A 249,606-nucleotide genomic window follows, 5' to 3' on the forward strand; every position below is an offset into this window, starting at 1 on the left:
CAGGCTCCTACACTCATTCCAACTGACAGCGTCTGAGTGACAGCCCAGTATTCCAGGTAGAGGACTAGGCAGCTGACATACTGTGGTGAACTACATATACCTGTCTGGACATGCCCCCCCTGCTGACTGCTCCTGTGGCTCCTCCCACTGACTGTGGCTCCTCCCACTGACCCTGGTATAAAGGCAATTGGGGCCTGAGCCCTGCCTCTCAGTCTCCAGGATGTAGCATGGTGGTCAATTGCTGCTTGTTCTTTCTTCCAGTCAATAAAAGCCGATATCTCGCCTCACGTCTCCGAGAGTTATTGACGGTGCATCACATACACATTTTCAATGGGATTCCCCTGGCCTGGATGCAAAAGCTCATTCATTTGGTAACTCTCCATGGGTCACTGAGGGGAACGTGTACTGAGGCAAGATTTCTCCACTGCTCCCCTCGATTGTTACGACTGTGACAAATTGTTTCAGCCCAAGTGACCCAATTCAGAGTTGAATTAAAAAAATATTAGGGAGCAGGAAATAAAAGGACTCCAAGCAAACATTTCCCAAAGTCGCCAAACCGTCATTCATCATCAGCCCAATAGAACCTAACCCACTGGCTACCAATTGTTTGCTATTGCCCAAGACCAAAAGAAATTGCTTGGTTTTGAAGGCAGCCCATTTCCATCACGGAAACCAGTCTTCCCTCCATTGACTCTATCTACACTTCCTGTTGCCTCAGGGAAACAGCCAAGATAATGAAAGATCCCTCCCAACCCGGACATTCTCTCTCATCCTCCCCCCTCTGTAGGAACCATGTTTCTATTTTCTGTCTGTATTGTCTTTTGTGTTGCACACTTAGAATGGTTTTCGGTCTGGACTATATGCAAGACAAATATTATGACCTCAGTACGTGTGACAATAATAAGCCGATTTCCCAATTTACCAAAATCTTGAGAACACAACCGCAAGGTTCAAGGACAGCTTCTAAAGTTGACTTCTTACACAATAATGATGAACTCTCAATCTCCCAGTTTATCTGATCATGAGCCTTGTACTCTGTCTGTTTGCTGTTCACTTTCCCTGAATCTGTCACAGATATTCTTCATTCTGGTTTCTCCTCCTTCTATACCATCCTAGCTTATACTGCTTCTTTTGTGGTAATGTTGCTGTGACAAGTTTGAAATCTGTTCAATTCAGTTGTAAATAATTGTTCAAATACCTTTAAAAAGAGAGTTAAAATAATTCATTTAGTGTGAATATCATTTCCCGTTGAGAAAAAAAGGGATGTTGTTTGAAAAACATGCAAATGTGTTCAGTTGAAAATTTTGAGAATTGAATTGACTTTATTTCTTACATCCTTCACATACATGAGGAGTAAAAATCTTTATGTTACGTCTCTGTCTAAACATGCCATGTGCAATCATAATAATTTATAATAAATAGAACAGTCAATGTAATACAGAGCACACTCAAATCAGCGTGAGTTCATCAGTCTGATGGCCTGGTGGAAGAAGCTGTCCCGGAGCCTGTTGGTCCTGACTTTTATGCTGCGGTACTGCTTCCCGGATGATAGCAGCTGGAATAGATTGTGGTTGGGGTGACTCAGGTCTCCAATGTCCCTTTGGGCCATTTTCACACACCAGCCCTTGTAAATGTCCTGAATAGTGGTAAGTTCACACCTACAGATGCACTGGGCTGTCCGCACCACTCTGCAGAGTCCTGCGATTGAGGGAAGTACAGTTCCCATACCAGGCAGTGACGCAGCCAGTTAGGGTGCTCTCAATTGTGCCCCTGTAGAAAGTCGGAAGGACTTGTTGTCGTTTCCTAGCCTTGTTCGCTAGATAGAAAGCGGACTAAATAGATGCACAGGTTCACAACCTGGGGAGAATTGTGTCGGCAGGGGAAGTCAGATGGATCCTGCAGCCACCGTGGCAGTAATAGCGACTGTGAAGAGGCCAGGCACAGTCGGAGAACTCAGAAAGATTCTGGGTCTAATAAACTACTATCGGCAGCACATTAAAGATTTCTCTCGAATCATGACCCCCCCCCCCCCCATGACCTGTTAAAAAGCAGAGATGAGAGTGGCCAAAACCAGCTCAGCTGGGGCAGCATCAGAAAGACAAATAAGAAGAGGAACTGTGTATCCTCTTGCAAATCAATCACGTGGACGGAGATGCATCAAGAAACTTTGGAGAAGCTGATGGACAGCCACATGTTCTGGGGTTCCCAGACTTCGCACAGCCACTCATTCTCCACATTGATGCCTCCAATTAGGGGCTGGGAGCAGTCCTGTATCAAAAGCAAGATGGCAAATTGAGAGTAATGACCTATGGTTCACGAACATTGATGAATGCCAAAAAAACCCACAACCCACACAGTGGGAAATTGGAATTCCTTGCCTTGAAATGGGAAGTTACTGAAAAATTTAGGGATTACTTGTACTGTGCCTCAACATTCACAGTTTGCAGTGACAACCCCCTGGTATGATCTGACTTCAGCAAAGTCAAATGTAACCGGATATAGATGGATCGCTGAACTGGCCACTTTCTACTTCACTATCCATTATCGCTCAGGAAAAGAAAATGTCGATGCTGACTCTTTGTCCCGAATGCTGGTAGCCATGGAAACAACTATGAATACGCGCATGGAAGGAATCTCGTCCGATTCAGTGGGAGCCACAGTCCAGGCCATTGAAGTGCAGCATAATGCAGTATCTGCATAATGCACCTGGTCCGTGGCAGTATCTGTACCGTTAGACACAGTAAATGTCGACTTAGTGAATATGCCTGTTCCACCACTGTCCAGGAGAGAGATCCAACAAGACAGGAAGAGGATGGTGACATCAAAATGGTCATCGACTTTGGATGCTCAGGTTTGAAGCCTACTTTTCAACAAATACAGACATTAAGCAAGCAAGCCAGGTGCTTTCTGTGGGAGTGGGATAAATTAGTATTGGATGAGAATGGCATCACTCATTGGAAAACTACCCAACGAACACAACTGGTGCTACTGAGAACTTGAAGTGTACAGTCCCGAAAGAGCTACATGATAAAATGGGGCAGCCAGGCATTGATCGCACAACAGCTCTGGTAAGAGAGAGATTTTTCTGGCCCCACATGCAGGGAACATTGAGCACCATGTGCTAAGAGTCTGTACCTGTCTCAAGCAAAAGAAGCCGCGAGGGGAATAAGGGTGCCACTCAAGAGCATCGTGACATGTAGCCATTTGAACCTGTGTCAGCTGACTTTCTTCACTTGGACGTGCAAGGGTGGATGCAAGTACATTCTGGTGATTACTGACCATTTTACACAGTTTACACAGGCATATGCCACCACCTCGAGGTCGGGAAAAACTGCCGCTGACTGCCTTTTCAACGCCTTTGCCCCGAAGTTTGGGTTCCCACCACAAATACACTGTGACCCAGGGGCTGGATTTGAGAAGCAACTCTTCAGGCAACTGAGAAAACGTGGTGGCGAGGCAGGGTCCAGAACTGTACCGTACCACCCCCAGGGAGATGGACAAGTTGGGAGGTTCAACCCAGCCTTTCGGCAAATGTTGAAAACACGAGCAGAAAGATGAAAAGAAAATTGGGAAGAGTCATTGGATAAAATGGTCTATGCTTATGACCGTGCAAGGTCGGAAGTAACAGGATTCTCAGTGTCATTGAATAAAATGGTCTATGCTTACGACAGTACAAGGTCAGAAGTAACAGGATTCTCTCCACTCTACTTTCTCTTCGGTAGATTGCCAACGTTGACCACAGACATATTCTTTGGCCTGAATACTGACAAAAATCCTGAAACCCACAGTGAATACTTGGAAAGATGGAAAAGAGGCGTACAAGAAGCCCATTTAGATTGCAAAAGGTCTGGGGAGAAATAAGAGAAATTGTGACAGCAGACTGAGACTTACAGAGCTACTACCCGGGAATCGTGTCCCAGTAAAGAATCCGACACCCTGCGGAGCCCCGGGAAAGGCTTGAAACTATTGGGAGGACTGCATCCATATCATTGTATGAGAGCTTGGGGAGGGTGTGCCAATCTATGAAGTAAAACCTGAACAAGGAAAGGGAAGATCCAGGGGTACCACATCGCAGACTTCTCGTGCCATGTGAACAACCGCCTTTGGACGTTGAACCACAAATGAATACTGCAACGGAGCAAGGGTGTCGGCCCAAACGGAGCATCAGGGATTGTCCAACTAAAGATTCCTTTGATTCCAGAGATGAGGAGGTTAGACTATGAGGAGAGATTGAGTCGCCTGGGACTGTACTTGCTGGAATTCAGAAGAATGAGAGGAGACCTTATAGAAACATATAAAATTATGAAGGGATAGATAGGATAGAGGCAGGGAAGTTGCTTCCACTGGTACGTGAGACCAGAACTAGAGGACATAGCCTTAGGATTCGGGGGGAGTAGATTTAGGACGGAGATGGGGAGGAGCTGCTTTTCCTGGAGAGTGGTGAATCTGTGGAACTCCCTGTCCAATGAAACAGTGGAGGCTACCCGAGTATTTAAGACAAGGTTGGATGGATTTTTGCATGGTAGGGTAATTAAGTGTTGTGGGGAAAAGGCAGGTAGGTGGAGATGAGTCCATGGCCAGATCAGCCATGATCTTATTGAATGGCGGAGCAGGCTCGATGGGCCAGATGGCCTACTCCTGTTCCTATTTCTTCTGTTCTGAAGAAAGGAAAGAGAGTGAGCCAGCCAACGATAGTGAGGATGAATATTACTACCCCACAGTAGCAAGGACAGCAAATAGTTTTGAAGCAGAGCCAATACAACCTGTTGAGCAGCAAATGAGGGTGGAGGATTCACAATACTTCCAGCGACAAATGCCCGAGAATAAACGCTCGTTGAGCTTACCTGCATGTGAACTCAGTACCAGTCCCTGTACCTTCATCTCTACCAAGTAACTCAGGCGACTCACCTGACTGCGAATCGTTCCCAGTCCCCAGACACTTACCTGAACCAAGTGACCCAAACAAGAGAAAATCTGCAGATGCTGGAAATCCGAGCAACGCACACAAGAGGCTGCAGGAACTCCGCAGGCCAGGCAGCATCCCGCTGAGACTGTTACACAGTACATGGTTGAGACTTTTGCATGGTCTATATCATTCGACTCTAATTCAGGATTTCCTCAATTACTTCACAGTTAATGGAGTACAAATAAAACTCTGATAACTCAGCACCCTTGGAAGATTGGGAGCATGTAAGGGTTGAAAGTTTGAGTCCTTTATCTAAGAAAGGATGCGCTGGCATTGAAGTGGGTCCAGAGAAGGCTCACGAGCAGGATTCCGGGAATCAAAGGGTTTACATATGAGGAGCATTCGATGCTCCTGGCCCAGAGTTTAGAAGAATAGCCGGGGGGGCGGGGGGGGGGGGGGAAATTGCGTTGAAAATATTTAAAGGCCGAGATAGTGCAGATGTGGGGAGGATATTTCCTATTGTGGGACCAGAGGGCACTGCCTCAGAATAGAAGGACGTCCCTTTAGCCATAAAGTGGTGAATCTGTGGAATTCATTGCCATGGACAGCTGTGGAGGCCAAGTCATTGGGTATATTTAAAGCAGAGTTTGATAGGTTCTTGATTAGTCAGGGTGTCAAAGGTTACAGGGAGAAGGCAGAAGAATGGGGTTGAGAGGGATAATAAATCAGCCATGATGGAGCGGAAGGGCAGAATTAATAGACCAAAGGCCCAATTCTGCTCCAGTGTCTTATAGTCTCACGTACCACAAGGCTCCAAGTCAGATTCTAACATGTTGTTATCAGAGGCTTGACACAACCTCTCATATGCTAAAACATTAACTCTGGATCTTCCAATACCCTGTGGTGGCCTTTGGACTTTAATTGTCCACTGTGGGTAACCATAACACAGTATTCTGCATTCTCGTTTCCTTCCTACTCCCTCAATGTACTCTGATGTTCTCTCTGGATGGTTTGCAAACAAAAGTTTTCTACTGTATCCTGGTCCATGTAACAGTAATGGTTCATTGGGCTGGAAGGGTCTGTTACTGAGCTGTATCTCCAAGTAAAAAATAATAAACTAAACCAAATCAAACTTTAGTAGTGCCACACTAGCAAATTTTCTTGATTATTGGATGTTACCCAAGCACAATTTATTTCTTTTTTTTTGTCATGTTACACTGCAGTATAATAATCTTTCCAGTGAACCTGACTAGCTTAAAGGCAGCAAGAATTATATAAACTCTCCTGGCCCAGCTCTATTCCTGACCCCCTGGTATTCCAGACTCCAAATGCAATTCCAACCACACAACCGGCTCACAGTCCAAACCATGTACCAGCTGAACCTCAGACCCATTGGGTGCACATTCTGGACTAACATATGAGCCAGATGTTGGGACATCAGGATTTCCAAACAATTGGAGCATCTGGACTATTGAGTGTACTTTTGAAATGGAGTCACTGTTCTAATGCAGGAAGCTCTCAGAAGCTCCCTCAGTCACTAAGATGAAGAAGTCCAGATGTTAGAGATGAGGGGTCTGGGATATTGCTCAGGACACTAGGGTAACTCCTCTGCTCTTCCTCTTCCACCCAATATCACAGACATGAACTCCTCTGCTTAAACTGTCATTCAGGGTGCAGAGCCTGTGATTGTCCCATGAGTGAAATGGTCAGACTCTTGTGCGAACCCTTTACCTGACTCAAAGTTCCACAATGGACATTGGGAAGGTTTCGGGTTTGATGCCACCAGCGTTAAGTTTCTGACCTCACAGAAAGTTGAAATTCTCATTCTTCAATAACTTCCCATCTTCTGCCAAGGCCAACACTTGCCCAACTGTGATCAGAAGGAGCTAAAACATGAACATCTTTAATAAAGCATAAGCCAACAAATGGGCAGGTATGCCCACTCAGGGATAAAGGAGGAACATGTGCTTAGAGATGAAGTTGAGGGTGTGCCCCTAAATGAGCACTTTGTGTCAGTACTTATCAAGGAGAAGGATATGGAGGATAGGGAGATCTGTGTGGAGCATGTTAATCTATGCTAGGATATTTTGAGATAATGAGGGAAGTAGTGTTGGATCTCTTAAAGAACATTATGGTAGCCAAGTCCCCAGTTTGATGGAGTTTAACCTGGCCAAGCATGAGAAGTGTTGCAATTTAAGAGATCAAATTTAAAGGGTCTGTGCACTGTTTATGGCAAGACTCATAACAGTGTTGCTGAGCAGAGGGATCTTGGGGTCCAAATCTATAGTTCCCTGACAGTGGCTGCACAGCTTGATAGTGGCGAAGAAGGCACATGACATGCCTTTATTAGCTGAGGAATTGATTTCAAGAGTTGTCCCAACTCAGCAATAAAGACAAGTACATTTCAGTTTTATAATATGAAGCAACACGCACAAAAGCCCTGAAAGAGCTCAATAGATCAGGCAGCATCCCTGGAAATGAATAAGTAGTTGACATTTTAGGCCGAGATCCTACTTCAGGACCAAAAGCATCCTGAAGAACGGTCTTGGCCTGAAACATTGACTGTTCACTCTTTTCCATTGATGCTGCCTGACCTGCTGAGTTCCTCCAGCAGTTTGTGTGCGTTGCTTTGGATTTCCAGCATCTGCAGACTTTTATATTAAGCTATTTAGGCTGTAGCTGGAGTATTGCATTTAGTTCTGGTTGTCTCATTATAGGAAGGATGTTGAGGCTTTGGAGAGGGTGCAGAAGAGGTTTATCACAGTACTGCTTAGATTAGAGGGCACATACAATGAGGAGAGGCTGGACAAACATGGGTTGTTTTCACTGGAGCAGTGGAGGCTGAAGGGAGATCTGATAGAGGTTTATGAAAGTACGAGGGACATGGGTTGCTGGTATCTTTCCCCCAGAGCTGAACTGTCTAACACGTTAAAGGGGTATGCATTTAAGCTGAGAGGGGGCATGTTTTTTACACAGGGGAACAGTGGTACATGGAATGTTCTGCCAAGGTGGTAGTAGAGGCAAATACGAAAAGGCATTCAAGAGGCTCCATTTCCTGCACATGGATGTGCAGGAAATGGAAGGATACGGACGTTGTGTAGGCTGAAGGGATTGGTTCAGTGAAGTATTCTGATTACTCGTGGACTGAAGGGCCTGGTTCTGTGCCATGCTGTTCTATGTTCTACACTCAATGGCCACTTTATTAGGTACCCCCTTACACCTGCTCGTTAATGTAAATACCTAATCAGCCAATCACGTGGCAGCAAATCAATGCATAAAAGCATGCGGACATGGTCAAGAGGTTCAGTTGTTGTTCAGGCCAAACATCAGAATGGGGGAGAAGTGTGATCTAAGTGAATTTGACTGTGGAATGATTGTTGGTGCCAGACGGGGTGGTTTGAGTATCTCAGAAACTGCTGATTTCCTGGGATTTTCATGCACAACAGTTCCCAACTTTTTTTATGCCATGGACCCTTACCATTAACTGAAGGATCGAGGACGCCGCCAGGTTGGGAACCCTGTTCAGGGCTGATGGTAAATGGTGTGGAAAATCAACAAAAACAAAAATCCAGTGAGTGACAGTTTTGGGGCAAATACACGTTGTTAATGAGAGAGGGGAATGGCCAGACTGGTTCAAGCTGACAGGAAGGCAACAGTAACCCAAGTAACAACACGTTACAACAGTGGTGTACAGAAGAGCATCTCTGAATGTACAACACATTCAACCTTGAGGTGGATGGACTACAGCAGCAGAATCCCACGAACATACGCTCAGTGGCCACTTTATTAGGTGAGTGCCTAATAAAGTGGCTATATAAAACTGAGTGTATGTTCTAACGACTTTAGGAGTGGGAGAGAAAGCTGCTATAGGTCAGCTCTTAGGGAAATGGAAGCTAGGAAACTCTCCTGAGTTACTGTGGATTGTCTACGGTCAATAAAAGGAGGCACACGTCTGCCCAGAGAGCAAGAATATTTAATCAGTTCTGAGGAATAAAGCAAAAAATGTTTATGTAGCACCTGTGGCAACCTCAGGTCTTGGCTTGGTGCTTTACAGCTGATGAGTTAGTGCTGGGGTGCAGATTCCATTGCTCTGGGCTGAACATTAGGTCAAGGAATGAGTGGATGCATCGGCCTAGGATTTGGGCTTGGTGCTGGAAGTGACTATTCCGGGCAAACTGGAACTACTTAATTAGCCTTGGATAATACAAGTGCCATCACAAAGAAGGCACAACAGCAACCCGCACCCCCCCCCCCAATCTCTTAGAAATATGCATAGATTTGGCATGTCATCTAAAACTTTGACAGACTTCTATGAATGCACAGTGGAGTGTACCCCGACTGGTTAGTTCACAGCCTGGTATGGAAACACCAATGTGCAGGAATAGATAAGTCTACAGAAAGTGGTGGATATAGCCCACTGTATTGCAGGCAAAGCCCTCCCCACCATTGAGCATATTCACAAGGAGCACCGTCACACGAAAGCAGCATCAATCATCAAAGACACCAATCATCCAGGCCATGCTCTCTTCTCACTGCTGCAATTGGGAAGAAGGTACAGGAGCTTTGGGTCCCACAGCACCAGGTTCAGGAACAGTTATTACCCTACAACCATCATGATCTTGAACCAGTGTGGATAACTTCACTCACGTCAACTCTGAACGGACTCCACACCTATAGACTCATTTTCAAGAACTCTACAATTCAATAATATTTATTTACTTTTTTATTATTTGCACAATTTGTCTTCTTTTGCACATTTTTGTCAGTCTTTGTTATTTATAGTTTTTCATAAATTCTATGGTATTTCCTTATTTTCCGGTAAATGCCTGCAAGAAATGAATCTCAAAGTAGTATATGGTGACAAATACGTACTTTGATAATAAATTTACTTTGAACTTTGATGCAGTGGAATTTTGCCCTTTGACAATACTGTAAGATCTTCAGTTACTATAACCACTTCGTGCAAATGTGCAATACACTACGATACAATTTCTTGTTCAAGTTTATACAGGGTGCCTTTGCTCTGATTGGGTGTCGGGGATGAGTGTGATAAGGCAGGACTGAAAGGGACATCAGTCTAAAGGACAGACCAACGTTTGTGTCAGTCCTGCCTGAGGAACTGAATTCTCTTGGCTTCCGTAGGTATATTTGGTCACGTTTCCTTGCAATGTAGGCCATTTGACCCATTGGATCTGTGATAGCCCTCAGAGCAATTACATCAATCCCAGTTCCATTCTCTCTCTCTCTCAAATGACCATTTACTTCCGAATTCTCCTACCACCCGCATACATACACAAGATGTAATTTACAGTAGTTAAGTGACTTATCAACATTTTGGGATGTGGGAGGAGAGCAGAGCACCCAGAGGGAATGTGCAAACCCCACACAGGCAGAACTGGAGGCAAGATCGAAGCATGGTCACCAAATCTTTGCGGCAGCACTGCAAACTGTTGCATCACCATGCTACAAGAATGGTTACCGTACGGCAGGGTATTAAAAAACATGCCTCTGTGACTATGGTGGACCTGGCTGTGAAAAGGAATGACAGATCGGTTTTCTTGATCTCCTCCTATTCACAACGCTTCCTCTTCCTTGTGAGGGCACAATACCATTGCACTTAAAATGATAACTTTCTCCACAAGAGAGTAGTGCGGTGTTTTCAGGACCAAGTTATACTGATACATCAGAAATCTTAAACAAGGCAAGTGCACAATGCTTGAATACTCAACAAAAGTCATTAAATCTGTTGCATTTTGCTTACATTCTATTTTGAACTAAACTGTGTAACGCTGACATTTATTTCCAACAAGTGGTTGTGGAAGATAAACGGCAGTCAATTGGACTCACTAAACTGACATTACAGTAGGCGAGAAATAATCCCTTTAAATGCTTGTCTAGAAGAATCAAGAATTATGCACAGTGAATTCGTAACCAGTATTTCATTGGATAGTTGGCAAGTCCAGACAATATACAGTACGTAACATATACCAGTTGGATTGTTGGGAATTCCAAGCAATTATCATGAGTAACCCTTAACTTGGTGGGTAGTTAGGGACTCCAGAAGTAGAGTGCGTGACCTATATCCCACTGGAGATATTAGGAGCTCCAGGCAATTTCACAGCCATTCACTCCTACCCCGCAGAACTAAGAACTCCGCAAAGTTGCACTTTAATTGCCTCCAGCAATTAGTTAAAATAGTGCTTAAATTAACATTCTTATGTCAGTACTTTCACGGAGAAGTTCCAACGTGAACCTTGTCATCCAAGCAGCCGTTTCTAAGAACTGCATCCTGAAACAAACGGTTTGTCTTCTTTGCCATCTCTTCCATCACACAATCCTGCAGCAACCCTGTCTCTTTGCCTCTGGCTCCTCCAGGGGGGCCTTAAGTTTTAATATTGGCGGGTCCCCACTGGAATAAGAGTAAGAGGGAGAGCTCCCATTGAAACTGACGTCCGATGTCCTTGAACCCACCAAGCAGTTCTTTGGGTGAAGCTGGTCCTTCTCCAGCACCCTGCCCTGACCATTTGCCAAGCCGGCGTCCTGAGGGGTCTGCTTCCTCAGCTTGGCTGCCCGCTGCCTCTTCAGCTCCGACAGCGTCTGGCAACTCCTGTCCTTGTTGAGCTGTGGCGAGGGGGTCACGTCACAGCGATCATGGGGAACCTGTCCGTTCACCTTGTCTTCAGCGCTGGGTGTCCTCAGGGAGTCAGTTTTGGACATCGACCGCCGGGATGCTGGAGTCGAGGCGGGAGTGCTGCTTTTCCCACTCGCATCAGGTGCTTCTTCCGTGGATTCTGTCCGTTCATTCTCAGTTTGAGAGATGGAGGACGAGTCCTGCATTTAAACCAGGAGAGGAAATGATTACTTTCTAATAGCTATGCAGAGTAAAAGTAAGTGGCAGTGGATGTACCAATAATCAGTGTAACATAAAATTAAGAACATACAGTAAATCAATTGGGAGCTTCCTGAAAATTGTCAATGAGGAGAACTACCCTCTTGCCGGGGTTGGTTGTGTCCTGAGAGATAATGGAAGCCCAGGCCATAAACCATAAGATATCAGACTAGAATTAGGCCATTCGTTCATAGCCTTAAGATTCCGGGGCATAGATTTAGGATGGAGATGAAGAGGAATTGCTTTTCCCAGAGTGGTGAATCTGTGGAATTCTCTGCCCAATGAAGCAGTGGAGGCTTCCTCAGTAAATATATTTAAGACAAGGTTGGATGGATTTTTGCATAGTAGGGGAATTAAGGGTTATGGGGAAAAAGCAGGTAGATGGAGATGAGTCCATGGACAGATCAGCCATGATCTTATCAAATGGTGGAGCAGGCTCGATGGGCCAGGTGGCTGACTTCTCCTCCTATTTCTTACGTTCTTATGTCTCTGCCAGTCAACCATGGATGATTCAATTTTTCAAACCGATTCTCCTGCCTTCTCCCTGTAACCTTTAACACCCTTAATCCCTTTACCAATCAAGTTCTGTCAGTCTCCACCGTAAATTAATCTAAGAGGAACGTTTGATGGTTTTGGGCCTGTACTCACTGGAGTTCAGAAGAATGGGGGGGGATTTCACTGAATCTTATCGAGTATTTAAAGGCCTAGTTAGAGTTCACATGCTGAGGATGTTTCCTATGGTGGGGGAGTAGGAGACTGGTGGGCTCAGCCTCAGAATAGGAACAGAGATGAAGAAGAATTTCTTTCACCAGAGGGTGGTGAATCTGTGGAATTCATTCCCACAGACGCCTGTGGAGGCCAAGTCATTGGATATACTCAAAGCAGAGGATGATAGGTTCTTGACTGGTAAGCACATCATGTTCTCGATATTACTCGTTTCTTTTCCTCTCACTTTTGTATTTGCTCAGTTCATTGTCTTTCTCTCATTCACAAGGCAACACGAGTGAATCTGCAGATGCTGGAAATAAATAAAAACACAAAATGCTGGCAGAACTCAGCAGGCCAGACAGCATCTGTGGGAGGAGGTAGTGACGACCCTTCTCCTGATGAAGGGTTTCGGCCCGAAACGTCATCACTACCTCCTCCCATAGATGCTGCCTGGCCTGCTGAGTTTTGCCAGCATTTTGTGTTTTTATTTGTGCCTTTTTCTCATTGGTTGTTTGCCCACCCTGCTAGGTGTGGTCTTTCATTGGTTCTATTGTGCCCCTTCATTTACTGAGCATGCCCGCAAGCAAACAACTCTCAGGGTTGTACGTGGTGGTGTATATGTACTTCGATAATAAATTTACTTTGAACTTTGATTCACTACTAGTTTTAATTTGTTGAGCAAAACATCATGGGGTGAAGGACCTATTCATGTGCTGTACATTTATAATGTGTTCTACATATATAATTCTAATAGATATCTGTATGAGAAAGTGTCCCAGACACAGTACATGTTAAGTCACTTTAGATCTGATAGGTTTGGATTTATTCAGAACTGTGGTCATAAGGCAGTTATGTAAACTAACAATTAGAGCACCTTTGATTTAATAAGCATCGTCATCATTTATTTTTGGATGGAATTCAGATAATTCAGCAGTTTCAAGGACCCCCATCTCTAATGCCCACTCCATTCAGTAGATCAACAGCAGACATTGGGGGGAGAGAGAGAGAGAGAGAGAGAGAGAGATTCTCTGACCATTGACAAAGAGCAAAAGGTGAACAATAATTGGCCATTGTTTAGAATAGGTCAAGATAGCTTATGTTATTTATAGCCATGTGCAATACTTTATATAATCTGTTTGAGTACGCCATGTGGATATTTTTCCACGAAGTGAGGGGGTTGCTCTCCAACTGCAATGCTCCACTTGGCGCTGTCTTGTGATCTTGTGCCATCTAGTGGCGAAACAGAGAACTACAGAGATCAATACTTGTCGCCAATTCAAAGCCTAAAAAGGGACAGGTGCTCTTCCAACTGGAAGAGTCCTGTGTATAAATCAGGAGCAGGAGAAGCACTTGACCTTCAAAGCCTGCACTGTCATTCAACACAGTCAATGGCTAATCTGAATAAAGCATCAACTCCCATTTCTTCCTATCTGCTGATTATCTCCTTCCTCCTGAGCTTCCTTTGACGAATCAGAATCAGGTTTATTATCACTGTAATACTATACATCATAGGAGCAGAATTAGGCCAACCAGCCCATTTGTCTGCTCTGCCATTTCATCATGGCTGATTTAATTTCATCTCAACCCCATTCTCCTGCCTTCACCCCAAAAACCTTTGATACCCCGACTAATCAAGAACCTATCAAACCTCCTCTTTAAAAACGCCAAAGACTTGGTCTCCACAGCCACCTGTGGCAATGAATTCCACAGATTCATCCCCCTCTGGCTAAAGAAATTCCTCCTCATCTCTGTTCTAAAGGGACGTCCATCTATTCTGAGGCTGTGCCCTCTGGCCCTAGAAATGCCCATGTCATGAAATTTGTTGCTACTCCTGATTGTTAAATCTTTGTTGAGTTCTTTGTTTTACACACACACACACACACACACACACACACACACACACACACACACACACACACACACACACACACACACACACATACACACAGACACACACACACACACACACACACATACACACACCCACACACACACACACACACACACACACACACACACACACACATACACACAGACACACACACACACACACACACACACACACACACACACACACACACACACACACACACACACACACACACACACACACACACACACATCGGGGGTCTATTTTAACCTGCCAAAGTCTGTCAAGGTCTGGATTCAAGATAGAATGTGGGCAATTACCACGTGTAATATGGTACTACAGCAAGATAGGGTAAGGAGAAGATTTATGAGAATGTGGCAGAAACAGGTCCTTTGTTCCATCTAGTCCATGCCAGCCTAATTTTCTGCCTAGTTCTATCTACCTGCACCCAGCCCATAGCCTCCATACCTCTCCCATCCATGTACCTATCCAGTCCAGATGAGCTGCTTGGCCCAAAACATCGACAATCTATTCCCCTCCATAGATGCTGCCTGACCTGCTGAGTTCCTCCAGCACTTTGTGTGTGTGTTACTTTGGATTTTCAGCATATGCAGAATCTCTTGTGTTTACCACGTACCTGTTCAAACTTCTCTTAAACATTACAACTGGACCCACAGCTACCATTTCCACTGGCAGCTCGTTCCACACTTGCACCACCCTCTGAGTGAAGGGGAACCCGCTCAGGTACCCCTTAAATGTTTTGAGCTGACACCACCACCCCCACAGGCACTGCTCGACCTGCCAAGCCCCCCCCCCCCCCCCCCAGCAGATTGCAGTATCTGCTATCTCCTGTGTCAACTATTTATGGAGGAAGGGATGTAATACAAAAGAAAGCAAGTCTTACTCCAACTATAGAGGGCTTTGGTGAGCCACAAGGAGTATCGTCTACAAATTCAGTCTAATTTAAGAAGGGATATACTGGAAGCAGTTGAGAGAACTTTTTTACCAGTTGGATTCTCAAGGTGAAGTGTGATAAAACTGAAGAGCTTGGTCCTGTACTCATTTGAGTATGTACAGCAGAACGAGAGGTGATTGTAAAATTGCACACTATTGTAAAACAGAGGGAGAGTTGGGGCGGACCCCTGGCCCTAGAGCAAGGAAAGACCCGAGGTTTTCTGGTTGGCTGCCGGTCACTATTGGTGTTCCACAGGGAACTGTGCTGGGACCGATTGTTTTTACGTTATATGTCAATGATTTGGATGATAGAATTGATGGCTTTGTTGCAAAGTTTACAGATGATACGAAGAGAGGTGGAGGGGCAGGAGTTTTGAGGAAGTAGAGAGTCTATAGAAGGACTTAGACAGATTAGGAGAACAAGCAAAGAAGTGGCAGATGGAATACAGTGTCAGGAAGTGTCTGGTCATGCACTTTGGTAGAGGAAATGAAAGGATTGACTAATTTCTAAATGGAGAGAAAATATGAAAAAACAGAGGTGCATAGGGACTTGGGAGTGCTTGTGCATGATACTCTAAAGGTTAATCTGCAGGTTGAGTCTGTGGTGAGGAAGGCAAATGCAATGTTAGCAATCAGTTAAAGAGGACTAGAATATGAAAGCAAGGATGTAAAGTTGAGACTTTATAAAGCACTGGTGAGGCCTCATGGAGTATTGTGAGCAGTTTTGGGCCCCTTACCTTAGAAAGGATGTGCTGAAACTGGAGAGGGTTCAAAGGAGGTTCACGAAAATGATTCCAGGATTAAATGGCTTGTCATATGAAGAGTGTTTGATTACTCTGGGCCTGCATTCACTGTAGTTCAGAAGAATGAGGGGTGACCTCATTGAAACCTATTGAATGGTGAAAGGACTTGATAGAATGGATGTAATGAGGATGTTTCATGTAATGTGGGAGTCTAAGACCAGTGGACACAGCCTCCGAATAGAGAGGCATCCTTTTAGAATGGCGTTGAGGAGGAATTTCTTTAGCCAGAGAGTGGAATTAGTTACCACAGGCTGCTGTGGAGGCCAAGTCTTTATGTATATTTAAGGCAAAGGTTTATAGATTCTTGATTAGTCAGGGCATGAAGGAATATGGGGGGAAAGCAGGAGATTGGGGCTGAGCGGATCAGTCTTGATAAAATGGCGGAGCAGACTCAATGGGCCAAATGGCCTAATTCAGCTGCTTCATCTTATGGTCTAATATGAGGGGTCATAACTTTAAGGTGTTTAGAGGAAAGCATAGAGGGGGAGTCAGAGGTGGGACTTTTACACAGAGGGCAGTGAGTGTGTGGAATACGTGGCTGTGGGTGGTGGGTGAGGCAGATACACTAGGGACATGTGAGAGACTCTTAAATAGGCATCTTGATGGAGTGGAATAGAATTTTACCGTCGTTGCTCAAGGCAACGAGATTGCAGTGCTACTCCCGGTCATGCAAAACGGGTATAGACAATGCATGAGATATGGCTTAATGAGAAAATAAATACCCATATCTCCACACACCAAGTTACTTCAATGGTCCGTAACACTCAAAGGTCATTGGCAAGCTGGAGTGAAAGAGAAATGGAGGTTATGTGGGAGGAAAGAGTGACATTGGTCTTAGAGTAGGTTAAAGGGTTGGCACAACATTGTGGGTCAAAGGGCCTGTGCCGTACTGTGCTGTAGTGTTCTATGCTCAGAAGAGATTTCATCCATTTAATATTTAGATGAGAAAGATTTGTTCCCTCAGAAAGTCATAAACCTTTGTAATTTTCTATTGGAAGTAGTTATTGGATAAACTCTATCGTTGAATAGAGCAAGGCAGGAAATTTAGTTCAAATTGGAGTCAACGGCTGTAGGGAATGGGAAGAAAAGGGTTAACAGCTGAGGTTACGTTTGGATCTGCCGTGATCCTCTGGACAAACAGGTCTGGGTGCACCCCTCCACCAGGTGATTTAGGCCATTACCAGGTCAATGTTCTCCTGATCTTTGGATGAATCTTTATCCTCTGCATCGCTGCTTGCGACTTCCTTCTCCATTTCCTTCTGACCCATCTGCTGCCAGATTATTGCTTCCTGTTCACATTCCTTCCTGTACAAATTGTTCCGGTCACACACACTGGCTCTCCGTACCACTGTTCTGAAAGGAAACAGGATAGCTATATCAGTGTGAGCTCAAAGACTCTCCTGGATCAGTCCCAACATGCACAAGTGATTTGTTCTGGAAGGAAACAGGATAGTGGTATCAATGCATGGAGTGTTGCCACAAGAAAGCAGCATCCATCACCAGCAATCCCCATCTTCCAAGCCATGTCTTTATACGACCATTGAGCAGGAGATACAGGAGCCTTAGGTCTCTCAGCACCAGGTTCAGGAACAGTACTGTCCTTCAACCATCAGGCTCTTGAACCAGTGTGGATAACTTCACTCATCTCAACACTGAACTGATTCCACAAGTTTCAAGGACTCATGTTCTCAGTGTTAATATTTTGATTTATTGATTAATTGATTATTTGTTTATTTTGTTTTTGTACAGTTTGGCTTCTTTTGCACATTGGTTCCTCGTCAGTCTTTGTATCTATTTTCATTGATTCTATTGTTTTTCTTTGATCTACTGTGAATACCTGCAAGAAAATAAATCTCAGAGTAGTAAACTTACTTTCAACTTCAGACTTTGAATGTGAACTCAAAGATTCCCTTCTGGATAGTCCTCAATCTGCACTAATAGTTTGAACACATGATAGTATAATCCATTCACCAGGAATAATCTGGTTCTTGCATTAACACACAGGCCATCAGCCTCGTGATGTACCGTGGAGAGCACTCTAACTGGCTGCATCACCGTCTGGTATGTGGGGCTACTGCACAGGATTGAAATAAGCTGCAGAGAATTGTAAACTTAGTCAGCTTCATCGTGGTCACTAGTCTCCATAGAATCCAGGATCTCATCAAGCAGTGATACCTCAGAAAGGACCCCCATCACCCAGGTCATGACTTGTTCTCATCATTACCATCAAGAAGGAGGTATGGGAGCTTGAAGTCACATACTCAATGATTCAGGAACAGCTTCTTCTCCTCTGCCATCTGATTCCTAAATGGACATTGAACCCGTGAGCACCACCTCACAACATATATATATATATAGTGTGTGTGTGTGTGTGTGTGTGTGTGTGTGTGTGTGTGTGTGTGTGTGTGTGTGTGTGTGTGTGTGTGTGTGTGTGTGTGTGTGTGTGTGTGTGTGTGTGTGCACACATGCTTGCACACGTGTGCAAGTATGTATATATTTGCCAGTGATATTCAACCTGATTCTGATTTTACTCTTTGCAGCGTCTCCCACAGCTTCCATCATATTTCTATTTCAGAATGTTAGACACAAACCAATCGAGTGGGAAGTTCAGGAAAAAAGATACTTTTGCCCTAGCAATGTTTAGAAGATGAAACTCACAGGAGATGTTCACCAGGATGTTGCCTGGATTTGAGAGTAATAACTATATAGAGAGGACAGACAAACTTGGACTGTTTTCTCTGAAGCGTCGGAGGCTAAGGGGTGACCCTATAGATGTATGTCAATATCAAAATCAGGTTTTTTTTGTCACCAATATATGTCAAGAAATTTGTTGTTTTATGGCAGCAGTACAGTGCAAGACATATAATAGTGCTGTGCAAAAGTAATATATATTTGAATATGAGAGAGAGTGAGAGACACAGAGAGAGAGAGAGAGAGAGAGAGAGAGAGAGAGAGAGAGAGAAAGAAAACAAATGAATGTCTAAGACTTTTGTACAGTACTGTATTTGTCAATATGGAGCAGGGAGCAAATTTGTAAAATTTGTAAAATTGTCATCTGATTCTAAACAACTGGTTTATTGGTTATTACAGAATGTCTCTCTGGTGTTTCCCGCTCCCTCCCCTCTCCCTTCCTCTTTTTCAACCATGATTCCCCCCTCCCTGCCCCCTTCCCACTCTCAGTCCACAGGGGAGACATATCAGAATCGGGGTTATCATCACTCACATTGTGTCATGAGATTAGGTTTTTTTTTGTGGCAGCAGTACAGTGCAATACATAAAATTACTGCATTACTGTGTAAAACTTGTAGGCACCCTAGTTATACATGTGTGACTAAGACTTTTGCACAATACTGTAAGCTACAATAAAAATAAATAAATAATACAAAAGAGGAATAGTGAGGTAGAGTTCGTGGTCTGCTCGGAAATCTAATTGCTGAGGGGAAAGAAACTGTTCCTAAAGTGTTGAATGCGTGTCTTTAGGCTCCTGTACTTCCTCCCTGATGGCAGTAATGAGAAGGCTGCATGGTCCAAATGCAAGGGTCATCACCTTCTCGAGCCACCGGCTTTCAAAGATGTCTTCGATGGTGGGTAGTGAATGTAAAATTATGAGAGACCTAGATAGTGCGGCTACCTCTTAAAGTCCATCCCTACTTGGGAATAAAGGGAGCTTTTCCTGGCTGTCTGCGGGTGACTAGTGGTATTCCACAGGGGTCTAAGTTATAGATATAATACAAAAATAATTGTTAATGTTCTTTTGAGTAGAGAATGAATTTTTAGCCAACCTTTCTTGAAAGAAAAACAGTTAAGCTTAGCTTACCTTTCCTGAAATTACTGTTTCTTTCTCTTTCATAAAATTTAAAAACTCTTAAGACAAACATAATAAACTACTCAATTCTGGGTCGAACTTGAGATAAGCACACATGGATTTCACCTTCAATTCAAATGAGACGATTTCCATCCTTGCTCTGAATGCTTGTTAAACAAGAAAAAGCTTGCTCACATATGTAAGAAGTTGAAAACTGCAGCAAAATGTTCATGGCTTTCTTATGAATGGCAGGATGCTCTTCTTTAACAGAAATCCAGAACTTGTACAGGGGCAGTTCAGTAAATCTCATCTTGAGTGCATGATCAGAGTGCAGCTCACAAAGTTCTTCCTCTTCTCTCAAAGTCAAGTTCTCAGGCTGAGCAGAAGATTCAGAGAAAGAGACCCTTGCCAAGTCATACACTTGTGTCGAAAGGGAGGAGAAGTACTGTTCAATTTTCCAGGTGCCTTTCACTAAGACTCGAGATTTGCTGATATGCTTCATCACTCTCAAGCCAAGCAGAATGGAAACATTTCAAGATTTCCTTTTTCAGCATGTTTTTTTCTTTTAAATCCAAGAATCTTGTGACTTGAAGTCAAAAGATTTTCTCCAGGGGCTTGCAAAGACTTGTTCAACGGGTTCATATGATGAAAAATGTCTGCTAAGTAGGCTAGTTTTTGCAGCCGCTCTTCATCTTCAAAGCACTCAGCAAAATCTAACCTACTATTTTCTTGAAAGTATTCCTACAATCCACCATTCAGCTCAAGCACCCTTTTGAAGGCTCCTCTTCTGCCACGCCACCGGATTTCTGTCTGTGGCGGGATTTGTCCAGGTCTTCACACAGTTTTTTTTAAGAGTCATTACAGCAGACTCTTAAACTCCTTGGAGTTGAAGGACTGCAGTGCAGAAGAGCCACCAAGAACATTCCGGAGGCTGCTGAAAAGGCCTCGCGGTGGCTGTGGATCCGGAGGTGGGGGGGATCCGTTGATTAGTGTGCCACTTGGACACAAGTCGGGGGCTGATCACCCCCGGCTTGGTCGCCCGGGCGAAGGTGTCTGATGATTAAAGACCTGAATCATCCTACGACCCCGGATTCATCACTGAAGACATGTCCAAGTAGTACCAGAAGTTGTATTCCACAACTTACAACAATCTCGAGTGAACTGATATGAAAGCTACTAAATAACTTGCTTTCTGAGATGTTTTACTGACAGTGACTGACTTTATTTTCAAATGCTTTAATCTGTTTGTTTTGAGATTCCAACAGTCTTTTAAAAGTAATCAGCTCTTTTATGTGTCATATGGCTGTAATTTGTAGTTAGTATCTTTTCAGTTTTACTAGAGCCATTGCTGAAGGGTCTGGGCCCGAAATGTTGACTGTTTACTCTTTTCCATAGATGCTGCCTGGCCTGCTGAGTTCCTCCAGTGCGTGTTGTTACATATTTGATGCACCATCAATAACTCTCGGAGACGTGAGGCGAGATATAGGCTTTTATTGGCTGGAAGAAAGAACAAGCAGCAATTGACCACCACACTGCATCCTGGAGACTGAGGCCGGGGCAGTGTCTCCAATCGCCTTTATACCGGGGTCCGTGGGAGGAGCCACGGTCAGTGGGAGGAGCCACAGGAGCAGTCAGCGGGGGGGGGGGGGGGGGGCGTGTCCAGACAGGTATATGTAGTTCACCACAATATTTGTCACAGTCTAGGCACAGTGGAATAAGACAACTTGGATCACCCGTCCATGTAAAATCTATTGATGAAGAGCTTTCATTGTAAAGATACGGTACCGGCTAATTACTTTAGTCCCACCCACTGCTTTTGTCTCCAGGATCCAGAAGAGGCTGTTGTGCTTCTTCCGGGGCAGCAGGGGGCATTGGGCCTCTGCTGCAGTGCTGAGTCTTCCGATTACGGAGGCAGTCAGTTATTGGTGGGTGTGTGCGCACTCAGCTATGGCTCTCCACTTCAGGACCCTGCAGCGACCACCCTCCGAGGGGGCATGTACTGGCGACGTACCTTCTCCGCCAGGGACGCAGCGTGCAGGAGGGCACACGGCTTCCAACGGACAGCATCAGCCGCACTGCTTTAAGGGAGCTGCCTCGCTCATACCAAGAGCTGTTGAGGGTATGGGGCCTAGTCTCACCCAGACAGGGGCGCGGTGCTCCAGCTGTGAGGGGGATCGGTCCCCATCCTATTAAGGTGGGCGCCGCGGGGACTCGAGGAACAGGAGAGGCTCTGGCTGCACCAGCACCTGATGGGCTGCAGGTGCTCATCAAACCCAGGCCTCGGGATACCAGGCAGGAGAGGGTCCCGCTTAACGTGAGCCGTCTCGCGGGGAAGCCCACCGTGCCACTCCATGGCGCTCCAACGCGTTTCTTGGACGGGCTGCTCTTGTGCACCGTTCACTTTCTTGCCTTCGTTTGCTAACCAGACTCGCCTTGACGGCCTGTTTCACTATCTGACAGCGGAGGAGGTCCCCAGTGGAAATCTCTTTATACAGGGTTCCTTCCGCTGTACAACGGGGACCTGGGGTGCAAGGTACTGCACAGGGCAGTACAGTGCAGCAGGTATTGACACCCCGTCCACCTGTCCATTCGGTGGCCGGGAGGAGTCAGTGTACCACGCTTACATGGAGTGTGAGAGGTCCCAGGCCCTGTTTGAGCGTCTGGAGGGGCTGCTGCTCAGGTTCCTGTTGTACTTCAGCCTCGCACGCCTCATGTAGGGGCACCCAGAATGGAAGGGGGCAGGTCGTGAGGAGGATGTACTGGCGGGTTTGCTCCAAGATGGCCACCCAAGAGGCGGCGTGTTGTGTCCTTGAGCAAGGCACTTAACCACACACTGCTCCAGTCCACCCAGCTGAAAATGGGTACTGGCAAAATGCTGGGGGTTAACCTCGCGATAGACTGGGGTCCTATCTGGTGGGGGGGGTTCTCATACTCCCCCATAGTCGCTTCACGCCACGGAAACCGACATAAACACCAGCCTGATGAGCCGATAAGGCTCGGGGCAGACTTTAACTTACTGCGCACTGGGCTGAGGTTGCTAACGGGGCTGCTCGGTCACTGCCTATAACTGCAAGTGCTAGGTTTGTGCAAAGTTCAGAAAACAATGTTTATTCTTATTTAATCACGATTTCTTGCAGAACTCCTAGCGATCTCTCACAGAACCCTAGGGTTCCATGAAACACCATTTGAGAAACCCTGGATTAGGAGAATGGGCAAATTAATAGCAGATGAAATACAAATGTTGGGAAGTGTACGGTCATGCACTTTGGTAGAAGAAATGAAAGGGTTGACTAATTTCTAAATGGAGAGAAAATACAAAAAGCTGAGACGCAAAAGGACTTGGGAGTCCTTGTGCAGGATTCCCTAAATGCAGGTTGAGTCAGTGGTGAGGGACGTAAATGCAATGTTAGCGTTCATTTCGAGAGGACTAGAATATAAAAGGAAGGATGTAATGTTGAGACTTTATAAGGAACTGGTGAAGCCTCACTTGGAGTATTGTGAGGAGTTTTAAGAGGAGTTTTAACTGGAGAGGGTTCAAAGGAGGTTCATGAAAATGATTCCAGGATTAAATGGCTTGTCAGATGAAGAGTGTTTGATGACTCTGGGCCTTTATTCACTGTAATTTAGAAGAATGAGGGGGGACCTTATTGAAACCTATTGAACGGTGAAAAGCCTTGACAGAGTGGATGTGAAGAGAATGTTTCATGTAATGTGGGAATCTAACACCAGAGGACACAGCCCCAGAATAAAAGGGCACCTTTTTAGAATGGAGATAAGGAAGAATTTCTTTAGCCAGAGAGTGGTGAATCTGTGGAATTCTTTGCCACAGGCAGCTATGGAGGCCAACTCGTCATGTATATTTAAAGTAGAGGTTAGTAGAATTACGATTGGTCAGGGCATGAAGGGATACGGGGAGAAGGCAGGAGATTGGGGCTGAGAGGAATATTGGATTAGCCATGATGAAATGGCAGAGCAGACTCAATAGGCTTGATGGTCTAATTCTGCTCCTATATCTTATGGTCCTATGATCCTGTGGTGAGAGGTGGAAGTGGGCAAGGCTGGCCGACAGGGCTCTGGGGAAGCTGTACAGGCCAATCCCCTGTACAGTGGATGCAATGGACTGCAGAAGCACTGATGTGCTCCAACTGTACCATCAAGCTCAGAGAATGATGGAGATGGGAGGTCATCGATGGCCTATGTTCCACTGGGAGCTAAGGGCCCAAGTAAGTGAGATAGCGTGGATAGACCAAGTTTTTAATCTCGTCTATCAAACAACCTTTCCAATACAAGAGGGCATAGGTGAAAGGTGGAAAGATGGAAGGAAATTCATGAGTTAAATTTTCTTTACGCTGTGGTAGGTTGCTGGGAGAGGCAGTGAAGTAAATGCGATAACAATGTTTAACAACCATTTAGACAGGCACATGAACCGACAGTGAATGGAGGGACACGGACATTATGCAGGCAGAGGGGGCTGGTTTAAAATGGCATCATGGTTAGTATAGAATTTGTGGGCTGAAGGGCCTGTTCCTGTTCTGTACTGTTCCGTGCTCTTCACAAACAACGTACCTTCCGCTTACTTGCAAAGCACTTGATCAAGATAAAGATGAGCTTTATTTGTCACATAAATGTTGAAACATGGAAACGCACAGTGAATCACGTCAATGACCAACGCAGCCTCAGTGTGTGCTGGGGGGGCAGCCTGCATGTGTTGCCATGCTTCTGATGCCAACATACAATGCCCACAACTTTCTAACCCTAAGCGGTACATCTTAGGAATCTGGGAGAAAACCAGGGAATCTGGAGGAAACCCACGCGGTCATGGGGAGAACGTACAAACTCCTTACAGTGGTGTTAAGTGAGCCCCGATCACTGGTGTTGTAACATGTTATACCAACTGTTGACACTACTGTGACAGCACGGCCAGAGACTACTCCCAACAGGCCAATAGTTTATCTGAGGAGTGAGAATATTCCAAGGAAACGCAAACTGAACCAACGACTGATTTGAAGTGACAGTAAAATTTCACATTTTTATGCTCAGGTTTCTGACTCTGAGAGTAGTATAAATCCCCTGAGCCCCTGTGTTCCTGGTCTCCTGGAGGGAAGCACACAGTTTAGTTATCTCTCCATGTGTAGGTAGGTCTAATAAAAACATCTCAGTATACTGACCCTCGGCTCCCAGCACTAGATGTTCTCCTGCTCAGAGATGACTTGTTCTTTCCTTGTGACTTCTGGATGCTTTCGTGTTTGTGTTTGAGTTGTCGTAGCAAAGTCCTGGACTCTTCATCGTCACACAGGTCTGCAAGGGAAAATTAACAGCCTTGTCATACAGGTATACCATCAGGCTGAATCAAACTGCTCAAGGTATGAACCGCCTTTCTTTCGAGGGAGTTCAGGTCAGTGGTTCGAGTACCACTCAGAGACTGGGGCACATAATCTAAGTGGACACTCTGGTACAGTACTGAGGGATGTCACTTACTGGAGGAGATACTAAACCAGGACCCCAGGCAATTTATGATTCCAGTGCTGCATTTGATGAAGATGGCCGTGGAGGATATATTTAAAATGAAGGCTGATAGGTTCTTCATTAGTAAGGGCGCCAAAGGTTACAGGACAAGAATGGGGTTGAGAGGAATAATAAATCAGCCATAATTGAATGGAGGAGCAGTCTTGATGGGCCGAATGGTCTAATTCTGCTCCTGTGTCTTATGCATAGAACATAGAACATAGAATAGTACAGGCCCAGTACAGGCCCTTTGGCCCACAATGTTGTGCCGACCCTCAAACCTTGCCTCCCATATAACCCCCCACCTTAAATTCCTCCATATACCTGTCTAGTAGTCTCTTAAATTTCACTAGTGTATCCGCCTCCACCACTGACTCAGGCAGTGCATTCCATGCACCAACCACTCTCTGAGTGAAAAACCTTCCTCTAATATCCCCCTTGAACTCCCCTCCCCTTACCTTAAAGCCATGTCCTCTCGTACTGAGCAGTGGTGCCCTGGGGAAGAGGCGCTGGCTGTCCACTCTGTCTATTCCTCTATCATGTCTCCTCTCATCCTCCTTCTCTCCAAAGAGTAAAGCCCTAGCTCCCTTAATCTCTGATCATAATCCATACTCTCTAAACCAGGCAGCATCCTGGTAAATCTCCTCTGTACCCTTTCCAATGCTTCCACATCCTTCCTGTAGTGAGGTGACCAGAACTGGACACAGTACTCCAAGTGTGGCCTAACTAGAGCTTCATAGAGCTGCATCATTACATCGCGTCCCTTAAACTCTATCCCTCGACTTATGAAAGCTAACACCCCATAAGCTTTCTTATCTACCCTATCTACCTGTGAGGCAAATTTCAGGGATCTGTGGACATGTACCCCCAGATCTCTCTGCTCCTCCACACTGAAACATATAAGATTATTAAGAGACTGGACACACTGGAGGCAGGAAGCATGTTCCCGCTGATGGGTGAGTCCAGAACTAGAGGCTACAGTTTAAGAATAAGGGGTAGGTCATTTAGAACAGAGATGCGGAAAACCTTTTTCACCCAGAGACTGGTGGATATGTGGAATGCTCTGCCCCAGAAGGCAGTGGAGGCCAAGTCTCTGGATGCACTCAAGAGAGAGTTAGATAGAGCTCTTATAGATTGTGGGGTCAAGGGATATGGGGAGAGGGCAGGAACGGGGTACTGATTGTGTATGATCAGCCATGATCACAGTGAATGGCAGTGCTGGCTAGAAGGGCCGAATGGCCCACTCCTGCACCTACTGTCTATTGTCTATTGTCTACTACCGAGTATCCAGTAATGGTCTAAGGGCTCTTGACCAACATAAAGTTCTCATTGAAATGCATAACCCAGGCTTTTGTTTCTGCTGATTGCCAGTCTCTGTAGTCGCAAACTGGGCTGAGATACACTTTGAGACTTGCCAAGTTTGTGATATTTACATTGTAAATACATTTCTTTCCTTTTCTTTCAGTGATGTACACTCAGAAGCACCATCATCCACAGAAAAATCGGGCCTCTGTGGTTTTGCCATGTTGTCGAAGCCTTTGATCACGCACAGTTAAAAGGACAGAGACATCTTTTTCTCATACTGACATATTATTGTAACCCCGTTCATATTAATTCAACTGCAGTGCAGAGAATCCTCATCCAGCAAATCCTCTAATAATACCCACAGGTGAGACAGTGCAGTGAGGGCTCGTCTCGGCCTGGCTATTAACATTCATTTTAGAGTACAGATAACAATTGTAAACCACACTCCACTAAGGAAATTATTAGTTTTTATGAACTTTGGGTTTTATCAGCTACCTCGCTTTTCCAATTTCTTGTGTATGTTTTTTTTATAAGTATTAGCAGTTGAAATTATTAAGCAGGGTCAAAAGAGAAAGTAAATTTGCTCTCTTCCCCCTTAATCAATTCTGAAATCCATTTCTGACTGAAGCAGTCACATTCAAAATCCTAAGTCATTCAAGACCAACATTGGGATGAAGTTTTGTGTCAGCTTCAAGCGGCAGGCTGGAGAATAAAGGACAATTTGCTCTGTTATGTAGATGATCAGAGTTCCACTAACTCAGCTGCTGGTTATTAAAACTCCACAAGTGGTGGGGAATACACTCAGGGGCCACTTTATTAAGTACACCTGTACCCCTGCTTAGTAATGCAGATATCTAATCAGCCAATCATGTGGCTGCAACTCAATGCATAAAAGCATGCAGACATGGTCAAGAGGTTCAGTTGTTGATCAGACCAAACATCAGAATGGGGAAGAAATGTGATCTAAGTGACTTTGACTATGAAATGAATATTGGTGCCAGACAGGGGGATTTGAGTATCTCACAAACTGCTGATCTCCTGCAAATTTCACACACAACAGTCCCTTGTGTTTACACAGAACGGTGTGAGAAACAAAAAAAATCCAGTGAGCGACCGCTCTGTGGGTGAAAATGCCTTGGTTAATGAGAGAGGCCAGACTCATTCGAGCTGACAGGAAGGCGACAGTGACTCAAATAACCACGCGTTACAACAGTGGTGCGCAGAAGAGCGTCTCTGAATGCACAACACGTCAAACCTTGAAGTGGATGGGCTACAGCAGCAGGAGTCCACAAATATACACTCAGTGGCCACTTTATTAGGTACAGGAGGTACCTTAATCTGTCAATTTAATCCCTCAATGCATCCCTTAAACCTGTTCTGCTGTATGTCAATCAATAGTTCAGTGCCTGAACTCCTCCCTTTGGCTTGAATACTTCAGTCAGTTGGTCACACGTGGATGTTCGATCGTAAGTACACATTTCCTATCTGGATGCAGAACAGCTTGCTGTGGCAACTACTCTGTATGTAACCACAGAAACTGCAGAGAGTTGTGGGCACAGCTCATTGCACCACGGAAACTAGCCTGCTCTGCGTGAACTCTGCCTACACTTCTCGTTGTCCCAGTAAAGCTGCCTGCGCAGTCACACACCCTTCCCACCCTGGACATTCTCTCTGCTCCTCTTTTCCATTAGGCAGAAGATTCAAAACGCTGTCCACCAGGCTCAAGGACAGCTTCTGTCCCACTGTTATCAGTCTATTGAATGCTTCCCCAAGATGGACTCTTGCCCTCGCACTCTGCCTCACACAATGCTCTGAATGAAGCAGTTTCCCCTCGTGTTCCCATTAAACTTCTCACCTTTCACCCTTAACTCATGACCTCTAGTCGTAATCCCACCCAACTAGAAATCTTGGTAGGTGTGACAGCAATAAACCAACACTAATAAAATCAATATATCATGATTAACTTCACAATACGTGCTGTGTTCAAATATACATGAAATGAAAAAATATACTTTGTAATTTGTTCGACCTTTTTTGTATAAAGTGTGAAATTTAATCCAATGTACTGCTTATAGAGTTTTGAAAGACCCCTTGGAAATTCTGGATATATTAAATAGCAGAAATAAACCTATAAGGAATGTTTTTTTTTAAATTCTGGGCCATCAATCATCCATTTGTGTTAATCCTGCATTAACCCCTTTTTTTTTACCAGATGTATCTGGAAAAACCAGATTCAGTAACAAGGGTGTGAGAAACTATTGAGATTGGTCTATTGAGCCAGTGGGGATAATTTCACTCAACTTCACTTGCCACATCAGTGAACTGTTCCCACAACCTATGGAACATACATAAAATGCTGGAGGAACTCAGCAGGCCAGGCAGCATCTGTGGAAATGATAAAGTAGTTGACATTTTGGGCTGAGACCCGGTCAGTTCTGATGAAGGGTCTCAGCCCAAAACATTGACTGTACTCTTCCCATAGATTGTGCAGCACACCACCCTCACCATTCCCAACATTCTTTGCTCCCACCAGATATACAGACTCGCTCTCCGCTCTACATTGACAAATACAGTACTGTGTAAAAGTTTTTGGCACCCTTGCTATATACATGTGCCCAAGACTTTTGCATAGTACCATAATTACTATTATTTCTTTTGTCTTTGCACAGTTTGCTGTCTTTTGTACACTGGTTGTTTGTCTGCTCTGTTGGGTGCAAGCTTTCATTGATTCTATTACGATTCTTGGATTTACTGAAAATTAATCTCAGAGTAATATATGGTGACGTATATATAGAAACATAGAAAATAGGTGCAGGAGGAGGCCATTCGGCCCTTCGAGCCTGCACCGCCATTCAGTATGATCATGGCTGATCATCCAACTCAGAACCCTGTACCTGCTTTCTCTCCATACCCCCTGATCCCTTTAGCCACAAGGGCCATATCTAACTTCCTCTTAAATATAGCCAATGAACTGGCCTCATCTGTTTCCTGTGGCAAAGAATTCCCCAGATTCACCACTCTCTGTGTGAAGAAGTTCTTCCTCATCTCTGTCCTAAAAGGCTTCCCCTTTATCCTTAAACTGTGATCCCTTGTTTTGGACTTCCCCAACATCGGAAACAATCTTCCTGCATCTAGCCTGTCCAATCCCTTTAGAATTTTAAACGTTTCAATAAGATCCCCTCTCAATCTTCTAAATTCCAGTGAGTATAAGGCTAGTTGATCCAGTCTTTCTTCATATGAAAGTCCTGCCATCCCAGGAATCAATCTGGTGAACCTTCTCTGTACTCCCTCTATGGCAAGAATGTCTTTCCTCAGATTAGGGGACCAAAACTGCACACAATATTCTAGGTGCGGTCTCACCAAGGCCTTGTACAACTGCAGTAGAACCTCCCTGCTCCTATACTCAAATCCTTTTGCTATGAATGCCAACATACCATTTGCCTTTTTCACCGCCTGCTGTACCTGCATGCCCACCTTCAATGACTGGTGTACAATGACACCCAGGTCTCGTTGCATCTCCCCTTTTCCTAATCGGCCACCGTTCAGATAATAATTTGTTTTCCTGTTCTTGCAACCAAAGTGGATAACCTCACATTTATCCACATTAAATTGCATCTGCCTTGAATTTGCCCACTCACCTAACCTATCCAAGTCACCCTGCATCCTCTTAGCATCCTCCTCACAGCTAACACCGCCGTCCAGTTTCGTGTCATCCGCTAACTTGGAGATGCTGCATTTAATTCCCTCATCTAAATTATTAATATATATTGTAAACAACTGGGGTCCCAGCACTGAGCCTTGCGGTACCCCACTAGTCACTGCCTGCCATTCTAAAAAGGTCCCGTTTACTCCCACTCTTTGCTTCCTGTCTGCCAACCAATTCTCTATCCACATCAATACCATACCCCAATACCGTGTGCTTTAAGTTTGCACACTAATCTCCTGTGTGGGACCTTGTCAAAAGCCTTTTGAAAATCTAAATATACCACATCCACTGGTTCTCCCCTATCCACTCTACTAGTTAGACAATAGACAATAGACAATAGGTGCAGGAGTAGGCCATTCGGCCCTTATAGCCAGCACCCACCACTATTCACTGTGATAAATCTTCAAAAACATCTTCAAAAAATTCTATAAGATTCGTCAGACATGATTTTCCTTTCACAAATCCATGCTGACTTTGTCCGATGATTTCACCTCTTTCCAAATGTGCTGTTATCACATCTTTGATAACCGACTCTAGCATTTTCCCCACCACCGATGTCAGACTAACCGGTCTATAATTCCCCGGTTTCTCTCTCCCTCCTTTTTTAAAAAGTGGGGTTACATTAGCCACCCTCCAATCCTCAGGAACTAATCCAGAATCTAAGGAGTTTTGAAAAATTATCACTAATGCATCCACTATTTCTTGGGCTACTTCCTTAAGCACTCTGGGATGCAGACCATATGGCCCTGGGGATTTATCTGCCTTTAATCCCTTCAATTTACCTAACACCACTTCCCTACTAACATGTATTTCCCTCAGTTCCTCCATCTCACTAGACCCTCGGTTCCTTACTATTTCCGGAAGATTATTTATGTCCTCCTTAGTGAAGACAGAACCAAAGTAGTTATTCAATTGGTCTGCCATGTCTTTGTTCCCTATGATCAATTCACCTGTTTCTGACTGTAAAGGACCTACATTTGTCTTGACCAATCTTTTTCTTTTCACGTATCTATAAAAGCTTTTACAGTCAGTTTTTATGTTCCCTGCCAGCTTTCACTCATAATCTTTTTTCCCTTTCCTAATTAAGCCCTTTGTCCTCCTCTGCTGGTCTCTGAATTTCTCTCATTCCTCAGGTGTGCCGCTTTTTTTTGCTAATTTATATGTTTCTTCTTTGGACTTGATACTATCCCTAATTTCCCTTGTCAGCCATGGGTGCACTACCTTCCCTGGTTTATTCTTTTGCCAAACTGGGACGAACAATTGTTGTAGTTCATCCATGCGATCTTTAAATGCTTGCCATTGCATATCCACTGTCAACCCTTTAAGTATCATTTGCCAGTCTATCTTAGCTAATTCACGTCTCATACCTTCAACGTTACCCTTCTTTAAGTTCAGAACCTTTGTTTCTGAATTAACTATGTCACTCTCCATCTTAATGAAGAATTCCACCATATTATGGTCACTCTTACCCAAGGGGCCTCGCATGACAAGATTGCTAACTAACCCTTCCTCATTGCTCAATACCCAATCTAGAATGGCCTGCTCTCTAGTTGGTTCCTCGACGTGTTGGTTCAGAAAACCATCTCGCATACATTCCAAGAAATCCTCTTCCTCAGCACCCTTACCAATTTGGTTCACCCAATTTATATGTAGATTGAAGTCACCCATTATAACTACTGTTCCTTTATTGCACGCATTTCTAATTTCCTGTTTAATGCCATCCCCAACCTCACTGCTACTGTTAGGTGGCCTGTACACAACTCCCACCAGCGTTTTCTGCCCCTTAATGTTATGCAGCTCTACCCATATCGATTCCACATCCTCCAGGATGTACTTAGTTAATAAGTTTATTTTGAAGTTTGAAAACAAAAATGTAGATTGATATAAATAATATATTCAATAAAGTTTGAAGAGAAGCAATGTAAGAAATAATAGACACCAGAGATTCTGCAGATGCTGGAAATCCAAAGCAACACACACAAAATGCTGGAGGAACTCAGAAGGTCAGGCAGCATCTATGGAAATGAATAAACACACAAACTGCTGGATGCTGCCCGACCTGCTGAATTTTGCATGGGTTGCAATGGAAGAAATAGTTTGCTATGATCAGGTGCAGCTCCACTGTTACCGTGGCAAGCGCCACCAGGGAGACAGAAGTTGAACAAGATGGGGCCTTGTTGTCCCCTGACTAGCAACTCTGATGGAAACAAGATAACTTATGACACAGCTGCTCTCTGCATCCCTCGTTCGTCAAGGCAAATGGTGACCTCCAATAGGTGTGACTAACCAATCGGTGTTTCCTTCAGGTAGGTCTTGGCGTTCAGACTTGCACCGTGAGCTGTCAGTAATTCAGCGATTTGCATCTGTGAAGAGAAGGAAGCAAAGCATTATTAACAGGAAAAGCGGCAAAACTTCCTTTCCCCACCTCAGCTCCTCAAAACAGAAGTTTTCAATAAGCCCTCGTGAATACCATGTTTTGACTTCATTGTTAATAGCTATTTATCACAGTCACTTTACTGTATACTTTGTGCTCTGTGTTAACCACGGTTCAGTCTATAGTATCCTCGTAAAGTCAGCTCCACACACAAAAATCCATGCTAATAGACGGCAGGGGCTGCAGCAGGATAGTGTAAACACTATTACGTGTCAGAGGCCCTGGTTCACTTGCACTGCTGTCCAGAAGGTGTTTGCATGGAAGTTTGGTTGATCGCAGAGCTTGGCAAAATGTTTGTTGGAGTTTGTATGTTCTCCCCTTGCTACCTGGGTTTTCTTCAGGTGCACTTGAACATTCATTTTCTAAAGTGAGGCTTATTCACCTCCCGGCCTTGATCATCTAGGTCTGGTGTCCCCAAATCAGACAAGTTATAGGAAAGACATCATGGGAAGGGCCTGAATTATAGGGGGGAGGTTGGGCAGGCTAGGACTTACGTGGAACACAGAAGACTGAGGTCTACCATATAGAGGTGTATAAAGGGCAGTGTGAACTCCAGTTGGACGGTCCCAAGCTCGGCTGTGAAAGGAGGAGGGTTGGGTGTGGGGCTAGCAACCCCATCCCGTAAAATAACCCGTGCTACAGAATCACCCCCGGCAGAGGAAGGATACACAAAGAAGGTGGGTTACACTTGGAAACTTACTGAGCGAGATGCGGAGCACACCAGGATGCCAGCATGCAGAACTTTGTTGATAACCTGCTTGTACAGTATGTGAACTCCTCCCACTACACTATTAACTACCACCACAGAAAGAATGGTCCGGGAGTGAGGACTCTGCCAAGCTACCGTTGGTGGCCTATGCCCCAGTCGGGGTGATGGGCTGAAGGTGGTGTGAAAAAGCCAGCGCTGCAGCACAGCAGTTAACGTAACACTACTACAGCGTCAGCAACCTGGGTTCAATTCCGCCGCTGCCTGTAAGGAGTTTGTATGTTCTCCACAAGACTACATGGGTTTCTTCCCACATTCCAAAGACATACGGGTTAGTAGGTTAATTGGTCACACGTGTGTAATCGGGCGGTGAGGGCTCGTTGGGCCAGAAGGGCCTGTTACCGTGTTCTATCTCTAAATGAGTACATAATATACCCGGTCAGTACTGAGCCAAGGAATTATGGAATCTTAATGTAGTCTGCATCTTGAGTGGAATACAAGAGACAAGTACACTAAAGTAATGAATGATCGGGAGTTCATCTTGTTCCAATATTTATCCCTAAATCAATAGCACTGAATTCGAGATTAGCTTTACGATCTGTAGGAACTTGCTGTAGGCAAATTTGCTGTTGTGTTCCCTGCACTAAAATGGTGACTGCACTTCAAAGTTTTGGCTGTAAAATACCCAAGGGTCAAGATAGGCACTATGCAAATGCAAGTTTATTTTCTTTTATTAATATAAAATCATTTCAGACTGCCTTTGTATTGTACTCCTTGAAATACCCCCCAAAATAGGTTAATTGGACAATATTCACTGTTGCATTTGGGGGAGAAAAACTGTAAAGCAGTGTGTATGCCTGGAAAATGACTTGACTCTTTGAAACGCAGCATTCAGGTTATCAAAGTTCATAATCAGGGATGTGTTTGCACATTCGACTAATTGATTTACTTTAGTTTCCTTCCATTATGTCAATAGGTCACAAATGAACTCTCATCCTTTCCAAATTCACAAAAGCGACACAAACAATTGTGATGTTTGGGGTCCTAGTAGTTAGCAGTGTTTGCTCTGTGTCAGTGATAACATAACTTGCACAAGATTTTTCCTTGCAGGGAGACGCCAGATGAGGGAGTAACATTACACATGAGAAGTAGACTTTACTCTGTGTGTGTGTGTGTGTGTGTGTGTGTGTGTGTGTGTGTGTGTGTGTGTGTGTGTGTGTGTGTGTGTGTGTGTGTGTGTGTGTGTGTGTGTGTGTGTGTGTGTGTGTGTGTGTGTGTGTGTGTGTGTGTGTGTGTGTGTGTGTGTGTGTTTAAGTGTGTAAGCAGCATCTATTTGGTGTTCGGTTACGGATGATTGTCATGTGTTTACTGCTACAGCTCATCCCCATCACTCCCTGGTCTCTCCATTCAACTTCTTACAAAGTGTCTTCTCACGTGCAACATTTCCATAGACAGTAAAATAGGATGGATTTCAGTTTACTGGGCCATCAGTTAATCAGTGAAGCCATCTATTTGGGACAACTCTTAAAGAACAAAAACCAATTGAGAAAATAGCCAGGATTTCCTTTGTTTACTTGGAACACTATGCCGCTTAATTGGGACAGGAGACTGCTGCCAAACAGATTCTAACTTGCGCCAGTCGTGTGCACTTGGGTGGCCATTAGAGACTACAGTGTGCGTAGAGCAAGCAGTTTTTAAATAATATGTTGTGTGTGTTTGTTTTCAAGAAGCAGTGATTTTTATCACTGATAGTTGGTGAGAAATAAACAGTAAGACAAAATTCAGAACTGTCTTGCTCACAGAGGTTTCGAGCATTCAGGCTTTGAATTGCCAGAAATGGCCAGGAGTGAAAATGAAATGATTTTACCACTTCAACAAGTTAGGAATTATGAAGAATTTGAAGGTATTGACAATCATCTTGAATGTTACAATGAAAATGAAGATTTGGAGGATGCAATCATAAAAATCATTCTATGAAGGCAGTCTATTATCTGCGCCAGGTGTCTGCACTGATTTTGTTCATTTGCAGTCAATCAAAAGAACATGGCAACCTACACTGAATGAATTCCTCCATTGATAACTATTAGGAACTAATACACAGTTTTATAGTACTGCGGTAATGTTCTTATTTGTTCTGTATTTCATTTAAATACATAATTTGTTACTCGGTTAAATGGTAGCTTGTCTTTTTTTATACCTTTTAAACTATTTCCATTAAACTTCAGCCGCTTAAATGGGCCAAGGTGTACGGGTCCCGATTTGTCCCGATTAAACAGAATTCACTGTATTTTCAGATTATAACTTATTAATTCCATTTGAAATTGGATCCCTACTCATCAATAGATATATGCAAATATTCTTCTGGATCTATAACATGTCGGTAGTTTATTCGTCTTCATAGATGCTGCGTGACCTGCTGAGTTCCTCTGGCATTTAGTGTGAGTTACTGAGGAAATGGTGTCACACTAGTTAGGAACCTGATCCACTGTTTTTGCTACTTAGCTTAACTAGGCTACTTTCTCAATCACTTTGCTGAATGTTTTAATTATTTAGAACATTAAATACCCAGGATATAATCCAATGCTCCCCAGTTTAAATTACTTCTGAAAATAATGTGGACGTATTTAGAATGCATTAATAATTCTGCATCACAAATGCAGTTGTTCAAGTTCTATTTCAGAAGCTTGAGGACGTAATGTCAGCAGGGGTTGCTGAGAGAGTCATCAGGGGGAGACCCAGGTGTTTAAAATGAAACCTAGTCAGATGGATGTAAAACCCTTTGGGACATTTCAAAAGGTTGTATAGCAGAACAGTACAGCACAGGAAGAGGCCCTTTGGCCCACCATAAGTGCCAACCATAATGCCAGACTAAACCTATCTGCACATGATCCATGTCCCCGGCCAAAGAACTTAACTTTGCTTAACAATCAAGAGAAAATCTACAGATACTGGAAATCCAAACAACACACACAAAATGCCAGAGGAACTCAGCAAGCCAGGTAACTTTGTGCAAAAGAGTAAACAGTTGACTGTTCGGGCCAAGACCCTTCAGCAGACTGGAGAAAAAAGGTGGGAAGTCAGAATAAGAAGGTGTTTCCGCAACACATTGTACTCCTTCTGGGTATCATCCAACTCGATGGCATGAACATTGATTTCACAAGCTTCCGATAATGGCCCCCCACCCTCACCATTCGTCATTCCCATTTCCCTCTCTCACCTTATCTCCTTACCTGCCCATCATCTCCCTCTGGTGCTCCTCCCCTTTTCCTTTCTTCTGTGGCCTTCTGTCCTCTCCTGTCAGATTGTCTCTTCTCCAGCCCTTTATCTCTTTCACAAACTGACTTCCCAGCTCTTTGCTTCAACCCTCCCTGTTTCACCTATCACTTACTACTTTGTATTTCTTCCTCACCTTCCACCACCTTCTTACTCTGACTTCCCATCTTTTTTCTCCAGTCCTGATGAAGGGTCTCGGCCCAAACAGTCGACTTTTTCCCATAGATGCTGCCCGGCCTGTTGAGTTCCTCCAGCATTTTGTGTGTGTTGCTTACCTTCGCTTAAGTCCACTTATGTACATTTAATATTGCCAGGTTTAGTTTCTCAAGCTTCATCACTTCAACATTGTAAATTTTGCTAGTTGCTAATAATACATTTCTTTCACTTTTTGAACATTATGATCAGACAGGATAGCTCCCTGTGCTCGGTCTCTAGCAGCGGCTTTGAATTGTTAGAGTAGCCATTGCATCAGGGTATCTTTAAAGCGGAGGCTGATAGGTACTTAATTAGTAAGGGTATCAAAGACAATGGGGAGAATGGGATTGAGAGGGAAAATAAATCAGCTTTGATAGAACAGCAGAGTAGACTCAATGGGCCAAATTCTGCCCCTACAGCTTCTGGTCATTTCTGACCCCAGCACTGACCTGTCCCCAACAGGCAGCTGCATGTAGTGGCTCCCAGCCGTCATTGTCCTTGATGTTCACTTTAGCTCCATTTTCCAGCAGTAACTCAGCAACTGTGCAGTAACCATTCGCAGCAACGACATGTAGCTGAAGGAGAGATGGACAGAGACCTTACATACAGTGCTCATCCATTTACATCAGGGATTCCCATCCTGGGGTCCACGGACTCCTCAGGTAATGGTAGGAGTCCATGGCATAAGAAAAAGGTTGGGAACCCCTGATCAACACAAAACAACAGCAGAATGACAAGAAATATCATCTCAACAGAACCCTAACCATTAGAACGTCCCATAAGGATGGGGACAAACTGTAAAGACATTACGCATTGAAGAACTTGTGCCTGTTCACTCAGAATCAGAATAAGGTTTAATATCACTGACATACGTTGTGAAATTTGTTGTTTTGCGGCAGCAGTACTGTGCAATTCATAAATAAACTATAAATTACAATAACAACTGTACTTAAATGAATAGTGCAAGAACAGAGCAAGCATTGTGAGCCAGTGTTCAAGGGCTGGTTCCTTGTCTGTGAGGAAACTTGATGGCAGAAGGAGGTTGCTGTTCCATGGTGATGAAGACCATGGAGCGGCTGATAATACAGAATCTGAGGCCACAAACCAGGCACACCCAGGATCCTCTTCAGTTTGCGTATAAGGAGAAGGTGGGAGTGGAGGATGCTATCACGTATTTGCTGCACAAATCACTCTCTCACCTAGAGGGGGTCAGTTGTGCTGTGAGGATTACATTCCTTGACTTCTCTAGTGCCTTTAACACCATCCAGCCCAAGAACTTAAGGCACAAACTAACGGAGATGGGAGTAGACTCTCACATGGTGGATTGGATAGTGGACTACTTGACAGATAGACCTCAGTATGTGCGGTTGGGAGACTGTAGGTCTGACACGGTGGTCAGCAGCACAGGGGCGCCGCAGGGAACCGTACTCTCTCCGGTCCTGTTCACCCTGTACACATCAGACTTCCAATATAACTCGGAGTCCTGCCATGTGCAGAAGTTCGCTGATGACACGGCCATAGTGGGGTGTGTCAGGAATGGACAGGAGGAGGAGTATAGGAAACTGATACAGGACTTTGTGATATGGTGCAACTCAAACTACCTGCGTCTCAATATCACCAAGACCAAGGAGATGGTGGTGGACTTTAGGAGATCTAGGCCTCATATGGAGCCAGTGATCATTAATGGAGAATGTGTGGAGCAGGTTAAGACCTACAAGTATCTGGGAGTACAGTTAGACGAGAAGCTAGACTGGACTGCCAACACAGATGCCTTGTGCAGGAAGGCACAGAGTCGACTGTACTTCCTAAGAAGGTTGGCGTCATTCAATGTCTGTAGTGAGATGCTGAAGATGTTCTATAGGTCAGTTGTGGAGAGCGCCCTCTTCTTTGTGGTGGCGTGTTGGGGAGGAAGCATTAAGAAGAGGGACGCCTCACGTCTTAATAAGCTGGTAAGGAAGGCGGGCTCTGTCGTGGGCAAAGTACTGGAGAGTTTAACATCGGTAGCTGAGCGAAGGGTGCTGAGTAGGCTACGGTCAATTATGGATAACTCTGAACATCCTCTACATAGCACCATCCAGAGACAGAGAAGCAGTTTCAGCGACAGGTTACTATCGATGCAATGCTCCTCAGACAGGATGAAGAGATCAATACTCCCCAATGCCATTAGGCTTTACAATTCTACCGCCAGGACTTAAGAACTTTTTAAAAGCTATTATTAATGCTTTTTGAGATAGTGATTTGGATGCATATCATATTTTTTACTGAGTTAAGTATTGTATGTAATTAGTTTTGCTACAACAAGTGTATGGGACATTGGAAAAAAGTTGAATTTCCCCATGGGGATGAATAAAGTATCTATCTATCTATCTATCTAAAACGCTGACTGTGTGCCTTCAGGCTCCCGGACTTCCTCGTTTTAGACCGTGAGACCATAAGACAAAGGAGCAGAAGTCGGCCATTCGGCCCATCGAGTCTGCTCTGCCATTTTATCATGAGCTGATCCATTCTCCCATTTAGTCCCACTCCCCCGCTTTCTCACTATAACCTTTGTTGCCCTGGCTACTCAGATACCTGTCAATCTCTACCTTAAATACACCCAATGACTTGGCCTCCACAGCCGCCTGTGGCAACAAATTCCACAGATTCACCACCCTCTGGCTAAAATCAGTTTTCTTCTGATAAAGATCTTACATACGTGTTACATTACATCTACAACACAATGGAATTCAAGTTTCAAGATTCGAGATTGTTTAATATCATTTCCAGTACACCAGTGTAAAGGAGAACAAATAATTGTTACCTTGGATCCCATGCAGCACAAAAAAGACAATAAGAAAAAGAACACAATAATTAAAAACAAACAATAAATATAAATGTGTAAGATAGCATATGAAGTGTACATTGATCAGGGGTTCCCACCCTTTTTTGTGCCATGGTCCCCTAACCATTAACTGAGGGGACTGAGGACTCCAGGTTGGGAACCCATAGATTGTCTGAACATAGACATTACAGGCTCTTCGGCTCACAACATTGAGCCGACCATGTAACCTACAAGAATGCTAGTCTACAAAAAGATGCTAAGCACAGGAGTGTCTGTACATAAGATGACTCTGACAGGAACTGATAAAGTAGTATTGTTGGGGTGTGTGATGGCGTGGGTTAGTGGGTGGAGTTGATCAGCTTTACTGCTTGGGCAAGTAACTGTTTTTTAGTCTGGTGGTCCTGGCATGGATGCTATATAGCCTTCTCCCTGATGGGAGTGGGACAACCGGACCATGAGCAGGATGGGAGGGATCCTTCATGATGTTACTGGCTCTTTTCCAGCACCTTTCTGTATAGATGCCCTTGATGGTGGTCATATAATGGGACATAACATGCAATTATAATTGATAAGCTTCAACATTTGTTATATTGAAATCTGTTCTGTGTTTTGCTGCTCTCGCCAGTTTGAAGTCTCATCCTCACCATAGTTTGATCAGTCTTGCTGCTCTTGAGTAAACATTCACCAACAAAATATGCACCTACTCTTTTTTTAAACCAGCCACTGGAGAAGGTCCAGAGGAGGTTCATGAGAATGATCCCGGGAATAAGAAGATTAATGTATGAGGAGTATTTGATGGTTCTGGGCTTGTACTCACTGGAGTTTAGAAAAATGAGGGAGGATCTCATTAAAAATAATTTATATGTGTATGGTCATGCACTTTGGAAGAAGAAATAAAAGTGTAGACTATTTCCTAAATGAAGAGAAAATTTTAAAAGAATCTGAGGTGCGAAGGGAATTGAGAGTCCTCATGGAGGATTCCCAAAAGGTTAATTTGCAGGTTGAGTCAATGGTGAGGAAGACAAATGCGATGTTGGCATTCATTTTGAGAGGACTAGGATATAAAAGTAAGGATGTAATGTTGAGGCTTTATAAAGCACTGGTGAGGCCTCAGTTGGAGTATTGAGAGCAGTTTTTCAGCCCCTTATCTAAGAAAGGTTGTGCTGATGTTGGAGAAGGTTCAAAGGAGGTTCACAAAAATTATTCCAGGATTGAAAGGCTTGTCATATGAGGAATGTTTGATGGTTCTGGGCCGCTACTCATTGGAATTCAGAAGAATGAGGGATGACCTCATAAAAACCTATTGAAAGACCTCAATTGAGTGAAGGTGGAGAGGATATTTCCTATGGTGAGAGAGTCTAAGATAAGATGACGTGGAGTCAGAATAGAGGGGCATCCCTTTTTGAATGGAGATGAGGAGGAATTTCTTTAGCCTGAGAGTGGTGAATCTGTGGAATTCGTTGCTACAGGCGGCTGTGGAGGACAAGTCATTGGGTATATTCAAGGCAGAGGTTGATAGATTCTTGATTAGTTGGGGCATGAAGGGATTCAGGGAGAAGGCAGGAGATTGAGGGGAAGAATGGATCAGCCATGATGAAATGGCAGAGCAGACTCAATGGGCCAAATGGCTTAATTCTGCTCCCATAGCTTATGGTCTTAGAAAACTTGTCGAATATTGAAAGGCCTAGATAGCATGGACATGGTGAGGATGTTTTCTGTTGTGGGGGAGTCTAGGACCAGAGAGTACAGCCTCAGAATAGAAGGATGTCCCTTCAGAACAACAATTAGGAAGAATTTCTTTCGGAAGAGGGTGGTGAATCTGAGGAAATATTGTCACAGATGGCTGTGGAGGCCAAGTCATTTGGTATTTTTAAAGTGATAGGTTCTTGATTAGTAAGGATAGTAACAAAATTAAATTAAAATGAAATCAAAGGTTACAAGGAGAAGGCTGGGGACTGAGGTCAAGAGGGATAATAAATCAGTCATGATAGAATGATGGAACAGACTCGATGGGCTGAATAGACTAATTCTGCTTTTGTATCTTAGGTCTTATGTCTTTGAAAAACAGGTTTGAGCCTGTTTTAAAATAGGTTTGAGCCTATTTTAAAGGTAACATTTATGACCTTGTTAACAGTACTGGCTACAGGTAATTCTCAGTCCCCAATGTTATTGAAATACCAGAGCTAAAGATTACAGACCAGCCAGATAACATTCAGAATGATTATTTGTTCCACAGGAGAGGCATGAACAATATATCTCTGCTAAGTAGGTAAAGACCCTAATGGGAGTTATCTACAGGCCCCCAAACAGCAGTCTGGATGTAGGGTGTAAGTTGAATGAAGAGTTAAAATTGGCAGGTCCCAGTTATCATGGGGGATTTCAACATGCAGGTAGACTGGGAGAATCAGAATGGTACTGGACCCCAAGAAAGGGAGTTTGTGGAGTGCCTCCGAGATGGATTCTTAGAACAGCTTGTACTGGAGCCTACCAGGGAGAAGGCAATTCTAGATTTAGTGTTGTGCAATGAACCGGATTTGATCAGGGACCTCGAGGTAAAGGAACCATTAGGAGGTAGTGACCATAATATGATATGTTTTAACCTACAACTTGAGACGGAGAAGGGAAAATCGGATGTGTCAGTATTACAGTTGAACAAAGGGAACTATGGAGCTATGAGGGAGGAGCTGGCCAAAGTTCAATGGAACAATACCCTAGCAGGGAAGACAGTGGAACAAAAATGGCAGGTATTTCTGGGAATAATGCAGAAGGTGCAGGATCGGTTCATTCCAAAGAGGAAGAAAGATCCTAAGGGGAGTAAGGGGCGGCCGTGGCTGATGAGGGAAGTAAAGAGCAGTATAAAAATAAAAGAGAAGAAGTATAACATAGCAAAGATGAGCGGGAAACCGGAGGACTGGGAAGCTTTTAAAGAGCAACAGAAGATAACAAAAAAGGCAATACGCCAAGAAAAAATGAGGTACGAAGGTAAACTAGCCAAGAATATAAAGGAGGATAGTAAAAGCTTCTTTAGGTATGTGAATAGCAAAAAAATAGTTAAGACCAAAATTGGGCCATTGAAGACAGAAACGGGTGAATTTATGGGGAACAAGGAAATGGCAGATGAGTTGAACAGGTACTTTGGATCTGTCTTCACTAGGGAAGACACAAACAATCTCCCAGATGTAATAGTGGCCAAAGGAACTAGGGTAAAGGATGAACTGAAGGAAATTTATATTAGGCAAGAAACAGTGTTGGATAGTCTATTGAGTCTGAAGGCTGATAAGTCCCCAGGACCTGATGGTCTGCATCCCAGGGTACTTAAAGAGGTGGCTCTAGAAATCGTGGATGCATTGGTAATTATTTTCCAATGTTCTATAGATTCAGGAACAGTTCCTGCTGATTGGAGGGTGGCTAATATTGTCCCACTTTCAAGAATGGAGGGAGAGAGAAAACAGGGAATTATAGACCGGTTAGCCTGACGTCAGTGGTAGGAAAGATGCTGGAGTCAATTATAAAAGAGGAAATTACGACACATTTGGATAGCAGTAGAAGGATCAGTCCGAGTCAGCATGGATTTATGAAGGGAAAATCATGCTTGACTAATCTTCTGGAGTTTTTTGAGGATGTAACTATGAAAATGGACAAGGGAGAGCCAGTGGATGTAGTGTACCTGGACTTCCAGAAAGCTTTTGATAAAGTCCCACATAGGAGATTAGTGGGCAAAATTAGGGCACATGGTATTGGGGGCAGAGTACTGACATGGATTGAAAATTGGCTGGCTGACAGGAAACAAAGAGTAGCGATTAACGGGTCCCTGTTGGAATGTCAGGCTGTCACCAGTGGGGTACCGCCAGGTTCGGTGCTGGGACCGCAGCTGTTTACAATATACATTAATGATTTAGATGAAGGGATTAAAAGTAACATTAGCAAATTTGCTGATGACACAAAGCTGAGTGGCAGTGTGAAATGTCAGGAGGATGTTATGAGAATGCAGGGTGACTTGGACAGGTTGGGTGAGTGGGCAAATGTATGGCAGATGCAGTTTAATGTGGATAAATGTGAGGTTATCCACTTTGGTGGCAAGAACAGGAAGGCAGATTACTATCTAAATGGAGTCAAGTTAGGAAAAGGGGAAGTACAACGAGATCTAGATGTTCTTGTACATCAGTCAATGAAAGCAAGCATGCAGGTACAGCAGGCAGTGAAGAAAGCTAATGGCATGCTGGCTTTTATAACAAGAGGAATTAAGTATAAGAGTAAAGAGGTCCTTCTGCAGTTGTACAGGGCCCTGGTGAGACCACACCTGGAGTATTGTGTGCAGTTTTGGTCTCCAAATTTGAGGAAGGACATTCTTGCTATTGAGGAGTGCAGCGTAGGTTCACCAGGTTAATTCCCGGAATGGCGGGACTGTCATATGTTGAAAGATTGGAGCGACTGGGCTTGTATACACTGGAATTTAGAAGGATGAGAGGGGATCTGATTGAAACATATAAGATTATTAAGGGATTGGACACGCTGGAGGCAGGAAGCATGTTCCTGCTGATGGGTGAGTCCAGAACTCGAGGCCACAGTTTAAGAATAAGGGGTAGGCCATTTAGAACAGAGATGCGGAAAAACTTTTTCACCCAGAGAGTGGTGGATATGTGGAATGCTCTGCCCCAGAAGGCAGTGGAGGCCAAGTCTCTGGATGCATTCAAGAGAGAGTTAGATAGAGCTCTTATAGATAGCGGGGTCAAGGGATATGGGGAGAGGGCAGGAACGTGGTACTGATTGTGTATGATCAGCCATGATCACAGTGAATGGCGGTGCTGGCTAGAAGGGCCGAATGGCCTACTGTCTATTGTCTATATGAGATAATTAATCTCGGAAATGATATTAGTTCAAAGTTCAAAGTAATTTTATTATCTAAGTATGTATATGTCACCATTTGCTACTTTGAGATTCATTCTCTTGCAGGGATTCACAGAAACACAATAGAATGAATGAAAAACTGCACACAAACGAAGAATGACAATCCAATATGCAACAGATGACAAACTATACAAATGAAAACAAATAAAATAATATTGAGAACATGAGTTGCAGAGACCCTGAAAGGGGTTTCACAGGTTGTGGAATCAGTTCAGAGTTGAGGTGAGTGAGGTTATCCACTCTGGTTAAGAACACAAGACAAAGGATCAGTATTGGGCCATTCAGCCCATTCGGCTGCTCCACCATTCCATCATGGCTAACTGGTCCACAGTTCCCCTCTTCTGCCTCCCTCCCCTGTCAACGAATGGAGAGATGTCTGTAACTACCACTCCTCCAGAACCATTCCAGAATCCAGCAACTCCCAAAAGATCACCACCAACCCCTCCACAATCTCTTCAGTTATCTTAAGGATACAGTTTTGAGGTCTTAAAGGCACTTGATAAAATAGGCCAAAATCATAATGGTTTCCTTAAGGGAAAATCTTGACTGACAATCTGTTGGAATTCTTTGGGGAAATAACAAGCAGGATAGACAAAGGAGAGTCGGTGGATTTTGTTTACTTGGATTTTCAGAAGGCCTTTGACAAGGTGTTGCAAATGAGGCTGCCCATGGTATTACAGGAAAGATACTGACATGACAAAAGGTTTGCTGTCTGGCAAGAGGCAAAGAGTGGAAATAAAGGGGTCCTCTTCTGGTTCAACCTGATGCTAGAAGGCCAATAACTGTTGTGGGTGGAGACAATGAATCAGGAGGTTTGTAGTCTGCTGAGGGCTAGATCTGTGGCATTTAAGTCTGGCAACCCAGGTCTGTATAAGAAAGGCAATGTCAAGAGCCAAGAAACAATCCTGGGAGATGTTAGAGGTGACATCGGATGCATGTCAACTCTGGCAGAGTTTGCAGGCCATTACTTCCCACAAAACCCAACATCATGAATGGCGGTGATGCCTCAACACCTTTTATGCTCACTTTGAAAGGGAGAACTACAGCGATGAGGATCCTTGCAGCATCCGGTGACCCTGTGATCTCTGTCTCAGATGCCAACGTCAGGCGGACTTTCAAGAGGGTGAACCCTCGCAAGACATCACGGCCCAATAGAGTACCTGGTAAGGCTCTGAAAACTTCTGCCAATCATCTGGTGGGGGTATTCAAAGACATTTTCAACCTCTCACTGCTACAGTCGGAAGTTCCCACCTGCTTCAAAAGGGCAACAATTATACCAGTGCCCAAGAAGTGCAGGGTGAGCTGCCTCAATGACAATCGTCTAGAAACACTCACAGCCATGGTGATGAAATGCTTTTCGAGGTTGGCCATGGTTAGAATCAACACCTCCCTCAGTAAGGACCTGGACCCACTACTATTTGCCTATCGCCACGGCAGATGTGATCTCATTGGCTTTTCACATGGTCTTGGATCACCTGGATAATACAAATACCTATGTCAGGGTGCTGTTCATTGACTACAGCTCAGCGTTTAACACCATCATTCCTACAGTCCTGATCGAAAAGCTACAGAAACTAGGCCTCTGTACCTCCCTCTACAACTACATCCTCGACATCCTAACTAGAAGGCCACAATCTGTACGGATTGGTGATAACGTCTCCACCTCGCTGACAATCAACACCGGTGCACCTCAGGGGTGTGTGCTTCGCCCACTGCTCCACTCTCTCTGCACCCATGACTGTGTAGCTAGGCATAGCTCAAATGCCATCTATAAATTTACAGATAATACAAAAATTGTTGGCAGAATCTTGATTTAAAAAGACAGTTGAAAAACTCCTCTCCTTTTTAAACCTTTGGCGTGCTACGTCACGAGGCTGCACAGTCTAGCCTCTTTTCCCTGATCAGTAAAAAAACATGGCTTCTCTCTGAGATGTCTTTAGTCCTTCACTCTCAGCCTCTTGCTTCGATTTATGAACACTACCTTACTACTTACTTATTTCTGTTTTTTTGCACTACTTAACTATTTTATATATATATATACACACACACACTTACCGTAACTCATTTTTTTCTATATTTATTCATCATGTATTTCATTGTACTGTTGCCATAAAATTAACAAATTTCACAACATATGCAGGTGATATCAAACCTAATTCTGATTCTAATTCTGAAAACCTCTTGGGATAGACAGTATTTATTTCAGGATACTAAGAAAGGCAATGAAGGATGGTGCAGTGCCTATAAAAAGTACTCCCCCCCAACCCCTTTTCATGTTTCAAGTTATCATGTTTTATGATATTGAATCACAGTGGATTTAATTTGGTTTTTTTTGACACTGATCAACAGAAAAGACCATCATGTCAAAGTGAAAACAAATTTCATTGGTCTAAATTCATTACAATTATTAAATGCAAAATAATTGATTTTAGTAGATGCACATTTGGCAGCAATTACAGCCTCGCGTCTGTGTGGATATGACTCTATCAGCTTTGCACATCTGGGCACTGCAATTTTTCCCCATTCTTCTTTACAGAACTGCTCAAGGTCTGTCAGAATGGATGGGGATTGTGAGAGAACTGCCCTTTTCAATTCCCGGCACAACTTCTCAATTGGATTGAGGTCTGGACTCTGACTTGGCTGCTCCAGGACATTAACTTTGCTGTTTGTAAACCATTCCGGCGTATCTTCGGCTTTAAGCTTGGGTTATTGTCTTGCTGGAAAACAAATCTTCTCTCAAGTCTCAGTTCTCTTGCAGACTGCATCAGGTTTTCCTACAGGATTTCCCTGTATTTTGCTGCATTCATTTTACCCTCTACATTCACAAGCCTTCCAGGGCCTGCTGCGGTGAAGCATCCCCACAGCGTGATGCAGCCACCACCATGCTTCATGGTTGGGATGGTGTGTTTCTGATCACATCCGGTGTTTGGCCTATGCCAAACATAGCATTTAGTCTGATGGTCAAAAAGCTCAATTTTGGTTTCATCAGACCATAGGCCTTCTTCCAACTGACTACAGTGCTCCTATATGCCTTCTGGCAAATTCTAGCCAAGACTTCATGAGTTTTTTTCAGCAATGGCTCTCTTTCCACTCTTCCATAAAGCTGCGACTGGTGAAGCCACAGGCAACAGCTGTTGTATGCATAGTTTCTACATCTCAGCCACTGCTGTGTTATCATAGGTCTTTTGGTGGCCTCCCCTTTTTGAGGATGACCTGCCCTAGGCAAATTTACAGCTGTGCCAAATCCTATCTATTTCTTGATGATTGACTTAACTGTACTTCAAGGGATGTTCAGTGACTTGGAAATTTTCTTATATCCATCTCCTGACTTGTGCTTTTCAACAATCTTTTCACGGAATGGCTTGGCATGTTCTTTTGTCTTCATGGTGTAGTTTTTGCCAGGATACTGACTCAGCAGCAGCTGGACCTTCCAAATACAGGTGTATTTTTTTTACTACAATCAATTGCAACACCTTAACTGCGCACAGGTTTATATATAGCTGGGACATCTTAATTAATTATGCGATTTCTAAAACCAATTGGCTGCACCAGTGATGATTTAGTGTGTCATATTAAAGGGGGGTGCACACTTATGCAATCAATTATTTTGTGTTTTATACCTGTAATTAATTTAGATTACTTTGTAGAGATCTGTTTTCACTTTGACATGAAAAAGTCTTTTTCTGTTGATCAGTGTTAAAAAAGCCAAATTAAATCCACTGTGATTCAATGTTGTAACACAATATAACATGGAAACTTCCAAGGAGGAAGGGAATACATTTTATAGGCACGGTAAACAGGTAATGTGACGACTGTTTTCCAGAAATCTAATGACAATACAGGCACATGCATTTGCAAAGCCCCTACTCTTCCTTCAATATTAAGGAGAATAAATTGCTATTTCTTCAAGGTTGGGTTCTCTGTTACCTATTAAAGTGTTAGATATACAAAGTGGCCACATACTCAGTTGTGCTCCCCAACCCCCATCTCTGTCCAATTTGGTCCTGAAAATCAACAATAAACAATGCCGTCGTAATCTTCAGCTTCAAACCTGGATTACGGCACACTAGGTCCTCGTTCACGTCATGGCAGGAATGGTCTTCAAATGGACCTGGATTGTGACAAATGCACTTACCAAGGTGGCTCCCTGTGCGTCTCTTGCATCTAGATTGACGCTCTCCTGAATTGCCTCTCGGACATCTGCAATCATCTGCTGCTCCACTGCCGTGCGAATCTGATCAATTTTCTCTTGAGTGATGCCTGAAGAAGAATTATAGACGAGAATTTGTTAAATCTCTTCAATCACAAGCAAATAACTAAGAGAGGGAGCTGGTCACCATCACAGCAACATCATGGTTCAACATCTTGCAGTAAAACAGTGATCTTTATCTGAAATATTCACTCTATTTGTCTCTCCACAGATGCTGTCTGACTAGTTGAGTATCCTCAGCATTTTCATTTTTAATTTCAGATTTCCAGCATCTACAGTTTCTATGAGACCAGAAGACACAGGAGCAGAATTAGGCCCTTTAGTCATCGAGTCTTCTCCACCATTCCATCATGGCTAATTTATTATTCCTCTCAACCCCATTCTTCTGCCTTTGACACCCTATCAAGCTCCACTTTAAATATACTCACAACTTGGACCCCATAGCCGTCGGTAGCAATGAATTCCACAGATTCACCACCCTTTAGCTAAAGAAATTCCTCCTCATTCCTCTCCTAAATGAGACGTCCTTCTATTCTGAGGTTGTGCCCTCTGGTCCTAGTCTCTTGAGTCTTCAATGAAAAGATTATGGCCAAGTGAACATCAATAAGAAGATCCCAGTGTAATCTACATGGGAACTGTAAATAATAAAAACCTGATGATGGGTCTCAGCCCAAAATGTTGACTGTTTATTCCTATCCATAGACACTGCCTGACCGGCTGAACTCCGGTGTATTGCTCTAGATGTCCAGCATCTACAATACCTCTTGTGTCAATAATAAATGGCCATTTGGCTCATAACTATATAATGGCAGTAAAACAGAGAAATAAAATAAGGTCAATGCAAGGAGTATCTTCTACTGCTTTGGCAGTTCATGTTTTCTTAAGATAAATACAGAATGGAGTTTTCTTTCATTGCAAACTTGGAGTATGGAATCTGGAGGAAAAGAATTCAGCAAATTTACGAGGATTGCTTGTTCGTTACTTGCCGTGTCGTATGACACGAGCGATCGTGATCATCCCATGGCCAAAATTCTTTGCAAATTTTTCTGCAGAGTAGTTTACCATTGCCTTCTTCTGGGCAGGGTCTTTACAAGACGGGTGACCCCAGTCATTATCAATACTCCTCAGAGATGTCTGCCTAGTGTCAGTGGTCGCATAACCAGGATTTGGCTGCTATATGACCAACCACCACCTGCTCTCATGGCTTCACGTGACCCTGATGGGGGGGCTAAGCAGGTGCTACACCTTGCCCAAGGGTGACTGCAGGCTAGAGGAGGGAAGGGTGCTTTACACATCTTTTGGTAGAGACTTATCTCCACCCCACCACCCAAGGTGAACTTGTTAAATGCTATTCTATCCTCTTCCTTTAACTTAAGAGTCCAATATTGAAATTCAACCAAGAACTGAAAGTACATCACTGCATTGTAAAGCCAGTCAAGTTTATTGATGCATGCATGAGTAATTGTATGCACAGGTGCATTGATTCCTTAAGATCATCATAGACGAGGGTGATAGTGGGGATAAGCTCCCACTACCTATTAAATACTCTCAATGGTGTGCGTCTCAGAGATCCTGAGGAAAAATCCAGAGCTGGAGTCCCTAAGGCAGTCTTACGTTGAGTTCAATGCTGACTGGCAACTCCTGCGACACCTCTGGTGCCAAATTGTACCGGTCTCTGCCGTTCCTTTGCCTTCCTCAGCTGTGTGGAGAGGGGGAGCCTGCCGCATGGGCAACAGCTTGTTCTCCATATCCTACTGCCCTGGCTTGTGCAGACAGCCAGGATGCAACACACATGGTCTACCCTGCAGGTGCAGTAAAAGCCTTATTGCAGCTGCATCATGGGCCCATCGCATCGTATGAGCAGAGTTCACAAGAAAAACATAAACTAAACATAAATCGTACAAAATTGTAAAAGACAGAACACTCCTAGAATAAAAAAAATGTCCATTATGATCAGACTGTTATTATATTGAGGTAGTGATTAAGGTTGTGAGGTCAGTTCAAGAACTGAATGGTTGAAGGGAAATAGCTGTACTTGAACCTGGTGCCATGGGACTTCAGGCTTCTGTATCTCCTGCCTGATATTGGCAGCAAGAAGATGACATGGCCTAGATAGTGATGCTTTCCTCAGGCAGCATCTCATGTAGGCACTTCCAAAGGTGGGAGGAATTTGCCTGTGAAGTATTGGGCCAACGATCTGACAGTTAAACTATAATCACTGCAGTTTTTGGGAAATGAATGCGTGCAAACTGCTTTCCGATATCACCTTAGCTATGTAAAGCAATTAGCATCATACAGTCGTAGAGTTATGGAAAAGTACAGCACAGAAACAGGCCCTTTGGCCCATCTAATTTGTGCCAAACCATTTAAACGGCCTAGTCCTATCAACCTGCACCCGGACCACAGCCCTCCACACCCTGCCATCCATGTACCAATCCAAACTTCTCTTAAACGCTGAGATCTGGCATCCAGCCCTTGCGCTGGAAGCTCTTCTACACTCTCACTGCCCTCTGAGTGAAAAGGTTTCCCCTCATGTTCCCCTTGAACATTTCACTTTTCGCCCTTCACCCATGACGACTAGCTGTTATCCTGAGGTCGCAAACGGTAACGGTTGGAAAACTTTATTTTAACAGAATCTCTGCTGCATCAAGGAAGCTAAAGCTATGTAGAACACTACTCGCTCCCAAGATTCTGCTGTTTCACTATTTTGTTTGAAGCTGGAGTTTAGCAGCGCCAAAAAGGGGGAACCAGCTTTCAAGGGGTAGTGGAGGTATAATTTGTCCATCAGTGCTGATCACTCTATCCTTGACTAAGCTGTTCCACCGTGAACACGATCTGTTATGAGTCAACATGATGCTTTCAGATCAGGTCACGCATAGCACATACCTCCAGCACACTGCTCAGCTGTGTTTCCAGCTGAGCAGCAGTGAACCATCTGATTGGCCCATCAGAGCTCTCTTTGAGAACTAGTTGACTTGCTCAGCATTTCTGATCTGGCTGTTGTTCACGATTGCACTTAATAAAAAAAAAAACCTATCAGCTAGCACAGGTGCAAATTTCTGATCAATCATATTAATAATACAGTAGTGCAGTGTCCTAGAACAAAGTAACAAGACAGATATCCTGTGTCAGCAAAGTCCTACAGAAAGTAACAAGTAAACCACTTTCTTTTATGATTCAGGGGAGAATGTTGGCCAAGACCGAGAAAGACCTGCTCTTCACAGAATTACTTTTACTTACTTTATTACTTTATTGTCGCCAAACAATTGATACTAGAGCGTACAATCATCACAGCGATATTTGATTCTGCGCTTTGTGCTCCCTGGAGTACAAATCAAAGTAAATATAATAAAAATTTTAAATCATAAATAGAAAATAGAAAAGGGAAAATAAGGTAGTGCAAAAAAAAACTGAGAGACAGGTTTGGATATTTGGAAGGTACGGTCCAGATATGGGTCAGGATCCGTTAGGCAGTCTTATCACATTTGGAAAGAAGCTGTTTCCAAATCTGGCCGTATCAATCTTCAAGCTCCTGAACCTTCTCCTGGACGGAAGAGGGACAAAAAGTGTGTTGGCTGGGTGGGTCGTGTCCTTGATTATCCTGACAGCACTGCTCCGACAGCATGCGGTGTAAAGTGAGTCCAAGGACGGAAGATTGGTTTGTGTGATGTGCTGGGCTGTGTTCACGATCTTCTGCAGCTTCTTCCAGTCTTGGACAGGACAACTTCCATAGCAGGTTGTGATGCACCCTAGAAGAATGCTTTCTACAGTGCATCTATAAAAATTAGTGAGGGTTTTAGGGGACAGGCCAAATTTCTTCAGCTTTCTCAGGAAGTAAAGGCGCTGATGGGCCTTCTTGGCAGTGGACTCTGCTTGGTTAGACCAAGTCAGGTCATTTGTGATATTGACCCTGAGGAACTTAAAGCTTTTGACCTGTTCCACCTGCACACCACCGATGTAGATGGGGTTGTGCGGTCCGCTAATCCTTCTGAAGTGAACAACCAATACCTTTGTCTTGCTGACATTGAGGGAAAGGTTATTGTCTTTGCACCATGCCACCAGGTTCTTAATTTCCTCTCTGTACTCAGACTCATCATTACCCAAGATACGGCCTACAATTGTGGTGTCATCAGCAAACTTATATATTGAGTTTAATGAAAACTTCGCTACACAATCATGGGTGTACAGTGAGCACAGCAGGGGGCTGAGTACACAGCCTTGTGGGGCACCGGTGCTCAGAGTGATTGTAGAGGAGAGCTTGTCCCCTATTTTTACAGCCTGGGTCCTGTCTGTGAGGAAGTTGAAGATCCAGCTGCAGATCTGAGTGCTAAGACCCAGGTTCCGGAGCTTAGGAATCAGTTTATTTGGAATGATGGTATTAAAGGTAGAGCTGTAGCCGATGAAAAGGAGCCTTACATATGCGTCTTTATTCTTCAGGTGTTCCAAGGAGGAATGTAGTGCCAGAGAGATGGCATCTGCAGTTGACCTGTTGCTCCGGTAGGCGAATTGCAAAGTGTTGAGGTTGACCGGTAGTTTATGGTTGATGTGTGCCATAACCAATCGCTCGAAGCACTTCATAGCAATTGATGTTAGAGCCACAGGTCGATAGTCATTCAGGCACCCCACCTTACTCTTCTTCAGCACCAGGATTATCGTTGCCTTTTTAAAACACGAGGGGATCTTAGACTGGAGCAGATGAAGATGTCAGCAAACACTCCAGCTGGCTCGCTTACAATTAATAGGATAGATTTTACCTGAGCCACCAGTTGGCTATGAATTGAGAGGCGAGACCTGTGCACCAATGCTACTGGGCCCAGATCATCCCTGGCGGAGTTGCCTGGGCAACAGCGTCTGATGTTGAAAGACCCGAAACACCCAATGACTCCAGGTTACATCACTAATGATCTGTCCCAGTGGATCCCGGGATGTATCTCAGCATCATCAACTCATTAGAAAGCTTGGGAATCTGTTTATTTATTTATTGACATACAGCATGGAGTAGGCCCTACTGGTCCTTTGAGCCAAGCTGCCCAGCAATCCCCCAATTTAACCCTAGTCTAGTCACGGGACAATTTACAATAACCGATTAACCTAACAACCGGTACGTCTTTGGGATGTGGGAGGAAATCGGAGCACCCGGGGGAAATCCGTGTGGAGAATGTACAAACTCCTTTCAGGCAGTGGCGGGAGTTGAACCCGGGTCAGCTGTACTATAAAGCGTTGTGCTAACCACTACGCTACCGTGATGCCCTTTTGTATCAGATCCTCCCTAACTGTAGACTATGAGCTCAGAATGGTGGGGGGGGGGGGGTTTATACTTCAACTCACAATGTGATGACTTGCAAGTAAATGCACAACAACTTTGATATAAAATTCCACCCCGTAGACTCGATACACCTATGTCCTCAGAATGCGTAAAATCAGCGAAGTAATTTATCACATTAGTTTTGGTAGCTGGTTGTCACAACTGCTACAAAGGTTCCACTTGCCAAGCGTGTTAATTTTTGTACGATATATTATTAATAATAATTATCAATTTACATACCAGCTGCTTGCCTATCAGGTGTTGTAATCTTTTTGTTTAAAACAGAATGGTAAAAGAATGTAACATCAAATAATATAACAGCACTACTGAACTATGCGCACAGACTCTGATCAGTGGTGGCTACTGTTAGTTTAATTAAATTAGTTTAATCTCCAAATTCTATGTATGTATATAAAGGGAGCTTTGTAATCAAACACACCCTTCTCAACCACAGTTCTTCACATGAGGAAGTATTTCTGAAGGGAGGCACCCAATGGTTAGTTGTGTCATCCTTGAATACAGAAATGCAAAAAAAAAAGCGCATTTCTGTAAAATATAATTTGCAATATTTGTGTAATTTTCAAATGGACAGAGGCTTTCTTTTCATCCTCATAAGAGGCCAGTCATGTATGCAGCAAAAGATCTGAAGCCAAAAGTATGCAGGTTTCAGTTACTTATTTATGACCTCTGAGCCACTGCATCGCATTATCAGCCATCTGCTGCTGGAGAGATGCAGCTCACAACATCAGTTCTCTCCTACCCCCAGCGGCAACACAACAGTGTCTATATTAGTGTCAACCCTGGGTCACAGTCAGTGGCACACTTGCCTCTGAGTCAGAATGGTCTGCATTCAAATCCCACTGCAGGGACTGTAGCACATAATTGGGGTTACGATGTACTGAGGGGGCATTTACTGCTGGGCGGTCCCACGAGGGCTCGCAGTGCTAAAGCACGCCAGTTCTCCTGGAAGTTCTTACCAGTATCAAGGATCAAACGTCAGCTTTATTCACGTATACGCTCAGTGTGACTTTATTAGGTACCAGAGTGGTACCCAGTGTGCTCTCCTGCTGTGCTGGCCCACCCACTTGAAAGGTCAATGTATCATGCATACATGGATGCTCTTCAGCACACCACTGTCAAAACGGGTGGTTATTTGAGTTACTGTCGCCTTCCTGTCAGCTTGAACCAGTCTGACCATTCTCCTCTGATCTCTGTCATTAACAATACTTTTGCCCACAAGACTGCCACTCACTGGATGATTTTTGTCTTCATACCATTTTCTGTAAACTCTAGAGACTGTTGTGCTTGAAAATCCCAGGAGATCAACAGTTTCTGAGACACTCAAACCACCCCATCTGGCACCAACAATCATTCCATGGTCAAAGTCACTTGGATCACATTTCTTCCCCATTCTGATGTTTGGTCTGAACAGCAACTGAACCTCTTGACCATGTCCGCATGCTTTTATGCATTGAGTTGCTGCCATGTGATTGGCTGATTAGATATTTGTATCAATGAGCAGTGCACAGGTGTACCTGATAAAGTGAACTTGAGCGGACATTTACATGTATTAGTAATTTGGCGTGGTGTGTTGGCGTAACTTGTAACAAATAAAGAATGATATAAAAATAAAGTTAGAGGTTAAAGTGGGGATAGGGAATAAAACATGAAAACATAAATACCAGCAATATCCGTCATTTAACCTCAAAAGGCAGATAATCACATTGCTATTTCAGAGATTGATGTGGAAATTCTCTGCCATAAATGCTACAAACAATGGCTACACTTTAAAAGTAATTTGTCTTAAAACGTTTTAGTTGTCCTGAACGATGTGAAAAGCACCACTTAAGTACAAGTCATTTTCATCCTCCACTTCCACTCAAAGAATTCACAGCGATGTGTCAAAGTTATATCAGATCCTGTGTTTTGATATAACTTTCGGCAATGCTTTGTCCCCTAACCCAATAATATTTATTACTTTGAGTTTAACTTCCATGAAAGGCAACTCAGCATCAGTATCAGGTTTTGCATTAGCACTTAATAAACACAATGTAGAAAGATCATTTCCACTTCAGTATCCCAGATAAGCAAGCAGTTCACACATTCCACCAATTTGAGTAGAATTGATTTCTATCTATAATAGTTCACTTGTCAGAACGCAGAAACCAGTTTAAGTTATTTAGGGATACAGCAAGCAATCAGTCCATTTGGCCCTTTGAGCCACACCAACAAGCAATCCCCGGTTTACCCCTGATTTAACCCTCCCCTAATCATGGTCACAGAAAAGTACAGTACAGAAACAGACCATTTGGCCCATCTAGTCCACGCTGAACCATTTAAACCTTCTACTCCTATGGATCTGCACCAGGACCCCAGCTACCCATACCCCCATCATCCACGTACCTATCCAAACTTCGCTTAAACTTTGAAACTGGGCTCACATGCACCACTCTCCACCCCTCTGAATTCCACACTCTCTCGACCCTCAGAGTGATGACATTCCCCCTCATGATCCCTTTAAACTTTTCACCCTTACATCACAGGACAATTTACAATGACCAGCTAAGCTACTAACCAGCACGGCTTTGAACTGTGGGAGGAAACCAGAGGACCCAGACGAAATGCACACATTCCACAGGGATGTACAGACTCCCTGCAGATATTGTCAGAAATTAACTCCGATCTCCAGCGCCCCGAGCTGTAACAGCACTGCACTAACTGCTACGCTACCCTGGCACCCTAAAATGCTGCTGTGGGAGTGAGAGTGGAGGAAAATTTGTCTTTACTCTCTTACTATTTTCTTTATTCTCTGTCAGTTCCTTCAAAGTTACAAACCGCCCCGACTTGGCAATCCTTCACCAGCTCTTCTGTGATTATCATCACCATCACGTGCTGTGTCATATGACATCATCATTATGTGCCATGTCATATGATGTAGGCAATCATGGTCTCATGACCAGGAATGCTCTTGCACAATTTTTCTACAGAGGTGGTTTTGCATTGCCTTCTTCTTTACAAGACGGGTGACCCCAGCTATTATCAATACTCTTCAGAGATTGTCTGCCTGGCATCAGTGGTCGCATAACCAGGACTTGTGACATGCACCGGCTGCTCATACGACCATCCTTCTGTGATACTGAGTCTAAAACACGGGACTGCTCACTTGACAGTGATGTCACCAGAAGGTCTGCAGTGGCTCAGCACCACTTTGTATCATCACCAGCAATTAGGAATGGACAGACCTTACCAGCAAGAGGACAGCACAGTACATAGCGGTTAGCACATCGCTTTGCAGTACCAGCATCACCTAGTAGGGTCCGACTCCCACCGCTGACTGTAAGGAGTTTGTGCGTTTCGCCTGGGAAATCTGGTTTCCTCCCACAGTCATTAGGGTTAGGGTTAGTGACTTGTGGGCATTCTACGTTGGTGCCGGAAGTGTGGCAACACTTGCAGGCTCCCCCCCCAGCACATCTTCGGTCCTTGGCACAAATGATGCGTCTCACTACACGTTTCAATTTATCAATGTATATAATAAAGCTAATCTTCTAAATAAGATCATTTTTTAATCTTCAAGATGTGGCTCCCAGGTGTTTTTTTTCTTTATTTATTCACTTTTACCCCAGAAACCACTCTAGTGTAAGTGACTCGAGACGAAGCACATCCAGTTGAACATGAGGAGGCAAAAGCAGTTCAGTCGCCCATTCTAATCTCTATTTACTGCTTTCTGCCAGGAAAGGCACAACAGCAGTGCAGCCTTTAATGCATATATGTCAAACTCAAGGCCCGCGGGCCAAATCCGGCCCGCGGTGGAATTATCTTTGGCCCGCGAGATAATATCTAATTACTATTAAAGCTGGCCCCAGTAATTGAAGCACCTATGGCGTATGATATGGCTAATGCTGAGTTTATTCAGGTACCAGATTTTCGGGGTTTTTAGTGTTTATTCGGCAGTCTTCTTCATAAGAAACGGAATTTGTAAAGTGAAACACTTTGTAGTTATAGCAGAGACTGAGTCACATGAGAGCAGGCTGAAAAAAACGGAGGCAACGAAAGCTGCGTTCGCACGCGTCCGACTGATCCGGCCCGCATGAAGCTGCATTTTGCTCAATCCGGCCCGTGACCTAAAATGAGTTTGATACCCCTGCTTTAATGCTTCAACCGCACTGCTCCTGCAGCCCAAGTTGAATCCTGACCTGTCTGGGAGAGTTTGCACTCTGACTTGGCGACAGCTGTGTAGGGACGGGGTTCGTATTCTGGAGATGGAAAGAACAACCAGAAGACAGCAGAAGAGAGCCAGGAGAAATGCAGCCATGGTTGGCATCACTACCACCACCACTACCACATATACATGTCCCACCTGCAATAGAGCTTGTGGGTCCAGGTTAGGACTGTATAGTCATCAAAGATTTCACCGTTAAAGGGGTGGATGTCGTCATCGGATTCCGATGGACAACTGAAGAAGTTGCACTCTGGTCCTCTGCACGGATTTGTGCCAGGTGCTCCAGTCTCCTCCCACATTCCAACACACTGTCAAATTATTTCTATTTGTTTTGAGATCTAGCGCAGAACTGGCCTTTCCGGCCCAACGAGCTCCACCACCCAGTAACCTGCCTATTTAACCCTAGCATACTTACAGCACAATTTACCTAACCAATGACCAATGACCCTAATCTTTGGACTGTGGGAAGAAACTGGAGCAGCTGCAGGAATCCCAGGTAGTCCTGGGAGGATGTGGGGGGAACCTCTTCGCTCAGAGGGTTGTGAGAGTGTGGGATGAGCTGCCAGCGCAAGTGGTGCTTGCAAACTCAACTTCAACATTTAAGAGACACAAAATGTTGATGGAACTCAGACCCTTGGGGTCTCGGCCCGAAACGTCGACAGTGCTTCTTCCTATAGATGCTGCCTGGCCTGCTCTGTTCCACCAGCATTTTGTGTGCGTTGCTTGAATTTCCAGCATCTGCAGACTTCCTCGTGTTTGCGTTTTTAAATTCGACATTTAAGAGAAGTTTGGATAGGTATATGGATGGTTGGGATATGGAGGGCTATGGTCTCGGAGCAGGCTGGTGGGAGTGGACAGTTCAAATGGTTCGGCACGGACTAGATGGGCCAAAGGGCCTGTTTCTGTGGCTGTACTTTTCTATGACTCTATAGTATACAAACTCCTTACAGACAATGCTGGAATTGAACTCTGAACTCCAAACACCTGAAGCTGTAACAGCTAACCACTGTGTGACCAACAGAATGGGCAATCCAGGGGGATGGGAACAATGAAGATGAAACTTCAGCGGGAAACAGATGGAGTAACAGGACTGATGGAAATGCTTCAAGAACAAGGACAGAATCAATTGGCCAAATAGTCTCTTTTAAATAAAATGAGCATAAATACCAGCATATGTTTACAATGTAAACAGTTTTATAAAAAGTAGCTCAAAGAGTTTACAGTGCAGTGACAGGGGGTAATAGACTGGGCAGTGGGGGGTGATAACTATAATCATTGATAAGACTACATTTCAAAACAAAATGCATCATTGACTGTGAAGTGCTTAGAAAACCATGAGATTGTGAAAGATACTATTTAAATATATTCTTTCTATTCACAGACAAATCACAGTTAAAAATATTTCTATTTACTTGCACAACTTGCAACTGACTTCTTTAGCATTTTATTTTGTGAGCTCCCACGCTGTTGGAAGCGCCAACTTTCCATCAAATCCACACCATGTCTACTCTCTTAAACCAGATCCCATGGTGCTATTTCGAGAAAGCACAGGGGAGTTATGCACAGAGTTGAGGCCAATGCTTAACCTTCAATCAACGCAACTCAAACACATAATCACGTTGATGCTTTTTCGGGAGCTTGCTATGCAGCATTTGGCTGCCACACTTCCTACAATGATGGCAATTCAAAAATGCACAAAATGCTGGAGGAACTCAGCAAGTCAGGTAGCATCTATGGAAGGAAATAAACAGCTGACACTTCAGGCCGAAACGCTCCAACAGGACTGGAAGAAAAAGGGGGCTACTCAAGATTTCCAGCATCTGCAGAAGCTCTTGTATTTATAATTCAAAAATACTACATTCAGACATCCTGTAGTCATACAAGTGCAAGAATTGTTATCAATACAAGCCAGATTAGCTGGAGTCAGGACTTTGTGCTTTGGCTCTTGGCTGAGTTATCCATGTCAAACAGGTCAAAGGGTAAAGGCCAGACTAAGCGTGATCCACTGGTCCTCCAGGTTCAGGGATTCAGCTCAGGGCCAACAACCCTGACTGGTTAAAAATAAATTGTTACCGACACAGCAATGAAGAATCCTTCTACAGACAGAGATGGAGGATCTTCATTGCTGCCCTAAACTCCAGCAGCGTTACTGGGCAGTAAGATAAGAAGAATCCTAGGCTGTGACACATTAACCGTATTAATGTAAAATATTTGGGCAATATTGGAATTGCAGCTCGTTTATTATTGTCACATGTACTGAGGTACTTTGAAAGGTTTGTCTTGCATCCTGTTCATACAGATCAAATCACTACACAGTGATTTAGGGTGGTAAAAGGAAAACAACGACAGAATGCAGAATGCGGTCCTGATGAAGGGTCTCAGTGTGAAGCGTTGACTGTTTATTCCCCTCCCTTGATGCTGCCTGACCTGCTGACCAGCATACTGTCTGCGTTGCAGAATAAAGTTTAACAGCTGCAGAGGACGTTTAGTGCAGCTATACAACGAGGCCCGAATTCATAACAAGGTAGATGGTGAGGTCTGATTGTTCTCTAGTATAATTCAATAGTCTTATGACAGCAGGGTAAAAGCTGTTGTTCAGCCAGATGGTACACGCGTACAGGCTTTTGTATCTTCTGCTCGATGGGAGAGACGTGCAGGGTGAGTGTGGTCTTTGATAATGCCGGCTGCTTTATCAAGGTAGCAAGAAGCACAGACAGAGTCCAAAGAGGGGAAGCTGGTTTCCACGATGTGCTGAGCTGTGCCCCCAGTTCTCTGCACTTTCTTGTGCTCACAGGAAGAGCAGTTGCCATAAAAAGCTGTGATGCATCAGGTTAGGATGCTTCCTGAGGTACAACGGTAAAGGACAGTAAAGGGCTCGATGGGTCCAAAAGGAGCTGATTCTGAAGGAATTCCTGCCACAGACGGGCTGTTTCCTGATGTTATGTTTTGTAACTTCAAAACATTAAACTAATTCAAAGGAAGATATGGGAATCCGCAAATGTGGGGTGGGTCTAACTTCATGTTTACTTTAAATGAAGCACGCACATTCCACATGGTAGCATGGTGATGTATGTAATTCATGTATTTATACATATAACCTACAGGTATACAAGTAATGAATTATTTAAACAAACAAGAATGCAGAATATTAAAAAATACACACACACACACGATTACTGAACTATTACTTAAATACTAAATACACAACATCTGACAAACTCTGGCAAAAAAACAGCTTAAAAACATTAGAGAAGGTTTAAAAATTTTAGTGACCCTAGGCAAATGCAATAAAACATGGGCTGGTTTGCAGAAAGGCCCATACTTGCAGATATTCCTTCCAATTCAATGAGATCCCCACACTTGATGCGATAAAGTCTGGAGCAGAGAGGCAAAAGTCGTTCTTCATAAACAATTGGGAGGTATAGGATTACAAGTCCAGCCAGTCCCATTGATCTGGAATTGCTGGAATGTTCATTCCAATCCTCATCACACAATCTTTTTCTGAAAATATATATTTTTAAAAAGCTTGTATTTTTAAATTATTGCAAGTACCTCAATTTACAAGACCATTAGACCATAAGATATAGTAGGAGAATTAGGCCATTTGACCCTCCGAGTCTCCTCCACCATTTCATCATGGCTGATCCAATTTTCCTCTCAGCCCCAATCTCCTGCCTTTTTCCTGTATCCCTTTTCATGCCCTGATCAATCAATAACCTATCAACCTCTGCCTTAAATATACTTAAATACTTGGCTTCCACAGCTGCCTGTGGCAAAGAATTCCAAAGATTCACTACTCTCTGGCTAAAGAAATTCCTCATCATCTCCATTCTAAAAGAACTTCCCACTATTCTGAGGCTGTGTCCTCTGGTCTGAGATATTCCCACCTTAGGAAACATCCTCTCCAAATCCACTCTATCAAGGCCTAGCACCATTCAATGGGTTTCAATGAGGCCACCCCTCGTTCTACTGAATTCTCATGAATACAGGTCCAGAGCCATCAAATGCTCTTCATACTGTAATGACAAGCCATTTAATCCTGCAATCATTTGTGCGACCCTCCTTTGAACTCCCTCCAGTTTCAGCACATCCTTTCTTAGATAAGGGGCCCAAAACTGCTCACAATACTCCAAGTGAGGCCTCACCAGTGCTTTATAAAATCTCAACATTACATCCTTGCTTTTATATTCTAGTCCTCTTGAAATGAATGCTAACGTTGCATTTGCCTTCCTCGCCACTGACTCAACCTGCAAATTAACCTTCAGGGAATCCTCAACAAAGGCTCCCAAGTCCCTTTGCACCTCAGTTTTTTATATTTTCTTTTCATTTAGAAAATAGTCAACCCTTTCATTTCTTCTGCCGAAGTGCATGACCAGACACTTCCCAGCACTGTATTCCATCTGCCACTTCTTTGTCCATTCTCCTAATCTGTCCAAGTCCTTCTGTAGCCTCTCTACTTCCTCAAAACTACCTGCCCCTCCACCTATCTTCATATTGTCTGCAACCTTTGCAACAAAGTATTCAATTGCATCATCCAAATCATTGACATATGATGTAAAAAGAATCGGTCCCAACACAGACCCCTGTGGAACACCACTAGTCACTGGCAGCCAGTCAAAAAAGATTCCCTTTATTCCCACCCTTTGCCTCCTGCCAATCAGCCACTGCTTTATCCATGTTAGAATCTTTCCTGTAATACCATGGGCTTGTAGCTGGTTAAGCTGCCTCATGTGTGGTAAAGGCCTTCTGAAAATCGAAATACACAAAATAAACCCATTCTCCTTTGTCTATACTGCTTGTTATTTCTTCGAAGAATTCCAACAGATTTGCCAGGCAAGATTGTCCCTTGCAGAAACCATGCTGACTATGGCCTATTGTATTATGTGCCTCTAAGTACCCTGAGACCTCATCCTTAATAAATTGACTCCAATATCAGGTCAGAGTAACTGGTTTCCTTTCTTCAGCCTCTCTCCCTTCTTGAAGAGTGGAGTGACATTTGCAAATTTCCAGTCTTCCGGAACCATTCCAAAATCTAGTGATTCTTGAAAGATCATTGCAAATGCCTCCACGATCTCTTCAGCCACTCTTTCAGAACTCTGGGCTGTACACCATCTGGTCCATGTGACTTATCTACCTTCAGACCTTTCAGTTTCCCAAGAACCTTTTCTGTAGCCATGGTAACTTCACACACTTCACGCCCCCAACATCCGGAACTTCCACCATACTGCTAGTGTCTTCCACAGTGAAGACTGATGCAAAATACTTATTCAGTTCATCTGCCATTTTGTTGTCCCCCACTACTACCTCTCCGGCATCGTTTTCCAGTGGTCCGACATCCACTCTCACCTCTCTTTTACACTTTATGTATCTGAAGAAACTTTTGGTATCCTCTTCAATACTATTAGCTGGCTTACTTTCATATTCTGTTTTCATCTTCTTAATGACTTTTTAGCTGTCTTCTGTTGGTATATGAAAGCTTCCCAATCCTCTCACTCCCCACTAATTTTTGCTCTATTATATGCTCTCTCTTTGGCTTTTAGGTTGGCTTTGACTTCTCTTGTTAACCATGGTTGCGTCATCTTTTACTCTAGAATACTATTTCTCTGGGATGTATATATCCTGTGCATTCTGAATTGTTTCCAGAAATTCCAGCCATTGCTGCTCTGCTGTCATCCCTGCCGGTGTTCTTTTCTGATCAATTCTGGCCAACTCCATGTAGATGAAACTCAATTTGTACAATGAAAGTTGGTATCTCTCCCAGATGCCTTAACCATTGCATGCAATACCTGGACTCTATTCCCTTGTATATTGCCCATTTCCTTTGCTTTCTTCACTTCCCATCCCCCTTGCTCGGGATGTGGATGATACTGGGCAGGGCAGCATTCACTTGTCACTGCCTGAAAAGCGTGGTGGAGTTGCTCTTGTTAAGTGTATGTTCCATCACAGACACAACCCACCCCAACATCAAGGAGAGGTGGTGCATTGCAAAGGTGACATCCGTCACCAAGGACCCTCATCCTCCGGGACATGCCCGCTTCTCGTTGCCAACATCAGAGAGGAGGTACATGACCCCGAAGGCCCACACTCAATGATTCACAAACAGCTTCTCCTCTTCCACGATCAGATTTCTGATCATTCTATGATCTCACAAACACTGCCTCATTATTCCTTCCTTTTGCATTTTTTTCTGTATTTTTGTATAGTAATTTCACTTGTACTGATGCCGCAAAACAGCAAATTTCGTGACCGTGTCACCAAGCGTCTGCCAGAGTCTTGTGTATTTCTGAGAGACCGCAGATGTTGGAGCCTGGAGCAACACACACAAAATGCTGGAGGAACTCAGGGGGTCGGGCAGCGTCCATGGAGGGAAATGGGCAGTCTACGGTTCAAGTGGAGACCCTTCATCTGGACTCAAACTGAACCAGCCCGATGCACCTTACCCTGGTTAACCATTGCCGTCTCAATGAGCTCCAGCGTCTGATCATCGTCGCACAGATCGTAGGGCATGTTCCCGTCCGCATTGAGTGCCAACAGGTCTGCTCCCCTGTAATGAAACGAGTAGGTCACACCGAGTTAACCCTTTAATTAGAAAACATCAAAACTTTAAAAAATATAGAGCAACCCACACAATGTGCTGGAGGAACTCAGCAGGTCAGGCAGCATCTACGGAATTCAGGACCGACAAGGGGAAGGTGCCAGCAGAAAAAGGGGTGGAGGTGGGGGGTGGAAGAAGGAAGAAAGCAGGTGGGTGGAAGAGTCAAGGGTTGGAGAAGAAGGAATCTGATAGGGGAGAAGAACGAACCTTCAGAGAAAGGGAAGGAGGAGTCGGACCCAGGAGGTGAAAAGAGGTAAAAGGTCAAAGTGGGGAATTGAGAGTTGGGAGGTGATGGTTGGAAATATAGCCTCCATTTGAGACAGTGGCAAACCAGCTGCCCCTTTCTCATTCCCATTCCAACATGTCAGTCCATGGCCACCTCTACTGCCACAATGTCCTCAGGTTTGAGAAGCAACCTCATATTCCATCTGGCTAGCCTCTAAACTGACAGCCTAAACATTAATTTCTCTAACTTCTGGAAATTTCTTCCCACTGCTCCTTCTTCTCTTTTGCATTCCCCATTCTGGCTCCCCTCTTATCCCTTCTCTCCTCTTTACCTGCCCACCACTTCCTCCGGTACCCCTCCTGCTTCCCTTTCTCCAGTGGTCAACTCTGCTCTGTCAGATTTCTTTTTCTTCAGCCCTTTAACTTTCCCACTTATCATCTTCCAGCTTCTTACTTCATCCCCCTCCCCCATCCCCACCCCCTACTTTGCCCCTCACTTGGTTGCACCTATCACCTGCCAGCTTGTTACACCTTCCCCTCCCCCCTTCCGGCTTCTTCCATCTTCATTACGAGTCCTGATGAAGGGCATTGTCCTAAACTTTATTCTTCTCCACAGATGTTGTCTGACATGCTGAGGTCCTCCAGCATTTTGTGTGTGTTACTCTGAATTTCCAGCATCTGATGAATCTCTTGTGTTTATGCCTGCTTCTCTTTATTCTTTCACAAACAAGAGGAAATCTGCAGAAGCTGGAAATCCAATCAACACACACAAAATGCTGGAGGAACTCAGAAGGCCAGGCAGCATTGATGGAAAAGAGTACAGCTGACATTCAGCCCGAGACCCTTCAGCAGACTGGAGAAAAAGAGACCAGGAGTCAGAGTTAGAAGGTGAGGGGAGGGGAGGGGAGGGGAGGAAGAAACACAAGGTGAGAAGTGAAACGGGGGGAGGGGAGTGGTGAAGTAAAGAGCTGGGAAGTTTATTTGTGAAAGAGATACAGAGCTGGAGAAGGGGGATCTAATGGGAGAGGACAGAAGGCTATGGAAGAAAGAAGAGGGGAAGAGAGATGGGCAGGCTAGGAGATAAGGAGAGAGCAGGGAAAGGGGATGGGGAATGGTGAAGGAGAAGGGAGAAGTGGGGGGGGGGTCATTACCGGAAGTTCAAGAAATCGATGTTCATGCCATCAGGTTGGAGGCTACCCAGACAGAATATAAGACGCTGCTCCTCCAACCTGAGTGTGGCCTCTTCGTGACAGTAGAGGAGGCCATGGATTGACATGTTGGAATGGGAATGGGAAGTGGAATTAAAATAGGTGGCCACTGGGAGATCCCGCTTTTTCTGGCAGATATCATATGTGCTCAGTGAAGTGGTTCCCCCAATCTACATCAGGTCTCATTGAGATACCAGAAAGCACACTGGGAACACTGGACACAGTACATGACCCCAACGGACTTAGAGGTGAATTGTCACCTCACAGGAAGGACTGTTTGCGGCCCTGAATGATAGTAAGGGAGGAGGTGTGGCATTGGCTCTGCTTGCAAGGTTAACTGCCAGGAGGGAGATCAGTGGGGAGTGATGAATGGACAAGAGAGTCGTGTAGGGAGCGATCCCTACGGAAAGCAAAAAGTGGGGGGGGGGGGGGAGGGAAAGATGCGCTTGGTGGTGGGTTCCCATTGGAAATGGCGGAAGTTACGGAGAATTACGTGCTGGACGCAGAGGCTGGTGGGATGGTAGGTTTACTCTTTATTTATTTGTTTATTTATTTGTTCTAGTTATTTCAACACTTCACCTCACCCCTATGAAAATAATACCCTCCTGCTGTATAGGAACATATGGCAGCCACACTAAACAAAGGAACCAGCAACTCTGTTGATCAAATCAGTGACTGTGAAGATAAAATTATTTGATTAAGGCCCAATGTTTCGGATAATTTCCCCACTGAGGGAACGTTGAAGGGAAGTGGAGGTTCATTCCCTCGGCAGCTGCAGGTTAGTAGGAAGCATCACTACTGGGGCACACTAATTAGTGAGTTACCACAGCATTGAGGATCTTTATGTGAGAAGCCTGAAAGGTTGAGGACGAGTTGTCATGTCTGGAGGTAGACACCCAAAGGTCAGGTCTGCGCGCCTGGAGCACAAACAGGAGGTTGGAGGCCTGATGACGGCAAATTTGAGAGTGCGAGGCCTAGGATGTAGACTCAGAGGCATTCTCTGTAGGGGTTGGAGGCCTATGTGTGTGAGAGGATGGGAGGGTGGGAAAGGGGATTTTTGCTGCTGTTCTGTTATTGTTGCGGCTTGTATTGTTGTTGTTCTGTTGAACACTGTCGGCATGCTACTTTGGCACCTGAATGTGTGGTGACACTTGCGTGCTGCCCCCAGCACGTCCTTAGGGTTGTGCTGGTTGCTAATGCAAATGCCACATTTCACTGTATGACTCGATGTAAAAGTGATGAATAAATCTGAATCCTGCAACACAGACGAAGTGCTGAAGGGAGTCAGCAGGCCAGGCAGCATCGATGGCAAAGAGTGAACAGCTGACGTTCCGGGCTGAGACCCTTCATCAGGACAAATCTGAATCCTATCTGTTCAAACTTATACAGTGCCTGTAAAAATTATTCAGACCCCCACCACCCCCCGTGGAAGTTTTCATGGTTTATTGTTTTACGTTGAAACACACTGGATTTAATTTGGCTTTTTTGTCACTAATCAACAGAAAACACTCTTGTGTCAAAGTGAAAACAAATTGGTCTAAATTTATTACAATTATTAAACACAAGATAATTGATTGCATAATTGCTCACCCCTTTCAAGTCAGTATTTAGTAGATGCACCTTTGGCAGTAATTACAGCCTTGAATCTGTGAGGATAGCTCACTATCAGTTTTGCATATCTGGACACTGCAATCTTTCCCCATTTTTCTTTACAAAACTGCTGCTTTGTAATGCTCTGTCAGATTGGACGAGGATCGTGAATGAGCAGCCTTTTCAAGCCAGCCACAAATTCTCAATTGGACTGAGGTCTGGACTCTGACTTGGCCACTTCAGGATATTAGCTTTGTTGTTTTTAAGCCATTCCTGTGTAGCTTTGGCTTTAAGGTCGGGGTCATTGTCTTACTGGAAAACAAATCTCCCAAGTCACAGTTCTCTTGCAGACTGCATCAGGTTTTCCTCCAGGATTTCCCTGTGTTTTGCTGCATTCGCTTTACCCTCCACCTCCACAAGCCTTCCGGGGCCTACTGCAGTGAAGCATCCCCACAGCGTGATGCAGCCACCACTATGCTTCATGGTAGGGTTGGTGTGTTTCTGATTATGTGTGGTGTTTAGTCTGATGGTTAAGAAGCTCAATTTTGGTTTCAATGGAACCTTCTTCCAGCTGACTTCAGAGTTTCCTACATGCCTTCTGGCAAACTCTAGCTGAGATTTCATTGGAGTTTTTTTTTCAACAGCGGCTTTCTCTGCTACTCTCCCATAAAGCTGTGACTGGTGAGGCACCCAGGCAACAGTTGTATGTGCAGTCTCTCCCATCTCAGCCACTGAAGATTGTAACTCTTCCAGAGTTGTGATAGATCTCTTGGCAGCCTCCCTCACTAATCCCCTTCTAGCATGGTCTCTCAGTTTTTGAGGACGGCCTGCTCTAGGCAGATTTACAGCTGTGCCATATTCTTTCCCCTTCTTGATGATTGACTTAACTGTACTCCAAGGAATATTCAGTGACTTGTAAATTTTCTTGTATCCATCTCCTGACTTGCTTTTCAATAATCTTTTTGCAGAGTTGCTTGAAATGTTCTTTTGTCTTCATGGTGTAGTTTTGCCAGGATACTGACTCACCAGCAGCTGGACCCTCCAGATACAGGCGTATTTTTACTACAATCAATTGAAACACCTTCACTGCACACAGGTGATCTCCATTTAACTAATCACATGACTTCTAAAACCGTTTGGGGGTACCAGTAATGATTTGGCGTGTCATATTAGAGGGGGTGTATACTTATGCAATCAATTATTTTGAATTTTATACTTGTAATTAATTTAAATCACTTAGTAGAAATCCAGTGTGATTCAATGATGTAAAACAATAAAACATGAAAACTTCCAAGGGGGGGGGGGGTGAATACTTCTTATAGACACTATCATTCAGCACAGAAATAATCAGCCATATTGCAGTGCCAGGATATAATAAGAACTTTCCTCCTCCAGAACTGGGATGAAAGGAACTGACCGTTCTATAAGGAGCTTCACCAGGTTGGTGTGTCGACACGTTGCTGCAGCATGCAGGGGAGTCCACAGCTCGTTGTCTGTTGCATCTACATTGGTCCCATGGTCTAAAAGCAGCTTCACCATCTCTTCAAAGTTATCAATGCAAGACTGAAAGGGAATTGCAAAGAGAAAAGAATGAGAACATTTTGTTGGAAACATAAAATAAATCCCTGCCATACAGCTTATTCAAGCATGAACCTGGCCAATGTTAGCAAGGCAGATTTTACCATTTGTTCATTATGTGCTGTGCTGTGCTGTGTGATGTGGGTGATCATGGTCTTTCCATGACCATAATGATTCTTGGCAAATTCTTTTACAGAAGTGGTTTGCTATTGTCTTCTTCTGGGCAGTGTCTTTACAAGACGGGTGACCCCAGCCATTATCAATTCTCTTCAGAGATTGTCCGCCTGGTGTCAGTGGATACACAACCAGGACTTATGATATACACCAGCTGCTCATACGATCATCCACCACCTGCTCCCATGGCTTCACGTGACCCTGATCGGGGCGCTAAGCAGGTGCTGCACCTTGATAGAGATGAATCTGCACCCTGCCACTCCAGATCTTACAGTCCTTTTTATTTGGAGCATTGTGAGCAGTTTTGGACCTCTTGTCTAAGTTAGAATGTGCTGGCATTGGAGAGGGTCTGGAGGAGGTGCACGAGAATAATCCCGGGAATGACAGGGTTAACATATAAGGAGCATTTGATGACTCTAGGCCTGTACTTCCTGGCGTTTAGAAGAATGAAGGAGTGGGAAATCTCATTGAAATCTATTGAATATTGAAGCACCAGATAGAGTGTATTGAGTAGATATTGACAGATGTATCCAATAATGGTGCAGACTAAGAAGAGCCTCAAAATAGACAGTAGACAATAGGTTCAGGAGTAGGCTATTTGGCCCTTCTAGCCAGCACCGCCATTCACTGTGATCATGGCTGATCATACACAATCAGTACCCCGTTCCTGCCCTCTCCCCATATCCCTTGACCCCGCTATCTATAAGAGCTCTATCTAACTCTCTCTTGAATGCATCCAGAGACTTGGCCTCCACTGCCTTCTGGGGCAGAGCATTCCACATATCCACCACTCTCTGGGTGAAAAAGTTTTTCCGCATCTCTGTTCTAAATGGCCTACCCCTTATTCTTAAACTGTGGCCTCTAGAGGACACTAGAAATACGAGGACATCTCTTTAGAAAAGAGATGAGGAGGAATTTCTTTAGCCAGAGGGTGGTGAATCTGTGGAACTGATTGCCACAGATGCCTGTGGAGGCCAAGTCAGTGGGTGTATTAAGGTGGAGACTGATAGGTTCTTAATTAGTAAGGCTGTCAAATGTTATGAATAGAAGGCAGGAGAATCATGTTGAGAGAGATAATAAATCAGTCATGGTGATGGGTACAGAAGACTCAATGGGCTGAGTGGCCTAATTCTGATCCTATGTCCTATGGCTTTATGTGCTTCGATGTTTGCCCTTGTTATGTTACAGTTAGGCTTTATTTCGTTTTAACAACAACTTGCAAACTAGCTCAGAGAGTTCTGAGAACCAACATGCAAGAAAGGCCAGGATTAACATTGTGGATTTGACTCAGAAAGGCTGGTGCTAGAGAAGAGAATCAATCAGCATTATTCCTCTTGTGCCATTGCAACTAACTACCAGCTTTATTCGATTTAGCTCCCCAGCCTCCATGGTAGGATCTGACCCAGCCTCCAGATGCTATCACAAACAAGAACTGCCTTAGGGACTCCAGCTCCAGATTTTTCCCTCAGGGTTCACTCTTGAAGCCTTCCCCACGAGTGGGTACAGCTGCAAGGCAGCAGAGGTTTGAGATCAAACTTTTCCTACTCCTAGATGAACTGCCAACCACGGCTGTCGGAAGTGACTGGTTTTAAGGCCCCGGTAATTCACCTTTGCCCCTTCTCCTGTCAGTAGAAACGGTTCTGTTGGACTTAGTAGCTAAGCCACACATGACGGCCAGGAGCTGGACTTGGTTGTCAGAGGCTATTTGAGACGCACACCTTTGGGAGCATTTAATAGGTAGTGGGAACTGATCCCCACTACCACCCCCCAGCTATAACAATCTTAAGGAGTACAGTCTGTGAAGCCAGTAAAAGGTTCTGGGTCAGTCTAAACCAATACCACACCGGTATCCTCATTGAGGGCTATGTCTAATATAATACTGACCAGTTGCAGATCAAGCTACCATTTGCTTTTAGAAATAAAAGAAAGAAAGATTAGCTTTATTTGTCACATTTACATCAAAACATAGAGTGAAATGCATCAATGTTTGCATTAGCGACTATCACAGTCTGAGGTGTGCTGGAGGCAACACACAATGCCACCATTCTTTTGATGCAAACATCAGAATCAGGTTTTACATCACTGACACACATTGTGAAGTTTGTTGTTTTGCAATACACAAAAGAACTATAAATTACTGTAAGAGATACATTAGAAAAGGAAATTAAATTAGTACAAAACGAGAGCAAAAGTAGCGAGGTAGTGTACATGGATTCACTGTCCATTCAGAAACCTGACGGCGGAGGGGAAGAAGCCGTCCTTTAGATTATGAGTGGGTATCTTCAGGCTTCTGTACCTCCATAGCACGACCACAACTTACTAAGTCTAATTTGTACATCTTTGGAATGTGGAAGGAAACCAGAGAACCTGGACAAAATCCACGTGGTCACAAGAAGGAAGTGTAAACTCCTTACATACAGCAGTGGGAATTAAACCCCTGTGGTGACCCACTTCCTAGTGCACTCGAACCGGCTCACAAATAGCCAGCGCGCCGGCATAAAGGCCAGTCCCAAAAGGGCGCCAAGTCTGCTTCACCAGCAAGGGGAAAAGCCCGCGCGCGGGACAGGACTGTGAATACGCGCCCCCTACAACATCCGCGCCCGGGGAGGGTGGGATCAGGAAGGCTTTAAAGCGAGGCCGCGAAGTTCGAATAAAATCTCTTTTGTAACTGCAGTTCATCGACTACGTGTCGTTATTTCAGCGCTGCGTGTAGCACACCGCTACACCCCAATCATTAATGCTGTAAAGTGTTACACTAACCTCTATGCTAAGTAGCGCTTGATACATAACAACACTTCCTCTTCAAGATGTACAAAAAAGCAGGTCTAGCAGCATCCGTTGAAAGAAGCAGTCAACATTTTGGGGTCGAGACCCTTTGTCAGGATGAAGCCTGATGAAGGGTCTCGACCCGAAACATTGACTGCTTCTTTCAACGGATGCTGCCCGGCCTGCTGAGTTCATCCAGCTTTTTTGTACGTCTTGATTTGACCACAGCATCTGCAGTGTACTTTGTGTGTAACACTTCCTCTTCGACTGTGCAATTCATTATTGGCTCTGGAATGGGTCTTGAACCCACAGCTTTCAGATTCAGGCCAGAGAGAAATTGCACTGCCTAATCACTCCACGTTAACACGTGTCCTCCCTCCGGAGAAGACTAAAACATCTCTTACAAAGAAAAAAACTGCGTGGTGACAGAATAAGAATCCATATAAAGCAGACCTTTGGGGACAGAAACCATGCTCATAATTATCATCCCTTCCCTCTTAAACTTGTCTGTGGGTGACGGTCATTCTCTATCGAACATCATTATCATGGTCAGCACTGCCTCGCTTGTGCTTCCGTCTTTGAGGCTCGCCATTAACCCCTTCCATCACTGACATTTAACCATCCCTGATGCCTCCAACTCTCACTTCCTGTTTTAAGCCTTTAGCCTAATAACCGCTTTTCTGGCTGAAAACATTTCTAGAGTCATAGAAAAGTACAGCACAGAAACAGGCCCTTCAGCCCATCTAGTCAATGCCGAATCATTTAAACTACCTACTCCTTCTGACCTGCACTGGGACCATAGCCCTCCATCCCCCTACAATCAATGTACTTATCCATACTTCGATTAAACATTGAAATTGAGCTCGCATGCACCACTTGTGCTGGCAGCTCATTCCACACTCTCATGACACTCTGAGTAAAGAAGTTTCCCCTCATGTTCCCCTTAAACTTTTCACTTCTCACCCTTAGCTGATGACATTTGGTTATAGTCACACCCAACGTCAGTGGAAAAAGCCTGCTTGCATTTATCCTATCTATACCCCTCATAATTTTGTATACCTCCATCAAATCTCCTCTCAATCTTCAACATTTCAAGGAATAAAGTCCTAACCTATTCAATCTTTCCTTATAACTCAGGTCCTCCAGACCTGGCAAAATCCTCGTAAATTGTCTCCGTACTCTTTCAACCTTATTTACATCTTTCCTGTAGGTAGGTCACCAAAACTGCACACAATACTCACCCATGTCTTATACAACTGCAACATAACGTTGCAGTGAGGTGGGATTTTTATATTATGTTAAATAATTGATTGATATTAATCAAAAGCCTTGCACTTGTGTATATATTAGCATAACTCAGGTTGCACCAAAGTATTTCACAGCCAAATTACTTTTGAAATGTAGAGACATGCAAGAAAGGCGACAGACAGTGTGCAGACTACAGGACTCCACAAATGACAGCCAAATATTGACTGTGGCAATCTGTTTCCATGACACGGCTTAAAGCAGAAATATTGGCCAAGACACCAAGAAGAATTAAGTCTCTCTTCTTTTAAGTTTTATGCCTCCCTGAATGACAGGAAACTCCACTTGTGCGTTATGAGAAGAACATTTGTGCGGCAAAAAACCTGCCTAGAATTTTGTGCTCAGATCTACGGAATTTTTAGACACCACGGTGATGCAGATAGTGGAGTCTAGCAGCACTGGCTCAATCCTGAGCTCAGATGCTGTCTGTTTGGAGTTTGCACGCTCTCGCTGTATGACCGTGTGGGCTGCTCCAGTTACCACCCACATTCTAAAGAACTACAGACAGGTAGGTTAAATGGCTGCTGTAAGATGCCTCTATCCGGGCAAAAGTTATAGACAATAATAGATGGCTTTCTTTTAATCTAGACTCTTCCTAACTGGTACCTCCAAGTTGTGCTTTCTGCCAAAACCCAGACTCAGAATTTGAATCAGGTTTATTATCACTCACATAGGTTGTGAAATTTGTTGATTTGTAGCAGCAAAACAAAGTTCAAAGTAAACTTTATTATCGAAGTACATATATGTCACCAAATACAACACTGAGATTCATTTTCCTGTGGGTAAATCAACAAATCTACAGAATAGTAACTGTAACAGGATCCATGAAAGAACAATCAGAGTACAGAACACTGTGTAAATGCAAATATAAATAAATAGCAATAAATAACAGGAACACGAGGTAATGAGATAAAAAGTCCTTAAAGTGAGATCATTGGTTGTGGGAATATTTCAATGATGGGGCAAGTGAAGTTGAGTGTAGTTATCCTAGTTTATTCAACAGCCTGATGGTTGAGGGGTAGTAACTGAGCTGTAGTGGAGCGTGTATCAAGCTTCAAATTCCTTGGTGTCCACATTTCCGAGGATCTCACCTGGTCCCTGAACTCCTCCATCCTGACCAAAAAGGTGCATCAGCGCCTTTATTTCCTGCAGAGCATCAAGAAAGCTCACCTCTGTCCCAGGATACTGACGGATTTTTACCGGTGTACCATTGAGAGCGTACTCACCAACTGTATCGCAGTGTGGTATGGCAATTGTCCCGTATCAGACCGTAAAGCACTCCAGCGTGTGGTGAAAACTGCCCAGCGGATTATCAGCACCCAATTGCCCACCATTAAGAACATACCATAAACACTGCCTCTGCAGTATGAAAGGCATTATCAGGGATGCATCTCACCCTAACCACGGACTTTTTACTCTCCTCCCATCCGGTAGGCGCTACAGGAGCCTCTGCTCCCACACCAGCAGGCACAGGAAGAGATTCTTCCCCGAGGTTGTGACCCTGCTGAACCTCACATCACAGCAGTAAGCAGTATTGTACCCATATTGTACTGTCTCAGTACTTTTATGTCTGTGTGCTGTAGCACTTACTTTTTATTCGCAGTTATTTTGTAAATAACACTATTCTTTGCATTTCTGGTTAGATGCTAACTGCATTTCATTGGCTTTGTATCTGTACTCGGCACAAAGACAATAAAGTTGAATCTAATCTAAATCTAAATCTAAATTGAACTTGGCTGTGTAAGACCTGAGGCTCCTGTACCTGATGGCAGCAGTGAGAAAGGAGTATGGCCTAGGGAGGGATCTCTGATGATGGATGCTGCTTTCCTAAGACAACGTTTCACGTAGCTGTGCTCAGTAGTTGGGAGGGCTTGACCTGAATCCACTACCTTTCGTAGGATTTGCAAGACATTAAAATAAAACTTCAAGACATGATAACAAGTAAATAAATAGATAGACAGATGGTATTAAAGGGGAATAGTGAGATAGCGTTCATGGACAGTTTAGAAATCTGATGGTAGAAGAGAAGAAGCGATGCTAAAATGTTGAGTGTAAGGTAATATAAAGAGGATTAGCCTTATTTGTCACATATTCATCAAAACTTACAGTGAAATATGTAAATTTTTTGTCAAATTAAATCAGCAAAAATTGTGCTGGGAAGCCCACAAGTATCAGCATGCTTTTGGCACCAACATAGCATGCCCACAGCTAAGGCAGTCTCCCCTCTCCCCAGTGATCAAAAGGCAGTCTCCCCTCTCCCCAGCGATCAAAAGGCAGTCTCCCCTCTCCCCAGTGATCAAAAGGCAGTCTCCCCTCTCCCCAGTGATCAAAAGGCAGTCTCCTCTCTCCCCAGCGATCAAAAGGCAGTCTCCTCTCTCCCCAGTGATCAAAAGGCAGTCTCCTCTCTCCCCAGTGATCAAAAGGCAGTCTCCCCTCTCCCCAGTGATCAAAAGGCAGTCTCCTCTCTCCCCAGCGATCAAAAGGCAGTCTCCCCTCTCCCCAGTGATCAAAAGGCAGTCTCCTCTCTCCCCAGCGATCAAAAGGCAGTCTCCTCTCTCCCCAGCGATCAAAAGGCAGTCTCCTCTCTCCCCAGCGATCAAAAGGCAGTCTCCTCTCTCCCCAGCGATCAAAAGGCAGTCTCCTCTCTCCCCAGTGATCAAAAGGCAGTCTCCCCTCTCCCCAGTGATCAAAAGGCAGTCTCCTCTCTCCCCAGTGATCAAAAGGCAGTCTCCCCACTCCCCAGCGATCAAAAGGCAGTCTCCGCTCTCCCCAGCGATCAAAAGGCATTCTCCTCTCTCCCCAGCGATCAAAAGGCAGTCTCCTCTCTCCCCAGTGATCAAAAGGCATTCTCCTCTCTCCCCAGCGATCAAAAGGCAGTCTCCTCTCTCCCCAGTGATCAAAAGGCAGTCTCCTCTCTCCCCAGCGATCAAAAGGCAGTCTCCTCTCTCCCCAGCGATCAAAAGGCAGTCTCCTCTCTCCCCAGTGATCAAAAGGCAGTCTCCCCTCTCCCCAGTGATCAAAAGGCAGTCTCCTCTCTCCCCAGTGATCAAAAGGCAGTCTCCTCTCTCCCCAGTGATCAAAAGGCAGTCTCCCCTCTCCCCAGTGATCAAAAGGCAGTCTCCCCTCTCCCCAGTGATCAAAAGGCAGTTTCCTCTCTCCCCAGTGATCAAAAGGCAGTCTCCTCTCTCCCCAGCGATCAAAAGGCAGTCTCCTCTCTCCCCAGTGATCAAAAGGCAGTCTCCTCTCTCCCCAGCGATCAAAAGGCAGTCTCCTCTCTCCCCAGTGATCAAAAGGCAGTCTCCTCTCTCCCCAGTGATCAAAAGGCAGTCTCCTCTCTCCCCAGCGATCAAAAGGCAGTCTCCTCTCTCCCCAGTGATCAAAAGGCAGTCTCCCCTCTCCCCAGTGATCAAAAGGCAGTCTCCTCTCTCCCCAGTGATCAAAAGGCAGTCTCCCCTCTCCAACAGCAGAGTGATCCCACCTGTGATCAAAAGGCAGTCTCCCCTCTCCCCAGTGATCAAAAGGCAGTCTCCTCTCTCCCCAGTGATCAAAAGGCTGTCTCCTCTCTCCCCAGTGATCAAAAGGCAGTCTCCCCTCTCCAACAGCAGAGTGATCCCACCTGTGATCAAAAGGCAGTCTCCTCTCTCCCCAGCGATCAAAAGGCAGTCTCCTCTCTCCCCAGTGATCAAAAGGCTGTCTCCTCTCTCCCCAGTGATCAAAAGGCAGTCTCCCCTCTCCAACAGCAGAGTGATCCCACCTGTGATCAAAAGGCAGTCTCCTCTCTCCCCAGCGATCAAAAGGCAGTCTCCTCTCTCCCCAGTGATCAAAAGGCAGTCTCCTCTCTCCCCAGTGATCAAAAGGCTGTCTCCTCTCTCCCCAGTGATCAAAAGGCAGTCTCCCCTCTCCAACAGCAGAGTGATCCCACCTGTGATCAAAAGGCAGTCTCCTCTCTCCCCAGCGATCAAAAGGCAGTCTCCTCTCTCCCCAGTGATCAAAAGGCAGTCTCCCCTCTCCCCAGTGATCAAAAGGCAGTCTCCTCTCTCCCCAGTGATCAAAAGGCAGTCTCCCCTCTCCAACAGCAGAGTGATCCCACCTGTGATCAAAGGGCAGTCTCCTCTCTCCCCAGCGATCAAAAGGCAGTCTCCTCTCTCCCCAGTGATCAAAAGGCAGTCTCCCCTCTCCCCAGCGATCAAAAGGCAGTCTCCTCTCTCCCCAGCGATCAAAAGGCAGTCTCCCCTCTCCCCAGTGATCAAAAGGCAGTTTCCTCTCTCCCCAGTGATCAAAAGGCAGTCTCCCCTCTCCCCAGTGATCAAAAGGCAGTCTCCCCTCTCCCCAGTGATCAAAAGGCAGTCTCCCCTCTCCAATAGCAGAGTGATCCCACCAGTGATCAAAAGGCAGTCTCCCCTCTCCCCAGTGATCAAAAGGCATTCTCCTCTCTCCCCAGTGATCAAAAGGCATTCTCCTCTCTCCCCATTGATCAAAAGCCATTCTCCTCTCTCCCCAGTGATCAAAAGGCATTCTCCTCTCTCCCCAGCGATCAAAAGGCAGTCTCCCCTCTCCCCAGTGATCAAAAGGCAGTCTCCCCTCTCCCCAGTGATCAAAAGGCAGTCTCCTCTCTCCCCAGTGATCAAAAGGCAGTCTCTCCTCTCCAATAGCAGAGTGATCCCACCAGTGATCAAAAGGCAGTCTCCCCTCTCCCCAGTGATCAAAAGGCATTCTCCTCTCTCCCCAGTGATCAAAAGGCAGTCTCTCCTCTCCAATAGCAGAGTGATCCCACCAGTGATCAAAAGGCAGTCTCCCCTCTCCCCAGTGATCAAAAGGCAGTCTCCTCTCTCCCCAGTGATCAAAAGGCAGTCTCCTCTCTCCCCAGCGATCAAAAGGCATTCTCCTCTCTGCCCAGTGATCAAAAGGCATTCTCCTCTCTCCCCAGTGATCAAAAGGCATTCTCCTCTCTCCCCAGCGATCAAAAGGCAGTCTCTCCTCTCCCCAGTGGTCAAAAGGCAGTCTCCCCTCTCCCCAGTGATCAAAAGGCAGTCTCCCCTCTCCGGCAGCAGAGTGATCCCACCAGCTGGCAGCCGGTGCTCACTTTCCTCATTGGCCTCAATGTTTCAATCTCCCTTGTTGCTTTAATTGGAGAACAATGAAAGCTTTAATCAGTAAAGTGGAGTCAAACATCGGCTCACGCCCTGACCCGCAACCTTCTCACCACAAGGTTCGCACACGCTGCCTCTGCCTCTCAGAATCCTCTCGGAGACTGCAGAGCGCTGGAACGCCAAAACAGTCTCCAAACAGCAAATCACAGGCACCAACAGTTCCAGAATCACACTCGAGATGAAAAGCAAGACATGAAACAAGTGAAATATATGGTTTCATGGTCTTTCCAGAAGATGTCAACCGTGGGAGCGTTGTACGCAGGCACCATCTTGATCGGCAGTGATGGGAATCGAACCCCCATCTTAGAGCTGGCTGTGCTTACTGCTACACTACCGTGCTGCCATGAAAATTTTTTACATCAATCTTGTTACATTTATTTATTTCCAGATTTATGTAGCAACATGAATTTTAATTCTCCAGCTGTCACAGTGGGATTTGAACTCATACCTCTGGGCCATGAATTTGAATACCAGTCTAGCAATTTATGTACCGTGTTAATCTGGTTCAAGATATGGCCACAGCTGAAAGTAGCACACAGGAAAATCTCAGTAACGCAGATCGTCGAGTTTTGTCTTTCCCTAATGTCGTTGAAACTATAAATTAATTAATAATTCATAGAGGTGAATTTAGCTGGATACTGTGGCAAGCACCTCCAAGAATATATTATCCACACACCAACCCTCTGTTGGCACCAGAATGGCCATGCAGACCGTGCCTCTGGCAGTCTCCGTTACAACGAAGGAATCTCAAGACAGGGAAACTTGGAGGAAATCCCAGCGGCACAAGTGGAAAATCCGAACGGCAAGTGATGTCCGTTTGCTGGCCGTCAGCTGCTCCGCTGCTCGAGAACTTCACAAAGTAGCATTCAGCCCACATATTAAATGCACCAGCTGAGATCAACAGATTACAAATCAAATAGAGAGATTCAAACATTAGCTTTATTTGTCACATGCGCGTCAAAACGTAGAGTGAAATGCCTCGTTTGCATCAAGACCAACAGGGTTTGAGGACTTGCCGGGGTAGCCCACACGTGTTGCCGCTCTGCTGGCACCAACACAGCTCTAACCCTAATCTGTACGCCTTTGGAAGAAGGAGACCGGAGCACCCAGAGGAATTTCATGTGGTCCTGGGGAAGAACGTACAGACTCTGTGTAGACTGCGATGGGAATTGAACCCCCACTGAAGCATTCCGCTAACAACTACGACTACCGTGGTGACTGCAGCTTCTCGCGCAGTCATATGGCACTGAATCAGGTAGACCAAGCCTGCACCAATTCCCAAGCATCCATTTATTCTCTCCACATCTCCATCACTCACTCCAGATTCTAACATCTTCACTGTAGACAATTAACTGGGAGAAATACTACGCAGTTACAGAGATGAACTGCAAATTCCACAGAGGCAACAATGAAGTTCGGGCTGTGAGGAATTGGTCACATCACCCCATCAGAGATCTCTTCTGGCAGATGTGAGAGTGCTAAGGAACTTACCCACACCTGCTGGCAAATATCACGTTAAATTTTCAACTGCAGTCATTTTTCCAACTGGGTTCAGATAATGGTAGTGATCACTGGGTCTCAATGCCTCCCTCCTTAACAGAAAGGCCACAGTCAGTCCGTGTGGGCAGCAATGTGCTAGTCTAATTACACTGAGCTCTGGCGATCCCCAGGGCCACGTGCTCGGCCCGCGACTGTTCGCACTGCTGACGCATGACTGTGCCGCAGGATGCACTTCAAACTGCGTCATCAGGTTTGCAGACGGCGCAAAAGTGACGGGCCTCATCGGCAACAATGATGATTCGGCATCCAGAGAGGAAGTGGAGCAGCTGGTGGATTGGTGTGAGGAGAACAACAACCCAAGTCTGAACATGGAGAAAACCAAGGAAATGACTGTGGACTTTAGGAAGGTGCAGATGAACCACCCCTCTCTGAGAATACATGGCCCCTCCATAGAGAGAGTTAAGTGCATTAAGTTCCTGGGAGATCACATCATGGATGACCTGACCTGGTCCCTTAATATCACCTCCCTGAACAAGAAGGCACAGCAGCACCTCCACTTCCTAAGGCGATTGAAGCAAGTGAGGCTCCCCCCCACCCCATCTTAACTGTGTTTTATAGGAGCATCATTGAGAGCGTCCTAACAAGTTGCATCTCCATCTGGTATGGGAGTAGCCGAACATTGGACCACAAGTCCCTACAAAGGACTGTGAGAACAGCTGAGAAGATCATAGGGGGTCTCCCTACCACCCATCTGGGAAATTTATCAGCAGCGCTGTGTACACAGGGGCTTTAATATTATTAAGGATCCCATCCATCCAGCATCCTCTTTGACTTTCTACCATCAGGCAAGAGATTCCTCTGCATAAAGAATAGAACCGTCACGATAGGAAACATTTTCACCCCTCAGGCCATTAGGCTTCTGAACACCCTGCCGCATCACATTCGAAGTGTCAATGGATATAAGGTACCTTACAATATTTAATTTATGCACTTTACTTTGTTTACCCATACATAATTTATTTGTAGATTTAATTCTTACTTTCCTAAATTATTGTGTGTCATGCATTACTGTGCTATAAAACCTGGTGTGGAGAAACATTGTCTCGTCTGGCAGTATACAACAAACTTGACTTGACTAATAGTGCAGTCACTCAAGTCGAGTACGATGTTCTCCTTTGGTGTTGAAGTTTCCCTTAAAGGAGAATATCCTTGTGTGACTTTGTTTAATGTGGGGAGGCTGATGCACGGGCAGCCATCAGGGTCAGGGTCCAGTGGCATGGAATACAAGATGACTGGGGACCCCTCACTGCTGCAGCCTTCCCCCACCTTCGCTACTGTTGTGATGCGTCATCATCTTCTGCCGGATCCACTGTTGAGGAATTGGTTGGGTTGCTATTTGTCTGCAATTTCCCCTTGATCTTGCCACCATGGGTAACCCTTCCAGGAGCTCAGCACAGAGCTAAACTCCAGCCAGCATCGCTCTCAGGTTCTCAGGAGCTCACCAGCCTCTCCACCACGACAAGGTGATGATTCACGGAAAATATAAAGTCTGGACAAACTTTTCTAATTAGGTTAGAATCCGGTTCTGATGAAGGGTCTCGGATATGTAGTATTAACTCTGCTGACCACATGAGAGTTCCCAGCATTTTGTTTTCATTCTTGCTAGCATGATTGCAAACCCAATTTTAAATAAAACCTGACACTTTCTAATAACCTTTTTTTTTTTAAAAATGAACATCTCTTCCTTTAAATGTCTCCCTAAAACCTGCCTCTTGTATCAAACTGTATTCCTAATAGCCTTGGCTCAGTCTTCCTTTGTCTTGGGTGCACAGAGGTATAGCTAGTGGAGTTGGCGCCCTCACAGATCAAACAACCCCTGGTACTGTCCATGTGGAGTTTTAAGTGAAGTGAAGTTTATTGTCATGTAACTACATACATGTATAACCATTTAATGTGTACAGAAACGAGACAATGTTTCTCCGAAGCAGGTGTAAAGCACTGTAGTAAACATAACACATATAACACATGATAACTTATAAAGGTACAGATAAAATCCACAGAGGAATCACACATAGATAACAAATTAAAGTGCATTGATATTAAATATTCTAAGTTGTGGAACAGATTAACCAGTGACTCTTCGAATACGAAATGGCAGCTCTCTCTGTGACCGAGCAGGTTTTTTTCAAGTGTCCCAGTTTCCTCCCACATTCCAAAAGTGTGCAGGCTGGTAGGTTGATTGGCCACCGTAAATTGCCCCTAGTGTGTAGATGAGGGGCAGAATCTGTGGGGCAAGGGGGTGGAGCTGATGAGAATGCAGGGAAAATAAAATGGCTTAGGATAGAATCAGTGTAACATGGTGTTTGAGGGGCTGAATGGTCTGCTTCCAGGGCGTTATCTCTTTTTGACTACATGACTCCGGTTAACTGTTGTAAACTGGGACACTTTATAAATTCAGTATTGCAAAGTTTTTCAATGGCAACAACTACTCACTTCACACGGCATTATTTTGTCCACACATCTAGACAATGACTATGCATGAGTCAGGATGCTCTTCATTGACTACAGCTCAGCATTCAAGGGGATCTGTCCTGGAACCAGCACATAATGGGAATCATAAATAAATCACTATAGTACCTCTACTTTCTTAGAGGTTTCTGTAGATTTGGCATGTCATCAGTACTGTGCAAGAGATTTATATAGCTAGGGTGGCTAAGACATTTGCACAGTACTGTATTTGTCAATGTGCAGTGGAGAGCGAGTTTGTAAATCTGGCAGGAGCATAGGATGTTGGGAATGGTGAGGGTGGAGAGCCGCGGGATGGGTGTGGGACAGGTGGCAGAGAAGTGCTGGGATGCAGATGCAGACACACCCAGCCCTGAGACACCAGACAAAGTCATTTGATTCCAAGCCATTGGTTTATTGATCACTACAGTACGTCTTCTCTGGTGCTTCCTGCTCCCTCCCTTCTCCCTTCCTCTTTTCCCAACCATGATTCCCCTCTCCCTGCTCCCTTCCCACTCACAATCCACAATAGAGACCCATATCAGAATCAGCTTATCATAACTCACCTATGTCATGAAATATATTTTGTTTGCAACAGTAGTACAGTGCAATAAATAAAATTACTACCATACTTTGCAAAAGTCTTAGGCATCTTAGCTACATACTGTATATATACAGTACATAGTTATACTTATAGCGTATATCAAGGCCAAGCATTCAGACAACACACCACAATCAGCACCACATTGACATTTACTCTTTCTTGCGTCTATTTTTTGGGTGGGAAAGGGTGATCTGGGTTCATTTACAAATATGATCACAAGTATCTGTGGAATAATTCAAATGTTATTTAGATTGTTAGAAGAACTTTATAAACATTAAGACAGAAGCAGGAAGGTAGTGCAGTGGCTGTTTTTGCTCTTGTCTGAAAGCTATACAAGTTGAATGATGATCAGCCCTGTGATTTAACCTGTGCAGTAGCTTAACTTTAACTCAGAATAAAAGTTCAATATCTATGAAAAGGAATTAACAGTTGACATTTTAGGCTGAAGGATGTTAGGAGAAGACAACATAATGAAGTGTCTCAGCCCAAAGCATTGATTGTTTATTCCTCTCCATAGATGCTGCCTGATCTGCTGAGTTCCTCCAGCATTTTGTGCCTATTGCCCTAGATCTCCAGTCTCTGCAAGATGTCTTGTATTAAACAACTTCAACCCTTTAATCTGGAGAAGTGGTTGAGAATATTAGAGCTGGATTGAATTTCTTGAATTCATGTTGAAATGGTAAAGGAAGGCAAGGCTCCAGTTCACAGAAGACAAACATGGACAACCCCCAGTATGAAGTTTAGCTTGGAAGAAGGGTGGTGTAGATATGGTTGTGGTGGAGTGGGGAGGTTGGGGACATCACTTATGAAATGGTTGGGGATTTTAACTGGAAGTGAACCAGTGTTTCTCTAGTGGGATAACATATGGTAGCCAAATAGGTTTCCTCGGACCCACATTGTCTGAATCTGGTCAATTAATTAATTAGATAGACAGTCATCTGCATTTTATCTCACATTTAAGACACAGGAGCAGATTTAGTCCATTTGGCCCATCAAACTTGCTCTGCCATTCCATCAAGGCTGAATTATTATCCTCCTCAACCTCAGTCTCCTGCCCATTGATACGAGGAGTGCACATATTTAACCAGCCCTCTTTGCACACGGATACTTGAGCATCACATTCAAGGTACATGTTGTGGTTGTGGAACCACTCAGAAGATCCAGACATGGTCATTTGCACAGCTGCTAGATCACTGCTAACGTATCGGTAAGGAGCAGAGTTCTCACCTATTACCTGCCAGCTTGTAGTCCGCCCTCCCACCCTCCTCTATTCCCCTCTCCGACCTTTTACCTCTTCTCAGCTGCCTATTACTTCCCCCTGTGTCCCCTCCTCCTTCCCTTTCTCCTATGGTCCACGCTCCTCTCCTATCAGATTCCTTCTTCTCCAGCTATTGACCTTTCCCGCCCACCTGGCTTCAACTACCACCTACCAGCCAGCCTCCTTCCCCCTCCACCCCCCACCTTTTTATCCTGCTGTCTTCCCCCTTCCTTCTCAGTCCTGAAGAAGGGTCTCGGCCCGAAACATTGACTATCTATTCATTTCCATAGATGCTGAATGACCTGCTGAGTTCCTCCAGCATTTTGTATATTTTTGCACCTTGGTGTGTATTACAATAAGCTAATCTGAAACTGAATCTAAGTCCTGAATAACTATAAGCAGCTTTCAAAGTGTTAGCACAGCCATTATGGGATGAATGGCCCTCTTTACTTCAAAGAGATCAGATGACATCCATATAGCTCTCCCTATGACTTAGATCCAAACCATCTGATCAGAACTCGTTGAAAAGAGTGGAAATTCCTGAAATTGTCAAGGATTAACTGCTTATCAGCAGTAAATCTCATAAGTTCTTGGTTTCAATGCTCACAGCCCTCTTCTTTCATCAATAAATTTAAGCAGCATTACGATGACATGACCCAGTCTTAATTTACGAGTGGCGTCTGCCAACATACTGACAGGAGTTTGGCAGCAGCCTTCTTATAATCATGAAGACTGTACCATAAAATTCAGTCTTGGCCGACAACAGCAAACACATTCCACATGCTGTAACACAGCTAATCCAAATTGTTTTGAACCAGTGTTGGTCAGAACTGTTAAGCTAACCACAATACTCGCCCGCACCCATTCCAGAACACTTCCAAAATCATCCTTACATCAATGTTCAAGATTCAAAGTAAATCTATTATTAAAGTATATATTTGCCACCATATACATCCCCAAGGTTTATCTTCTTGCAGGCATACTCAGTAAATCCATAATACAATAATAACCATAATAGAATCAATGAAAAAATGCAGCAACTTGGGTCTTCAATCAATGTGCAATAATTCAAAGTTCAAAGTAAATTTATTATCAAAGTACATATATGTCAACATATACAACCCTGAGAATAATTTTCTTGCGGGCATACCCAATAATAAACCTTATAATAAATCTATAACAGAATAACCCAGAGAATAAAAAGAGAACAAACTGTGCAAATACAAAAGGAAAGAAATAGTAATAATAAATAAGTACCAAGAACTTGAGATGAAGAGTCCTTGAAAGTGAGTCCATAGGTTGTGGGAACATTTCAATGATGGGGCAAGTGAAGTTGAGTGAAGTTGAAGAAGACATACAGATCTGAGACTATAACATTTGGTTTTGAGAACAGAAGCAATTACCACAATGGAAGCTTCATAAATGCCTAACACAGAATGATAAAAGTTACATTACAGAATGAGGGCTATTTGGTCTTCTATGCAAAAGTACAAACACATGTTCAGGAGAATGATAGTGGGAATCAAAGGGTTAATGTCTGAGGAAAGTCTGGGCCTGTACTAGCTAGAGTTTAGAAGAATGGGGGATCTCATTGAAACCTATCGAATATTGAAAGGCCAAGATAGAGTGGACGTGGAGAGGATGTTCCTAGGCAAGTCTAGGATCACAGGGCACAGCCTCAGAATAGAGGGTGCCCACTTAGAACAGAGCTGAGGAGGAATTTCTTTAGCCAGTTGGTGATGAATCTGTGGAATTCATTGTCACAGATGACTGTGGAGGGCCAGTCATTGGGTATATTTAAAGTGGAGTTTCATAGGTTCTTGATTAGTAAGGGTGACTGGGAGAAGGCAGGAGATTGAAACATAGAAACATAGAAAATAGGTGCAGGAGTAGGCCATCTGGCCCTTCAAGCCTGTATGATCACGGCTGATCATCCAACTCAGAACCCTGTACCTGCTTTCTCTCCATACCCCCGATCCCTTTAGCCACAAGGGCCATATCTAACTCCCTCTTAAATATAGCCAATGAACTGGCCTCAGCTGTTTCCTGTGGCAGAGAGTTTCATAGATTCACCACTCTCTGTGTGAAGAAGTTTTTCCTCATCTCTGTCCTAAAAGGCTTCCCCTTTATCCTTAAACTATGACCCCTAGTTCTGGACTTCCCCAACATCGGGAACAATCTTCCTGCATCTAGCCTGTCCAATCCCTTTAGAATTTTATACGTTTCGATAAGATCCTCCCTCAATCTTCTAAATTCCAACGAGTATAAGCCTAGTCGATCCAGTCTTTCTTCATATGAAAGTCCTGCCATCCCAGGAATCAATCTGGTGAACCTTCTTTGTACTCCCTCGATGGCAAGAATGTCTTTCCTCAGATTAGGGGACCAAAACTGCACACAATTGGGGTTGAGAGGGATAATAAATCAGCCATGATGGAATGGCAGTGTAGACTCAATAGGTCGAATGGCCTAATTCTGCTCCTATGTCTTATTGTCTTAAGGGTTAATCCTAATTCCCAGCCCTTTATCATAAGCCCTGTAGGTTACCATACTTTTAGTATTCTTCCTTTTAAAATATGATGGGTTTTTTCTTAGCCACTCAATCAGGAAGCAAGTTCAAGATCCTACAGTGAGTGGAAAAAAAGTGTCCGCAAGTCACTTTTAATCCTTAACTTTGTGATCAGCTGTTAATTAGCCATTCTGCTGAGGCACATGCACTCAGTGACCACATTATTAGATACAGCAGTACACCTGCTCATTCATGCTAATATCTAATCAGATAATCCTGGGGCAGCAACTCAATGTATAAAAGCATGTAGGCATGGTCAAGAGGTTCAGACCAAACACTGGAATGGGGAAGAAATGTAATCTAAGTGACCATGGAATGATCGTTGGTGCCAGATGGGGTGGTTTGAGTATCTCAGAAACTGCTGATCTCCTGGGATTTTCTCAAACAACAGTCTCTAGAGTTCAATTTCAACATTTAAGAGAAGTTTGAATAAGCACATGGATGGGAGGGGTATGGACAGCAATGGTTAAGTGCTGGTTGATGGGAATAGACAGAATAATAGTCTGGCATGGATTAGATAGGCCGAAGGGCCTGTGTTCAATGAATCTATGCATTATGGAGGCACAAGAGCCTGCAGATGCTGGAATCTGAAGTTTCAGCTCTGCTGCTCTGTCTGTGGAAAAAGAGTCCTCAACGCTTTGTCTTTAAGATGTCTGCTGTCGTGCGGAGCCCAGAATTTCTAACTCACTCGCATGTTCCTTGCTCCAATCATTTTCCTGTTTGTGAGTGAGTGGTCTTGCACTAACAGGATACGGTAAGGGTTAACCCGCTCTGTACATGAAGGCAATATTGACACCAGATAAACATATACTTCCAATGGAGGGATGACTGTAATCAACTTTAAATGTAATAGCAAAGTTAGATTCCAATGATCACACCTTGTTTACATTCCCATTCTTGTTTCCTGCGTGAGGTGTTAGGCCAGTACTCTGCCTCTCCTTGTATAATCTGGTTTTACTCTGAAGACCTGCAGGGAATTTCTTCCTGTGTCCTGGCCAACAGGATTTTGGATGTGTCCTCATCCAAAATCAGCAAAACAAAGAGTCTGCTGGCTGGAGTAAGGAGTTTTGAATGCCCTGGAAATTCTCTGGACTCCATCCAAAGTCTTCAGTTACTTAGAGAAGATAACCCTTGAATTTCAGAATGAACACTCAGTCACTGCAGGTGGGAAGGCAAATCCACACAACCCCACCTGCAGAAACACCTAAGTGTGCTAGTCCAGAATCACTAAAAAAAAAACGCCAAGCATTTCGGCTCAGAAATCGCTCTGCTTCACTGAGTGCAAAGCCCTTGGCCGAAACAGGCTTCTTTTACTAGGTCTCCTGGTGTGTTGCTGGGTTTCCCTGTGTAACAGTGCACGGTGTCAGTCTCAGCATGTGTCGCACTATTGATCGATTCCAAGAAGCAGCAGCTGTCCACACCTGAGCAAGCGGCGCACTCTCGGCAGGCGGGTCTTAAAATACAAGCATGTCACTGCAGAGCGACGAAGGTGAGAGAACGGTCGCCTCAATAGAAGATGCTGTCAGGGAGGGCTGGAAAAGGGGGTAGAACTAGAGGGAAAGTCGCGGCTGAAAGCATTTTCTTTGTGAAGGGGAGGCACAACATTGCTGCCATGAGGTCAGGATCGAATTTCTATTCGCACAGATAGGAGGCTTATTCCGCCAATGAGCCCGGTTCAGGTTAACAGTCTTCCAATGCACAGTGCTCAAAGATCAAAGTAAAATTTATTATCAGAGTACATACACGTTACCTCATACAACCCTGAGATTCTTTTCTTTTTCTGCGGGCATACTTAGCAAATCTATAGAGTAATAACTGTAAACAGGACCCGTAAACTGTAACCAAACTGCAAATGCAGATAATAAATAAATAGCAATAAATAACGAGTATGAAATAACAAGATAAAAGAGTCCTTAAATAAGTGTAATTATCCTCTTTAGTTCAAGAGCCTGATGGTTGAGGGGTAGTAACTGTTCTTGAACCCGGTGGTGCGAGTCCTGAGGCCCTTGTACCTTCTACCTGATGGCAGCAGCGAGAAAAGAGCATGGCCTGGGTGGTGAGGATTTTACATGATGGATGCTGCTTTTCTACGGCAATGTTTCATGTAGATGTGCTCAATGGTTGGGAGTTTTTAACCTGTGATGTATTGGACCGAATCCACTACCTTTGGTAGGGTTTTCCAGTCAGAGGTATTGGTGTTCCCACACTAGGCTGTAATGTAGTCAGTCACCACACTTTTCACCGCAGGTTTGCCAAGGTTTTTGATGACATGCTGAATCTTCGTAGACTCCTGAGAAAGTAGAGGCACTGTCGTACTTCCTTCACAATTATATTTATATGATGTGTCCAGGACAGGTCCTCTGAGATAGTGACACCCAGGAATTTAAAATTACTGGCCCTCTCTACCTCTGATCCTTTGATGATTAGTGGCTCATGGATCCCTGTTTTTTCTCTCTAGAAGTCTGCAATCAGTTCCTTGGTCTTACTGACACTGAATGAGAGGTTTTTGTTATTACACCACTCAGCCAAATTTTCAGCCTCCCTCCTGCAAGCTGATTTATCGCCACCTTTGACACAGCCACAATAGTGGTATCATCAGCAAACTTGTATATGGTGCTTATCTTGAAGTGCGAAAGAGCTGCCAGAGGAACTCAACGGTCAGCTGGCTTCTGTGGAGGGCAATAGCCAGTGAATGTTTCAGGTCGAGACCCTTTATCTGGACCAGAAAGAGGAGATAGGGAGGGTTGAGGCAAGTTAAATCAAGGAGAATCTATCCCTGTTCTGTCCTGTCTGGGGGAGGGGAAGGGCAGTTAGGCAGAAGCAAAAATGTGAGAATGGCAGAGATGTGGGCAAGGACCTCTATCAGCTACAGTGGGAAGGGAAAGCCCTGAATCCAAAACATCTCAGATGTCCTGAAGTGGAAGGTCTTATCTCAAGAACAGGTGCAATGGAGATGGAGAAACTGAGAGAAATGGATGATATCCTTTCAAAATGCAGGTTAACGGGAGGTGAAGTCTGGTTAGCTATGGGCAAGGATGGACTTATAGCAAATATCAAAGGATACTTTATCTCCTGAAATGGTGACAGACATATCAAGAAAGTAGAGAGAAGCTTCAGAAATAGTGTCTGATGATGACTCCTCATCAGAATTGAAGAGAGAAAACAAGTTAGATTTAAGTTGGAGAGGGGATGTGGGAGAAATAGATAGACCATCCATTTCCCTCTACAGATGCTGCCCAACGCCCTCACCCCCTGAGTCCCTTCAGCATTTAGAGGGCCAGTATGGTAGTGCAGTGGTTACCAAAACACTCTACAGTACCAGCAACCTGGGTTCAATTCTCGCCACTGTCTGTAAGGAGTTTGTACGTTCTCCCCGTGACCACATGGGTTTCCTCTGGGTGCTCCGGCAAAGACAGCAGTTGGTAGGTCAATTGGTCATTGTAAACTGTCCTGTGATTAGGCTAGTGTTGCTGGGTGGTGCGATTCAAAGGGCCAGAAGAGCTCATAGTGTAAATAAAAAGCATCTGCAGTCTCTTGTGTTTACTGTTCCTCTGGAGTCGAGCAAAGGAATTTCTTAAGCACTGACAGATAATGGATCTGGACAGAAATTGAACTTGTTTTGGCATTACCGCTCTCTTGGCACTGAAAATAAGTGCAAGGTAAAATGCAAGAATTTCTGGTAAATATGAGCCCCCACTGGTACACTGAATCAGCATTTATAGGAGAGTAAAGGAGGGTGACTGAAGCAGCTAAAAATGAAGGTTCTCAACATCTATTGATATAGGTAATTCTAGAACAAGTGTGATACAGATATGCAAAGGAAGAAGTGGCTTGGATGAGTGCACAAAACTCACACCAAAGTGTACATTCAGTAACAAGCGCAACAACAGCTTCTAGTTCCTGGGCATCAACATCTCAGATGATCTACCTTGGGACCAACACATTAGTATTATTGTGAAGAAGGCACGTCCGCAGATATACTTCATCAGAAGCTTGAGGAAATTTGGTATGTAGCCAAAGATCCTTGCAAACTTCTACTGATGTACGGTGGAGAGCACGTGGACGAGTTGCATCACTACCTGGCATGGAGGCTCCAATACACAGATCAAAAGAGAGTTGCAGAAGGTTTATAGACTCAGCCAGCTCCATCACAGGCACTAGCCTCCCCACCGTCGAGGACATCCTCAAACTGCAGTGCTTCAAGAAGGCAACATTAGCGTTAAGGACCCTCACCATCCAAGACATGTCTTCTTCTCCCCACTACCACTGGGGAAGAGGTACAGGAGTTTGAAGACCCACACGGAATATTTTAGGAACAGCTTCTTCCCCTCTTGTATTTTATTTTTGAATAGTCCATGAATCCATGAACCCTACCCCACTAACACAAAAAGGTCAGCATATGCTGGATATCGAAAGCAACGCAGACAAAATGCTGGAGGAACTCAACAGGTCGAGCAACATCTATGGAAATAAATAAACAGTCGATGTTTCAGGCTCAGACCCTTCTTCAGAGCTGAGATGGAAGGGGGAAATTGCCGGAATAGAAATATGGGTGGGGGGGATGAGGGAAAAGAGGCTGGCTGGAAGGTGATAGATGAAACCAGGTGGACAACCAGCTGGAGGCAAAAGAATCTGATGGGAAAGGAGAGTGGACAATAGGAGAAAGGGGAGGAGAGGGGACACAAGGGGAAGTAATAGGCAGGTGAGAAGTGAAAAGTCGGAGTAGGCATTAGAGAAAGTGAGGGGGGTGGCTAGGGAATTTTTTTACCGGGAGGAGAAATCGATATTTATGCCATCAGGTTGGAGGCTACCCAGAAGGAATATAAAGCGTTGCTCCTCCACCCTGAGGGAGGCCTCATCTTAACACAAGAGGAGGCTGTGGACTGACACGTTTGAACAGGAATGGGAATCGGAATTATTCATCTTATGTACTCTTTATTTATTTATTGTGTGCAAATTATAGTCATTTTTATGTATTGCTACACCCTGCTGTCACAATATAAAAAAAGGTTTCAGGGCAAATGTCAGCAATAATAAACCTGATTCTGAATGTCAACTACTGGAGGTTCGTGCACTTAAGGGGAGAGTGGGTACATTCAGACGTGGGCGTGAACATCAATTTCTCTAACTTCTGGTAATTTCCTCGCCCCCCCCCCCCCCCCAGCCCTCAGCAGTAGGCCGAAGACACACTCTCAATGTTTCAGGAACAGCTTCTACCCCTCCACCATCAGATTTCTGAAAGGCCCATGAACACATGAACACAACATCGTTATTCCTCTTTTGCCCGGTTTTATTGACTTCCTGGAAGTTGCACTGATTTCGATGCCTTAACCTGTACTGCTGCCACAAAACAACAAATTTCACGCCATATATCAGTGATAATAAACCTGATTCTGATTCGGTATAAAAGCCGACACACACTGTCCCTCATCTCCAAACAGAACGCATCCACTTTCTTATCCTCCACTTTGCTAACATTTCAATCAAGACAACAGGCCCTTTGTCTCGGAACAAAGGGAGAATTAAAGAAGAAAAGGAAATTTACAGACGGAATCTGCGCTGGCTTTTTGCAGACAAAGGCACCATTGAGGGGAACGACAGAACTGAGCAGTGCTGGGATGCTATGCTTCACGCCCTCACAGCCCAACAAGCAGCTATTCTACAGATGTCTTGCCTCTCCCGTAAGTGGTCAAAGGTGCAGAATGCAAGAAAATGTCAAGCTGATACTCGGCAGCTGCCTGTAATGTCTTTGAACCCACATGTTGAGCAGAGACAAAAATCTAGGACAAAGCCCACGTTGCGATTTTCAGTTTGTAAACAGCAGTTTCCCAGTGCTGAATTTGAAAATGTGCAACATGTGCCACAAATCAACTCTGACATCAAAAAGAAATGGCAGATGCCGGAAATCTAAAATAAAGATGGAAAAGAACTGGAACACCCAGCTGTTCAGACAACATCTGTGGAGAGGGACTTTGACATAACATTGCAGGTTGTTGAAAGATCGTGTGGTCTCCTGACCTTTACAACAAACTCCAATGTAAGCTTTAGGAACAGCACCTCATCCTCTTCCTGGGCAGATGGAGGCCTCACCAATTTTAATTCTACTTCCTGTTCCCATTCCAACAGTCCATGGCCTCCTCTATTGGCACTCTCAGGTTTGAGGAGCAACACCTCCAATCTGATTGTATAAACATTGATTTCATTAAATTCCAATAATTTCTCCCTTCTCTCTTTTTCCATTCCCCATTGTGGCTTCCCTCTCACCTCCTCTCTTCTCCTCACTCATCCATCACCTCACTCTGGTCCACCCTCCTCCTTCTCTTTCTCCCATGATCCACTTTCCTCTCCTATCAGATTCCTTCTTCTTCAGCTCTTTGCCTTTTCCACCTATCACCTGCCAGCTTCTCACATCATCCCCCTCCCCCACCCACCTACCTTCTCCCTCACCTGGTTTCACCTATCACCTGCCAGGTTGTACTCCTAACTCTCCCCCACCTCATCCTCATTCTTCCCCCTTCCTTTCCAGTCCTGATGAAGGGTCCTTCCCAAAACGTCGATGGTTTATTCATTTCTACAGTTGCTGCCTGACTTGTTGAGATTCTCCAGCATTTTGTGTTGTTCCAGTATCACTTTTTTTCCCCTCCACAGATGCTGCCTGAACTGCGAAGTATTTCCAGTATTTTCCATGTATACACCTGGTGTGGTAGATCATTCATGATGCAGATACACAAAATGGCCGAAATACTCAGCAGGTCAGGCAGTATCTGTGGAAACAGTAAACAGTGATAATATTTCAGGTTGAATGTCCTTCATCGGAACTGGGGGGAAAGAAAGAAAACAAGTTAGTTTTACAGTACTGTGCTAAAGCCGAAGGCAGACATTCAACCTGAAATATTATCACTGTTTACTCCTTCCACAGATACTGCCTGACCTGCTGGGTATTTCGGCCATTTTGTGTATCTGCATCATGAATGATCTACCACACCAGGTGTATACATGAAAAATACTGGAAATACTTTGCAGTTCAGGCAGATAGATAGATAGTTAGAGAGCCAGGGTGCCTTAGACTGTTGCACGGTACTGTCATCATTATCATTATGTGCGGAGTCATTATGATGTGTGTGCAGTCATGGTCTGTCCATTTCCACGCTTCTTCTTGGCAATTTTTGTTTACAGAAGTGGTTTGCCATTGCCTCCTTCTGGACAGTGTCTTTACAAGACGGGTCACCCCAGATATTATCAATACTCTTCAGAGATTGTCTGCCTGGTGTCAGTGGTCACATAACCAGGACTTGTGATATGCACCGGCTGCTCATACGACCGTCCACCACCTGCTCCCCATGGCTTCATGTGGTTCTGATCCGGGGGTGGGGGATGCTAAGCAGGTTCTACACCTTGCCCAAGGGTGACCTGCAGGCTAGTGGAGGGAAGGAGTGTCTTACACCTCCTTTGTTAGAGACGCATCTCCACCCCCACCCCAAACAGTGCTGTATATTGGTTAAAATAGGGAGGTGGTTGGGAAATGGAAATCAGAGTATTTAGCTTTGTATTAGCTCAGTAGTATTAAGCATTATTTGGTAACTGGAAAGACATAATATACAGTACTGTGCAAAAGTCTTAAGCACCCTAGCTATATACTGTATACATGCCTAAGGCTTTTACACTGGATTGTAGGTTGCAGAGAGGATAGTGGAGGGATGGATTGGGCAAAGGGAACGTGTCAAACAAGGTAAAGCTAGGGTTGCCATGGGGATAAGCTGTTGAGGAAGCCAATTGGTTGATAGATTAATAAGGAGGACAACATTGACATATGTAAACACAAAGTACACTGCAGATGCTGTGGTCAAAGCAACACGTACAACAAGCTGGAGGAACTCAGCAGGTCGGGCAGCATCCATGGAAACGAGCAGTCAATGTTTCGGGCCGAGACCCTTCGTCAGGACTGATGAGGGAGGGGGCAGGGGCCCTATAAAGAAGGTGGGGGGAGGGTGGAAGGTGCCAGGTAAAAAACCAATCAGAGGAAAGATCAAGGGGTGGGGGAGGGGAAGCAGGGAGGGGATAGGCCGGAGAGGTGAAGAAGGAATGTAAGGGGAAAGCACTATGGGTAGTAGAAGAAGGCAGAATCATGAGAGAGTTGATAGGCAGCTGGAAGAGGAGGCAGAGTGAAACTGGGATGGGGGAAGGGAGAGGGAGGGAATTACTAGGAAGCTGGAGAATTCGATGTTCATACCAAGGGGCTGGAGACTACCCAGACGTTTATGAGGTGTTGTTCCTCCAACCTGAGTTTGGCTTCATCATGGCGGTAGAGGAGGCCGTGTATGGACATATCCGAATGGGAATGTGAAGCAGAGTAGAAGTGGGTTGCAACCGGGTGATCCTGTCTGTTGTGGCAGACGGAGCGGAGGTTCTTGACATACGTATATCTGCAAAACCTGCTTGTCACCCAGGGATGGCCAGCAGCTTGAACTTGTTGAATTCGCTGCAGAATCTGTAAGATTGCAATGCCCACAGACAAAGTATGTCGTGCCATTTGCTGTCTTTGAAACTTGAGTCACATCTCGTTGTAAAGGTCAGGCAAACAGGTCAGAGTGAGTGCCGTTAGCAAATTAACGTCATGGGCATCTTGAAGCAGAGGGGCCATCCCGTGAACTGAAATCAGGTGTTCCGGAAAGTAACCACCCAATCTGTAATTGGTTTTTCCATCTCAGAGGGGACGACATTGAATGCTGAAAACTAAATTAGAAACCTACATTTGGATAGAGACATAGATGAAAAAGGTTTAGAGGGATATGGGCCAAGTGCACACAAATGGGACCAGGTCAGAAGGACAACTTTGTCGACATGACCTGTTTCCATGCTGTATGGCTCTTGTTTAATTATCATTCAACCATACATGAATATAACCAAATGAAACAATGTTCCTCTGGGGCCAAGGTCCAAAGCACATTACAAAAACACACAGCACACTGCACAATTAGCACATACGGTTACAATGTCACACAAAAAAACACATACAGTCACAAGGTGAAAAATTATAATAATAATATGGTCAAATGGTATGCAAAGGCAGAGTGCAGAGTAACCGTGGGTGATTGTCTTGTACATTTCTCTTGCGATCAAAAGACCCAGTCAGACATTGATAATGTAAGACGCCACAGACCTGTTTCCCTTGTTCGGTCGTGCAATAGGTGGTGAGGCTGCTGCATGACATCGGTTGTAGTGGGGACTTGGCCTTAAGCTGCAGGCTTTCCTCCTGCTGCAGCCCAGGAGAAGAGATGTCGGAGGCGGTGTGGCGTATGTGCTCGGTTTAGCGGGGCTGGCCTCGCCCATCGGTGCTGCCCTCCAGTGTTCAATCAGTAGAATGACAGGCTGGACTGTGTGTGCTTGCACACTGCCAGGAACTGTAGCATCAATTTGTGTGACATGTGTCGCTCAGGGACTTGGGCTATATATATGTTTTTTTGCGTGACTATGACTTTTCGCTCGCTATTTTGAGTGTGTTGTGTACGTCTTGCAACTTGGCCCCAGAGGAATGCTGTTTTGTTCAGCAGTATTCATGTATGGCTCAATGATAATTAAACTTGAACTTGATTTGATTTGAAGTCCCTTGTGGCATGAGATTGATGCTAAATTGTACTGGTCCAGCTTGTTCTTCCATGGATGAACAGCAGAGGGCAGCACCACCTCAGCGTCTCCTCCCCTGGGCGACTGCCACACTCTTCGTCATAACGGAGGCAATGCTGCTCCCCGCCAATGAATGGTCTTGTGGTATTCTACATTACGAATGTCCAACAGGGTGTTGCGATCCTAATAAAAACATCCAAGATAATCTCTTGCACCTTTCTTTTTGGACCGTGCACCTTCTCGGCACAATGGTACACAAGTCCAGGCACCAACACAACAGTACGCAGTAAGTCCAACTCTATCGCTATCGAGCAATTCACTGATGGGTGGTCTTAGGAGACTAGTATCCTGCAGTGACTTGTGATCACAGAAAAGACATACAAGACAAACAAAAGCTCCTTTGATTGCACCTGGAATGGCCATTGTGTCAAAGTGAAGTGCCATTTTACACAAGGACTCTATGAACGTTTATAAGACCATAACATCATAGAGGCACGGAAAGACAAAGTTATGAACTCTGAATATGCAAGCACGAGGAAATCTGCAGATGCTGGGAATTCAGGCAACACACACAAAATGCTGGTGGAATGCAGCAGGCCAGGCAGCATCTATAGGAAGAAGTACAGTTGATGTTTTGGGCCGAGACCCTTCGTCAGGACTTTGTTAGTCGTGACGAGGGGTCTCGGCCCAAAACTTCCGACTGTACTTCTTCCTATAGATGCTGCCTGGCCTGCTGAGTTCCACCAGCATTTTTTGTGTGTTGGTTGAACTCTGAATATGGTCCAGTCCATAATGGGTAAAGCCCTCCCCACCACTGAGCACATCTACATGGAGCGTTGTCGCAGGAAACCAGCATCCATCATCAGGGACTCCCACCACTCAAGTCATGCTCTCTTCTCACTGCTGCCATCAGGAACAAGGTACAGTATCGTCAGGACTCACCAGCAAGTTCAGGAGCTGCTATTACTTCTCAACCATCAGACTCTTGAACCAGAGGGGATAACTTCCCTGAACTGTTCCCACAACCTATGGGCTCACTTTCAAGGACTCTTCATCTCATGCTCTCAATATTTATTGCTTATTTATTTTTCTTCCTTTCTTTTTGTATTTGCACAGTTTGTTGTTTGTTGTAAACTGGTTGTGCGCCCTATAGGTGCGGTTTTTCATTGATTTGGTTATGGTTATTGGATTTATTGAATGTGCTCATAAGAAAATGAATCTCAGGGTTGCATCGGGTGACATATATGTGCTTTGATAATAAATTTACTTTGAACTTTGCGTACAAGGTTGGTAGTTTTTAAATTAATGTATTCAAACTGAGCACCAACATAGGTTAAAAAGGACAGGGCTGAGAGGTTAACAGCTAGTTAAGATACAGAAACTGTAAATTAGGATGAGCTTGTTTAAATGTGCTTAAGGATTTCAAAAATGCGCACTGAGGAAAGAAGGTATTTGGCCAGAAGTGGAAAGGGTCAGAGACACGCTGACATCGTGCCAAGCAGATCACATGTGGCGAGGCAGATCAGCGTGTGCTGAGGCCATCAGATAGATACTTGAAGCGAATAACACTTCAAAATTTAAGTGCCCAGGGTTTGGTTCAATATTTAACGTTTAATACTTGAGGAGAGAGCATAATCTTAGTGCATAGTTTTGTTTAGAAAGTTGTGGTTTGAACTCTTGTAAATGATGGGACGGTGTTTGTTTTTTTATGTACAGAGTATAATCTTCAATATACAAGCATTAACTTTTAATGTAACAGATATGAATTATAGTGCATGGAAACATTTTGTTTTCTTTGAACTTTGCAGATCCTATTATTTTACAGCAAGGAACTGTGCACAGCATCACCACCAGTCAAAAAACCTGTGGATATTTTGAATAAGTTCGAACGCCTTCTGGATGCACGGTGGAGATGCGTCTCTACCAGAGGAGGTGTAAGGCACTCCTTCTCTCTTCTAGTCTGCAGGTCACCCTTGTGCAGGTGTAGCACTTGCATAGCTGTTTTCCACCACCCCCCACCCCCTGCCATCTTCAATCAGGGTCACGTGAAGCCAAGGGAGCAGGTAGTGGATAGTCGTATGAGCAGCTGGTGCATATCACAGGTTCTGGTTGTAAGACCATAAGGCATAGGAGCAGAATTAGGCCATTGAGCCCATCGACTCTCCTCTGCCATTCCATCATGGCTGATCCCAGATCCCACTCAACCCCATACACCTGCCTTCTCGCCACTTCCTTTGATGCCCTGACTGATCAGGAAATGATCAACTTCCACCTTAAATATACCCACCAATTTGGCCTCCACTGCAGTCTGTGGCAGAGCATTCCACAGATTTACTACTCTCTGGATTTAAAAAAATTCCCCTTACCTCTGTTCTAAAAATTCGCCCCTCAATTTTGAGGCTGTGCCCTCTAGTTCTGGATATCCCCACCATAGGAAACATCCTCTCCACATCCACCCTATCTAGTCCTTTCAACATTTGGTAGGTTTCAATGAGATCCCCACGCATTCTTCTAAATTCCAGTGAGTACAGGCCCAAAGCTGCCAAATGATCCTCATATGTTAACCCCTTCATTCCTGGAATCATCTTTGTGAACTTTCTCTAGACTCTCTCCGATGACAACACATCCTTTCTGAGATATGGGGCCCAAAACTGTTGGCAATACTCCAAGTGCAGCCTGACTAGTGTCTTATAAAGGCTCAGCATTATCTCCTTGCTTTCATATTCTATTCCACTTGAAATAAATGACAACATTGCATTTGCCTTCTTTACCACTGACTCATCCTGTAAATTAACCTTCTAGGAGTTTTGCACGAGGACCCTGAAGACCCTCTGCACCTCTGATGTTTGAACCTTCTCCCCATTTAGATAATAGTCCGCATTATTGTTCCGTTTACCAAAATGCATTATTGTACATTTCCCAACACTGTATTCCGTCTGCCACTTCTTTGCCCATTCTTCCAGTTTGTCTAAGTCCTGCTGTAATCACACTGCTTCCTCAGCACCACCTACCCCTCCACCTACCTTCGTATCATCCACAAACTTTGCCACAAAGTTATCATTTCCATTATCTAAATCATCGACAAACAATGTGAAAAACAGCAGTCCCAATACTGACCTCTGAGGAACACCACTAGTCTCCGGCAGCCAACCAGAAAAGGCCTCTTTTATTCTCAATTGTGGCCTTCTGCCTGTCAGCCATTCCCCTATCCATGCCAGTATCTTTCCTGTAACGCTATAGGATCTTATCTTGTTAAGCAGCTTTATGTATGGGGTGAAAGCAAGGGAATGGAGATGACTGGAAGAATTGGATCAGTCCAGGATGATGGCAGAGCAGACTCGATGGGCCAAATGGTCTACTTCTGCTCCTATATCGTATGGTCTTATGTGTGGCACCTTATCAAATGCCTTCTGAAAATCCAAATAAATGAGATCCACTGCTTCCCCTTTGTCCATCCTGCTTGTTACTTCCTCAAAGGACACTAACAATTTGTCAGGCAAGATTTCCCCTCACAGAAACCATGCTGACTTTGACTTATTTTATCATTAGTCTCCAAGTACCCCGAAACCTCATCCTTAATAATAGACTCCGAACTTTCTCAGCCACTGAGGTTAGGCGAACTGGCCTATAATTTTCTTTCTTTTGCCTTTCTCCCCTCTTAAAGAGTGGAGTGACATTTGCAATCTTCCAGTCCTCTGGGTTCATGCCAGAATCATATGATTCATTTGGCACCCACTGATGCCAAGCAGAAAATCTCTGAAGAGTATTGATAATAGCTGGGGTCACCCATCTTGTAAAGACACTGTCCAGAAGGAAGCAATGGCAAACCACGTCTGTAGAAAAGCTTGCCAAGAACAGCCACGGTCATGAGACTATGATCTCTCACGTCATACGACATGGCACATAATAACGATGATAAGAATACTTTCCTTTGGAAACACTTATAGGAAATGTAAATATTATGTTGAACATGGTGTTTACCATAAATTCCAGTGTATAAGCCGAGAATTTGGCCCTAAATTTTGGTCCTAAAATTAGGGGGTCGGCTTATGCAGAGGGTGCCAACTTTGGAAAAACAAATACACAGAAGACAGGTCGTATTTATTGGCTGTTTTTGAGTCAAATTGGTTCCACTGTCGACGATGAATTCTTTGGTTTGTTTAAACTCACATCTAGTGGCTGGAGCACGAAGATCAAACCACCGGGGATGACTGCAGTGTCCGTATTTTCAGCTTTCAATGTTGCTTTTATCTCACCTGACAAGTGCGCTTTGAACAAAGTCCCAGACAAGTAGTGACTTTTCTTTCCTGACATCTTCAGGATGTCGACGCCACACCTCTTTAACCCACTTCAAGCAACCCGTTGCATCCATCCAGCAGCGTTCTTGAACGTAATCAACACCCCACGGGAAATTTCTGAGCAATCTTTGTTTTTTGTCTCAACGGAAGATCGTGTCTATTCATAAATAAGGTGCACCAACTTCGCACAGCTTTGAAATTTTCGCTGACCTCACAGTGTTTTTTGGCCCATTTCAACGCTTGAACTCAAATCATTTCTCTGGTAACAATGTATCCTGACGATCACTGGTGATTCACCCACTCTAAAACTTTTTCTTCCAGTTCTGGCCACTGGCATGTTTTCCTGTGGTTTGCACATTTCGTCTTTGGCATTTCCCTCAGCGTGTCCTCTGCCTTTCTCCACTCTCTCACTCTCTCTCGTTTACACTAAACTTCTTAGCAGCTGCAGAATTATTCGTTCCTTTAGCAAAATCAACAACCTTCAGCTTGAAGCCAGCATTATATCACATTTGTTTTAATCTTTTGTACATGGTGGTTGCAAACTCAATACTGAGTACACGTACTGATCCCGCCACCCCGTGTTATGTTTTAATGAGATTGCAATGGGTGCTAAATGGTTTCACGGGGGTTACATTTCAGAGGATTCTTTTCCATTGGAAACCTAATCCAAAATTTCTCTACAACACACACAAAATGCTGGTGGAACACAGCAGGCCAGGCAGCATCTATAGGGATGAGCAATGTCGACGTTTCGGGCCGAGACCCTTCATCAGGACTAACTGAAAGGAAAGATACTAAGAGATTTGAAAGTAGGAGGGGGAGGGGAAATGCGAAATGATAGAAGACCGGAGGGGGTGGGATGAAGCTAAGAGCTGGAAAGGTGATTGGCAAAAGTGATACAGAGCTGGAGAAGGGAAAGGATCATGGGAAGGGAGGCCTAGGGAGAAAGTAAGGGGGAGGGGAGCACCAGAGGGAGATGGAGAACAGGCAGAGTGATGGGCAGAGAGAGAGAAAAAAACAAACACCTAAATATGTCAGGGATGGGGTAAGAAGGAGAAGAGGGGCATTAACGGAAGTTAGGGAAGTCAATGTTCATGCCATCAGGTTGGAGGCTACCCAGCCGATATATAAGGTGTTGTTCCTCCAACCTGAGTGTGGCTTCATCTTGACAGTAGAGGAGGCCATGGATAGACATATCAGAATGGGAATGCGACGTGGAATTAAAATGTGTGGCCACTGGGAGATCCTGCTTTCTCTGGCAGACAGAGCGTAGGTGTTCAGCGAAACGGTCTCCCAGTCTGCGTCGGGTCTCACCAATATATAAAAGGCCACACCGGGAGCACTGGACACAGTATACCACACCAGCCGACTCACAGGTGAAGTGTCGCCTCACCTGGAAGGACTGTCTGGGGCCCTGAATGGTGGTGAGGGAGGAAGTGTAAGGGCAGGTGTAGCACTTGTTCTGTTTACAAGGATAAGTGCCAGGAGGGAGATCGGTGGGAAGGGATGGGGGGGACGAGTGGACAAGGGAGTCACATAGGGAGTGATCCCTGCGGAAAGCAGAAAGAGGGGGGAGGGAAAGATGTGCTTCGTAGTGGGATCCCGTTGGAGGTGGCAGAAGTTACGGAGAATTATACGTTGGACCTGGAGGCTGGTGGGGTGGTAGGTGAGGACAAGGGGAACCCTATCCCGAGTGGGGTGGCGGGCGGATGGGGTGAGGGCAGATGTGCGAGAAAGGGGAGAGATGCGTTTGAGGGCAGAGTTGATGGTGGAAGAAGGGAAGCCCCTTTGTTTAAAAAAGGAAGACATCTCCTTCGTCCTGGAGTGAAAAGCCTCATCCTGCGAGCAGATGCAGCGGAGACAGAGGAATTGTGAGAAGAGGATAGCATTTTTGCAAGAGACAGGGTAGGAAGATGAATAGTCCAGGTAGCTGTGAGAGTCTGTAGGCTTATAGTAGATAAAATTTCTCTCCCTGATTTATTTATTAAGAATTCACCTATAACGCTCTACGATGTGTAGGCTTGTTTTCTTAGCAGATACTAGTTCACAAAATTTCCAGGGTCCGGATCTGGCAAAGCTGAGTACTGGCATGTGAGATCTTGTGATTGTTTCTGGTTGAATCAAAAACCTCTACAAAAGGGGTCGGCTTGTACAAAGGTAACATGAAAAAGTCACTTTTTTAACCTTGAAATTGGTGGGGGGGGTCGGCTTATACCCCGGAATATATGGTAATCAGAATTCTGCTAGAACTAAAGGCAATTTAGTAGTATGTGGCCCTCCCTCTAGTCTTGGGAAATTTCCACACCCTTATCTCAAAAATGTGGGACACTTGTGTTTTAATTACATACGAGCAACTTTTATTAATGCAGCCCTGATAACACGTTAATCTAGACCACTGCAGGCTGCAGGAGTATGTGCTGAGGAATGCACAAAGTGAATCCATAGGTTGCAGGAACAGTTCACTGATGGGGGCAAGCGAAGCTGAGTGAAGTTATCCCCTCTGGTTCAGGAGCCTGATGATCGAGGGGTAATAATTGTTCCTGAACCTGGTGGTGCGAGTCTGGAGGAACGCTTGGTGCAGCCACTGCAAGGGCTCAGTGGGGAAGGACCACAACTACTGGAGAGGGAGGAGCAAGGCTGGGCGAGGAAGCCCCTCAATTACTGCAGCAGTACGCCATCCCTGCGGGGCCACAGCACTATTGATGTGCAGGATCATAATAGAACAGTACTGAAAGCATTATCCATGCACATAAAGAATGGAAAGGCATTGCATGGTTTATTCTTCTAAGTACTCTTTATTACGAATGAAGTTTTTTTGTATAAAAGTATTTCACAGATGCATTCTCAGATGCAAAGTTTGACAATGAGCCAGGTAAAAGAGATAGAGGGGCACTGTGACCAATACCTCAAGCAAGGAGTTTTAGCCAGGGGCTTTGAGAGCTATGGCTGAAGGAATTCCACATTGATATTGGTTTATTATTGCCACATGTACCAAGATTCAGTGAAAAGCTCGTCTCCTAAACTTTTATTCAGATCAAATCTTTACACAGTGCACTGACCTAGAACAAGGAAAAATAATAACAATGCAGAATAAAGGGAAAAGCTGCAGAAAAATTACAGTATAGGTATATGAAAAGTGCAAGTGGGCGCCATGGTAACGTAGGGGTTGGCGCGACGCTATTACAGCTCGGGGTGTTGGAGTTTTGAGTTGGATCCCAGCGTCCACTGTAAGGAGTGTGTACATTTTCCCTACGCGAGGTGCGGGTTTCCTCCAGGTGCTCTGGTTTTCTCCCACAGTCCAATGACGTACAAGGTAGTAGATTAATTGGTCATTGTAAATTGTCCCATGATTAGGTTAGGGGTATGTTGGGGGTTGCTGGGTTTGTGGCTCGAAGGGCCAAAAGGGCCTATTCTGCGCTGTAGCTCTAAATAAAGATCATAATGAGGTAGACTGTGATGTCTAGAGCCCATCTCATCGTACATAAAGCCCGTTCCAGAGTCAGGTAAGAGTGGAAACACTGTGAACAGTGAAGCGGTTCAGGATTCTGATCACTGTGGGATAGGAGCTGTCCTTGAGCCTGGTCGTACATGATTTCAAGCTTTTGTATCTTCTGCCTGAGGATGAAGAGAGAACGTCCGGGATTTGGGGTGGGGGGGGGGTGGAGTCTTTGAATATGCTGGCCGTTATACTGAGCTTAGAGTTTAGACACAAGAGATTCTGCAGATGCTGGAAATCTTGAGCAACACTCACACGAAAAAAGGCTGGAGGAACTCGACAGGTCAGGCAGCATCTATGGAGGGGAAGAAACAGTCAAAATTTTGGGCCATGGCCCTCCATCAAGACCCGACTGTTTACTTCCCTCCATAGATGCTGCCTGACTTGTTGAGTTCCGCCGGCATTTTGTGTGTGTTGCTCCAGATTTCCAGAGCTTGACAGCACTGAAAACAGAGATGTGTGAGGATTATAGAGCTGAAAGATAAGAAAACTTGAGTTTGGAAGGAATCTGAAAAGGTGGATGAAACTATTAAATTAAACAAATGCTAGACAAATTAGAATACTAATCAAACTCACAATGTGTGCTTAATACCCTTACTTTTCCCATCAAAAGAGGAACATTTTTCAAACAAACATAGTGGTTGGCATGGTAACGTAGCAGTTACAGTAATCGCTTTAAAGCACCAGTGATCACCAATCAGGGTTCGAATCCCGTCACTGTCTGTACAGAGTTTATACATTTCCCCTGTGACCACGGAGAATTCCTCCTGGTGATCTGGTTTCCTCCCACATTCCAAAGATAGGGTGAGCAGGTTGTGGGCATGCTACGTTGGCACTGGAAGTGTGGTGACACTTGTGGGCCTCTCCCAGCACAAACCTCGCTGATTTTATTTGACACAAATGACATATTTCACTGCACATTTTGATGTACCTGCAATAAATAAAGCTGATCTTTTAAAATCTTTTAAACTTCACAGTACATCTTTTGCTGTTCAGCTGACCTTAAGGACTAAGCTTCACTAGGGATATTGGGCCAAGGCCACATCTTATGACGGCTATCCTAGTGAAATCTCTCCATGATTGGACATCCAGACACAAGCTCTTCACACGTTTCAAGGTAACAAGGTTTCCACCCATTTCAACAGCCCAGAATCCACTTTTCCAATTAAAGACATCCATTTGCACATTAGCTGTAAATAAACTTGTAATTACTCTTGTGAGTAATCAAGATTTCACTGTGCTGTGGGGTGTTGATTAGGGAAAAAAGAAATGTGCACATCAGCTCCCAGAGCAGCCATGCAACAGATGGGGAACAGATCATTTTCAGGAAATGTCAGCAGGTACGGGAATTGCCAGGCATCTGACTGAAAGACCCTACAAAGGAATGTGAAGACTGCTGGAGAAGATCATCGGGGACTCTCTTCCACACATCCGAAATATTTATCAGGAGTGCATTGTCAACAATCCCTCCCATCCACCCAGCAATCTCTTTGTCTCCCTACCATCGGGTAGGAGGTACTGTAGCACCAGAACAAGGACTGTTAGGATGTGAAACAGCTTCTTCCCCCCACTCCGTGAGACTACCAAACTCCCCGTCGCCACCACCCACATTTTATCATGTAAGAAGCCCCAGTAGAAGTAAACGCTTTATTTTTCAGTTTGTGCCATGAATACACCTCTTTATTTGTTAATTTATTTGTGGTAATATAACTTTATATGTTGTGTCTGATTAATCTGTGCACGTTGGTCTGAAGCAGGAGTTCCCAACCTTTCCGATGTCATGGACCAATGCCTTTAAGCAAGAGGACTGTGGACCCAGGTTGGGAACCCATGGTCTAGAGGAATATTGTTTTGTTTGGTGGCATAAAGTATATGGTTGAATGATAATAAACTTGAGCTTGAACTTGGACTTGAAAGTCTCTAACCAGCTTCAGTTGGACTGTGTTAACACTGGTAGCACAGAGACACACCTGGTAAAGTTGCTGCCCCGTGGTCCCAGTGAACTGGGTTTAGCCCTGATCTCTGATGTGGAATTTGCATGTTCTCCCAGTGATCAGGCGATTTTCTTCCAGATGCTCCAGTTCCCTCCCATGTCCCAAAGGCATGCGGATTGGTGGGTCGCTGTAAAGCACCCAAGTGAATGGGAATTTGGTGAGAATAATGAATGGAATTAAGATAGGATTAGTGTCAATGGGTGCTTGATGGTCAGCACAGAGACTGGGGGCTGAAGGGCCCTTTTCCATGCTGTATGACTGCACATCTATGATGACATATTTAACATGTATAAATCTCATCCATGAATAACATGACAATTGAGAAGATTTAAGATGCAGAAATCCATATCTTCAATAACACGATTTATTGAGTGCCCATGAACCTCTTGGACTGCACAATTCCAAAGATTCACAAATCTGAAGAACAAAATCTCTATATCCTAGCAGTGTGTTCTCCTGTTTGAGAAGAAGCAGTTTCTCAGCATGTACCCTCATCAAAAATTGTGTTTCAGTGAGATCACCTCACATTTTTCACAGCACCAGTAAGTACAAATGTGTCTTATTCAACCTGTTGCCCCACGGACAACACCTCATCCCGTTTCATTACCCACTGTCCACAGAGACTATCTTAACTGCAACTAACGTGCTTGTGAATCAGCTGCTGGCTTCACGTCTGTGAACTCACTTTTCTGAACTTCAGTTTTGAATGCTATTTGCTTATTTTTATTGTTTGCACGATTTTTTCCTGCACCTTGGGTGTTTGACGATCTTTTTTTTAAATGGGTTCTTTTGGGTTTCTTTGTTTCGTGGCTGCCTGTTAGGAGATGAATCACAAGGTTGCATATAGTATACACAATTTGATAATAAATGTACTTTGACGCAGTTGTACCAGACAGTGGAAGAGGCAACTACAGACATGAAGACCAGAGGGTTGCCCGTCAGCATGACCAAAACGAAAGAAAGCCAGGCTGATGAATTGTCCCGCTTGGCTTGGGAAATAGTGCGAGAAACGAGAAGGCAGGAGACGGGAGGAGGCTGAGAGAAACATATCAGGAAGAGACCGGGAGTTTCCCAAAGACAGTCCTCACCCCCTTCAGAAGAGCCATAAGGTTTGGCTAACTTTAAAAATGTTGAGAAGCTAAACAGAAGCAAAAGTACATGGTGATGTACGTATCTCGAGAAATACTTATTATAATGTGGATCTTATATTACGTAGTTGTTATTCTTTATTTGCTCACTTACTCCTTTTTCCCCACCAAAATGAGAATATATATATATATATATATATGTGTGTGTGTGTGTGTGTGTGTGTGTGTGTGTGTGCATATATGTGTATGTGTGTAATGTGTGTGTGTGTGTATATGTGTATATATATATATATATATATATTTGTGTGTGTGTGTGTATATATATAAGAGGAGTACACAGGGAAATCTTTTTTGTGTAATGGATTTGTTCACTGACTTTTATGAATTCTGCAATGTGGGTCCTCAACTCACAAGTAGGAGGGGTTATCCCCCACAGCTAGACATTTCCTCTAGCTCAACGCAGGGTCATTCACTAGAGACCTCAGCCTTGGAATCACATGTTCGTTGCCATTTTTGTTATTATTTGAGTTTCTTGGTTCTTATTTGTTCAGGGAGTAGATCGATTAAGTTTTATTCTAATTTCAGTGATACATTGACAGATAAATACAGATGGCTAAGGACAAGGTAAAATTCATTTCTTTTAATGTAAATGGGCTATTAAATCCAATCAAACATAAGAGAATTTTATCCAAAATGAAAAAAGAACAAGCCCATGTAGTATATTTACAGGAAACTCATTTAAGTGATAATGAGCATAAAAAACTAAAGAGAATGGGCTTCACTAATCTGTTTTTCTCCTCATATAAATCAGAGCATAGGAGAGGAGTTGCTATTCTCATCTCAAGTAAGCTAAATTTTGAAAAAATATTCGAAATGAGAGATAAAGAAGGCAGATATATTCTGGTAAGGGGGAATATAGACAGCAATTCAGTTACTCTATTGAATATATACGCACCCCCGGGAAGTGATATTGGTTTCTTTCAGAAAATTACTGATATTATGGTAACGGAAACAGAAGGTCTCCTGATATGTGGGGGAGACTTAAGTTTACAATTACAACCAAACTTAGACTCTTCCAATAGAAAAACCTATGAAACAAAATCTTTACATAAGAAAGTTAATACACTTTTTGAGGATGTTGGTTTAATTGATATATGGAGGGACCTTTTCCCTGACAGAAGGGATTACACTCATTATTCTGCTCCACATTCTGTATATACAAGAATAGACTATTTCATGACATTTGGAAAAGACAAAGACAAAATAAACACCTGTGGAATTGGGACAATAGATGTAAGTGACCATGCACCTATATATTTATCTGTTGATTTTGACCTACAACCAAAGAATACTATTTGGAAACTAAATTCAAGTCTACTCAATGATCCGTACTTTAAGGAACAAATTAAAAAAGAAATTGGTCTCTACTTAGAATTTAATGATAATGGAGAGGTTTCACCTCCCATTTTATGGGATACTGTGAAGGCGGTCTTAAGAGGGAAAATTATAGCAATATCTTCATACAAGAAAAAAATAAGGAATAAAACATTAGAGGAATTAAAAAATAGGCCGAAGGAACTAGAGAAAAAACACAAATTGAATTTGGCACAGGATACATTAGGGGAAATTAAAAGAATTAGGAATGAAATAAATAATTTGGCTATGCAAGAAATCAGGAAAAACTTAATGTTTCTGAAATAGAGACATTATGAAAGTGGATCGAAATCTATGAAAATACTGGCGTGGAAACTGAAAAAAAAATAGCAGAAAATACAAGTCATAGAATTAGGGACCCAAGAATGAAAATGATAAAAAAAAAAGCTAAGTGAAATTCAAGAAGCTTTTGAAGTGTTTTACAAAACGCTATATTCCAAAGTTCTGGGGGAAGCATAACCCATATTGACACCTTCTTGAATTCTCTAGAGTTACCCACTTTAAGCGAAGAACAAAATAGAAGGATGAAAGCTGACATAACTGAAGTTGAATTAAAAGCTGCAATTAGTAGGCTTAAATTAAGCAAGTCACCAGGATCAGGTGGGTATACGGCAGAGTGGTACAAAGAATTTAAAAATGAGTTAATTCCTGTTTTACTCCCCACACTGAACTGGGCTCTAAAAAAGGCACAAATGCCACCCAGTTGAAAGGAAGCGATAATCTCAGTTATACCGAAAGAAGGCAAGGATAAAATGGAATGCGGGTCATTTAGACCAATATCCATTCTTAATGTAGATTATAGGTTATTTAACTCCATCATGGCCAAACGATTAGAGGAGTTTCTACCCATACTGATACGTAATGATCAGACAGGTTTTATACGACAACGCCAGACTCAAGACAATATACGAAGGATACTTCACATTATGGGTCATATACAAAAAAACAAAATTGAAGCAATAGTGGTAAGCCTGGACGCTGAAAAACCATTTGATTCGGTTAATTGGAATTTTCTTTACAGAGTTTTACATAGATTTGGTTTCCAAGACACAATTATTAAAACTATACAGACACTATATGACAATCCTACTGCTAGGATTAAAATCAATGGATATTTATTAAATAGTCTTACTCTAGAAAGGGGCATGAGACAGGGTTGTGCATGGTCACCACTACTCTTTGCGTTATATCAGGAACCATTAGCTCAATACACCAGACAAAATGAAGATATCAGGGGAATTACTATTAAAGGGACAGAGCATAAATTGGCTTGATATGCGGATGACATTTTGATCTATCTAGGGCAACCAACATACTCTTTACCTAAATTGATGCAATCCTTGGAACAATATGGTCAATTATCAGGATACAAGATCAACATAGATAATACCCAATTACTTTCATATTACTATAGCCCACCAAGAGAAATTGAAAGTCGATACCCCTGGGCATGGCACACAGAGTCTTTCAAATATTTGGGCATCATTGTGCCAAAAGATTTGGCAAAATTATCAGAATGTAATTATCAGCCTTTATATAAAAAAATTAAGGAAGATGTGGCAAGATGGAGCCTGATTCCTTTTTTCAGTCTCAGTTCAAGGATTGAGTCTTATATTATATATTATGAAATATCTAGATTTACCTTGTTCATACATTTACTGTATGGTTCATGTTTTGGGAAAACTTATTTATACTGTAATCATTGCTTATGTATTCTTTCATGTGTAATGGGAATTTGTATGTTTGTAATCCCTTTATTAATATATCAATTGTATTTTGTTCATAATATTATTAATACTAATAAAAAGATTGAAAAAGAAAAGGATTGAGTCTATTAAAATAAATATACTGCCCAGACTGTTATATTTATTTCAGACCCTACCAATAGAGATTAATCAAAATCAATTCAATGAATGGAACAAGATGCTATCAAGGTATATTTGGCAGGGTAAAAGGCCTAGAGTTCGTCTCAAAACTTTGCAATTAGCAAAGGAAAAGGGGGGATGGTGCTTGCCTTCTCTTAGAGATTATTATTTTGCAGCACAGTTGAGAGCTGTGATATGTTGGTGCAACCCATCATATGATGCTCAATGGAAAAACATTGAGGAGCGGGTACTTCCCATCCCCATACAAGCAATTTTGGCTGATAACAACCTGCAAAGGTACATAAATACTATTGATAACCCATGGGTGAAATTGACTCTTAAAATATGGAAAACTACTATAAAAGAATATAATCTAGAGGGAGATATTGCAATTCTTAAATGGTGTGCATATGACTCTGATTTTACACCAAATAAATTGAATGGTAGATTTAAGGACTGGACAGCTAAAGGAATAACAGTTCTTTGCAACATAATGAAATAAGGAACACTGTTCAGTTTTGAAATGCTTAAAGAGAAACACTTATTAGAAAAACAAGATTTTTATCGGTATTTACAGATGCAACAATATGTTAATAAGACGCTTAAAAATGTAACCAAGGCAAATACATGCTTGATAGAGCTCTTTAGAAAAGCATATAATTCAGATAACGGTAGTAGAATCATTTCAAGCATGTATAAGGGGTTGTCAAATCTTAAAACAATTCGACTTCATACATTAAAACAAAATGGGAGAAGGAAGGAGGGATAATTATATCTGAGGAATAATGGACAACAATATGGAGATATCAATGGAAGTGTACCAATTCACAGAAATGGAAGGAGTTTGGACGAAAAAATTTGATAAGATATTTTATTACACCCTCTCAGAAATCCCATTATGATGGTAACCTCCCTGTTTGCTGGAGAAATTGTGGAAATCAAAATGCAAATCATTATCATATTTTTTGGGACTGCCCTGTTATCAAAAACTATTGGAGGGGGATATACAATGCCCTACAAGACATCTTTAAATGTGAAATACCCTTGGAGAGTAAGACCATATATTTTGAATATATACCTCAAGAATGGATGAAAAGAGATAAATATTTAATGAATATACTGTTGGTAGCTGGTAAAAAGACTCTTACTAGGAAATGGTTATCACAGGAGAGCCCAACTTTAAATATATGGATGGAAATTACAATGGACATTTACAAAATGGAGAAGATAACAGCATCTGTTAATCATAAGCTGGAACAATTTGATTCATACTGGGAAAAATGGTTTAACTACATAATGCCTCATAGGCCTGATTTTATTCTCACAAATCAATGAATCTGTTGTAAAAAAAAAGATCACTCCCTACATGTACATAAGTCTTTCCTTTTGCTTGTTTTTTCTTTGCACTCTTTTCTATAAGTGTATACTCCAGATAAATATTTTGTGGAGATTTTGTGATATATATGATTATATGATATATATGTACAATGTCTGAAATACATCTTATGGAAATGTTTGTTTGATGAACTTCAATAATAAAAAATAAATTACAAAAAAAAGTACTTTGAACTTTGACCCTGATTGGTTATGATTTAACCTAATAAGGGCTAAAATTTTAATCACAAGAGGTTCTGCTGGAAATCACACACAAAATGCTGGAGGAGCTCAGCAGGTCAGGCAGCATCTGTGGAGAGGAATGAACAGTCGATGTGTTAGGCCGAGACCCTTCATCGGGACTGAAAAGAAAGGGGGGAAGAAGCCAGAGTAAGAAGTGAGGGGCAGGGGAAGGAGCAGAAGCTGGCAGGTGACAGGTGAAATCAGGTAAGGGGGAAGGCAGGTGAATGGGGGAAGAGCGGATGAAGTGCGACACTGGGAGGTGAAAGGTGGAAGAGAGAAAGGCTTCTTCCCTCTTCCTTTCCAGTCCTGACAAAGGGTCTTGGCCCAAAACATCGACTGTTTATTCCTTTCCATAGATGCTGCCTGAAGACTGAAATTTGTTAGGAGAATAACTCTACGAGCTCCTTAAGTTACAGCTAAGTACTTCTGACTGCATTGATTCGTCTGGAAAGCTGAACATTGACTATCAGAAAGGAAATTATTTATATTTTACAGGCCTTTCCAGCCCTTCCAGTCGCACCCCCCAGCAAGCCAGGGTGGCATGATAGTGTAGGGGTTAGCGTAACGATTTACAGTACCAGTAACCTAGGTTCAACTCCCGCTGCTATCTGTAAGGAGATTGTACATTCTCCCTGTGACCTCATGGGTTTCCTCTGGGTGCTCCGGTTTCCTCTCACAGTCCATGGATGTGCTGATTGGTCATTGTAAATTGTCTCATGATTAAGCTACAGTTATATCAGGGGTTGCTGGCTGGCGTGGTTCGAAAAGCCAGAAAGACCTACTCCACACTGTAACTCATTAAATAAAAAGTAAAAATCAGCCCCCTATTTAACCCTGTCCTAATCACAGGACCTACTAACAGAATCATCTTTGGAATGTGGGAGGAAACTGGAGCACCTGGAGAAATTCCATGCATTCCAAGGGGAGGATATACAAATTTCTTACAGAGGACACTGAAATTGAACTCCTAACTCCAATTCCCCAAGCTGTAATAGCGTCGTGCTAACCACTATACTACTGTGACATTCCACGTTAGGCCAAAATAAGATCAAACCACAAATGAAATATTTTCCTGATTGCTGCTATTTTGATAAACTTTGAACACTTCCTGGATCGTGAGCAATTTCCCTTCTCTCCAGCCCGATCCCATAATTCAGTACGGAGGCTGAAGTGTGTCACAGTGTGTTGGGAAACAAGAGCCTGACTCACACCTGTGTTAGCCCATTGATCGCAGTAAAATGGCCAAGGAAAAACAAATTCTTTTCTGAGCAGAGTTGCAAAATAATTAGGATTCTCTTTACTGAACATCTTGTATGTCAACAATTTTATAAGAGGAAACAGATGACTTTACACTTGCCTGCTCCCTCCCAAACTCACTCAATTCTCCCAGTGTAAACACCTAATCCCAAATCTTCCACAGACTAACCACATTGCAGCACACGACAATCACTAGCAAATCAAAGAGTCAAAGTTCGAAGTTAACTTATTATCAAAGTATGTAAATATCGACATACACCACCCTGAGATTCATTTCTTTGCAGGCATTCACAGTAGAACAAAGAAATACTATAGAATCAATTAAAAACTACACAAAAAAACAAGCAAACAATGTACAAAAGACAAACTGCAAATAGAGTAATAAATTTTATATATATATATATTGATAGAGGACACAAGTTGGAGACTCCTTGGAAGTGAATCCATAGGTTGTGGAATCAGTTCAGTGTTGAGGTGAGTGAAGTTATCCATACCGGTTCAGGAGCCTGATGGTTGAAGGGTAATGACAGTTCCTGAACCTGATGTTGTGGGACCTAAGGCTCTGTACCTCCAGCCTGATGGCAGCAGTGAGAAGAGAGCATGGTCTTGACCCAGAATGTCAGCTGTATGTTTCCCTCCGTCACCTGGATGATGGACGCTGCTTTCTTGTGGTGCCTCTCCTCATAGATATGCTCACCAGGGGTGGGGGGGGGGGGGTGCTGGGATTTTTCTGTGACGGACTCGGCTGTATCCACCAAATAAAGTCATAAAGTCATAGACTAATACAGTATGGAATCCGGCCCTTTGGCTCAACCAAGGTGCCCGCCAAGTTGATCCTCATTTCCCGCGTTTGGTCCTTATCCCTCTAAAGCAGCAGTTCCCTAACATCAGTCTGTGGATCCCAGGTTGAGAAACCCTCCTCTAAACCCCTCCTTTCTAAGTGCATTTTAAAATACCTTTTAAAACTGTCATTGTAACTGCCTCAACCACTTCATTTGCAGCTCATCCATATATACATCACCACCCTCTGTATGAAGAAGTTGCCCCTCATGGTCCCTTTTAGATCTCTCACCTCTCAGTTTAAACCTATGCCCTTGAGTTTTACGTTCCCTGGGAAACGGATGATGTGCTACCACTTATTTTAATTTAGAGATACAGCATGGTAATAGACCCCTCTAGCTCAATTACACCCTTGTGACCAATTACCCTTGTAACCCGTACATCTTCGGAATGTCAGAGAAAACCGGGGGAAACCCACAGTCACAGGGAAAACACACAGACTCCTTTCAGACAGCAGCAGAGTTGCTGGCTCTGCAATATTGTTATGCTAACTGCACAGCTACCTTTATACACCCTTATCAGGACTCCCTCAATCTTCTATATTCCAACGGTTGATAGATAAATTAATTAATACGTACATAAATTGAATCCTAACCTACAGTAGGGGAGTCTAAGACCAGAGGGCACAGACTCAGAATAGAGTGATGTCCATTTAGAACGGAGATGAGGAGGAATTTCTTTAGCCAGAGGATGGTGAACCTGTGGAATTTGTTGCCACGAGCAGCTGTGGAGACCAAGTCACTGGGTATTCTTAAGGCGGAGATGGAAAGGGTTTTGACAAGTCAGGGCACGAAGGGATACGGAGAGAAGGCAGGACATTTGGGCTGAGGGGGAAAATTGGATCAGCCATGGTGAAATGGCAGATCAGACAATGGGCCAAATGGCCTCATGCTGCTTCTACATCTTATAAGAACTGAGCATATGAGTTGTAGAGTCCTTGACAACGAATCCTTGGGTTGTGGAATCAGTTCAGAGTTGAATATGCCCAAAAGGTTTACAGCTATTAACAAAATCAATCACATTGATTGATTAATATATGGGTTAATCATGCAAAGTACAACACGTGCCTTAAATCAATAAATACTGAACGAGTGTTCACTTCCAGAGTCCTAAGATGTTCTACTGCAAACTGAAGCAGCAACTTTGTGCTGCTTCCAAATGCTTTTTGTAGAAATCTGCTCCTGATTGTTATATTTTGTAACTTCAAAGCATTAAACTATTTCAAAGGAAGACATGGAAGTTGAAATGAGGGTCTAACTTCAGGATTACTTTAAGTGAGGCACACACATATATCATGTGGTAGTGTGATGACGTATGTATTTCATATATTTTTACATGTAACCCAGAATGAATTGTTTAACCAAACACGAATATTTAATCAAACTATATACATATATATCTGCTCATGGTAACAAATTTCACAGATTTACCACCCTCTGACTAAAGCAATTTCTCCGCATTTCTGTTCTAAATGGACATCCTTCAGTCCTGAAATCATGCCCTCTTGTCCTCGACTCCCCTACCATGGGAAGCATCACGTCCCTGCTCTTATATTCTATACCTCTACAAATGAATGCCAACATTGCATTCGCCTTTGCCACCAACTCAACCTGGAAATTAACCTTGAGGGTATCCTGCACAAGGACTCCCAAGTCCCTTTGCATCTCTGCATTTTGAATTCTCTTCCCCATCTAAATAGTAGTCTGCCTGTTTATTTCTTCCACCAAAGTGCATGACCATACACTTTCCAACATTGTATTTCATTTGCCACTTCTTTGCCCATTCCCCTAAACTATCTAAGTCCCTCTGCAGGCTCTCTGTTTCCTCAACACTACCCACTCCTCCACCCATCTTTGTGTCATCAGCAAATTTAGCCACAAATCCATTAATCCCATAGTCCAAATCATTGACATACATTGTAAAACGCAGCAGTCCCAACACCGACCCCTGTGGAACTCCACTGGTAACTGGCAGCCAGCCAGAATAGGATTCCTTTATTTCCACTCTGTTTTCTGCTGACCAGCCAATGCTCCATCCATGCTAGTAACTTCCCTGTAATTCCATGGGCTCTTATCTTGCTAAGCAGCCTCATGTGCGGCACCTTGTCAAAGGCCTTCTGAAAATCCAAGTACACCACATCTACTGCATCTCCTTTGTCTGCCCTGCTTGTAATTTCCTCAAAAAATTGCAGTAGGTTTGTCAGGCAGGATTTTCCTTTCAGGAAACCATGCTGGCTTTGGTCTATCTTGTCATGTGCCTCCAGGTATTCCTTAATCTCATCCTTAACAATCGATTCCAACAACTTCTCAACAATTATTGTAGGCTAACAGGTGTATAGTTTCCTTTCTGCTGCCTCCTACCCTTCTTAAATAGCGGAGTAACATTTGCAATTTTCCAGTCATCTGGTACAATGCCAGAATCTATCGATTCTTGAAAGATCATTGTTAATGCCTCTGCAATCTCTCCAGCTACTTCCTTCAGAACCCAAAGGTGCATTTCATCAGGTCCAGGAGATATATCCACCCTCGGATCATTAAGCTTCCAGAGTACCTTCTTAGTCATAAATTTCACTGCACATGCTTCATTACCCTGACGCTCCTGAGTGTCCAGTATACTGCAGATGACTTCCATTGCGAAGACTGATACAGAATACGCATTCAGTTTCTCTGCCATCCCTGCGTCTCTCATTACAATATCGCCAGTGTCATTTTCTATTGGTCCCATATCTACTTTCCTCAACTCTTTTACCCTTTATATACCTTAAAAAGCTTTTAGTATCTTCTTTGATATTAGTCACCAGCCTCCTTTCATAATTCATCTTTTCCTTCCTAATGACCTTCTTAGTTTCCTTCCTCAAGTTTTTAAAAGCTTCCCAATTTTCTATCTTCCCACTAGCTTTGGCTTCCTTGTATGCCATCTCTTTTGCTTTTACTTTGGCTCTGACTTCATTGTTCAGCCACAGTAGTGTCCTTCCATTTGAAAATTCCTCATTTGGAATACATCTGTCTTGCACTTCCCTCACTTTTCACAGACACTCCAGCCATTGCTGCTCTGCTGTCCTTCCTGCTAGTGTTCCTTTCCAGCCAACCTTGGCCAGTTCCCCTCTCATGCCATTGTAATGTCCTTTATTCCATTGAAATACCGACACATTGGAATTTAGTTTCTCCTTTTCAAATTTCAAAATGAACTCGATCATATTGTGATCACCGTTCCCTAAGGGTTCCTTAACCTTAAGCTCTCTTATCAACTCCGGATCATTGCACAACACCCAATCCAGCACAGCCGATCCCCTAGTGCGCTCAACAAGCTGTTCTAAAAAGTTATCCCTTAGACATTCTACAAATTCTCTCTCGAGGTCCAGTACTGGCCTGGTTTTCCCAATCCATTTTCAAGTTAAAATTCCCAACGATTACCACGACATTGCCCTTGTGACACGTCTTTTCTATCTCCTGCTGTAATTTGTAATCCACATCCTGGCTGCTGTTTGGAGGCCTAGATACAACTACCATTAGGGTCCTTTTATCCTTGCCATTTCTTAACTCAACCCATAGAGACTCTACACCTTCTGATCCTATGTCATCCCTTTCTAATGATTTAATATTATTTCTTATACACAGGGCCACACAACCCTCTCTGCCTACTAACCCATCTTTCTGATACACCGTATATCCTTGAACGTTCAGCTCCCTAATGGCAGCCATCCTTTAGCCAAGTTGCAGAGATGGCCACAACATTGTAGCCGAATTTCAAGATTGTCCATTTTATTTCTTATGCTGCGTGCATTCAAATATAACACTTCCCGTCCAGTATTTGCTATTTTCTGTTTTAACTACACTACACCTCTATTGCCCTGCAACTCATCCCACTGGCTGTGACTATGCCTCATCTCCTGCCTGTCCTTTCTATCATCTCTGTGGCACGCTGTCTTTGATTTATTTCTGTTTTCCCCTTCCTCAACCCTATCACTCCGGTTCCCATCCCCCTGCCAAATTAGTTTAAACTTTCCCTAACAGCTCTGCCTGCTAGGATATTGGACCCCTTTGGGTTCCTTTTTGGACAGGTCTTGATGTTTTTCCATTCTGAACAATTATGAATGAGACTACTCTGAGCTGGGAGATTCACAGTTGTAAATTGGCTATGCATCTTCGAGCAAAATCAAGTTCCTTAGAAGTCCAGCACAATAGCATAGTGGTTAGCACAACGCTTTACAATATAGGCCACCCCGTTTCAATTCCCACCACTGCCTGCATGGAGTTTGTTAGTACTTCCCATGACCGCATGGGTTTCCTCCAGGTGCCCTGGTTTCCTCCCACAGTCCAAAGACCTAGTCATTGTAAATTGTCCCATGATTAGGCTGGGGTTAAATCGGGGGATTGCTAAGGGACACAGCTCAAAGGCCCAGAGGGGCCTATTCTGCAATGTGTATCAATAAATAAATACCATGCCCATGTGATCACTAAACTGGTAGCTTATAACTCGTACAGGGTTTGGTGGGCACAATGTAGATTTCAGTCAAAGGAAACCTATCCTTACAGCAACTGTTCATTGAAACATCAACTAAATACTAAACTTTTACGCCTCAAGTAGGACTTTCACCTGTTCCTTAAGGTTGTCCTAGCTGGGGATGGTAATTGGAATAAGCTGTCACTACCTACTAAGTACTCACAATGGTCTGTGTCTCAGATAGCCTCTGACAACCAAGTCCAGCTCCTGGCCTTCACGCTTGGCTTAGATACTAAACCGGGTGGAACCGTTTCTACTGACAGGAAGAGAAAGGGCAAAGGCAGGTTACTGGTGCCTTAAAACCAGTCGCTTCGGGCAGATGGGGCTCGTTAGCTGTGGTCGGCAGCTCATCTAGGAAAACTCTAATCTCAAACATCTGGTGCCTTGCCGCTAAATCCGCTCGTGGGGTAAGTTTCAGGAGTAAACCCCTGAGGGAAAAATGCAGAGCTGGACTCCTTAAGGCAGTCCTATGTTGAGTTCAATGCTGACTGACAACTCCTGCAATGCTGCTGGTGCCAAACTATCAGTCTCTGCCGTTCCTTTTGGTTTATCAGATACATAGAGATACATTGCGTCTCAATATCACCAAGACCAAGGAGATGGTGGTGGACTTTAGGAGATCTAGGCCTCATATGGAGCCAGTGATCATTAATGGAGAATGTGTGGAGCAGGTTAAGACCTACAAGTATCTGGGAGTACAGTTAAACGAGAAGCTAGACTGGACTGCCAACACAGATGCCTTGTGCAGGAAGGCACAGAGTCGACTGTACTTCCTTAGAAGGTTGGCGTCATTCAATGTCTGTAGTGAGATGCTGAAGATGTTCTATAGGTCAGTTGTGGAGAGCGCCCTCTTCTTTGTGGTGGCGTGTTGGGGAGGAAGCATTAAGAAGAGGGACGCCTCACGTCTTAATAAGCTGGTAAGGAAGGCGGGCTCTGTCGTGGGCAAAGTACTGGAGAGTTTAACATCGGTAGCTGAGCGAAGGGCACTGAGTAGGCTACGGTCAATTATGGAAAACTCTGAACATCCTCTACATAGCACCATCCAGAGACAGAGAAGCAGTTTCAGCGACAGGTTACTATCGATGCAATGCTCCTCAGACAGGATGAAGAGGTCAATACTCCCCAATGCCATTAGGCTTTACAATTCTACCGCCAGGACTTAAGAACTTTTTAAAAGCTATTATTAATGCTTTTTGAGATAGTGATTTAGATGCATATCATATTTTTTACTGAGTCAAGTATTGTATGTAATTAGTTTTGCTACAACAAGTGTATGGGACATTGGAAAAAAGCTGAATTTCCCCATGGGGATGAATAAAGTATCTATCTATCTATCTAGAGAGGGGGAGCCCGCTATGTGGGCAGCAGCGTGTTCTCCATATTGTACTGTCATCTTGCATACCTAGGCAGCCAGGAGACAACATCCGAGGTCGGCCCTGACCAACGGAGACCTCAGAACTTTTACCAGTGTCTTAAGCATGTTGGTAACACTTAAACATGTAAGTTGTGCTGAGTCAATTTGAGTGAGTGGGTGGAAGGAAGGAATGAGGCTCGTTTTGCTGTTGTTGCTTTGTCACTTGGCATGTACTGTTATGTTGTGGTGAGCATCCTATGTTGGCGCTGGAATGTGTGGTGACCCTTGCGGGCCACATCCTTGGGTGTGTTCTTTTGTTAATGCAAATGATACATTTCACTGCATGTTTTGATTTTCCTGGGATAAATAGATCTGGGTCTGAATCTGAATTTGAAGTTATTGGTGAAAGTGTTTAAAAAATCTTTTTCTGTTTTGTGGCTGTCTGGAGAAGATGAATCCCAGGGTTGTATATTGCATACATACTTTGATAATAAATGTACCTTGAACCTTGAGAACAGCTAGGCAGAACAGTCTGGACAAGACGAATCTCAGGCTGCATATTGCATACAATTTTTGATAATAAATGTACCTTGAACCTTGAGAATAGATAGCCAGAACAATCTGGGAATTAAAGCTTATATGAATACATTAATTAAAACTTTATAGAAAATCTTGTTGCAAACAAAGAGATTCTGCCCAAGATCCTCCAGACTGTTCATTTTGATTTAAGTTATTTATTTACAGCACAGAATAGACCTTTCCAGCCCCTCGTGCCACCCAGCAATCCCCGACTTAACCCTAGCCTAATCACGGGTTAATATACAACAACCAATTAACCTACCAACTGGTACGTACTTGGATTGTGGGAGGAAACTGGCGCACCCGGAGGAAACCCATGTGGTCACGGGGAGAACGTACAAACTCTTTTCGGGCAGCAGCAGGAATTGTATCCAGGTCACTGGTACTGTAAAGCGTATTGCTAACCACTACACTGCCATGCCGCCCCAGTTAATATGTAACTTGATCATTTATTCTTATTCGTGTAACTTAAGATCCTAATTTCCGATATCATTTCAGTATTCCTATTGGAGGCTGCATCCAAAGGGGTCTCTGATCTCACAGCTGGACACAGTGAGTGGGAAGATTCCTCCTTACCTGATGTAATGCTGTGAGTCCATCTTCATTGCACAAATCTGGGCTTACATTTCTCTTCAGTAAGAGGCTCACTGCAACAGAAACATAACAATTACAGTCAGAAAATTTCTGCTTCTAAGCTGATTTCCCCCAAATAAACAAAAAAGGCATGGAACATAGAACGTAGAAATCTACAGCACATAACAGGCCCTTCGGCCCACAATGTTGTGCCGACCATGTAACCTACTCTGGGAACTGCCTAGAATTTCCCTAGCACATAGTTCTCCATTTTTCACAGCTCCATTATCTATCTAAGAGGCTCTTAAAAGATCCTATTGTATCCGCAGAGACCCTATTGGATCTGCAAAGACCCTATTGTATCCACAGGGGAAGGTTTATAGAATGATAGAGAACTGAAGGAGGGTATTCACTTTCACCTCTTCTCTCCTACCTATTACTTTCCCCGGGACCCCTCCTCCTCCCCTTTCTCTTATTGTCTACGCTTCTCTCCCACCAGATTCTTTCTTCAGCCTTTCCCACCCACTTGGCTTCACCTACCACCTTCTAGCTAGCCTCCTTCCACTCCCCCCCCCCACCCCGTTTATTCTGACATCTTCTCTCTTCCTACTCTGCCCTGAAGAAGGGTCTTGGTCCAAAATGTCCACCGTTCACTCTTTTCCATAGATACATCCTAACCTTGTTCCTCCAGCGATTTTGTGCCTGTGACTGAGGAGAATATTCAGCCCACTTTTGTCATGCTGGGTCTTTGGCAGAGTTTTGCCAATCAATCACCTCCACATTCCCTCTGAGGATTCATCCAGTTCAATTTTGACAAATGATTTTGAATCTGCCTTTTGGTCAAAAGGCTTAGAGTACCACAGCTTGCTTTGTACCTCAGGAATTGTACGGTCTGCTTGTGGGAGTGGAGTCATAGAATCAGAGAGGGATACAACATAGGAACAGACCCCTGTGCCATTGAGTTGATACCAGCGATCAACCATCCATTTACATCAAATCTACACCAATCCCATTTTTTCCTTCCCCATAATCTAATCAACTCTCACTGTATTCTACCACCACGATATTTGAATGGTAGCAACACCAGCTGGTTCAGGAAAAGAAATGACCCTTCAACCACCAGGCTCCTGAACCCGCAAAAATAACTTCACTCAACCCAACCCTGAATGGATTCCACAATCTATGGACTCACTTTCAAGAACACTATCACACGTTTTCAGTTTTATTCAGTTTCTGTTTTTTAAGTTTGTACATTTTGTCTTCTTTTGCACACTGGTTGATTGTCAGTCTATGTATGTAGCTTTTCATTGGTTCTGTTATATTTCTGGTTTACTGTGAATGCCTGCATGAAAATGAATCTCAGAGTAGTACTGCATATGGTGATGTATATGTGCTTTGATCTTTGAAACCACCTACACACCAGGTCCCATTTATAGAGGTGCGTTAACCTAGCAAACTACACATCTTTGGGATGTAGGAAGAAAATGACAGCATAGTGGTTAGCACAACGCTCTACAGTACCAACGACCTGGGTTCAATTCCCGCCGCTGCCTCCAAGGAGTTTGTACGTTCTCCCTGTGACCGCATGGGTTTCCTCCCAGAGTCCAAAGATGTACTGGCTGGTAGATTAATTAGTCATTGTAAACTGGCCTGTGATTAACCCAGGGGTTGCTGGGCAGCATGGCTAATGGCCTACTCGGCACAGTATCTCAGTAAAATCAAGAAATAAAATGAAATGGAGTGCCTGTAGGAAGCCCACACAATCACAGGGATCATGAGTAGAACACCCCAGCACCTGAGGTCAGGATCAAACAAAATCTCTGGTGCTCTGATGGCAAAACTTAAAAAGAGGGCATATCCCAAGGTCCAATCCTGAAACTGTGAGCTTTGGAGAGCAAGTTCCTACTTTCCTCTGACAGTTTATGAACACATGAAAACAGTTACATACTCTTTACATAAAAGAGTCTAGTTACATGTGATTTAACTCACATCACTTGGAAATTTAAGAGACTACTAGACAGGTATATGGAGGAATTTAAGGTGGGGGGGGGTTATATTTGAGGCAGGGTTTAAGGGTCGGTACAACATTGTGGGCCGAAGCGCCTGTACTGTGCTGTACTATTCTATGTTCTATGAAATGTGACATAGCATGGATTTGGACCCAGTTTCTCAATGTTGAGGAAGGCAAAGTTAGCGCCCTTCAATTGCATTGATTAAGAGGCACGTGGGCAGGCAACGAAGGAGGGATATGGACCTTCTGTGGGCAGCGGAATTAGGTTAGGTTGGCGTAAAGGTCAGGCAGAAAATACATCAGATTGAAAGCATGTACCACCATCCTGAAGGAGAGTGTCTATCCTGCAACTTGTCAGACTCCTGAATGTACTCAATCGCAAAAAAGATGAAATCTTGATCTCCCAATCTACCTCATCGTGCATCTTGCAGTTTACTTGTCTGCACTGCACCTTCTCTGTAATTGAACACTACATTCTGTGAATTTTACAACATCAATGCACTTGTGTATGAAATCATCTTGGGTGGCGGGGAGGAGAAACATCTGTGTCTCTAGTAAAGGAGGTATAAGGAGCTCCTTCTCTTCTGCTAAATAATAGGAGGATGTTTTTTTATGTAAAGAGTATAATCTTCAGTATACAAGCATTAATTTTAAATGTAACCGATATGAATTATAGTGCATGAAAGCATTTTATTTTCTTTGAACTTTGCAGATCTAATTACTTTTCAGCAAGGAACTGTGCTCAGCAACACCACCAGTCATAAATCTGCTGATACTTTAAATAAGCTAGGTGCCTTCTGGGTGGCAGAGTGGAGATACGTCTCTGCCAAAGGAGGTGGAAGGTACTCTTTCCCTCCGCTAGCCTGCAGGTCACCCTTGGGCAAGGTGTAGCACCTGCTTAGCAACACCCCAACCCCACTCCCAATCAGAGTGACGTAAAGCCAAGAGAACAGAAGGTGGATGGTTGTATGAGCAGCAGTGTATATCACAAAAAGCACACAAAATGCTGGCAGAACTCAGCAGGCCAGACAGCATCTATGGGAGGAGGTAATAACGACGTTTCGGGCCGAAACCCTTCATCAGGAGTGAAGTAACATGGGATGGTCGAGGGGGGATAAGAAGTGGGGGGAGGGATAAAGTAGAGAGCTGGGAAGTGATAGGCTGGAGGGAAATGGGCTGGGGGGAAGGTGGAGAATTATGGGAAATAAAAGAGAAAGAAAGGTAGGGCTGTGGGGAGAGATTATAGTGAGGGGGGAAAAAGAGAGAGAAAGAGAACCAGACTAAAATACCTTATCTCCCGCCTAGGTAGCCTTCTTCCTGCCGGCATGAACATCCAACTCACTGACCTCTGTTGATACCCCTGCCCCCCACCCTTACCCCCATCCCTATCTATTATTTTAGTCTGGTTCTCTTTCTCTCTCTTTTGCCCCCCTCACTATAAACTCTTCCCCCAGCCCTACCTTTCTTTCTCTTTTACTTCCCATAATTCTCCACCTTCCCCCTAGCCCATTTCCCTCCAGCCTATCACTTTCCAGCTCTCTACTTTATCCCTTCCCCCACTTCTTATCCCCCCTCGACCATCCCATGTTATTTCACTCCTGATGAAGGGTTTCGGCCCAAAACGTCGTCACTACCTCCTCCCATAGATGCTGTCTGGCCTGCTGAGTTCTGCCAGCATTTTGTGTGTTTTTTATTTATTTCCAGCATCTGCAGATTCACTCGTGTTGCCAGTGTATATCACAAGTCCTGATTATGCGACCACTAACGCCAGGTAGACAATCTCTAAACGGTATTGATAATGGCTGGGGTCACTCATCTTGTAAAGGGACTGCCCAGAAGAAGATAATGGAAAACCAATTTACCAAGAAAACCCATGATCACAGAAAGACCATGATTGTCCATGTCATATAACACAGCACATAATGAATGAGTGAAAGAAATAATCTCTCAAAAGCTCTCATAAACTTCTGTGATTAAATAATGCCCATCGTGAGGGAAGTTTCTAGGCGGACCCAACTCACAGAGGCGCATACAAGGTTAGGTGGTGTGGGAACAAGTGGGATCTTCTCCTTGGATGACTAGCTGAAACAGATGCACGTTTCTGAAAGCTTGTAAGATGGCACCACAGTGGCGACTCTTTATGTGCAGTCCCAAAGGAAATGGTCTAATTCTTCCCATTTAGGACTACTACAAGTGCAACCTACAGTTGTGCATTCAGAAGTGCTCTTCTCCACACCACTATTTGAGTTAATGTCACCCTGAACCAGTCTGGCCATTCTCCTCCAACCTCTCTCATTAACAAGGAGTTTTCATCCACAGACTTTGCCGCTGACTGGGTGCTTTTTTGTTCCTCGCACCATTCTCTGGAAACTCTGGAGACTCTTGTACGTGAAAATCCCAGGAGATCTCCAGTTTTTGAGATACTCAAACCACCCCATCTGGCACCAACAATAATTCCACAGTCAAAGTCACTTAGATCACATTTCTTCCCCATTCTGATGTTTTATCTGAACAACAACTGAACTTCCTGACCATGTCTGCATGCTTTTATGCATTGAGCTGCTGCCACACGTTTGCTGATTAGATAGTTCCATTAACGAGGTGTACAGGTGTACCTAATAAAGTGGCCACTGAGTGTAACTCATTCTGATGCACTCATGCTGTAGTGAACAAGATGAGTATTGTTGGTGGCTCTGAGAACATCCTCAGAAGACATCTTCTCTGCACCATCTGAAACGTTCTCCTATAGATTCATACAGCAAGGAAACTGGCCCTTCAGCCCATCTAGTCAATGACAACCAAGATCCTCAGCTAAACTAGTCCCATTTGCCCACATTTGGCCCATATCCTTCTAAAACTCTCCTATCCACGTACGTTTTAAATGTTGTTAATGTACCTGCCTCAACCACTTCCACTGGCATCTTATTTCCTATAAAGACCACCCTTTTGTTGTAGGTCCCTATTAAATCTTTCCCCTCTCTCCTTAAACCTATACCTTCTAGTTCCTAATTCCCCAAGCCTAGGAAAAAGACCATCCACATTCACCCTATCTATGGCCCTCATGATTTTATTCACCTTTATAAATACACTCTTCTTTTTCCTACCCTCCAGTGAAAAACGTCTCAACCTGCTCGTCCTCTCTCCATAACTCAACCTCTTGATCCTGGAACCATCCTCATAAATTTCCTCCACAGCTTAACCCAAACTGAATACACTATTCCAAAGCAATGCATACAAAGCACTGGAGGAACTCAGGTCAGGCAGCATTATATGGCAATGATGTTTCGGGCCAAAACCCTTCATTGCACCCTCTATTCCAAATGTGACCTCTGCAACATCTCGTACAACTGCAACATAACATCCCAACTTCAACAGTCATTGACCTGACTGATGAGAGCCAACACACCAGAAGCCTTCTTCACTGCCCTGTCAACCTGCAACATCACTTTTACGGGATCCATGTACTTGTACTCTAGGTTCCCTGCATGTTCCTCTGCATCAGGGGTTTCCCAATCTTTTTTATGCCAAGGACCAATGAAATCAAGCAAGAGGTCCCTGGACCCCAGCTGGGAAATGCTGCTCTACATCTATCCTGTAAAATGGTGATTATAAATGTCTACAGTAAACTAACTGCTACCCAAACAATATTTTATTCAGTCCTGGTATGAGAACCTTCCTGCCTCTTGCATTATATTGCCATGACAAAGAACTTTGATGAAGCACTATCCACTTTCCTTTTATATCAGTGAGCCAGAATGTCTTTTTAGAACAGGTCTGGCAAACCATATCTCATATGGTGTTCAAGTAATTGTGTGCATAGATCACTGCAATATCTTACTGGAAGAAAGACAAATTCTTAATTGCTTCTGAAATTGTATCTGTAGGTAAAGACTGAGAGGTCTGAACTGTTGCCCAATTAATTGTTTCTATTAAACCATTTTAATGTACTGAAGAAGGAAAACTCTGATTTTAAACCTCCGCTGCCTTGCGGCCATATCCACCCATGGGAGAGGCTTCGGAAGTAAACCCCGAGGAAGAAATCTGGAGCCGGGTCCCTAAGGCAGTTTGATGTTGTTTACAACTTCACTCTGGCAACCTCTGCGACGACACTGGTGCTGAGCTGTATCAGCTCTTGCCCTTTCTTTGGACTACATCGGTGACGTGGACAGGGGGAACCCGCTGCATGGACAACAGCCGGTTCTTCAAATCTTCCTGCCCAGGCTTGCGCCCTGGAAAGGACACAGTCCACCAGAGGCACAGACCCATGATCCCCTGGGGTCGACAGCTGCCTACTACTAATGTGTTGAACAGCTCTCATGATCATATCATGTGACTTCAAATTCAGATTCAGATTCACTTATTCATCGCATCTACATGGAAGCTTTCATCTCAAAGTTCAAGGTTTCAAGTAAATTTATTATCGAAGTATGTCTATGTCACCGTACAATACCGAGACTCATTTTCTTCCACGTATTCACAGTAAAATAAAGAAATACAACAGAATCACTGATAAACTACACACAAGGATAGACAATCAATGTGCAAATGAAGACAAATTGTGCAAAAGCAAAAATAAGCCAAGTAATAAATAGGTAATATTGAGAACATGAGTTGTTGAGTCCTTGTAGGTTGTGGAATCAGTACAGTGTTGAGGTGAGAGAAGTTCTCCAAGCTGGTTCAGGAGCCTGAACCTGGTGGTGTGAGTCCTGAGGCTCCTATATCTCCTTCTGATGTTAGCAGTCAGAAGTGGGCATTGGCCAGATGGTGGGGGTCCTTGATGATGGATGCTGCTTTCTTGTGGCAGTCCTCCTTTTAAATGTGCTCAGTAGTGAGGAGGGCTTTGCTTGTGATAGTACGGGCCGTGCCCACCAGTTTTTGTAGACTTTTTAAGGAGGAGTACTTGCATTTTCTCTTGTTCAGATGCTCTGGGCTTGACAGAGGTATTACTTGGCCTTTATCAGCCTGACCTCCAAGAGGACCACAACATTGTCATGGTTTGGAGGCTTGTGTTCCTCAATGGCCCAGAGAACTATGTTGGCTTTATGCTTTGTCTTTTGGTAGGGTCACCCATGCCAAGCAGGAGAACGAGTAGAGACCAGACTAAGAGTGATCCATTGGTCCTCCAAGTTCAGACATTTGGCCTGGGACTAACAATCCTAACTGGTAAAACAAAATTGTCATGGAAACAGCAATGATGAATCCTTCTACACCCAAATGCAATGGTATTCCTGAATGCCAATGGCATAATGAGCATTAAGTAAGTCGTTGGCCTGAGCTTCGCTGTTCAGCCTTTGCTACATGCAGGCAAGGACTAATTCAAGCAGAAATCCGAGATAAAAAACATTCATATCCAACAATCCTAATACATTAAAAAAAAACCTTTTTCAATCTTCTGCATTCTCTAGAGGAAGCAAACTTAACTTTTACAGGATGAGAGACAGATGTTTATTTCCCTAATGCTTGCAGGCAAGTGCGCTAACATGATTACAGACACCGTGAGAAAAGCCTGTGGAAAGATTAGTGTTGACAGACTAGTTGCCACTTCTGGCAGGTTTAGTAACACTCACAAAATAATTAATACGAAGCACCATCACAAGGTGAGAACGTGCATCTTTTCACAGTTTCCTACAGCTTTATTACCCACCCTCACCAGGATCACAGAGCCCACCCCTTCCTCCGTACCTGACCCATATCATTCAGACCAAGGAAACACACAACAAGCTCCAGTTGTGGTTGAGCTTTCCCTTTGCCTTTGAAAATGCATTTCTGTGCAGATTAAATAACTTCCAGTGAAATGTTAAAGGGAAGAGGAGAAAAGGAGCCTATTATGCTGATTTAAATCTCCCTCTATTGAAATACTCGAGACCCTGAGGTTTACAGTTCTACAATTTACAATCAGTGGCCACTTTATTAGTTACCTCCTGTACCAAATAAAGTGGCCACTGTGTGTATGCTCGTGGCCTTCTATTGCCGCAGCCTATCCACCTCAAGGTTCGACGTGTTGTGTGTTCAGAGATGCTCTTCTGCACACCACTGTTGTAACATGTTGTTATTTGAGTTACTGTTGCCTTCCTGTCAGCTTGAACCAGTCTGGCCATTCTCCACTGACCTCCCTCATTAACAATGCAATTTTTGCCCCCAGAACTGCAACTCACTTGGATGGTTTTTTTTGTAGTTTTTTTTGCACCATTCTCTGTAAACTCGAGAGCAGGGGTTCCCAACCTGGAGTCCATGGTTCCCTCAGTTAATGGTAGGGGTCCAAGGCATAAAAATGGTTTGGGACTGTTGCTCTAGTGACCATTGTATGTGAAAATCTCTGGAGGTTAGCAGTTTCTGAGATACTCAAACTACCCCATCTGGCACCAACAATCGTTCCACCATCAAAGTCACTTAGATCACATTTCTTTCCCATTCTGATGTTTGGTCTGAACGACGACTGAACATCTTGACCACGTCTGCATATTTTTATGCATGTGTTGCTGCCACATGATTGGCTGATTCGTTATTTGTATTAACAAGGTGTACAAGAGTATCTAACAAAGTGGCCACTAAGTGCATGTTTTTTTTCCCAAGGTGGAAAGCAAGCTGGTGTTTTTAAAATTTGCACCTTTGTTTTGCAATCTTTCTTCAGCCTCACCTCAGCCTGCTTCTGAAATCTCCTTCTACCTTGCAACCCTTATACTTTGCCAAATCTAGCCTCTCCCTCAGCCTTAGATTTAATGAACCACCTTTGTCAGAAGAGGCCTCAGCTCTCAACTTGCTCAATCCTTGAATCCCTCCACATCTCTATCTCTCCCTCTTCTCCTGTAAAGCACCTCCCTAAAAACCTACCTCTTTGGCAAAGAATTTAGTCATCTGCCCAAATATTTCTAAGTGGGTCAATGTTAAAATTAGTTTGATAACTCTCCTGTGAAATGGTTTGGAAAATTTTGAACGTTAATGATGTTGAATAAATATAGTTGTGTTTGTTGTTCCTTGGTTCAGTTGCTAAGTAGCAGGTTCTGGTGACTTTTAACCCTTTTATCCTCCTTGCCAGATTAGGTAGCTCTTTTGGAGACATCATTAAGAAAGTCCCCACTTAAAGGACCAGATGGGTCCACAGAGAAACTTCCATCAGATGGACTAACTGCAACAGCGTGTTCTGGAGATCTGGGTCTATCCACTATTCGACGCTTCTCGCTTAGGGTTATGAAACTCATTAAACCTCGCACTCTGTCCCTGAACTCTTAACCGATCCTATCTGGCCACATAACTGCTTGGCATGGCGACTGCTCTGCATGTGATCGCAAGAAGCTCCCCGAATTTTGTGGGCACAACTCAGCACACTGCAAAATCTGCCTCCCCTCTCTGGACTCTGTCCAAGCAGCCAACTAAATCAAAGACCCTACCCGCTCTGAATAGTTCCATCAGCCAGAAGATACAAATAAAAAATATCTGGCATGGTCTTTGAGCCCAGTCTTGGTGAAGAATAGGTGGACTTAACCCATTTTAGAATCAAATTACTGTACTGAAAAACTCTGTCCTTGGAACACTCGTGATTATCGAACTGTTGAGCTTTCTCAAGCCACCCAGAACAATCATTTTCAAAACATGTATAATCCACTTGAGTCTGGGTTCTAATACAACATAATCTTCTCAGGGAAAATCTTATCTAAATAACCGCTTATCTCAATAAGAAAAGGCAGCAACAGGCTACATTAGCTACAGTACTGTGCTTACAATGGCAACAAAAGCAAGCTGAGGTTAATACAGCAGCCATGCCGTGTGAGATTATATCTTCTTGTAACGCTCAGTAAAATTATCCTGTATCCTCCCTAGTAATTTTCAGTTGCTGATCCTTCCTGACAAATTGCTGGCTTCGGTTTTGCTTTGTGCCAGGTTATTTGTCCCTCTCTGAGGTGGGGATTTATTTGGCCTTGACATCATTTGGGTGGGGGAGGTGAATTTTGGCCAGTGTTTCCATTCCAGATCGGTCAGAAATAAGAGATGTGTTTATTCTATTTAATTTCACGCCCTCGGGAGAGCACTTTACAGCCTGCAAGTTAGTTTCTGCAGCATAGTTACTGTTGTAATCTTCTCTGGGGATTGTCACCCAGTTGAACTGGAGAGGTTTGAGAGTTCCTGACATCCCTGTCTGCAGTTGAGCCATCTGGCACTTTGCCCCTGGAGGGTCATTCACAGTGGTAAGGTCAAGGGGGAGGTTCCAGGCAAAGGGAGATCTAACCAAGACCTCAGGCAGAAGATGATAACTCATCACAACACCGGAGGAAGGCTGCGGCAATAAAGGGACCCCAGTCGTTTTGCCACTGATCCCTGGCCCCGATCTGTCAAGGACTGTATGGTGGCTGCCTGTGTAACAGCCTCCCCACCTTAACCAAAATCATGCATATTAAGATCCACCCTAACATCCCGCTATGTGGATCACGGATCAGCCTCTACAGGCACCAGAGGACCCACCAGTAGACAACCTCTTTAGAAACATCATACTCAACTTGAGTGATCACATTACTACTGCCGTAATAGAGGGAGTATGGTAGCCTGGCTTGTACACAGCAAGCTCTCACAATCACCAATCAAGAACAACTGGATGATAAGTTTTAATAACGTTGGATGAGAGATAGATAATAGAGAATTCCCATCCCTGGTGTTTCTTGGGAAGAGCTCCCTGGAATCTTCTGACTTCATCTGCACTGGCAAGCAAAGCATTGGTTTCACATCTTTGGTCTCAACATGAATCGCTGGTGCATTCCTTATCCTTCCGCAGATACTACCAGACTTACTGAGATCTTCCAGCAGTTTATTTTTTTGCTTCAGATTCTAGCGTCTTATTTCTCAATGCAGTTTCTGTTTGTGACATGACTTGATTGCACTGAGCAGTTAAAACTCAAATCTGTACTATCATAACAGGTTGACGTATTCTTCTAAAGAGATCTAATTCCTTTAGACACAATGATTATTATGATAGATCTGTAGGGCAGAGCTGACCCTGACAGGTTACTAAGCAAAGAATCAAATGCAGAACTTCTCTGAATTACCCCAAAAAGGTTGCACAGAGTATCCTTGCAGAAAATAGAACAACACTGGCCCCTTTTTTAAGCAGAGCTGCTTTAATGTGGTAGTCTGGACGAAAGATTGATTAAACTCTAAGAAGCTTAAAGGAAAATTAAATTGTCATGTTATTGTTTGGACCAATTTTGTACTTCCTGTACACAATAAAGTGGACACTGAGTGTGTTTCTTATGTCCGTGGTCTTCTACTGCTGAAGCTCATCCAGTTCAAGGTTTGACGTGTCGTGCATTCAGAGATGCTCTTCTGCACACCACTGTTATAATTCATGGTTATCTGAGTCACTATTGCCTCCCTGTTAGCTTCAACCAGTCTGGCCATTCTCCTCTCACCTCTCTCATTAACAAGGCATTTTCACCCACAGGACTATCACAAACTGGATGTTTTTCTGTTTTTCACACCATTCTCGCTAAACTCCAGAGACCGTTGTGCATGAAAATCGCAGGTGACAAGCAGTTTCTGAGATACTCAAACCACCCCATCTGGAACCAACAATCATTCCACGGTCAAAGTCGCTTCGATGATATGTCTTCCCCATTCTGATGTTTGGTCTGAGCAACAACTGAACCTCTTGACCGTATCTATGTTTTTTTATGCATTAAATTGCTGCCACATGATTTGCTGATTAGGTATTTACATTAACGAGCAGTAAAGTGGCTACTAAGTGTAAATAGGAGTGTCCAGAGGTTGCAAGGAGTTTTGAGTGTACTAGCACAGACAGATTGTCTAGACAAGAGAGATACACATTCAGGTCAACTTTCCCCATGGCTATTGCATATCAAGTAGGGGAGATGTTTGGTTGGCAAACATAAGCCGTGGAATGGTTTTTTGAAATGATCAAATATTGAAAGGCCTCTATAGAGTGGATGTGGAGAGGACATTTCCTATAGTGAGCAAGTCTAGGAGCAGAGCACACAAACTCAGGGTCGAGGGACGTCCATTTGGAACAGCGGTAAAGCAGAATTTCTTTAGCCAGAGGGTGGTGAGTCTATGGAATTCATTTCCAAAGACGGCTGAAGAGACCAAGTAACTGAGTGTATTTAAGGTGGAAACAAGAGAAAATCTGCAGGTGCCGGAAATCCAAGCCACACACACAAAATGCTGGAAGAGTCAGCAGGCGAGGCAGCATCTATGGAAAAGAGTACAGTCGATGTTTTGGGGCTGAGATCCTTTGGCAGGACACACCTGCCGAGGTTGATAAGGTGGAGGTTGATTAGTCAGGGAATCAAAGGTCACCAAGAGAAGGCAGGAGAATGGGGTTGAGAAGGATCAATGAGCTGAATGGCTTATATTTATGGCTCTGCCTTATGGTCCTGTGATTATTATTTGAAAGATTGGATAAAAGTTACAGCATTAATAAAGGAAATACATTGTTTACTTCTCACTGATGTTATTTATTTAGAAAGCACCTAATGTCATGCACGAATTATCTTCCACCACATCAATTTTTCTGTGCAGCGTGTTAGACTGAAAAAGCACCACGCAGTAAGCAGAACTAATCAATTCCACAATTAATAGATCAGTCTAACACAACTAGTTGAAAATGGTGGTGGACAATTTAGCAAACAAAGGGAGTAAGATTCTCATGCATCAAGATTGAGCTGGCCCTGATGAAGGATTTCAGCCCAGAACATTGACTGTTCATTCTCCTCCATAGATACTGCCTGACTTGCTGAGTTCCTCCAGCATTTCGTCTGTGAACCGCACTTGACATGCATCCTGTCCACGATCTTAAACATCCATTCCCTCTACCACAAGCACACCATGACTGTTTAATCTATCCACCATCTTGTCTTCTCTTTGACCATGAAGAGCAAAGGCAGTAAATGCACGAGAACTGCAGGACCCCCCCCCCCCCCCACCCCAAGTCACACACCATTCTGCCTTGGAAGAGTATTGCTGTTACTTCCCCATTGCTCGGTGCAAAGTCTGGTACTCCCTGTTCAACAGCACTGACACCAGTTCAAAACAGAAGATCCTCGTTACATTCCCAAGAGCAATTCATGAAAGGTTAGACATGTCAGAGATTGGAAACGAATTCTAAGAAAAGCTGTTTCAAGCTGGCTTGGAGAATGAACACGAGATCCCTGTGGCTAACTTATTATACATAGCTGTGCATAAGACGATAAGAGGCATTGATAGAGTGGACTGCCAGTGCTTTGTTCCCAGGGTGGAAATGGTTAATAGGAAAGGGCATGAACTTAGGGTGATTGGAGGGCAGTATAGGGGGATGTCAGGGGTAAGTTTTTTTCCACACACAGAGAGGGGTGATGTCATGGAATGCCCCGCCAGGAGCGCTGGTAGATTGGGGACATTTAAGAGACTATTAGGTGGGAACATGGATGTTAGAAAAATGGAAGCAATGCAGGAGGAAAGCATCAGATCGATCTTAGAGTAGGTTGCAAGTTCGGCACGACATTCCAGCAGCCCAATCAGCGGCAAGAACAGGCCACAGCAGTAAGGTTTCTCGCAGATTTGCAATACTTGTCTAAAAGAACAGAAGGGCCAAGCGAGGCAGCCATTGTTGGGAGTAGGTTGGTGGTGAGAGTAAGGGTGTCAGGCTTTGGCTCAAAGGAGCCTTCAGAAAGAGGCGTTGGCTCTGGGTAATTTTCTGTTAAAAAGTTCCTGTTTTTCTTTCTCTTACTGTACCGTGTAGTAAATGGCCTTTGTGTGTTCTTCATGCCGGATGTTGGAATCCTGAGAGACCCAGCGACTCTCAGGAAAGTACATCTGCGTGAAGTGCGTCCTTGAAGACCTTGTTAGGGATCCGGAGCAGCAGCTGGATAACCTTTGGCTTGTACAGGAGAGTGAGGAGATCATTGATCTGAGTTACAGGGAAGTAGTCTCCCCCAAGTTGCAGGAGGCGGGTAGCTGGGTGACTGTCAGGAGGAGGAATGGGAAGGTGAATAGGCAGTTAGTGCAGAGCACCCCCTCCCATGGCCATTCCCCTCAAAAAATAAGTATACCTAAGTATACCGAATTGGATACTGTTGTGGGAGATGACCTCCCAGGAGAATGCCACAGAGACCAGGTTACTGGCATTGAGTATAGGTTCATGGTGCAGAAAGGAAAGAGGGAGAAAAAGGGAATGATAGTGTTAGGGGACTCGATAGTCAGGGGAACAGACAGGAAATCCTGTGCATGTGAATGGGACACCTGAATGGTACGTTGCCTCCCAGGTGCCAGGGTCAGGGCCATCTCGGATCATGTCCACAGCATTGTGGAAGGGGAGGGGGAGCAGCCAGATATCTTGATACATGTTGGTACCAATGACATGGGAAGGAAAAGCAAAGAGGTTCTGAAAAGAGAATTTAGAGAGCTAGGTAGAAAGCTGAGAAGCAGGATCTCTCAGGTAGTTCAAGGGAGGTTCACAAGGAGGATTCCAGGAATGAAAGGGTTATCATATGAGGAACGGTTGATAGCTCTGGATCTGAACTCACTGGAATTTAGAAGGATGAGGGAGATCTCATTGAAATCTTTCGAATGTTAAAAGGTCTAAACAGAGTAGACGTGGAAAGGATGTTTTCCATGGTGGGGGAGTCTAGGACAAGAGGGCACAGCTTCAGGATAGAGCGACATCCATTTAAAACAGAGATGCAGAGAAATTTCTTTAGCCAGAGGGTGGTGAATTTGCATAATTTATTACCACAGGAAGCTGTGGAGGCCAGGTCGTTGGGTGTATTTAAGGCAGAGATTGATAGTTCTTGATTGGACACGACAAAGGTAATGGGGGAAAGCCTGGGAGTGGGGATGAGGTGGGGAATAAAGGATCAGCCATGATTGAATGGCAGAGCAGACTCGATGGGCCAAATGGCCTATTTCTGCTCCTATGTCTTATGGTCTAACATTGTGAGCTGAAGGGCTTGTACTAGGCTGGTATCATATAATTATTATAGGTGTTTTTGAGAACCATGCGCTGTCACAGGAAAGTAGCAGAACAGGAAGGGAGTAGAAGCCTGTCTAAGAAGGCGGAAAGGGATACAAGCTTCACAGAGAGGGAGCAGTGAGAGAAAGTCTTACTGAACTCCATGTTGAAGAGAAGATTTCTTCTTCATTTTAGCTGTATCTCAAAGTGACTTTGGAGTGAAGTGGAAATCATTAAGACAAAAGGGTCAAAAATCATTTTCTGCTCTGCTCTCCTTAGTTCTCTGTAAATCATTTTTGTTGTTTGGTTTCAAGGGCTCCAACGCCCTTTGGTTATTCAGTGAAATGTTCTTAGTCTTTGAGGGCATGAGCCCACACTTGCATCACCAGACCGTGATCAGGAGCAGAAATCCTATTTGATGCAGTCTCCATCTCTCCAAGTTTGTGTTTATGACTTAAAGACTAAAGATCAGCTTTAGTTGTCACACGTGCATCAAAACATGCAGTGAAATGCGCTCTGTTGTGTCAAATCAAATCACATCAGCAAGGATTGCGCTCAAGTGAGCAAGTGTCACCACACTTTCAGTGCTAACGTGGTATGTCCACAAGTCACTAAACCTAACCCGTATGTCTCACAGGGACAGTGACCCCAATCTTACAGCTGGTACTGCAAAGCCCTACGATTGACGTGAAAAAGGCTGCACTTATTACTGAAAGCCAGTACCTCGACAGGATTACATTGACTCATCATCCTGAGACTTGACTTACTTTGCATAATTTCCATTTTCCTTATGACATAGAAGATCATTCAGCCCATCAGATCTGAGTCAACAAGCAAACCCACTGATTTCCCTGTACTGAACGTAGAGGCAGCATCATACTGAAGCAATTAACATAACACTATTACAGCTCCAGCGACCCGGGTTCAATTCCCACAGCTTTTTGTAAGGAGTTTATGCATTTCTCCCTGTGATCATGTGGATTTTCTCTGGCTTCCTCCCATATTCCAAAGATGTATAGGTTAATAAGTTAATTGGTTACATGGGCACCTTGTTCTCATTGAGCTGGGAAGGCCTGTTACTATGCTGTATCTCTAAATAAATAAATATATGCAATTATAACTCTCTCACTCTGTTAAGCAATCTTTCATCTATCTACACTACAGATTTTTTACAACAGCCTTGAAGGCAGCCCTTATGACAATTTGTCCTAATGTAATACTGTACGACTGTTAGAGAACAGCAGGAGGCAAATTCGGCTAGATTGCAACATTAAAGGTGCTACATGCCCTTGGACAGAAAATCGTACAAAAAGTAGTGGAAGTGGCCCAGTTCATCATGGGTAAAGTCCTCCCCACCATTGAACTTATCAGCACAGAACGTATCCATCATCGGGGGCATCACCACCCAAGTCATGCTTTCTTCCCACTCGTGCCAACAGGAAGGTGGTACAAGAGCCTGAGGTCTCACACCACCAGGTTCAGGAACAGTTACTACCCCTCAACCATCAGGCTTCTGAACCAGAGGGGATAATTTCACTCAACTTCACTTACCTCATCACTGAGATTATCCCACAATCTATGGACTCATTTTCAAGGACTCTTCATCTCGGGTTTTTGATATTCATTGCTTAATTGTTTATTATTGTTATTTATTTTTGTGTTTGCACATTGGTTGTTTGTCTGCCCTGTTGGGTGCAGTCATTCATTGATTCTATTATGCCTCTTGGATTTAATGGGAATGCCCACAGGAAAATTAATCTCAGTGCTGTATATGGTGACGTACATGTACTTCGATAATAATTTTACTTTGAACTTGAACATTAATGCATCTGATTCTTATGGAATCTAGGCCAGGTTATGACAAACATTGGGCAGCTTGCATTGATTTTGTTTTTCTTGCAGAAGTTCACAAGCATTAGATTTAATGAGACACAAGAGACAATAAGACCTCAAGATATAGGAGCAGAATTAGGCCATTTGGCCCAACGAGTCTGCTCCACCATTTCATCATGGCTGATCCATTTCCCTCTCAGCCCCAATCTTCTGTCTTCTCCCCATATACCTTCATACTCTGACTAATTAAGAAATAATTAATCAAACTCTGCCTTAAATATGCCCAGTGCCTTGGTCTCACAGCCGCCTGTGGCAATGAATGTCATAGATTCACCATCCTTTGGTTAAAGAAGCTCCTCATCATCTCCGTTCTAAACGGACATCGTTCTATTCTGAGGCTGTGTCCTCCGGTCCTGACTCCCCCACCACAGGAATCATCCGCTCTACAGAGGCCTTTCAACATTCAATAGATTTCACAGACTACAGATGCTGCAGTCTGGAGCAATGAACAAAGTTCTTTCTGCAACACTAAAGCAGCCAAGAAAGACCCCCACCCACAGTGGATGTTCTCTCTCTTTTCTCTCTTCTCAACAGGCAGAAGATACAGAAACCTAAAGCATCACAAAGCTCAAGGACTGCTTCTGCCCAAGACCATTAAATAGTTCCCTGGTACAATAAGATTGACTCTTGATCCCATAATCTGCCTTATTGCCTACTGGCACTGCACTTCCTCTGTAGCTGTTACACTTCATTCTGCATTGCTATTGCTTTACCTCGCTCTACCTCAATGCACTGTGTAATAACCATATAACCATATAACAATCACAGCACGGAAACAGGCCATTCCGGCCCTCCTAGTCCGTGCCGAACTCTTAATCTCACCTAGTCCCACCTACCCGCACTCAGCCCATAACCCTCCACTCCTTTCCTGTCCATATACCTATCCAATTTTACCTTAAATGACTCAACTGAACTGGCCTCTACTACTTCTACAGGAAGCTCATTCCACACAGCTATCACTCTCTGAGTAAAGAAATACCCCCTCGTGTTTCCCTTAAACTTTTGCCCCCTAACTCTCAAATCATGTCCTCTCGTTTGAATCTCCCCTACTCTCAATGGAAACAGCCTATTCACGTCAACTCTATCTATCCCTCTCAACATTTTAAATACCTCGATCAAATCCCCCCTCAACCTTCTACTCTCCAATGAATAGAGACCTAACTTGTTCAACCTTTCTCTGTAACTTAAGTGCTGAAACCCAGGTAACATCCTAGTAAATCGTCTCTGCACTCTCTCTAATTTATTGATATCTTTCCTATAATTCGGTGACCAGAACTGTACACAATATTCCAAATTTGGCCTTACCAATGCCTTGTACAATTTTAACATTACATCCCAACTTCTGTACTCAATGCTCTGATTTATAAAGGCCAGCATTCCAAAAGCCTTCTTCACCACCCTATCTACATGAGACTCCACCTTCAGGGAACTATGCACTGTTATTCCTAATCATTATCACTGTAATGATCTGATCCCTATGAATATAATGCAAGACAAGTTTTTCACTTCTATCAAAGATCAAAGTAAATATTATTAGCAAAGCCACCACATACAACCCTGAGATTCATTTTCTTGTGGGCATTCTCAGCAAATCGATGGAATAGTATCTATAAAAGGATCAATGAAAGATCAATCAGAGTGCAGAAGACAACAAACTGTGCAAATGCAAATATAAATAAATAGTAATAAATGATGAGAACATGAGATAAAGAGTCCTTAAAGTCAGATCATGGGCTGTGGGAACATCCCAATGGAAGGGCAAGTGAGTGTAGTTATCCCCTTTTATTCAAGAGCCTGATGGTTCTTGAACCTGGTGGTTTGAGTCCTGAGGCTCTTGTACCTGCAATCTGATGGCAGCAGTGAGAAGAGAGTATGGCCTAGGTGAAGGGGATCTCTGATGATGGGTCCAATGATAACATTTCATATAGATGTGCTCAATGGTTGGGAGGGCTTTACATGTGATGTACTGGGCCAAATTCACTACCTTTTGGAGGATTTTCTCTTCAAAGGCATTGGCGTTTCCATACCAGGCCATAATGCAGCCAGTCACTATACGCTTCACTGAACATCTATAGAAGTTTGACAATACATACCTCAATACATGTGTCAACAATAAACAAATAACAATTCCAACTCCACTGATTTCCAGTCAAGCAATATCTGTGATGTGGGGGAGATGGGGGCTAATGGAATTGGACCACAATATAGGAGCAGAAATTGCCCATTCGGCCGACCGCTTGCTCTCCCATTCAACCGCGGCGGATTCTTTTTCAGTTGAAGAACTCTTATACAAATCAGCTGAACTACCGATGCTTATCAGGATTGGGAGTGGCAAGGTAAGGTAGCCTGTGTAAAGAAGGGGAGTGGTGAGAAAGGAGGTAAATGGTGGACTAAGGAGGGGTGGACGGTGACAGGCAGGGGAGTTGAGGGGTGGAGTCGGAAGACATTTTGATCCAGCCGCCATTGTCTTCCAGCTCCAACACTGCTCCCCTCCCCTGCCTAGTACAACCTGCCTGTCACATAAATTTATTAAATTCACTTTCACCTGCTGGTAAAAAATTAATGCATTAAAAAAACACCACACCACTTGGTTGAGTCAGCTGGGACTATATTTGCTGGAATTCATAAGAATGAGAGGGAATCTTGTAGAGACATATAAAATTATGAAAGGATTAAAAAAATAGAGGCAAATAAGTTGTTTCCACTGGTAGGTGAGACTAGAATGAGGGAACAGAGTCTCAAGACTAGACAGAAATAGATTTAGGCTAGATATGAGGCAAAACTGCTTTTTCCAGAGAATAGTGAATCTGTGGAATTCTCTGCCAGGGAATTAGTACAGGCTACCTTGTTAAATATATTTCAAACATAATTTGATATGTTTTTACATAACAGGGGGAATTAAGGGTTATGGGGAAAAGGTTATGGGTTATGCGTGCACGGCCAGATCAGCGACAATCTTATTGAAGGCCGACTCATACTCTTATTTCTTAAGTTCTTATGTTTTTCTGAAGATACTACAGCTGTTCAACATCCTCAACTCTGCTGCCTGGACATCAGGCCAAGGAAGTTCCACTCCAGCCCCATTGTTCTGTTGGAGATAATGAACACTGAGCTGAACTGAATATGGACTCTTTCAATCTTGTGTTTTATATTCTGTGTTTCTGCTTGTTCTTTCTTGCTGCCATTTGTGCGTTTTGTTTTCATGCGCATGGTGGGGGGGGGGGTTAGTAATGTTCTTGTTGCTTGCTGTTAGCGCAATTTGTTTTTTGCACGTGGGGGTGGGTGGTTTCCATGAATGGGTTCCATGGTTTTCTTTGCTTCGTGGCTGTCTGTGGGGAAGACAAGTCTCAGGGTTGTATACTGCATACATTCTCTGATAATAAATGTACTTTGAATCTGCTGTAGAAAACTTCTACAACTCCTGCATTCAACATATATGATGCTTGCATCAACTCGAGTTTAATTCGTGCGGGCAATCACGTATAACCAGCAGCAGAATGTGTCCGTGGGAAGTTGGAGAATTACGGCTGTGCTCTTTTGATCCTTTCAAAGAGGAGTACAATTCTCAGCCTTCAACCTGACACTAGATGCATGGCCAAATATGAAGGGTGTATGTAAATTTTCATGTTTAACTCTTGCTACACTGCACTATTTTGTGTCTGTGTCTGTACGTGTGTGAGAGTGTGAGAGAGTGAGTGGGTGAGTGAGTGAGTGAGTGACTCTGTCCGTACTCCGTATGTCCAGATAACCTTGGCTGCTCCACACATTCAAGCTGTGATAACACATTTCAATTGGGTGATTATTTTGTTAATGATCTACTTAGACTAGAATTCCCGCAGACTATCTGAAAATTGTGTTTTCTGTCCCTCTTCTCTCTCTCCAAGCAATTTGCACAAGATTCTAATGGACAGATGTACACAAAGTGACCCCTCTCCATTCACAAACATGTAAGTCACAAATGTTTGTTAAGCTAAGCAGAATCGTCAGAATTGCTAAAATGTAAACATCACAGTATATGTATGTGCAAAGGTGCTTATGGCTGTTTTCTCATTGCTACAATGAGAGAAGAGGTACAGGAGTCTGGAGATACACACCCAACGTTTTAGGAACAGCTTCTTCCACTCTCTATCATCAGAGTTCTCAATAGACAATGGGTCCGATCATCTGGTCTCCCATTCAACCATGACGGATTTTTTTTTCAGCTGATGAATTGTCATATAAATTATTTGAACTATCGAAATTTATCAGAATTGAGAGTAGAAAGATAAGGTTCAAAGAACAAAGTTCAAAGTAAATTTGCTTATCAATGTATATATGCCACCATATACAACCCTGAGATTCATTTACTTGTGGGCATACTCAGCAAGTCCATAGAATAGTAATAGGCATCCGTTAGTCTCGTGAGACCATGGATTTGCACCTTGGAAGGTTTTCCAGGGTGCAGGTCTGGGCAGGGGTTTATGGGAGACCAGCAGTTGCCCAAGCTGAAAGCCTTCCCCTCTCCACGCCACTGATGTTGTCACAGAGCAATGTGTTGTTAAGTGCCTTGCTCAAGGACACAAACACGCTGCCTCAGCTGAGGCTCGAACCAGTGACCTTCAGATTACTAGTCTGATGCCTTGCCCACTAGGCCACGCACCAACACATAGAATAGTAACTATAACAGGATCAATGAAAGATCAAGTGCAGGAGATAACAAACTGTGCAAATGCAAATATAAATAAATAGTAATAAATAATGAGATAAAGAGTCCTTAAAGTGAGATAATTGGTTGTGGAAACATCTCAATGGATGGGCAAGTGAGTGTAGTTATCCCCTTATGTTTGAGAGCCCGCTGGTTGAGGGGTAATAACTGCTCTTGAACCTGGTACTGCGAGTCCTGAGGCTCCTGCACCTTCTTCCTGATGGCAGCAGCGAGAAGAGAGCACGACCTGGGTGATGTGTATCTCTGATGATGGCTGCTGCTTTCCTATGACAGCGTTTCATGCAGATGTGCTCAGTGGTGGTGAGGACTTTACCCCCGAGGTACTGAGCTGAATCCACTATCCTTTGTAGGATTTTCCATTCAAAGGCATTGGTACTTCCATACCAGGCTGTAATGCAGCTGGTCAATACACTCTCCACTACACATCTGTAGAAGTTTGTCAAAGTTTTAGATATCATGCCAAATGTTCACAGATTCAGATGAAAGTAGAGACACTCACAAAATGCTGATATAGAACACGCAGATACTGCCATGATTTCTTCACAATTTAGCAAAGTAAAGAACAGAAGGGGAGTGGTGAGAAAGGGTGTGATTGATGGGCTAAGGAGCAGTGGAAGATGACAGGCACATCATGCCATTGCCCTACTTATATTTTTAATATATTTCTTATGATAAATTATAGCATACTTTATGTATTGCACTGTACTGCTGCCACAAAACCGCAAATTTCATGACTTGCAGTATGACAGTGATACTAAACCTGATTCTAATTAGTGATCTAAATCACAGCCATTGATGTGCTGTCTGGTTTCGAGAGCCAGAGAAGATAATTGAGATCAGATGTGAAAATACAAGTTGGATTACAGGAATTGCCCCAGGAACACCTTACATAAACATTTGCCTAACCCCTGGACCTATTAGTTCTCTCTGCATACTTTATGTCACAAAAGTAGAACAAAGCCTAAATCGGGAAGTAAGGATCAACAGAGCCTTCTGGAAAAGCTTTTATTGTTTCTGGTCTGTTAGAAGATATACCGAAGGGATAAAATATAGGCAAAATATTAGCCAAGGCAAGAATGTATAGCCAAAACACTTCATGCATCAACAAACTTGACAACACAAAGTACACTGCAGATGCTGTGGTCAAATCAAGACGTACAAACAAGCTGGATGAACTCAGCAGGCCGGCCAATCGTTGGCTCCTTTCAATGGATGCTGCCCGACCTGCTGAGTTCATCCAGCTTGTTTGTATGTCTTGAAAAAACTTGACAGCTTGGCATGACTTATACAGCCAGCCTGGTGACCACTCCGCAATCAATGGCACCAGAGTCAAAACATACTGACCATGGGAGCTGCTAGACCAAAGACTGCTGGACCGAGAGCTTTAACCTGTATTAATCCATGTTTTCAAAAAAATATATTCACCATACATGCACAAAAGTGCAGTTACAAAGAAAGCATGCAGCACTTCAATGTCCTTAGGAGATTGTAGAGATTCGGCATGACATCTAAAACTTTGACAAACTTCTGTAGATGTGTAGTGGAGAGTGTATTGACGGGCTACATCACAGCCTGGTATGGAAACACCAATGCCCTTGAACAGAAAATCCTACAAAATGGCCCTGTCCATCATGGGTAAAGCCCTCCCCACCAATGAGCACATCTACATGAAATGCTCTCACAGGAAAGCAGCATCCATTATCAGGGACACCCACCACCATGTTACTACAGCTACTACCCCTCAACCGCATGCTCTCTACTCATGGCTGCCGTCAGGAAGAAGGTACAGGAGCCTGAGGACTCACACCACTAGGTTCAGGAATAGTTATTACCCTGTGATCATCAGGCTGTTGAACCAAAGAGGATAACTTCACTCAATTCCTCTTGCCCCATCATTGAAATGTTCCCACAACCAACAGACTCACTTCAAGTGAGTCTTGTTGTGCCCCTTCATCTCATGTTCTCAATATTTATTGCTTATTTATGTATTTTTATTATTATTATTGTTATTTCCTCTTTTTGTATTTACACACTCTGTTGTCTCCTGCTCTAGTTGGGCAGTCTTCCATTGACTGATTCTGTTGCCGTTATAAATCTATAGATTTATTGGGTATGCCCCAGGAAAATGAATCTCAGGGTTGTATATAGTTACATATATGTGCTTTTGTTAATAAAATATACTTTGAACTTTTAACCTGAGCTAATGCAAAGTTTCAACCCAAAACTTTGCCCATTCCTTCCTCCCAACAAATGTTGCCTGACTCGCTGAGTTCCCCCAACAGACTGATGGTTGCTTCAGATTCCAGCATCTGAAGCCTCTTGTGTCACTATAGATTCTCTGTGGATTTTAGGAAATGGTACTACAGAAAAGCAGAAATCCAGGAGCACAGATCAACGATGGATATGCCCTGTTCTCACTTTTATCATTAAAGGGGAGGTACAGAAGCCTGAAGACACACACTCAACACTTTAGAAACAGCTTCTTCTCCTCTGCCGGATTTCCGTACGGTCCATGAACACTGCTGATTTAATTTCAGAATTTCAATTCTGCAGCTTCCAAAATGGGATTTCAACTTAGGTCTCTTGTTAATTTGTCTACTGGCTGCTAATCCAGTTGATGCTAGACTTCTAAGGAACTTGGTTTTGCTCGAAGATACACAGCCAGTTTACAACTGTAAATCTCCCAGCTCAGAGCAGCCTCACTCATAAGGGTTTGGAATAAGCAGCTTCAAACTTTGTATAAAATACCCGATGAGGCTCGAGTTGCAGTGAAAAGGTTCTGCTTTCATCTAGTTTCATCTAGTTGATTTTAACATCATTCACCGGGCACTGAATACATTCCTTAGTTGCAATGTTAGAATACACAATGCAATTTACTAGCAATTGAAGTAATTATAAATATTAGTTGGAATTAAGGGTGTGACTGCTATTGGAGATTGTGTGGGGGGGGGGGTGGCCCTGATCAAGCAAGATTACATTTTCTTCAATTCGCATTATCATGTTTAAGGTATTTCCCGTTATTATAGAAACTTGGCTGGACACAAGAACATTTCACTGGAAACTTCTACTTTGTTTTTCTTTGTATTTCACAATCAGAATCAGATTTACTATCACAGACACAGGTTGTGAAATTTGTTCTTTTACGGCAATGGTACGGAGCAGTATGTAAAAAAAAATACTAAAAGTTTCAACTAAAGATAAATAAATAGTGCAGAAAGAGTTAGGTCATGAACGCAAGAGATTCTGCAGATGCTGGAAATCCAGAGTAACATACAAAATGTGTGTTAATATAGTGAGGTAGTGTTATACCTCACAACAGTGTTCATGGCCAATGAATCATTCTGAAACCTGATGGTGAAGGGGAAGAAGCGGTTTCTGAAACATTGAGTGCACATGCTCAGAGCTTCTGTACCTCCTCCCCGATGGTAGCAAAGAGAAGAGGGCATGTCCCACGTGGTGAGGGTCATTAAGGATGGATCCCGCCTTCTTGAAGCACCACTTTTGGAAGATGACCACGATGGTGAGGAAGCTAAAGCCCAAGATGGAGCTGGCTGACTCTACAGCCCTCTGCAGCTTTATTCGATCCTGTGCGTTGGAGCCTCCATACCAGACGGTGATGCAACTAGTCAGAATGCTCTCCACTGTACACCTGTAGAAATTTGGTGACACACCAAACCTCCTTAATGAAGTATAGTCTCTGGTCTTCATGACTGCATCAATACGTTGGGCCCAGGACAGATGCCCTGAGAAGTTGAAGTTGCTCACCCTTTCCACTGATAACTCATCAATGACGACTAGTGTATGTTCTCCCGACTTCCCCTTCCTGAAGTCCACAACTGATTCCTTGGTCTTGCTGATGTTGAGTACAAGATTGTTATTGTGACATGACTCAATCAGCTGATCTTTCTTGCTCGTGCATGCCATTTATTTATTGGTGGATTGATTGATTGAGATACAGCGCAGAATAGGCCCTTCCAGCCCTTAGAGCCTCACCGCCCAGAAATCCCCTGATTTTAACCACAGGACAATTTGCAATGACCAGTTAACCTACCAACAGGTACATCTTTCAACTGTGGGAGGAAACCTGAGCACCTGGAGAAAACTGAGAAGAATGTACTAACTCCTTACAGGCAGTGGTGGGAATTGAACCCAGGGTGCTGGTACTGTAAAGCATTGTGCTAACCACTATGCTACCATGCCTCCTCCTCGCCATCTGAGATTCCAGCAACAACAGTGGTATCATCGGCAAATCTACAGATAGTGTTGGGGCTGTGCCTAGTCACACCGTCATGACCCCTCAATGAGGATAACCTCCCCTTCCTAAAGTCCACAATCAATACCATGGTCTTACTAATGTTGAGTGCAAGGTTGTTGTTGTGACACCACTCAACCGGCTGATCTATCACACTTGCGTGTGTTGATTTATCTCAGTCCTGGATCTGCAGATTGCTTTTTTTCCTTTTCTACAGTTCCATTCCTTTTCATGCAGCTCAGCAGTTGCAAGGATAACAATAAATAAGGGCAGGTGGGGTTACTTATATGAGGTTGAAACAATTTCATGACGTACATTACATCAGTGATAATAAACCTGACTCTGATTCTGCTTCATTATCACTGACATACACTCAATGGCCACTTTATTAGGTACACATGCTCGTTAATGCAAATATCCCATCAGCCAATCATGTGGCGGCAACCCAGTGTATGAAATCATGCCGACCTGGTCAAGAGGTTCACTTGTTGTTCAGAACTAACATCAGAATGGGGGAGAAGTGTGGTCTAAGTGACTTTGACCATGGAATGATTGTTGGTGCCAGATAGAGTGGTTTGGGTATCTCTGAAACTGCTGATCTCCTGGGATTTTCACACACAGCAGTCTCTGGAGTTTACAGAGAACGGCATGAAAAACAAAAAACAGCCAGCGAGCAGCATTTTCCTTGTTAATGAGAGAGGTCAGAGGAGAATGGCCAGACAGGTTCAAGCTGACAGGATAGTGACAGTAACTCAAACAACCATGCATTAAAACAGTGGTGTGCAGAAGAGCATTGCTGAACGCACAACTCGTCAATCCTTGAAGTAGATGGGCTAATTCATGAATAACTTATGTTCAAAGTTCAAAAAGTTCAAAGTAAATTTATTAACAATGTACATTTATATAACCATATACAACCCTGACATTTATTGCAGGTGTTCAACCAGGGTGCAAATGCCATAAACTGTGCAAATACAAAAAGAAAGAAATAATAGTAATAAATAAATAAATATTGAGAGCATGAGATGAAAAGCCCTTGAAAGTGAGTCCATAGGTTGCGGGAACAGTTCAGTGATGAAGTGAAGTTGAGTGTAGTTATCCCTTTGGTTCAATAACCTGATGGTTAAGAGGTAATAACTGTTCCTGAACCTAGTAGTGCGAGTCCTGAGGCTCCAGTACCTTCTTCCTGATGGCATCAGTGAGAAAAGAGTATGTCCTGGGTGGTGGGGGGGGGGGGGGGGGTCCCTGATGATGGATGCTGACTTCCTGTGATAGCTTTTCATGTAGATGGCGCTCAATGGTTGGAAGGGCTTTACCCATTATGGACTGGGCAATATCCACAACTTTTTGTAGGATTTTCCATTCAAGAGCATTGGCATTTCCATACCAGACTGGGATGCAGTCAGTCAATATACTCTCCGCCACACAAGTTTGTCAAAGTTTTAGATGCCATGCTGAATCTTCGCAAATTTCTATCTGTACCACCCTGTATTGGTGCACATGATAATACACTCAATGACTTCATGGTGGAAGATGAATATCTTTATTTTATATTTATCTTTTATTGAGATCCAGCACCACCCAGCAACCCCCTGATTTAACCTTAGTCTAATCACAGGACAATTTACAATGGCCGTCTAACCTACCAACCAGTAAGTCTCTGGGAGGGAACCAGAGCACGTGGGGGAAACCTACGCATCCATGGGGAAGAACAGACAAACTCCTTACAGGTAGCGACGGGAATCGAACCTGGGTCACTGGTACTGTAAAACATTGTACTAACCACTACGATACCGTGACGGACAAATTAATCTTTATTTATATTTCTAAGGCCTCAGACCTGAAATGCCTTCATAAGTTGTGGTCTTGTTTGCACCATATGCCTCCAAACCGTTCTTACCAATGTACCTGTCCAAATATCTTTTAAACATTGTAATGGTATCCACCTCTACCACCTTCTCTGGCATGAAGACATTGCCCAGTAGGTTTGAGACAGTCAGGTCAATGCTAACAGACCTGTCTTCCCAATACCTTGCTTTGTTATACTTCGCTCTCACGAGCAAATTTGCTGAATACTTTCTGCACGGACACGTGAACCAGCAAAGCTGACTGGGATTTCACCCGAAGTCGACATGTGCACAGAGGGTGGTGGGCATGTGGAAGGAGCTGCCAGACGAAGTGGTAGAAATGGGTACAACTACATTGCTTAAAAGACACCTAAACTGGTATATGCTGTTGGATTGGGCTATAAAATTGATATTTTTCTTGTAGTTTAATTTTCTTACGCTTATTTGTATTTTTATATAATCACTAATATATTGTATGTGATTGTTCAGTGAATTTTCCAGTGGTTATAGTCACAGCTGTATGTTTTAGGAAACTTCCTGGTTTCAGTGGTGGGTGTCACATTACTGGAATCTGGCTGTTTAATTGCATAACTGTTATCTTTTGGAGTTTCAGTGGAAGTAGTGGTCTGGCATCAGAAGATCAGATCACCTTAGTTCACCCTCTTTTCTTTTCTCCTTTCCTTAGGCTGTTTCCTCTGTTCATTCCACTTTCCTTCTTCCTTTCTCTCCACACTTCTTCCCTCGTTTCCTTTGTTCTTGTAATGCTTAATAAAACGATCATAAGCAACAAGTTTTATGCCTCATTCTTAACTTCCGAAGAACATTTGGATCGCAAAAGCATCAGAATCCAACAATGAATAGGAATGGTTTAAAGCAGGGGTTCCCAACCTTTTTTTAAGCCATGGACCAATACCATTAAGCAAGGGGTCTGTGGGCCCCAGGTTGGGAACTCCTGGTTTAGAGGCACATACACCAAATGAGACTAGCTATGGAAGGTATCTTGGTCAGCATACACGAGTTGGAGCAAAGGGTCTGAATCTGTACTGACTCAATAACTCTAAACCAGGAGTTCCAACAATTTTATGCCATGGACCAATACCATTAAGCAAAGGGTCTGTGGGCCCCAGGTTGGGAACTCCTGGTTTAGAGGCACATACACCAAATGAGACTAGCTATGGAAGGTATCTTGGTCAGCATACACGAGTTGGAGCAAAGGGTCTGTTTCTGTACTGACTCAATAACTCTAAACCAGGAGTTCCAACAATTTTATGCCATGGACCAATACCATTAAGCAAGGGGTCTGTGGGCCCCAGGTTGGGAACTCCTGATCTAAACAATGATCATTGCACAGCAAAAAAAGGAACACATGAGAACACTCTCAACACCCACAAACTACGGCTAATATAGACCAGCGTAGACCTTCTCACTCTGTTTGTCTCAAAGTACAGAGCATTAATCCATGAACCTGAACTGGGAATACTGTCAAATTGACTGAACATTAGAACATAAAACAGTACAGCACAGTACAGGCCCTTCAGCCCACAACATTGTGCTGAACTTACTACATAATCGATCCAACCCTTCCCCCACCCCCCACACAGCCCTCTACTACTTCTTCCATCCACGTTGCTATCTGAGAGTCTCCTCAAGGTTCAAGATTGCTTCATGTAATTTCCAGTCCAGTGCACAAGTGTAAAGGAGAATGAAATAAGTGTTACTCCAGATCTAGTGTAGCACAAAATAAAACACAAGTAGATAAAAAGCACAATAATTAAAAAAAGACAAATATAAATACATAAGATGGCTTATATGGATTGATTGTATGTCCTTAAAGAAACAGCTTCTTCCCCACTGCCATCTGATTCCTAAATTGACATTGAACCCTTGAACACTACCTCACTTTTTTAATATATATTATTTGTTTTTTGCATGATTTTTAATCTATTCAATATACATATACTGTAATTGATTGATTTATTTATATTATTTTTCTTCTTCTTCTTCAATATTATGTATTGCATTGAACTGCTGCTAACAAATTTCATGACACCGGATTCTGAAGTGACACTAGACACAGGAGTGAGGAGATAAGGCGACTCTGACAGGAAATGACAGGTAGTGAGGTTGTGGTAAGCTGGGTTAGTGGGTGGATGAATTTTTTGTATCCTTCCCTCACAATGGAAACTATTGATGTTTTTTAAAAGATGAGAGAAACATTCGAAACAGAATAACATGGCTCTAAAACAGTTACCTTCTCATGGATGCCCAGGAGATCTACACTATAAGTTTAACAGTAGATCCCACTTTATTTTTATGCTAACAGCTTCATTCTGCTGGTTTGAGTTCTGCTCAGCTGCTGAAGTTGTGGTGATGTTCTGTGACTGTAACTGCCAGTGAGAGCCTGTCTGTGATAGACCTGAAGGTTGCTATACGCTGATCTCTACACATGACAGGACGTAGAACAGTACAAGTTCTTCAGCCCACAATGTTGTACTGATCTTATAATCTACTCCAAGATCAACCTACCCCTTCCCTCCCACACAGCCTGCCATTTTTTCTTATGTCCATCTAAGAATCTGTTAAATGCCCCTAATTGCCTCTACCACCAACACCAGCAGTGAAGTCCACTTTGGGAAAAAGGTCTTTCACTGTCCACTCTATCAATGCCTTTTGTACACCTCTGCCAAGTCACCTCTCATCCTCCTTTGCTCCAAGGAGTTCCAAGTTTTCCCAATCTCTTCTCATAACACATGCTCCCTAATCCAGATAGCACCTGTTAAATCACCTCTGCACCCTTTCTAAAGCTCCCACATCTTTCCTATAATGAGGCAACAAGAACTTCCTTGTAAGAAGAGCCAGAAGAATTGTCATTTATTTATTGAGATACAGCACAGAATAGGCCCCCTCCAGGCCTTCAACCAGCATTCCCTCGATTTAATCCTAGGCTGACCACAGGACAATTCTGTCTGGTATGGGTGGGGGCTACAGCACAGAGTTGTAAACTTAGTCAGCTCCATTTGGGGACGAGCCTCCGTAGTATCCAGGATATCTTCAAGGAGCGACGTTTCAAAAGGCATCCATCATTAAGGACTCCATTCACCCATGCCCTCTTTTCATTGCTATCATCAAGAGGGAGATACAGAAGCCTGAAGGCACACACTCAATGACTCAGGAACAGCTTCTTCCCCTCTGCCATCTGATTTCTGAATTGACATTGAACCCATGAACACAACCTCAACACATTTTTATTTCCATTTTTGCACTATTTTAATTTAATTCCTATATTACATAGATATATATATATACCTATTGTAATTCATGTTTTTTCTCTATTATTATGTACTGCAATGCACTGCTGCTACAAAACAACGAATTTCATGATATATGCCAATGATTTTAAACCTGATTCTGATTCAGATTCTTAAGAGTACGTTATGACATTCTAAACCATGAAGGACACTGTATACTTCCAAATGTGTCTCTTCCTTAAATTGAAGCTCCCTGGCACCTGCCCAGCATCCCCCATCTTCCACAATTATTGTTGGCATGGAACAATGAGGGCAGGTCACATCAACAAAATTATTGGATGATATGTGGATGTTAAAATGGTATCACAAACAATAGAGATTCTGCAGATGCTGGAAGTCCAAAGCAACACACACAAAATGATGGAGGAACTCAGCAGGCCAGGCAGCATCATTGGAAAAGAGCAAACAGTTGGCGATTTAGGCTGAGATCCTTCTTCAGGACTGGAAAGGAAGGGGGAAAAAGTCAGAGTAAGAAGATGGGGGGGGGGGGGGGTGGTGGTGAGGAAGAGGTACAAGGTGCCAGGTGATAGGTGAAAGTGGAAGAGGGAGAAGGGATGAAGTAAAGAGCTGGGAAGTTGATGGTTAAAGGAGCCTGATGGTTGGAGGGCAATAAATGGTGGTGTGGGACCTAAGCCTCCTGTAACTCCATTCCAATGAATTTCCTACATGACTGCAGTTACACCAACTCCTTAAGCGTACTTTGTGACACTCTAAGCCCATGAATGGCACTGCATACTTCTCTTTCACCAATCAACTTCCCAGCTCTTACTTCACCCCTCACCCTCTCCCAGTTTCACCCATCACCTGCCACCTTATACTTTTTCCTCCACTCCCCCCACCTCCTCAGCCTGACTTCCTTTCCAGTCCTGTTGAAGGGTCGACTGTTTATTCACCTCCATGGATGCTGAGTTCCTCCAGCATTTTGTGGCCATTGCTTTGGATGTTAAAGCAGTTTCTTTTCTCAGTGATTTTTTTTTATAGCTGACCTCTTTCGGAATGAAGGCTAATTTGTTTATTTCTCTCATCAAAAGAGAAGCATAATTAGCCTTGGATAATGGCTCGATGTCCTGAGATTGGATAAAGACCAGGGATGGTGACTCAGTACTTTATGAGTGTTGCAAAGATAATTTAGTCTCTAGAGGTATCTTGCTCTATTGGTCTAAACAATATTGGTCGGCACAACTTGCTACAAAACATGGTTTTCATACTTAAGACTAAAAGTACTGGAACTTCAAAATGCACCTAATGGGTTGAGAGGGTTCCGAGAGGGTGTGTGGTCTAGGTTAAAGAGAAGAAACCCTACAGAGGACCACAAACTTGCCATTGGATTTGGAGGCTTGTGGGCCTCAATGACCTGGAGAGCTCTCTTGGCTGGAGTCAGAGCGTTGTGCTTTGGCTCTTGGTAGGGTCACCTATGCGAAACAGGTCAAAGGGTAGAGGCCAGATTAAGAGGGGTCCACTGGTCCTCCAGGTTTGGGGCTTCAGCTCAGGGCCAGTTTGGATAAAAGGTTATTAAACATAGACAGTTCACCCAAAATAGTCTGAAAGCTGGAAATATCAAATAAAGCACTAGATAGTAAAGATAATCAGCATCCATAATAGGAGAGTTAAAGTCACTAACACAAAATTCTGGAGGAACTCAAAAGGTCAGGCAGCATCTGTGGCCCTTCATCGGGGCCTCTACATAAATGCTGCCTTACCTGCTGAGTTCCGTTTGTGCATGTTGTCATATGTCGATATCCCAACAAACATGGGAAATTTTTTCCTCGACTTCATCTGCATTCACTAGTCAACAGAAGAATGATAGGAAATTTCAATGGAAGTTCTGATAAGAGCTTAGCAGGCTGGATACAGGAATTATGTTCTTTCATTGGCATCTTGGCATTGTCAGAGATCCCTCCCATCTGTCCAGCAATCTCTTTGACCCACTACCATCAGGCAGGAGGTACCATAGCATTAAGACAAGAACTGTTGGAATGCTAAACAGCTTCTAGCTGGCCTCCTTCCTCCTCCCCACACCTTTTTCATTCTGTTGTCCTCCCACTTCCTTTTCAATCCTGATGAAGGGTTTCGGCCCAAAATGTTGATTGTTTATTCATTTCCATAGATGTCGCCTGACCAGCTGAGCTCCTCCAGCATTTTGTGTGTGTTGCTCTGGATTTCCAGCATCTGCAGACTTTATTGTGCTTATCTGCAAGCGACTGCAACAAAAGTACTAGGTACAAAGTAAATTTTATATTTGGAGTACACACACGTCACCACATACAGCCCTGAGATTCTTTTCCCTGCGGGCATTCTCAGCAAATCTAATGAATAGTAACTGTAAACAGGATCAATGAAAGATAAGTAGAACATAGGAGACAACAAACTGCTCTATACATAAAGTGATGGTAGGTATCGTGTTCTGTATGTGGTGGTGGTGGTTTGGGTCAATGGGTGCCAGAACCTATCACGGTTCCATTGTTTGGTCAATTTCAACCGCCAGCCCAGATAGACTGAATAGGCAGGGTGTCGGGATCCAGGGCGAGAGCCAAATTCCCTCACTCTCCACGCTGGTCGCTCCTCTCTCTCTCTGTGGCACTGAAACCATGAAGACTGCTCCAAATGCTGCGCCCCACGCCCGCTAATATGACTAACTGATAAGGGAGGCTTTGGGCCTACTCTGGGGCTCGCATCAGAGGGCTCAATTTTTGGTTCAGACTGTTGTTGTTCACTTCAATTGTTTGCATGATTTTTGATTATTTTCCCTTTCTCTTTCTACATCAAGTGTTGGTCGTTTATTATTTTTTTTCTTTAATTGGGCTCTTTTGAGTTTCCTGCTTTGTGGCTACCTGTGAACAAGCATATCTCAAGGTTGTATGATTTATAATAAATGTACTTCTTTAAGTACATAAATGTAATCTTTGGATGGAGGTGTTGATCAGCTTAGGGGAAGTAATTATACTAACACATCGGAAACCAGACTAAATCCAACTACTCATTAAATGATAACTATTTTTCACCACATGCAGATGACTTTCAGCTGATATAATCTGTTCATTCATCTTCACACACAGTATGTTTCATACTGGTATAAGTCGTGCAGTGTGATAATGGCTTCAGAGCCTGAAGGGACCTCACACCAAAATGTAGACAGTCCAGCTGGCGTGGGTGTAGAGCAGTTGGTTGGTTCCATTCCGGCATTTTATACGTCATTAAGTGAAATAAGTCTCCTTCCTCGGGGCATGCTTGTTCTTAAAGCTGCAACGCCTTTCTGAATCCCTAAAGTCTTTTTCATATCAACTGCTGTTTTGGATCCTAAACCTTGCAGTGTGCTCTTGCAGCACACACGTTTTGCCAAAACGCTACAGTGGGGGAAAGTGAAAAAGTTTCATTTCTTAATTGCCTATTATTCTTTACATGATGCATTGCATCACACACGAAATGCTTCGGGATCTCAGCAGGTTAGGCGGCATCCATGGAAATGAATAAATGAATGAGTCAATGCCTTGGGCCAAGACCCTCCTTCAGGAAAATGTGCTTCAGACTTTTGCTCAGTACTGTATATGTACTTTGATAATAAATTTACTGTGATTTATTTTGACTTTTTAAGAACGAGACAGATTTCTGGACACAAAAGAGATGAAAGGCTTTAGGGAGAAATCAGGAATATGGTTGAGCATTTTTCCTCTTATCCCAGCTACTTCCTTTCATTGTAGAAGCTGGAAACATTCAAAGGTTCATTTATTATCAAAGTATGTACGCAGTATACAATTCTGAGATCCTTCTTCTCCAGATAGCCAGGTAACAAAGAAAATCGTGGAAGTCAGTTCAAAGAGGAACAGCAAATCCACCCCCTTGCACAAAAGGACTGCAACACAATCATCAAACACCCCCGGCTGGTGTGCCCAAGGTTTTTGCACAGGATTGTAGTGATGCAGTTATAAAGAAGGCAAGACAGCAGCTATGTTTCATTAGGCGTTTGAGGAGATTTGGAATGTCACCCAAAACACTGAGATTTCTACAGATGTACTGTGGAGAGCAGTCTGACTGGCTGCATCACCATCTGGCGGGGGGTGGGGGGGGTGAAGTTTCTGCACAGGATCGAAGTAAGCTGCAGAGAGTTGTAAAATTAGTCAGCTCCATCATGGGCACTAGCCTCTGTAGTAACCAAGACATCTTCAAGGAGAGATGCCTCAAAAAGGCAGCGTCCATCATTAAGGATCCCCACCACCCAGGTCATGTCCTCTTCGCATTGTTACCATTGGAAGAAGGCACAGAAGCCTGAAGGCACACACTCAGTGATTCAGGAACAGCGTCTTCCCCTCTGCCATCCGATTCCTGAGTGGACACTGAAACCATGAACAATACCTCACCACATTTTTCATTTCTGTTTTTGCGCTGCTTATTTAACTAATTGATATACAAATATATACACTTACTGTAATTTAAATTTTTTCCCTATATTATCATTGTACTGCCACAAAGACAATAAATTTCACGACATATGCCGGTGATATTAAACCTGATTTTGAAGAAACAGACTGAAACCTGTGTTATGAGTTTGTCCAGGCTACGTTTTTATAAACTTTAACTCTGTGAAATCAAAAGTGAATATATAACACTACTAGCGCTTCAGACGTGATAAGATCTGGGTGGTGCTAGGGAGTTCAGTAGTCTCACCTTCTGGGGAGGAAGTTGCTTCCCACCCTAACCCTTAGTGCTACGGTATCTCCTGCCTGAGAGCAGGGGATCGATGAAATCTGAATCCACTCTGACCTCCTTATCTCCTCAGACAGAAGAAAGAAGCCTTTCCAGTTTGTATTGGAACTGGATAGCTCTGGTAAAACTTGTAATGTTAACCCTGGCTTTTCTCTTTCAAACACAGTCGCCTGCTCTGCTGCCTACTTCCAGCGGTGACTAATTTTATTTACAACGTTTGTAAATACTGCTGACGTAATGAAAGGGCCTGACGCAAGGAAAATAACCATATAACCAAAATACCATATTACAATTACAGCACGGAAACAGGCCATCTCGGCCCTTCTAGTCCATGCCGACGCTTACTCTCACCTAGTCCCACTGGCCCGCACTCAGCCCATAACCCTCCATTCCTTTCCTGTCCATATACCTATCGTTAATACCAGTAAATCTCAGAATTAATTTTAATCTACAACATCACTGTTGTATATTTAATATATAAGTAAATATATAAGTAAAAATATGTTAATTGTTTCCTTTGCACGGGAGGCTTCTTACCAGAGAAAGGGTGGCAAGGTAGCATAGTGGTTAGCACAACGCTTTACAGTACAGGCGACCTGGGTTCAATTCCCGCCACTGTCTGTAGGTTCGTTTGAATGTTCTTCCTGTGAGCGCGTGCGCTTCCTCTGAGTGCTTCAGTTTCCTCCCACAGTCCAAATACCTACCTGGTTGGTAGGTTTATTGGTCACTGCAAATTGTCCTGTGATTAGCTAGGGTTAAATCGGGGGATTGCAGGGCAGCATGGCTCCAAGGGCCAGAAGGGCCTATTTTGTGCTGTATCTCAACAAATATATAAATAAAATATGTAATTACCATGAATGTAAAAGTTTCACACTGGTTCTTCTTTTTGTATTTTTTTTATATATAGAGCATAGAACAGGCCCTTCAGCCTGTTGTGCCAAGCCAATTAAATTAGTAATCAAATGGTCAACTCAACTACCGGTAATCCCTTCTGCTTATGCAATGTCCACATCCCTCCATTTCCCTCACATTCATGTGCCTATCTAAACGGTTCCAGGCACCCGCCCCTCTCTGCATAAAAAAACTTGCCTCTCTCACGTCATTTGACCTTCAATGCATCCCCTCTGGAGTTAGACATTTCAACCCTGGGCAAAAGTTACTGTCTGTCTATTCTATCTGTGCCTCTCATGATCTTATATACCTCTATTTTGTGTTTTATATTCTATGTTTTTGCCCATTTCTGTTTTGTTGCCATTTGCACGATTTGTTTTTGTTTGTGCTTGGGGGAGATTGATGTTCTTGGCTGTCTGTGGGAAGACAAATCTCAGGGTTGTATACTACTTATGTATTTGGTAATAAATGTACTTTGAATCCTTGGATCTCCCCTCAGCCTAGTTCATTTTATTACAAATAAATTTTACAGAAAAAAAAATTAATGGGCTACATTGAACTCAATGGGCCAAAGGGCCCATTTCTGTGCTTGGCTCCACTAAAGCCTCCCCTCACCTTTACTCACCTATTCATAACAGTGGGATTGATTTGTTACCTCCTTTAAAGATTTTTTTTCTTCAAAACACATCCATAACCATCTCTTCTTCAAAGTATAAGGCTCAACAGATCAACCCCTCTGGTCTAGTTCCCAAGCCAACTTGAGCTGTAAATTAAAAAGTAAAGCTTCAACTTCCTTGCTCAGCCAATTGTAGTAATTATCCAGGAGTAGGGCGCAAGACAGGATGCAATTATTACTGTGACATGCTTCTATTAATGACTGCGCCCTGAGAGGGGGTGAAAAACAGGATCGTTTCCAGCTTAATTTCATTTGGATAAAATGAAGTATTAAAAACAGAGCAGTCATAACTGCTACCTTTCATCCTTACAAACGCAAGGCAGGCTTGGAATAGGATTTAATGATAATAAGCCATCATTGCTAAATGTCATCTTTTTCTGAAATTTAAGTTACTTTTGCCCAGCCTCCCAAACTTAAATGGCAAAAATTATCAATGTTCATTTGCAAAGCAAGGAATATTAATCATTCTCCCTTCACTTTAAGAAAAATCTATTACTGTGCAAATACTTTATTAGGAATTCCTTGTTTTTTTTTGTTTCTCGCACCATTTTCAGTAAGCTCCAGAGCAGGGGTATCAAAGCTGGGGTCCACAGACCCCTCGGTTAATGGTAAGGGTCCATGGCATAAAAACAGTTGGGAACCCCTGGTGTGGAGACAGTTGTGTGCGAAAATCCTAGGAGATCAGCAGTTTCTAAGATACTCGATCCACCCCATATGGCACCAACAATTATTCCACTGTCAAAGTGGGACAGCATGGTAATGTCGCTATTAGCTCAATGCTTTAAAGTATCCCAACTGAATTCCTGCCGTTGCCTGCAAGGAGTTTGTACATTCTCCTCAAAGATGCATGGGCTTCCTCTGGGAGCTCCAATTTCCTCCCAGTCAAAAGACGTACTGGTTGGTAGGATAATTGGTCATTGTAAATTGTCCCATGATTAGGCTAGGGTTAAATCGGGGGTTGTTGGCCTGCGCGGCTCGGAGGGCTGGAAGAGCCTATTCCACACTATAGCTCAATTTAAAAAAATAAACAGTCACTTTGATCTCATTTCTTCACCATTTGAATGGTTGGTCTGAACCAAAACTGAAGCTCTTGGCCACGTCTGCATGTTCTTATGCATTGAGTTGCTGCCACGTGATTGGCTGATTAGATATTTGCATTAACGAGCAAGTGTACAGGTGTACCTAATATAGTGGCCACTGAGTGTATTCCCCGGATGGTGTCTAACAGCAGTCAGCTAAACAGCACCAGCTGCTTTCTAATAAAACAATCACAAGATTGGACAGAGAAACATTCCCCATTTCTCAATTAACAATACTGTGTAAAGATATTAGGCACATATATATATATATATATATATATATATATATATATATATATATATATATATATATAGTTAAGGTGCCTAAGACTTTTGCAGAGTGTTGTATTTGTCAATGTGGAATGGAGAGTGAGTTTGTAAATCTGGTGAGAGAAAAGTTTGTTGGGAATGGTGAGGGTGGAGTGCCACGGGAGGGGTGTGGGCCATACAGCAGAAAAGTTCCAGGGGCATGGGTTGGCACAAGTGCAGACACACCCAGCCCTGATACACCAGGCAAGATCACTTGATTCCAAACAATGTCTCACTGGTGCTTCCCGCTCCCTCCCCTCTCCCTTTCCCTAACCATGATCCCTCTTCCCCCTGCCCCCTGCTCCCTTCCCAATCTCAGTCCACAATAGAGGCCCATATCAGAATTAGGTTTATCATCACTCACATGTCATGGAATTTGTTTTTTTTGCGGCAGCAGTACCAGTGCACAACCCTGAGATTTATTTTCTTGCAGCATACTCAATACATCCAATAACCATAATAGAATCAATGCATTGTTTTTGCAAGTTAAAGAATAAATTATGCTAACTTTAATTAGTACTTATTGTTGCTTTAAATGTATACCTTTGGCAGGTTTTGTTGCTGCTTAGCATGGTGGGAAATACGAATACAGAGAGATGATCCCCCATCAATCATACATGGTGTTATATAGACGTCAACTGTTTATTCATTTCCATAGATGCTGCCTGATCTGTTGATGGGAGGTGCTTTCAACCTTACAATCATAGGAACACATACAAAATTCTGGAGGAACTCAGCAGGTCAGGCAGCATCTATGGAGGGGAATTCAGTCACCGTCGACTGATCATACAGTCAGAATCAGATTCAGGTTTAATTTCACTGGTATATGTCATGAAATTTGTTGTTATGTGACAGCAGTACCTTGCAATACATAATAAAAACTGCGAATGACAGTAAATATATTTACTAAATAGTTAAATTAAATAAGAAGTGAAAATAAAGAAGTGAGGTAGTGTTTGTGGGTTCAATGTCCATTCAGAAATTGGAATGCAGAGGGGAAGAAGCTGGTCCTGAATTACTGAGTGTGTGCCTTCAGGATCCTGTACCTCCTTCCTGATGGTAACAATGAGAAGAGGGCACATCCTGGGTGATGGGGGTCTTTAATGATGAACACTACCTTTCTGAAGCATCACTCCTTGAAAATGTACTGGATGCCATGGATCAATCTATGTATGTAAGCTAATTTTATGTATATCTGACGACACCCAAGCAGTTACTTGTACATTGTGTATTATACGATTACTTTTATATTTATGTTAATTGTGTTTTATTGTGTTTTTTATGCGCATCAGATCTGGAGTAACAATCATTTTGTCCTCCTTTGTACTCGTCCATTGAATAATGGCAATAAACAATGCTGAGTCTTAAATCTTGATATTGTTCCGTATGATGTTTGTTAAAGTATCATGTAAAACTGAAAAATAAGTGTTGTGCAAGTCACTGCCAGGATGTCCGAAAGTGATGGAGCTCTTTTGAAGTGTTGTGATTAAGGATGTGCGATCACCAATTTGCAAACACAAACAGTATGCATAGTTTGAAGAAGTCCACCCATTATCATAGACCTTCCTTCATCAAGGACCCCCATCATTACCAGGCCATTGGAAGGAGGTTCAGGAGCCTGGGTCCCACACCACTTAGTTCAGGAACGGTTATTACTCTTCAACCGTTAGGCTCCTGAACCAGCATGGATAAGTTCACTCAACCCAACACTGAACTGACTCCACAACTATGGACTCACTTTCAAGGTCTCTACAACTCATGGTCTTGGTATTGTCAATCTATTATTAGTATTTGTTGTTTGTCGGTCATTGTGAGTAGTTTTTCATTGATTCTTTTGGTCTTTCTTTGTCCTACTGTGAAAGCCCACAAGAAAATGAATCTCAGGGTAGTATACGGTGACATATAGGCACTTTGATAATAAATTTACTTTGAACTTTGAATGCTGTTTTAACCCTTCGTAAAGGGCTGGAGGCCCGGGAAAGCCTCCTTCAATGAGGAAAGGTCAAATAGGTGTTTAATTTATGAAATGCTTTGATTAGCAATAGAATAAATGGAGAAGCCACTTCCAATTGGTCAATAACCAGAGGACTTGCTTTGAAGGGCAGGGGTTCCCAGCCTGGGGTCCATGGGCACAAAAAAATGTTGGGCACCCCTGGTCAAAGGGTTTGGCTGAAGAAGCAGTGGTGATTTGAGGAAAAAGTTTTTTAAATGCATGAAGTAACTGAGATTGGGTAAAGTACAGCCAGATACCACATGGGAAACAGGCTCAGATGCTACCAGTATTGAAGAAATACTCGCAAGAAAAAAATAGCAAAGGGGAAGAGAAAAAAGATAAGGAGTGGAACTAACTCGAGTGCTTTCTACAAGAGCTAGCAGGGGCTAAATGGCAAACGTAAGAAAGTCTGCAGATGTTGGAAATCCAAAGCAAAATACGCAAAATGCCGGTGGGACTCAGCACATCAGGCTGCATATACAGAAAAGTGTAGACAGTCGATGTTTTGGGCCGAGACCCTTCTTCAGGACTGAGGAGGAAAGGGGAAGATGCCAGAATAAAAAGGTGGGGGGAGAGAAAGAGGCTATCTGGCAGGCGATAGGTGAAGCCAGGTGTGTGGGAAAGGTCACGGACTGGAGAAGAAAGAACCTGATAGGAGAGGAGAGTGAACCATAAGAGAAAGGGAATGAGGGGGGGACTCAGGGAGAAGTAATAGCAGGTGAGAAGAGGTGAAAGGTCAGAGTGAAGAATAGATTAAGTGGGCCAAAAGGCATCCTTACCTGCTGAAAAATCTATGTGCGGATAGTAAATTCAACACTGTGCAAAATAAAATGGAACTACTATTTTATTCCTATCAAATTTTCTCATCTGTATTTTAATTGAATTTTAATGATTATACTCACAATACCTAGTAGCAGATTCTTTATGTTCTCTGACAGCGAGATTAAACATTTCTCACTGCGGATTTGACAAACTGCTCCACCGTCATTATCTGGCTCAGTCACCAAGATATTGTCAAAAATTTTCTGTACAGCTTCCCAAAACAGGGCAAAAAAATATAGTTTCATTTATATTCAGCATCATACCCAATCTTCATGGATGTTAGTCCAATTTTGCTGTGTGGAAGGATGGTGACCTCCAAAGGACACCTGTTTAGTGTAGAGAGATTGACTGCAAAACATTCCTTTAGACACATTATGAAATTAATATAATTATGCTTCTCATAGGCATGCATCTGTCAAATAGCATTAACCACTTTGCTTGTACAAAATGCTGGAATCTAGAGCAAGCATCTGCTGGAAAGACTCCTTAGGTCAAACAGCATCCGTGGAGGGAAAAGGAATTAATTAAATTATCCCGATGCAGGCTTTTCAAACCACAGATGTTGCTGAGTTCCTCCCGCAGAACTGCTTGGTGCTCCACACTCATGTTCTCAGAATTATCTATCTTTCAATTGATTTATTATTATTATTATTGTATTTGTACAGCTTGCCTTTTGCACATTGGTTGTTTGTCAGTCTTTGTAGTTTTTCATCGATTCAAATGCATTTCTTTGTTTTACTGTGAATGCCTGCAAGGAAATGAACCTCAGGGTGATACGTTTACTTAATTGGATAATAAATTGACTTTGAACATTATAGTTCCACGCAGCAACAGCATCTCTCTCTCTGTACAGTATTCAACAATGAGATCTCTTTGGTCATAGGTTAAGACCATAAGACCGTAAGAGTTTGCTCTGCATTACATCATGGCTGATCCAATTTTCCTCTCAGCCCCAGTCTCCTGCCTTCTCCTTGTATCCCTTCATGCCCTGACCAATCAAGAATCTATCAACCTCTGATTTAAATATATGTAAAGTCTTGGCCTCCGCAGCTGCCTGTGGCAAAGAATCCCATAGCTTCACCAATCTCTGGCTGAAGAAATTCCTTCTCATCTCTGTTTTAAAAGGACACCCCTCTATTCTGAGGCTGTGTCCTCTGGTCTTAGACTCTCCCACTTTAGAAAGCATCCTCTCCACATCCACTCTATCAAGACCTTTCACCATTTGATAGGTTTCAATGAAGTCACCCCTCATTCTTCTGAGTTCCAGTGAATACAGGCCCAGAGCCATCAGACGCTCTTCATATGACAAGCTATTCAATCCTGGAATCATTTTCATCAACCTCCTTTGAGCCCTCTCCAGTTTCAGCACATCCTTTCTAAGGGTGAAAGGTGAAATGTTTCAGGGGAACATGGGGGGGGGGGGGGGGTCTGGACTCAGAGGGTGGTGAGAGTGTGGAACGAGCTGCCAGCAGATTGTAGTGAATTGAAGAGAAACTTAGATAGGTATATGGAAGGGAGATGTATGGAGGGTTATGGTCCAGATTTGGGTCAATGGGACTAGGCAGAGTAATAGTTCAGCACACACTAGGTGGGCTGAAAGGCCTATTTCTGTGCTGTAGTATTCTATGACTCTATAACAAAGCGACCAGAATTGAATACAAATCATAAACAGAAGAGATTCTGCAAATGCTGGTAATCCAGAGGAACACACACTCAGCAGGCCAGGCAGCATCAATGATGAGGAATAAACAGTTAACGTCTCAGGATACGACCCTTGTTCTAGTCTCACTCCCCTTCCCCCACCTACCTGGCTTCAACTATGGCTTCTGTCCTCTCCTATCAGCTTCCCCCTTCACCACCCCTGTATCTCTTTCACAAATCAATTTCCCAGCTCTTTACTTCACCCCTCCACTTCCTAATTTCACCTATCACCACGTGATCCTTCCTCTCCTTACACCCCCCAATCTTCTAACTCTGACTCCTCAAGTTTTTTTCTCCAGTCCTGATGAAGGGTCTCGGCCCGAAACATCAACTGTACTCTTTTCCATAGATGCTGCCTGGCCTGCTGAGTTCCTCCAGCGTTTTGTGTGTGCTGCTTGGATTTCCAGCATCTGCAGATTTTCTCTTGTTTGTGAGTCAACTATCACCTCCTAGCTTCTCTTTCTCCTCCCCCACCTTCTTTTTCAGGCATCTTCCTGCTTCCTCTCCAGTCCCGATGAAGGGTCTCAGTCCGAAACATCGACTGTTTATTCCTCAGGAGACGTGTCCTGACCTGTTGAGTTCCTCCAGAATTGAATGCAATACTACAGACCAACACTCTTATATTTGTTTGCTAGCAAAACAAACCTACAAATCAAATGAAAACAGAAATCCTAGATGTGTTTACTCAGGTGTAAGTAACAAGTTGAAAGAATAATCCTGGTGAATTTGCCTCCAAGTATATTATGATTTGCTTCACCCAAGGACAATGTAATGAAACAGTTTGCTCTCAAAACAGCAAAGCATGATCATTCATTTGAAAAAAACCTCTGATTACACCTCTGGGTGGCCTTGGGCACTTGAAACTCATTATTAACCAACTGACCCATTTCTTACACTACATTGACAGAACAAACATAACTAATGATCTGGAAAACATTTGGCTCCAAGTGTGCCTTTCAGAAGCAGACAACAGTCCATGCTACGCTCTCGTACATCAACATAATCCATGATGGGATGGGAAATGCTGAGATGATTCAGCCAGTACAACACTCACCTCTACGCTGAACACAACCAATTGACTCACTTTCAATGATTCTACAGCTCATGTTTTTAGTACTACTTTTTATAAATATTATTGCATTTGCACTGTTTGTCTTCTTTTGGACATTGGTTGCTGGTCTGTCTCTGTGTGTAGCTCTTCATTGAGTTTTCTGTTCTATTATGAATGCTTGCAAGAAAATGAATCTCAGGGTAGTATTGTTTGTGCGTTATGTGCCGTTTCGTGTGACGTGGGCGATCATGGTCTTTCCATAACCATGATTGCTCTTGGCAAATTTTTGGGTAGTGTTTTTACAAGATGGGTGACCCCAGCCATTATCAATACTCTTCTCAGATTGTCTGCCTGGCGTCAGTGGCTGCACCAGCTGCTCATATGACCGTCCACCACCTGCTCCCATGGCTTCACATGACCCTGATCGGGGGCGAAGCAGATGCTACACCTTGCCCAGGGTGACCTGCAGGCTAGCGGAGGGAACGAGCGCCTTACACCTCCTTCGGTAGAGACGTACAGTAGCTCCACCCCACCACCCGGATAGTATATGGTGACATACGCTGTACATACTGTATAATAAATTTACTTTGAACTCACACTTTTCAAGTCAGAGTCACTCAGCTTCAAACGAGGGTTTCATGAAACCCCTGCTCCAAATCTTGAGCACATCATCAATAAGGACACATACTAGGAATAAAAGTTTCCTTTAAACTCAGTTAGCAGTCGGGGTCTAGCATAGAGAGGTAAGGATTAGAATCGGAATCACGTTTATTATTACTGACATTCGTCATGAAATTATTACTTTGTGGCAGCAGTACAGTGTAAGGCATAAAAATTACCACGTTACAAAAATCAATAAATGGTGCAAATAATGAGTAAAGTGGCAGTGTTCATGTGTGTATGTGTACGGAGTTCATTTACTGAACATTGTCCATGACAGTATGGTAGTAATGCAGAGAAGATGTGTTCCAGATGGTGAACAGAATGCTAGATAATGTGCAGGGGAGGCAGATTAAAATGGCAGCTGGATCAGTATCTGAAAGAAAAGAATTTGTAAGGTAATAGAGAAGGGGTGTGGAAGTGAGGTGAACTAAATTACTCCTATCTAGAGCCAAGATGGACTTGATGGACTGAATGGCTCATTTAACCGTTCTGAGGGTGAAAGGTAAATGTTTAAGGAGAACCTGAAGGAAAACTTCAGCTCTCAAAGAAATGTTGTGAGTGTGGTCAAGTGGAAGTGGTAGATGCGGGCTCTATTCCAACACTTAAGATGAGTTTGGATAGGTACATGGATGGGAGGGATTTGGAGGCACATGGCCTGGGTGCAGATAGATGGGACTAGGCAAAAGATCAGGTTGACATGGACAAGATGAGCCAAAGGGCTTTTTTTACCATGTTGTGGTGCTCTATGCTTTTCTGCAGACCATCAGCTTGTCATGGTGGAGATTCTTGTGAACTCTTGATATTCCCGAGGGTGATGCTGTCTGGAGCTTAGCTCCTGGTAGGTTAACCCATGGCATTAAGCTCAGGGGGAGGTTCCAAGCAAAGAGAGATTAAACCAAGATCTCAATGGTGGAGCAGGTGGAAGATGATGACACAGTTCAATGGCAGTGAAGATGGGTAAGACTATAGCAGTGAAAGCTCCCCAGTCATCTTGTATTCCATGCCATTGGACCCTGACCTCAATCTCTCAAAGACCTCGTGGTGGCTACCCATGCTTCAGACTCCCACATTAAACATGGTCAGGCACAGGCATTCTCCATTAAGGGAATAACCCCTTGGGAACACGTCATACTGAACTTGACTGATTGCAGATATAGAGAATGCTCTATAACTCTAATCTAAAGGATATCATTTTGTGAATTGCAGTAGAATGTTCACATCAGAACTACTACAACCTGTAAACTAACCAAGAACTCTCTGCCTGGACATCAGTTGCTTCTTAGTTACGAACACACTTGCCTTGTATCAGAAGGTTATGAGTTCCATTCCAACTCCAGATACACAAACGTTTAGCTGAAATGTGCTGTGATGTCAGAGAGGACATTTTAAACTAGGACCTTAAACTCAAGGTCCTCTCTCTCTCTCACACTTATGAACATAACTTATGTTGAAGATGAAAAGGGAATTTATTCCTCGTCATCTCCCAATCAACATCACCAGAACAGATTATCCAAGTCAAGTCAAGTTTATTGTCATTTCCACCATGAACTGCTGGTACAGTACACAGTAAAAACAAAACAACGTTCCTCCAGGACCCTGCTGCTACATGAAACAACACAAAACTACACTAGACTACGTGAGACAGCACAAGGCTACACTAAACTATGTAAAACAACATAGAAACTGCACTAGACTACAGACCTGCACAGGACTGCATAAAGTGCACAAAACAGTGCAGGGCAGTACAATAATTAATAAACAAGACAATAGGCACAGCAGAGGACAAATTACAATATAATAATAAATGATGTAGATGTCAGTCTAGACTCTGAGTATTGAGGAGGCTGATGGCTTAGGGGAAGAGACTGTTGCACAGTCTGATCGTGAGAGCTCAAATGCTTCAGTACCTTTTGCCAGATGACAGGAGGGAGAAGGGTTTGCGTGAGGGGTGTGTGGGGAGTCCAATCACAATGCTAATTATTTGGGAGCCTACCTGTGTACAAAATGGCTGCTGCATCACTTCCGTTGCCACAGGGAAAACACGTCAAAATTCACTTCATTGGCTGAAAAATACACTCAGCGGCCACTTTATTAGATACAGGAGTGGAAGGTGATTTGACCTTCTGATGCTGTACCCATCTACTTAAAGGTTCAACAAGCTGTGCATATTGAGGTGACCTTCTGCACACCATTGTAATGCGTGATTATCTGAGTTACTGTCACCATCCTGTCAGCTTGAACCACTTTGATCATTCTCCTCTGACCTCTGTCATTAACAATGCCCACAGAACTGCCGCTTACTGGGTTTTTTTTTCACACCATTCTCTGTAAACTCTAGAGACTGTAGTGCATGAAAATCCCAGCAGATCAGCTGAGATTCTGAGATACTCAGACCACCCCGCCTGGCACCAACAATCATTCCACGGTAACAATTCTTCCCCATTCTGATGGCTGAGGTAAGTTCTTTACACAGTGAGTAGAGGGTGCGTGGAGAGCCCTGCCAGTGGTGGTGATAGACACCTCACATTTATTCTAAAATCTGAGAATTTGCTCTGTTCACCATTTCTATTTATGACTATAAGAAACGGGAACAGAATAAGGCCATTCAGCATATCGAGTCTGCTCTACCATTCCATCATGGCTGATTTGTTATCCTCCTCAACCCCATTCTCCTGCCTTCTCCCGTAACTTTTGAAGCGCTAACTAAAGAATAATCTATCAACCTTCGCTTTAACTATACCTATTGTTACCTCTCCGAAATTAGAATCGGGTTTATTATCGATGACATACAGTATGTGGGGAAATTTGTTGTTTTGTGGCAGCAATACAGTGCAATACAAAAAATATACTACAAATTATAATAAGAAAAAATATATATAACCATTTCTTTTAAAAAGATGTCGCCAGAAACTGTCAGCTCTTTGTGTGCTCCATGTTTTATCTAATGTGTGCTTTAGTGTGTGGCATTGGATTTGGAGGAACATGATGTCTATAATAGGCGATGTTCCATTCTTTGAAACTAACATGCCTCACTTTGATGAGAATAAAATTAGTAAACGTGAAGCCATCAAACAATGAAAAAGAGCCGGTTCTGACAGAGCCACTCGAGAGCTGAGTGCCTCTCTGAATGCATCCAGACTCCAGAAAGCTAGGCGCTTACAAAAACAATTCATTTGAATTTTTATTGCACTAAGACAGGAGAATTATTTTAAGAAGCCAAGGCAATTTTACATATAAAGAGCCTTTTAAGAGCAGCTGAAAAAATTAGGTATTGAACCACCATTCAACAAGGTCTTTGACAATCTGAGCCACAACCTCAATTCCACCTTTCTGAAAAGTGCCCACAGAATTCCATTTCCCTCGAGACCAAAAATACATTCAGCTGCCACTTTATTAAGACTGCTCATTAATGCAAATATCTAATCAGCCAATCATGTGACAGCAACTCAATGCATAAAAGCATGCAGACATGGTGAAAATGTCCAGTTGTTGTTCAGACCTAATATCAGAATGGGGAAGAAATGTGATCTAAGTGACTTTGACCATGGAATGATTGTTAGTGCCGATGGGGTGGCTTGAGTATCTCAGAAACGGCTGGTCTGCTGGGATTTTCACACACAACAGTCTCTAGAGCTTGCAGAAAAATACCCACCGAGCAGTAGTTCTGTGAGTGAAGATGCCTCGTTAATGTGAGATCAGAGGGGAATGGCCAGACTGGTTCGAGCCAACAGGAAGGTGACAGTATCTGAAATAACCACATGAAACAACAGTTGCGTGCAGAAGGGTATCTCTGAATGCACAACGTATTGAACCTTGAAGTGAATGAGGTACAGCAACAGAAAACCATGCAAATACACTCAGTATGAGTATACAAACAGTGTTTTAAGAACATCAGAGGAAATTAGGTATACAGCCCAAGGAGTTGATCCACTTTTCAAGATCTTTGACAAGCTGATCCACAATCTTAATTCCACATTTTCGATCAGTGCCCACAAAATTCTATTCCCCTAGGGTACAAAAATACCTGATTAGATTTACAATATAATAAACACTAGAAAGTCTCCAGACGTACAAAAAAGCTGGATGAACTCAGCAGGTCAGGCAGCATCCGACCTGCTGCGTTCATCCAGCTTTTTTGTTCGTCTTGATTTAACCACAGCATCTGCAGTGCTCTTTGTGTTTAGAAAGTCTGCAGATCCTGGAAATCCAGAGTAACACACACAAAAGCTGGAGGAACTCGGCAAGTTGGGCAGCATCCGTGGAAATGAACAGACAATCGATGTGGAAACACGAGGGAATCTGCAGATGCTGGAAACTCAAGCAACACACACAAAATGCTGGTGGAACACAGCAGGGCAGGCAGCGGGGTCTCGGCCCGAAATGTCGACAGTGTTTCTCCCGATAGATGCTGCCTGGCCTGCTGCGTTCCACCAGCATTTTGTGTGTTTTGCTTGAGACAATCGATGTGTCAGGCTGAGACCCTTCTTCAGGACTGGAAAGGAAGGGGAAAGATGCCAGAATTAAAAGATGGGGAGGAAGGGATGGAAGACTAGCTAGAAGGTGATAGGTGAAGCCAGAGGGCTAGGAAAGGTTAATGGCAGGAGAGGAAGAAATCTGATAGGAGGAGAGTGGTATGTAGGAGAAAGGGAAGGAGGAGGGGACCCAGGGGGTAGGTGATAGGCAGGTGAGAAGAAGTAAGAGGACTGAGTGGGGAAAAGAAGAAGAGGAGAGGGGTTGGGAATTTTTTTTTTAACTGGAAGGAGAAATTGATATTCATATAATGCCAAATAATGGGGTAAAATAATCTATAATACTCCCTTTATAATGCACCCATCAACCAGAACAGATTAAGCAATTTACTCCACTTGGGTCACTTGGAAGACAGACGACAGAACATCGCCTCTTCTCTCCCAGCTGGCTTGTAATCTGTTTTGCACACCATCACCTTTCAACTAACTTTCAATAAACACAGCAAGCTGCCAGACTGCTGGGCAGAATAGTTTATAAATTGTGAGACACAGAAACTCCACCATCTGATGAAAAGGCATTCCGGCTTCAAGAGGGCTAACATAGTTTACACGTTTCTTCTTACATCTGACACCGAGGGAGAATGTCTCTGACATTCAGAAGCACTCAAAAACAAAAACACTGCGAAATTATTAAGGTAACTATCAAAAAATTACAGATAAAACATTATACAAAATTCGATTATTGTTCGGAAACTGTGCGTCACCTAATACCCTTGCCCCTTGAAGCTGTTAAATCTTCACCCAGAAGGAACTGCTGGACTCTACCTATAATGGGCCATTCCTGGCTTCAGGTCAGTGGGCGAAATGCCAGCATTTTCTTATAAGATCCAGCCTACTGTGTTTGAAGGACTAAATGTTCTCCGATTCCACACTTCACATCCTCAAAGGAAATGCACTTCAAGTACTTCATTGTTCTACAGAAAACTAATTATCACTGGCAAAGGACGTACCTTTTTTGATCACTCGCGGGTGACCTGTAGTTAAATTCTGCAGACTATTCTATTTTTGCAGCACACAAGCGTTGTTCTGAACAGACAGATAGACCATAAGACACGGGAGCAGAATTAGGCCATTTGGTCCATTAAGTCCGCTCAATCATTCAATTATGGCCGATTTATTATCCCTCTTAACCCCATTCTCCTGCCTTCTCCCCATAAACCTTGACATCCTTACTAATCAATATACCCAAAGACTTGGCCTCCACAGCTCCCTGTGGCAATGTCACCACCCTCTGCCTCATCTCTGTTTTAAAGGAACGTTCTTGTTTTCTGAGGCTGACCCCACCACTAATGGAAACACCCTCCCCACGTCCACTCTAACTAGGCCTTTCAATGGACCCACTTCATGATGTGGTGTCTTATTCTTCTGGGCAACTTGAACCAAATTCACAGAAATCTTGGGAAATGCAATTACTTGAAAATGGAACATTAAAAGCTCTTTCAGTACACGGATGTGGTCAGCCACAACAGCCCATGAATCACATAACGTGACCCATTAGTATGAAAGAAGTGTCTCACTCTGTACTCCAAATGTAATTGTCTAGCACGGTGTAAAATTCAAGTTAAACATTTACAACAACCACTCCACATACCAGAAGGTGGTTGACAAGTCTTTTAACTTTTCTGTTATTGACTTAAATAAGCTTCAGTTTGCCAATTCAATCTTTCTGTGAGGGACGTAAAGCTCAGGTAAACTGCAGCTTTAACCTTGTGTCTGAGGGAGAGTGGTTCGATTCCACAGAAAAGCTGTGTGCCTCCAAAAAAACTCCTGATTACAGAGCCTGATAACTTTTACAATACCAAATGGAAATATATCAGTATTATCACATCGGTACTCGTGACCTTCTACAGATGCGCAGTAGACAGCATCCTTACAAGCTGCATCACTGATTGGTACAGAAACTGCACTGTGTCAGACAGGATGGCCCAACAACAGGTAGTCAAAACTGCCCAGTATATCACTGGCACCAACCAACTCACTGTCAAGGACATACAGATAGAAGGTGCCAGGGAAAAGGACAGCTATATCACGAAGGATCCCACCCACCCTGCTCATAGACTGTTAGTCCCACTCCCATCAGGGGAGAGGCCATAAGACCATAAGATATAGGAGCAGAATTAGGCCATTTGGCCCATTGTGTCTGCTCCACCATTTCATCATGGCTGATCCACTTCCCCTCTCAGCCCCAAATACTCATTGACTTGGCCTCCACAGCCACCTGAGGCAATGAATTCCACAGATTCACCACAAGAGTTAAAGCAGCATCCATGCCGCGACCACCAGACTCATAAACAGTTACTTTCCCCAAGCAGTGAGGCTGAGTAACACCTCCACCCACTAACCCACCATTACTTTATCATTTCCAGTCAGAGTCACCTTGAGTACAGACACTCCTGAGCCTAGCATCACTTTATGGACACACAATCAATCTAAGTATATATATTAGCAATCCTGTGTATTTATAGTTTTAGTCTTTTTTAATTTTGTGTTTTTGTGATACATTGGACCTGGACTAAAAATTATCTTGTTCTCCTTTACACCTGTGTACTGGAAATGGAATTAAACAATCTTGAACCGTCATTACGATTACAATCAAAACAGCATGCAAGTTCTGAGAAAAAATTTTTTCAAAGCTGCCGAAAGTTGCTGGTGTGAGCTTTGAGCTTCCCTCCTCAGGAAGTGTTTTAACACTACACTGCTGAAGAATGCAGTCACAATATCGGGAATAAGGGGCAGGTGAGGAAACAGCAAAACCATTTAAATATAAAACTCATATTCTTCCTCCCCCATTAACTTTCGCACCCCCCCCCCTCCTACTCCCTGCAACATCAGTGAAACCTCTGAAAAGCTGTTAGAGGAAACACCAACACATACAAAACACCGGAGGATCTCAGCAGGTCAGGCAGCTTTTATGGAGGGGAATAAATAGTCAATGTTTTGGGCTGAGACCCTTCATCGAGTCTGGAAAGGAAGAGGGCAGAGGTCAGGAGGAGGAGGTTAGGGGAGGGTGAAGAGTACAAACTGATGGGTGATAGGTGAGACCAGCTGAGGGAAAGGGTGTGTGGGTGGGGTGTGGGGGAGAGTGAGAATGAAGTGTGAAACTTGGAGGTGAAACTCGGGGGGGGGGGGATGAAGTAAGAAGCTGGACGGTGATAGGTGGAAGAGGCTGAAGAAGGAATCTGATAGGAGAGGAGAGTGGACCAATGGCAGAAGGGAAGGAAAAGGGACATCAGAGGGAGGTGATAGGCAGATGAAGAGAAGAGAAGGGGTGAGAGGGGAGCCAGAAAGAGGAATGGAAAAGGAGAGAAAAGGCTCATCGCTCACCTCCAACCCCAACACCCTGAACATTTCAATCTGGCCCAGCATTCAAATCGTCCAAATTTTGGGTCGTACTTCACCCATGAGCTCTACCGTTTTGATATGGCCAGTACCTGATCTTTCCATATCAGCTTGGGTCTTAAGTCAATGAGGCCTTGGATCTGTTCTCACCTCAACTTGCCTACGCTGCATTGAATTATCCGACCATTCCCAACCTGGACACTCTCTCCTCTCTGCCCATTGAGCAGAGGATACTCAGTGCTGAAAGCAGGCACCGTCAGGCTCAAGGACACTTTTTATAAATTACTAAATGGTCCTCAGTAAAATAAGATGAAGTCTTGACTTACAATTTACCTTAACATGGTCTTACACCTTATTGTCTGCCTTCACTTTCTCTGTAATTGTAACTCTACGTTCTGCATTCTATGCTGTAAGCAATGTAGTTTTCTAGTTTTAGAGAAAGTTTTTTCCCCTTTATGTACTGATGTGATGGAATAATTCGTATGAATAGCTTGCAAAATAAATTTTTCACTTTACCTCGGTACATGTGATGTTAACAAGCCAATTTGCTAATTTAAATCTGCTGAAAATTCATCATCTTGAAGCATTAACCCTTCCCCATGTCTCCAAATGTTCTGCCTAAACTACTTCTACTCCTTTGGAATTCCAAACCAGAATCCTGAAATGCTCGCTGTCCTAATTCCAGTAGAGTAGCAGTACTCTAGAGTAGAGTAGGTCACTCGAGTTGAGTATGGTGATCTCCTGTTTCTAATACAGTGGATCTCAACACAACCACTGATACTCTCAAAGAATTCAGCAGATGACAGGAAACTTCAGGCTCCCTCCTCTCCCAGCTTGTATCCTGTGTGAGGGAATTCATGTGGAACTTTATCAAGTCAGGGATTCCTACCAGAATATTCAGGATCCAACAGGGGCTAATTCTAATGGCAAGAGTCCAACTAGAAAAATAAACACAAGGACTTTTAGAAGGTGTTGGACCTCTGTTTATTTTCTGATCCTTGGGGTTCTTCTAGCAGTCAAGAATGACGAGTAGTCTTAATTCTAAGATTTCAGTTTATTCTGGAGTACAAACAAACATATGAATACTAATCAAACTAAATAAAGAGTTGAGAAATTATGCTAAGAAGTGTAAGACAGAGGAATTAAGATGGCGCTTTTGAAAAGTTCATCACTTTTATAGATAAGGGAAATTCCTTAGATAGTAATGGATTAGTTAATAGGCTACATAATTAAAACAATTACATCAAGTACAAACAATTACAATTACATGGGTAATGCGCTAATACTTAACCAATTAAAATTGAGAAATGTTGGTTAAGCTGCTATACTGCTTTCTGCCAGTGAGTGTGAAAAATACACATTTGTTAAAAAGTACAAATCTTATTAAAAAAAAAATTATTAAAACTACAGTGGTTTCCAACAAAGGTATCACAGGAGAGTGGCAGAAAGAACAGACAGCCAATGAGGAAATGTTACACATGGGGACAAGAACAATATAAACAAGATCTCCACTTGTTGGAATAGCTTCAGAGTATTAATTCAGTCCTGGATGCGGTAACTATGTTAAAACATAATGTTAGTCTTTAATACAAAGTGGATGGGACATAGGAGTAAGGAAACATGTCTGCCTCTATATCAGCTTCAGAAAGTTCATTCATCAACCATATACGGTTTCTCCCAAGGAAGAATATCCTGCCTTACAAGAGCATACGAAGGTTTACTCTATTTCTCTGTTGAGAATGATACCTTATCTGGCAGGATGGAGAGAGATTAGGTTTCTAGAATGTGAAAGAACGATAGCTGGTTGAAAGGCACAGGGTATAATTCATAAAGAGTTTAACAAGTTAGTGAGTGGGTGTGTCTACCAGCTGGAGTCCAAAACCAGAAGGCAACAGTTTCAAGATAAAGAGCCCATACCTCAAGGTTTGACAGTAGTTTCTCCCACTGCCGTCAGGCCCTTGAACTGACCTGAAGAACCCTAGTATTAGCTTGAACTGAATTTTTTAATCTCTCTCTCATGTACACGCAAGTTGTACTCGTGTTGCCATGTTTGTTTTCAAAGTAAATTTACAATCAATGTATATCATATACGGCCTTGAGATCCATTTCTTTACAGGCCCCCCACAGGAAAACAAAGAAATACAATAGAATCAACAAAAAAGCAAACACTGACAAACATCCAATTGCAAAAGAGACAAACTGGGCAAATAATAGAAAAGTAAAACAAATAATACTGGGAACACGAGGAAACGTTGGAGATGGATTAAGCACATGATGAGAAGAGAGGGCAACTCATCATCAAGACAGCACTTCATTGGACCTCTGAAGGGTGGAGGAAGCACAGGAGACCAAAGATAACTTGGCGCTCCAAAGTAGAGGCAGAAATGAGGACACCTGAGGCAGATAGAGAAGGTGGCCAAGGACATACAGAGATAGAGGACATTTATTGTTGCTCTAAATGCCAGTGGTGTAACGATCAGTAAGTATGTATGTATGTCCATGGCTATAAACTTGACCATGGGCTTGGACTTGAAGGGCCGGTGAGGTGATCTTTGGAATTCTCCTCCACGAGGATTGTGAATACATTGCTTTTGAATATCTTCAAGGCAAGTTCACTAGTGACATTTGGACACTAAGAGAATAAAGTGTTGCAGAGACCAAGAAGAAAAGAATTGTGATAAACAATTACCACCCACCCCCAATCTTATTGGATGAGCAGGCCAACAAACTACTCCACTTATATGTTGAGTTATGAATAGGGTGTGAGGGGAAAGAACTGTGAACTATCTCTGCTTCTAACGTCATCTGCAAGAAACCAAGAGGCATATTTGAAATGGGTAGCATGATATGAGGGAGCATAATTTTAAGGTGATTGGTGGAAAGTATAGGAGGGGATATCAGAGGTACTGCAATTTTTTTTTACACAGAGAGTAATGGGTGTGTAGAATGCACTGCCAGGGGCAGTTGTAGAAGCAAATAGCTCATGGATGATATTACAATGGAGGCTTAGATTGATCTAGAGTAGGTTAAAAGGCCAGGACAACATTGTGGGCCTAAGGGCCTGAACTGTGCTGTAATGTTCTATATTTTACATTCTACTGCCTAAGAAGCTTAAGGAGATTTAGCATGTTACCAGATACTCCAACGAAGTTCTACAGATGCACTTTAGAAATATCCTGACTAGTTGGATCATGGCTTGGAATGGCAATTCGATGCACAGGAACGAAAGAGGCTGTTGAGAGTAGTGGTCACGGCCTGGTCCATCATGGGCACAGTCCTCCCCACCACTGACTCACTGACGCAGGAGGCGCTGCTTCAGTCTGGTGGCATCTATCATCAAGGACCACCATCATCTGAGCAACGGCCTTTTTCTCACTGCTGTCATCAGGCAAGAGGCACAGGAGCTGAAAGCCCCGCACACCAGGTTTAGTAACGGTGATTTTCCTACAACTAACTGATTCTTCAACCAATCTGCACAACTCTGAACCTTGCCTCAGCAACAGAACACAGTGTATCATCTGCTGTACTACCACCAACTTGTTTCTGCTTATGATTATTTTCACTAATATCTTATTTCACACTGTTTTATTTATGCAAAACTTAACGTTCTGTTTGTTGTCTGAATCTACATTCCTGTGATGCTGTTGCAAGTTTTCATTGTACCTATAACTCACCTTACTTGCACACATGATAGTAAACTCGATTCCCAGAGCACTCCAGCACAAAACCAGGCCATTCAGCCCATCTAGTCCATGCCAAACCGTTATTCAGCCTAGTCCCATTGATCCACATCTACACCATAGACCTCTTACCCCTCAGGCTACATCCACACTAGACCGGATAATTTTGAAAACGCCGGTTTTGCGTAAAAACGATAGGAGTCCACACTACACGTTTTTAAAAATATCTCTATCCACACTGAAATGGAGATTTCGGCAAAAATCCTCCTCCTGCGCATGCACAGAACACATCTACCAAAAACAAGTGACATGTTTGGTGTCGAATCTCGCTGTGAAAGTGCGTGTTTGTGTAGTTACAGACCAGAAAACTTAAAACGACGGACAGCTGTTGGCTCTCGCGCAGGTGAACTTAAAACTTAAAAAAAACAAATACTGGAGCGTTTGGCAGCAAATGACGGAGTTCACGGGCAACGTGACCCGGCTGACAACCAACATTGAAAAACTGACTAACTCTGTTGCATTAATAAAGCACCTTGTTAAATGTATAAAACATGTCTGCATCAGTATTATCTTGTATTTCCATACAATGTTACATTAGGCTGTTACACATCTATTGTCAGAGAAGTACTTGCATAAATAGGTAAACCACCTTCATACGAGCAAGGACAGAAAACAGGGCAAAGTGAGTACAGCATACTATGTGCCCTGTCGTACGATGGAGGCAATTGTGGCCTTTCCATGACCACGATAGTTCTTGGAAAATTTTTCCACAGAAATGGTGTGCCTTCTTCTGGGAAGTAGCTAAACAGTGTCTATAAAGCGCCATTATCAATACCCTTCAGAAACTGTCTACCTGGTGTCAGTGGTCACATAACCAGGACTTGTGATATGCACCAGCTGTTCATATGACCATCCACCACCTACTCCCATGGCTTCATTGATCCTGATCAGGGGGCTAAGCAGGTGCTACATCTTGCCCCAGGGTGACCTGCGGGCTAGCGGAGGGAAGGAGTGTCTTACACCTCCTTTAGCAGAGACGTATCTCCACCCCGAGATATACACCTCTTTCAAATTTCCTATGCTCCATGGAACAAATTCCTAATCTATTCAGCCTTTCCCCATCACTCAGTTCCTTGTGTCCTGGCAACATCTGGACTTGTATAGCAAAAACTGAAAAGAACAGAAGTATCAGCACAATTTTATTAAAAATGTTTGAAGTCTAAAATATTGTCAGGGCACAGTACAGAAGCATACAACGATTCACCTACCTTCTTCCAGGTCATTGCGGGAAGAGGCCTCCAGAAGCGTTACGTTGGGAGTGAAGCTGACCCTCTTCTGATTCCCCATGCCTTTCTTTTTGTCGGTTTTCCTCTTTTTGTTTTGCATCTCCTTCTCATACTGCGCCCATTTCTTCAGCTGCTGCACCCGCCGCTTCTTTGCGGCTCTCAGGCGGTCCGGAGTGGGCAACCTTTCCGGGAACTGGAGTTCCGTCAGGAGGTCAGTGTGGCTGGTCATGACCAAGTGAAGGATCATCAAATCAGGGGCGCTGGGAGCAGGACGAGATTGGAGGAACGCATGGACGGGTGTTCACTTGTCCCAGCGCTACAGCTGATGGGTGGTAGACTTACAGCCGCTCTTCAGCGGAGGGGCAAGGACCAGTGATCAGCCAGATTCTTGCCATTTGCTTGCCCTAAGAAGTGCAAAGCAAAAGATTGGTGCATTAAGTCATTTGGTTCAGGACCACACTCTACACAGATAATGTAACATCCGCCCTGGACGTCCAACCCATAACAAACCCACACAGACACAGATCACAGTGTGAACAAACACAAATACCCATGCACAGACGCACACTCTAAAGGTGGCCGGGCATTCTAGATTCAAGATTACTGCCATATGGGTGTACAGGAGAAGAACACAACAAATATAAATATCACAATTAGAATCAGAACCAGGTTTAATATCACCGGCATATGTCATGAAATTTGTAGTCCTTATGTTAGCAGCACAATAGAATATAATATAATTTTAAAACTATGAATTACAATAGTATATATGTATATTAACTATATAGTGCAACTAAAAAGTAATGAGGAAGTGTTCATGGGTTCAGTGTCGACTCAGAAATGGGATGGCAGAGGGGGTGAAGCTGTTCCTGAATTGTTGAGTGTGTGCCTTCAGGTTTCTGAACCTCCTTCCTACCTGATGGTAGTCATGAGGAAAAGGCATGACCTGGGTGAGGGGGTGTCTTTAATGATGGATGCTGATGTATTCAGGCATCGCTCCTTGAAGATGTCCTGGATGCTGCGGAACATCCAGCACATCTTCAAGGAGCGGTGAAAGCAATCCTATCAAACACAATGTACGAGTAACTGTTATGTAATAGACTGACTGGGTGATGGTGGGTGATGGTAGTTGATGTGCATGTAGTGGTGGTGAGTTGGGTTAATGGTTGGGGGGTGTTATTAAGCCTGACGGCTTGGGGGAAATAACTGTTTTTGAGTTTAGTGGTCCTGATGTGGATGCCTCTCTGACGGGAGCGGGATAAACAGTCCAGGAGCAGAGCGGGTGGGATCCTTCGAGTTTTTCCAGAACCTTTCTGTATATAAGTCCTTGATGGTGGGTGGGCTAGTGCTGGTGATGGGTTGGGCCATTCTAAGTAGATCCCTTCTATCTGCTGTAGGACAAATTCCATACCACAAAATGGCACAGCGAGTTAGGACACTCTTGGCACATCTGTAAAATGATGTGAGTATGGGTGTACAAAGTCCAGCTCTCTTCGTCCTCCTCAGAAAGTACAGGCATTGATGAGCTTTCCTAGTTGTGTGTAATTATCTTACTAACCTCAATCAGGTCTCCCATCAGCCATAATGGAATTGCAGAGCAGACTTGATGGCCAAATGGCCTAATTCTGCTCCTATAAGTAATGTTTATGGTGTTCCAAGACCATAATGAGGTTGTGTGAGATGTGAACTCGCAGGAGTTTGAAATTGCTCACTCTTTCCACTGCCGTACTGCCCATGAGAAGAGTGGTGTGAGTGCTGACACAGGTAATGACCTGCACTGCCACTAACATTTGTGATATGCAGATCGCCTGCACAATGCCATCACCTGAATCATGATCCATGCGGTGGTCAGTTCCACCTGCACTTTATGTGTATGTGTGTGTTACTAGATAAATATGGACCCTTTCAAAGGACCACAAAAGGTCTTGCACACACATTCAGAGCTCCAGATTCCTGAGATGAAACAATGATTTATTTTATTTTATTTCACTGAGATACAATGCAGAATAGGCCCTTCTGGCCCTTCAAGCTGTGCTGCCCAACGGCTACGAATACACTGGACAACAAAGGTTTTGCTTACCGAATAGGTTTGAGTGTATCTTATGGATGTTGGGCTGCTGAACATGAAAGTCACCATGAAATTTCCCTATCACGTAATTTTTTTTGAAATTGTCTATATTTATTATTTTAATTCATAATTCAGATCAATTAAAATGGTGCCCACAATACAAGTTGAAAATGATAGTAAATAAAGAAGCAATAAATTTCAAGAACATGAGATGAAGAGTACTTCAAAGTGAATCCACAGGTTGTGGGAACATTTCAGTGATATAATGTGCCAGGGGACTGTGGATATTGGATTTCGCTTGGCTGTTATCTCATGATGGATGAGGACAGCATACCATTGTGAGGATTAAGTAAGGTCTGGTCTTTCAAGTCTACCTGTAGAATACAGTACAAATCAGTTGACATCAACACCTAGAGCCTAATATTACTTAAAAGAAACAGGGATTTGAATAAAGATGCACCCGTTGTTTTCAAAATCAGATTCTGGTTTATTATCAAGTTCAAAGTAAATTTATTATCAAAGTACACATATATCACCATATACAACCCCCGAGATTCATTTTCTTGTAGACATACTCAATAAATCCAGAATAGAATAATACCATAATTGAATCAATAAAAGACCGCACCAACCGGGTGTTCAACCAGTGTGCAAAAGACAACAAACTGTGCAAATACAAAAAGAATAAATAATAATAAATAAATAAACGTGCAATAAGTATCGAGAACATGAGATGAAGAGCCCTTGAAAGTGAGTCCATTAATTGTGGGAATGATGGGGCAAGTGAGGTTAAGTGAAGTTATCCCCTTTGGTTCAAGTCAAGTCACTTTTTATTGTCATTTTGACCGTAACTGCTGGTACAGTACACAGTAAAAACAAGACAACGTTTTTCAGGACCATGGTGCTACATGAAACAGTACAAAAACTAGACTGAACTACGTAAAAACAACACAGAAAAAAACTACACTAGACTACAGAACTACCCAGGACTGCGTAAAGTGCACAAAACAGAGCAGGCATTACAATAAATAATAAACAAGACAATAGGCACAGTAAAGGGCAGAAAGTTGGTGTCAGTCCAGTCTCTGGGTATTGAGGAGTCTGATGGCTTGGGGGAAGAAACTGTTGCACAGTCTGGTCGTGACAGCCCGAATGCTTCAGTGCCTTTTCCCAGATGGCAGGAGGGAGAAGAGTTTGTATGAGGGGTGCATGGGGTCCTTCATAATGCTGTTTGCTTTGTGGATGCAGCGTGTAATGTAAATGTCTGTAATGGCGGGAAGAGAGACCCCGATGATCTTCTCAGCTGACCTCAATATCCGCTGCAGGGTCTTGTGATCCGAGATGGTGCAATTTCTGAACCAGGCAGTGATGCAGTTGCTCAGGATGCTCTCAATACAACCCCTGTAGAATGTGATGAGGATGGGGGGTGGGAGATGGACTTTCCTCAGCCTTCGCAGAAAGTAGGGACGCTGCTGGGCTTTCTTTGCCATGGAGCGGATGCTGAGGCACCAGGTGAGATTCTCCCCCAGGTAAACACCAGGAAATTTGGTGTTCTTAATGATCTCTACCAAGGAGCCGTCGATGTTCAGTGGGGAGGGGTCACTCCATGCTGTCCTGAAGTCAACAACCATCTCTTTTGTTTTGTTCACATTCAGAGACAGGTTGTTGGCTCTGCACCAGTCCGTTAGCCGCTGCATCTCCTCTCTGTGAGCTGACTCATCGTTCTTGCTGATGAGACCCACCACTGTTGTGTCATCGGCGAACTTGATGATGTGGTTTGAGCTGTGTGTTGCAGCACAGTCGTGGGTCAGCAGAGTGAACAGCAGTGGACTGAGCACACAACCCTGGGGGGCCCCCGTGCTCAGTGTGATGGTATTGGAGATGCTGCAACTGACCGAGGTCTCCCAGTCAGGAAGTCTAGTATCCAGTTGCAGAGGGAAGTGTTCAGGCCCAGTAGGCTCAGCTTTCCAATCAGTTAAAGAGCCTGGTGGCTGAGGGGCAATAACTGACTGGGAACTTGGTTGGTGAGAGTCCTGAGACTCCTGTACCTTCTTCCTGATAGCAGCAGTGAGAAGAGACTCGTGACCCAGGTACCTGACATATATCGTGAAAAATATTGTTTTGCAGCTGCAGTACATTTCATGACAAAAAAAATCAGTTACAAATAAAGAGAGGAATAAACAGTCAATGTTTTGGGCCAACACCCTTCATTGAACTTTTACAGTTTTGGTAAGGGTAAATAGAAAAGGAAACTGCTCCCATTCGAGGACCAGCAGGCACAGAGCTAAAACACAAGGATGCAGATTCAGTTGCAGATTTCACTACAGAACTGGATAAATATATAAATGTATTTTTTAAAATGGGAAGTTGAAGTAGATTAATAAGATGATTTTGTTCCCTCTACTATGAGGGAACAAAAGCACAAAGAGCCATGTAACCTCATTCTGTTCTGTAGTATCTCTATAAAAGGCTGATTTTTTAATTCATGATAAAATGTATCCAAAAGAATAAACACAGTGCAAAACTCTTTTTGTTGTTAGTGCCATTTGATCAACAGATTTCATTGCTCTCTTCCCTCAGACAACCGTTGGATGCTACAAGTCCTTCTCGTGAAACTACTTCCAACTTGAGCGCTTCAGGAACCTTTGCCCTGATTGTGTCATGTGACTGCCAGGGCCGCCATCTCTGGAAGCCATTTTCCTGGAATTTTCACCTCATCCACAACTCTCGCCCATGTTAAAATACCAATAACGCTAATAAGAAAGTGCTGAAGCAAACTGAAACACGATGATATTCTCAATTCTCCTCCAAGCTTTTAACCCATTTGCTTGGATTTTAAATCCCCTTGACCCCAGCAAGATCCAAAACGATTAGCAACCTACCCCAAGCGTGAAGTGATTACACTTTAACCTCTGTTGAGTTTGATATTTTTATGACCTGATAACTAAACTCCCTCACCCTCCTGGTCTTTGGCATGAAGAATTCCCCAGGTTTACCACAGAACACACAGGAAAGTACCTTTAGAACCACAGTGGATTCTCTCTGTTAACTCAGGGGTTTTGAGAACAGGGGGTGATATGTGTTTACAGGAAAGGAAATTTTTTTTTTCTCCAACAGACTGCTGATTTCAATACAGGTCATTGCTCTACTGAACAGATCCCTCATGTGATTCTCTCTGGTTAGTGAGATCAGGTGGGTAGCTCTTGTCTCCTGGTCAGAAGCCTACGGCGGTTTAGTGGGCTCAGCCCAACATATCATGGGCACATCCCTACTCACCTTCAGTAATATCTGATTGTGTTCTTTCTTCTATTATTTTGTATAGGCTAAACCATATGACAGAGGCCCAGAACTGGGCCGTTCAGCCCATCAAGTCTGCTTCGCCATTCTGCTTCACGGCTGATCACTTTTTAACCCCATTCTCCCATCTTCATCCTCCAACGCTTAACCCATTTGTCAATTGAAGTCAGAGGAATGGTGAAGGGAAGGGAGATACAGAGGATGTGAGTCCCACCTCTCAGTCCCAAGTGCAAGGCACGATCTCCAGATTATCAGGAATGAATTGAGTAGGAAGCAAGTGGGTGCTATCTTTCCAAAAGAATGGTTAGTTATTTATTAGGGTACAGTGTGGTATAGGCCTTCCAGCCCACCACCCAGCAGCCCCGATTTAACCCTAGCCTAATCACAGGGCAATCTACAACGATCAACTGGTACGTCTTTGGACTGTGGGGAGAAACCAGAGCATGCAAAGGAAACCCATTCAGTCACGGGGAGAATGTACACACATTCCTTACAGACAGCGGTGGGAACTGAACCAATCATCTGTACTCTAACCACTACACTACTGTGCCATGCAAGAGCACATCTGATGAAGAGGAGGGAAATACAAAGAAAGATTAAACAAGACGTACCCTTACCACCAGAATTGTATGCAATCTACCTTTAAACACATTTTAAAATGCTATCCTGTCAAATGTTCTTCAATCTTTTATAGCAGTCCTGTGAAGTGCCCAGTTCCACTTATATCATGAACCTGAAATCACATAAGCTTTGCAAAGCCCTTTATGTTTTAATACAATTACTTCAAAGGATTTATATCTCCATTTTCAAGCATTTCATTCATGACCATAAGACGATGAAGATACAGGAACAGAATTAGGCCATTTGGCCCATCGACTCTGCTCCACCATTTCATCCATTTTTCCTCTCAGCCCCAATCTCCTGCACTCTCCCTATATCCCTTCATGCCCTGACCAGTCAAGAATCTATCACCCTCTACCTTAATACATGTAAAGACCCGGCCTCCACAGCTGCCTGTGACAACAAATTCCAGATTCACCACTCTCTAGCTGAAGAAATTCCTCCTCATCTCCATTCTAAAAGCATGTCCCTCCATTCTGAGTCTGTGTCCTCTGGTCTTAGACTCTCCCAATTCATACTGATTCAGTTCATGTTGATAACATAATAAACATCTGTTTAATGTCACACATTTTCTGCAGCTGTTCACAGCTCAAAATTAACATCCAGACTGTCCCTCGCTTACCCAGCCATCGCAGATTTCACAGCAAGGAAGAAGTGTTAATCCTTTCCCCAACCCTCGATCACTCATTCATTCCTCTGCATTATTTGCCTTACTGGGGAGTCCCACCTCCCCCCCCCACCCCAAATCTATACCAAACTCCACTCTAAATATTATCTTCCCCTTCCCACATCGCATCTGGCTCCCATTGTCTATTTTTTCCCCTCCTTAACACAAGAGATTCTGCAGGTGCTGGAAATTTGGAGCAACTAAACAAGATACTGCAGAAACACAGCAAATCAGGCAGCATCTATGGAGAGGAATTTCTTTAGCCAGAGAGTGGTGAACTGGCTACATTATGGCCTGGTTTGAGAACCTCTCCATAGAGGTTCAAGGCCTTTGAACTGAAAAAGGTAGTGAACCCCAAAAGGTAGTAGATTCAGCCCAGTACATCACGGGTAAAGCCCTCCCAAACATTGAGCACATCTACATGAAATGCTGTGGAAGGATCCATCATCACAGATCCCCAGTACCCAGGCTATGCTCCCCTCTTGCTGCTGTCATCAGGTTGAAGGTATAAGGACCACAGGACTCGCACCACCAGGTTCAAGGACAGTTACTGCCCCTCAACCATCAGGCTCTTGAACAAAAGAGGATAATTTCACTCATCTATTGAGATGTTCCCACAACCACTGATCTCACTTTAAGAACTCTCCATCTTGTTAATTCATGGTGCCATTATTTATTGCTATTTATTTATATTTGCATTTGCACGCGTTGTTGTCCTCTATACTCTGCTTGCTCTTTCATGATCCTGTTACACTTACTATTCTATAGACTTCCTGAGTATGCCCGCAGGAGGATGGGCCTCGGGGTTCTATGTGCAGACATGTATGTACTTCGATAATGAATTTTACTTTGAACTTTCAATCTGGAACTTTATGACCTTTCTCTTGGTATTACTATCCTAACCTATATCTGCTTTTCAGAACAGACAGTCACCAGGTTCAGTTCCTGAGAACTATCCCAGAACCAATTTCACTGTAAGTCAGAAACGTCCATTTTCTCTACTGACCCATAAGGCATCACTCTGCAGGCACCGTACTTGTTCTCGTACTTCATTTCATTAAATATTCACCTTAACTAAGCTGTCGGAATACTTATTTAGAGATACAATGCTTTACTGGCCCTTCTGGCCCAACGAGCAGCAACATTGGCCTAATCACAGAACAATTTACAACGACCAGTTAACCTACTAACTGGTAACTCTTCAGACTGTGGGAGGAAACCCAAGCGGTCAAAGGAAGAACGTACAGAGAGCGCTGAAATTGAACTCCAAAGCATTCCATGCTATAATAGCCTTGCGCTAACCGCTACACTACCGGCCCGCCCTGGTAGTACGGATATATACTATCCAATCATTAATTAATTATTATTAATGATGGTTGGAAATAAATAGGCCAGTGATAATAAACCAGATTCTGATTCTGGAAGAAGATACAGGAGATCTCCCGCATTTTCTTTTCATCTAGACTGACAGCAATCAGCAGATCAAAACAAAGATCTGACCAGGAATAGTTGGAAGCTGACTGCTAGCTGAAGTAATTGCTTTGGGACAAATTGTATTCTAATTGCCCAGCCATAGACGGAGAGCTTACACTTGATTGAAAGGCACTTAAAACGCGAGCTAGAAATGCAGTCAATCGTAATGCTGCCCTTTAGGATGACTTATATAAGTAATTTTAAATCTGAAGAGCATGCAGACAATAGAAAAAAACAGTTTCCAATGTACACTCAGAGGCCACTTTATTAGGTACACCTTCTTGTTAATGCAAATATCTAATCAGCCAATCATGTGGCAGCAATTCAACACATAAAAGCATGCAAATATGGTCAAGAGGTTCAGTTGTTGTTCAGACCAAACATCAGAATGGGGAGCAAATGTGACCTAAGTGACTTTGACTGTGGAATGATTGTTGGGGCCAGATGGGGTGGTTTGAGTATCTCAGAAATTGATGACCTTCTAGCATTCTAAATGTACAGTGTCTGGCATTTACAGGTAATTGTGTGAAAAAAAAACATCCAGTGAGTGGCGGTTTTGTGAGCAGAAAAGTCTTGTTAATGAGAGATCGGAGGAGAATGTTCAGGCTGGTTCAAACTGACAGGAAGGCAACAGTAAGTCAAATAACCACATTACAACAGTGGTGCGCAGAAAAGCCTCTCTGTATGCATAAACTTCAAATCTTGAAGGGGTCTACAGAAGCAGAAAACCACGAACATACACTCAGTGGCCACTTTGTTATTTTCAAGAGGTACCTAAAAAAGTGGCCACCAAATGTTTGGTGGGGGGGGGGGGGGTTCAAAATTATGGGAAAAGGAGGCACAAAGATTTAGGAAGCAGGTTGAAGGAAGAATTTACGTTAAGATAAGAAGGCCTGAAAAACTATGGGATATATTGGCAAAGTTATTAGTTGCATCTTACACTGACCCAACAGCTTAACGGAATGCTTAAAAGAAATAAGATTTGGGGGAGGGATGGGTTTACAGTTCATGCAAAGGATGAAGTCTGTACTATTTAGTGATCGGACAATTTCAGCAGTCAGTTCAAAAGATCAAATTTCAAAGTAAATTTTATTATTAAAGTACATATACGTCACCATATACAACCCAGAGATTCATTTTCTTGTGGGCAGACTCAACAAATCTATAGAATAGATACTATAATATATAATCTATATAGTCAGAAGTTAGTTTCTAAATACTGCCCTCAAAAGGCTAAAATAACCCATGTGTGTATCCAAGAGCAGATTCACAGTAGTTCACCTCTGTGATGCATGGAACATGTAACCTTTCACATCTACTCAAGGCAAAGTGCCACTCAAAGTTAAAGTAAAATTTATTATCAAAATACATATATGTTAATATATACTACCTCGAAATACATTTTCTTGCAGGCATTTACAGGAAAATAAAAGAATACAATAGAATATTAATAGAACTACAACTAGAGGTCATGGGTTAAAGGTAAAAGTGAAAAGCTTAACGGGAACATGAGGGGAAACTTCTTCATTCAGAGCATGGTGAGAGTGTGGAATGAGCTGCCAGTGCAAATTGTACATGTGAGCTCACTTTCTACATTTAAGCAAAGTTTGCAGAGGTACATGAATTGTAGAGGTATGGAGGGCTCTGGGCCCAGTGCAGATCGATGGGAGTAGGGAGTTTAAATGCTTCGACATGGACTAGATGGGCCGAAGGGCCTGTTTCTGTGCTGTAATTTTCTATGTCTAATTTATGATAAACTTTACATAAACAAAGACGGACAAACAACCAAGGTGCAAAAGATATACTGTGAAAATAAGTGAAACAAGTACTCCTCTCCAATGGGATCCAATGCAGCGGTAGCTTCTGCCTTATACTGGCCTGAGGGAATCACAGAAAACTGATGCCAGTGCCCAACATCTTTTTGACATGTAGTGAGCTATCCAAAATCACTACAAATGGACTAATCCTGAATTCCTCATATTGCTTATGGGTTGTATAAACACAGGAGTAGAATTAGGCCATTTGGCCCATCAAATCTGCTCTGCCATTTAATCATGGCTGATCCATATTTTCCCCCTTTTCAGCCTCATTACCTGGCCTTCTTTCTGTAATCTTTGGTACCATGTCCAATCAAGAGCCTATCTAGCTCTGCCTTGAATACACCCAACAACCTGGCCTCCACAACTGCACTTGGCAACAAATTCACCACCTTCTGGCTAAAGAAATTTCTGTGCATCTCTGTTTTAAATGGACACCCCTCTATCCTGAGGCTGTGCCCTCTTGTCCTAGACTCCCCCACCATGAGAAACATCCTTTCCACATCTACTCTGTCTAGGCCTTTCAACATCCAAAAGGTTTCAATGAGATCCCTCCTCTACCTTCTAAATTCCAACGAGTACAGACCCAGAGCTATCAAATGTTCCTCGTATAATAACCCTTTCATTACCGGAATCATCCTTGTGAACCTGCTCTGAACCCTCTCCAATGCCAGCACATCTTTTCTTAGATCAGGAGCCCAGAACTGTTCACAATACTCAAGATTAGACCTCACCAGTGCCTTATAAAGCCTCAGCATCACATCCCTGCATTTGTATTCTAGACCTCTTGAAATGAATGCTAACATGGCATTTGCCTCCCTCACCAACGACTCGACTTGCAAGTTAACCTTTAGGGTGTTCTGCACAAGGACTTCCAAGTCCCTATGCATCTCAGATTTTTGGATTTTCTCCCCATTTAGAAAATAGTCTGCACATTTATTTCTACTACCAAAGTGCATGCTCATGCATTTCACTCTCAGCCCCAAACTCCTGCCTTCTCCCTGTTTCTCTTCATGCCCTGACCAATCAAGAATCTATCAAACTCTGCCTTAAATATATATCCACTCTCATCTTTTTATTGTTTACATACTTGAAAAAGCCTTTACTATCCACTTCGATATTGCTTGCTAGCTTGTTTTCATATTTCATCTCTTCCCTCCTAACGATTCTTTTAGTTGTTCTCTGTAGGTTTTTAAAACCTTCCCAATCCTCTGTCTTTCTGCTAATTTTTGCTTTGTTGTATGCCTTCTCTTTTGCTTTTACATTAGCCTTGACTTCCCTTGTCAGCCACAGTTGTACCATTTTGCCATTTGAATATTTCTTTGTTTTTGGAATATTGTACATCTATCCTGCACCTTCCTCATTTTTCCCAGAAACTCACACCATTGCTGCTCTGCTGACATCCCTGCCAGCTTCTCCTTCCAACTTACTTTGGCCAACTCCTCCTTCATACCACTGTAATTCCCCTTACTCCACTGACATACTGCTATATCAAACTTTACTTTCTTCCTACCAAATTTCAAGTTGAACTCAATCATATTGTGATCACCACCTCCTAAGGGTTCCTTTACCTTAAGCTTACCCTAATCACCTCCAGTTCATTACATAACACCCAATCCACTATAGTTGATGCCCTAGAAGGATCAATGACAAATCGCTCTAAAAAGCCAACTCATAGGCATCTCAACAAACTCACTCTCTTGAGATTCATTACCAACTTGATTTTTCCAATTGACCTGCATGTTGCAATCTCCCATGACTATCATAATATTTGCCCTTTGAAACCACTTTTCTATTTCCCATTGTAATCTGTGGCCCACATCCCAGCTACTTTGGGAGGCCTGTATATGACTACCATCAGGGTCCTTTTACCCTTTAATTTCTTAACTCAACCCACAAGGAACCAACATCTTCCAATTCTATGTCACATCTTTCTACTGATTTGATGCCAGTCTTTACCAGCAGGGAGTCCAGGGTAGCACCTCTGGTCCAGCGTCCAGCCTGGGACAGCTCACTCACCTTTGGTTCCCACTGGACACTCAGCTCCCACCCATGTCTCCAAGTAGACGTTTGCCTGTGACAGTGGCCACAACGGGCGTACTAAACCGTGTGAGGGTAGCCAGTGGTCCTCGTACCCCAGTGAGACAGGGACACGCCTGTCCTAGCATGCAAAGTCAGCTCCAGCAGAGATCCAAGGGCTAGGAAGGCAGTACTGCAACACTCCGTGGAGAGCGAAGGCCATGACAAAGCACAGAAGACCATCATGGTCATCCACCGCAACCAGGGAAGACCCCAGTTTGTGACACTTGTTTGTACCACTGGACACGGCCTTCTGAGGTTGAATGAGTGGAAATGCCCTCATGCAATGGCTTTTCCACTTTAAAAACCCTTCTGCAGAGGCTTCCTGTCATCGTCAGATACGACGGACAACCACCATATATTGCTTATTGAGAAATTAATTATAGAAGAGGATAGCTGGCACAGAAAAATTACTTGCCTTTGCACAGCATTTCATTATATTTTTGGAATGTCTCTAAACATTTCAGAATTAATTACTTTGAAAGTACAGTGACTGTACTTTTAAAAAAAAACGCAGCAACCATTCTGCATCAATAATGATTCAAGCAGCAGTAATCGGTATGACCGAATGATTTGTTATTTTCTCTGTAATATTGAATGACAAGTATAATTTACAACTTCATTTTAATTAGTCATGGGGTCTGCCAAGCCAGAAATGATGGGATATTTGCGAATAGCACCTCCAGCAGTGCCTCCCTCTCTCAGTGGGTGTAGACTTATATCTTTGCAGACATGCCTCGGAGCTCAAAATAAGACCCACAGATCTCTGGAGGAACTCAGTTGGAAAAAGAGTAAACAGTCAAAGTTTCAGGCGGAGACCCTTCCTCCACCAGGAAGGGTCTCAGCCTGAAACATCAGCTGTTGACTCTTCTCCATAGATGCTGCCTGACCTGCTGAGTCCCTCCAGCACTGTGTATGTGTTGCTCTGGATTTCCAGCATCTGCAAATATTCTCGTGTTCAAAATAAGCCCAACTCTAAAATCCTCATTCAGCTCCGAATAACAGAGCTAGTTAACCTCACAACAATACAGCGAGTTCAGACAGGGACCGAGAGAGGGAAGGCGATCCCATCAAAAGATAATTCAAGGACCATCGAGTCACACAGCACGTATAAAAGCAGGACCTTTGACCCACCACATCTACGTTTTGACAATCTTCTGTAGGTGCGCAGCGGAAAGTACCCTGACAGGTTACAATCATGACTTTTGTGTAGAAACAGCAATGCCCAAGAATGGAAAAGTCTACAAATAATAGTGGGTGTAGTCCATCACAGGAAAAGCCATCTCACCATTGAGCAGAACTGCAAGGAGCACAGCCACAGGAAAGCAGCATCCATCATCAAGGACGCCCACCATCCAGGCCATGCTCTCTTCTCACTGCTGCATGTAAATGGTGGGCAGGGCTTTGCCTGAGATGGACTGCACTGTACCCGCCATTTTCTTGTAGACTTATCCATTCTTGGGCATTGGTACAATATCACCAGACAAAATCCAACTCATGCCTTTAAGAGCAGGGGAATCTTCCGTCCTTACCTGCTCAAATCCATTTACCCAGCAGTGTGATGGGCTCTTATCTGCCCTCTGCACTGTTGTTTCCCCAGAGTCTCAGCCAGCTCCATCACAACCACAATTCTCCCCACTATCAAGGCATCTCCATGAGGTGATGCCTCAAGAAGGCGGCATCCATCTTTAAGGACCCCCACCATCCTGGACATGCCCTCTTCTCATTACTAACATACAGGAGCCTGAAAATGCACAATGGACATTTTAGAGACAGCTTCTTCCCCTCCACCACCATATTTCTGAATGGTCCATGAACCCATGAACATCATCTCAATATTCCTCATTTGAACTATTTATTTATTTTTGTAACTTTTAGGTGTTTTTTTTTAAATGTCAGAATCCAAAACAGGTTTAATATCACTGACATATGTTGGAAACCACTGTTTTTTAATAAAATATTTTATAAGATTTGTATTTTTTAAAACAAACCCCCATGTATTTTTTCCACACCCACTGCAGAAAGAGGTACAGCAGCTAAACTAACAGTTTATTACCTCCCTCATTTTTCATTGGCTAAGTACCAGCACATTACCCATATGATGTAATTGTTTTAATTACATAGTCTATTAACTAATCTATTACTATCTAAGGCATTTCCCTCATCTTATCTACAAAAGTGGTAGACTTTTCCAGAGCAGCCATCTTGGCTTCTTCTTTATTCCTTTGTCCCACACCCCTAAGCATCATTTCTCAGCTCTTTATGTAGTTTTCATAGTATTTGCTTGTACTCTAAAATAAATTGAAATCTTGGAACTAAAACGGTTCATCATTCCTGACTTCCAGAAGAAGCCCAAGGATCAGAAATTAACCAGAGGTCCAACATCCAGAGATGTTATTAAAACTATCACTTTGCATCAGCAGTATAGTGCAACACATAAAAACATTTCTTTAAGTTATTATAAGGAATATAGAAAAATAAATGAGTAATGCAAATCGAAGGCAAAATGATGAAGTAGTCTTATAGGTGGCAGGGCGGAGATATATCTCTACCAAAGGAGGTGAAAGCCACTCCGTTCCCTCCACGAACCTGAAGGTCACCTTTAGGCAAGGTGTAGCACCTGCTTAGACCCCACCCCTTTTCATATGAAGCCATGGGAACAGGTGATGCACATCACAAATCCTAGTTGTGTGACCACTGATGCCAAGCAGACAATCTCTGAAGAGTATTGATAATGGCTGTGGTCACCCGTCTTGTAAAGGCACTGCCCAGAAGGTGGCAATGGCAAACCACACCTGTAGAAAAATTTGCCAAGAACAATCGTGGTCATTGACCATGATTGCCCATGCCATACAGCACGGTACATAATGATAAGTCTTTGTGAGTTCATGGACTGTTCAGAAATGGGAAGGCTGAGGGGGAGAAACTTTTTCCTATCTTGCACCGCACTGCTGCCTCAAAACTACAAATCTCACAACATGCCAGTGATAATAAACCTGATTCTGATCCACCAGTGGGAACAGTTTTTAAATTTTGAGCAGAAGCTACAAGAGGAACATAGGGATTTTTATTTAAAATACAAGACGTGTTTATGGCATGGAAGCCACTGCATGCGAGGGCCGGTAGGAAGAAAATCAAAAAAACTGGACAACAGAAAGCATCACTTGCAGAACAATGGGGAAAAACAAGGAAAATATGTGATTATCTGATCGAATCCAGCATAGGTACAATGGGCCAAATGGCCTCTCAATTTGCTGTAAGAATTATCTAATTCTTCTAATCTTAGTTTCCTGTGCATCCTCATTTACCATCCCTCACCCCTCTTCAAACCGATCACTTGGTCTTTACATTCCCCCTATCCCCTCCATACCAGACACCTCACCTTCTGCTCTCTCAGCAATGAGGTAAGGTTTTGACCCAAAACATTGACAATTCCTTTTCCTTCCACAGATACTGCTTGATCCACTTCTTCCAGAAGTCTGTTTGCTTCTCCTGAAAACTCCAGCATCTACAGGCCCATTGTATCTCTGATTTACCATCACAATAGGCAGCCTTGTCTTCATCTCCTTCATTCACTATCAACGTCTTCTAGCCTCTCTACATTCCTCCACCAACCATTCCTGTGGATAAAGCCTTTGGTCCCCTGCCTAAACATCTCTGTCATGAATCATTGTGGATATCTGCCTGGTAGCCATGGTGGGGCATTCAGGTGTCCTTGGGCGTGGAGTGGACATGGAGAGGATATTTCCAACCGAGTGATCCATAGAAGGAAGCTCCTAAAGAACAGAGATGAGGAGGAATTTCTTTAGCCAGAGGGTGATGAATTTATGGAATTCATTGCCACAGACAACTGTGGAGGCCAAGTCATAATCACAGTGAATGGCGGTGCTGGCTAGACGGGCCAAATAGCCTACTCCTGCACCTACTGTCTATTGTCTATTGTCATAGGGTATATATAAAGCAGAGGTTTATGGGTTCTTGATTAGTAAGGGCATCAAAGGTTATGAGGAGAATGAGGTTGAGACAGAAAATAAAGCATGGCCTAGCTGTGCTTCTACAGCTTACGGTCTAAAATAAAAACAACATTTTACGCTGATATCACTAAATATTGCCATTCCGAAGAAAACCACACACTTGATCATTTCCATGTAGGTTTCTGTTAGTTCCTCAAACACAGCAATTGTTACTTCCACTTCTGCCGCTAATCCTGTTCCCCTTTGGAAGTTCCCACACAATCTCTTCCTAATGAATTTTTGTGCCATGCATCCGTAAGACATCAGAGCAGAATCAGGCCATTCGGCCCATCAAGTCTGCTCCACCATCCACAGACACAATCTTTTTTTGAAGAACTTCGACACTTCCCTTTGTTCATTTTTTTGAAACCTGTGTTCACTGAGTACCGTGTCTTACCACTGACCCTGGACCATTAACTCTGTTCCTCTCTCCACAGGCGCTAGGTTTTTCCAGAATTTTCTGTTTCATTTCTTACCAAGCTCGCAACAGTGGCAACTGTACCTGTCTTCTCTCTCAAAATGATTTTACGTCTCTCTTTATTACAGCCCAGTCCACCACAGGCAAAGCCCTCCCCACCTCTGAGTACATCTACAAGGAGCACTGCCACAAGAAGGTAGCATCCATTATCAAGGACCCCCACCTCCAGGCCAAGCTCTCTTCTTGCTGCTGCATGTAAATGTGCTCGATGGTGGGCAGGACTTTGCCTGAGATGGACTGGGCTGTATCCACCACTTTCTTGTAGACTTGTCCGCTCTTGGGCATTGGTGCAATATCACCAGACAAAAATTCAACTCATGTCCTTAAGAGGGGGGATCTGCCATCCTTACCTGCTCAAACCCATTTATCCAGCAGTGTGATTGAGTGTGGAATGGCCTAGCCAACTAACATTTAACGACAGTTAAGGCCAAATAAGATAATGGCATTGTCACCTACTCACATCCTCACGCAATGAACAGTAAAGAAAGGACATTGGTGATGATTGGTAAAACTGCTGTACTGAACTTCAGATATCACATGGCAACACAGAAAGTGTTAATCTAAGGGTACAAATAAAACTAGGGTGAAAAATAGCAAGCAAAATTTGTTTTCACCATTTACCTGGAGAAGTCGAGCTGAAGGACTGAGAGCGATGCTTCCCGTCTGAGCAACTTTACATCAGTACAACAGTCGGTGCCCCATTTTATCCTTGACACTTCCTGTTCGGAAGTACCCGAGATCATACTTTGACAAGCTACTTCCTTTGCTTGCACGTCACCGCCTCTGAGTTTCCACTCCAAGCTCCGAGCAAACAACGGAAGCTGGGATCATGGAGTCTTGCTTCAGGATAGTCAGAGAATGACACAACGAAGGAACAATCCACAAGGAGAAGTTTTCATTGAGCAAAAGCACAATTTGGCTGATTCCATGTGTGTCCGGTTCTAAACACTGATTTTATTCTAATCTGTGGTTTTAGCAGGTGCTGTCTCGTACTGAAACCAGCTTGTTCTTAATTATTTTTAGTGGATTTTGGTTCTGAATGACAGCTCAAGAGCTATTTTGCTAAAACAACCAGCAGAACAGAATTTGTATAATGGATTGTCGAGACCCAATATGCAAAAAACAGACACAGCCCAGTCCATCGGGGGTTAAGCTCTCCCCACCACTACATACGGGAGTCTCAGGACCCACACCACCAGGTTCAGGAACAGATATTACCTCTCAGCCACCAGGCTTTTGAAACAGAGGGGATAACTTCACTCAGCTTCACTCACGCCCCCAAAAATGAACTAAATGAACTGTTGTATATTTAATATTTCAATAATCAGTAATCTTATGTATGCGTGTAATCTTATGTATGTATGTATGTATGTATACACACATGTACATACATACACATACTCACACACACATGTTGTTTAAGCATTCTTGTTCATTTAAATAATTAATTACGGGTTATACGTATAAATACATGAATTGCATACATCATCACGCTATCATGATACGGGTACACTTCGCCTAAAGTAAACGCAAAGTTAGTTATGCTTTTCAGAATCCCTTGTCTTCCTTTGAATTAGTTTAATGTTTTGAAGTTACAAAACATGAACTGGTCCCTCAACCTATAGATTCACTGTCAAGGCCTCTTCATCTCGTGTTGTTTATTTATTATTATTATTTTGAGTTCTTTTTCCTCTTTGTATTAGCACGGTTTGTTGCCTTTTGCACATTGGTTGTTTGTCCATCTTGTGTGGGGTTTTTCATTGATTATATTTTGTTTCATTGTACTTACCATAAATGCCTGCAAGAAAATGGATCTTAGGGAAGCAAATGGTGACATATATGTACTTTGATAATGAATTTACTTTGAACTCGTCTTTGGGGTTAGTATGTACAATTACAGAAACTGACTTCTGCCACCAGTCTTCAGATTTGAATATAAATTGTGGATTAAATCTGAAATGCAGCTCTGAACAATGGGTTACTAAGAACAGTGAAACAGTTAATTGGAAGTTGCAATGGTTAATTGGAAGGCCAGACAATGCTGATTTAAATTCATTATTTGGCTGTCAATGGTGTGGGTGCAAAGCAGCAGGTGTAAAGTTTCAATAGGTACATTTAATGTCAGAGGAAAGTATACGATATATATCCTGAAATTATTTTTCTCCACAAAAATCCACGAAAACGGAGGAGTTTGTGTGTAGTTCAAAGAAGGCATTGTGCATGAATTGTAAATAAGACCATAATATATAGGAGCAGAATTAGGCCATTTGGCCCATCGAGTCTGCTCTGCCATTTCATCATGGCTGATCCAACTTTCCTCTCAGCCGCAATCTCCTATCTTCTCCCCATATCTCTTTATACCCTGACCAATCACGAATCTATCATCCTCTGCTTAAGTATACATAAAGACTTGGCTTCTACACCTGCCTGTGGCAATGAATTCCACAGATTTACCACTCTCTGGCTAAAGAAATTCCTCCTCATCTCTGTTCTATAAAGACACCCCTCTATTCTGAGGCTTTATCCTCTGGTCTTAGACTCTCCCTCCACAGCCACTGTATCAAGCCCCTCACCATGCGATAGGTTTCAATGGGCTCATCCCTCATTCCTCTGAATTCTAGTGAATTCATATGGAATTATTGTTATACGGAGGTACCACAATTTTATGGAATACCACATAAAATGTTGAGTTGAGCAAATCGGTTGCTCCGGGTGGGGAGGGGGGGAAGATCTATATATTTCTCTCTCTCGCTCTCTCCCTTTCTCTCCCCCTCCTTCCCACTCTCTCTCCCTCCCCCCCACAAAGACTGTCATCCTATATGTGAGTGTGACTACTTTTCATATCTACCAACTGTGATTCTCCAGTAACTTCTTTCATGCAACAACAGAAATTAATGAAGGGAATTTCTAGTTTAATTTTCTTCCTTGAAGAAGGAAAATGAGACTCGGGGGGGGAGGGTCGAGTGACAGAGGCTAGAGATCCTGAGGGGTGGGGTTGAGGTTATGGCAATATTGTATCCAACAGACCGGGTTGGACAACCTGGCCAATCGCAAGAGGCCCAGTATTGCGGGGCTCTGCAAAGCTGGATTTTCACTCGAGCCTTTGACAAGACATGACCAGCGCTGAGCCACTGCACTCCCACCCATTATTTTTCATGCACGTATACTGCAGGTCAGGTTGTTCTATCCAACTCAAGTATCACTGAAATCAAACTGAAATTGTTGATATAGTGGAAGAAGGAATATGATCAGACATTAAGTGTCGAGAAAAGCAGCCATTTGGAGATTGCCCAATAATTTTCCCTCTGCATTTCCATTCATGGTTCTGGTCAAATGACTGCGTAGGTGTAAAGGTGACAGCCTGCCTTTGTCTGTGCATATGAAAGATTGCTATAAATGTCACCATTTGTCTAAGTGGCCACATTTTGTTGTCTGAAGATATCATAAAAATGCACTTCCTCGAAATAAGTGAGCTGAGTGAGATAAGCAAAAAAAAGTTAGTAAAACACTGGGGCATTAAAGGGTGCTTGGTACAAAAGTTTCTAATGGAGCCATTGTGCACAGCTGGTGTTTACTCTGGGTTTTTTTTAAACTGAAAGTGCAATCCACAACTAGAGGACTTTTGCTCCTTTCAAAAGTGTTTAAAAAGCAAAACAGAAAGCTATTAAATGAACAATGGTACTGAGCCTCATTGTTCACACTCCTCGATTGCTCATAAACACAAGGGATTCCGCAGATGCTGGAAATACTGGAGAAACTCAGCAGGTCAGGCAGCATCTTATGGAGAGGAATAAACAGTCAACATTTCAGGCCGAGTCCTTTCCTCATGACAACCTTCTTTTGAAGGTCACTCCACCTAGTCCAATTCACTGTAATGCACACAAAGTGCTGGAGGAACTCAGCAGGCCAGGCAGCATCTATGGAAAAGAGTAAACAGTCGAGTTGGCATTTTGGGCCAAGACCCTTCATCAAGACAAAAAAAAGGCAGAGTAAGAAGGTGGAGGATTAGACGAAGAGGCACCAGGTAAGAGGTGAAAGGTGAAACTGGGAGAGGGGGAGAGGTGAAGTAAAGAGCAGGGAAGTTGATTGTGAAAGAGATGAAGGGTTAGAGAAGGGGGAATCTGACAGGAGAGGACAGAAGACCATGGAAAAAAGGGAAGAAGGAAGAGCACCCAGAGGGAGGTGATGGGTAGGTAAGAGAGGAAAATGGAAACAGGAAATGGTGAGGGGTGGGGGGGGGGGTTATTACTGGAAATGTTAGGGAAGAGAAAGGTCCTAATCTAGCCAGTCTAATATATTATAATTCAAACCTGTTTAATGATTTAATCATAAACTCAAAAGATTCTACAAGTGCTGGAAGTCTAGAGTAATGCCTACAAAATGTTGGAGGAACTCTGCAGGTCAGGCAGCATCTATGGAAAGGAATGATGTTGTGGGTTGAGAGGCGATGAAAGGACCTGATGAAAATTCTGGGCCTGAGACGTCAACTGTTTATTCCTCTCTATAGATGCTGCCTGACCTGCTGAGCTCCTACAGCATTTGGTGTGTTACTCCGCAGTGCTACTGCACTGGACAGTAGACAGGTGTGATATGTTCTTTTAGTCCCGAACAACTTGAAGCTTTCAAAGTAACACATTCAAAATGATGGAAGAACTCAGCAAGTCAGGCAGCATCAATGGAGGGGAATAAATGTTAATATTTTGAGCCACGATCCTTCATCAGGATTGGAAAAGGAGGAGGAAGAACCCAGAATAAGAAAGCGGGGGGGAGGGGGTACAATGCTACAGAGAGACCACAGGACAGAGGAGCAGAATTAGGCCATTCAGCTCAACAGGTCTGTTTCACCATTCAATTGTGGCTAATTTATTTTCCCTTTCAACACCATTCTCCCTTCTCCCTGTAACCTTTGACACTCTTAATTAAGAGTGTCAACCTCCGCTTTAAATATATCCAGTGATTTGGTCTCCACAGTCATCTGTGGCAACAAATTTCAGATTCACCACCCTCCTGCTGAAGGAATTCCTCCTCATCTCTGTTCTAATGAAACATCATTGTTTTCTGAGGCGGTGCCCTCTGGTGCCAGACTCTCCCAATATTGGAAACATCCTCTGCATGTCCACTCTAATGAACAGTAGTGGGCTCCAAGGGTATCAATGGCAGATCCTCCCCACACCGGTAGTATCTGCAGCATGCGTCCCCTCAAGAAGATCAAAAATCCCTCCCATTCCGTGCTATGCCACCTTCTCGCACCTACCTTTGGTCAGGTGGTACAGAAGCATGAAGTTCCACACCACCAGGTTCAAGAACAGCCACCTCCCTTCAACCATTCAATTCTTGAACCCATCTGCACAACCCTAATCACTAACTCAGTACAGCGACATTTTGACTACTTTGCATTAAATGGGCTTTTTTCAAAGTTCAAAGTAAAGTACATATATGTCATCATACACAACCCTGAGACTCATTTTCTTGCAGCATACTCAATAAATCCATAATCGAATAACCATAATAGAATCAGTGAAAGACCGTATCAAATTGGGCATTCAAACAAAATGCAAAAGACAACAAACTACAAAAATACAAAAAGTAATAGTAATAATTAAATAAGCAATAAATAGCTGGAACATTTGTGTATAATTTGTTACTTAGCTGGTACTTTCCTATACCTTTTTAACCATTTCCATGAAACTTTGGCTAATTGGGGCAGTCACTTAATTGGGGTAAAATGTATTGGTCACAATATTTCCCAGTTCACTGGAATCCACTGTATATTAAAACAGATGGCCCAGTATCCGATTATTCATTGATACTGATGGTTCAGTGTTTGACTCACTCAGCAGTCAAGAAAGTCAGCTAATTCCAGAGTCAGGGACCAGGTCGTGGGCCGCAGTCTGGGTTTGGAGCCAGGATATGGATTCAGGACTCCAAGGGTCAGGAAGGTGGGTATGTCTGGAGCAGGATTCTTCACTACTTTAACATTCCCACATCCTGTTAACCTCACTCTCTTCTCCACTTGACAAATACAGTACTACGCAAAAGTCTTGGGCACCCTAGCTACTATATTTTATTTGTAAAGTGATAAAGTTTATCACGCTACTGTATGCACATTAGCAGACAAAATGAAAGTGTGCTTGGGTGTTAACAGGAGAGATATCAAATAATCTGAAACATGACTAAAGTCCCAAGAATGCAAAATCATTGGAGTCTTTACTCTACTGGATAAGTAAGTGCATGAATGAGGGTGCCTGGGCTCTGTAAGACAGGTTGGGAACCAGTCACTGACAAGTAGGAAAGGAGATGGAGAGTGGGGGGGGGGGGGGGGAGAAAACAAGAAAAAATGGTCTTCTTTTACACATTGGTTGTTTGTCCATCTTTGTTTGTGTAGTTTTGTTTTTGATTCTATTGTGTTTCTTTGTATCTACTGTGAAAGCCCACAAGAATTTGTGAAGTTGGATAGGTACATGGACGGGAGAGGTCTGGAGGGCTATCGTTCAGATGCAGTTCGATGGGACTGGGCAGATTAATACTCCGAAGGGTCTGTTTCTTTTAAACCGCCCAGCAATCCCCCGATTTAATCCTAGCCTAATCACAGGACAGTTTACAATGACCAAATACTCTACCCAGTAGGTTGGATGATTAGAGGAAACCGGAGCACCCAGAGGAAACCCACTCAGTCACAGAGAGAAGATATAAACTCCTCACAGGCAGCAGCAGGAATTGAACCCCGGTCACTGGTACTGGAAAAGTGTTGTGCTGACCACTACACTATCGTGCCACCCTTGTGCTGTGTTGCTGTAGTGTTCTTAAGACTCTATAGCTCTGAGAAAATGAATCTCAGGGTTGTATATGGTGATATATATGTACTTTGATAATAAATATACTTTGAGCTTTGACTTTGACATAAGATGTAAATATGGGATTAATATAGGGCACTCCTCATTTGGAGCCATTGATCACAGCATCGATGGCCTGAATGGCACCTTTCCGCACCTCTAACTTCTACGAGACACAAGAGACCGGAGGTGTTGGAATCCGGAACATCAATCCGCTGAAGGAACTCCACAGGTCAGGCATCATCATCTGATGAGGGAAGGGGACTGTAGAGGTTTCGGGACAAACTCGTAACCGGTCCGGATGCAGGGTTTCAAATAGAAATGTCAACAATTCCTTTCCCCCTGTAAGACGCTGTGTGTTGCACTGAGTCCCTCCAGCAGCCCGCTCAGTGCTACATCTCCAGGAGTTTGTCCTGATCTCACACACAATGCACAAAGAATATTGTGCCCGAGTGACAGGGAGATAGACAGCGATAGTGATGACTCAATGCAGGACCTTCCCCAGTCAAATTCCAGGGTGAAACAAAATGACTGGAAATGGTGGTTACTTAAAGTAGAGGCAACTTTCTGTGGTGAAATGCTGACTGATAAATACAACCAAATAACACCCCTCAGGTGACTTGTTTCCCCATTTATCACATCAGGAAATTGGCAGCCGTCTGTTTCTGTGTGATAACATTTATTTTGGTGAGTCTAAAGTTTGGGGCCGTAAATACAAGTGAAACAGGAGAAACTTCCTTATCCCTAGATAGAACACACACTGAATAGCTCCGGCACATTACACAGATGTATTTAAGGAAAACTAAATAAAACACACGAGGTGGGGGGTGTGGGAAGGACGATGGCTCATGCTGTGCACAATTACCAACACAAACCTCTGGGGCTGAGCAGAATAGCTGCAACATTGTAGAACTCATCATGAGAAATGGAAGTCACTGAGTTCACAAAGCACCTAATGCACAAGAACTCCCATGTAATAGTAGGTAAAGCAGGTCTTAAAATCAGCAGTACACATGGGGATAGAGGTACAAGAGCCTCAGCATCCACAGCTCAAGGCTTAACAGCAACAGTATCAGGTTCTTCTGCTACTGGAGGGAGGGGGCTCAATTGAGTGAGTAAGCCCCCCAATTATTATAGTATTATACCACCCCAGTGTTGGTGGTGGGATGGAGATATATCTCTACCCAAGGAGGTGTAAGGCACTCCTTCCCTCTGCTGGCCTGCTGGTCACCCTTGGTCGAGGGGTAATAACTGTTCCTGAAACTGGTGCTGTGGGTCCTGAGGCTCCTGTACCTTCTGCCTGATGGCAGCAGCAAGAAGAGAGCATGGCCTGGGTGGTGGGTGGGGGGGTCCCTGACGATGGACGCTGCTTTCCTGCGACAGCATTTCATGTAGTTATTCTCAATGATTGGGGTGGCTCTACCACGGTGGACTGGACCACATCCACTACTTTTTGTAGGATTTTCCATTCGAGTGCATTGGTGTTTCCATACCAGGCGGTGATGCAGCCAGTCAACATATTCTGCTCTACTCATCTATAGAAGTTTGTCAAAGTTTCAGACGTCATGCCGAATCTCCGCAAATTCTTAAGGAAGTAGAGGCGTTGCTGTGCTTTTTTCATAATTGTAATTAAGCAATTTTTTCCCAAGAAAGGACATAATTAGATCCAAAAAAAATTATTAGTGCGAAGTGATTAAAGTGGATGTAATGACACTAAACTGTAGAGATTAGGGTTGAAGAAGCGAATGGTTGAACAGAAGTAGCTGAAGTGTCACACTTCTGGACTGTTTGTTGTCACATGTTTGTAATGTACTGTTCCACTGCTGCAAAAAGCTAATTTTCATGGCACTTATACCCTGGGAGTGTCTGCCCATGATAATAAACCTGACCTTGCTGTAATTAGAATCATGCTTCCCAACTCAGCACCTGGCATTGGGACCAAAGGGGGCAAAATCCTTAAAATAAAGATTAGTTTTCTTTGTCACATGTACATTGAAACATCAAAACATACAGTGAAATCTGTCATTTGCGCCATTGACCAACACAGACAGAGGATTTGTCACGCGTCCAGCACCAGCATAGCACATCCACAATTTACAAACCCATGTGCCTTTTGAATGTGAGAAGGGAGAAGGCACGAACTCCTTACAGACAGCAGCGGGGATTGGACCACAACCTTCCAGTCACTGGTGTTGTAAAGCATTATGCCAACCCCGACTGTGACTGTGCCACCCCGTTGCTGAATATTCTTGAATCCTCTCCGCAAAAATGTCACTTTCAGAGATAGAGTTTCATGGATATTAACTGTTCCTTTCTGAGAATCTGGGTTATCATCATTATGCGCCATGTCGTATGACGTGGGCAATCGTGGTCTTTCCATGACCAGGATAGTTACTGGCAACTTTTTCTACAGAATTGGGCTGCCATCGCCTTCTCTGGGCAGTGTCTTTACACGACAGGAGACCCCAGCAATTATCAAGACTTTTCAAAGATTGTCTGCCTGGCGTCGGTGGTTGCATTAACCAGAATTAGGTACGGTCAGCATTTTTTGTCCATTTCTAACTGAGAGAGTTATGGTCGTCAGGCTTCCTGAGCTTTATTTAGGAAGGACTAGGACTAGGCCCATGTCCTTCCGGCCCTTCGAGCCATGCTACCCCAGCACTGACAAACCTGATTAATAAAGGGACAGTTTACAATGACCATTAGACTGTGGGAGCAAACCCACTCATTTCATGTTGAGGACGTACGGATACTCCTTACAGGACGACGCCAGAATGGCACTCTGAGTTTCGGAATGCTCCGAGGTGTAACAGTGTTGCTCAAACTGTTTTGTTATGGTGGCTGCTGCAGCCCTTCTGGTGAAAGAACTCTAAAAGTGTGGACGGGGAGGAAGTTCCTAAATTCAGACCCAGTGTGAATTAGATCTATTTCATACAACGTAAAAATGTACACCACAATACAAGCCCTTCGACCCACAATTTTGTACCAATCTTTATAACCTACTCCAAGTTCAGTCTAACTCTTCCCTCCCACATGGACCTCCATTCCTTCATCCATGTGCCTATCTAAGAATTTGTAAAATGTCCTTAATGCATCTGCCTCTACCAGCACCCCTGCAGTACATTCCACACATCCACCACTCTGTGTGTTAAAAATCTACCTCTTTCTACCAATCACCATAAAATTATGCCCCTCATATTAGCTATTTCTGCCCTGGGAAGAAAAGCTTTAGCTGTCCACTCCATCTATGCCTCTTATCATTTTATACACTTAGATCAAGTCACCTCTCATCCCCCTTCACCCCAAAGAGAAGACCTCGAGCTCATTCGAGCTTTCCTCATAAGACACGCTCTCTAATCCAAGCATGATCCTGGTAAATCTCCTTTGCACTCTCTCTAAAGCTTCCATTAACTTCCTATAATGATATGACCAGAACCGAACACAATATTCTACCGCTGCAACATTAGCTTGTGGCTCTTAAATTTAATCCCCCACTGAATGAAGGGCAACACACTGAATCGCTTATGTGCAACCTTAAGGGATCTATGGATGTGGAACCCAACATCCCTCTATTCCTCCACACTGCTAAGAATCCTACCATTAACCTTGTTTTTGCCTTCAAGCTCAACCTTCCAAAGTGTATCACTTTATACTTCTCTAGACTGAACTGCATTTGCCACTTCTCAGCCCAGCTCTGCACCCTGTCAATGTCCTTGCTTTTTCAATCTTTTTATTAATATCAACATGATAAGATTAATACATAGTTATTGGGATTACAAAATTACAAAATTAAAATGAACATAAAAGGATACACAAGCAATAAGTACAATATAGTTAAGTCTTCCCAAATCATGAATGATACAACTATCATATGAACTAAACAACAACAAAAAAAAGGTATATCATGTTGAAAAAAACAGAAAAGAGAAAAAGAGAAAAAAAAATTATTGCCCTAAGAAAAACTAATCTAACAAACTAACCACTAACTAATAAAGAGAAAAAAAGAAAAAAAGGGAAGGAAAAAAAATGGGCTGGTTATAGTATCTATAAAAAGACAAGGAATCATCAGTGTCCCCAACTCCGATCCTCTCAACATACATTTAATCAAAACCGGAAAAACAAATGGGATTGGAACAGGGTCGAATTACATCATGTGAAAATATTGAATAAATGGCCTCCAAGTCTTTTCAAATTTAATAGAAGGGTCATATATGACACTTCTAATTTTTTCTAAATTTAGACATAACATAGTTTGAGAAAACCAATGAAATATGGTAGGGGGTTTAATTTCTTTCCAATTCAACAAAATAGATCTTCTAGCCATTAATGTAAGGAATGCAATTATCCAACAAGCAGAAGAAGATAAATGAATTGACTCTATCATTGGTAAACCAAAGGTTGCAGTAATAGGCTGAGGTTGTAAATCAATGTTCAATACCATGGAAATAATATCGAAAATGTCTTTCCAATATTTTTTCAAAAGCGGATATGACCAAAACATATGAGTTAAAGAAGCTATCTCAGAATGACATCTGTCACATATAGGATTTATATGGGAATAAAAACGAGCCAATTTATCCTTGGACATATGAGCCCTGTGCACTACTTTAAACTGTATCAATGACTGTTTAGCATATATAGAGGATAAATTAACTAATTGCAGAATTTTATCCCAATTCTCAATAAGGATAGTAAGGTTAAGTTCTATTTCCCAATAACTTTTAATCTTGTAAAAGGCCTCTGAACGTATTTTCATAATTATATTGTGAACATTTGATATTACACCTTTCTGAAAAGGATGTAGTTCTAACAATTTCTCCAAAATACCCGAAGAAACAAGATTTGGAAAGGTAGGAAGTACAGTGTTTAAAAAATTCCTAATCTGTAAATATCTAAAAAAAAAATGAGACCTAGGCAAATTATATTTATTAGATAATTGTTCAAAAGACATAAAACAATTATCCAGAAATAAATCAGAAAATCGTAGTATACCTTTAGTCTTCCAAGCTGAATAAGCTTGGTCCATAATAGAGGGATGAAAAAAGAAATTGGATACAATAGGAATTGCTAATACAAACTGATTCAACCCAAAAAATTTCCGAAATTGAAACCAGATACGTAAAGTGTGTTTAACTATCGGATTGTCAATTCGTTTATGCAATTTAGAAAGAGCAAAGGAAAGAGAAGTCCCTAAAATAGAACCCAGTGAAAATCCTTGTACAGATTTAGTTTCCAGATTTATCCAATGAGGGCAAGGAGATAAATCCAAATCCCTTAACAAACAATTCAAATATCGAATATTAATTGCCCAATAATAAAATCTAAAATTAGGCAATGCCAATCCACCTTCCTTCTTTGACTTCTGTAAATATCTTTTACCTAATCTAGGATTTTTATTCTGCCATATATATGAGGAAATTTTTGAATCAACATTGTCAAAAAGGATTTTGGAATAAAAATTGGTACCACTTGAAATATATATAAGAACTTGGGTAAAATAATCATCTTAATAGCATTAATCCACCCTATCAGAGATAAAGACAATGGTGACCATTTAGTAAACAAACATTTAATCTGAGCAATTAAGGGTAAAAAATTAACCTTGAATAACTCCTTATGATTTTTTGTAATTTTAATCCCTAAGTATATAAAAAAGTCATTAACTAATTTAAAAGGTAAATTTCCATAAATTGGAACCTGTCTATTTAAGGGGAATAATTCACTCTTATTAAGATTCAATTTATACCTGGAAAAATTACTAAACTGAGCCAATAATGATATAACTGCAGGAATGGATTGCTCAGGATCAGAAATGTATAATAACAAATCATCTGCATATAATGATAACTTATGTATATCTATCCCGCGAGTAATGCCAAAAATGTTAGGTGATTCTCTAATAGCAATTGCCAAAGGTTCCAGAGCAATATCAAATAATAATGGACTAAGAGGACAGCCTTGCCTGGTATCCCGAAATAAATGAAAAAAGTAAAAACCGAGGCTACTGGAGTATGATATATCAATTTAATCCAGGATATAAATGTCGGACAAAAATTAAACTTCTCAAGCACAGTAAATAAATATGGCCATTCAACTCTATCAAATGCTTTCTCTGCATCTAATGAAATGACACATTCTGAGGTACTGTGTGAAGGAGTATAAACAATATTCAATAATCTCCTAATATTGAAAAAAGAATAGCGATTTTTAATAAAAGCAGTTTGATCCTCTGAGATAATTTGAGGTAATACCTTCTCCAGCCTGGTCGCCAATAACTTAGAAAAGATCTTGGAATCTACATTCAATAGAGATATTGGTCTATAGGATGCACAGTCAGTAGGGTCTTTATCTTTTTTCAATATTAAAGAAATGGAAGCTCTATAAAAAGATTGTGGTAGTTTACCTAGTCTAATTGCTTCTTCAAAAACCCTGCATAACCAAGGAGAAAGAGTAGAGGAAAAAAACTTTAAAAATTCCACTGTATACCCATCTGGACCTGGTGCTTTCCTAGAATTCATAGAGGAAATAATGCCTTTAATTTCTGCATCCATAATAGGAGTTTCTAATATTAAAAGTTCTTCAGATGATAATTTTGGAAAATTCAATTTCCCTAAAAAAATCATGCATGGCATTATGATCATGAGGAAATTCAGAATGATACAGGGAGGTATAAAAATCTTTAAAAGATTTGTTTATCTCATCATGATTAACTGTCAGTTCACCATTCTGTTGGCGAATCTTAATAATTTGACGCTTAACCGAAGCATTCTTCAATTGGTTGGCTAACAGTTTACCCGATTTATCACTATGTATATAAAAATCACTTCTGGTTTTCATTAATTGATTTTCAATCGAAGATGTAAGTAATAAACTGTGTTCCATTTGAAGCTCAACCCTTTATTTGTAAAGCTCCTTACTAGGAGCAATCGAATATTTCTTGTCAATTTCTTTAATCTTATCAACCAATAAAAGAGTTTCCTTCTTAATATGTTTTCTCAAACCAACAGAATAGGAGATAATCTGTCCACGTATATATGCTTTAAAAGTGTCCCAAAGTGTTCCGCAGGAGATTTCATCCGGGGAATTAGTTGAAAAGAAGAAATCAATCTGTTCTTTCATAAATTTAATGAAATCCGGATTTTGTAGTAAGGTAGAATCAAATTGCCATTGCTTAATACTAGAAGCTGTGTCCATTAATTTAATAGAAAGTTTCATTGGAGCATGATCAGAGATGGCTATAACGTCATAATTACAACCAATTACAGATGGAATAAAATGAGAGTCAATGAAAAAGTAGTCAATTCTTGAGTAAGAATGATAAACATGTGAGAAAAATGAAAATTCTTTGTCCTTAGGATGTAGAAATCTCCAAATATCGAAAATTCCAGTATCAGTCAAAAAAAATTGATATAAGTGGCCGACTTATTTGGTAAAGTCTGAATGGATATAGATCTATCCAGCAAAGAATTTAAACAACAATTGAAGTCACCACCCATTATTAACATATATTCATTTAGATTAGGTAGAGAAGTAAACAAAGACCTAAAGAAATCAGGATAATCCATGTTTGGAGCGTAAACATTAACCATAGCAACCTTCTTATTAAAAAGTAACCCAGTAATTAACAAAAATCTACCATTTGGATCCGAAATAATATTGTGTTGAACAAATGTAATAGAGGAGTCAATTAAAATTGGAACTCCTTTTACTTTGGCATTCGAATTCGAATGGTACTGTTGACCCCTCTAAAACCTAAAAAAATGTTGATTGTCCTCTTTCCTCACATGAGTTTCTTGTGCAAAAATAATATGCGCTTTCAGTCTTTGGAATACTGTCAATGTCCTGATGTAACCTACAGTAATCTTCTACATGATCTACGACACCACCAATCTTCATGACATCTTCAAACTTACTAGCCCACCCTTCCACTTCCTTATCCAAGTAATTTATAAAAATCACAAAGTGCAGAGGTCCCTGACAGATCCGAGGAATGCCACTGATTGCTGACCTCCAGTGAGAATACACTCCACCTACTGCCACCCTCCGCCTTCTGTGGGCAAGCCAATTCTGAATTCATGCAGCTAAATTTCCCTGGATCCCATGCCTCCTATTTTATTTTATTTAGCAATACAGCACGCCCCTTCAAGCCACACCACCCCGCCAAAACCTGACAAACCCAATGAACCCTAACCTAATCACAGGACAATTTACAATCCCCAATTAACTGACCTGGTATGTCTTTGGACTGTGGGAGGAAACCAGAGCACCCAAAGGAAACCCACACAGTCCACAGGGAGGACATGCAGAGACTCCTTATAGAATGGTGCCAGAATTGAAAAGTAACTAAGATGTACAAAAAAGCTGGATGAACTCAGTAGGTCGGGCAGCATCCGTTGAAAGAAGCAGTCAACGTTTTGGGTCGAAACCCTTCGTCAGGACTAAAGAAGGAGGGGGCAGGGGCCCTATAAAGAAGGTGGGGAGAGGGTGGAAAACCAATCCGAGGAAAGATCAAGGGGTGGGGGAGGGGAAGCAGGGAGGGGATAGGCAGGAGAGGTGAAGAAGGAATCTAAGGGGAAAGCACAATGGGTAGTAGAAGAAGGCAGAGTCATAAGAGGTGATAGGAAGCTAGAAGAGGAGACAGAGTAGAGGTGGGATGGGGAAGGGAGAGGGAGGGAATTACCGGAAGCTGCAGAATTCGATCTTCATACCAAGGGGCTGGAGACTACCCAGGCGGTATATGAGATGTTGTTCCTCCAACTGAAGTTTGGCCTCATCATGGCAGTAGAGGAGGCCGTGTATGGACATATCCAAATGGGAATGAGAGGGAGAGCTGAAGTGAATGGCAACTGGGAGATCCTGTCTGTTGTGGTGAACGAGCGGTCCCCCAATCTGCGTCGGGTCTCGCTGATGTAGAGGAGGCCGCACCGGGAGCACCGGATGCAATAGATTACCCCAACAGACTCACAAGTGAAGTGTTGCCTCACCTGGAAGGACTGCTTGGGGCCCTGAATGGTGGTAAGAGATGAGGTGTAGGGACAGGTGTAGCACTTACACTTGCAGGGATAAGTGCCAGGTGGGAGATCTATGGGGAGGGACATGTGGACCAGGCAGTTGTGGAGGCAGTTGAAAAGTAATTATACTCCCTGCTTTGAATGAAAGAGAACTCACCTTATGCCTGGCTCCCAGAACCACACTATTTATATAGACTCAGTGGCCACTTTATTAGGTACACCTGTACACCAGCTCGTTAATGAAAATATCTAATCAGCCAATCATGTGGCAGCAACTCAATGCATAAAATCATGGAGACATGGTCAAGAGGTTCAGCTGTTGTTCAGACCAAACATCAGAGCGGGGAAGAAATGTGATCCAAGTGACTTTGACCTCAGAATGATTACTTGTGCCAGATGGGATGGCATAAGTATCGCAGAAACTGCCGATATCCTGGGATTTTCATGCACAAAAGTTTCTAGAGTTCACAGAAAATAGTGCAAAAAAAGACAAAAAATCCAGGGAGTGGCAGTTCTGCAGGTAAAAAATCCTTGTTAATGGGAGAGGTCATGGGAGAATGGCCAGACTAGTTCAAGGTTCAAAAGAAATATATTATCAAAGTTATAAAAATACATAAAGTGTCAAATATAACCCAGAGATTCATTTTCTTCTGGGCATACTCAATAAATCCATAACACAATCAATGAAAGACCGCATCAATTAGTCGTTCAACCAGTGTGCAAAAGCCAACAAACTGTGCAAACACAACAAGAAAGAAATAATAAGTAAATAAGCAATAAATATCAAGAGTTCAGCTGACAGGAAAGCAAGCAGCAACTCAATTAAACGCATATTACAACAGTGGTGTGCAGAAGAGTGTCTCTGAACACACAACGCTTCGATCCTTTAAGAGGACGGGCTACTGCAGCAGAAGACCATGAACGTCTACTCAGTGGCCACTTCATTCAGTACAGGAGGTAACGAATAAAGTAACTGAGTGTAAGCAAACAGGAAATTAGAAGCCCAAGCCCACTTCCTAACATTCCACGAAAGAACTTGAAGGAATTTAAAATGGTCACACATGCCATGAAAAATAACAAGTCAATAATTCCATAATCACATAAGCAACTCCAAAAGGAAGCCTGAAAAGTGCGGGGGAGAGGAAAAGAAGGACGTGAGATGGAAGGATGCAAGAGAGGAATAAATGGCAAGAGAGGTTTTTTTTTGGGTCAGTAGGCCGATTGGGTGCTGTAATGCCTCGTGCACACAAAACAAGCATTCATATCTCACCAGCTATTTTCCACGTTCCCACAATTACAGGTCACTATCCCCCAGAGAGATTGATGGGAGTGAGCACGGCCTTGGTTCCTGGCGCAGGCTGTTGATGTAATACAAGTCTTTGTTTCAGTTTAGACTTGCAAAAAAAAACATTATCCAATTAGGAAGGCTGACCCATATTCCTGCTTCCTCTGAAATATTTGCACTGACTGACGACCAGTTGGACCAATAATTCATTTTCCTCTTGTATTTAATGAATATACAGTAAATTCCAAAAACACTAGGCTCTTAACAGCTCTGAAATCTCTGATGACTTTTTGAGTGCCCATGTTTGCCACTGTATTTGATAATCAGATTTATTATTATAATCATTCCCTACCCATACATTAATACTACCTAAGAAAATATTAAGTATTTCATTGTAAAAGTTGGCAGTTTAAACGGTTCGGCAAGGATTGGATGGGCCAAAGGGCCTGTTTCTGTGCTGTACTTTTCTATGACTCTAAAGTTTAGATCATTCTTCCATGAAGTGCTGCCTTATCAGGTTTGAGGAGATTTGGGATGTCACCAAAGGCTCCAGCAAATTTCTACAGATTTACCAGGGAGAACATTCTGACTGGTTGCATCACCACCTGGTATGGAGTCTCCAGTGTACAGGATCGAGAAAAAACTACAGATGGGTTGTTAACTCAGTCAGCTCCATCACGGGCACAGCCCCCTCCGCCAACGAGCTTGGAGTTCATTTCTGGCACTCCTCTGTAAGGAGGAGTCCCTCTGTATCCTCCTCGTGGATTACATGAGTTTTTCCTGGGTGGTCCTGTTTCCTCCCACAGTCCAGAGACACACGGTTGGTCATTGTAAATTGTCCTGTGATTAGGATAGGGTTAAGTTGGCTTTGTCTCAGTTGCTGGGGCCCTGTGGCTTGAAAGGTCCAAAGAACCTACTCCATGTTGTATCATTAAAAAGGTAAATAATTGAATAAACACGAATTCTTTACTCTTCTCCTCAGGAGTATAGCTTGTGCAGTGAACACCAGTTTGCTGCATTAATTTGAATCTCACTAGTTTCTAGACAGGATTCATAGTGATTTCCACACCCACTGTATTTACAATAGGACCACGAGTCTCTTTCCAACCCCACCCCACCCCCCCAACTTTTCTAACCCAACACGAGAGTATGTGAAGGAATTCTATACTGGTCTCAAGGGCATGCCTATGGGGAGGGAACTGTTTTCCAGCAATACATTCCTATCCCTGCCCCACGCGACTAATCCTCCCCTTCAAACACATACCTCAGTTTTTGCTTCTGAAGCTTCCATTGCAACTCAGATAGTCTCCAGTTTTCTCATCTATTTCAAAAATAGTCCTTATTCATTATGTACATATATACAACACTAAAAGGCTTCAGCACATGTAAAGTAATTCTGTAAACGAAGATGCCTTCAAAAATAGTGAAATGAGAAGTTCCTAAATATCAAAAAAATACCATAAAGAACAGTAAACAGTAAAAAAATTAAATCAAATTAATATTTAGTGTCATCACCCTTTGCCTTTAAAACTGCATCAATTCTTGTAGTTACACTGTTGTGCAGTTTTATAGGAAAATCGGCTGGTAGGTTGTTCCAAGCATCTTGGAGAATTTGCCACAGTTCTTCTGCAGACTTTGGCCGTCTCACTTGCTTCTGCCTTTCCAGGTAATCCCAGACAGCCTCGATGATGTTGGGATCAGGGCCCTGTGGAGGCTATACCATCCGTTGCAGAACTCCTCGTCCTTTGTTTCACTGAAGATAGTCCTTTATGACCTTGGCCACTGTCCTGCTGCAGAACGAAGTCGCATGATGGATGAGAACCTGGTTGTAATTCAGCATTGAGGATTCCATTAATTCTGACCAAATCACCTGATTCTGAGGAACGCTGCCCAAACCTGCAGGGATCTACACCGTGCTTCACTGTCGGCTGCAGACACTCATCCCACGTAGCACTCAAGTCAAGTCAAGTTTATTGTAATTTAACTAGATACATGTATATAATGTATATAACCATATATAGAAATGAGACAATGTTTCTTTGAACCAGGGCGTAAAGCACAGTAGTACACATAACACACAATAACTTACGAAGGTAAGAATAAAACCTATAGATGAATCACACATAAATAACAAACTAAAGTGTACTCATATTAAATATTGTAAGGTATGGAACAGAATAACCAGTGACACTTCAAATACGATGCGGCTGAGAGTTTAGAAGCCTAATGGCCTGGGGTTAGAAACTGTTTCTCATTCTAACCGTTCTTGATTTTATGTATTGTAGTCTCCTGCCTGATGGTAGAAAGTCAAAGAGGATGCTGGTTGGGTGGGTGGGATTCTCAACAATACTAAGGGCCCTGTGTACACAGCACTCATGATAAATGTCCCCAATGGATGGTAGGGAGACCACTATGATCTTCTCCGCTGATCTCATCGTCCTTTGTAGAAAATTTTGGTCCAATACTCAACAGCTCCCATACCAGAAGGAGATGTAACTTGTTATGCCGATGCTCTCAATGGCGCTCCTGTAAATCACAATTAAGACGGGATAGGGCAGACTTGCTTGCCTCAATCTCCTTAGGAAGTGGAGGCACTGCTGTGCCTTCTTGTTCAGGGAGGTGATATTAAGGGACCAGATGAGGTCATCCGTGTGCCTTCTCCCTTCTCACATTCAAAAGATGTGAACTCACTGGAACTTGATGCACTTAACTCTCGCTATGGAGGAGCCATGAATTCGCAGAGGGGGATGGTTCGTCTGCACCTTCCTTAAGTCCACAGTGATTTCCTTTGTCTTCCCCATGTTCAGGCTTAGGTTGTTCTTCTCACACCAACCCACCAGCCACTCCACTTCCTCTCTATACTCTGTCTCGTCATTGTTCTCGGTAAAGCCAACCACTGTTGTGTCATCCAGCTCTTTTACGGACAAACTGCCTCCTGTTTGAACCAACAGTTTAAAATTTTGCCCCACCTGTCCAGAGCACTTACAGCCACTGTTCAGCACCCCATTCCTTCTGCTTGTGCGTGTAGGTAAGTCTCTTGGCTTAGTTTTCCTTTTTGGCAGCAATTCTCTCAGCAGCATAACTGTTAGCATGATGATATTACAGCTCAGGGCATCAAAGTTCAGAGTTCAATCCCAGCATCCTCTGTAAAGAGTTTGTATGACCTCATCATGGGATGTATGGGTGTCCTCCAGGAGCTCTGGTTTCCTCCCACAGTCCAAAGACACAGGTCAATTGGTCATTGTAAATTGTCTTGTGATTAGGCTGGGGTTAAATCAGTGAGTTGCTGCATGACACAACTCTAAGGACCTATCCCTCGTTGTATCTCTAAATAAATGAATAAATATAAAATACGGTACTATGCAAAAGTCTTAGGCACCCCAGATTTTTATATAAATTTTCTGAGGATGTGCTGTTACCTGCTTCTGGCACCATCATAGCATGCCCACAACTTTCTAACCCTAACCTGTACGTCTTTGGACTGTGGGAGGAAACCCACATGGTTATGGGAAGAACGCAGAAACTCCTTACAGACTGCAGCAGGAATCGAACCCCTGTCAATGATCACTGGCACTGTAAAACACTACGGGAATACAGTACTGTTAGCACAATTTTGACACTCATATGATCCAATCTTCTGCTCTCTGAGGGACTTTCCCACCAGACTCATCCCCTGGATGTCTGCTAGTGGAAGAACCTCAACTGTAGTCCTTCCCCTTTTCAGTTTTACCTTCCTTTTTAGAAACACAAGAGATCTTGCAGATGCTGGAAATCCAGAGCAATAGACACAAAATGCTAGAGGAACTCTGCAGGTTAGGCACCATCTACAGTGGGGAATAAACAGCCCACACTTCTTTTTTTTATTAAACAAAATATACTTTATTCAAAATAAAATTATATACAATAACCATTCAAAGACTTTCAATTCTTTACAGTTGGTACCATTACTGTCTTTACATTTTCAAAGTTCAAAAGTTTTGCCACCCACGTGGCACTTAGTTCTTTCATATTTACATTCAGGGGGTATACCCCCTACCCCACTACCCCTCAACTCCTACGGGAGAAGAACCCCAGACTGTGGTCCTTCCCCACCGGGCCCTTGCGGTGGCTGCACCAAGTTTGAGTGCGTCGCTCAGCACGTACTCCTGCAGCCGAGAATGTGCCAGTCGGCAGCATTCCCCCACGGACATCTCCACGTGCTGGTAGACCATCAAGTTTCGGGCCGACCAAAGAGCGTCTTTCACCGAGTTGATGATCTGCCAGCAGCACCGGGTGTTGGTCTCAGTGTGCATCCCCGGGAACAGCCCGCAGATCAGAGTGTCCTCTATTACGCAGCTGCTGGGGATGAACCTCGACACTGCCCCTTCCATCCTCCTCCACACCTTCTCCACGAACCCACAGTGTGCAAAGAGGTGGGTCACCGACTCCTCTTCTCTGCAGTTCTCCCGTGGGCAGAGGGGTGTGGAGACGACATACCGGGCGTACAGGAGGGATCGGACTGGGAGGGCCCCTCTCACCGCCAGCCAGGCGAGGTCTTGGTGCCTGTTGGTGAGGTCTGGCGATGAGGCATTTTGCCAGATGAACTGGACAGTCTGCACTGGGAACCACCCCACTGTGTCCATCTCATCCTTCTCCTGCAGTGCCTGCAGGACCTTACGTGCTGACCACTGCCTGATGGCCCTGTGGTCAAAGGCGTTGATCTGAAAGAACTTCTCTACGAAGGACAGGTATGGCAGCAACGACCAGCTGACAGGGGTGTTGCGCGGGAAAGGGGCCAGACCCATCCTTCGTAGCCAGGGCGACAGGTAGAACCTGGGCACATAGTGGTCCTTGGTGCCCACGTACCTGGGATCCATACACAACCTGATGCAGCCACACACGAAGCTGGCCATCAGGGTGAGGGTGACATTGGGGACGTTTTTGCCCCCATTGTCCAGGGACTTGTGCATGGTGGTCCATCTGACCCGCTCCATCTTGGATCCCCAGACGAATCTGAAGATGGCTCGGGTGATTTCCGAGCTGAAGGAGCGGGGGACTGGCCACACCTGCGCCAAGTACAGCAGCCCTGAGAGCACCTCACACCTGATGACCAGGTTCTTGCCCGCTATCGATAGGGAGCGCCCTCCCCACAGCCCCAGTTTCTGTTTCACCTTCGCAGTCCGCTCCTGCCAGTTCTTGGTACATGCCTCGGTCCCTCCGAACCAGATCCCCAACACCTTCACGTGATCAGACCTGATGGTGAAGGGGACGCTGGATCGGTCGGGCCAGTTGCCAAAGAGCATGGCTTCGCTCTTCGTGCGGTTGACCCTGGCCCCCGACGCCTGCTCGAACTGTTCGCAGATGCTGATCAGCCTGCAAACTGACCTCAGATCAGAGCAGAAGACGGTGATGTCGTCCATGTACAGGGAGGTTTTGACTTGGGTCCCTCCACTGCCTGGCAGCGTCACCCCTCTTATGCCCTCATCCCTCCTGATGGCTTCGGCAAAGGGTTCTATGCAGCACACGAACAAGACAGGGGAGAGAGGGCAGCCCTGCCTGACTCCAGACCTGATGGGGAAGCTGCCTGTTTCCCACCCGTTGACCTGGACTGCGCTACAGATGTCCGTGTAGAGCAGTTTGATCCAATTCCGGATTCCCTCCCCAAATCCCATTTTGGAGAGTACATCCGCCATGTACGTGTGCGATATCCTGTCGAAGGCTTTCTCCTGGTCCCAACTGACCAGGCAGGCGTCCACCCCTCTGTCCTGCACGTAGGTGATGGTGTCCCTCAGCAGTGCGAGGCTGTCTGAGATCTTCCTGCCCGGTACAGCACAGGTTTGGTCCGGATGGATCACCTGCTCCAGTGCAGACTTGACCCTGTTGGCGATAGCCTTGGACAGGATCTTGTAATCCACATTCAGGAGTGAGATGGGCCTCCAATTTCTAATGTCTTCCCTCTCCCCCTTCTGCTTGTAGATGAGGGTGAAGATGCCCTTCCTCATGGATTCGGACATGCTGCCTGCCAGGAGCGTAGCGTTGTACACTTCCAGCAGGTCGGGGCCCATCCGGTTCCACAGAGCCGAATACAACTCGACCGGTAAGCCGTCGCTTCCGGGAGTCTTACCCGACTCAAAGGAACGGATGGAGCCAGTCAGCTTGTCCAGGGTCAGTGGCTGCTCCAGACTCTCCCGCTTGCCGTCGTCTAGGACCTGCATGATAGACGACAGGAAGTTGCGGGAGGCTGTGGAGTCTGTGGCCTTTTCTCCGTACAGACCGGCATAGAAGGACCTGCAGATCCTCAGTATGTCTGTCTGCGAGGACGTGACTGAGCCGTCCTCTTCCTTAAGGTTGTGGATCACAGAGCTCCCCCTGTGCACCTTCTGGATGAAGAATCGTGAGCACGTCTCGTCCTGCTCCACGGTTCGGACCCTCGATCGGAAGATGATCTTGGAGGACTCGGTGACAAAGTGCTGGGCCTGCCGGCCCCTCACCTCCCGCAGTTCCTCCCTGACATCCACCCCCCTCGACTGCAGAAGGAGGAGTTGCTGCAACTCTGTCTGGAGTTTACGCAGTTCCCTCTGCCCCTGCCTTGCTCTCTGGATGCCCTTGTGGATGAAGAACCTCTTGATGTTCTCCTTGGTGGCTTCCCACCAGTGAACAGGGGAATCAAAAAAGGCTTTCAAGGTTCTCCAGCCTGTGTACTCCTTCTCTAGTTCCTCGATGTTCTCTGGGGTCAGCAGCTTGACATTCAGCTTCCACGTCCCCCTCCCTGCCTTCCGGTCCTCCCGTAGGTGGCAGGTGGCTCGCAGAAGGCAGTGGTCAGAGAAGAACCGGACCGGCGTGATATCGGTGGTTCTGACCGTGAGGGGCTCTGACGGGAAGAGGAAGTCGATCTGGGAACGGGCTGAGCCGTCCGATCGTGTCCAGGTGGCTTTGCGGCTGAGCTCCACCTGTGGGGTCGCCAAGGCGTCGCGCAGCTTGGCCGTCTGTACCGTGTCCATCAGGAGTCCGGAGGTACTGTCCAGCCTGCCGGATCGTCCAGCCGCAGCGATGGTGGAGTTGCAGTCTCCGGCCAGAACGACCAGCCGGGCCGTCACCAGCAGCGGTGGGAGCCGCTCGCTCCGCATGGGGGAGGCGGACACGTTGATCAGCCGGAGCGGAGTGCCCCGGTATTTGACGTCTGCTACCAGGAGGCGCCCGGCGACCACCTCTTTGACTCGGGTGATTGAGGAGTTGCCTCCCCGTAGCAGAATCCCCAGGCCGGAAGCGCGACAGTCGTTGTCCCCCGACCACACCGACAAACCCCGGGTCCACCAACGCGACCACCTCCGGTAGTTGTGGAGGTGTGACAGTCCACACTCCCAGAGGAAGGTCACGTCAGCCTTTACCGAGTCCAAGTACTGGAGCGTGCTGAGGCATCGCCCACTACTCTTCAGACTGCGCACATTGACAGATGCCAGTGAAATGTCCGCCATTAAAGTTCTTTATTTTAACAGCACACTGTCCTTACCTTTGCAGACCTGAGCCTTCATGCCCACGGCCTCTGTGAAGTCCTTCACCTTCTGTGGGCTCAGGAACTGCAGGTTATTCTCCCCTGGGTGTGGCAGTTCTCCACTGGGGGCTTGGAGTCTCCCAGGCCTGCTGCCCCTTCAGGCTGCCAGGCGCCATACATGGCTCCGCTCCCAGGTTCCCGGAGCTGGGGGTCTCTGGTGGTCTCCGCCTCCTGTGCTTGTCCTTGGGGGGGTGGCCAGCAGACTTTCCCCACTCTCTCTCCTCCTCTCCGCCGGCTCTGTCTGCCACTTCGTCTACTGGGGCTGCTGCTGGCCTCCCCCAACTCCTTCCTCGTCTGAAGTGGGCAGGTTGCTGCAGGCTGCGTGATCCCCTGTCCTTCTCTTCATGTGCACCTTCCGTTCCGCCCTCTGTCGTTTGGCCGGAGCTTTTTGGGCCTTCTTTCGTTTGCCCACAACGCTCCAGCCTTCTTCCCCCTCGGCTCTCCCCTCCTCCATGGACTCCTCCTCCTTTTCCTGTGGAGGGTCCTGCAGGGTCTGCGAGGGGGAGGGGACCCTCGGGGTGGCTGCGCCTTCACCTTTGCTGGCGTCTTCTGTCACCTCTGCAGGGGTGGCGGGTACATCCGATCCTGCCGGGGCCCTTCCAGTGCCAGCACCTCCCCCAGTCGCCTGAGCATAGGTGCCAGCACGTTTCGGACAGGCCCTGTACCGGTGGTCGGTGTCTCCGCAGAGGTTGCAGGACTTGGTCTGCGTGCAGTCCTTGGTGAGGTGGCCCTCCACCTTGCAGTTCTTGCAGATTATCGCTCTGCACTGGGCTGCGACATGCCCCACCTTGCCGCAGTTGCGGCACACCCTGGGCTGCCCGGCATAGACCAGGTAGCCTCGGTTCCCTCCGATGGTGAAGACCGAGGGTGGGTGGACGACGCAGCCGTTGGAGTCCACTCTCAGCTTCACCTTCACCTGCCGTTTGCTTGTCCAGCACCCCAGGCTGTCCTCCACGTCCAGACAAGCTCCTTCGCTCTCCACGTACCGAGCGAGGAATGTAAGGACGTCGGCCACTGGCACGTACGGGTTGAACATGTGCACGGTGGCAGTCCGTTCCTGCTGGGCGGCAGCGAAGAGGGGCTGTGCTTGCAGCAACAACAGCGGTGCCTCTCTCCCCTTCTCCTGGAACAGCTGGAGCAACTTCTGCCACCCTGCAGGTCGTCAGAAGGTGACATCGAAGAACCCAGCAAAGTCCTGGACGCAGTAGATGTCGTCGATCGTGAATCCGCAACAGTCCATCAGGACCTTCTGGATGAAGGTCACTCTCGTAAATCCATTGCCCTCGCCCTGGCGTCGCACTGTCAGCCGGACAGTGTTCTTGATGCCCGGGCCTCGGGCCGATGCGCTGTTGTCTTCAGCCATCCTCTTCACCACTGTCGTCGTTGTTGCTGGTATGGGGTGTTAGATTGGGAGCCAATCAGCATTAGGATCCACCCCTGCGTCAGCGCAAAACCTTCTCCGCCTTCCGATCGTCGTGTGTCCCAAGGGAACTCCACTTGATCTTAGCCAAAAGGCCGAGTAGCCAACACTTCAGGCCACAACCCTTCATCAGGTCTTGGATTGAAATGTCGACCACTTATTCCTCTCTGTCGATGCTGCATCATGCTGCGTTCCTCCAACACGTTGTGTGTTACTTGACTATCTCACCTGCTCCTCCCTCCCAATCCAAATTTCCAAAGAATAGCTGGGGCTGGGCAGAGAAGTGACAAGCATACTACAGTATCTTATCCGCTGCTTTAGGCGATTACATCAGAATGCAAAATACAGCCAGGCGGACAATCAGCACTGAGGTTAATTTGATTTTCCCACAGCATTGTTTTGTTGATCATACCCTAAAGGCAAGCGAGGACAATCATTTCCATCTTTGAAATATGTAACAAATAAAATCTTGAACTGAATTCTCCTGTTCAGTGTTCAACATGAAGAATTGTTCACTTTTAAGTACCTCTTGGCCAACATGCCAATCATCATGACTGGAAAAGAAAAAGACTGCCCCATCACTCAGGGTTCACAGTTCTAACTGACCACAAACTCACAAACTTGTCGTGCCAAAGTAACTGAACCCAGCAGTCAGCAAAGACGGGTTTGACCCATAGATCCACCAAACGCTGATCGGTAGCATGGGTAATTAGATCTGGAGCAACACACACATACACACCAAATGCTGGAGGAGTTCAGCAGGTCACACAGCGTCTATGGAGAACAAACAGGCGAAGTTTCGGGCCTAGAAGGGTCCTGGCTCCAAACGTCAACTGCTTGTGCTTTGTTGGGGATGGCAAAAGAGCTCGTTTTGCTGTTGTTGTCACTGCTCGTGTTGTTCTGCTGAACATTGTGGGAGTGCAGTGTTAGTGCCAGAATAGGAAGCAACACAGTAGCCTAGTGGTCAGCACAACGCTTTACAGCAGCAGTGACCAGGGTTCAATTCCCGCTGCCGCCTGTAAGGGGTTTGCGCATTCTCTCCGTGACTGTGTGGGTTTCCTCCCACAATAACAAGACCAACCGGCTGGTAGGTTAGTTGGTCATTGTAAATTGTGCCATGATTAGGCTGGGGTTATATTAGGTGTTGCTGGATGGTGCAGCTCAAAGGACTACAAAGGCCCACCCTACGTAGCATCTCAATAATAACAAAAATTTGTGGGCTGCCACCAGCACATCCTTGGGTGTGCTGGCTGTTCATGCAAACAATGCATTTCATTGTACGTTTCAATATACATGTGATAAATAAATCTGAATCTGAATCTGTTTATTGTCCTCTTAGACAGTGCCTGACCTGCTGAGTTCCTCAAGAACTTGTGTGTGTTGCTCAAGATTTCCAGAATATGCAGAATCTCTTGTGTCACTCTAGTTAGACCAGGGTCAGTTCCCAATAACCTGCAAAGGTAGTCAGCAGACACTTACAAAGATTATCCATGTAAAACCAGATCCAGTGTATCTTTTCTACTTAGGAAATGCTTTCATAGAACCATACTTGCCTAGAGCAGAGGTTCCCAACCTTTTTTATGCCAAGGACTCCATGGACCTCTGGTCTAGGGGTTTAACAAGGACCATTATCGTGGCTCTGCTGCCAGGTTCTGTACAGTTTCTCTTACTGGAGATAACTCTTGAGCAACAGGTGATACGTTGGAAGAACTCAGCAGGTTGAACAACATCTTTGGGAGGAATGGAATTGTCATCGCTTCTGGACAAAACCCTGCATGAGTCCTGATGCAAGATCACAACCAAAAACATCGATAGTTCATTTCCTTCTCCATCTGCCACTTCATTTCCAACTCCATCTGTCACCTCTCAGCCCAGCTCTACCTCCTGTCAATGTCCTGTTGTAACCCACGACAACCTTCATGTCATCTGCAAACTTACTGACCCATCCTTCAACTTCCTCGTCCAAGTCACTTATAAAGGTCCCAAAGAGCAGAGGTACCGGAACAGATCCCCGTGGAACCCCATTAGTCATAAACCTGCAGCTAGGACATGCTCCTTCCACTCCACCCTCTGCCTTCTGTGGGCAAGCCAATTCCAAATTCATGCAGACAAGTTTCCCTGGATCCCTTGCCTCCTCATTTTCTGAATGAGCCTACTGTGAGGAATCCTATCAAATGCCTTACAAAAATCCATATACACCTCACTCACTGCTCTGCCTTCATCAATATGGCTTACCATTTCCTCAAGGAACTCAGTCAGGCTCGTGAGGTATGACCTGCCCCTCACAAAGTCATACTGACTATCCCTATCAGACTATGCTTCTCCAAATGCTTGTAAATCCTGACTCAAAGAGACTCCTGTGGTCTCATGTTTCCATCAAGATAACTCTTACCCATGTGATCACCCCAGCATTTTTTTTCCTCATTGCAATGTATGGAGGAATAACAGACAACATTGGATATCCCATGCTACCCTCTCAAGTTTAACTGGCAAAACCGAGCCACAAAAGAGATCAAAAGCCGATTCAAACAACAGGATTCCATTTCATTCATAAGATCACAAGACCATAAGACATGGGAGTAGAATTCGTATGCTCCACCATCATCATCATCATTATGTGGTGTGTTGTATGACATGGGCGATCACGGTCTTCCGTCTGTTGACTATTATTGTACTTGGCAAACTTTTCTACAGAAGTGGCTTACCATTGCCTTCCTCTGGGCAGCATCTTTACAATACACATGACCCTAGCCATTATCAATACTCTTCAGAGTTTATCTTCCTGGCATCAGGGGGTTGCATAACCAGGACTTGTGATATGCACCAACTGCTCATATGAGCATCCACCACCTGCTCCCATGGCTTCACATGTCCTTGACTGGGGGCTAAGCAGATGCTACACCTTGCCCAAGGGTGACCTGTCGGCTAGCAGAGGGACCTTTGGTAGAGACGTACACCTCCTTTGATAGAGACATATTTCCACCCCACCACCCTCATTCCATCATGTCTGATTTATTAGCTCTCTCAACCCCATTCTCCTGCCTTCTCCCTGTAACCTTTGATGTTCTTACTAATCGAGAATCTATCAGCCTCCACTTTGAATATACCGAATGACTTGGCCTGCACAGCTGTCTGTGGCAATGAATTCCACAAATTCACCACCCTCTGTTTTAAAGGGATGTCCTTCTAGTCTGCTTCATAGACTCTCCCGTGTCCACTCTATCTAGGCTGTTCAATGTTCAATAACTTTCAATGAGATTTCAACCCCCCTCCAATTCTTCTAAACTCCAGCAAGTCCAGGCCCAGAGCCAACCAACACTCATGCATTGACCTTTTCATTCCCGGGATCATTCTCATGAACCTCTTCTGGTCTCCCTCCAATGCCACCACATCCTTTTCTAGGTAAGGGGCCCAAAGCGAGCCACAATACTTCAAGTGTAGTCTGACCAATGCTTTAGGAAGCCTCAGCATTACATCTTTAGTTTAATATTCTAGCCCTCTCGAAATGAGTATTGTCCATGGCCGTAGCTGTGGATTTCAGCTGTGGCAGCGTAAAACAGGAATATTTGATGATTTCCGTCGGAGCTGCTCGCATGAGTCATCTTCCTAAAGGGGCCCTGGAACTGGAGTTCCAGGAACAATTTGTTCCCCATGCTGTCAGATTTCTGAATTGTCAATGAATCAATGAACACTACCTCACTACTTTTCGTTCCCCTCCTGTTGCACTACTTACTTAATTTATGTACTGCATTGTACTGCTGCATCATAACAACAAATTTCATGACATATGCCGGTGAGATTAAGCCTGGTGCTGATTCAGAAATGCGTCTAACAGGACCTGAGCATCCCCTGCGAAGGTTCGCATTTAATTCCTTAATTGCCCTAATTAAGAGGATGGTGGACTGCCAAATAATAGTGCTGCAGTCCTTTTGGCGAGGGAGCTTGCTGCTGGGGAGGGTGTTCCAGGATCCTGGCCTAGAAGCAAGCAAGTAAGGGCAGTATCTCTGAAAATCAATGTAGATTGAGGGTATTTCCAGATTAGTGGTGATAGAACATGCTGTAGAATTCCTGTCACTCTCTGTACGTTCTCCCCATCATTCCAGGTGCTCTGGTTTCCTCCTACGTTCCAGGGATGTTAGATTAACTGGTCACATGAGTGTAATTGTAATTGTCGGGTACGGCCCGCATTCAGGGGTCATGGTTCGGGCCCTGAGAGCATATCGAAGGGTCCGTGTCCAAGAGCGGAGAATGACATGAGGTTTGTATGATGTAAGCGCCAGGCCAGATGGAAAAGGTCAGGGTGTCCGGGCCGGAGGTGAGGTGAGGGGCGGGCCGGTTCGACTCGCCGCTCCGCGAGGTTTACTCATCCCTGCGCTGAATTGAGGCTGTGGCCTGCAACTAAGGGGCTCCTGGACCCGCTGCAGTGATGACTGTCTCCATGGCTGCAGCCTCGCTTTCGTGAGCCAGGGTAGTTTGCTTGCTTTTGTTCTTCGTATGGTTTGTTTTCTGCACCCCCCCACACACTGGGTGTTTGAGTCTTTTTAAAATAGATTCTACCGGGTTTCTTTGTTTTGTGGCTGCCTGTAAGGAGAGGAATCTCGAGGTTGTATATAGTATACATACTTCGAGGGCCTTTCAACATTTTAAAAGATAGAACAAAGCACACGACAGCACAGTACAGGCCTTTCAGCCCACAATGTTGTGCTGACCTGTTAACCCACACAAAGATCAATCTAACCCTTTCCTCTTACATAGTCCTGCATTTTTCTATCATCCATGTGCCTGTCTAAGAGTCTCTTAAATGTACCACATGTATCTGCTTCTGCCACCACCCCGACAGGGTGTTCCGCCCTCTGTGTAGGAATCTTAATTCTTACATCCCCCCTATGCTTTCCTCCAATCCCTTTAAAATTATGCCCCCTGCTTTTAGCCATTTCTGCCCTGGGAAAAGTCGCTATCTATCTACTGGATGCTCCCAGATATCTTTCAGCTTGAAGTTAGGGACTTACTTGATTATTTACCTGTTTGTTTGTTTGTTTGTTTATTTAGATACACAGTGCGGAATAAGACCTCCCGGCCACACCACCCTGTCACCCCCAATTTAATCCCAGCCTAATCACTGGACAATTTACAACAACCAATTAACTTACTAACTAGTACGTCTTTGGACTGTGGGAGGAAACCAGAGCACCCGGAGGAAACCCACACATTCCACAGGGAGAAGGTATATACTCCTTACAGACAGCAGTGGGAATTGAACCTGGGTCAATGGTACCATAAAGCGCCGTGCTAACACTACACTACCATGCTGCCTTATCCAGAATGATATTTTTTTTTCTTTCAAAAGCATGTAACAAAAATAATTTACAGGTCTGAAGTGGGGAACTAGGGAGAGGTCCTGCATGATTCCATTGGTTACAGGCAACTTCCAATATCCATGTTTACATTGTATTCTAGTACTGCAAGGTCATCTGAGTCAAAACATGAAAAGGTGGGATCTAACCTGGCAATTTTGCACAATCGTGACCTGCAAACCAGAGTCAAAAGTTGCTCACTTATTCGACCTTGTCTGTGCCATCCTTTAAAAGTTCAAAACTCCAAGTAAATGTGTTACCAAAGGAAGTTTATTTATTTAGGTATTGTGATGCAGTGCAGAATAGGCCCTCCAGCCCTTTGACCCATGACGCCCAGCACTAGACAAACCAATTAACCTATCAAACGGTACGTCTTTGGAGGAAACCCATGTGGTCACGGGGAGAACGTACAGACTCCTTACAGGCAGTGTCGAGAGATGAACCAGGGTCGCCTGTACTGTAAAGCGTTGTGCTAACCACTACATGCATGTCACCTTGTAGGCATTTACAGGAAAATAGAGAAATACAGTAGAATTTATGAAAAACTATAAATAACAAAAACAATGAATGGGCAAAAGACAAATTGGGCAAATAATAACCTTCAGCCCAAACTGTCCATACTGACAGCGCTGCCATCAGCCCATGTCTAAGGTATTTCAGTTCAAGCTGAAATCAGTCTCAAGTCTGAATAAAGGTAACTACACGGTGTCAGATGTAAAAAGTAATCTGCTGGAGGAATTCAGCTTGCTGAGCAGCATCTGATTGCATCACAGCGTGGTCTAGAAACCCCAATGCCCTTGAATGGAAAATCCTACAAAAAGTCGTGGATACAGCCCAGTCCATCACGGGTAATGCCCTCCCTACCGTTGAGCACACCTACACGGGATGTCGTCGCATGAAAGCAGCATCCATCATCGGGGACCCCCAACACCCAGCTATAGAGAAGTACAGCACAGAAACAAGCTCTTTGGCCCATCTAGTCCATGCTGAAAACATTTAAACTGCCCACTCCCAACAACCTGAACCAGGGTCATAGCCCTCTATATCCTTAATATCCATATACTTATCCAAACTTCTCTCACCACTTGAGCTGAAAGCTCATTCCACACTCTCACAGCCCTCTAAGCAAAGAAGCTTCCCCTCATGTTCCCCTTCAATTTCTCACCTTTCTCCCTTAACCCATGACCTCTGGCTGTAGACCCACCCAACCTCAGTGGAAAAAGCCTGCTTGCATTTACCCTATCTATACCCCTCATAATTTTGTATACCTTCATCAAATCGCCTCTCAATCTTCCACATTCTAAAAGAATATAGTCTTAACCTATTAATTCTTTCCTTATAACTTAGGTCCTCCAGACCCAGCAACATTCTTGTAAATTTCCTCTGTACTCTATCAACCTTGTTTTACATCTTTCCATTTGGTAGGTGACCAAAACTGCACACAATACCCCAAATTAGGTCTCACCAACGTCTTATCCAACTTCAACATAACATCCCATCTTCTATACTCGATACATTGATTTATTAAGGCCAATGTGCCAAAACCTTTCTTTACAACCCTGTCTAACTGTGACTGCCACTTTTAATGAATTATGCACCTGTATTCCCAGATCCCTTTGTTCTACCACACTCCTCAGTGCCCTACCGTTCACTCTGTAAGAGTGGTTATTATCTATTATGGCTGCCCGCAAGAAAATGAATCTCAGGACTGTATATGGTGACATATATCTGTACTTTGATAATAAATTTACTTTGAACTTTTTGAATCTGCTGTGGGAAAAGTAAAATAGCTTTGGTAGACTGGGAAACTGTATTAATGGCCTGATGGTAAAGAAGCAAAGGCTAACATTTTAAGAAACAGAAGTAATTTATAAGATATAATGCATATAATGGTCTTATATTGATTTTGTAAGGTATAGCCTTCAATGAAAGATGATCTAGCAATGGTCAAGAGAAGTGAAAGATAGCGTTAGATTAACGGAAAAAGTGTAAAATGCTGCCAAAGACAAACAGTCAACTTGAAAACTGGAAAAACATCAGAATTCCTTAAAGGAGGAGCAAGAAACTGCCAAGGAAATGGAACATGGAATATGAGAATAGTTGGATGAGAAATATTAAAAACACTGTAAAAACTTCTCTGCATGCATAAAGGAGAAAAGATGAGCTCACTTAAATAGGATGAAACAAAGTTACTTACTGTAAGCTCTTCCACTCCGCCATTCAATTCCTGGATGGTCCATAAACCAATGAACACTGACCTCATCATTTCTTCTTTTAGCACAACTATTTTTCTAATTTATAGTGTTTTTATGCTGCATTACACTTCTGTCGCAAAACAATAAATTTCTCGCCATTTAAGTTGGCGATAATAAACCTGATTCTGGTGAACTAAAGTCAATCTGGGTTTCTTACTGAGACAGGAGCAACACCCACAAAAGGCTGCAGCAACTCTACAGGTCAGTCAGCCTCTGCGGAGGGAAACAAGCAGTCGACATTTCGGGCCAAGCCCCTTCATACAGACTGGAAAGGAAGAGGGCCGAAGCCAGAAGAAAAGGCTGGGGGGAGGGAGATGAGTATGAACTGGTGGGTTTTAGGTGAATCCATTGGGGGGGTGAATAGGTAGTTAGGTGAGGAGAGAGGGGGAAGTGGAAATGATGTGAGAAGCAGAGAGATCACAGGTGGAAAAGGCAAAGGTCTGAACAAGATGGAGGTGGGGGAAAAGAGGGAGAAAGATGTGGGTGTAAGGCAGGTTGTGAGAATAGGGAGGGGAAAGAAAAGGCCAAAGGGGGCCAGAGAAATCAGGAAAAAGGAAGAACAGAGGGAAGCGATCACCAGAAGTTAGAGAATTTTTTTTAGAGATACAGCATGGTAATAGGCCCTTCTGGCCAAACAGGCCCACACCACCCAATACATCCTAATAACCTACCAATACATACACGGACACCGAAGTAGTGCAGCTGTTAGCGCGACATTATTAAAGCTCAGGGCATCAGAGTTCAGAGTTCAATCCTGGCTTCCTCTGTACGGAGACTGCATGTCCTCCCCGTGATAGTGCATTTCCTCCGGGTGCTCTGGTTTCTTCCCACAGTCCAAAGATGTACCAGTTGGTAGGACAATTGGTCGTCGTAAATTGTCCCATGATTAGGCTAGGATTAAATCAGGGATCACTGGGCAACTCAGCTAAAAGTGCTGGAAGGCAGGCTGTATCTCAATAAACAAATAAATCTTTAGAATGTGGAAGGAAACCCGAGCACCCAGAGGAAACCCACATGGTCACCAAGAGAACATACAAAGTCCTTACGGATGGCAGTGGGAACTGAACCCGGGTCACTGCCTCTGTAATAGTGCTACAGTAACTGCTATGCTACCATGTGGTACTGAGTTCAAAGCCCAGTGTTGATGCTGTCAAGTTTGAAACTACAAAGATGGTATAAGGAAACCACAGGGAAACTCATCAAATATTTTATTCCTGTCTTCATGGAAGAGACAGAAGACCTCTTGAAAGTAGTGAAACACAGGTCTGGAGTGAATGAGGAACTGAAAAGAAAGTAATATTAATAAAACAAACTCCAGAAATTACCATAACCATAACAGAAACATGATAAATCCCCAGGACTTTTTGGAATGCATCCTGCAGATTTGAAGGTGGTGGTTATGGAGGTAGTGAATCTACAGGTTGTTATCGAACAACATTCTACACATTCCATAAAGGTTCCCATAAAGTGAACGGTGTAACCCAACTATTTAAACAAAGGAAAGACAAGGTGAAAAAAGAACTACAGACTAGTTCACCTAACTTCATAAAATTCCATAAGATATAGGAGCAGAATTAGACTATTCAGTCCACTGAGTCTGTCACCAATTGACGTTGGCAGATTTATTGTGCCCTCAACCCCGTTCTTTTGCCTTTTCCCCATAACCTTTGTCGCCCTTAATAATCAATAACCTATTAACCTCTGCTTTAAATAACCCAGTGACATTGTCTCCACTGCCGTCTGTGGCAATGGATTCCACAGCTTCATTACCCTCTAGTTCAAGAAATTCTTCTCATCTCTGTTCTAAAGGGATGTCCCTGGATTCCGAAATGGTCTTTCTCCCCCTATTGGAAACATTCTTTTGTATGTCCACTCTAATGAACACTAGTGGACTTGCCCCAGTATATCAATGGCAGATCCCACCCCACCGTTAGTCATATCTACCCCACCATCCATCATCAAAGGTCCCCATCATCTGTGCCAATGAAATTCACAGATTCACCACCCACTGGCTAAGGAAGTTCCTCCTCATCTCCGTTTCTAAGGAGATTGTCCTTCAATTCTGGGGCTCCAGAAGTGGTAACTGAGCACACAGAATGTAATATTGGGCTGGAAGGCCGTAAAGACAGGTCACAGTCCCAGCAGACAAGCCTTTTGAAACCCAGACATGGGGTTGAAGATCACAGCTGCCCAGAGGAGACCTATCAAAGCCACGGAAACTTTTAAATGACATACTGAAGACCTGAATTTATACCTCCAATCACCAGGTGAAGACATCTTCAACTCACTAACATGCAGGAATCAATATTAACCTATTGATGTACCGACAAAGGGTTTCGGCCTGAAGTGCTGAGTTCCTGCAGCATTATGTGTGTATTGCTCTAGATTTCCAGCATCTGCAGAACCTCGTGTTATTAACATTAAAAAAAAATCAGGTTCAAAGGACAGTGTAAATCAAATGGATTCAAATAGATCAAAGGACCTGCTTCTGAGCGCGTGAACACCCATGAACACTACCTGGCTCTTTGTGCAGTACTTAGCTAGCTTCGTATTATTGTAACTTATAGTACATTTTATGCATTGCACCGTACTGCTGCCGGCAAAATAACACATTTCATGACATATGTCAGTGATAATAAACCTGATTCCTGTACCGATCTTGGGTTTGCACGTGTAACACTCAGGACGGAGACTTGGGAGAGCCGCGGCAGCTCACTTCCATGCCCCCTTGACAAGGGGGGTGGGGAGGGGGGGGGGTAAGTAAACTGGCTTCCTATTTCTTATCAGCATCCTGTCGGCCTTCCTGTAAAGTGGAGCTCATTTAAAGGAGGGGTTGGAGATTACTGGTTTAACGCCCTGCACTGTTGTCCCAACTGACATGTAAAAAAAGTGCTATCTTACCCGACTCTCTCACCACAGCGCCCAGCGAGATGGGGATTACAGTAACTTCCCAAGTGCTTGTCAATGGTTAAAATGACATTTTTCCCCTCGGTTATAATTGTAAATCTAATACAAATTAACACATCGCGAGGCAAATATTAAGGTTTGCCACGCAGCATTTAACTAGCAAATATCTTACCCACAACAATATTATTTTTTTTTAATCGATCACGTCAGTTTGAGGGGACATTTCGGGAGAAGCGAAGCGCACTGAGACGTGTTTACCTCCGTGAAGTCCGACAGCCGAGGCGATCCGTGCTGAGCCGTTCATGACCCCGCCAGCAGCGAGCGGAGGGAAGGAAGGATTCTGAGTGAGCGAGAGAGACAGAGCAACAGGCTGCCAAACCCCGCCAGAGCAGCGTGCACACACACAGCTGACACTTCCACCGCCACTGAGCAGCAGCGGCCAGACGCCCCAGAGGGCTCGGCTGGAGTAATGAATGGGACGGAGGAAACGCTGGCTGCCGCCTCATAGGTCCGTCTCGGGATGGGTTGGACGGCCGCGGCGCGATGGGCGACACATGGGGACAAGGGAGGGAGGGAGAGGCCGAGCTCGGCGCTGGAGGCTGAACGAACACTAGGTGGAGCGAGACGTTCGCCGATGCGCTGAGCCCGCGGGTTGGAATGATCGTCGATTTATGCAGTTAGTCAGTGGAAATGTGGCATGAGTTATTCACCAGCTCCGATGAAATAAGAGGTGGAAGTCCGCCAGATAGTTGAAAAATTAATTTTAGGATGCGAGAGGGATCTTTTGAAACCTATCGGACATTGAAAGGCCCAGATTAGAGTGGATGTTTCCAATAGTGGGGTGTCTAGGACCAGAGGGCACAGCCTCCGAATACAGAGACGCCCCTTTAGGACAGAGATGAGGAGGATCCCTTTAGCCAGAGGGTGGTGAATCAGTGGGATTCATTGCCACAGACGGCGGTGGAAGCCAAGTCATGAAAGCGGAGGTTGGTCGGTTCTTGATTAGTCAGAGGTTATGGAGAGAAGGGGTTTGAGAGGGGGGTAATAAATCAGCCATGATGGAATAGCGGAGCAGGCAGGTGCGATGGGCCGAATGGCCCGATCCTACTCCTTTGTCTTACGGTTTTAAAGAGGGAGATGATTTACGAGGAGTTTACAACAGTGTTTGCACCCAGCAGATTGGAGAGGCTTAGCAACGGACGAGAGTTGTGCATCGGTGCCTTGGTGTGGTCACACGGGGTGGGGGGGGGGGGGAACACGTTACCCCAAATCGCAGGTTAGTCCACACCCACCACCTCTAACACGCAGGCAGACAGTGCGGGTGGGGCTGCACGGATATTCCGTGCAGTGATCCCCGTCAGGTGCGCCAGGGTAGGCTGCACATTGCCCAGGGAGCGAGTTGTGTCTCAGTGCATCGGATGGGTTGTTACCAACCGTCCGCGTGGAGAGATTTGGCCAATCGCTCAATCATTATTCATGAACATTTAGGGAAAGTGCTGGTTAAATATTTCAGTACGTAACACGGGGGCTACGGCGATGGTACATTCAGCAGCAATCAAATAACCAAGAATATGTATTAATAAATTATAATTTAAGGCACAGTGCAGTAACTGGTAGAGTCTCTGCCTCACAGTCCCAGAGATCCGGGTTCAATCCTGACCAGGGGTCCTTTCCATGGGGAGTTCATCTTTTTCTTGTAAGGGTCTGGATTTCCTATAAGTGCTGTGGCTTCCTTCAACATTCACAGACAGGCAGGTTAGTAGGTAGTTGGCCATTGTTAAGTGCCTCTGGTGCATAGGTGGGTGGTAGCGTAGCGGTTAGCATAATGATATTACAGCACCAGCGACCCGGGTTCAATTGAAGGAGTCTGTACGTTCTCCCCACGACCGCGTTGATTTCCTCTGCATGCTTTTCCGCCCACATTCCAAAGAATTACAGGTTAGTGGGTTAACTGGTCCCCTAGGTGGGTGGTGCGGTCTCGTGGAGTTGGAACGACCTTCTTCCTCGTCTTCTTCTATTTCCGGCAGTTTAGACGCATCTAAGCATTTACTGCCCTCTACAGGATGTACAATTAATTACAGAATTTCAAGAAACTCAAATTCTCAAATATAAACTAGTCACACGTAAAAACAGAATAACAAACTTTTCAATCAGTTGTTGGTTCTCTTGGTGGCCAAACAGAGATTTAATAGAAAACAAAAAACAAAATCAAGAGTCAGACAGCCTCTTGAACAATATTCTTCTTTCAATTTTATATCGATTACAACTCAGTAAAACATGCTGAACTGTCTCTGGACTACCACAGTCACATAATCCAGTAGGATGTTTTCCTGTTATCTTTAAGTAATAGTATAGCACACAATGCCCCAACCTAAGTCTTGTTAATTTCACCATATCTCTATGATTTAAAGAGTAACAGTCTGAGACCTTTTTAACTACAGCGTGACTAGAAAAGAAATGCCTTCCCTTTAATTCATTTTTCCAATCCTCTTGCCATTTCTTCTTTTTGCCTTTTTTTATATCCTACTACTCAATTCTGCTCTGCCTAGGGGTATTCTAATTCCTACTTACCCACTCTGTAAGGAAGACTTTGCAATGCCATCCACAATTTCATTTCCCTCCACCCCAGCGTGCCCAGGTATCCATGTAAATCTAACTTCACAACCCATCTTGGATTGGCCTGTTACTGTGCTCTCTCTAAATACATGTATGCCCTGTGTTTCCAGTAGAAGAATCGCTCGTAGAGAATTGCAAACTCAGATTAATGAATGGATACATTGGCTGAAATTTCCTGAATTTTTGTTTGATTTAGGTGTCAAGAAATTATCACTGTGTTTTCCCCCTTCTTCTGCAGTTGATGTGCCTGATCCGTTTTGTTTACTGGAGGAGGGATTTGGGGGTTGATGTGCCTGCTTCATTTTTTGTTCTTTTTTTTTGCAGGGAGGTGGGATTTGGGGGCTGATGATCATTCTGCCTTTCTTTTATTTCTCGGTTTCATGGCTACCTGGAGCATTGAAGAATTTCAGAGTTGCATACTTTGATAATAAATGAACCTTTGAACCTTTATGGAGTAACATATCACAGGAAAACAGCCTTCAGGCTCAACCGGCCGACTCAAACTATGAATCCCATCTGAGCAAGTGCAATTTATCTGTGTTTGTCCCATATTCCCCCTAAACCAGGGGTTCCCAACTTTTTCATGCCATGGATCCTTGCCATTAACTGAGGGGTCCATGGATCTCAGATTGGGAACCCCTGTTCTAAACCCTTTCTATCCTTGTACCTGTGCAAATGCCTTTTAAATCAAGTACCTGGATCAACCCCTTCCTCTGGACATTCATTCCATAGAAAGGCAACCCACTGGGTGAAAACTTTGCCCCTCAGGTTCCTACAAAAAACCTCTCCCCTCCCTTGGTTCTTGATTCCCCAACCCTGAGGAAAAAGATCGAATGCATAAGCCTTATCTATGTCCCTCTTGATATTATGCATCTCTTTAAGATCGCCTCTCATTCTCCATTGCTTCGGTGGATGTAGTCCGAAGTTTACTTACTGTCCTTTATGCTGCTGGCGATTAAGGCAGCAATGAAGTGGGTGTTCAGGGCCTCCATCATGTCAGTAGCTTCCTCTCTGTTTTCACTCCTGTCAGTCATGCAAATCCTGAGTGGAAAGACAGGGATACCACCACACTCCAATACAGAAGGATTCTTCATTGCTGTTTCTGTAACAACTTTGTTTTACTAGTGAGGATTGTTAGCCCCGAGCTGAACCCCGGAACCTGGAGGATGGGTGGACCACTCAATCCGGCCTGTATTCTTTCACCTGGGTGACACCTGTAAGAGCCAAAGCACAAGGCCCTGACTCCAGACAATGTAGCTCTCCAGGTCATTGAGGCAGCTAAACCTCCAAACAATGACAAGGCAGTCCCATGCTAACTTGCACAAAATGCTGGAGGAACTCAGCAGGTCAGGCAGCGTCGATGGAAAAAAGTACAGTTGATGTTTCAGGCTGAGACCCAGGCTTCTTTACCTTTCTCCATGACCCAGTCACTTGAATCCTGGCAACATCCTTGCAAATCTCTGCCTCTTTCCAGATTAATAACATCTTACCTAGAGCAGTGTGATCGAAACTGAGCATAATATTCCAAATCACACAAAACGCCGGAGGAACTCAAGGACCAACTTTATTCACTATAGCCAGGGGTGCTAATGGGGCAGGCTCCCTCTGCTTATTAAATGCTCCCAGTTGCAGCATCTGAAAAAGCCTCCAGCATACCAAGTCCTACTCTGGCCGCAATGTATGGCTTACCCTACCAAGCCCAGTGGAACCACTTCAACCAACAGGAGAAGGGGCAAAGGCAGGCTACTGGTACCTGAAAACCAGTCACGTCGGGCAGATGGGGCTTATCAGCCATGGTTGGCATCTCATGTAGAATAAGGAAAACTCTGATATCAAACCTATGCTGCCTTGTGGCTATACCCTCAGGGGGAAAGTTTCTGGAGTAAACTTTGAGGTAAAAATTTGGAGCTGGATTTCCTAAGGTGTTGAACACTGACTGGCAACTTCTGCAATGCTCCTGGTGCCAAACTGTATCGACCTCTGCCATTCCTTTGGGTTCATCAGATGCGTGGAGAGGGGGAGCTTGCTACATGGGCAACAGCTTGCTCTCCATCTCATGCTGCCCAGACTTTGTGTATCTAGACAGCCAGGATGCAACATCCATGGTCCACCCTGACCGACGGAGGCCTCAGGCCCACATTTACACGTACTAGAAAACTGCTGCGGTGCATTGGCATGATAATGCAACAAAATATAACAACGTTCAACAATTATACAGAATGAAAAGTTAGAGAGAAGTAAAGTTAGAAATACAGATATGGAATAAAATGTGCATAAGTACATAAATACCAGTACGTATTTATAAACAGCATTATTAAAAAGTAATTTAAAGACTCAGCAGGTTAGGCAGCATCTATGGACTTGTAACGGGCTGGATACAACACATGAAGACATGAGAGTACAGATGCTGGAATCTGGAGCAAGGAACTAATTGATAGAAGAACTCGGTGGGTCAAGTGGTATCCGTGGATAAAGGGGGATGGCTGATGTTTCCGGTCGGGACCCTGCATCAGGTTTCAAACATAAGTGGGATCTCGATCTGAAATATCAGCCACCCCGCTCGTTCTAAAGATGCTGCCTCTCCGGTTTGGCTCTCAGTTCAGTTCATCACTTCTATCTGCAGAACAGTACAGACCCTTCAGCCCATGATAATGTGCTGAACTTCTCAGCTCTTCCAAGATCAATCTAACTCTTCCCTCCTACATTGCGCTCTATTTTTCTTTCACCCATGAGCCTGTCTGAGTCTCTTAAATGTCCCTAATGTATCTGCCTCTATCACCATCACTGGCATCATGGTTCATGCACCCACCACTGTGTAAAAAGCTTCTCTCTAACACCCTCCCTATATTTTCCTCCATTCACTTTAAAATTATGCTATTTCCACCCTGGGAGAAATTCTTTAGCTATCCACTCAATCTATGCCTCTTACCATCTTGTACACCTCTAACAGCCTCTCATCTACCTTGCTCAACCTTTCCTTATAAGACGTGCTCTCTAAACTAGGCAATATCATGGTAAATCTTCTCTGCGCTCTCTCTATAACATCCATATCTTTTCTATAATGGGACAACACAATACTCCAATTGTGGTCTGACCAAGGTTTTGTAAGAGTAGAGTTTTACAGAGTAGAATTGCTATTATTACCAGTTCAGGGAATTAAATTATTGATTTATGACATTCTGCCAATTAGAAGTTAACAATATTTAACTGAATTACATACCAGTAGATGTATGCTCAGTCACAGGCAATTCACTAACTAATGGGGCATGAGCTGAGCCCTGTTAGCTCTTGAGAAGTTGCTGATAAGCTGCCTTCCTGAACCATAGTTATCCCTTTGATCTATAGATTGGGCTGGGTGAAAGTGGATGCAGCCTCAATGATGAAGAACCAATGATATACACTCAGTGGTCACTTTATCTCCTGTATCTAATAAAGTGGTTACTGAGTCTATGTTCGTGGTCTTCTGCTGCTGTAACCCATCCACTATAAGGTTCAACATGCATGTTCATAGATACTCTTCTGCTCTCCACCTTTGTAATGCAAGGCTACTTGGGTTACTGTCACCTTCCTGTCAGCTTGGACCAGTCTGGCCATTCTCCTCTGACCTCTCTCGTTAACAAAGTTTTTTTTTCTGAGAGAACTGCTGCTCCCTTTTTTTTCCCCTCACCATTCTGGAAGTTGTTGTGGGTGAAAATCCCAGGAGATCAGCAGTTTCTGAGATACTCAAACCACCCCATCTGGCACCAACAATCATTCCACAGTCAGAGTCAGTTAGATCACATTTCTATCCCAATCTTTTCTTCTTTTTACAATATTTTTATTCAGAAGAAAAAACAAGATTTACAGAGTGCAACACATAGATACATCTCAACATAAATTGTGTACATTCATATATTGTAATAAAATTGATCAAAATGTTATAGCATATCACATAAAGGTATACCACTCTGTAATCAAAAATTTAAAATCCCAATCTGATGTTTGGTCAGAACAACTGAATCTCTTGACCATGCCCCCATGCTTTTATGCATTGAGTGGCTGACACATGATTGGCTGATTCGATATTTGTGTTAACGAGCAGGTGTACCTAATAAACTGGCCACCTTCCTTTACCAACGCTGTCCTTGCCTCCTTTGTCTGGTATGGCGGGGGGGGGGGGGGGGGGGGGGGAATGCACAAGAAATAATTTAAGCTGCAGAGATTTGTAAACTCAGTCAGCTCCATCATGGGTACTAGACTCCCCAACATCCTGGACATCTTTAAGGAGGATGCCTCAAAAAGGTGGCATCCATCATTAAGGGCCCCATCACCCAGGTCGTGCCTGTTCTCATTGCTGCCATCAGGAAAGAGGTACAGAAGTCCGAAGGCACACACTCAACGATTCAGAAACAGCTTTTCCCCTCTGCCATCAGATTTCTGAATGGACATTGAACCCATGAACACTATCTCACTACTTTTTTTAATTTCTATTTTTGCACCACTCATTTAAATATTGATGTTTTTTCTATTATTATGTATTGCATTGTACTGCTGCCGCAAAGACGACAAATTTCAGGATATATGCTGGTGATATTAAACCTGATTCTGATTCTGAGTTGGTGTGTCAATTCACTGCAGTTTCTTGTGGCCTTGGAGATGGTCCAACATGCATTGGTGGTTGAGGGACTGAAAGCTAAGATGCCAGACTGATTACCCCACAAATTAGTGGAAGAAGCTGCCAAACACTAATTCTCTGTGTCATTTAGAACGAAGGGAATGATTTTCATTTTCTCTGAGTAATGACATTCTAATGTAATATTGTGGTAGGTGGCTTGTGCAGACAGGCTGATTCTAAATGAAATACTGGGCACCCATGACAGCTAAACATGGGGGCAGATGGATTCTACTTTGCACCAGTTCATCCCATCTGTTGGATCCCGGAGGAAACAAAGAAGTGGCTGGTCATGGCAGTGAAGTCCATTACCGATGTAATGAATTTGAAAATATATATATCATTGAGATAAGAGCAGAAATTAACATATGCAACTAACATAGAGAACGTCTTCATTTTATGTGCTACGTATGATATATGTTTTGTGGGTGCCCCAATATGCGAGGATTGTTGTTTCATTTTGTTGTACATACAGTACCGTGCAAAAGTCTTAGGCACATATATAGAGCTAGGGTGCCTATGACTTTTGCACAGTACTGTATTTGTCAACATGGAGCAGAGAGCGAGTTTGTAAATCTGGCAGGAACAAATAATTTAGGGAATGGCGAGCGTGAAGCACTGTGGGAGGGGTGTGGGACAGGTGGCAGAGAGCCAGGGCAGGGGATGATGCAGGTGCAGACATAACCAGCCCTGGTTGTGTCTGCACCCACACCAGGTCAAGGTCATGACAGAAATCCTGATTCGGGTTTAATTTGGAGAAGGAAGTCTGAGAATCAGAACAGGAGTGCTGCGGGAGCCTTTTTGATTTTTTCTTCTCATCAGGGTTAAGCGAGGCGGGACTGCACAGGCATGTGACACCGGGCAGTGAAGCGCGGAAGATTTAAAAGGAACATTAAAAGATTTATACAGCTGGCAGCATCATTTGTGGGCAGCGGAGTGAGCCGGGAGCAGAGTGAAGGCTTAAGGGCTTTGGCTCAACGGACTTAGGCAGAAACGGGTGAGGCAAGGTAGGTTTAGTTTTCAATTTTTCCTGTTATTTGAGGAAAAGGGGAATTATGAGTGTGAGGGCAGCTTGTTGTTCTCCGTGTCGGATGTGGGAGGTCCTGGAGTCTCCTAGCCTCCCGGACGTCCACATCTGCGCCAGGTGAGCCGAGCTGCAGCTCCTAAGGGACCGTGTTAGGGAACTGGAGCTGCAGCTCGATGACCTTCGTCTGGTCAGGGAGAGTGAGGAGTTGATAGAGAGGAGTTACAGGCAGGTGGTCACTCTGGGGCCACGGGACAGAGAAATGGGTCACAGTCAGGAGAGGGAAAGGGAAGAGTCAGGTACTAGAGAGTACCCCTGCGGCTGTACCCCTTGACAATAAGTACTCCTGTTTGAGTACTGTTGGGGGGTGACAACCTACCTGGGGGAAGCAACAGTGGCCGTGCCTCCGACACAGAGTCCGGCCCTGTAGCTCAGAAGGGTAGGAAAAGGAAGAGGAAAGCAGTAGTAATAGGGGACTCGATAGTTAGGGGGTCAGATAGGCGATTCTGTGGACGCAGTCAGGAGACCCGGATGGTAGTTTGCCTCGCTGGTGCCAGGGTTCAGGATGTTTCTGATTGCGTCCAAGATATCCTAAAGTGGGAGGGTGTGGAGCCAGAGGTCGTGGTACATATAGGTACCAATGACATAGGTAGGAAAAGGGAAGAGGTCCTGAAAGAAGAATATAGGGAGTTAGGAAGGGAGTTGAGAAGAAGGACCGCAAAGGTAGTAATCTCGGGATTACTGCCTGTGTCACACGACAGTAAGAGTAAGAATGGAATGAGGTGGAGGATAAATGCATGGCTGAGGGATTGGAGCAAGGGGCAGGGATTCAAGTTTCTGGATCATTGGGACCTCTTTTGGGGCAGATGTGACCTGTACAAAAAGGACGGGTTACACTTGAATCCTAGGGGGACCAATATCCTGGCGGGGAGATTTGCTAAGGCTACTGGGGAGACTTTAAACTAGAATAGTTGGGGGGAGGGAATCAAATGAAGAGTCGATGGGAGAGGAGGTTAGTTCACAAATAGAGAAAGCTTGTAGACAGTGTGTGAGGGAGGATAAGCAGGCGATAGAGAAGGGGAGCGCTCAGACCGAAGATGTAGGGGAGAAGGAAGAAAAAGAAGATAGTAAAGTTGTTTGCACCATTAGGGATAAACAGAGAGTAAGAGGTGGAGAATTTCGTAAATGCATTTATTTTAATGCTAGGAGTATTGTGAGAACGGTGGATAAGCTTAGAGCATGGATTGATACCTGGAAATATGATGTTGTAGCTATTAGTGAAACATAGTTGCAGGAGGGGTGTGATTGGCAATTAATTATTCCTGGATTTCGTTGCTTCAGGTGTGATAGAGTCAGAGGGGCAAGAGGGGGAGGTGTTGCATTGCTTGTCCGAGAAAATATTACAGCGGTGCTTTGGCAGGATAGATTAGAGGGCTTGTCTAGGGAGACTATTTGGGTGGAATTGAGGAATGGGAAAGGTGTAGTAACACTTATAGGGGTGTATTATAGATCACCTAATGAGGAGCAAATTTGTAAGGAGATAGCAGATATTTGTAGTAAGCACAAGGTTGTGATTGTGAGAGATTTTAATTTTCCACACATAGACTGGGAAGCCCATTCTGTAAAAAGGCTGGATGGTTTGGAGTTTGTAAAATGTGTGCAGAATAGTTCTTTGCAACAATACATAGAGGTACCGACTAGAGAAGGGGCAGTGTTGGATCTCCTGTTAGGGAATGAGATAGGTCAGGTGACGGAGGTATATGTTAGGGAACACTTTGGGTCCAGTGATCACAATGCCATTAGTTTCAATATAATTATGGAGAAGGATAGGACTGGACCCAGGGTTGAAATTTTTGGTTGGAGAAAATTGGTCCCTTGGAGAATCAGAGTTGACAGCTATGTGTGGAGCCGAAAGAGATGGGGGAGATTTTGAACAATTTCTTTTCTTCGGTATTCACTAATGAGAAGGATATTGAATTGTGTAAGGTAAGGGAAACAAGTAGGGTAGTTATGGAAACTATGATGATTAAAGAGGAGGAAGTACTGGCGCTTTTAAAGAATATAAAAGTGGACAAGTCTCTGGGTCCTGACAGGACATTAACTAGGACCTTGAGGGAAGTTAGTGTAGAAATAGCAGGGGCTCTGACAGAAATATTTCAAATGTCATTAGAAACAGGGATGGTGCCGGAGGATTGGCGTATTGCTCATGTGGTTCCATTGCTTAAAAAGGGTTCTAAGAGTAAACCTTATTGAATTTTTTGGAGAGGTTACTAGGAAAGTTGACAAAGGTAAAGCAGTGGTTGTTGTCTATATGGACTTCAGTAAGGCCTTTGACAAGGTTCCGCACAGATGGTTAGTTAGGAAGGTTCAATCGTTAGGTATAAATATTGAAGTAGTAAAATGGATTCAACAGTGGCTGGATGGGAGATGCCAGAGAGTAGTGGTGGATCACTGTTTGTCAGGTTGGAGGCCGGTGACTAGTGGTGTGCCTCAGGGATCTGTACTGGGTCCAATGTTGTTCGTCATATACATTAATGATCTGGATGATGGGGTGGTAAATTGGATTAGTAAGTATGGAGATGAAAGGCTTTGTGGATAATGAAGTAGATTTTCAAAGCTTGCAGAGAGATTTAGGCCAGTTAGAAGAGTGGGCTGAAAGATGGCAGATGGAGTTTAATGCTGATAAGTGTGAGGTGCTACATTTTGGTAGGACTAATCAAAATAGGACATACATGGTAAATGGTAGGGCATTTAGGAATGCAGTAGAACAGAGTGATCTAGGAATAATGATGCATAGTTCCCTGAAGGTGGAATCTCATGTGGATAGGGTGGTAAAGAAAGCTTTTGGTATGCTGGCCTTTATAAATCAGAGCATTGAGTATAGGAGTTGGAATGTAATGTTGAAATTGTACAAGGCATTGGTGAGGCCAAATTTGGAGTATTGTGTACAGTTCTGGTCACCAAATTATAGGAAAGATGTCAACAAAATAGAGAGAGTACAGAGGAAATTTACTAGAATGTTACCTGGGTTTCAGCACCTAAGTTACAGAGAAAGGTTGAATAAGTTAGGTCTTTATTCTTTGGAGCGTAGAAGACTGAGGGGGGGACTTGATAGAGGTATTTAAAATTATGAGGGGAATAGATAGAGTTGACGTGGATAGGCTTTTTCCATTGAGAATAGGGGAAATTCAAACAAGAGGACATGAGTTGAGAGTTAGGGGGCAAAAGTTTGGGAGTAACACGAGGGGGATCTTCTTTACTCAGAGAGTGGTAGCTGTGTGGAATGAGCTTCCAGTAGAAGTGGTAGAGGCAGGTTCGATATTGTCATTTAGAAAAAATTGGATAGGTATATGGACAGGAAAGGAATGGAGGGTTATGGGCTGAGTGCAGGTAGGTGGGACTGGGTGAGAGTAAGCGTTCAGCACAGACTAGAAGGGCCGAGATGGCCTGTTTCCATGCTGTAATTGTTATATGGTTATATGGGATTCCAAACAATTGATTTATTGATTATGATAGTATGTCTCTCTGGTGCTTCACGCTCCCTCCTCCCTCCTCTCTCCCTTCCCCTTTTCCCAACCATGATTCCCTTCTCCCTGCCCCCTTCCCACTCTCTATCCACAATGGAGACCCATATCAGAATCAGGTTTATCATCACCCATGTATGTCATGAAATTAGGTTGTTTTTGTGACGGCAGTACAGTGCAATACATAAAATTACTGCAGTACTGTGCAAAAGTCTTAGGCACCCTGTCGATATATATGCGCCTAAGACTTTTGCACCGTACTGCATGTAGAGTCAGATGAAAGGAAACTTGAACTTGAACGCAGAGGATGGTGAGAGTGTGAGATGAGCTGCCAGCAGCCCTGGTGGACACGGGTTGGATTTCAGCATTTAAGAGAAATTTGGATAGGTATCTGAAGGGGAGGATATGGAGGGTTATAGTCTGGGTGCAGGTCGATGGGACAAGACAGATTAATACTTTGCCATGGACTAGATGGGCTGAAGGGCCTGTTTCTGTGCTGTAGCACTGTTTGACTCTAAGCCGCCTGCAGCCTTGGCTCAGTGAGCAATTATGTTAATGTTTGTAATGTTGGCTTTTCCCGGGTAAACAACAAACTAAAATAGGGAAACTTCCAGAAACACTTGGTCTCTGCTGTATGAATTGGAATAGCTTCAAAAGAAAATGCAAATGCAAGTAGGGAGGGGAAGCCTGAGAAGAGGAAAGGCTCAATATAAACGTGCGGTTAGTGAAGATAAAACAAAGCCAGAGTCGCGTGCAAAGAGGAAATTAAACCCTTGTTTGATTTCACAGAGTTAAAGTTATTAAAAATTTAGCCTGGACAAACTCATAACACAGGTTTCAATCTGTTTCTTCAGAATCAGGTTTAATATCATTGGCATATGTCATGAAATTTGTTGTCTTTGCGGCAGCAGTACAATGCAATACATGATAATAGAAAATAGAACTGTGTATTACAGTAAGTTGTGAGGTCGTGTTTATGGGTTCGATGTCCATTCAGAAATCTGATGGCGGAGGGGAAGAAGTTGTTCCTGGATCGTTGAGTGTGTGCCTTCAGGCTTCTGTACCTCCTCCCTGATGGTAACAATGAGAAGAGGGCATGAGCTGGGTGATGGAGGTCCTTAATGATGGATGCCGCCTTTTTGAAGCATCACTCCTTGAAGATGTCCTGGATGTTGCGAAGGCTAGTCCCCATGATGGAGCTGACTAAGTTTACAATTTTTTGCAGCTTGTTTCAATCCTGTGCGATAGCTCCCACCCTCCATACCAAAAGGTAATGCACACTCTCCAGAGTACATCTGTAGAAATTTGCATGTGTCTTTGGTGACGTAGCAAATGTATACAAACTCCTTTGTTACCTATTTTCAATTTACCTTGCTGATTTCTTACACGTTTAAAATCTAAATTTTGTTTTCAGAAGAATAAAATAAATCATAAGAAATGTGATAATGCAATAAAGTAACCAGAGAAATGGGTGAATGCTGAGCTCCATATCTAATATAGACGTAGCTTTATAAAGGGTTCCGAGGAGATTTACAAGGATGTTGCCTGGATTGGGGAGCATGCCTTATGAGAATAGGTTGAGTGAACTTGGCCTTTTCTCCTTGGAGCGACGGAGGATGAGAGGTGACCTGATAGAGGTGTATAAGATGATGAGAGGCATTGATCATGTGGATAATCAGAGACTTTTTCCCAGGGCTGAAATGGTTTCCACAAGAGGACACAGGTTTAAGGTGCTGGGGAGTAGTTACAGAGGAGATGTCAGGGGTAAGTATTTAGTGGTGAGTGCATGGAATGGGCTGCCAGCAATGGTGGTGGAGGCGGATACAATAGGGCCTTTTAAGAGGCTTTTAGATAGGTACATGGAGCTTAGTAAAATAGAGGGCTATAGGTAAACCTAGTAATTTCTAAGGTAGGGTCATGTTTGGCACAACTTTGTGGGCCGAAGGGTCTGTATTGTGCTGTAGGTTTTCTATGTTTCTATGTCTTATGAAGATGAGCTGAGCATGCGAGGGCTTTTCTCTTTGAAGCAAAAGAGGATGAGAGGTGACTTGATAGATGTGTACAAGATGATAAGAGGCCTAGACAGAGAGGTTTTCTCAGGCAGAAATGCCTAATATGAGGCAGCGTAATTTTAAAGTAATTGGAGGAAAGTATAGAGGGATGTCAAAGGTAAGTTCTTTACATAGAGTGGTGGGTGCATGTAATGCCCTGCCAGGGGTGGTGATAGAGGCAGATACATTAGGGCCATTTAATAAACAGGCACATGGATGATAGAAAAATGGAGGGCTGCATTGGAGAGGTGGGTTAGATCGATCTTAGAGTAAGTTAAAAGGTCAGCACAACATCATGGGTCAAAGGGCAGGAGGTACCGAGGCATTAAGTCCCACACCACAAGGTTCAAGAGCAGTTATTACCCTACACCCATCAGGCTCCAGAACCAGCGTGGTTAACTTCATTCACCTCAATACTGAACTGTTTCCACAACCTATAGACTCACTTTCAAGGACTCTACAACTCACGTCCTCAGTGTTATTTAATTTACACTATTTATCTTCTTTGCACATTGGTTGGTTGTCAGTCTTCGTTTATGTAAATTGTAAAATTATAAATTCTTTTCGTATTTCTTTATTTTCCTGTAAATGCCTGCAAGAAAATGAATTTCAAGGTAGTATATGGTGCATATTCGTACTTCATTAATACATTTTATTTTGGCTTTTGAGTTTGACTTGCCACCCCTCCTATCATTGGAAATTCTTTCTCAACACTTACTCCATTAAAATCTTTACAAATTTAAACACATCTGTAAATCTAATGAAAGCAGACCAGCCAAACTTTTCTAGCCTTTCTGGGCGACTGAAACCATACTAGTTTATCTCCTTTGCACCCTCTCCAAATCCTTAACAAAGCCTGAAGCTTAGTGTCTAAAATTGATCTCAATAATCCAGTCGGATTATGCTGGCCTGTTTCTTTACCTAACACCCGTTCGTTCATTATGTGTCGTGTCGTATGACGTGGGTGATCATGATCTTTCCCTGACCATGATTGTTCTTGGCAAATTTTCCTACAGAAGTGGTTTGCCATTGCCTTCTTCTGGGCAGTGTCTTTACAAATTGGGTGACCCCCCAGCTATTGTACTCTTCATAGCAGGTAATACACTTCATAGGTTGTCTGCCTGGTGTCAGTGGTCACATTCACATAACCAGGTCTTGTGATATACACCAGCTGCTCTTCTGATCATTCACCACCTACTCCCGTGGTTTCACATGACCCTGACTGGGCTGGGATGGGGTGGAGGGGCTAGGCAGGTGCCACACCTTGTCCAAGGGTGACCTACACCTTACACCTTCTTTGGAAAAGACGTCCAGTATCTTCATCCCATCACCTAATACTACCTCAGACTATATTTCTATCTCTCAATTTGCATTAATGTCATTGTGTTTATTTCATCATTAAATATATCTTTAAAGATTCAAATTTAACTTATGCAAATTAAATTTGTTAACTTTGTTCATCAGGCTTGTAATGTATTGTGCTGCTACAAAAAATACAAGTTTTCATGGCATTTATACCATAGCATGGTTCCTTAAGGGTGTCATAGCCAGGGGTGGTAGTGAGGATAAACTATTATTCTTTTACCTACCTATTAAATGCTCGCAATGGCGTGTGCCTCAAATAGCTTCTGACAACCAAGTCCACCTCCTGGCCTTCACATGTGGCTTTGCTACTAAGCCCAGCAGAATTATTTCTACTGAAAGGAGAAGGGGCAAAAACGGGTTACTGGCACCTTAAAAGTAATCACTTTGGGCAGATGGGGCTTGTCAGCCGTGGTTAACAGCTCATCTAGGAGAAGGAAAACCCTGATCTCAAACCTGCACTGCCTTGTGGCTATATCCACTCACAGGGAAGGCTTTGGGAGTAAACCCCGAGGGAAAAATCTGGAGCTAGACTCCATAAAGCAGTACTACGTTGAGTTCAACGCTGGCAACTGGCAACTCCTGTAATGCTGCTGGTGCCAAACCGTATTGGTCTCTGCTGTTCCTTTGGGTTTATCAGTTGTGTGGAGAGGGGGAGTTTGCTACATAGATAACAGCTACTTCTCCATATCGTACTGCCTGGGCTTGTGTATCTACGAAGATACAGTATCCATGGTCAACTCTGACCAGTGGAGGCCTTCATACCATGCATGACCATAAACTTGAACTTGAGGACACATCCATTGTTATCCAAAGGTTCACATTGAATTTTTTTGCTTATGTACCATGCTTTATTTATAAAGTCAAGTAACCCATGTCCATTTTTTCAACAGCCTGCTTCTTCCAAGTATTTATACTCCCTCATTCTGACCCTGCACCTCCTAATAAGCGTCTCTTTATTTCTCTCTCCAAGATGAATCATCACTTCTATCTTAATTTTTATTGAACATGTATTGGTCCATTTCATCAGTCTGTCTGTCCCTTTGACACCAGTTACTGTTCACTTCCCTGAACTGTATTTCCCAGTTCTTTGTCATCTACAAACTTTGAATTAATCTGTCATGTCCAAGGCCAAGATAGAGTGGACATGGAGAGGATGTTTCTATAGTGGGGGTGACTAAGACCAGAGGGGACAAACTCAGAGTAGAAGGATGTCCCTTTCAAACACAGATGAGGAGGAATTTCTCTAGCCAGAGGGTGGTAATCTGTGGAATTCATTGCCACAGATAGCTGTGGAGGCAAAGCCATTGGGTATATTTAAAGTGGAGGTTGAAAGGCTCTTGATTAGTAAGGATGTCAAAGGCTACGGGAAGAAGGCATGGGGAATGAGAGGGAAATCAGAGTCATACAGTAATAGAAAAGTACAGCATAGGAACTGGCCCTTCAGCCCATCTAATCCATGTTGAACTATTTAAACTGTCTACTCCCATTGACCTGCACCAGGACCGTAACTTTCCATACCTCTACCTATCTA

General features: G+C 43.7%; 1 protein-coding gene across 3 annotated transcripts; it reads right to left on the minus strand.

Moving 5' to 3' along the window:
• Positions 1-9,616: 9,616 nt before the first annotated feature.
• On the minus strand, positions 9,617-233,494 carry LOC140736173 (protein phosphatase 1 regulatory inhibitor subunit 16B-like). 3 transcript variants are annotated; one of them, XM_073062042.1, is made up of 12 exons: positions 233,103-233,494; positions 213,363-213,450; positions 179,718-180,139; positions 122,072-122,142; positions 69,558-69,703; positions 64,963-65,066; positions 48,924-49,048; positions 37,509-37,634; positions 32,739-32,814; positions 25,104-25,233; positions 17,312-17,483; positions 9,617-11,737 (listed from the first exon to the last, which is right to left on the minus strand). In XM_073062042.1, exons 3-12 carry the CDS (start codon positions 179,980-179,982, stop codon positions 11,234-11,236), a joined length of 1,719 nt encoding a protein of 572 aa, XP_072918143.1. In that variant the 5' UTR covers positions 179,983-180,139; positions 213,363-213,450; positions 233,103-233,494; the 3' UTR covers positions 9,617-11,233. The 3 variants fall into 3 exon arrangements, with proteins under 3 accessions (XP_072918143.1, XP_072918141.1, XP_072918142.1); XM_073062040.1 differs by lacking the exon at positions 213,363-213,450; XM_073062041.1 differs by lacking the exons at positions 213,363-213,450; positions 233,103-233,494 and adding an exon at positions 196,870-196,952.
• Between the last annotated feature and the right edge of the window lie 16,112 nt (positions 233,495-249,606).

The sequence above is a fragment of the Hemitrygon akajei genome, chromosome 11, assembly GCF_048418815.1.
Source record: "Hemitrygon akajei chromosome 11, sHemAka1.3, whole genome shotgun sequence".
Taxonomy (NCBI): domain Eukaryota; kingdom Metazoa; phylum Chordata; class Chondrichthyes; order Myliobatiformes; family Dasyatidae; genus Hemitrygon; species Hemitrygon akajei.

Bases quoted from the DNA above. Each gene is read 5' to 3' on its own strand.
- LOC140736173 (XM_073062040.1), bottom strand. From the start codon at position 179,982: ATGATCCTTCACTTGGTCATGACCAGCCACACTGACCTCCTGACGGAA. The intron at 25,234-32,738 runs GTTAGTCACACC...TTTCCCTTGCAG, and splicing joins CCTGAAGGAAACACCGATTG to ACCTGTGTGACGATGAAGAG. The intron at 17,484-25,103 runs GTCAGTATACTG...GTTTCCTTTCAG, and splicing joins TCTAGTGCTGGGAGCCGAGG to AACAGTGGTACGGAGAGCCA.